The sequence below is a fragment of the Pseudorasbora parva genome, chromosome 18 (assembly GCF_024679245.1).
Source record: "Pseudorasbora parva isolate DD20220531a chromosome 18, ASM2467924v1, whole genome shotgun sequence".
Classification (NCBI taxonomy): Eukaryota; Metazoa; Chordata; class Actinopteri; order Cypriniformes; family Gobionidae; genus Pseudorasbora; species Pseudorasbora parva.
The window spans coordinates 7,995,229-8,280,282 of record NC_090189.1 but is presented as its reverse complement, the minus strand read 5'-3'; the positions used below and the strand labels follow the sequence as shown (position 1 = coordinate 8,280,282).

The 285,054-nt window shown below is 38.0% G+C and overlaps 16 protein-coding genes and 2 long non-coding RNA genes across 20 annotated transcripts in view; 9 read left to right on the top strand and 9 right to left on the bottom strand.

Moving 5' to 3' along the window:
• slc4a4b (solute carrier family 4 member 4b) overlaps positions 1 to 49,179 on the bottom strand; it is a 68,607-nt gene extending 19,428 nt beyond the window's left edge. Inside the window, exons 1-11 of the mRNA XM_067424529.1 lie at positions 48,793 to 49,179; positions 24,808 to 24,878; positions 21,918 to 22,091; positions 15,640 to 15,775; positions 11,297 to 11,457; positions 10,992 to 11,171; positions 8,065 to 8,141; positions 5,111 to 5,268; positions 4,944 to 5,031; positions 4,711 to 4,865; positions 4,498 to 4,614 (exon numbers count right to left, since the gene is read on the bottom strand). Coding sequence (XP_067280630.1) covers positions 4,498 to 4,614; positions 4,711 to 4,865; positions 4,944 to 5,031; positions 5,111 to 5,268; positions 8,065 to 8,141; positions 10,992 to 11,171; positions 11,297 to 11,457; positions 15,640 to 15,775; positions 21,918 to 22,091; positions 24,808 to 24,878; positions 48,793 to 48,809 — 1,334 coding nt within the window. The 5' untranslated portion in view covers positions 48,810 to 49,179. The remainder of the gene's footprint in view (positions 1 to 4,497; positions 4,615 to 4,710; positions 4,866 to 4,943; positions 5,032 to 5,110; positions 5,269 to 8,064; positions 8,142 to 10,991; positions 11,172 to 11,296; positions 11,458 to 15,639; positions 15,776 to 21,917; positions 22,092 to 24,807; positions 24,879 to 48,792) is intronic.
• LOC137047009 (uncharacterized) lies at positions 27,236 to 34,157 on the top strand. The gene is made up of 2 exons (XM_067424540.1): positions 27,236 to 27,501; positions 27,833 to 34,157. Exon 2 carries the CDS (start codon positions 28,074 to 28,076, stop codon positions 34,155 to 34,157), a length of 6,084 nt encoding a protein of 2,027 aa, XP_067280641.1. The 5' UTR covers positions 27,236 to 27,501; positions 27,833 to 28,073.
• LOC137046582 (uncharacterized) lies at positions 34,173 to 34,909 on the top strand. The gene is made up of 2 exons (XR_010899009.1): positions 34,173 to 34,525; positions 34,857 to 34,909. It is a non-coding gene; the product is annotated as an uncharacterized lncRNA (long non-coding RNA).
• Positions 49,180 to 50,288: 1,109 nt separating the features above from the next.
• dck (deoxycytidine kinase) lies at positions 50,289 to 57,942 on the bottom strand. The gene is made up of 7 exons (XM_067423368.1): positions 57,519 to 57,942; positions 56,903 to 57,018; positions 53,033 to 53,226; positions 52,699 to 52,846; positions 52,486 to 52,601; positions 51,316 to 51,415; positions 50,289 to 50,905 (listed from the first exon to the last, which is right to left on the bottom strand). The coding sequence occupies exons 1-7, from the start codon at positions 57,607 to 57,609 to the stop codon at positions 50,879 to 50,881; spliced, it is 792 nt and encodes a 263-aa protein (XP_067279469.1). The 5' UTR covers positions 57,610 to 57,942; the 3' UTR covers positions 50,289 to 50,878.
• Positions 57,943 to 58,165: 223 nt separating this feature from the next.
• On the bottom strand, positions 58,166 to 64,944 carry mob1bb (MOB kinase activator 1Bb). Its single transcript, XM_067423803.1, has 6 exons — positions 64,785 to 64,944; positions 63,484 to 63,650; positions 61,689 to 61,782; positions 61,484 to 61,617; positions 61,190 to 61,353; positions 58,166 to 59,568 (listed from the first exon to the last, which is right to left on the bottom strand). The coding sequence occupies exons 1-6, from the start codon at positions 64,796 to 64,798 to the stop codon at positions 59,491 to 59,493; spliced, it is 651 nt and encodes a 216-aa protein (XP_067279904.1). The 5' UTR covers positions 64,799 to 64,944; the 3' UTR covers positions 58,166 to 59,490.
• Positions 64,945 to 68,447: 3,503 nt separating this feature from the next.
• Positions 68,448 to 75,378, top strand: cacfd1 (calcium channel flower domain containing 1). Its single transcript, XM_067423528.1, has 5 exons — positions 68,448 to 69,097; positions 71,411 to 71,483; positions 71,562 to 71,687; positions 73,100 to 73,207; positions 74,805 to 75,378. The coding sequence occupies exons 1-5, from the start codon at positions 68,989 to 68,991 to the stop codon at positions 74,893 to 74,895; spliced, it is 507 nt and encodes a 168-aa protein (XP_067279629.1). The 5' UTR covers positions 68,448 to 68,988; the 3' UTR covers positions 74,896 to 75,378.
• Positions 75,379 to 80,055: 4,677 nt separating this feature from the next.
• rexo4 (REX4 homolog, 3'-5' exonuclease) lies at positions 80,056 to 87,410 on the bottom strand. The gene is made up of 8 exons (XM_067423999.1): positions 86,869 to 87,410; positions 86,436 to 86,740; positions 84,340 to 84,492; positions 84,065 to 84,258; positions 81,743 to 81,831; positions 81,481 to 81,555; positions 81,195 to 81,269; positions 80,056 to 80,495 (listed from the first exon to the last, which is right to left on the bottom strand). The coding sequence occupies exons 1-8, from the start codon at positions 87,085 to 87,087 to the stop codon at positions 80,358 to 80,360; spliced, it is 1,248 nt and encodes a 415-aa protein (XP_067280100.1). The 5' UTR covers positions 87,088 to 87,410; the 3' UTR covers positions 80,056 to 80,357.
• A 2,309-nt stretch (positions 87,411 to 89,719) lies between these two features.
• Positions 89,720 to 114,631, bottom strand: prodha (proline dehydrogenase (oxidase) 1a). Its single transcript, XM_067422810.1, has 14 exons — positions 114,214 to 114,631; positions 113,171 to 113,379; positions 109,578 to 109,612; positions 107,185 to 107,334; positions 105,289 to 105,353; positions 105,095 to 105,211; positions 104,298 to 104,377; positions 104,057 to 104,138; positions 103,880 to 103,972; positions 100,607 to 100,753; positions 99,900 to 100,075; positions 98,061 to 98,159; positions 97,886 to 97,974; positions 89,720 to 92,415 (listed from the first exon to the last, which is right to left on the bottom strand). The coding sequence occupies exons 1-14, from the start codon at positions 114,538 to 114,540 to the stop codon at positions 92,225 to 92,227; spliced, it is 1,860 nt and encodes a 619-aa protein (XP_067278911.1). The 5' UTR covers positions 114,541 to 114,631; the 3' UTR covers positions 89,720 to 92,224.
• A 3,740-nt stretch (positions 114,632 to 118,371) lies between these two features.
• uqcr10 (ubiquinol-cytochrome c reductase, complex III subunit X) lies at positions 118,372 to 119,187 on the bottom strand. The gene is made up of 2 exons (XM_067423426.1): positions 119,008 to 119,187; positions 118,372 to 118,676 (listed from the first exon to the last, which is right to left on the bottom strand). Exons 1-2 carry the CDS (start codon positions 119,146 to 119,148, stop codon positions 118,629 to 118,631), a joined length of 189 nt encoding a protein of 62 aa, XP_067279527.1. The 5' UTR covers positions 119,149 to 119,187; the 3' UTR covers positions 118,372 to 118,628.
• A 296-nt stretch (positions 119,188 to 119,483) lies between these two features.
• rpl35 (ribosomal protein L35) lies at positions 119,484 to 123,127 on the top strand. Its single transcript, XM_067424102.1, has 4 exons — positions 119,484 to 119,618; positions 120,189 to 120,325; positions 121,205 to 121,286; positions 122,926 to 123,127. The coding sequence occupies exons 1-4, from the start codon at positions 119,616 to 119,618 to the stop codon at positions 123,073 to 123,075; spliced, it is 372 nt and encodes a 123-aa protein (XP_067280203.1). The 5' UTR covers positions 119,484 to 119,615; the 3' UTR covers positions 123,076 to 123,127.
• A 1,297-nt stretch (positions 123,128 to 124,424) lies between these two features.
• On the bottom strand, positions 124,425 to 130,572 carry wdr38 (WD repeat domain 38). The gene is made up of 9 exons (XM_067423840.1): positions 130,407 to 130,572; positions 130,192 to 130,312; positions 128,480 to 128,596; positions 128,146 to 128,243; positions 126,961 to 127,041; positions 126,752 to 126,874; positions 125,433 to 125,585; positions 125,028 to 125,075; positions 124,425 to 124,942 (listed from the first exon to the last, which is right to left on the bottom strand). Exons 1-9 carry the CDS (start codon positions 130,473 to 130,475, stop codon positions 124,736 to 124,738), a joined length of 1,017 nt encoding a protein of 338 aa, XP_067279941.1. The 5' UTR covers positions 130,476 to 130,572; the 3' UTR covers positions 124,425 to 124,735.
• Positions 130,573 to 135,855: 5,283 nt separating this feature from the next.
• Positions 135,856 to 140,177, top strand: LOC137045902 (proteinase-activated receptor 3). Its single transcript, XM_067422863.1, has 2 exons — positions 135,856 to 136,028; positions 138,121 to 140,177. The coding sequence occupies exons 1-2, from the start codon at positions 135,965 to 135,967 to the stop codon at positions 139,182 to 139,184; spliced, it is 1,128 nt and encodes a 375-aa protein (XP_067278964.1). The 5' UTR covers positions 135,856 to 135,964; the 3' UTR covers positions 139,185 to 140,177.
• A 4,503-nt stretch (positions 140,178 to 144,680) lies between these two features.
• On the top strand, positions 144,681 to 168,041 carry taf1c (TATA-box binding protein associated factor, RNA polymerase I subunit C). Its single transcript, XM_067422854.1, has 16 exons — positions 144,681 to 145,138; positions 147,634 to 147,748; positions 148,221 to 148,273; positions 148,392 to 148,487; positions 148,607 to 148,662; positions 150,570 to 150,817; positions 151,115 to 151,243; positions 152,103 to 152,220; positions 153,109 to 153,180; positions 154,291 to 154,426; positions 158,162 to 158,284; positions 160,148 to 160,325; positions 160,906 to 161,043; positions 161,659 to 162,692; positions 163,596 to 163,941; positions 167,561 to 168,041. The coding sequence occupies exons 1-15, from the start codon at positions 145,010 to 145,012 to the stop codon at positions 163,908 to 163,910; spliced, it is 2,940 nt and encodes a 979-aa protein (XP_067278955.1). The 5' UTR covers positions 144,681 to 145,009; the 3' UTR covers positions 163,911 to 163,941; positions 167,561 to 168,041.
• ccng2 (cyclin G2) lies at positions 164,743 to 170,760 on the bottom strand. Its single transcript, XM_067422855.1, has 8 exons — positions 170,606 to 170,760; positions 169,653 to 169,794; positions 169,041 to 169,178; positions 168,690 to 168,940; positions 168,328 to 168,406; positions 168,142 to 168,240; positions 167,574 to 167,776; positions 164,743 to 165,739 (listed from the first exon to the last, which is right to left on the bottom strand). Exons 2-8 carry the CDS (start codon positions 169,755 to 169,757, stop codon positions 165,622 to 165,624), a joined length of 993 nt encoding a protein of 330 aa, XP_067278956.1. The 5' UTR covers positions 169,758 to 169,794; positions 170,606 to 170,760; the 3' UTR covers positions 164,743 to 165,621.
• Positions 170,761 to 172,146: 1,386 nt separating this feature from the next.
• Positions 172,147 to 184,463, top strand: ccni (cyclin I). Its single transcript, XM_067422833.1, has 7 exons — positions 172,147 to 172,383; positions 174,533 to 174,689; positions 175,185 to 175,319; positions 177,038 to 177,112; positions 177,669 to 177,809; positions 178,021 to 178,254; positions 183,133 to 184,463. The coding sequence occupies exons 2-7, from the start codon at positions 174,576 to 174,578 to the stop codon at positions 183,517 to 183,519; spliced, it is 1,086 nt and encodes a 361-aa protein (XP_067278934.1). The 5' UTR covers positions 172,147 to 172,383; positions 174,533 to 174,575; the 3' UTR covers positions 183,520 to 184,463.
• A 1,011-nt stretch (positions 184,464 to 185,474) lies between these two features.
• LOC137046714 (ankyrin repeat domain-containing protein SOWAHB-like) lies at positions 185,475 to 187,888 on the top strand. The gene has a single exon (XM_067424068.1). The coding sequence runs from the start codon at positions 185,618 to 185,620 to the stop codon at positions 187,781 to 187,783; it is 2,166 nt and encodes a 721-aa protein (XP_067280169.1). The 5' UTR covers positions 185,475 to 185,617; the 3' UTR covers positions 187,784 to 187,888.
• Positions 187,889 to 191,123: 3,235 nt separating this feature from the next.
• LOC137047163 (uncharacterized) lies at positions 191,124 to 209,189 on the top strand. Its single transcript, XR_010899159.1, has 4 exons — positions 191,124 to 191,261; positions 197,695 to 197,768; positions 205,961 to 206,078; positions 209,057 to 209,189. It is a non-coding gene; the product is annotated as an uncharacterized lncRNA (long non-coding RNA).
• Positions 197,941 to 274,617, bottom strand: shroom3 (shroom family member 3). Of its 3 annotated transcripts, XM_067424755.1 has the most exons (11): positions 273,845 to 274,617; positions 258,535 to 258,689; positions 228,778 to 228,876; positions 218,878 to 219,012; positions 212,764 to 215,770; positions 211,604 to 211,665; positions 210,407 to 211,132; positions 209,064 to 209,423; positions 205,942 to 206,044; positions 205,343 to 205,615; positions 197,941 to 199,449 (listed from the first exon to the last, which is right to left on the bottom strand). In XM_067424755.1, exons 1-11 carry the CDS (start codon positions 273,989 to 273,991, stop codon positions 199,114 to 199,116), a joined length of 5,403 nt encoding a protein of 1,800 aa, XP_067280856.1. In that variant the 5' UTR covers positions 273,992 to 274,617; the 3' UTR covers positions 197,941 to 199,113. The 3 variants fall into 3 exon arrangements, with proteins under 3 accessions (XP_067280856.1, XP_067280857.1, XP_067280858.1); XM_067424757.1 differs by lacking the exons at positions 258,535 to 258,689; positions 273,845 to 274,617 and adding an exon at positions 238,381 to 238,555 and having other exon boundaries at positions 197,942 to 199,449; XM_067424756.1 differs by lacking the exons at positions 228,778 to 228,876; positions 258,535 to 258,689; positions 273,845 to 274,617 and adding an exon at positions 223,504 to 223,697.
• Between the last annotated feature and the right edge of the window lie 10,437 nt (positions 274,618 to 285,054).

Sequence of the window (285,054 nt, the reverse complement as noted above, 5' to 3'; positions counted from 1 at the left end):
TAAACAAATAAACTGTTGTTGTTGTTGTTATAATTATTTTATAATTATGTTTTATTGTATCATTAATGCAATATATTGTATTAATTTATTAATAAGAATAAGAATAGTAATATATTTAAATAGTAAATAATAATAATATAATGTATTAGTTTATTATTATAAGCAAATAAATAATACATAGTTATTAACAATAAATAAATTATGATTATTGATGTTATAATTATTATAGAATTATTTTTATTTTATTATTAATGCAATTAATTATTAAACACTGTTTTCTTCTTCTTCTTCTTTCTTCTTCTTCTTCTTCCTCTTCTTCTTCTTCTTCTTCTTCTTCCTCTTCTTCTTCTTCTTTTTCTTCTTCTTCTTCTTCTTCTTCTTCTTCTTCTTCCTCTTCTCTTCTTCTTCTTCTTCTTCTTCTTCTTCTTCTTCTCTTCTTCTTCTTCTTCCTCTTCTTCTTCTTCTTCTTCTTCTTCCTCTTCTTCTTCTTCTTCTTCTTCTTCTTCCTCTTCTTCTTCTTCTTCTTCTTCTTCTTCTTCTTCTTCTTCTTCCTCTTCTTCTTCTTCTTCTTCTTCTTCTTCTTCTTCTTCTTCCTCTTCTTCTTCTTCTTCTTCTTCCTCTTCTTCTTCTTCTTCTTCTTCTTCTTCTTCTTCTTCTTCTTCTTCTTCTTCTTCTTCTTATGTTGTTTTGTAAATGCAGTCTAACTGATAATGAAGTGGATTACCACACATCACATTTTTCCTAACAAATCTCGTAAAGCAACCGTGTTTTAGTGTGTACTTGTGTATGCATGCTTAAGTATGTAGGTGCGTGTGTGTGTGTGTGTGTGCCACCCACTTGCTGAAGTTAAAGAGCAGCCGCTCAAAGACGAGCACGGGCCGGTGCTGCTCAGGATGGTCAGCGGTTGACCGGCAAACAGACAGAACACGGCACCAGCTAACGCCGTCCCCACAAAGCTCTCCAACACGCCCTGCGCAAAACCACAAACACACACATATCAAGCGGAAAATTGAAAGCAAAGACTAAAAAAACTAAAACAGGAACTCTTATCAGATTTGGGATGTCAGCTGTTTCTTGACAGGCCCATTTTTGCCTGACTGTCAAATCTGAAAACGCTTAATCAGACAAACACCTGTTCCAACACAACCGGCTGGGGTTTTCTCAGGAAGAGTCACACTACTGCACGCCGTGTTTACGCCAACACGCCTCGAAATATTCAACTGAAGAGCATAGTAAGAAAACCAACTGAAAGGTTTACGGATATTTCCTTCAAGCCTAAAATAATTAAATGCTATGCATATTTAAAAAACAAACAGGCAAAACACCTGTTAAAAACTATACATATATTTCCTTCCTATTAAAGTATTTTGGGCCCTATTTTACAGACTTTTCTTTTACAGAGTTTATATGCATTATTTTTGATTCCCTGATGAGGAGAGATTCCTAATGATTGTCACCTGCTGGACGACAAAACAGACCTTAAAGAATCCCATAGACTTAAGGCTGCAACATACTCCGCAAGAACAGAGAAAAAAGTTCTCGCTCCCCGGGCTGCCAGAACAAAATTACCTCATTTATTTTCGCAGCCCTGTTTGGGAGTTCTCTCAGCTCGTTCTCGACACATCGCCTGAGCACAACTTTCTTCTTGCAGATGTCCGAGAACTATCGTCTGATTGGTCATACATTTAATGTGGCCGTAGTTAATGCGGAGACACGCAGATGATCGGCACCTGCTTTTCTCGTGACGTATGGAATGTACTGGCCAGAACAAACTTTGTTCTTGTTCTTGCCACCTCGAGAAAACGAACACATTTCTTTGTTCTTGCAGAGTTTGTTCCGAGCTTTACACTGAAACTCTTGATAAAGTCTTGACAGCTCAGTTTTGCTGAGTTATCACAGCATATTTAAACTCTTCTGCATTCAGATTTGTCCATTTCTGTCACATAAGAAAAAAAAATCTTGCAAATCTTTTTGAATCATACGTATGAAATAAAAAGGTAAAATTATGACCTCAATCAAAAATGTAAGAAAAGTAAAAAAAATAAAAAATTAAAAAGTCAAATTATGACATACTAAGTCATAATTCTGAGTTTAAAAAGTTTTTATTTTTGATCTCTTGACTTTTTAACTAATAATTTGTGGCTCATAATTATAAAATAAATTAAAATTAAAAATTAAAACAGTAAAAATTGTAGTGGCTCAAAATTTTGACTTTTATCTCATAATTATAACTTAATATGTCCATTTCAAAATGTATCTCACAAATATGATTTAGTATGTCAATTCCGACAAGTCATATTAGGACTTTTTGATTTAGTGGGCTCATAATTTTGACTTTTCATCTCATAATTATAACTTAACATGTCAATTTCAAAATGTCTCTCATAAATATGACTTAGTATGTCAATTTTGACATGTCATAGGACTTTTTAAATCATAATTTTTACATTTTAAGTCATGAATTTGATTTTCGACTGTCGAAGTCAATTTCAACTTTTCATCTCCTAATTGACTTAGTATGTCATAAATTTGAATTTTTATAATAATTTATCTCATATTATAACTTAGCATGTCATAATTAATTTCATACTGTCATAATTATGATTTCCCAGTGAATTGTGTCTGAGTGTATTTCTAACAAGCATGTTTGCATATTTAGCTCCAAACACAAGTCATCGGTTTATAAACACGTGAGAGAAAAAATCTTGTGTGCAGTTCAGTAACCTGCAATCTGCACCTAAGCTATTATTTGACGTATCTGAAGCAGGCTTTATAGGTAAGGGCAGAGGTCACGAAAAGGATTCCCTTAGAGGGATTTTTTTAGAAGTGAATTTGTGTGGATTTTCTGTGCGTGTATGTGTGTGTGTGTGTGTGTGTGTGTGTGTGTGTGTGTGTGTGTGTGCGCGCTTGTGTGTAATCTGAGGATATTTATAGCTGATCCTCCTTAGCCTGTGCCATATAAATGCACTGCTAAATATATGTCCAAACTTTGCAGTCACTGCACATGTCTGAAGTACCACGCACTATCCTGTGACTATTTATATAAACAGTTGTTCGAAGAAAATCACTGTTCCTCTCTCTCGCTCAGTATAGCGCGGATCAAATCACAACATGCAACATGTACATCTGTTTCCAAACACCCAATCTAGGAAACACATAACATATATTTGACGTGACATGTTTAATAATCAAACAGCTATCTGTGGCCTTTAAATCCCTGGAGCTGTGAACACAATGTCAGCCAACTTTTATTTCCAGGAGCTGAATAAACCCACAACAGCCGAACACGACTGAAAGTACAACACACAAACTCACAGCGGTAAAGACTCGAACAGTCTAACCTGCATGTTCTCCGTGGCGTCTCCCAGCAGGCCTCCGAAGGTGATGGCGTTAGTTACGGTACCCAGGTAAATAAACATGATGGCAGACAGAGACTGAATGTGGACAGCGTCGTAAAAATCGCTGGCAAAAAACGGGAGTTTCCTCTTGATGTCCAGAATGAGACCACCGCAAAACCTGTGAGGGATAGAGATTGTGTTTTTTTTAAGGACATTTTTTTCCCACAGGCAATCTTAAAAATATGCTGACATTGAAGGGATCTGCTTTTTATTCATATTACAAAAATATTATATGATTTTAATATTGCATGCACCATCAAAAGTAATACAGCGTTTCTAACATATTTTTTCAATTAATTTCTCCCAATGGGATTTCAAAAATGTCTTTATTATAACTGTTATACCATTATTTGCAGCTGTACCATACAAATAAATAGTTAAAAAATCATATGTTGTGATTCCTGGATTTTTTTTTTGAACAGCCTGCTATTACTTGCAATATATTACTTGCAATATATATAATATATATATATATATATATATATATATATATATATATATATATATATATATATATATATATATATATATATATATATATATATACAGTGAGGAAAATAAGTATTTGAACACCCTGCTATTTTGCAAGTAATAGCAGGGTGTTCAAACATATATATATATACACACACAAGTCCACTGATAATCTCCCTCGATCTGGGACTATATATATATGGTAAATTATAATAATAAATATTTTGAAAGTAAAGAGAGCTCTTTTAGTGCATTAGACTTGTTTTGACTCTCTGATTGGTGTAATTTTCTGTGCAGCATCATGGGAAATGTAGTTTTTCACCAGGAATTCCACTGTTAAACGTGGTTGTTTTAAAACTAATGGGAAATAATGTGGACTGACGGATTCAACAGAAGCAAATACTATCGATTAGATTACATCGGGCTGTCTTTAAAGGTTTACAAGTCCCTTTGGAGAAAATGAATGTGATTAGAAGACTTCTTTCAGAAATATTATAAAACTCCAAACTTGTGAACGGTAGTGTAAATATAATAATTGTGCAATTTTACTGCACGGTTTTAAATAACAAAACTAATATAAACTGCACGGTGCTCATGAACGTGTATTTGTGCCCGTTTATACACTCACTTGCCCGTCATTTTGAGTTCATCACCGACCGCATGGCCACCGCCGCCACCTGGACTCCCATCATGAGGCGTACTGCCATTCATCTGAAAACCTTCCCCTCCGGCAATAATGTTTTTACTAAAAACACACACACAAATACATTTCATTAGTTACTGGCTGTCATATAGTTTATTAAATTGACAATGATACTGTAAGATCAATGGTTGCCGGTACCGTTTATCAGCAGATGGGATGGATTTAGGAGGTTCGATCCTGATGTCAGGATCCCACTCTCCTGGAGGAAGAACAATGACCTCATCTAGGAACTCATCAATCCCTGCCAGCAGGTCGCCACGATCTTTCGCTTTATATGCTATGTCGTGAAACACCTGTAGGACCCGAAATAAACTATGAAAACACTGTTAACATGCAAATAAACACACAAAGAAGAAGACTTTCACACACACCTCATCAGACATGAGCGTGGCGATGGCACGTCCGATCTCACGGTATGAATTGGCCTTTCCTTTGGGCCCAAGCAGAATAAAAAGGAACCTACAAATACAAATAGATATTGTTGTAACTATAGCAACTGATTTATGAATTACATAGCTGGAACTAGTGAGCAGCTTACCGTGTGGGAACAGGAACCTCAGTGAGACCCCCTAACATGACGGATTGCTGAAGACGCACAAATGCCACGAAGGGGGCGTCCAGAAAATCCACCTCCCCGACTAGCACGTTTGACGCCTCCGCATCCCGAGGAACTTTCTTCATGAACTTATTATTCAACTAGAGAGAGAAGCAATGAGAAAAACATATTTTAATTTCACTCTAGGGGCCAGATTTACTAACAGCTTCCGCCAACCAAGCGGCAACCTCCCGCGATCTCTCTTGAAGTCAATATGGAAGTAATGTAAACTGCAGTTCCTCAACTGGCCACTAGGGTCCAGAAGGGAGCAGAATCTCATTTAGCTTTACGGTTCAGAACGACTTATCGAAATCCTATGGGTGACGTCACGGACACGGCGTCCATATTTTTTTTACAGTCTATGGCGCCAACACAAACCCTTTTTGCCGTAAAAATAATTACAGTCAGGATTTACTTAAAGGGTAAGTTCACCCAAAAATGAAAATTATTTCATTAATTACTCACCCTCATGTCGTTGGACATCCGTAACACCTTCGTTCATCTTCGAGACACAAATGAAGATATTTTTGTTGAAAGCTGACGGCTGAGAAAGGCCTCCATTGGCATTCAGTACATTCCCACTGACCCACTCACAAGACCCATAAAGGCACTAAAAATATCGATACAAAGTCCATCTCACTACAGTGGCTGTACAATCATTTTACAATCCGACGAAAATAGTTATTGTGCGCACAAAAATCGAAAAAACAATTTAATCCACCAAATTACTGACGCGAACTCGACGCATGCACGAGAATATGACGCAGATCCGCCGTTCGAATCATAGCGAATACATGACCCGGAAAAGGAGGAGTTCATGTCCGAGACCTACACGGAAGACAATATCTTGCCGGATAAAGTCATTATTTTGATTTGTTTTGCGCACAAAAACTATTCTCGTCGCTTCATAAAATGATTGTACAGCCACTGTAGTGAGATGGACTTTGTAACGATGTTTTTAGTGCCTTTATGGGTCTTGTGAGTGGGTCAGTGGGAATGTACTGAATGCCAATGGAGGCCTTTCCGAAGCCTTTCTCAGCCATCAGCTTTCAACAAAAATATCTTCTTTTGTGTTCCGAAGATGAACGAAGGTCTTACGGATGTCCAACGACATGAGGGTGAGTAATTAATGAAATAATTTTCATTTTTTGGGTGACACAAACATACAGTAAAAAACACCTTTAAGACACACAGTAAAAAAAGTTACGCTGAAAAGGTGTGGACTTATTGAACTTATTGCATATACATTTGTAGGATTTTCCCTTTCAGAGTATTTAAATGAATCACGGAAGGTGATTTACTAAGGTTTGCGCTCGACAGTTTACTGGTATTTGCTCCATTATTTACAGCCCCAAAATAGCATGTCTTAAATCAAAAGATAAGTTTTGGTCGTTGTGGAAATAATTTGCGAGTCGTCAGTAGATCACACACATAACTTTCCACCCCATTGGCGCTTTTATGGGATTATGCTCTCACACTAATTTGCCTTGTTTAAGTAAATCTGCTTTGCAAACTGCTGTGTGTGTTCATGTGTTTTGGAGGAGAAGTCGCTTTGGAGATGCACAAGTTGTCCGACATCTATATCTTTATCCGTAGAACCACCTTCAAATCTAAATTGTTTATTTACCGAAATAAGCGATAAGTCTCTTTATGAGATCATATTTAAGTGGCATATAAAGGTCTAATAAGATTTAAGCCGAGTGGAAAGAAACAAGCTCACAAGTCACAACTATATAAACAAAAGCATCTGTGTCATAAAGCACTTCATTAGCGATATACACTGGGATGACAGACAGTCTGACACAAAAGAGGTCCTGTGTGTGTGTGTGTGTAATGTTTGCGTTCTGACTGATTTTAATCTGAGGTTATCAGTATAATTACTGCAGTAGCGGGAATAACACACAACAGAGCTCTGTGCATTTGACAAGGCATTCCTGCTAATCCACAAATATTGACGCAACTGACGACAGCTGCCATGTTTTGTCCTTGTGTGAAAGACCACTGAGTTTCATTGTGCGCTACTTCGTTTGAAGAAAGAGTTTCTTTTGTCCTGTTGCACTCATTCCTGTCCTAGAGATGTCACGCCCAGGGCTGTAGCCATTTCTAATCCAAACTTCCCACAGGAGAAACAAGTCATTTATCCTGCCTGTAATGAACTCTTAGTGGGAGAATCTCACAAAGCCTTCTAAGAACACACCTGAGTCCTAATTCAATAGAAAATACCACAGCTATTTAAAGAAAATAAACCATTAAGACAATATTTTTTGGTGATGAAAAACATAATTCTCATTATTATAGTTTATTTATATAAAATTTATATTTTAATTTAAAAATATTTTAATTTAAAAAAAGTTTTTATTATATTATATTTAAATAATATTATTATAATATAATTTTATAAAATATATATTATTATATTATTAAATTAAATTAAATTACATTATATAATATTATATATATATATTTACATTTAAATGACACTAATAATAATGGTTAATATTTGAAATATTATGATATTATTATATATTATATAATAAAAAATAAATACCTTATTATATTATTAAACTGCCAGGCATTTATATAAAATGGCTGTATGCATAATACTAATGATACATTTGGACTTATTATCCTTATCCGTGCTTATTTGTCAGGAAAATATTTTCTTTTAAATTATTTTTCTGATGCAAATTATAACTTCTTATGTTGGGGGAAAATGTGACCTGGACATTTTTATGAGCTTCACGTACTTAAACAAAGCATAAATCTCCAACACACAGTCAGACGGTGCACACAATTGTACTATAACACATGTCTTTGGGTAATATTTTCTTGCAGAATCAATCTCTTCTTCTACATGTGAAGAAACTGTTAACACACAGAAACACACTTCACAGTACCTGTTCTTTCTCAGGCTTGTCTGAGAGATCGTTGAGGCTGTTGGAGGTCAGGTTACGGTGGGCTGTGGTTGGACTACCTGCAGAAGTCGTACAAGGTCAAAGGTCAAACACTGAGAAGCTGCTCAAACACTAAAAACACATTGTGGGAAATACAGAAATATTTTTAGAAGCAAAGATGCCCAAGGGTTTCAAATATAGGTTATGATATATATCTACATCTCAATAGATTCCTTAACTAACTTGCTGGACAGGTTATAGAGAACTAAAAACAGGATTCTTAAAGGATTCATTTTAGTCCTTATCTGAAAATGTACAGTGGACTAGACCTTATCTTCAGCAGCAATCTTACAGAGAACCAGACTACAGGACAGAAACAGCAAATCAGGCTACATCTTCAGCTACAGACTTACAGAGAAGTCCCATGCTGTTGCTTCTCTGCATCTGAATTTGCTCTTCAGGGTCAAAGTTGGTAAAGCAAGGCACAGTGTGATCAAGAGGACGCGCTTCACACACACACACAGAAAGAGAGAGAGAGAGAGAAAAGACAGGGGGCATGCATGTCAATCAAGACAAGTGGGAGGGACAAGAGACAGGGAAGAGAGAAAAGAAAGCATTAGAGCAGAGAAATCAACTCAAATTTGGTTCAAAGTGCTGATTCAGAATTGAAATTAAAATGAAAGAAGACAACATTCACGGAAATCAAATCATCACCTTCTCTTTGACTTTTAAAGATAAATGATCACAGTTTAAAAGGAAGACGTCACAAAAGTTAGAGAACACAGAAGTTGTAAGATGTCAATGTAGCGTTTTTCTTGTGGTGAGAGTGGTTCATTTATATGAACAATAGGAAACAACTGATTCCCTGAAATATATTAAATAAAAAGGACTGTGTGAGAAAGCATTCGATTTTCACTCGCCTGACTGTAAACTTGTTTAGTACAACATGTGCAGTACATTAAAAACAGTCATGTAGTTATGCACCGCTACTTTGAACAAACACTGACTTTCTGGAAAGTTACAATATTATGAAAACATGTCATCTATTGTCACACTACTAAAGAATGCAGTAAACACTTCTTAACATTTGGACAACACTACTAGTTCTATAAACATTGAAGTTCACATTAAAAACCTTTCGCTTTCATTCTGAGAAAATGCATTTTAATCGGATGGTGAAAAGTGTCTATGGTGGTGGTGTTTGGGGGGTGAAAAGCAACAGAAACTAACACATCTCGTGTGATCGCTTAGTGTTTCAGCGGCGGAAAGACAGCTTGTAAACAATAGGTCACGTAGCATTTACCCCATTCAGTGTCTACAGCTCTTAGTTCACTAAAGAAATATATATATATATATATATATATATATATATATATATATATATATATATATATATATATATATATATATATATATATATATATATATATACTATATTAGCCTATATATTCAGGAAACGCTGCACCTTGAAAATTTTACCTCTTATTAAGTTATTTGCGGATTTATCTTCTTTATGCGGGTTGTGTATCGCCACGGCTCCTCAGCGCAGAAGTATCTATGGTTTTGAAGTGTGAGTGGTTTGTCTATCAATGCACAAGTAATCAATGATGATTGTCGTTTTGAACTTTTTAGATTACAATCTGCCATCAAATGATAAATGTAATTATTAAAGCTGCTGTAAGAAGAGGCCACAAATGATCCGCCACCTGCAGTATTCACACATGTGATATAGCCTACTAGCCCAGACTCCTTTATGTATACAGATGTGACATAATGACACAAAGCTACCAGTACCACTCAAAACAACTGTACAAATGACTGCGCCCACAGCTAGGTGTTTTCAGCAGGGTACCTGGAGTTTTCAGATTACTTAAAAACGTTTTGGAGGACGCACAACCTAAAGGTACAATATATACATTTTGTCCCTCTAGTACCAACAAAAACATTGTTATTGTTGTACTTCGGCTCTGTGATTGGGCAGTTGACTTTACAATAGATAATGCTGACCATGTTGGTTCTTGTTTTATTACAAGCTCGTGTTCTCTTTTTACCAGCAGTCACTTTTTTTTTTTAAACAGGTTATTCCCTGGAAGTTCAAGATTTAGCTGCTTCATGTCAGCCTTTTTCGCTTGTTCTTAGCTAAAAACACTTAGTTCTTTCAAAAATATATGTGCTCATTAATGTATATTTACTTCTTTCAAGTAATGAAGTATTCTCGTAAGTTTATAATACGCCATTAAAAATACATACGGGTGAGAGGTTCGAATGCTGGTCGCCATGTTGCCCCTGCATCTTGAAAGTACAGTAGCCAAAGAGGGACATACCCGTAAATTCAAGCTTCATCTTTCGCGTTTTGCCGGATTGCCGTGTTAATCTTGGACTAAATCGGCCACCGTAGGAGTTCAAACGAAATCGGAATTGAGAGGAACAGAAACTATTATTCCCTGGATGGTCATATACCTTTACACCGCTAGATGAGGGAAAATATCACACAGTGTAGCTTTAAGCCAGTCACTCCCAAAACAAAGAGAAACATGATTAAATTAGTACTAAAGTATTAACATTTTTCTTTTATTTAGAGAAAGACACTATCAGGATCTACAGCTCAGTTTCAGCAGCAAATTTCAGAAACCAAAACATGTTTTTTAAAAACGTTTCTAGTTTTGAGGTTTGCTGGGAGGGTTTGAGGTTTGAAAATTAAAAAACCAACTGCATCTTATCAGCACATTTGATTAGTTGCAATTTTGAAACATCAAAGGATTTTCAGTTTTGCACAGTGCAAATGTGCTTCTATACCGCTATGAATGCAACATTTGTAAAATGAGCGAGGGACGGATGGATGGATTGAGCAGATAGATGCTGAAAGTGAAGGAGAGATGTGGAAACCGATAAGAGTTTAAGCGAGAGGTTTAATGTGGCAGCTGTGTTACCGTTCTCCTGGCTGCTGAACAGACGACTCGCGCTCGACACGCTTTTTCCAATATCTGCCAGCGAACGCAGGTTGGACTTCTTGGTCTGGTGGCGATGTTTCCGTAGCAGAGTGTACATGACCATCTCCTTCAGGTCGGCCTTTAGCTGCCCGCTCTCGATCTGACTGTCAGTGATGATTTCTGAAAGATAGACACAGATTTCATTATGGTTTTACTGATGCTTTGAGGAACCCAAAAACCAAAAGACTAATCTCAAGGTCTTTTTTCAACCATGAACCATTTCATATACTGAAGTGCAGTTTTACCAACGATCTGCTGAAGTGAGTTTGCCTCCATGTCCAGCTTGATGGTTCCTTTCTCGATGCAGTTTTTCAGCTGGAATAGCGAGTGAAGAGACAGAGTGGCCACATGGGGTTTACTCCACCGTTCTCCACCCTTCTCCACCTTCTCTTCAAACTTTATCCATCTGAGAAAAACATAAAATACACACATAAATATTTAGACAACGGCTGAATTAAAATCAGAGCACTGTGACACCATCACAGGTACTTATGAAAATACAACATTTACCACAATAATACCAAGTTTTTTCAGCATGACATTTACCATCATAATACTATTTATTTTTAGTCATGCACCTTAATCATACCATTGTTTTACCATAGTATATGTATATATGCGTGTGTCTGTCTGTGTGTGTGTGTGTGTGTGTGTGTGTGTGTGTGTGTGTATAATAAGAAATGAGCAGCAAATCCAGAATGATTTCTGAAGGATCATGTGACACTGAAGACTGAAGTAATGATGCTGAAAATTCAGTTTTGATCACAGAAACAAATTACATTTTAACATATATTTAGAACAAATAGAAAATTGTAAAAATGATTTCACAAATGTACTGTTTTTACTGTATGTTTGATCAAATTAACGCAGCCTTTGTGAGCAGAAGAGACTTTTTTAATCATTTTGAATGGTCGTGTATATGAATATGGCATATCATGGTTTTACCATCACTGGACCAGAGTACAATCACAGTATCTTTTTATGTTTGCAAGGACTTAGTATTATTATTTATACTTAGTATAGGAACACATAACTTATATTTTTTTTTCATTTAAGCTTATACCATTTGGCAAAACGGAGACAGAAAGCTGTGTAACTTTGCCTTTCTGCGGACTAACTGAAAGCTTTGTGATGTAAAATTAAAATCAAAATGATTCCAAGCTTCCTAAAGCTCTTCTGGCCCTGTTATCAGCTTACCCATGCCTGCTTGAGCGAATATCTGTCTTAGAGAAACGATACCCAACCGCACACAGATATCCTTTAGAGCCCTGTAATCTTGTGCAGAGAGGCTGTTGAGCTGAGTTTAGCCAAGCGTGGGTATGATATCCGAGATAATAGTGATACATACTCACACACACACTGCGGCCTGCTGTTTTGATATGTTACCTGAGACACAGGTAAAGGCAGAGGCCCATGAGAACTCTGTGAACTCTGTCCTGAGTTTGTGCATCCACACACACACACGTGCACACACACACACACACGTGCACACCCATAAAAACAATGGGCTCTTTGTTAGCAAATGGTTTCATTAAAAAAAAGAGCCATGTAGATCTTAACATGTAAATCTGGACCATGCAAATTCAAAGAAAGAAACAGTATATAAGAGTCGTTCCATGAAACAAGCCCCATTTGTGTCCGAAACATTTGATGTCGAGCACTAAACACAAAAATGTTTGCTATTGATTGCTATGTGAGATTAAATGTTATTAAAAATTTATTAAAAACATATTCTATAACAAATTCATGTTATTATTTAATGTTATTCAAGATTATTTCATGTTATATTTGCATTTTAATTTGTTGTCTTTGCATGTCCATATAACCCAAGTAAAATAAATGCTAAAACTTTGCCATGATAAATATGCACTGGTGGTTTTCCATTAATAAATCACATTAATGTAAAATAAATTAAAATAAAAAATTATATATATATATATATGACCTTTCTTAGAGATGGGAGATGAGAGAGGCCTGTCATTTTCATCATAATATATATATATATACACACACACACACACACACACACACACACACACACACACACACACACACACACACACAATTAAATAACATAAAAAGATAATATTTTGTTTTATTCTTTTTATATTATTCTTATATTTTATATAATAAACCCTTTTAGTTATCTAAAAACAATAGTGACATTTCAGTTTAAATGTCAATGAAAAGGAAGTGACATCCTAAAAGTTTCAGAGAAGCAAATTTCAAAAGCTTGTTCTACTGACATTTAAAATCCTTAAGTTATTTTTCATGTTTCATGTTCAAGAATACCACATCAATATCATGTTCTACATGTCATTTTAATAAACACTGTTTTTTTTTTTTAAACTCAAAAATCTCATTTAACTAAAAAATAGTCAGTTATATAGTTTCAGAAATTACTCATTTGCAAGGCCTGCGTGTTTGTTTGTTTGTTTGTTTGATGTGTGTGTGTGTGTGTGTGTGTGTGTGTGTGTGTGTGTGTGTGTGTGTGTGTGTGTGTGTGTGTGTGTGTGTGTGTGTGTGTGTGTGTGCGTGTCTGTCAGTTGATATGTTCGTGGCAGGAAAAGACCAGGAGATCATCTGTCACTAAATGCACACAGGAAGTCAAAACTTCTTGCACCAGATGAAAGCTGCTTTTGTCTTTTTGCTGACGTGTCTTTCCTCGGTTTCTTTGACTCTTGCTGTTGGCCCTGAGATCATTAGTATAACTGAGCCAAAATAGTAAAAATGTTGTCATTATTTACTCACTCTCATGATGTTTATGTGAAGAATAAAACAGTCTGGATTAAATTATGGCAAGTAAATGAGGGCAAGTCGATTTTTGGGTAACACATTTTGTTTGTGTAATTTGCTACTGTTTTCTGCTTAACTCTTATTCCGGCGTCAAAACGCTTATCTAACAGCATTAGACAGGACCACAGAACAGACAGGATTGTGTGAAATACTAAGAACAGTCAAGTGGCACACTAAAATCGTGAGCACTTGGTAAATGACGTGACTGGTGAATACTTTGGCGGAGACAAACCAGAGGTCTCCCCCTTTCGAAAGAGTGTTTCTGACCTACATATCCATCTGAGGACACATCAGCTGAAAACATTAACTGCTGAAGTTAGGATAGCGAAATCAGAGAATGATGCAAAATGGTTCATAAACACAATGGTGGTATTACTGTGGCTCAAACAAGGATAAAGTGTCTGGCAAATGCATCAATGTAAAAATGTAAAAATGTGCAAAATAGCAAATCAAATGCCAGAATACTGTGATTCGTTAGAACATTAAAACTAAACGCCTTAGGAACATAAGATGAATTCGTAATATTACACTAGAAAGCTATTAATATTACTATTCCTGAATACTATTACTATTAGAACTGAGATGAAGGGATAATGGGATAGAAAAATATTGTAAAATATAGCACACTTTTACTATTTCTGTAATATAAAGTTATGGCAAATACAGTAGTATGATAACATGCTAATTTAAATTAAGACAAGCCTTACATCGCAATTTGTATAATATTCGGGCTAACAATATTCAAGATTAGCATTCTTAAATATTAGCATAATTACATTTTGGTGAAAACAGAAAGAGTTGTATGACTAAATGCTATTCTGAAATAAGACAAGTATTGCAAACTGTTCGATATTAGTATTCTTAAATACTAGTTAGGGTGGATAGTGTGTTAATTGAGGTTTGCATGCCGACACAATGTAAAGTATTTGCTCTGGCTCTAGTTTTAAATTATTTTGTTCTGTTTTTATGCCTGTTGACGTTGTACACGCAGAATGTGGCGGTTGGTCGTTGTTGTATTTGTCCCGCCCCTCCTCCACTGTGATTGGGCAGCTGGGTGAAAAGTGACAGTGATGAGCACTGCGTTTTACCAAAGACTATATACAAAGGAAGACGGTGCACTCCGATTACTTAGGAAGTGCAACGCCCAATATGGTGAATAAGCCCCGCCTTCTAAATGAAAGAGCCAATCGTTGATTAGTAAAGTCATCGCATCACTGCAGCTGCTGTTAGAAGCTCCAGTTGCTATAGAAACAAGCGTTTAGGATTGTGCATGCGCATTAGCTGATGTCATGATTCAAGCATTTAGAAACAAAATTTATGAATTTATAAATTCACGGATTGTCAGATTTCATTGATGATTTCAAATATAAATTTAACCGTAAGCTTTTGGAGTTTTGGAGAACTGGATGTTTCCACATTCAAAGAGATGGGAGCTGCACTTGCAATGCCCGAGAGGTGTTTAAAAGATGGCCGCCGAGTAAAACGCATTGTCTTTAAGGGACTTTGAGTGTGTGCTTGAGTGTGCACTCATGGCGTTTTAAAAATGAGGCGATTCCATTGAAACCAATAGGAAAAATACGCCAGCCGCGTGAAAAAATGCTTTGGTGGACACGTGGCCTAACAGGGATAGAAAAACATTCCTCTTCCATAACAGTAGAAGAAGACCGTTTACATTAACTACTACAGCGCCCCTTGTGGCCATACTTAGAATACAACGTGACCAATGAAACGGAGATGCATTTTTGCTCCGACTTTGAGTTTGAAACATTTCCTGGGTGTTTGTACACTTTACCTGGCTGTTTCCTTCCACTCCATCTCTTGTCCGTCGACGGAAAGGAGCTCGTCGAGTTCGGTGAAGAGCTGCGGCGGAGGTGGGCCGCTGTCATCTTCCCCCAAAATAAAGCGAATCCGCTCTGCTGCCGGAGAAACTGGCGAGGAAACAGAATACCAGGTGTGAGAGAGGCCAGCTTACTACATAAACATGCTAGCCAATACAATCAAACTACAGATTCAATAACAGATACAGAAAAGAACACAGCGGGACAATAGTACTGTGTCTGCTTAAGGTGGGACTGTAATAGAAATCACTGGTTGTTTCCTGATTAGGTGTTATATAACAACATCAAGATGAATGAGCGTTCTTGTAAATTTGAGTGCTACACACCCAAAAAGCAGCCAGTACGTGAGACTTTACTTCCTGGAGAAACAGAAATAGATAGTGTTGCGAAAGCAGACTGAGCCAGAATTGACTCCTCTGTGAGATCTCAATCTCAATTTCACAGGGAAGTTGCCTTGAGATGCAAAGAAAAAAACTGACAGAAAAATGCACAAGGAAGACACTGTCAGCATTTCTCATAACCACAATGTTGTATATGTTGTAATGTGAAAGTTTCGCCACACATTTTGTAAATGTGTACACGTTTAAATGACAAAGACTAAATTCTCTGCACAGGCAAGGCCTTTTAATGGCAAAACTAGACAAAACAAATGGGTTCCAAATTTATTTTTGGGATAATGATAAGATCTGTGTCAACGTCTGAGAAATTAGGTCCAAAAATCCAGTGATTTCTGTGATTCTGGCCTGTCCTGCTGGTTCTGAATTGCAACAGGACTGTCTGCATTGGGACATACCAAGCGCATTTGCGTGTGTATAAACGGTCATGCATGAGCCCAGAATCAGATCATCTGCATGCTTCTTTCAATCTAGCCTCGGGTAAAGGTAAAGACGGGAAGGGACAGGATGGTACTTTTCCTTTCAATGAGACAACATGTGGTCTGACAGACAGACAGACAGACTTCAACTCATTCATCATATTCTAAATACTAAATACCGTACATTTTTTTACGTTTAGACATTGACATTACAACATTGTTATTAATACTTTTATTCAGCAAGGATGCATTAAATTGATAAAAAGTGACAGTAAAGACATAATTTTCTGTTTAAAACAAATTTTCCTGAAACTGTAAAAAAACTGTATCACGGTTTTCACAAAAACACGAAGCAGCACAATGTTTTCAACATTGATAATATTTAGAAATGTTTCTTGAGCAGTAAATCAGAATGAAGAATTCAGCGATGATCACAGGAATAAGTGTGTGTGTGTGTGTGTGTGTGTGTGTGTGTGTGTGTGTGTGTGTGTGTGTGTGTGTGTGTGTGTGTGTGTGTGTGTGTGTGTGTGTGTGTGTGTGTGTGTGTGTGTGTGTGTGTGTGTGTGTATTATACATTGTATACATTTGTACATGGATATTGTGTGTGTGCGTGCGTGCGTGCGTGCGTGCGTGTGAGTGTACATACACACAATGTCCAAGTACAACTATATAGAACACACACACACACACACACACACACACACACACACACACACACACACACACACACACACACACACACACACAATGTCCAAGTACAACTATATACATATCAAATCAAGTCATGCATGACTAGTATACCTATTGTTATGAATTTCTGACTGTTTATGTGTTTGTCTTTGTCAAACTCATTTCAAAACGTTTTCTGAAAATTTTAAGAAAGTTCTGAATTCTTCGACTTGACTGTTATGACATCAAATAAAAAGCAATTCAACCTTTCTTAGAATTTATTTTTATCACATATCAACACTGCAGTAGATGGATCTATTTTGGCATCTTTCGAAAAAAACAATTTCAACGAGAAATAAAAAAAAGGTTAACATGTACAATGACTAAAACACTTAAAGATTTCTAGGTCATATATATATAAGCAGCATTATGACATACACTTTATTGCCAAAGGTATTGGGACACTCCTCAAAATCACTGAATCCAGGTGTACCAATTACTTCCATGGCCAAAGGTGTATAAAATCAAGCAATTGGGAACAACAGCAACTCAGCCATGAACTTGTAGGCCACGTAAAATCACAGAGTGGGGTCAGTGCATGCTGAGGTGCACAGTGCCCAGAAGTCACCAATTTTCTGCAGAGTCAATAGCTATAGACCTCCAAACTTCATGTGGCCTTCAGATTAGCTCAAAAATAGTGCTTAGAGAGCTTCATGGATGGGTTTCCATGGCCGAGCAGTTGCATCCAAGCCTTTCATCACCAAGTGCATTGCAAAGTGTCGGATGCAGTGGTGTAAAGAACATCCCCACTGGAATCACGCTTCTCTCTCTGGTAATCTGATGGACGAGTCTGGGTTTGGTGGTTCCCGGGAGAACGGTACTTGCCTGACTGCATTGTGCCATGTGTAAAGTTTTGCATAGGGGGGGTTATGGTGTGGGGATGTTTTTCAGTGGTTGTTCTTGGCCCATTAGTTCCAGTGAAAGGAATTCTTCAGCATACTAAGGCAAAATGTCATGCTTCCAACTTTGTGGAAACAGCTTGGGGATGGCCCCTTCCTGGTGCACAAAGCAAGGTCCATGAAGACATGTACGAGTGATTTTGGTGTGGAGGAACTTGACAGTAACCCAACACCCCTAAACCTTGTGGAAAGCCTTCCTGGAAGAGTTGAAGCTGCTATAGCTGCAAAGGATGGGTCAACTCCATTTTAAACTCTACGGATTAAGACAGGGATGTCATTAAAGTTCATGTGCATGTAAAGGCAGGCGTCCCACAGCGTTTGTTAATACAGTGTATATAGCGACATATTTGCTTATTTGGTGTTATCAGATGTGATACCATTATCCCAAATCATCTGCAATCACTTAATTTGTTATTCTAATACTATAATGTGCAATTAAAACAACTGTTTTAAATTAGAAAAAATGCAAATTGCAACACACTTTATATTTAAACATATTGAAGGACTTTTAGCACTACCTTTACTAAACTAATCTAAGCTAAACTAGCCAAAGCTGGAGGATTGTTTTCCTCCCTCTGTGGCCTGAAACAGCCCCTCCGGAGTAAATAAGGTCATGGTGTACGAAACAGAGAAGGGACGGACATCCCTTCGGCCCATGCCTGGCTCCATGCCTCCTAACCTGGGCTAAAAGTTAACACCTCTTACCACAAGGGGCTAAAACTATCCATTATACACTAGCAAATACTCAACACTGAATCTAGCGGCATTGTTGAAATCAGCTGACCACTAATGCTAAATCCAGCCACAAATCCAGGCCATGAGAATTGTACAAACTATTTATGTAAGAAATGTGTTTGTTAGTTTAACTCAGTGACTTACTGTAAGTAATGACTGTGTGAAATGTGTGATTTCTGTGATCTCACACAATCTGCAGTCGAAGGAGCAATGGAGAGGTAGAGCGAGTTCACAGAGGATAAGTGCAGATAAAGGTGACTATGCACTTGTTTAGCTTGATGCTTTGCCTTTTCAGCCATGTCACTGATTAGGAGAGATTAGCACACACAAAGACCTTTAACTGAGGCTGTAAGGACTGCTTTATCTCCTTCTCTCCCTCCATTGCTCTCTGCTCGATCATATTTATTTCATTCACTCCCTGATTCTCAAGAACATCAAGGATTGCTCAGTGATAATCTGATAAAATAGGTTTTCATTAAATCATTATAAGCCTCAAACCAAACCAGCCAGCTATGTGGTGAATCATAATACTAGAAACTTCGATTTGAAGCAAAACTTTTTTTTGTGGAAAATCAGACACAAATACAATCCCATGAATATAAAAGAACTACAATCTCATGAAGCAGTGCGAATAGCATAATCAAATTAAAAACAATGGAGAAATGTAAAACTACTCAATATAATACAAATATTTAAGTATTTTGAAAGCGTAGAGCAATCGACTCGATTACGCCACACACAGTGCTTCATGGGAGTGGGCAGAGCTGATGAGATCTTTTAGCAAGTTTTACTTTGTTTTCTGATTGGTAGACTTTCTGTACAGCATCATGGGTAATGTTAGCCTGACAAGCCAGACCTACATCAAGATGTTTGGTCTGGAAACTCACCATTGACAGCTCAATCCGAGGGGCGGGATAAACGGTTGTCTTTCAAACTCCCCCTGCACGCGATAGGATAGCGCTGCAACCAACCAGAGCAACGAAGGTGAAACAGAGCTTGTTGAAAAATTAAACATTCTCCGTATTCGATCGGAAAAACTCAGAACACATCGTCCCTTTTTAAGAATTCGAAAGACCGCCGTTCGCCAGTTTCTGTGTTTACTAGAAGCACGCGAACGCATCTCTGCCGTCGTCATTATGGCCCCGCCCACCAACTCTATACAGGATGTGATTGGCCCAGCAAGAGTTAAGGGATTACAGCTCAGAAGGGTATTGGGAGTTGCAAGACGACACGCACGGCAGATTAGATTTGCTGCCGCTAGGGTGCGTCTAGATTTCTAGGCTAGGGTAATGTAGTTTTTCACAATGAATTCCACCATCAAACACGATATAAAAAAAGAAATAATCAGGGTTGACGGCTTTGCAAATACTATTGATTAGCAAACTTATGGCTCACAGTTATCGTTAAAAAATAATTTCCCTATGGAGTAAATAAAGGGAGTTTTTATATAATCCTCATTATTCCCCTTGATTATTCTCATTAGATTCTCTTTTTTACTGATACTGATTGACAGATACATTTTTTTATAATTCAGCAAATACTGCAAGTACTCACAGTATTCTGCCAATGATATATAAATACTTGATAATATAAATTATTAATAAGTTTATTTATATATATGCACATATAATTACTACAAATCTTTATTTATTAATTACTAATTACTGGAGGGAAATATGTTTAGTTACCATGAATATAATGTTTCTATGTTTTGAAAATAGGCTTCTTTTTCTTTACAATTTTGTAAAATGTTGTAGTGAAATATGAGCCAGACATGTTGTTGACAGATCTTGTGAGCAGCTCAGGCAGGACAGAAGAATGTTTCTGTTGTGGGACGATGAAGGTGAGCTCCGGCAGAGCAGAGGGGAAGATCATCAGTAATAAATGACTTCACTTCGGGTCAGCTCCTCACAAAAAGCTATTAGAAGACTTGGAATCGCAGACTACTTTTATGGTACTTTTTTTAGATTACGATTGCACCATCAACTTAGATTTCATTGTAGTTGTTTAGACATTTCTGCCTGACATCCACTGGAGAAACTGGAGAAAATAAAATCCAGTAAAAGAAAAATACATCCTACAAATTAAATACATACACCAAAGTCCCTTTAAGACGGCCATCTTTGAAACACCTCTCGGGCAGCTTTTTCAGTCATGCAAGTGCAGCTCCATTCTCTTTGAATGGGGAAACATCAAATTCTCCAAAACCTCTGATTAAATTTCATATTTGACCAATAAAATCAGACAAAGGTCTCATGTATTTTGTTTCTAAATGCTCAAATAATGACAAAAACTGACTGGCTGTGTCCAAAATCGGATACTCTCTTGAGTAGATACTTATTTGAATATGTAATTAGTTCACAACTGTTAAAAAAGTATGTTCTAAATAGTATGAATGAAATCTGGACGTACTACATTAGCCATGTTGTCATTATCATGTGTGCTACCAGCATCAGTCGTGTCGCTTCACTGCCATTCATGAATCCTCTCCTATGGCCTCATGGGATAGTAATGTGTCCATCATTTGTATGCACATATCAGGATCTCGTGAAGTATTAGGTCATCTAGGTACTTTCTGCCTACTCTGTGAATTTGGACACTATTATTTTTCACCTACTATATAGTTAAGAAGAATGCGATCAGATGCAGAATCAGATGCTGTTACTGTTTCTAATGTGACCAAAGGCAGCTGCAGTGACGCAATGACTTTACCAATTGCCGATTGGCACTTTTATTTAGAATAACACAATTATTATCGCCATATTGCGAGTTGCACTTTCTCCCATTTTTCATAAAGTATTGGCTTTCAAATACTATTTACATTTACATTTATGCATTTGGCACACGCTTTTATCCAAAGCGACTTACATTGTATTCAAGGTATACATTTTACTTTTTTTTTTTTGTCAAGTCTTGCTTTCCCTGGGAATCGAACCCATGACCTTGGCGTTGCTAGCGCCAAGCTCTACTCATTGAGCTACAGGAAAGACCATTTTGATTACATCAGGTACGCAGGGATACAGGATATCCTTCATTTGAGGGCCGTGTCACTTACTGAGTGGTTTGAGGATGCTGGAGGAGGGATCATCCGCGTTCTCTGTGTCCGATTTATCGCTCACGTTTTCCGTCACACGTTCCCTCTTCTCTTTGTGATTGGATCGTCGTCTGTGTCGCCGGCGCCGACGGTAACTCTTAGGCACGTGAACGCCAATGTAGACTGTGTGATGACCTACACACAGACACAACGCATGGTAAGATTACAGGTTGACAAACAAACACACACACTTACCAACACAGATACATACATATCAGAGTGACCTAAAAAGCCTAAAAATAGATGCACAGATAACCGGATTTAAAAAGAATGACATCATTGCTTTAGTAAATACAGTGGTTTTCTGTGTTTACGTATGTGTTGCTTTCAATGATTTACTGTCAATGTATAATCCATTTGATGACTTTTATCAGTGACTTTGGGAGAAACATCGATTTCAACAGTGACGGCAGCAAAAAAAAGCTACTTTATAAGACATTCATTTTCAACGAGAGTTCATTTCTGATGCTCAATACAAACAATAACTGTGTATACAAACAATGTGATGTTATCATTGTTATCATTAACTAAAACCATTAGAAATCATTTTCATTCATTTAAATAAAGCTGAAATAAAATATTATATTAAATAAATATTAAATGTAAAACTTTAACTTAAAAAACTTTGCCTTGGAAACTAACTGAAATAAATAAGTTGAAGTATTAAAATGATTAAAATAAAAATAAAACTGGAATAAAAATAACTTAAAGATAATTACTATAAATAATATTTATATAATATTGTAAATAAATTATTATTAATATGACAAACTATTGTAAAAATATTAAAAACTAATAAAATCACAAAAGCACATTACAAAATAACTCAAATTTTAAATAAAAAAATAAAGAGCTAAATCAAAATATTAATAAATACTGTAAAAGTATATAAATATTCCTAAAACAACACTGATGCGAAGATGAACTTTCTAAAGAGTGAAGCAGGAAAAATGTCTTGACTGTCCGAGTTAAATTTTTACATTTCTTTCCTTAGGAAGAACATACCCTGATGAATCATTCACAATGAGACCAGGAACATGTGCAACAAGGTGTGTTGGCATGCATTTGTGTTTTCTTTTCTCTGAAGGAAAAACTGGCCCGTGTCTCATACTTGTTAGATTATAGATAAATGCCAACAACTTCCTGTACAGCTGATCAGGCAGGAAATGGCAAACCATCTCCAGGAAGTCGATGTAAATACAGAAAGCACGCATGCTTAGTTGAACACACACTCGCAGAACAATAAAAGGACTAATAGCTCATCATCCATCAATCATGCTTCAGTCATCCTTCACTCCATTCATTTCAGGTTTGACTTTAAATAAATACGTCGACCAGCCGTTATCTGATCATCTGACCATCATGTGAAAGTCCAAAGTTCAGGGACAACAAGCGAAAGAAACATATATAGAAAGAGCATGAGTGTGTGAAATGCTCTTGTTTGCAAATGTGTGTTTGATCTGGCTTTGATGTGGAGATATTTTTAGATGTCTAAACCTGTAAGACTTTATAAATTCTACAGCTGAGAGGGGAATTTACTCCCAGTCAACTGTGCCAAGGCAATTATTTGTAAGCTGCAAACATCACAAAAACCTTATTCTATGATGAGCTACATTTGCAAGGAAAGAGACGTGACAATAATTTATTTAACCTCTTATAAATCATACTAAGTGATGTTTTTTTTGAGAAAGTAAAAATGCAGAATGTTTCCTGTGATGGGTAGGTTTAGGGGCCGGGGCAGTGTAAGGGGTTAGCAAATACGGTTTGCACGGTTTAAAATCCATTACGCCTATGGAAAGTCCCCACAATTCACCAAAACACGACGTGAGTGTGCGTGTGTGTGTGTGTGTGTGTGTGTGTGTGATGGGTAGGTTTAGGGGCCGGGGCAGTAAAGGGGGATAGAAAATAAGGTTTGCACGGTTTAAAATCCATTACGCCTATGGAGAGTCCCCACAATTCACCAAAACACAACGTGAGTGCGTGTGTGTGTATCTCTGTGTGTGTGTGTGTGTGTGTGTGTGTGTGTGTGTGTGTATGGATTAAGATAGTAAAAATCTTCACGTGTAGAGCTTTGGTTTGTTACATCTGCAGCACTCATAATCCTCTCCTGCCCTTAAACACAAATTACTACCAATGCAAAAAAAAAAAGGAAAAAAAGAAGAAGAACTGATCCTCGACAGAGAGTGAGTGAAAGTGAGTGTGAAACTCAATCCAAAGTAACTAAGAGTCTTAGGGATCTGCAGTCGTCACTGAGACACAGAAGATCGTATATCCCACAATATATTTAAGTGCATGTGTGTGTGTGTGTGTGTGTGTGTGTGTGTGTGTGTGTGTGTGTGTGTGTGTGTGTGTGTGTGTGTGTGTGTGTGTGTGTGTGTGTGTATGTGTGTGTGTGTGTGGTGTATGTGTGTGTGTGTGTGTGTGTGTGTGTGTGTGTGTGTGTGTGTGTGTGTGTGTGTGTGTGCCCTTGTTTATATTACATTGTGGGGACAATGAGATTGAAAACCTGAGATTTCCTACATTGTGGGAACCAGCCAGCAGTGTCCACACTTCAAAATGCTTATAAATCATACAGGATGAGTTTTTTTTTGAGATAGTAAAAATGCAGAATGTTTCCTGTGATGGGTAGGTTTAAGGGCAGTGTGTGTGTGTGTGTGTGTGTGTGATGGGTAGTTTTAGGGGCAGGGGCAGTGTAAGGGGATAGAAAATACAGTTTGTACGGTATAAAAACCATTATGTCTATGGAGAGTCCACACAAATATAGTGAACCAGACGTGTGTGTGTGTGTGTGTGTGTGTGTGTGTGTGTGTGTGTGTGTGTGTGTGTGTGTGTGTGTGTGCATGATTCGTACCCTCGACCTCCTCGTCACACACGTTTTTGATGTAAGACGCCCCTCTGTCCACTATGGCTTCATCCTCCATTCTGAAAAAGAAAAAACATAGAGAAAGGGAAAGTCAAATACAATGAAACTATAACCCAGACTGTCAAGAAAGAGTAAACATGTTTAATCTCGCCTTGCACACACATGTTTCTCAGAACTTTCTTCTGAAGGAGATCACACACTTAAGTTTAACCTTTCCCTTTTACTTTTACTTGTTTATCAGGCGTGTAAACCTGAACCAGGTTTTGATTCAAGTCATCACACGTCTTTCAGTGAGGACTGGATGACTTGGGGGTGTACTCTTTTGTCTTGAAACAATGAGAAACCACAAAGAACTCAAAATAACTTAGCAACCACATAGTAACGCCCTGGCAACCGCTCATAATATCTTTGTATTCTGCTGGAAAAATTTGTGATCAGAGCAGAGTAGACCAATCACGACAGACTGAGGCATCTGACCAATCAGAGCAGAGTAGACCAATCACAACAGACTGAGGCATCTGACCAATCAGAGCAGAGTAGACCAATCACAACAGACTGAGGCATCTGACCAATCAGAGGCTCCCGGACAGGAGGGGTTTAGAGAGACCAAATACTTTATCGAGCCATTTCATATGATGAGAAAATTAAATGTTTTTCTTACATTGAATGCGTGTAAGCCAATTGCAGGAGACCACCCAAACAAAATGAAGAACCTTTATAATAGCACAAGGGGGCACTTAAAAAAGAAGAAGAAGAAGAAGAAATAACTCTAAACATTGGAATGGTATGGGCTGGACAAGATATTTAATTCACAAAACAACTCGTGAGAACAACGGCTTTACATTATTACACATTCTCCCTTCCTATTCTATTATTTCAGTTTCTCTCCAACACGTTTATCCATGCAGTCAGTGATGTTAGATTCACAGCTGGTCTCAGTCTCAGTGCGTAAATATCTCGTCATCTCTTACAATCTGTTATACAATAATTTCATTGAAACATTATCCATCCTCGCGTACAGAGAAGTGAAGATTTCACATTATAGATGTCATTTCTCCCGGCCGTCACTCTTTAGAATGAGGAGAAGGCCAGGTGGTCGTGTAACCTGGTTAGATGAGTTATGTTATCTTGTGATTAATATACGTTAAACATGAGCCAAATGTACTGTAATCTCTCTGTCTGAAGCCGGACTGCCACATGGACATAAACTGATGGATCAGCATCTGACAATCGGCTTTCTGGCAGCGCATCAACTCTCTGCATTTCAAACTAAAGAAAGTTTATTCATCCCTAGTGGAACAAAAGCGGGAAACAGAACTGGAGATGTATTTAACAGATGTTCATCAAGCGGTGCGAATCTCACGAAACCAGTCAAAAAACATTCCTGGTCATATTTCACCCCAAAAGTAAAAGAGACAGTTAAGATATTATATATAAAAGTTAAAATATCTTGATGCATTATGATAATGTGAAATTTGTGGGTAAAAAACAAACAAACTTAATTTATTATGTATATAATTTATTTTATGTTGATAGTTTTAATAATACTGATTGTATTGTTTTATGCTAATACATTTTTTAAATTGGTAATTTATGCATACAATATTGTAATTTTTACGTAAGGTAAAAATCTACTGCCTAAGAATCACATTCAGAATAAAAAAAATAATAATTTAATTTTATATATATATATATATATATATATATATATATATATATATATATATATATATATATATATATATATATATATATATATAACACTAATATTTCAATTATTTATGTTTATATATATATAAACATAAATAAATATATAAATAAATAAACATAAATAAATATTTGAAATATTAGTGTTTTATATATATATATAAAAAACACTAATATTTCAATTATTTATTTATGTATTTTTTATTCCGAATGTGATTCTTATTGGCAGTACATTTTTACCTTACGTAAAAATTACAATATTGTACATCACACTGCCTCTGCCAGATTGCCTTCTTCCCAAAATGTATCCTGGTGCCATGCGTTCCCCAGGTAAGCGACGCACACACACCAGCCATCCACATTATGTAAAGATAACGTGATTCAACAGAACAGGCCTCTTTCCTCCATTGCTCCGTTGTGCAGTTCTGATGCTCACATGCTTCGCTCTTCCGGTGGTGGTCAGGGGTCAGCATGGGCACCCTGACTGGTCTGCGGCGTTGCAGCCCTATACGCAACAAACTGCGATGCACTGTGTATTCTGACACCTTTCTATCAGAACCAGCATTAACTTGAGCAATTTGAGCTACAGTAGCTCGTCAGTTTGATCGCACTACACGTGCATCAATGAGCCTTGGCCACCCATGACCCTGTCACGGTTCACGACTGTTCCTTCCTTGGAGCACTTTTGATAGATACTGTTGTGTCAAGTCATGATTACAAGCTATACTGAGCAGTTAAGCCTAAATTCATTCAGGGCACTCAAAGCACTCCCAAACTGCAGGGGGCAACCATGCAACCGGAGCTGTTGGAACCAACTTACAGGAAGTGCTCTGGGGGACCATATTAACTGTGCACCCACAAGGAGAGCATGTGCATGGCATTGAGATGCTTGGTAAAAGCTTGCTTGGTTCTCTTACTCATTCCTAAAAGGAGATACTAATGACCACAGCTCCTGATCATCCGAAGACGCAACTGGTAGGACAGAATAGGATGGAATGTGTTGAAATCTGTTAAATTCATGCTTTTATATTACGTTTGTTTGGTTGTAAAATACAATTTAAGTTAAATAGTGAATACTTAATGTGAACATAGTACTTGAAGGTTTAAACATGTGCATTGTTGAATTTAGATAAGTTAATCATGGTATTGATTGTTAACTAGTAAGAAATCCCAGGTTAATCTAAATGACTAAATGATTGTTTGGTTTGGTTTGTGGATTCAGTAACATTTATTTGTACTTATTTTGAGAAAGTGAAATTGAGATTTATTTGTAACTAATTCATGGTTTTGTCTGTGTATTTTAAAGGTTATCAACCTATTCTGTTCCATCCTTATGAGAATAAAAAATCATAAAGTGAACAGTTTTGAGTTGTCCTTTGCGTTCATCAAGGAAAAAGCAGTTTTCAAGTTTCTGCAGAGCTGTGGTCAGCCATAAAAAGCACACACAACTTGACAGTTGATAACCAGCGTGGCAGTGAGAACAAGGATCAAAGGCCTGAAGTCAAGCTGTCGACGCAAGGGAAGAATTAACTGTAAAACTCTTCACCATGGCAAAGGAAACTCTTGGGAAAACAGTCAAGCAACTGAAGCAAGAGCGGACCGTAGCTAAATCTCCTTTCACCAAGCAAGCAAACTACCTGAGCAAAGCTGCAGCAGAAATGATTAAGCATGAACTACAAGAGGAGTTCAGCAAGCTCAGTTCCCTGGCGAGGAATGTCAGCGATGCAAATGAGGACTACGCGGCTGGCCTACTGGCTGAAGCAGGAACTAAGGAAGAGGAAAAGGTCAAGCTTGACAAGCACCAGCAGGCTGATCTTGAAAGCATGATTGAAGAGTGCAACATGAAACTAGAGGACATCCGTGAGGCAGTCCGATTCAACCTCTGGTCAAGATATGGTAAAGAGGAGGTAGACTTTGCAACTCAAGAAGCGGAGAAAGCCTGTGACAGAGCCACAGAAATCCCCATCACTGCTATCAGCAGAGACGGCTATGAATTACAGCTGGAAAGAGCAAGGAAGCTAATCCATGATGCAAGTGAAAGCCTGAAAGACTGGGAAAAATGGATCCCACATGGTGAGACTGCAGACTTGAAAAGCAGAGTAAAAGATCTGAAAATATTCGGCAGCAACCTCGAGGCCAGAAGAGCAGAATTCCTCACCGCACAGAAAATTGCAGAAGAGGAAAGAAGACAGACAGAGCCTCAACCGACAGCAGTTCCACAACCAGTGGTGAGAATAAAGCCAACCAGTCTACCTAAATTCACTGGGTTTAGGAGGAATTTCCACAGATGGAGGAAAGACTGGGAGAGTCTGCAAAAGCAGGGAGAGCCGACTGGTTCAGTGGAAGTGAAGAAGTTTCAACTCCTTGACAGTGTGGACGAGAGAATATGTAGAGACCTGCGCCTGTCAACATACAACAGTGCTGAAGACATGTTTAGAGTACTCCAAAACAGGTATGGAAACAAACCAACAATTGCCTTGGAGATAATTGACGACCTGGAGAGGATCCCTCCTTTGAAGTCATACCAACCAAGGAAGGTAATTGACCTAATTCAAGCAGTGGAAAAGGCCCTGAATGACCTCACAGAGCTTGAAAGCATTGGAGCCATAAGGAATCCCCTTGTCATCAGATCCATAGAGAGTAAGCTGCCAGATAACATGAAGAGGGACTGGGTGACTTTCATGGTCAATCCAAGAAATGGAGTTACACCTGACAATCACTTCGACAGCCTTTTACATTTTTTAAAGACACAAGAGGACATTCTAGAGAGACTAGACCAGTTGGGTGTAAGTGAAAAACCTGAAAAGAAAGCTACGTACCCGGGGAAGCGGTATGCCTTCACAAGGTCCACAAGAAAGGGAGGATGCGTTGTGTGTGGAGATGAAAAGCACCGTGATAAGATCTTCTTTTGTAAGCAGTTCAAAGAGCTAAAGCCTGGTGAGAAGCTGAATGCTGTCGAAAGGCTGGGAGCATGCAGAAGATGCCTCAGATGTCATGGAGAGGATGATGAATGTACGGACACTTACCTGTGCAGAAACAGAGACTGCAGGCGAGGAAGCTCCTCGGATCACCATTTCTTTCTCTGCCTTAACGGAGGGGTCAAGGGGAAGGAACACATGAAAGTGGAAAAACCCAGCACCAGAAGGCAAACATTCACAGAGGAGCAAGAGAAATTAATATGTGATCTTACCCCAGACATGGCAGAAAAATTCAGAAAAGCTTTCACCAACATGGCTGCAAAATCACACTCCACTGGAAGAAGCCTTCCTGGAGTGATGGACTCAAGCACATGTGAATTACCAGTTATTCTTATGCTTCTCGAAGTAACCACCAACGCAGGGCAGAAAATTGGAACTCTCATTGACTTAGCTTCAGACACCAACTACATCACTCACATAGCTGCCAGGAGACTGAAGCTTCGAAGTGAAAAGATCACGCTCGTCGTCCATGGAGTTGGAGGCATGGCCATGAAGGTAAAGACCAAAAGATACTTACTCAAGGTAAGAGTCAAGACACCTAGAGGCACGGAGAGAGCTCATGAAATGATCTGTTATGGGTTGGATGAAATTGCAAAAGTTCACAGAGTAATCAATGCACAACAACTCAAGAAGTTTTTCCCTGATACCAACCTGGAAGATCTTCACAGACCAGAACATGTTGAGCTTCTCATAAGCCACCGTGAAGGAAGACTTGCTCCACAGAGAGTAAAGGTAGTAGGAGATCTTGTCCTGTGGGAAAGCCCTTTAGGAAAGATCGTTGGTGGAGCACATCCAGACCTCTGTGAAGTAGTGGGCATGGCCCTGCACAATTCTGAAACTCATTTTGCACGATCAATGAGAATCACAGCAGTGAAGTATCAAGAAATTGCTGAGATGCAAGAATCGAGAGCTGAAACCAGAACCACTGTTATGGGCAGAGAGTTCTTGGACTGGTGGAAGTGGGACAGCATTGGTGCAGCCTGCGAACCCATGTGTGGAGGATGTCGTTGTGGTAACTGTCAACCAGGAGGCAAAGACATGACTCTTAGTGAAGAAAGAGAGCTTGAGATAATCAGGCAAGGCCTCAGGTATGTGGAGTCAGATGAGCATAGTCAGGAGCCTCACTGGGACACAAAATACCCTTGGATTGAAGATCCAAGTTCCCTGCCCAACAACAGAAGCGCAGTGGAAGCCACGTTTCTGAGGACGGAAAAACAGCTCAAAAGAGAACCAGGTTGGCGTGCAGCATACACAACTCAAGTCCATGAGATGGTGGAAAGGAAGGCAGCAAAGAAACTCACTAGAAAGAACATTACTGACTGGAAAGGTCCAGTATGGTACATCAGTCACTTGATAGCACCAAACCCACACTCTGTAACAACACCTGTTCGACTGGTATGGAACAGCAGCCAGAGGTTTAGAGGAATCAGCATGAATGACCTTCTCCTGAAAGGACCTGATGTACTTAATCCCATTCGAGCAGTACTGCTAAGGTTCAGGAGAGGAATCCATGCTGCTATCGGCGACATCAAAAAGATGTATAATTCAGTGTGGCTTGAAGACCTGGAGATGCACCTCCATAGATTTCTCTGGAGAGACAGTGAAGATGGAGAAATTGAGGAATATGCCATCACCAGGGTCAATATTGGCGATCGACCAGCAGGGTGCATCGCACAACTAGCCATGAGAGAGACAGCGAAGTTGCCCATGTTCACTCATCTGAAAGAGGAACAGAGAGTCCTTGAAGAGGATTCCTATGTAGACGACATCCTTACATCCTACAATGACCTGGAAAAACTCGACGGGACAACCAAAAAAGAAGAAGAAATTCTGAAGGCAGGTGGATTCCTCCTCAAGCCGTGGGTCCGATCAGGCCAAAGTGGGAGGCAAACATCTGCATCAGAACATCCAGATGAAATCTTCATCCTCCCCAATCAACTAAGAGAAGGAGACAACAGAGCGCTTGGAGTTGGGTACTTGGTCGAAGCAGACAAACTGTACCTCATGACCTCAATAAACTTCTCAAAGAGAAAAAAGAAGATGAGGATCAGTCAAAATCTCGTTGGACAGGAAGGGAGAAGTAAAACTCCAAATCCACTGACTAGAAGACAACTGCTCAGCCAAGTAGCAAGTTTGTATGACCCAATAGGCCTTGCAACACCTGCCAAACAGAAAGGAGCCATTTTAGTCAGAAAAGCATTTCAAGAAACTGGAGGCAAAACTCTAACAAGAGACACGTGGGACACGCCTCTGTCTGAGAAACTTAGAGAAGAAGCCATCCACCTGTTTGAGGAATACACACGCCTCAACCAAATTACCTTCCATAGAAGCCTTACACCAGTCAAAAGGATTGGAGAACCCTGGGGAATAACATTCTCAGATGGGAGTGACCAGAGTTATGGAGCTGTGGCATACTTCAGATGGGAGACAGAGCAAGGCATCCTAGTCCGACTTGTTGAGTCCAAAGCCAAGCTTACACCACTTGACCAAAAGGGAGAACCAGTGAAGGCTGAGCTCTGTGGTGGTGTGTTCGCTGCAAGACTCAGGAAATACATTGAAAAGCACAGTCGGATGCAAGTAGAACGTTGGCTCCATCTGCTAGATAGTCAAACTGTGCTGGGTGCAATCCAAAGAGACAGTTATGGGTACCAGACCTTTTTTGCAAACAGAGTGGGAGAGATCCAGAAGTCCACATCAGTTGAGGACTGGAGATGGATTCCAGGTGAGCAAAACATTGCTGACCTCACAACAAGAGGAGCAACCCCAGAGGACCTCAAAGAGAACTCTGTGTGGCAAAATGGCCCAGAGTTTTTGAAACGACCTGTAGAGGATTGGCCGACAAAGTCAGCCAAAGAGGTCGCTGCAGATGCAAGAGAAGGTATAAACAAGCTCCAAAGAAAATGTTTTACAGCAGCACTGACCCGAGCACAGGTGGGGAAAAAGCCCCAACATGCTCCACATAGCACTACAATACCAAAATCTCCAACCTCTGACCAAAATAAAGACCTGCAAAGCAGCCCTAGCGGAAGCGGGCCCCAAATCCAAGTCCGGAGACTACCTTCTGGTTCTTCAGTGGGGAAGATCCTTAATATCAGTAAATTCAGCAGTTTAACCAAATTGATAAGAGTCACTGCCTGGGTGTGGAGAGCTGCCACAAAGTGGAAAGGAATGCTGGCCAAGACCACCACCACGAGCAAGCCGAAGAAGATTTCTTCAGCTCTTGAGATCAAGTCCAGAGTAAAGGAAGCTACACTTACCATCATAGAGTGTGAAGATGCACTCAGGGATCTCTTCCTTGCGGCTCAAAAGGAGGTAACCTTGCCAGACACCACACTCAGCAGGCTCGCTGTAGTCAAGGAGGAAAACACTGGACTTTTGCTTTGTGGAGGAAGATTCCAAATCTTTAATGAAGAAAAAACTGCAGTACCAATCTTGCCCTGCACATCATGGGTATCTACTCTTCTAGCTCAAGAAGCCCACAGGGCAAACCATGAAGATATCGCAGGCACACTACTCCGGATGAGAAGGAAAGCATGGGTGTTAAGAGGCCGGAAACTAGCTCAGAAGATTGTTGATAATTGTGTGACATGCAGGAAACTTAAGGCCCGAAGATGCCAACAGATCATGAGTGACCTTCCATCGGAGAGAATAACACCAGCCAATCCATTTGAGTACACAACAGTGGACTTATTTGGACCTTATGAAGTGAAGGATGAGGTGAGGAAAAAAGTGAAACTCAAGGTGTGGGGAATTGTCTTTTGCTGCATGGTGTCAAGAGCTATGCACACAGACCTTGTCAGTGACCAGTCAGCTGAAGGCTTCCTGTTAGCCTACCAAAGATTTACAGCACTGAGAGGGCATCCGAGGAAATTGTGGTCGGATCCTGGAAAAAACTTTGTTGGAGCCAGACCTGCCCTTGAAGAGCTCTACATGTTTCTGGACCGACTGGAGAAATCAAAGCTTGAAAACGAAGTTTCCAAACATGGCACAGAATGGAGCTGGAAGATTCATCCAGCAGACTCGCCTCACAGAAACGGAGCTGCTGAAGCTGCTGTCCGGACTGTGAAGAGGGCTTTACAAAATCTGGGAGGTAATGGAGTCTTCACATGGGGGGAATTTCAAACGTTCCTTTTTATGGCTTCCAACCTCGCCAATGAACGGCCTATTGATGCGAGGACTCAGAGCAGGGAGGACTGTGTAGAATACATAAGCCCAAATTCACTTCTTCTCGGTAGAACTGGACCCAGAGGAGATCCAGGAACCTTTGACTTTGAAGGCTACTCTTACAAGAGATTAAGAACCATCCAAACAGAAGTTGACAGGTTCTGGAGAAAATGGAGTCAGTTAGCCGGACCAAACCTGTTTGTCCGGACTAAGTGGCACACAGCTCACAGGAATGTGGCAATTGGAGATGTTGTCTGGATGGCTGACCAGAACGCCTTGAGAGGTCAGTTCAGGCTTGCCAGAGTCATTGACGTTAACACTGACAATAAAGGAATTGTTAGGGATGTACATCTCCGATCCTTCCCCAGCTACTCAGTCCCAACTGTGAAGCCCACTAAAAAGGTGAAAGAACATTCAATCAAGATACCTGCAACAGTTCTTCACAGGGATGTCAGACGGATAGTTGTCTTGCTTCCAGTAGAAGAGTAGCAACGTGATCAAATAGAGAGTAACTAAATTGAACATCACAGTACTGTGTGACCTCCTTGGGTTGAAGAACCAGGAGGTCAAGTGGGAGGTGTTGTGTCAAGTCATGATTACAAGCTATACTGAGCAGTTAAGCCTAAATTCATTCAGGGCACTCAAAGCACTCCCAAACTGCAGGGGGCAACCATGCAACCGGAGCTGTTGGAACCAACTTACAGGAAGTGCTCTGGGGGACCATATTAACTGTGCACCCACAAGGAGAGCATGTGCATGGCATTGAGATGCTTGGTAAAAGCTTGCTTGGTTCTCTTACTCATTCCTAAAAGGAGATACTAATGACCACAGCTCCTGATCATCCGAAGACGCAACTGGTAGGACAGAATAGGATGGAATGTGTTGAAATCTGTTAAATTCATGCTTTTATATTACGTTTGTTTGGTTGTAAAATACAATTTAAGTTAAATAGTGAATACTTAATGTGAACATAGTACTTGAAGGTTTAAACATGTGCATTGTTGAATTTAGATAAGTTAATCATGGTATTGATTGTTAACTAGTAAGAAATCCCAGGTTAATCTAAATGACTAAATGATTGTTTGGTTTGGTTTGTGGATTCAGTAACATTTATTTGTACTTATTTTGAGAAAGTGAAATTGAGATTTATTTGTAACTAATTCATGGTTTTGTCTGTGTATTTTAAAGGTTATCAACCTATTCTGTTCCATCCTTATGAGAATAAAAAATCATAAAGTGAACAGTTTTGAGTTGTCCTTTGCGTTCATCAAGGAAAAAGCAGTTTTCAAGTTTCTGCAGAGCTGTGGTCAGCCATAAAAAGCACACACAACTTGACAGATACTGACCACTGCAGACCGGGAACACCCCACAAGAGCTGCAGTTTTGGAGAGGCTCTGACCTAGACATCACAATTTGGCCCTTTCAAACTCGCTCAAAACCTTACATATGGCCATTTTTCCTGCTTCTAACAAATCAACTTTGAGGGCAAAATGTTCACTTGCTGCCTAATATATCCCCCCCACTAACAGGTGCCGTGATGAAGAAACAAAAATATGTTACCTGTGTAGAGACTGGTCTAATGTGTGTATGTATGTGCACACACTCATCAAACTGAAGGATTTGTTTATTGCAGTTTATGATATGGAAAATCATGAGACCCAGGCAGAGGAATGAAGCTAAAGTAAATACAAGCAATGAAGGTGTGTGACTGACTGACGCACGAGCTCCCAGCAGCCCTCGCAGCATGTGTACCTATTCAGAAGAGGGAGAACTGACACAACCATAAACCACTGAGAAAATAAAGACAGGAACGATGCTGCCATTTACACTGATAGTGATGGGGAACATTATCGCACACTATTAATTTCACACGTGATCTCAGAAGCTGTCCTGGTTTCACAGGCGCGATTAATCAAACATGCAACAAGGTGCTGTCCTGACAGCTGTGGAGTCTCAGACGCTTCCTGGGGTCAAAGGTCATGTTAAATCTGACTCCTGAGGAGGGGAAGTGGTTTATTAGGTGCCAGAGACAGTCATTGAACATAGTCCTTGCGTTGTGACATGTCCATGAAGTAGTAAATTTAGATACTACACTAAATACACATCAAGAAGTACAGTTTGTAGCAAACTCACATAGCCACACAAGCAAAGTAAGAGTGAAAAAACTAAAGAATAGCAACATCATTGTGTAAGTGGGATTTCAACAGAGCTTTTAATAAGACCTTCTGATCTTTAAAGCCTTCTCATATGCTCTAATTCCTCAAACCTAACTACTTCTGTGGGAACGGCAATTTGTTTCAGTTTAATCCGGTTTAAACTACTTGTTTTTGTTGTTCAGAATTAACTTTATGATCCAAACAAGTCACTTCAAAAGTAACAGGATCGTTTGTCAGATATGCAGCTACACATTAGTCCAGCATTTATATTTAGCTTTTAGCATTTAGCATTAGCATGATACAAGATCATGACCCAGTGAAAAATATATCCAATAGAGAAATCTCACTGAGGTAAACAATATGAGTCATTTAAATGATTCAGTTGATGTGCTTCGCATATTAGGCAGATTCTTTCAACTCAATTAAAAGCTCACAGGATGGGAAGATTATTCAGATTTTAAGTTGTTTATTTGTACAGTATATATATTAAAACATTTGAGGTGAGTACAATCAGTTTTTAAGAATACTTTAAGCTAGCAGGACACATTAAATTGATCAAAAGTAAAAAGTGAAGACATTTCTAATGTTTATTTATTTAAAAAAAAATTATATTTGAACTTTCTGTTCATCAAAGAATCGTGATGAAAAATGTATCACAGTTCACACAAACATATTAAGCAATACAACTGAAGACTGAAGTAATGATGCTGAAAATTCAGCTTTGATCACAGGAATAAACTACATTTTAAAATATATTACAATAGCAAGCAGTTATTTTAAATCGAAACACTATTTCACAATATTTCTGATTTTACTGTATTTTTGATCAAATAAATGTATATATATATATATATATATATATATATATATATATATATATATATATATATATATATATATATATATATATATATATATATACACACATATATTTATTTATTTAATGATTCAATAATACATGATTTATATATATATATATATATATATATATATATATATATATATATATATATAAATTAAAAATATGTATAAATAAATCTAAAAACATAAATATTTTTTTTTAATATACAATAATTCAAAATTGTTATATATAGTTAATATAGTTAATATATATAGTTATATATATATAAACCTTAAAGGGATCCAAGCTTTATAATGGCAGTGAATGGCAGCCAAAAAACTGCATCCATCCATTATAAAAGCACAAGGCTCCGGGGGGTTAAGACCTTCTGAAGCAAATCAATGTTTTGTTTTTAAAGAAAAATATCCATATTTTATACATTATAAAGTAAAATAGCTTTCGGCAGACCACCTTCTGTATTCAATTTATGAAGAGTGTAGCGCCTTTTGCAGTTCAAAATGCTTACGTGGTCCGCAAGATGCTAAATATTTAATTTTATAACATGATAAATATGGATTTTTTAATTTATTTTTTTTACACAAACGCTTCACTTCAAACAATTCAAATTTTGGGCTGCCCTTATTAAGCTTGGATTAGCCAGGATATTTTTTAAATATAATTCCAATTTGTATTTGTCTGAAAGAAAAATGTCATATACACCTAGGACGGCTTGAGGGAAATCATGCAAATCATGGGGACATTTTTATTTTTGGAACTAAGCCTTTAAACTTTACTTTCTTTAAAATATCTGATTTGGGGTTTCACTGAAGAAAAAAATCAGACAGGTCTGACATTAGTGGATGTAAATGACAGAATTTTCATTTTGGGTCAATAGTCCCTTTAAGGTAGGGTGAACCGAAACTGGGAGCTTTGTTCCGCGTCTTTCAAGGCGTAAGTGGTGTCCCGCATTTCAATTAGTTTTGTTTCCCTGAAATTACCACAATAAGAAATGTAATACTAAAAACGCAATTGCTGTTTAAAAATCCATTTGCGCAGCAGTCGTGTTCTAGCTAGAGCGAGAAAATGTAAAAAACCAAACACACTGAATAAAAAATGCAGGTCTTCAAATTGAAAATTTTCTAGTGATCTCATCAAAAATGTTCAGTTGGCCAAATTGAATTTCTATGAATTCATGCAATTTAAATCACAGAAATTAAAATTGGCCAAATTAATTTTTTAGATGTGATCAGTCACTAGAAAATTTTCAATTGGAGACCTGAATTAAAACAAAAAAAAGTGCAACACATTCGTAGAGAGGGACTTTTTTCTGCTGATGATGACTGGACTGAGCAAAGGAATCAATGTGGACCTCATCAAGAGTTGGTAAATACAGCTACACCAGTCTAGACAGATACTGGATAAAAACATCCTGCTCAAAACTGCCAGATCCAACAAAAAAGTTGCATTTAAAGGTTGCATAGTCTAATAAAGGGAAACATACTAGTCACTGCATAAGGACATTTAGTTTAGTATAAAATATGATTTTTACCTTCAAGCCTGTTATTCACTTCAATAGGTCCTGTAAAGTAAATTACATTTTAACACTAAAACCTGCACAAATTGAGCGCCAGTCACAATTAACAAAGCATTGGGGATTTAAAACGTTATTATCCGTTAAGGTGCAAATGAAACATGAGCTCATACGGTTGAGGAATAATCCCGTGTCATTCCCAGCAGCTATTGATTGGCCATATAAGTTCTTGGCAGTTAGTTTAGCTTAGCTTAGCCAGTGTGTTAAGCTAGAATTTAGCGCAGCGTCTGTTTGAGGCATTTGGAGTAGCAGATGGTGTGACAGTCAGGCTGAATGGTGTAGATTTCTTTAAATCCAGAGCAGCTAGAGCCAGTTAATCATTCCGACTGACTGGACTAACAGTGGAGCAGCAACAGAGAAGATCATAAAAGATGTCTTAGTGGCCAGACATGATCTATACAATCAATAATATCATCCTAAATTAATCAGACAAGAGCAGGCTGATGTTTCTTGAGCAGCAAATCCTCATATCAGAATGACTTCTGAAGGATCGTGTGACACTGAAGACTGGAGTAAAGGGAATAAGGAAACAGGAATAAATTACTGTACATTTATATAGTTATTTTAACACTGAAAAAAGTCTTCTTACTTAGTAATTTTGTCTTGTTTCTAGTCTAAATATCTACAATGTCTTAAATCAAGATGCTTTTACTAGATAAGTAAAATGACATTAGATATGTTTTTTTCTTTTCTTGAAAATAAAATCACAATTAATTGAGCTTTTCCTTAAAACAAGCACAATGATCTGCCAATGGTGAGAAAATTTTCTTCTCAAACAAGCCAAAAAGGCTTGTTTCTGATCGAAATCTTGTTTCTGTCCCAAAAAGAAATACGATTTTTTGTCTCTATTTATTATATATTAATATAGATAATATATTTGATCTTTTCCTTATCTAGTAAATACATCTTGATTTAAACATTTTTTAGATATTTGGATATTTGCCTTTTCCATGAAAGGGTGAACATGGTCTGCAACAATGCTTAGGTAGGTGGTGTGTGTCAAAGTAACATCCACATGGATGGCAGGACCCAAGGTGTCCCAGCAGAACATTGCTCAAAGAATCACACTGCCTCCGCCGGATTGCCTTCTTCCCATAGTGCATCCTGGTGCCATGTGTTCCCCAGGTTAGTGACACACACACACCCGGGCATCCAAGTGATGAAAAAGAAAACCAGGCCACCTTCTTCCACTGCTCCGTGGTCTAGTTCTGATGCTCACATGCCCACTGTTGGCGCTTCCGGCGGTGGACAGGGGTCAGCATGGGCACCCTGACTGGTCTGCGGCTATGCAGCCCCATATGCAACAAACAGCAATGCACTGTGTATTCTGACACCTTTCTATCAGAACCAGCATTAACTTGAGCAATTTGAGCTACAGTAGACCACATGGGCCAGCCTTCGCTCCCCACGTACATCAATGAGCCATGACCCTGTCGCCGGTTCACAACTGTTCCTTCCTTGGAGCACTTCTCCACAACTACTGACCACTGCAGACCGGGAACACCCCACAAGAGCGATGGGAGAAACTAATGGAAAAACTAATGTCGCTGCAAACGTGGATGTTGCACTTGTAAAGAGTTACCAGAAAAACAAACTGTGGTCACTTTACATATCCATCAAGTGACCTCTTCCTGTCTAAATGGACAGTTTTCAGGCAAAACCTTGATGTGACTAGATAACTAACACTAACCCCATAAACCAGCCTGGACTTACATATCAATTCATGCTGGTCTAAGTCAGTGTTTTTGACATTACAGGACGTCTATGAGTTTAACTGCAGCAACTGAAATCAGGAGAAACTTTGCTGAGCTTCACTGACAAACACACTTCCCTAAAAAAAGGAGTTTGATCCCTCATACAATGAAATGCACATTGAACACCCATACAAGAGATCAGGGTGTGTTGAGAGTCTGTGTCTGTCCTCTCATATCATTTATTCTGTCATCTACACCTATTTTCCTCATTCCATGTGTAATCTCTCTTCCTGCCAGTCCTATACAGACATTCTTTCCTTTTTGTACAAGGCTTCCTTTGTTGTATAACTTTTTCTTCTGTCTTTACCTATAGTATTTTCTTTGTCTTCATAGTATTTTTTTCTCTCTTTTTCTTTTCCTCTTTTTAGTCTACATCTCCTGCACACTGACAGACGGGATCAAGATGCAACGATTACTAGGAATTAAACCCCTTGCTTTCACAGAGTACAACACAACACAATATAGTCCAATCATAAACAAATGGTTATAATTTAAAAAAATAAATAAAATAAAATAAAGGTTGCCGAATTATACAAATGAACAGTGCTCTATAGTAAGAAACAATAAAAGCTCTCTATCCATGTCCAGGCTTTACAACATGAAGATCCTGCAGGAAGTCCATATACTGATACTTAATTTTAAAAATAAACACATGTTTATTTCCTTTTAGAAATATTTTGTATCATTTAAAAAACATTGCTATATGTTTTAGGTACATATAAAAACATATTCAATTAAATTAATGTAATATATTTCAGTTTGATAATGGTTTTTAATGAATATTTTGAACTAAATTTCACCATTTAACTATTTTTATTTTTGAAAGTCCTGCCCATGCTTTGTGTGTGTGTGTGTGTGTGTGTGTGTGTGTTCACATAGCAGGTGTCAAAACCTTTACCAAGTTTTAAGGTTCAAGTAAAAAAAAAAAAAATATTAGTCAAAAATGACTAAAGAGCTTTTATAAATAACGTATTAATTATGCATGCATTGTAAGGTATCATTAATAATTGGAAACCTGATGTATTAAGATCCGGGGGGGGGGGGGGGGGTAAATTTAAAGATAAAGGTAAAATGTACATCATTTGTCTTCCAGGAAACATGCAAGTATCTTCTTTTGCTTATGAAGGGGAGTACTAAATAATAACTTAAAAAAATTTGGACATCTTCACCCTGTTAAAAAGTTTTCACCCCTCGGCACTTACTGTATTGTGTTTACTTCTGGAGCTTGTTTCTACCTTTTTTAATAGTTGTGTCTGAGTCCCTCAGTGTAAACAGATGGATATTAAAATCATACAGTCACTGCTAGAAAGGGTTAAAAAATGCAAAAGATGCTGGAAAACTGAAGAATTTGCAGGACCTGGAGGATTTTTGGGGAAAACATTGGGCAGTTTAACAGCTCAGGACAAACAAGGGACTCATGGAATTATCAAGGGAATGACACACAGTATTAAAGGTGCTGGACGTAAGAATAACAGCTAGTGGTTGAAAGTGGTACTGCAGTCCAAATTCTAAATATTGTTTGCCCCGCCCCTTCTACTCAGAATCTACGATCACGCGGGTTGCCAGTTTAAGGACAGGGAACAGGAACGACCGCAATTGACAATGGAAGGTGATGAGACTAGTTGAGGAGAAGGTGAGGAGATTAGTTGATTTAGCTGCGTTTGAACGCGCTTCCATTCATGGAGATTTTTAGATGGATGCCGAGGCTTTTTAGTTAGGTAGAATCTGTGATCTTTGACCCAGTGTGTTTGACGGCTTCCATGGCAGCTTATTGATGTTTTCTGCCAAGCGACAACCTGTGGTGTCGAAATCCTACAACTACTGGCAACGTGCATCATCACACAGACCCCAACAAAAACAGACATTCCGACACAGAACACACATTTCAAAGTAAAATATGTGAAGCATGTTTCCTAAATATCTGCAAAAATGTGATGGTATAGTACAGTATAAAACTTACATACAGCACCTTTAAGGATGAAGAGTATGTAAACTTTTTAACGGGTTCATTTTTTATAAATTCAGCGATTTGTTTTGTCTTGTGGAGTATAACATCTTTTATGTAAAATATCTTATTTAGGACAGTACTAAATAAAAATAACTCAATTTGTATGATCCATCTTATCGTGTTAAAATTATTTACATTTTCACGGATTCTGCAAAGATTTTTTTCTTGCAACTGTACGTAGAAAAACTAGCCTGACGAGCCAGACCCACATCAAGATGTTTGGTCTGGAAACTCACCATTGACAGCTCAATCCGAGGGGCGGGATAAACGGTTGTCTTTCAAACTCCCTCTGCACGCGATAGGATAGCGCTACACCAACCAGAGCAACGAAGGTGAAACAGAGCTTGTTGATAGATTAAACATTCGCCGTATCCGGTCGGCAAAACTCCGAACACATCTTCCCTTTTTAAGAATGACTTCAGTCCCGTTCTTTGTTCTTTTCTCAGAGAAAAGCTTAACTCCAAGTCTTCCAGAGTCGCGGTCAAAGCTGATTCGAAAGACCGCCGTTCGCCAGTTTCTGTGTTTACTAGAAGCACGCAAGCGCAACTCAGCCATCATTATGTTAAGCCCCACCCACAACTCTATACACAATGTGATTGGCCTGACCAAAGTTAGGTTTTTATTGCTCAAAACTGTATTGAGAGTTGCTAGACGACACTCACGGCAGACTAGATTTGCTGCCGCTAGGGTGAGTCTAGATTTCCAGGCTATAGAAAAAAAGAAATGTCTTTAAAATATAAAGTAAAACTAAATTGTAATCCTAAATGTGGCTAAAATGTATGGCTGAAAGAAATAATCGCCTAGAATTTGGTTGGTTCTACATGTAAAACTCCAATAAACAGAAGTAAATCTCTTTCTGTCACACAATACAGTGGCATGATGGCAAAATTAATTTAGAAACTGGGTCAACTCTTGTTAAGCATAATTAAATAATGTATGATAACATTAAATGATTATACAGTGAGGATTATCCAGATTATACATTATCCATTAAGCATAGGTTTATAAGGGGTCATAAAAGAGTGACAATCCCTGATCTAACAGATAAGTGAAACAATAAAACGCTTTTACAATACTTTGGTCATCTTACACAGAAATTGTGGAAAAAGCCAGGAATTTCACACAATTCAGAACTTGTCACTTAGACAGTCAGTGAATATTTGTGAGACAAGCCAAAACGCAGTGACAACAGCAGCCAAACGAGTCAGTGAAATGAACTTCTAAATGTCTAAACACATGTCTGGAGGTGACAGCTGGACGACAACAAGCTCCATAACTGTATGACAAGTTTAACTGGCAAAGGCAAGAAACACAGGAAACTAATGCACGACATCAAGCTGAGACAATCAGGAGTTCTTAAGGTTATATATATATTATTAAATATATTATATATTTTTCTTTTCTTTTTATATATATATTATTAAATATATTATATATTTTTCTTTTTAATATATATTATTAAATATATTATATATTTTTCATTTTTTTAAATATATATTATTAAATATATTATATATTTTTCTTTTTTAATATATATTATTAAATATATTATATGTGTTTCTTTTTTAATATATATTATTAAATATATTATATATTTTTCTTTTTTTTATATATATTATTAAATATATTATATATGTTTCTTTTTAATATATATTATTAAATATATTATATATTTTTCTTTTTTAATATATATTATTAAATATATTATATGTTTATTTTTTAATATATATTTTTACATAGGTCCATAGGTCCCCCATATATATATATATATATATATATATAGAATGGTATGTTTTTTTTTTTTTTAAATGTCCCTGCCTAGAAGGTCTGGTAATATCAAGGTCATCCGATTCAAAAACAAAGATGTTACAATATGAAACGTTTTCCTTTGTAATAATATACTCAATATACTCAAGTGAATCAGGCAATAAGTTCAGGATAAGCTCAGTTTTAAGAAAGTAAAGTGTTCATTTAGCATTCACGTTGATGGAGGAACTGTTCTCAGCGTCTGCCTCCAGAACCTCAAGTACTCATATGAGATCAGTGCTGAGCTCCTGATACATAAATCCTTCAATTTCAGAACACGTGGCGGGCGTATCGCTATAGAAAGCCAGCAGACTCAGGGCCACGTCTGTCCGTCATTCACAGGCGAGAGATGACCTCACTCTCAAGGAGAAAAAAAGAGATATAAGAAGTGAAGGCGAGCATATCGCCACAACGGGCATTCCATTGTGACTTTGCATTTTTCACTTATAAAAGAAACTAAGAAAGTTCCTCTCTCGACACCTGCACAGGTGAGACAGCAGCAGGAAGATGGTGTCGGTGCTTTCAGACAGTCAATGGATGGGAAAGAGCAGTCACATAGCTCAACAGGTGACAACTATAGCACTTATGTAATGCTATCGTATGCACAGACAGATAAGCCTGCACAGGTTCAGGTTAGGATTCAGGAAAAATCTAATTTTTCCTATGAAATCCCTGCTAGCTTAATTCAGGTGTGGTGAGATCACTTGACCACTTTAGATTCTGAAATACCGATACAAACTTGCACTAATTTTAAGTAGCCTAAAATTGTGTCATCAAGGATTTTTTGCGGTGTAGTTATCGTTCAGGGGACCTTTAAAGAGGCCGACTTAAAGCTACACCATGTAACTTTTCCGTCCGCTAGAGGGCGCCTATTATAAAACAAAGATGTAGTTTGATGATGCCACGTTTGAGCTCAGAATCTTGGGACAATTTTCCCCTCACAGCCGGTGGGAAAGTATCAGGATAAGACTCATATTCATCGATGCGATTATTAACGTTACTGTAGTAGCAGAGCAGGACCGCGTGTTGAGGAGCTGAGCAAGGCCACTAGAGCGACTGTTACACAAAAACACGAGCAGGGGGCATTTTATTATGAAGGGACAGTCGCCGGCGCTATTTCCCGCTTTTCCGGTCATGAGTATGAGGTAACATAGCTATGTTTATCATATTAGATACATTTAAATGTGTTTAAAATGATGTTATGACCTTACTCTGTGCGTTTCGCTCGGCGGCTGCTGTGACACTTAATCACACTGCTAAAAGTAAAGCGTTTCTGCAGAATAAAAAAATAAGGGTAATGCAGATATGACGCAACTGACAGGCGACTGCCTCAGACGTTCCGGTTCCTTGGTTAAAATAGCAATTTTCAAATAGTTGAAAACATTTGGTATATTGTAAGAACTCAACTGAAGAAAATATATAAAACCTAGTGGCCTAGTGGTTTTTGGATATTTTACTGCAAACATTCGACATAGTGCTCCTTTAAAGCAGCGTGACTTGGCAGTAACATTAGAAGGAACAGGATGAACTACATCAATTATTAGAGGGAGTGAGACAGAGCGAGAGAGGAGAGATTAAAGGGTTAGTTCATCCAAAAATATAAATTATGATTTACTCACCCTCAAGCCATCCTAGGTGTATATGACTGTCTTCTTTTAGAGAAACACAGTTATGTTAAAATACATCTCCATCATATAAGTCAAGCGAAGCCATGTGTTTTTATATAAATATACATTTTTATAACTTTTTTTTTTATCACTGGTTTCCATTAACGGCCATACGCAATTCCCGGTGGAAGAGTGACCTCTGACCTGATGCATGACGTACTGATGGACGCTGAGGCGCAGAGGATAGAGCAACACTAAACACCATTCACAAGTCTTTAAAGGATCTTTAAAGAGAAATGTGGGAGGAGCTTGAGTTTGTTTCCCAGCACTGGGAAAGTGCACTTCGTTTGAACTGCTTGAGGCGTCTACTCTCACCTAAGCTTACGCTACTCCTACACATCATTACATCTCACATCATGCGTCAGGTCAGAGCAGAGGTCAGTCTTCTGCCAAAACTAGACTCTCTTATGAACGCGCGTACGGCCATTACCGGAAGCCAGTGATTACAGTTTATAAAGTGGATAATTATGGATATTTTTCTTACGAAAACACATGGCTTCGCTTCAGAAGGCCTTTAATAACCCCCTGGAGCTGTATGGATCACTTTTATGATGGATGGATGTGCTTTTTTGGGTTAAAAAAATCAAAGGTATCATTCATTCCCATTATAAAGCTAGGATATAAAAAAAAATTATTTAAAAAAACTGATATCTGAAGTCAACTGAAACTTAAACTGAAGTCATATACACCTAGGATGTCTTGAGGTTGAGTAAATAATGGGATAATTTTCATTTTTGGGTGAACTATCCCTTAAAGTGTATGTGTGAATTACTTGCGTCTGTGCGTCTCTCAAAGGTGTTTGGCAATGTCGTCTCTACTAATAGTGAAACCGTAAGTTTAACTGCTTCAAGAACAGCGCCGTTATTACCTGGCTAGTGAGAAATGTCATGTAGCTTTTAAGTTGCTAAACTATTTTACTGATAAAATCATCAGAGCAGTCACTGACAACACGTTTGTGTTTGAGTGTGTCCGTACTCTGTGTGTGTGTGTGTGTGTGTGTGTGTGTGTGTTTGTGTGTGTGTGTGAGAGAGAGAGAGCTGGAAAAAGAGATATGCTTTCCGTACATAACAAAACGTAATTTTGTGGCAAAAACATAAATAATTTGTCATTTTCATCCTATTGTTTACTTTATTTATTTGCTTGGTCGGTTGTTGTGCGATTTGGTTCTTTTGCTGTTATCGGCTGTAAAGACCTTTGAAATAACTGAAATCATTTGGCGAAGTGATATGGAACTGTAACGCGGTCAAGACCTGCCTGGAACTACTTTAGTCGTGCGTTTCCCTGGAAATAATTGCACACCTTAGAACACTCGTCAACCAATCAGATTCAACCATTTAACAGCCCTATATGGTAAGCCTTATGTAGCCCCGCCCCTTTTCAGCGCCACACTCGTGTTCTGTCTTCTGGTTGTATTTCCACAGCATAAAAGTAAGATCTTATGAATGAACTGTTTGTTTTAAAATCTTCTGTCTACTGATATTTGTTATGACATCCGCTTCAAACATTGAAATGCTCATAACTTTTTTTTACTATTAGAAATATACAGAGCTTCCGCAAACGGATTCAAAGTACCATGTTATTACAATTTTTGTGAGTATGACACCATGATTATACTGCATTGAAACACCACACTATATGAATATGGTATTCAAGCAGTTCCACAGAATAGAATAACAATGCTCTTTGTAAGTGTTAATATCCCAGCGGTCAGTAAGTTAGTGCTTATTAAAATTATTAAAATAATGTCTTTAGTACTGCATAAGAAACCAGACACCACATGATCTATCCACTCACATTTGAAGAGCCCTACTGGTCAAAAAAAGTGATCCCTGCAGGCAGCTGGCTCTTCTATTATGACAGCACAAGAACTAAAAAGAGATCGAATCCCCTGTTTGCAGCTTGCATTATATCTAGCCACCAGATTCTGGAAGGCTAAGCGACGCACACATTGCTCCTGGACACTAAGGACCTAATTGGTCTTGACAGGAGCTTCTTGGAAAAAGATTACTCTGACCGCTCAAGCCGCGGCTTCAGGGAACCTGTAAAGAGGGCGACTTAAAGCAGCGCGACTTGGCAGTTAGAATGAACAGGATGAACTACATCATACATCATGCGTTGCCGGTGGAACCCCCTGGTAATGACCTCTGGAAACCCCATGGGATATTTCATTCAGTTAAAACATGAAGGTTCCTCATTGGTTCTTGGGCTCTGCAAAGTTAAACACTCTTAAAAGTAGAGGTTCTTCAATGACATCTGTGGCTACATGAACAACATTTAACATCCATGGAATCTTTCAATCACACAACCAGTTCTTTAGATGATTAAAAAGTTCTTCACATCATGAAACAAAATGTTCTTTTAAGAAATGTTCCCTATGGCGTTGCTGGATGTGAAAACACCCTTTTCAAATCTTTATACACAAGACTTGATTCTTCAGATGGCCAAAAAGGTTTTGATGTTTAATTAGGTTCTTGTTCTTAATCAAAAACCATTTTGGCCATCTAGGTTTCTTGGAGGGTCACCATTTGTTCTTCAGATCAGCATATTGATTTCAGGGCTATAATTTACAAATACATAGCTGCTTTTATAAAAAGGGGGAGAGAAAAAAGCTATTGCGGAACCTAAAAAGTTTCTCTGATGGAATTAAACACTTTCAGTTGTTGTTGGTCGAGAACAGTTTCTGAAACACCGGTTCACTGAAGGTTTCTAAAGAACTGAAGGATAAAAAGTTCTCCGTAGAGCCTCACAAGATTCTCTTACGCCCCTAAAAATAAATGATTCCGTAATGGAATTTTCACACATGCCATGAAGGAACCTTTTGGAGAACAAATCTCAAAAGAACAGTTTTTTTCTTAAAGTGAAGAACATTCTTAAGGGCTTTTATGGTGGGAAAAAGCTATTTCGATTTTTAGAATGTTCTACTGATGTTAAATTTTCTTCTTGGAACCACTGAGGCCAATTTAACAACAACAACAAAAAAGTTATTTTGTGGTTCTTGTTAGAACCTATTAAAGTGAATGATGCTGTTTGAACATTTGGGATGTTCACGAGCTGTCAAACATGCAAATGCAGTTTACTGTCTTAAATAGATAATAACCTCTGTCCCTGAAATTTGAATCCCTAACCGCAGACTCTGAGCAGATCTGTTGCTCTGTCCTGAAGGATACTGTTACACCTTTACTTTTTGGTGAAGAAGCAGGACAGATCCAGGGTGGGAGGGCTGTTTCACTCGACCCACTCATCGAAACAGAACTGCTCTCGAATGAACTCTATAAGATTACATGCAAATAAAAGCACTCACTTGTTTTTGTCGCTCATGTTGCCTGTGACACGAGGGTCCTCTTCTGCCAGAGACCCTCTTTCTTTCCCCTTACGCTGAGTTAAAGCGCGTCCGGGCTTCAGAAACTTTCAAAATAGGCGCAAGTGCGAATTCGCCCCAAGTTCAGCGTGTCTGGATGCGTAAAAGCAGGAACACATTCAGAGACTCACTTCTGTTTATCGGGAGCCAGAGCTATTTCACTGCTGCTTATACTAACTATAATGCATTCAGCCACCCCAGCAGTCATAACGCAACAGGCTCACGAACTCTCTCTGTCTTGTCGGAAAACATTCCACGCTGCGCGTAAACCTGCCCGCGTCGCGTTGCGCTTTGCAGCGCTCGTCTCGAGTCTTGTTCCATATTTAAAGATCTCGCCCTCCTCCAGAGTGACGCAGCAGTGGGAGGATGAGACACGAGAGGTCACGCATGTGAGAGTGAATACCTGCATCCTATCAGAAACACTGAACACACAAGTGGACAGTCCATCTAAATTCATCTGAAAAACACTGGGCTTTAGAGTCACGAAACATTGGTTTTGTTTTTATCTTATATGCTGTGTAACATGACTTTAGCAACTTGGTACTATTTCAAATAATGCACATTATAAAATAGTTCAAACTATTACTAGATCTTGAATGTTGGACATATTCAGTTAATCAATACTCAGTAATACGACTTAGGTATGCTAATTAATCAACCCACATTATTGTAATATTTGATTATCATCATATGATAACCATACATTAGATACACCATCTCCAAGGATGGCTTGGGGTATATACTCTAGTCTAGACACACCATGTATGCATATATATATATATATATATATATATATATATATATATATATATATATATATATATATATATATATATATATATATATTATATATAAACGACTTTTCTTTGAATTAACACATTTGCATAACCATGATGTCCCTTTTAAATGTAAATGTTATACCTGAACACTTGCAGACGTGTGCAAATATTTGGTATTGTAGCCTTATTCAACATTTAGTAGAATGTTCTAAAACATCTAGAGAAAACACTAGGAATGTCATCCAGTTCAGTTTCATATATTTCACGATTACGTTCTTGGTAAGAAAAAGCTGTTTTGTACTTAAAAATCCTGAGAAATGTTTGTCAAAATTCGAGGAATTGGTTCCTTTTACTGTCCCTAAAGGACTGTAGAACTACGCCACCAACTGGGCGTTGAGGAATATTACCACACACACACACCTGTGTACATCACAGTAACCCTCATTATTTACTCCCCATCATGCAGGTCCAGCATACGGGCTTGAAATGACAGGACAATGAAAGTAAATGATGATTCATTTCATTTTTGGGTAAACTATTCCTTTAAAGAGAAAAAAAAAATGCTTTAAGGGAGAATGGCTAAATATATATATACACACACTGCCAATGAAATGTTTGGGGTCAGTAAGTAAAAGTTTAAAGAAATACAATAAAACAAAACATACATTTATTCAGCGAGGATGCATTAAAATGACAAAGTGGATTATTATTTTTTTTTAAATAAATGCAGTTTTTCTATTCATCAAAAGAGCATGGAAAATGTATCCGTTTCCACAAAAATATTAAGCAACACAACTGTTTTCAACATTGATAATAATGAGAAATGTTTCTTGAGCGGTAAATCAGCATATTTGAATGATCTCTGAAGGATCATGTGACACTGAAGACTGGAGTAATGAAGCTGAAAATTCAGCTTTGATCACAGGAATAAATTACATTTTAAAATATATCCACATAGAAAACTGTTTTTTGAAATTCTAATATTTCACAATCTTACCGTTTTACTGTATTTTATAATTAAATAAATGCAGCCTTGAGCAAAAGAGCATCTTTAAAAATAAAAGTAAAAGAAATAAAAGTGATCATTAAAAAATATTATTTAATTCATAAGGAAAGAAGTCAAAACAAAGTTATATAAAAACATTGATAAGTGCTAAATTGACACTATGGTTCCACAAAATGTTTCAAAATGTAAAAAAAGTAGACAATGTTAAATTATTCTGTCCATCAAGCATCATTTCTCATCATAATCACAGGGTGCTCAGAAATTCTTTTACCTGGGAAGACAAAAAATACGAATCAACTTTTAAACAGAAAATGTCCTCATTTTTCACCTTAATGCATTTCTTATCATTGCCTATGTGATGCATGCAAGCATAGAAAGTGTGTGTGTGTGTGGGGGGGGGGGGGGGGGTGCAAAGTTTGTGCCTAGAGTACATACAGTACACAATATATAACGACCCCTTTATAGCACTCTCATTATAAGGTGCATCATAACTTTATCTCTACCACATTTGAAAAACATCACATGTGTACTCAACACATTCTCTGGGTGATATGCTAAAAACATTCTAAAAACATTCACTTAGAAATGAATCTGACATGTAAAAATATGTATTCATAGAGAAACGCATTGCTGCTTCTATGATAACAGACTTCAGTCAGTGTGTATGTGTGTGTGTTGTACCTTCTCAATCATATCAGCACACTTGACCTTGTTGTCTTTAAAATCATCATCGACATCCAGGGTAAGAACCGGCACTTCATTCAGATACTCAAACTCCATGCTGCACACATACACACAATGGGGGCACATATATATATGTAAATAAAATGTAATGTAAAATGTAAATAAATGTATGCATTTCTTATCATCTTGCTACATTTTACATACATGAAATATATAAATAATACATTAAATAAAAAATAAAACACACACACTACCAGTCAAAAGTTTGGGATAATTAAAACGATTTTTAATGTTATTGAAAGAAGTCTCTTCTGCTCACCACGGCTACTAGCCTGACGAGCCAGACCCACATCAAGATGTTTGGTCTGGAAACTCACCATTGACAGCTCAATCCGAGGGGCGGGATAAACGGTTGTCTTTCAAACTCCCTCTGCACGCGATAGGATAGCGCTACAACCAACCAGAGCAACAAAGGTGAAGCAGAGCTCACTGACTGATTAAACATTCGCCGTATCCGGTCGGCTAAACTCCGAACACATCTTCCCTTTTTAAGAATGACTTCAGTGCCGCTCTTTGTTCTTTTCTCAGAGAAAAGCTAAACTCCAAGTCTTCCAGAGTCGCGGTCAAAGCTGATTCGAAAGACCGCCGCCGTTCGCCAGTTTTTGTGTTTACTAGAAGCACGCAAACGCAACTCGGCCGTCGTCATTATGGCCCCGCCCGCTGACTCTATACATGATGTGATTGGGCCGTCCAGATTTTGAGGAACACAGCTCAGAATGGTATTGAGAGTTCCTAGACGACTCTTGCGGGGAAATTAAATTTGCTGCCGCTAGGGTGCGTCTAGATTTCTAGGCTACACAGCTACAGTTATTTGATCAAAACTACAGTAATATTAGGAAATATTTTATTACAATTAAAATAACTATTTTCTATTTTAATATATTTTAGAATGTAATTTATTCCTGTGTTCAAATCTGAATTTTCCAGTCTTCAGTGCCACATGATCCTTCATAAATCATTTTAAACAATAATGTTTCATGATAATACAGTATGTAGCCTTGGTGAGCTGAAGAGTTTCAATAACAAAAAAAATTATTCAAAAATTTTGACGGGCGGTGTGTGTGTGTGTGTGTAACGGCTTGTGTTTGCAGGGTCTGTGTCTGATACCTCATAGTCCTGTGCTGTAACCAGCACTCATGTTTATAGTGCAGTTTCTCCAGATATTCCAGTGGAATTCCCTGTTCCTCATCTCTTCCTCTCAAATGCAATCGCTCAAAACACCTCTGAAACACAAAACCGCATTATTTTGTCTTTTCACAGTAAAGCAGAATCACTTTACACACTTCCATCACCCCATCTGGGTGTGCACTGCAGCCATACCTCTGGTTTTGCCCGTAGGTAAATGATGCCGTCCAGCTCGATGTGCTTTCCAAACTGCTGGTGCAGCCAGCTGTGCCAGTCCTCATAGATCGCCCACTCGGTTTCATTCATACACTCACTCTCATAGAGGTTAGAAGCAAAGATGTACCTGTCAATCATTTTAGTGATTAAAACAAAAAGCCGATTAGTTGATACTTGTATTTATTTGACTGTGACATAATAATGGTTGCATAACAATCACAGACCCCGCTTCAATGAAAGCAGGAGATGCATGTGTCTCGTTTGACCCACGGATGTTAATGCCAGGTGTAAGCGGCCTAACTCTGCCATTTACCTGTCGCTGTACACCGATCGCTCGAAGAACTGCACAGGATTCTCCGCCTCTCGAAGTTTCCCATTGGTGGATTTGATCTGCGAGCGGATGCGGCTCATGCAGGCGTAGCTCTGGAAGGTGTACGCCCAGCGCTCGGGCTTCTCGTACATCATCTGCAGAACGTTTCCCCCACTCTTCTGAGATGTCGTCAATTTCTGAAACAAACCCGTACCAGCATATCGGTAAGGCTGTGCGATTAATCTAAAATTGATTTTGGCTGCTAACAATTATAAAAACAAGATAAATTAACGTGAAAAGATTTTTGTGCCGCTGCCACATTCAGTCCAGCGCACTTTCCTCCCCAGCGGGGCGCTTCCGTTCCTCCCTAAAAGCCCAAACTTGACATTCAAATAAGCGTGTTGTAAAATGCAGTGTACTTTTGTAAAACTGAAAGATGTACTTGATGTTAAAGGGTTCGTTCACCCAAAAATGAAAATTCTGTCATTAATTACTTACCCGAAGTCCCGAATGTCATTTGACACCCGTAAGACCTCCGTTCATCTTCAGAACACAAATGAAGATATTTTTGTTGAAATCCGATGGCTCAGTAAGGCCTTCATTGACACCAATGTCATTTCCTCTCTCAAGAACCATAAAGGCACTAAAGACGTTGAGTGTCGAACTGCTGAAATCACAAGATATTGGCGATCCGAATCATGAATCGATACACTGATTCATAATAGTTCGACACTTTGTTTTGAAATCGGCCCATCACTATAAGTTGTTATTTTGTTGTTATTTTGCACACAAAAACTATTCTCGTGGCTTCATAAAATGATTGTAGAGCCGCTGTAGTGAGATGGGCTTTGCACCGACGACTTTAGTGCCTTTATGGGTCTTGAGAGAGGAAATGACATTGGTGTCAATGAAGGCCTTTCTGAGCCATCGGATTTCAACAAAAATATCTTCATTTGTGTTCTGAAGATGAACGGAGGTCTTACAGGTGTCGAACGACATGAGGGTAAGTAATTGACAGATTTTTCCTTTTTGGGTGAACTAACCGTTTAAACAGGGTTATTTAAAGTGTATTAAGCCACGAAAGAGATGTTTGTGACTGTTCCCAAGGCGGCCTCCTGTGCACACGCTCTGAGACGGGGCGGAATGCATGCACATAAGCAAAGTATATTGCTGGCATCAGATACGCGCCTACGCGGTTAAATAATCATGATTATGATTTTTTTTTGTGTGCCATAATTGAGCAGCCCTAATATCACAGTGCGCATTTGTTATGAATTTAATACTTGTGCACTAAATTATGAGAAAGCATAAGGATTTGAGCGAGTTTGACAAGGGCTAAATTGTGGCGGCTAGACAACTGGGTCAGAGAATCTCCAAAACTGCAGCTCTTGTGGGGTGTTCCCGGTCTGCAGTGGTCAATATCTAATAAAAGTGCTCCAAGGAAGGAACAGTGGTGAACCGGCGACCAAGGCTCACTGATGCACGTGTTCTGGTTAAACAGATGAGCTACTGTAGCTCAAATTGCTCAAGTTAATGCTGGTTCTGATAGAAAGGTGTCAGAATACACTGTGCATCACAGTGTGTTGCGTATGGGGCTGCATAGCCCCAGACCAGTCAGAGTGGCCATGCTGACCCCTGTCCACTGCCGAAAACAGCTACAGTGGGCACGTGAGCATCACAACTAGACCACGAAGCAATGGAAGGTGACCTAGGGTCTAGTGGAGTCCATGCCTTGACGGGTCAGGGCTGTTTTGGCAGCAAAAGGGGGACCAACACAATATTAGGAAGGTGGTCAAAATGTTACGCCTGATTGTGTAATCTTTATATTTTGTTTTTAACATTGCATATTAATGCTAAAGACACTGGAATTTTGTAGACACACAACCCAAGGATATATTTTCTGTTTGATTCTTCTTCAAAGTAGCCACCTTATGCTTTGATGACAGCGTTGCAGACTCTTGGCATTCTCTCTCAGTCAGTCTCGTGAGGTCGTCAACCTGGGATGGTGTTCCAACAATCTTGAAGGATTTCCCAGAGGGGATGAGTACTTTTTGGCTGCTTTTCCTTTACTCTCCAGTCCAATTAATCCCAAACTCAATTGGATTTAGATCAGTTTTTATTAGAAACTAATTTTTATAGTCTAGCATTTGACCATTATGTGAGTTGCTTTTTATGGTCTTACTGTCGTTAATTGTTTATTTCACTGGTATTTTTTATTTTATGTGTTTACAGCACTTTGGTAAACACTTGCTTTTTTCATAAAAAGTGCTTTATAAATGCTTTGACATTCGTGGAGGCAAGGTCATCTGACGCAGCACTCCATCACTCTCCTTTGACAAATAGCTCTTACGTAACCTAGAGGTGTGTATGGGGTCACTGTCCGGTAGGAAAACAAATGATGGCCCCACTGAATTGCAAACCAGCTGGGATGGCATGCCGCTGCAAAATGCCGTGGTGGCCATGTTGGTTAACTGTGGCCTCAATTTTGACTATGTAACCAATGGTGTAACCAGCAAAGCACCATCACACCTCATCCTCCATTCCTCACGGTAGGAACCACACATTCAGGAATCATCCTTGAATATGTGAAATATGTCTGCCACTTGAACTCCAAGAAGCATTTATGTGAGCTGTAATCTGAGGAGCTGTAAATCAGCAGTTTTTGAGGCTGGTAATTATCCTCTGCGGCAGAGGTAGCTCTTGGTTGTTCTATCCTTGGACGGTCGTCATAAGAGCCGTTTTTCATCATAGCGTTTGATGGTTTGGTGACTGCACTTGGGGATACATTCACAGTTCCTTAGGTTTTTCCTCTTTTTCCGGTAGACTACCTCATGAATCTGATGGGAGAATGCCACAAGTGTGCCAAGCTGTCAAAGCTAAATGTAGAGACAATCTTAAATTTAAAACATTCTGGGACGTTTAACACTTTTTTGTTTACTGCATAATTCCATATGTGTTTTTTTATAGTTTAGATATCTTCAGTATAATGTACAATGTTGAAACAACAAAAATAAAGAAAACCGGAGCTGTGTCTAAACTTTAGCATGTACACGCATACATATGTACCATGCAGGAGTTCAATTTTATTGAAAACTCTTATCGTGAACACACATAATGGATATAATCCAAAACACATATCAGAACATGATTTTCTTTTTACACTAAATATACATGTTCTGGGATATAATATAGGATTAATATATATTTTTGAGTTATCTTTTACAGTGTGAATCTGTCAAAGAAAATAGTGGACAGTGGAATTCAAATGCCATTTAAGTCCACTGAGAGTCATAGAAACAGCCATTAATATAAAGACCAGCCTCTTGACGCATTTGAGAGAGAGAGAGAGAGAGAGAGAGAGAGAGAGAGAGAGAGAGAGAGAGAGAGAGAGAGAGAGAGAGAGAGAGAGAGAGAGAGAGGTCTGAAAACACGAATTCCAATTAAGGTGTAATGGACTTAACACTATATTTATCAGTAGTAAGTGTGTGAAGAAGGCAGCTCTGTTCTGGTCGAGTGCTCAGCTGTTGAGGACTTAAGCATCTGCCAGTGCCGTTCCCATCTGGATTACATGACTATTTGAAATACTTGACAGTGCATGACCACACAAAATATTTGGACACTTAAAAGACACAATTTATGCCTGACCGTCATTGCAGCAGATAACCACTCTTAGCGAAATGTTTTAGCAATACATGTGTTTGTGCTCTTTCTTCAAAATGCCTTGTTCAGACATTCTGTTATCTAATGTCAATACATTAATACACATTTTCAGGGTGAGTTAATTGTCTAAATGGCTTTTTCTGGCAATTACTTCTAAATGGAAATGTATGTCATATATGTACACACTATTCATTTTCTGTTTTTTTACTGTACCTCATGCTCGTTGTTATGAGTTTGAACATTGCACCACCTAGCGATGGGTTCTGGTACTACCTCCCATTCTCTATCATGCTCCTCCAGCAGGCGGACAAAAGTGGATTTACCCGCCGCTAGAACAGGACAATAACAGATACAAATCATATTTAAAGAATATGACTGCAACAAAAGACAGCAAAGTCATATACCACAGTCAAACAACCACTCAGAAACCACACTTTTCGGCGGAAATTAGATATTTAACGAATAATTCACTTAACTTCCGTTACAGAATTATTAGATTTTAAAAGCAAACGTACATTTAAAAAATATATATTTTTAAGAGAGACAAAGTCGAAAAACAAGTATACTAGAAAAAAAATCATTCATTTGTAATAAGTGTTGTTCGCCAACGTAATTGTCTTTTCAAAAAGTATATATATTTTGTGTGGGTTTTTTTCTCCCATAAATTAAAATACGTATTAATAAAGCACAACCTATGGACGCTCATATAAACCTTATAAAACTGGATTTGTGGCATTCAATAACGTTAGTTATTACGTGTCCAGTCCAGTAAGTTAATGCTTACAGAAGGCTAGTTACTTGAATAAAGTACAATGAATTAATGACTTACCAATGTTGCCTTCGATTGAGATGCGTTTCAATCTTTTCTCCAGACTGTCATTCAGAGGACTGGGACAGGCTCTTTTGGCTGTTGAAGACATTTTATATTTATCTAGTAAAGTGCAATAACACTAGATACGGTTACAGTCAGTAAGTAAGTAACTAACCCGGAAAACAGGCGGGACATTAAATTCTGGCGCTTAAACGGCAGTTACCTCCCACCGGAAACAGCTGCTTTCAAACCCCATGTGCATTTCAAACATAACAAAACTTTTTTTTTTTTAAACGACAATTATTAAAAATACCTATTTTTCATCTGAGAACGAATGGCAATATAAAAAAATAATACTAACTGAACAACATGTTGATTGTTGTTTCATGTTCATACATTTATAACTATGATTTATACACTTTAAAAATATATATACCGGAAACAGCAGCTTTCAAACATCATAAGTTTTACAAACCTAACAAAACTTCATATTATTTTTAATGACAATTATTTTAAAATTAAAAATATCCATTTACCACCTGAGAACAATAACTAAAAATAATAGTAGTTTCTAAAAACAATACTACCTGAAAAAATTTTTTTCGTTTCCTGTATGTATACATTTTAATTTAACACATCAACATAAAATACATCAATACAACATGTTAAGAGAAGGGTTTTATTTGCTCTAGTATGTACAGCAATAATATCACAACATCAGTTAGTGATATTGTTTTATTAATATCAACTACAACCATATCAGGAAATCCACTGCAAATATTTACATATATAATCTACCCTAATTATTTTACATTTCAGGGGAAAATATATTCTCATTTCAGTGACAAAAATCTCTCTATAAATACTTCAAATATGTCTAATATTAATCAGCAGCTGGCACTGTTACACTATACGGCATTAGAATTAAAATGATTACATTCGTGAAACAATATGAATGCTTCAACTTCAAGATGTCCAAAGGAACAAAGTGTTCAAACACAACTATAAAAGTGGTAGTAGAAGAACAGAGATGGGGGGAAAATGGTTAAAATGGAGGTAGAGAAGAAAATTCCACAGTCATTCACTTCATTTCTCAATATCAAACCCTAACAACTCGTACGACCAAACTAAATTCATCAACGCACTGAACGTTTCCGAACTGTATGTACAAGTATATTTCAAATGGGTGTCATGCAACCAAAAAAAAGCATCAGTTTGGCAAACAAGTCGTACGAATTCAAAACATAACCTGCAATAGTTGTGACTTGTGCAAAACAAATGTCTTATCAGACACCCCGAGCCGTTATCATACAGGTCTGGTTTCTCTGACGCACAGCATAAGATACAAATAAGGGCGAGGAGCGTCCCATCAGTTGTCTGGGTCCGACAAAGCAGCACTTCCAGCTTGCACAATTCATATTTCGGAATTTAAAACATAGCTAAAATAAACCTTCATAGTGACTTAAGTCCACAGATCAGAAAGAGATCATGAACAAACAAGCTCCATAAAACTCTGATATAAACAATTTTGCCCAATAATATTAATAAGGACAAATAAGATCATTATTGCATAGGAAAATAGCCATTTAACTCGATCGTTTTGCTGTCAGCATTACCGCATTGAACATTCACACTAGCCAAAGCGAGCAAATCACCCATTCACTGCTTTATCATGGCACAGGCACCATGCTAACACATTGCAGTCTGTACTAAATTCATTTCTCATGGGTTAAAATCCCTCCTGTTCAGTGACCTAGCTAAACAATGTAAATGGCTAATATTATGAAACTAAAAATCATATATAGCCACTTCATCCAGGCATGTTGTCATCAAATGCCAAACATGGTTTGATCCATTTAGATATTAGCATTGTGCTGATCCTGTAATTTCACTACGCTTGGCCTAGCAGTGCTGTGGGGTTAGATCATCTGTAAAAAGCAAAAGATAGAAGGGAGAGTCAGAAGAGAGAGCAGGATCATTTGATCTCAGTTTATCTGTCTTTTGTTGTGAGTTTCTCAATGAGCTCTTGAAGAGGCGCCAGCTCCTTGCGGTCGATCAGGTTAAACTCCTGGAAACAGACAAAATAAGCACCATTTATTTTACATCCAGGAACATCATACCTACACTAAAGGTCAGAAGTTTTGGGTCTGTAAGATTTTAAGATTTTGAAGGAGGTATTTTCAGCTCACCAAGCCTGCATTTATTTGATCAAAAATACAGTAAATACAGTCATATTGTTAAATATCACTACAATTTAAATTAACTGTTTTCTGTGTGAATATTTTGTCAAACGTAATTTATTCCGGTGATCAAAGCTGAATTTCAGCATCATTAAAAATATATGTATTTGGAGATTTATACATCATCTGAAAGCTGAATAAATAAGCTTTCCATTGATGTATGGTTGGTTGGATAGGACGATATTTAGTCGAGATATAACTATTTGGAAATCTGAAGGTGCAAAAAAATGTAAATATTGAGAAAATAGCCTTTAAAGTTGTCCAAATTAAGTCCTTAGGAATGCATTCAACTAATAATAATAATATTTTGATATATTTACGGTAGGAAACTTGCTAAATATCTTCATGGAACAATGATTTTTGGCATTAAATAAAAATCAATAATTTTTGACAGATACATTGCATTGTTGGCGATTGCCACAAATATACCCGTGCGACTTATGACTGGTTGTGTCGTCCAGGGTCACAAATGCGAACCCAAAAAATGACATCATGCCATATAAATTTAACAAAGACTAAATCTGAATGACTCTCACTATAGTTAGATAAGCAATGTAACAGATAAAACATACCAATTTCTGACCATCATCATCATCATCATCATAAAAAAAAAGTATGAGCTGTATTTAGAGGTGCTTCGTGTTCAAAGCTGTTGTAAAACAGAACATATTCACAGAGGTGCCGCTGCAATACGTTTTCAAATTATATGGCAAGTTGCTTAAAGTGTACAAATCCCACAATTAGACTACGACTGGCAGTGAAATGGTTACTTTAGATTTTTAAATCATATCTTTTGCAGTTACTTCCATATAATAAATGGAGTGTATATTTACACTAAGTGCAAATAGCCTGTCTTACACTAACTCCGCCCACTGACAGCTGGTTGGGCCAGACAAAATGATGGAAGACGCTGGATTTTCTACAGCATCTATAGTGTAGGGGTAAGCATGTGACAGGAAGTCCACGCAAATCGACCCGAGTTCGAATCTACCTTTTGCCAGACTCACTCTTCTCCCTATTCCCATCACATATCAGATTGGAAAGGCATTAGTTTTCAATAAAAATTGTGAAATTATTCAAAAACTTGGTCTAATGTGTGTTTAATAAAGTGAGCAATTTTTTTTTATCATAGGGTTTCGGGTAGGTGTAGGGAGGGCTTTATTGTCACAACATGTATAATCCATTTAATAAATATAATGAATACATTTAATATAATAATTAAATTTAGTTATTATTGCACACACCATTTAATGTACAACAAAACTGAGGTGCAAATATTATCTGCCACTATTTATAAGTATAGCATCTAACTACTATTTACACTTATTTTTTTTAAAAGAATAAAGCATCCATAATAAAATCTGTAAGTAACTTTAGCCCGCGATTTTGACTCTGAACAGCCTCTTTCATAATTTTAGGATGTTCATAAGTATAAAGCAGTGACAGCACCTGTACAAAGAAGATGAAGTGTTTGAAAGACGTGTTGAGGTGAGCTTCCTCCTGTAGCTGCATGACCGCGTCAAAGTGTTGATGATATATATGGGCATAAACTCTGAACAAACGCTTCAGAATAGTCTTGGCCACAGACATGAAGTTCTTAGGGAAGGGAACACCTGGATATGGAAACAGTTCACATTAACGCATTTTGTGCAATTTGTTAAAACACATAAATACCAACACGTGTTTAAATACACAGAATTTCCCCATATTCATATGGCTAAGAGCAGCAGTGTGAATGGGTACCTATTTTAGAAGGGAACAGGGTCTCGTCATCCAGCTGGTCTTGAACCCACGTCATCAGATAGTCGATGTATTTGGGAGCAGAGCACTTAATAGGCTTCTTTATGTTGGTCCCGTCGGCCCAATGATACTCGTATCTAAAGGAAAAGAGATGAGTGAAGCAGAGACGGACAGACCCAGTCATTCCTCACTGTCCAAACACACTCACTTTGGTCCAGCAGACATGACCGGACAGCTGTCCTCCGAGCAGAAATCTGTGATGGTGCCGTACAGCATGTTAATCTGGTTAAAGAAATCCACCGCTGCAGAAACAACCAAACAAAAAAGCTTTTTTGCATAACTGATCTATAACGCATAATTAGAAGTTCCAGTTTGTTTTCCGATCAGAAAGATGTACATTTACAATACATTTCAAATAAAAAAAGAGGAGTAGCCTTTGAGTTTATTGCCACATCCACATATTTTATAAAGCAAAATGTTATACATAAAATCTTTAAATGCAATTTTGAATGAAAGTGAAGGTTTCTCTTTATCTTACAAAGTAAGTCCTTAAAAGTTTGTCCTGATAATAATCTTTGTCTCACAACATTAACAACTGAGCAGACCAAAAGTGTGTTTAATTAAAATATGTTTAATTGACAAGTTGTGCTACAATATTGGGATTTTGGTGCTTCTGAACCCTTCAATAAATGCCCATTGGTTTATATAGCGTGGCCTACATGACACCCTGTATGCACTTTATACATCTAAAAAAGTAGGAAACATCACATTATGAGTTATTTATTGCTCAAATAAACAAGTTATGCTGCCTTCATGTGTCATCGGAAATCTCCTTCTTCCCATTTCTGAAGTTATGATTATGAGCTTGTCACATTCAGCTGCTTTGTTGTCTGAAAGAACAGGTGGCCGGTTGCATAAACCGCTAAGACTAGTCTTACAAGTTAGTCATGCATTTTTTTTCTTTAAGACTCTTCATTTCTTTTTATAGTCAGCTACATAAAACATAGATTAATAAACTTTATAACACCAAGAGGATATTTAGCATCCCATTTATTGAAAAACATTCGCCATGTCATCGTCATGCTACCAGCTTGCTGACGATACTGGAATTTCAATCAAATTCAGGCAATTTTCACTGTGCATAAAACATACAATACGCTTCAAATTATTATTCAAGTATAAAAAATATGCACTACTTTAACAACAAGGCATGGCGATGTAGCTTTTGTAGAAAAAACTAAAAGAATACCAGTCACAGCAGCAATCGTCCTCCCTCCACCATATTTAAGGCTTGCCATTTACAGATACATACACACACACACACACACACACACACATATATATATATATCATGTGAGTGCATGTGTGTGATTATTTTATATATATATATACACACACTTTAAAAAATTGTTTTACTTATATAATAGCTATTGGTTGAGCCGTTGTTTAAACATACACCAGTATTACTGTGCCACTACGTATGTGTGCCGTGTGAATACTATATAAATGTAGTAGGTTGCTTAACAGCTGTAAAAAGCCTGAAATCAGAGTTATAAATTATCTGACGTGGTAGAAACTTTGTATTTATCATACATTGGTATCAGAACAGACAAACTAAATACATTATGAATGTCGTATTCAGTTTGAAACTCAACTTTTCACAGTAATCATTACACTGATCATACTCATTTTTATCAACAGCAGCATTTCCAACAGTAGTCTGAGATTGGGGGCTCGTACTGTATGTGTGTGCATGTTGGGGGAGGTGTGTTAGTAATCCTGCACAGCGTCTATGTAATGTACACAGCGTCTCTCGGGACTGACTGGGCATTCAAAGACAGGATGGGTCAGGCCTGGTGTCATCAATAGGTCAAGGGTCAAAGTTTTAAAGAAGGACATGAGAAAAGCAAACGAACACATCTGCAGTAACAAAACCTGCGATCTACAGAACGAGTGTGTATGAGGGCATGATGAATAAATATGCCGTCACTCTCGTTTCTTACTGTTGACAGCCACCCATTCGTTCAGATCTTCTCCGTCAGGAAGCATGACGGCCATACGCAGGTTCCCACTGCCCAGCGTGGCTTCAGCGTGTTTGAGCAGCTCATACTGATGAGAACCTTCCGGGATATTCTTCTTCGGCTTAAACGTCTTAGACGAACGATTCCCGCTGGAGGAGATGGAACAAAACAGGCAATTAATGAATGTTGAAATGGGCTGTACAAAATACTGCATACTCAGGATGGTAGAAACATATATACGTCTGTGTGTGTGTGTGTCATATTACGTTTTTACATATTTCTCATCTTTACATGCAGTTCATCCGGTTCCAATCAGAGGAATATAAAAGCATTTTTATCAGTCAAATCTAAAAACAACACAATGGCAGTGACATCGCATGTCTGTGTTTGTTCTTAACTTCTCCTAGATCACATGCTTCCGGTGAACCATCACAAGAGCTTCAGACAACATTTCCAAATGAAATCATTGTGTTTTGAGGAAGCTGGTTTTATTATGAACGACTTGTCTAATGCCTTTATAGACAACCTCATGAGTTAATTTTAATTTAAGATGCATCGTAATAATAAACAAGATCCTGCCAGGATTTCTGATTACAGATTCAGATTGAGATCCTCACTCTCTTACTAAAGATGTAAAATTGTTCTTTTAGTTACAGAGAAAGCAAACACACCCTCGTCCCTCCCAAAATGATGTGAGTTTGTTTAATGGAATAGCATTTCTGGTGAATAGACACACATTACTTCTTGTTTAGACTCTTAAAGAGATTCATATGACAGTTGCAAAATCATGCACTGCCTGATAACAATTAAAACTGCATTGCATTCCAGGCTACTTTATCAAAAGCTCTGCTTCTCAGCATAAAACATATTTTCCAGGGGATGCCTTCCCAACTTTTAATGTATCGCAGGCTCTGGACACAATGCAACTCTCTGACCTCTGAAACAAAGTGACAAGACACACAGCGTGCTTTTTGAACAGCACAGTGTGAAACAAACATGCATTACATAAGATCTGCCCCCCTTCCAGCCCAGCACATTAGAGGCAAGAAACCGGTGCGAAATGTGCCAGAACTGGGTTAATCTCGATGCCGAGGCATTCGCGTGAAAAAACAATACGTTTTAGCGCAACTGTCAGGATGAAATACTGACACGTTTAACGATGTGCACGCGCAGAACAAGTCAGTTCGGTCCAGAAACTCAAAAAGCTCTTTAGCAAGACTAGCTAAAGGAGTGAACCGGTTTTAATCTATATATAATCAGCTCAATCATAGAGTCAAACTCACAATAAGAAGCTCATCTTCTGCTGTTCGCCCGGTTCAGAGCTCTGCTGCTGGTTCTGGATCTTGTAGCGCAGAGACACCTGGCAACAAACTTGCCACAGCCGCTGTGGAGTCTCTCGTCTGATTTCTAGATCTATAAGTCACGCAACGTTGAGTATAAACAGGGTGGATGACGACAAATCTTTTGAAGATCTGTGTTAACGCCAGACTACAACATATCGCGATGGTTCATATCGCTGACGTCAGCCTTTTTCAGATTGTGATTTACAGTTTTTCTCAGTCGCTTTGGTACGTTTCTCAGATCAGAATTGAAATTCTCAAAACTACCTGTTCACTTCTCACATCATTGTGTCACTTGTGCACAACAAAAAAGCAGTTTCTCATTTCTTTGAACAAGTTGCAAATGCTTCGGTACATCCATGCAAATGATTATGTCCAATTCTCTGTTGTTTCCTACATTATCAGGTGCTTATGTCATGTTGATCTAAATGTATTATTGGGTCTCTGTTGAATAGTCTCACCCCCCACAACATTTAGGCACAAGCTCATAGCATAAGTCTTTACATGCAAAATGTTATCAAGTTATCATAATATGTCAAGCATATTTCTATACTTCCTATATTTCCAATAGACTTTTTTCTAAATCTGTCCTGAATTGGTAAATTGCTCCCAGGTGAATCTTGACTTTCTCTAACGAAGGGGCTTCCCATGAAACATCAACGAGCAGGTATATATATATATATATATATATATATATATATATATATATATATATATATATATATATATATATATATATATATATATATATATATATATATATATATATATATATATATATATATATATATATATATTTCTACAGCGCATGTACAGTTTTTCCTATGTTCATATTTCTTTAGGTTTTGTGTGTGTGTGTGTGTGTGTGTGTGTGTGTGCGTGCGTGCGTGCGTGCATGCGTGCAAGAGTGTAAATTTTAATATTTTCCTTTCTCTTGCAATTACACTCACACATACACTAAAATGTAACTTACAATTGACAATAATTGTCATCAAAACTTTAGCCGCAGTTTCCATCAGAACATCCTCCAGAGTAAACTGTTATATTGACAACATGACTAAACAATCTGACTGTCTTATCCGTACACAATGACTTGTCATTCTGATGGCACTGACATGTCCATTGACACAGATATTTACTTTTGAGAGATGAACTAAGGATTTTGAGTAAGAGAGTATTTGAGTTTTTCCTGTGTTTTTAAGGCATGAAAAAATAACTTTTTTAACACATTCTACAGAGAGTTTCACATGTCCAGTGGAGTGGACAGTATGTGTTTATGTTTTTAATTGAAGAAAGTCTTATGGTCTTACTGTATTATAAGTCTTATGAGTATTAAACATAACTCAGTAGCACAGTAATACTGTGTAATTAACAAACCAATGAATAAAATCATGTGAAAACAACAAAAAAAAAATATTCATTTATTGCAAACGCTATTGAGTGTGTGCCCATTCGACCAGCAGACAGAGAAGAACTTCACATTTTCATGTTCAAGTGCTTATGTTTATGTTGTTTTAGTTCAGTTTATCATTATCATTTATCAAATAAACTGCTTCGCCTTCAGTGGACTTAAATGCGACAGAAAGCTAAACCTTAAAAGGCCCACTGTGCCAAAGCTAAACCTCAAGTGCCTTGAAACGAACAGCATTATTTTATGTGTTGACATAATTTGCACTGAAACAGAAAGATAGGGTGGGACATATCGGACAGCTCCACCCCTTTTTTTAAATAGCCAATAGTGTTTTAATTATTTTACAGTTCGACCAGAGCTTGGGAAAGCCACATGGTGCATCCCGATTTGCATATACTATCTGTCCTAAATAGTATTTGAAAATAGAATTAGTATACGTCCCAAATAATATGTTGAAATGAGTATTCCAAAGATAGGATGGTCTACTATTTCCAGTCAGCATCCAATATCCATATTGCCCACAACCCATTGCGCATTGGACGAGAATTAAATTATTTTCTGAGTTATCTCTTACGGTATACCATGGCCCAGGCCCGCCTCTGCTCCACTCCCCTATAGGCCTGCCAGCCACGGCTCTACGGTCCAGGTACACCATGCCATGATCCAGTTCCAGTTGGCCCTCCATCCATCCCCCTTGACTGCCTCCGCTCCTCCACCCTCCTGGACTTTGTGTTTTTGTTTTGGGGTCGGGTTTTCAATTACGGTGTTAGAAGCTGCACATGGTATCTGTCATGTGTGTTTGGTTTTGGTTCATGTCTTGTATTATGAAGTTTTCCTATTATGTCACATGCTTCCCTTGACTGTGTCATGTTCTGATTAGTTGTTTTCTTCATGTGTTTCTCTGATCTGTTTTGTCATTACGTTTCCTCATGTTCTACTGACGTCCTCATGTTTCATTGTTCTTTTGTCTAGATTTGTTTTGTGTAACTCCTGTTTGGTGACTTTGTCAAGTCTGTTGGTCATAGTCAAGTTCAAGTCTAGTTCTCACACTCATATTTAGGTTTATTGTTGTTTAACATTTATCATTAATCAAATAAACTGCACATGGGTTCAGACTCATTGCCTTTAGTGAAATTAAATGTTACGGCTGTAAATGATAAATAACAAATGCTTACTGCAGGTCTCCTCTTTATAACACCATTTTGTTTATAATGTTAATTTTTTTAGTCACATCACCATATGCTTACCTCATTTTCGGTACACTTGGTCAAACCTACATTTTTAAATGACTAGTAAGATTTTCATGACATGTGACAAGTTTTGAAAGTTATGGCTATTTTTAAAGTTTTTTTTTTTTGTTTCAATCACTGTAGCACCACCATTAAGCTGATTTGGGGGAGGCTTTCTGAAATTGTAAGGCCAGTTGTTCAAAAAGTTTAATCTGGATCAGAATAAACTGGATTTGAAAAGCCCGTGTTTTGATATCCAGGATCAGGTAATTCATTTTTACTGTTGTGCCAGTTTTTCAAAGCAAAATAGGACTGTATCACCGTGACCCAGATACAAACTTTTTCAGATTACCAAATCTGGATTACTAGTGATTTGCGGAGCCCCCAAAGGGACATGGTGATGGAAAAAATATGAGATTTTTATTTTATTTTTTACTTTACTTTACTGTAGGCTACCAAGAGGATTAATAATGGAGGCTGTAGGCTTCTAATTTATTCCTTTAACAGTTAAACTAATCAAAAACTAAATAAACGTGTGAGTAGGCCTAAATAAGGCTAGGCTACATGATAGATAGGCCACAAATGTATTTTTGAGAGGTTTTAAAGTTTCAAGTTAGATGTCTGTTCCTTCTGCTGAGATCAGGATCCAGATTTTTTTGGGATCAAATGTATCCCAATCTAAAAAATAAAAAAAATTAACACCACAAACTGATGATTTGATCCAGATCAAAACCAAGATTGAATTTTGTGATCTAATTCTAATCTGATTTCATGAATAACTAATACAAATTCTAACAAAAACAACAGGGTTTAAGTCTAATATTATTATTAGACTGAACACTGTATTAAATTCGTGAATGGAAAACAATTACACATAATTAGACTACTTCACACTAGTTGTTCATTAACCAGCGTCCTGACTGCGCAAATGCTGTTGCGGTTGATGCCCCTGAAGCGCCATATCATGTTCAGTGACGCATTTTTGGCTCCCCCCACAATGCAACGCAGACAAGGGAACCTCCAAGACAAGATGACCCAAAGCTCTACTAAATAAAACTGACATTAAACCGATAATTATTTCATTCAGAGGACACCGATTCAGCGACGCTTTTAAAAACTCGAGATATTTTAAGTAGACGGAAGTCGATAGCGATCCTGAGAGGTTTGGATTAACGTTATATTTTGATGTGTTGGTCCCTTCAGCCTTTATAACACCAGTGAGAACCGCGGCGTCAGACAAATAATAACGCCGCATCAGCGTCACTTCAGCTCTACTTTTATCCAGGACAACTTTAAAACCAAAACTTTTCAGTGATATTCTTGGCTGCCGATTGTTTGGTAACTTTATTACGCAATTTGTTTATTTGGCTGACATTATAGTCAGCTATACTTTCCAGCCATTCTCTTCACCGGGGAAAAAGCGACACCCTCAGGCCGCCGGTGGTACTGCAGGTACCGGTGAGTTGTAAGTGAGACACTGGGAGTCTGAATTATTTAAGGGTGGAAAATGAGCTCAGAGGAGGCGGCAGTTCCAACTAAAACTGGCACAGATGACGATGGCATGTCCTGGTGGTACCGCTGGCTCTGCAAACTGGCTGGTGTCCTGGGTGGCATATGTGAGTATCACAAGTGGCTGTTTAATGCAGAATAACTGTATCACCCTCGAGTCTTTCTGAACACACTGGCTCCTCCTGGTAGACTTTGGATGCGTCTCAATCAGACTTATGTCCTGACCAGTGCCCTGACTACTGAACCAGGGAGCTGACTGAGACGCACCCTTTGTGATGGTATTTGAAACTTTTTTTTAACAAAGATACCGTCCTACACCCTACACAATCACGTCCTGTGCTGGACTTCTTGTGGTTTCACATCATTGATATATCAAAATAAAATAGTGTCCAATCGATTAATCATGATGAATAGGTGTGTGTGTGTGTGTGTGTGTGTGTGTGTGTGTGTGTGTGTGTGTGTGTGTATGTGTGTGTGTGTGTTCGGGAGTAACGATACCGTCATGTCACGATTCGATACATATCGTGAAACTGTCCTCAAGATACAATATTATTGTGATACTACAAGATGGTAAAAGGTAAACAGAAATGTACTGTTGATTAAAATGCTAAATGTGGTATTACATTTGGGTGGAAATGCACAGGGCAATGGTGACACCAGAATAATAATATTCATGATTCTGAAGCTAAAAATAACGACAAATATTTTAGGAGAATATGCTTGCACTGACTAGATATTTTTTAAATAACGCAGGCCACTTTTACTGCCAACAAAAGACATTTGATATTATCAGGAGCCACAAATATTACCCCTAAACATATAGTAGTTTAATGTAGTACTGACACTAAAACTTTTTCTCACACTGTAATACATTTTTATTTTGGTTGAACTATCCATGATACATATTGTTGCATTTTTGTATTGCGATATATTGTGACAAAATATATTGTTGCACCCCTATATATATATATATATATATATATATATATATATATATATTAAACAGTTAAACCTACATTTATTCAGACATGTCAGATAACTCTGATAGAAAGGAATGTAATTGATTACAATCAACCCATCAGCTGTTAAACTTAACTACACAATTGGATAATGCCAATTTAGGTCAACCAATGACCAAGCAATGCTTCATTTTGTTCAGTCTGTGGTGTAAAAGTTCACATTAGCAATCAAAGAAAAAAACACTTCAGCAAAACATGCTCATTTCAAAGTTCCTGAATTATTTTCATCCCAAATTTGTATCAATCCTGTCATGGAAAATCATCACCTACAAATAAGTACCGTAGTTATTGTGCCATATTCTTTGAAATACCTTGGCAGTATGCCAATATGGCAGTCCTTCAGTGTTAAATATCACAGTGTGTTGGAAATGAGACATTAAAGTGATTTAAACATTTAAGCACTTTTAATGTTTTATTGTGATAGATAAGCTGTGGTGTTTTGTACAAGGTCTTTTTGTCAACACTGTCATGGTAACACAGGTGTCATAGCAACTGTGACTTTCTTTTCTCTTGCTCTTTTCTTTCTCATCCTTTTGTTCTGTCAAGGTTTGGTTAGGGATCGCTGTGTTATGACCCAATAGCCTATCTCCGTGTGGTTTAGGGGATTTCAGGCTGTGTGTGTGTGTGTATAATCCTAGTAATTCCTATGTTATTAGGACAAAACTGACATTTTTTGAATGAGGAAAAGCGCTTCTAAATCATACAGAATATTTTAAAAATGCTGAGTTTTCTGTGAGGGTTGTGTTCAGGATAAAATGTACAGTGTTCAGTATAAAAATGATTATGTCTATACCTCAAAAAATGGAAACCCAACGTGTGTGTGTGTGTGCGTGATCAGTCGGCATCAATAGTTCTGTTTTTCTCTACATATGCTGAGACACAGATGACAGAAACAGCTGTTCATCAAAGCCAACAAAAGCTTATTTGATCGAGGAAAGCAGCTGCTCGTCTTTCCTTCCTCTGCCTTTCTGAACGTTCTGTCACTGAACAAACCATGACAGGTTCCTGAAGCAGCCGTTAAACAAATGTGCATGTTCATTATCTACCTACAACAACCACTTTATTATATTTTTTATTTTCCATGTATTATGTTTATGTTTTTAAGCTAATATTTCAAACATTTTACAACACATTTGCATCATAGTTTACTGATAATAGTTAATTGTCACATGACATGCAGGTGACAAAGCGTTTTATTTAGTTTTTATTTTTAAATTATATATTTACATTTTCTATGATTTAATTCATTATCAGCATGGGGAAACCCTGGGCTATTACTTAACCTCATATTGACACATTAGTGAATATCACCAAAGTTATTGATGTCACCAATAATATGAATTTTGATTTATTGTTTACATTAAAAGTACCCAAAATGTCTTTTTCTCTTTTGTTTTCTAGCGTGTGCAACAATGGGCGTTTGGAATTGTGTGACTGTGAATCCGTTAAACATCGTGGCTGGAGTTTGGATGGTGTAAGAACTGGTCCCGCTGTTCATTAAGCCATGTAGAGCAGCCAATCAGAAGATGAAATGCCTCTTTTTTCCCTTCAGGTTGACAGCGTGCGTGTTGTTCCTGTGTGAGGTGCCGTTCTGTTGTCAGTTCGTTGAGTTTGCGAATGTAATTGCGAAGCGTGCCGACCGCCTGAAGCCCTGGCAGAAAGGCCTGTTTTACTGCGGGTGAGTGCGGCTCCACACCTTTTAACTTCATTGGCCAGTAAATGTTACTGTGGGACTAATAAATATTTACTACGAGACAAGTGGACTTCCTCCAGGGGGCATTTGACAGCTCTGAAATCTAAGGAGATATTTTACAACTGTCTAAATCAGTTCATTGAAAGGATTGGTTTGTCGTATGCAAATGTCAAAGCAGCCCAGTGATGTGTGTAAAATGATCAAATAAATTAATGATTAGTCAGATGAACAGCTTTTTTTAAATCTATGTTAATGTTCATTTCTGCTACATTAGAAGTTGCATAAAGTAATGTTAGTTAATGTATTATGAACAAACATGAATTTAATATGAACTGTAGTGTACACTACCAAGTTTGGGATTGGTAGAGTTTTTTTTAATGTTTTTAAAAGAAGACTCGTGCTCACCAAGCCTGCATTTATTTGATCAAAACAGTAAAATAAATTGTGGAAAATTATTAGAATTTTAAAGAACGTTTTCTATTGTAATATATTTTAAAATGTAATTTATTCCTGTGATCAAAGCTGAATTTTCACCATCATAACTCCAGCCTTCAGAGTCACATGATCCTTCAGAAATCATTCTGATATGATGATCTGCTGCTCAAGAAACATTTCTGATTATTACCAATGATGAAAAAAATATTTTGTGTATACCGTGATGATTTTCAGGATTCTTTGATGAATAGAAAGTTAAAAAGAGCATTTATTTGATATCAAAATCTTGTGTAAAATTATAAATGTCTTAAATGTAAATTTTGATCAATTTAATGCAAAAAATTTTTTTTTACTAACTAGTGTTGTCAAAAGTACCGACCGCGATACCAAATCGGTACTGAAATGTTAAAAATGCGACGCTTCGAGCGCTGTTGAGCTGTAATCGTAAACACCTCTGAGTGGCCATTGTGCTCACGCGCTCATCGGATGTGCCTGTGATTGGCTACAATGATCAACGCACAGCAGCGGTTTGAAACAACACGGAAGTGTTTGAAAAGTGTTTTGAATGCAGGAGCAGGAGCGTTTGAAAGCACAAGCAGGTGTCGACCAGCGGACCGGTAGGCTGATAGACACCTACATTCAAACGCTCTGTGTGTATCTGTGCAAGCGCTCCGTGAAAAGCGTCATTGATGTATTTTTACAACATGTTTGTGAAGCGCTAATCAAAGTAGCCAATCATAGCCCTATTTGATAAGCGCGTGAGCACAACAGCCAGTCAGAGGTGTTTACGATTCCGCTCAACAGCGCTCAAAGCGTCATATTTTTAACATTTCAGTACCGATTTGGTATCGCGATTGGTACTTTTGACAACACTAGTACTAACCCCAAACTTTTAAACGGTATTGTATTTATAATTGTTGTTTAATGGTCAGAATTAACGCTGTTATCACGTTCTCCCTCAGGATGGCGCTGTTTCCCATCTTTATGAGGCCTACCATCACAACTCTGTTCGGTAATGCCATCGCTTTTGCTACCGGCGTGCTCTACGGACTCGCATCCCTTGGAAAGAAGTGAGTGCATTTGTGCATTTGCAAGCAAAACATTTTTTTTTTCTCCACTAAGGGCCTGTTCACACCTGGTATTAAAGGGATAGTTCACCCAAAAATGAAAAATACCCCACGATTTACTGCCCCCTCAAAAGTCATCCTAGGTGTATATGACATTCTTCTTTCAGACGAATACAGTCGGAGTTATATAAAGAAATGTCCTGGCTAATCCAAGCTTTATAATGGCATTGAATGGCAGCCCAAAATGTTAACCCCCCAAAAAAGTGCGTCCATTTATTATAAAAGGGCTCAGGAGGGTTAATAAAGGCCTTCTGAAGCGAATCAATGTGTTTGTTTTTGAAAATATCCATATTAAACACGTTATAAAGTAAAATATCTAGCTTTCAGCGGCTCGCCTTCGGTATTCAACTTATGAAGAAAGTGTAACTCCTCTCGCAGTTCAAATCGCTTGCGCTACGTCTGACACCAGTTACACTTTCTTCATAAGTTGAATACGGAAGGTGATCTGCCGGAAGCTAGATATTTTACTGTATAATGTGTTAAATATGGATATTTTTCTTACAAAACCCCATCGATTCGCTTCAAAAGGTCTTTATTAAACCCCCTGAGCCGTGTGTACTTTTATAATGGATGGATGCAATTTTGGACGGCCATTCACTCCCATTATAAAGCTTGGATTAGCCAGGACATTTTTTTTATATAACTCAGATCATGTTCGTCTGAAAGAAGAATGTCATATACACCGAGGATGTAGGGTGAGTAAATCATGGGGTAATTTTCACTTTTGGGTGAACTATCTCTTTAAAGGGATACTTCCCCGCTTTTTCATATTAAACTGTTATTCCCCGAACTAAAACGAGTTGATACATACCTCTCTCATCTGAGTAAAGGCACTTAATCTCTATGACGCACTGTGACGATCTGATAGCATTTAGCTTAGCCCACTAAGCCCAGTTCATTCACTATGGTACCAAACAGAGATCAAGTTAGAAGCGACCAAACACCTCCACGTTTTCCCTATTTAAATACAGTTACACAAACAGTTAAACGGTCAAGTATGGTGGTGACATAAAATAAAACGTGGTGCTTTTCTAAGCAGATTAAAAAGGAGAACTATAATGTATGGCGGAATACTTCGACTCGGCGCAGTAAAGACTTCCGGCTGAAACATCCTCCCTCTCATCTCCCATATTGACAGAAATGAGAGAGATGTGAGGGAAGATGTTTCAGCCGGGAGTTTTTACTAAAAACATACAAAGAGCAGCAGCTTTCATTTCTGCTCTTACAGCCGCAACACCAGCCAAACGCTGTGAGTGTGTGTTAGAAATCAGGGATGGTGACAGAACATCATGCTTGGTATGTTTTCATCTTCAAACCAAACTCGGGTCTCCAGCCAACAAAGTTTAAATCCCGTCTGGCTAGAGCGCTTCCCATAATGTTTGCTCATTAGGTCAGTAGATGGAGAGCAGGCGTCTTTTGCGGCTGTTCAAACACACTCAACAACATGTAAACAGGCCCCGAGTCATTTTTCATAATACATTTTGCATTCATTACCTTTATTGAAGTAATGATTAAAGATTGCACGCTTTCTCTTTTTCAGAGGCGACGCAGTGAGCTACGCTCGGTTGCAGCATCAAAAACAGGGCGACGAAGAGAAACTGGCAGGAACGACAGATGGTTCTGTGCCGTGAATCTCTCTCTTCACCTCCTTCACCACCTCATTGCCTCCTTTCCCTCTCGTTTTTCCTTAAAGGGATAGTTTACCCAAATATGAAAATTCTGGCATCATTTGCCTAACCTTAGTTTGAGTTTCTTTCTTCTGTTGAACACAATATATTTTGAAGAATATGGGTAACCAAACAGTTGACGGTAGCCATTGACTTCCAAAATTACTGTGAAAGTCAACGGCTACAGTCTGGTTACCAACATTCATCAAAATATAAACTGAAGAATGAAAATCTTACAGGTTTGGAACAAATGAAGGGTGGGCTAAGGATGACAGAATTGTCATTTTTGGGTGAACTATCTCTTTAACGTAAGATGCATTACCTGACTGAGGTGTTTCACGGTTTGTCGGGATTTATTTAAGCTAACCTTTGACGAGTCAGTCAGTGGAAATCAGTTCTCTGGTTTGTTTTCGAAGGATTTATTTAATAAAATGGGTTTTAAGTGAATCGTTTCATTTGCACACAAATTAAATGCATTTAATTTATTTTTATCTGACTTTCTAAAAAACCGACATACTTTCATTTACATTTTATTTTCCAAACTCAGTGCAAATGAATGCATTAACTTCAGCTCTCGTATCAAACCACCTCAACACCAGCGGAATTGGAATCAGGGAATTGGAACTTTGGCCATTGGGAATCCCCCCCCCCCCCCACCCACCCAGAATTCTTTGTTCCGTAGGTGATAAAAAGGACAGATAAGGGCCGGTTCACACAGAATGCATTTTTAGATTCCACCGTTCTACTTTTCCATTGTTTTTTTTTACGTAAACGTGTGCTAGACGGATGTGTTGCACTCGCTTTTGCAGCGTCACGCAAAAAGCGTGTGTTCTGTGTGAATGGCCCCTAATCCTTTAAAGGTGCAGTGTGTAAATTTTAGCGGCATCTAGAGGTGAGGTTGTGAATTGCAACTGTGAAGCTACGGTGGCCGACAAAAGACAAATATTTGGTGGCAGAGAGTAGCTAGCGCTCTGTAGAGAAGATTGTCCATTTAGGGCTACTGTAGAAATGTGGCGCCGCAAAATGATGACTTCACTATATAGGGGACCCGCGGTGTATGGAGGTAGAAATGGCTAATAAAAACATAATGGTTCATTATGTAAGAGGTTTATACACTGAAAACATAGTTATGTATACTATATTGAATTTCTGTCAATAGATCCTCATAAATATTACACACCGCACCTTTAAAAGAGCAAAATAACTTGTATTTTATTGTGTACGCATGATAAAAATGTGTTTTAGGTGTGTTTAAGGCCACTGCAGGGATAAAAACTAGCGTTTTTGTGTGCCTCTGCTAACTGGCCTTTACCCAGAATCCTTTGCTGCAGCATGTTTGGTGTTCTTAAAAAATGGTGGAATGTAATTTTGCTACACGCGCTGCTCTAAAATCTTGCTGTCACTGTCTTTATATCATATTCGGTGAATGAGTGTCTCGTATGCGCTTTTCCAGTGGTTTCTGGTCGTCTCCTTTAAAAGCTTTTGAGTGCAGTTCTGAATGATGCAATGTTTTTTAAGTCGTAACTTTCCTCTAAAGCCATCTGTCTGTTGCTGCACTGAAGAAGGGCTTCTCTTCCAGATTACGGAACGATTTAGTTTGTTGGTGCTGTGATGTCGTGTTGTTTGCTTGTTTCTGCATCTATCTGAGCCAGTCTTAACACTGACCGCTGGTATGAAAGCCAAAGTTACAAAAGAACAAGTACAATGTAGAGGTCACAGGTCACTATGTCCTGTACTTACCTTAGTGTTCACGCTGTTGCTTAAGGTTTCCACCAGGAAATAAAATTTAAAAAAAGATAATTGGGGAAATACTGCATGGAGAAATGCAGGTCTTTTGTCTTAAAAAGGGTTAATTTTACGAAATCTGTCAAGCACATATCAGGAATGTCCCTCACAAATCTTTGTTTTCAGCATTTTATTTTCATGGCAGTTAAAGGTACACGATGTAACTTGTGGCCCTCTATCGATAAAATAACAACTTCATGCATTTTGGGGAAGAACATTTGTTTGGTTGTGCTTTGGCTCTGCGTGACTGCGCATATGAATATTACCCTTCATAATAGATAATGCTTAACAATGATCTCTGATAGAGAGCTACATATGGCAATTTATCAATAAAACGTCTTACCTGTTGAGTAATAAAAACACCGTCTCCGAAAAGCCAAGGCAATGTTGATTCTTGTATTATTACGAGTACAGTCGTAATAATGCGCATATGCGTCAAAATGGCATTTTCTCTATTTACAAATATATTACGAGACACACACAGACAAGTGACGGATGTACACAATTGCGAATATAAACATTTATAATAAGCTTACCATAGTGAATCAGTGACAAAAACAAGTTTTGAAAGAAGGATCGATTGATCAATGATAAAAAGTTACAATGTATACCTTTAAAGGTGCACTATGTAGTATTTTTGCAGTAAAATATCCAAAAACCACTAGGCCAGTGTTATATATTTTGTTCAGTTGAGTACTTACAATATCCCGAATGTTTCCAACGATTTGTAAATTGTGAGACAATTGCTATTTTAACCAATTAACCGGGACGTGTCAGCATTGTGTTTGAGGAAGTTGTGTCATAACGTCATAACATCATTTTAAACGCACTTAAATGTATCTAATATGATAAACAGAGCTGCTTTACCATATACTCATGACCGGATAAGCGGAAATAGTGTGCGCGTCCGGCGAATGTGTCCCGTCATAATAAAAGTCCCAGTGTTTGCGAGGCGGGTATTTGTGTAACAATCGCTCCAGCGGCTGTGCTCAGCTCCACAACACTCGGTCCTGCTCTGCTTTACACTACAGTAACGTTAATAACCGCGTGTATGAACGTGATTTCAGTCCTATTTTCCACCGGCTGTGAGGTGAAGACCACATGTCCCAAGATACTGCGCTCAAACTTGGCATCATCAAACTACGCATTTGTTTTGAATAGGCGCCCTCTAGTGGACGGAAAGTTGCATAGTGCACCTTTAATCACATTTGTTTATTTAGAATACATTTATATAATTTAGAATTCATTAAGAACAACAGGAATTATAAATACATTTTAAAGTTGCACTTTTTTTTCTTCTGGTGAAATGTGACTCGAGCTTGTTAGTGAGATTCACCCGTATAATTGGTGACATGCTTCCTTGAAATGCTTTCACTAGACGTTTGACAAATTTTCAAGTTTTAAAAAGACAAAATGATTTTTAATAACACTGCAGACTTGTAAAATATTTTAATCTTCACCAGCACACAAACCAGCTCCAATCTTACGTCTAGATGGATACGTGCACTCAAGTTGTGTCAGAAAAATCGTATTTATGAGTCGGACAAATGTACGCCACCACAAAGTGTAAAGGCGATTGGAAAACTCTGGGTTTTCTGAGCCCAGAGTTTAGAAGTTTAGGGTTTATCAGTGAGGAACATGGCAGGATACCCCAATACTTAACGTTTTATGTACGAACTTCCTAGAAGGACTACTCTTGAACGCACATTATTTATCACTAACTTTGGTGTCCAACCCCTCTAATAGCCTTATTCCATCTGTAGAGGAGTTTATGTCTCTATGATATTGAAATCAGTTTCCTGAAGATGGAAGTCTAGTCTTGTAGTAATCACAATATCCCTAACTAAACACTTCTGTATGACCTGACAAACACAACACTAGTGACTGAAAGAAGGGAAGAGATTTTGAAATACCAAATTTGTTCCACGTGACCTAAACTTGAATTTGTTAATAGTTGTTTAGTGGTGATCTTGTCCCTATGTGTATTTGTGTTGGATCAGTGATATGTAACTGATTGACTTTTACAATGATGTGTACAAAAGGTCTGAGATTTAACAGACTTTGTTTTTCTCTGTTTTTCCTCATGAGCTCAATAAAATCTTTGACCTCCTCGCTTGCTGCTTGCTTCTATGTAGAAGTGTCTGACCCACTCGATCTAAAGTATGATTTAACCATTACAATTTACACTGGGGGGTGAACAAAACTGAAAGAGTTATCTTTTGCTGAACAAGACTGCATTTATTTGATTATAAATGTTTAGTTGTTTTACAGTTATGCTGATTAAAATTCAGTGTTGGGGTTACACATTACAAGTAACAGTTTTAAGTAATCGGATTACTTATTTTCAAATAAGGAGTACAGTAAAGCATTACTTTTAAATTTACAACAAAATATCTGCTTTTCATTTTTTAAAATAATTTTCAAAAGTAATGCAAGTAATTTTTTTCCATATATTGACTAACAGCTCTCATATCAATGCTGAGACAAAGGCGTTGAACATGATGGTTATGGATGTTCTAGACTGATTGTGAGCATGCATTTGCTCATTTCACTCGCACAAAAACAGATACAAATGTTGAAATCAAAATATTATGCAAACCTGCAATTAATGTTAACACAAATTAACTTTATGTATTTCATCTCACTTAATTAACCAATGACATTTGATGATCCAAATTATCCACACCTTTTTTTAGCATTTCATTCTTTTAAGTATTCTTCTTCAATCCAGAATGCCAGCACAGCTGAAAGGTTTGAGCGGCGCTCTTCTCTATACTGTACACGCGTGAAATTGGCTTATTCGTTTCACTTTTGGTGTGAAAGGGCCTTTACATTTGTCAAATATAGAACTTTTTTGTTATTCAAAAACAAAGCAAGCACAGCCCAGGTGTAAAACTAACGCAAATAGTTAGAAGTGACCCAAAATTGTAATGCATTACTTTTAAAAGTAACTTTCCCCAATTATGGTAACACATTTGTGGAAACCATGATACGTAAACATTAAGAAACAAAATTGATAAGAATGATTATTAATAACAGCACCAATAATAGAGCAGCAAATCATATGATTTCTGAAGGATCATGTGACACTGAAGACTGGAGTAATGATGCTCACAATTCAGCTTTGAATCACAGAAATATTCAAATAGAAACCAGTTCTTTTATATTGTAATATTTCTAAAGTTTTCCTGTATTTTTAATCTTGTTCCAATACATCAAAAACTTAATTATTCCAAACTTTTAACTCCAAGTATAACTATACATTGAAAGAATATTATACCATCAGAAAGTTGAATGTCATTATAATAGGTATATAATTCAATAATGTTTTTAAATACATCAACACATCCAGTAGCGGTCTTTAATAAAGAGTTTTTTATACAGGATGGAAAACTAAATGACATGGTATAAAAAGGGCTTGACAGTAGTCACACTTATAACCTGATAATCTGAACAGTTTGACTGTCTCATTCCTCAAAGAAGTTCAGACTTGAAATCAAGAGACAGTTCATTAAATATTGAATTATTTTATAACGGAAGAGATTGTATTACTCCAGAACAATGTAACTAAAGCAGTTCCCTGCAGTTTCAGTCTGCGGTGCTTTGCGACGACTGAAGAGTTTTTATTGGCGGATCCGAGTTCATTTACTCAGGTTTTTAGGAGCTTTGGGTTTTCGTGGACACTTCTGATAATGACCCGCCCGCATGGATTTAAGCTCCGCCTCCCACTGCTTCTTCACCATAGTGTACAACCTCATGGTGGCCTGAGCGTCCTGAACCTGTGACACACAACAGAGTTCAGCAGACAGGACACACACAGCAGGGTTCAAAAACACACTCCAGCTGTACCTTAAGACTAGAAAACACTAGGTAATTATTATAAGGGTTTTTTCAACCAATGGGAAGTTAACTTGACATTAACTGATGAAAAATTTGAGGTTAGTAAGATTTTTCCTTTCTAGAAATAAATGTTTATTCAGCATGAATGTATTAAATTGATCAAAAGTGACAGTAAAGACATTTATAATGTTATATAAAGAACATATAATAATGTTCTTCTGTTGACTGTTCTGTCAAAGGAGCATGAAAGAAATGTCTCACTGTTTCCACAAAAATATTCTTCTATCACAGATAATGAGGAATGTTTCTGAGATGATTAGATTGATTTCTGAAGGATCATGTGACACTGAAGACCGGAGTAATGATGCTGAAAATTCAGCTTTGATCACAGAAATACATTACATTTTGACATACATTCAATTATTTTAAATTATTACCGTATACTGTATTTTTGATCATATAAAGGTGAGCAGAAGAGACTTCTTTGAAAAACAAAAACCTTACTGACCCCAAACTTGTAAACGATAGTGCTTGTGATGGCCTAAATTGACTTTAATCCCCTAACTTGCATTATATGTGAAAAGGTCAAGTCATATAATTTGTAATAATGGGAGTGAGTGTTTTCTTTGGAGACTTACGGATGAGTGTTCGCCCTGCTGGACTTGAACATTGAGAATCTCTTTACATAAAACCCGTAATGCAGGACGTGCAGACTGAGGGAGAGGACAAGAGGGGGGACATTCAAAATGAGCAACTTTAAGTCACTAATTGCACTTAACATAGCATGTGTATATATATATATATATATATATATATATATATATATATATATATATATATATATATATATATATATATATATATATATATATATATATATATATATATATATATATAAAATATTCATTTATTTAATATTCATACCTTTACTCTCTCCCTAAATGGTTTGTATTTCTGTGTGTCTCTGATCATTTTCTTGGGATGACCCAGCAACAAAATCTATAAACAAGACAAAAGGTGTTTCAAATAAATCTCACATTAATTAAAGGAGTAGCAGTTTATGCAGTTTTAAACCAATATGCTGTTATATAGCTGATGGATTTGTTTTATGGTGCTTGTAAGGGCTTGTCAAAGCATGAGGATTGATACGAGCATAACATCAGCCTTTCTGTTGCGCGTCCTGTACCTTTAAGTCATTGTGAATGGCGTGCCCCACTAAAATTCTTCCTTGCAGAATCTGAGCCACTTCCTCCTGGACTGTCTTGATGTCCTCACCTGTCAAATCACATTAAGAACCATCAAAACAAGAAATAATCTCAAACATATCAAAACCTAATTTTGTGGATCAAAGGATTTCAGTCCATCACAAAATGCATAATTGTTTTAAAGAAAAGTTGGCACATTCCAATTCATATTCATTCATAAAACTTCTTAAATAAAGACTAGCAGATTTATCATAATTTTAATATTAAACACAGAATTCAGAAGTCAGCTGGTGACCTGCCTAATTTTACGAGCTTCTAGTTCACGATACTTTCAGAATTTTTAGATGTACACTCAGAATTCAGAGGAAAAACTTTGAATTATGATTAATACAGTAAAGCCCTATTCGGACGGGATTAGATTAACATGGGGACATGGGGGTAAAGTCATTTTACCTCAGGACGTCTGTAATATTAATGGCTAATTCGCACGGGATAAGACATCTCAGTAAAACTAGCAGAAGTGAGAGGAGTAACTCGCTTTACGCACCTCCTTGACGTCATGTGCGTATGACGTTACCGTTATAACGTGAGCAAACACAACCTGAGCTTTCCTAGAGCCAAAATGTGTTGTGCCTCTAATAAGTGCTTTTGATCTTCTTTTTGCTTTAAATGACATGCGGAAAATACCGGACATTTTCCACAGATTTGTCCCACCACCTACAACGCAACCGAATGCTAAGCGCCTCCAAGTTCGCAAAATGCGCTTTTTTTAACTTTTAAACAGGAAATGACAGAATTTTACCATACATTTTTAATGCAGGTCTATTCAAACGGGATTAGTATTACCCGAAGTCATTTTTCCAGACCTTTTTACAGAAGGTAAAAGTCTCGGTAATCTTTACTGACATTGTCCGTAATGATTACCGAGATGGCACATTCGGACAGGACTAAAATCACCGAGAACCTCTGGTAATAATTACTTTACCCCCACGTCCCCATCTTAAACTAATCCAGTCCGAATAGGGCTTAAGAATTATGTGATTTAAACTTGCAATTAGAATATAATAGTGAAATTTACCCACAATTCTTATATACAAATTCAGAATTGGAAGAAATACCACCAGAACTTGCATACATAGACTTGCAATTCTAAGAAAATTCGGAATTGAGAGACGTTGACTTAGACGTTCACACTTGTCATGTTTGGTTCGATTAAAACGAACCCTGGTGCGATTGATCGTTTAGTGCGGTTCATTTGAACATATCTGAACGCTGCCATCCGAACCCTGATGCGCACCAAACAAGCGGACCGAGACCACTAAAAAGACGGGTCTCGGTCCGCTTCCAAACGAACTCTGGTGCGGTTCGATTGATATATGAACGCAACACGGACCAAAGACATGTAAACGATTTAAAAACCGGACGTAATGTCACAAGATGCGATGCAGTCAGCTGATTTGATGACGCGGAAAGATCGGTGTATCCAAAATAAATAATGTACGTTAGAGGGCAAACGTGGAGCAACGAGGAAGTGCCTCATCAATATTTGGTCAGACGAGCATGTTTCGAAAATGCTAGAAAAAAAACGCACAAAAAGCATCTGGTTCTTCTCATCAAAGGACCTGCAGTGTTGCCCATTATTGGCAGGGACAGACGACAGAACGGCCGTCCTTTTTGCATAAGAGACACCTGTCTCTTTTCTGCACAACGGAGGAAATCCTGCTGCTGTTTTGAATGTTTTGAACATTTTATGAGCTCTTCATGAGTTCTCAGCAGGTAAAAATAATGCCATATGTACACGCATAAAATGATGGCGTGTAATCCAGCACACAGCATTGTTTTTAATGTTCGGTAAGCATGCGCCTACGTCATATAAGCCGACCAATCAGGTTGTGACCGTCTCCCTATGCCTTTGGTTCGGCAACTTTAGGTTCGCTGTTAAAAATGCCAGTGTGAACGCTAAGCGGACCAGGACTGTATGTTTTGTTTTTGTTTTGTGGTCCGGACCAAACTACAAGTGTGAACGCACCCTTAAAATCTTGAGATATATTCTCAAAATTATGAGAAACAGTCAGAATTGCATTATAAACTCACAATTCTGAGAAAAAAAGATACAATTGTGAGATTAATGCTAAATTGCGGTATATAAATTGTGATGCAGTCAGAACTGTTTTAACTCTAACTAGAAAAATGTCTAAATTGCCAGAATTCAATTCTCAAATCTATTAACCCATTCTTATGACAGCTATTTAAATGCAATAGAGAAAATGCATGCAGTTATTTCTATTAGAAGGGGTCCTGACCTTTTTCGATGTCCGCCGGTCTGATCCCGCTAACGGCCGTCCGGTAGTCCGTAACCTTTTCCGTTGGTTTGACGTATTTATCGTAGATGCATTTCCCAAAGTGGTTGACGATGGAGACTCGTGCCAGAATGCTGTCCTCCCCGTCACATCCGACCCCCACCATCTCACAGTCCATAGCCACGGCACGGGTCAATCTGAAGTCACAAGAACAGAGATTAGGTGACATCACTTCCTGCCACCAAAAACTACGCATACAGATGCAGGCGTTCGCTCACCCCTCGAACGCATGCTCTTTCACGAGCGCTTTCTCCGTCACTTTTGCATTGAACTTCAGGATTCCGCTCCGCTTTCGTGCGACGTCTGCGGCCTCGGCCCCCAAGGCGGACTCGATGTCATCGGGGTCCACGTCATCAAACCAGATATCAGGCCTAAGAGCACAGTCATATGAAGCAGCATTAACCCCTTTTTCAGCATAAACATGAAAAGGCTGTGAACTTAAATGGCTATAATTCATGAATGCTTTGGAACACTTAAAGGGTTAGTTCACCCAAAAATGAAGTTTATGTCATTATGACTCCCCCTAATGTCGTTCCTCACCTGTAAGACCTCCGTTCATCTTTAGAACACAGTTTAAGATATTTTATATTTAGTCCGAGAGCGTATCTAAGTGTATGCACACTATACTGTCCATGTCCAGAAAGGGAATAAAAACACCATCACAGTAGTCCATATGAGACATCAGTTAGTTCATTAGAATCTCTTAAAGCATCGAAAATACATTTTGGTCCAAAAATAACAAAAACTACGACTTTATTCAGCATTGTCTTCTCTTCTGGGTTTGTTTTTAATCCTCAAATAAAGATTCAAACGGTTGTGAATCAGCGTATTGATTCATGATTCGGATTGCCAATGTCTCGTGTTTTCAGCAGTTTGACACACGATCCGAATTATGAATCAATTTATTCCCTTTCTGGACATGGACAGTATAGTGTGCATACACTTGCATACGGTCTCAGGCTAAATATAAAATATCTTAAAGTGTGTTCTAAAGATGAACGGAGGTCTTACGGGTGTGGAACGACATTAGGGTGAGCCATTAATATCAATTTAATTTTTGGGTGAACAAACCCTTTAAAGAGTTCCCCATGAATTATGCGGATTCACTGAGATCGCCCTGGAGTGGCAAACCATTGAACTAGTCTATGGGTTTTATCCGACCTCTGATCAGTTTTGTACATTTTAATTCGACATTAGTATAGTTAAAAAGAGTTATAGTAGTTTAGTCTCTTATTGGCCCGTTTAGCTGAGCAATCCATGGAACCAAAAATCCTGAAAATTTACACATATTATACAGACACTTGATATTTAATCTTATTAGATGATTAGTTATTGTATTTGGTAGATTTTATTCTCAATAAAACATTTGCAATGGGTTTGTAAAATGTGTTTTTGTTGTGTTGCAAATACACTGTTCTGACCAGCAGGCGTCACCAGCGTGTGGCGTTTCAAATACTTGAATCGTTTTGCAAAGCAATTGGTTCAATTAATTTGTTTCTCCCACCACTATCAAAAACTCCCATTAGAAAGCTTGGAAGGACCAGGACATTTTTTATATATATTATATATATAATAAGTGTTGTGTTCACCTAAAAGAAGAATGTCATATACACCTGGGATGGCTTGAGGGTGAGTAAATCATGGGACAATTTTAATGTTGGGGTACTCTAACCTTTTAAAGTTGGTCTCTTTTTAAAGAAAACATTTTGAAAGCATAGAAATTTAAGTTTACAGCAAATGGACTGCACTAAACATCTATTTTATACAAAATATATTTTTTACACAACAATTTGGACTCCAAAATTAAAATCAAAGCTACATGTTAATATCCCAAAAACTGAGTTTCCAATAGGATTTTCTTTAGGTGCTATCCCAAAAAGTCACATTCTGCTTTTTAATGTGTTTTCCTGTGACAAATGAATACATTTCTGTCAATATAATACTTCTATCACAAAACCAATATAAGGAACTGAGTCCCAGACCCAAATGATTTAATAAAAGAAAGAAAAAAAGGGGAAAAAAAAACGTTCAAAGTTTGAGTGTTGAAAAAAATGTATGGCTGACATTATTTATTTTTCAGCATGTGTACTTACCTAAGAAAGTACTGGTTAATATAAGGTAACTACATGGGTTAAGGTTAGGTTTAGTAGCTAGTTTTTACTCAGTTATTGTAATTACTATAATAAGTACATAGTATGTACATGAGGAACAGGACTCTGATATAAAGCGCTACCAATATATGATAAAAATGAAAAAAGGAAATATAATAAAGTGAGACAAGTGTCCCGCTATTATTTTTAAAATGCACACGTACTCTGCGGGTTTCTGCTCCACCTCCTCGACTTTCTTCTTTTTGCTCATTGGTTTCTCTTTTTCATCCTCTCTTTTCCTCTTCTCTGCTTTGAATTGCTTGTGTCCAGCAGGGTCTTTTCCATTCTTTTGGTCTCCATCTTTGTCTGCTCTCTCAGAAGCCGGTTTGACAGTCTGTGTGGGTTTTTTGAAGAGTTTATCCGGTTTGCGAGATACATCTTTAGACTTCTGAAGCTGCTTTCCTTTACCGTTTGCATCTTTCATCGGTTTTGTGCCTTCCTCCTTCTTTTCAGGATTTGCAGCGAGAGTCTACACACATACACACACACAAGTGGGGGAAAAAAAGCTGACATACGATGCATTTCTCATTGAGAATTGCTTGCGCATATTCTACAGGAATTCAATGTAATTTTACCATGGTAAAAAAATCCTCTTACCTGCAGTAATTTCTTCCAGTTGCAGGAATACTCCTGAACTTCTGTGGGAGGCATGATGAGTGGCATCACAGTTTTTGGTTTTGTTTTGTTCTTCTTTACAGTTTGTTTCGTGTGGTAGAAGAACTTTTTCTTGTCAGGTTTCTTTTTCTTCTTAGTATGCTCTGATTGACCATTAGTCTGAACACTTTCAGCATGTTTATTCTGCTTAACTTTAGACATCTTTAGGTTTGATCTATGTAGTCCGAGTAGTAAACCACTAAGGTGTTGTTCAGCTTTTCTGTTATGATTACATTGAGCTCGAAATTACTGGCATTCATTAATTTCACCAGCTGTTTACATGTTATTTCGTAGCATTCTAGCTTTAACGCAGACCTACGACATGCATAGTAAAAATAGCAAATATTTTAAATGTATCAGTTTTCGGAAATATATTACCTTAAAAACGTTGAATGCAAATTTAACTGCAAGAACTATCTAAAACTATACCATGAGACAACCATGCTGATGGAACTTTCTGTCCCGTGTGCTACAGCAACATTCAGTCCGTGCAGAAACTTAACGCGGATAAACGTTCCGTCCCCGATATACATACGTCTTAAATGTAAACGTTCAATATGTTTTCAAGCTTTGAAATTAAAACGTAATTTTGATGTGTGTGTGAAGAAATAAGCTGTCCAGAACCGTTTGAAAAGAAAAGTCTTATTAAAAGACTGTGGTTGGGCAGAATTTATATTATAAACATAATTTATTCAATTTTATTTATTGTAATAAATACAATATTTGTATTATTATTATTATTATTATTATTATTATTATTATTATTATTATTATTAATTCATTTCTTAGGAAATACAAATATACAGGCCTACATAACCACCATAAACACAACCGGTCAAAAGTTTGGGAACAGTAAGGTTTTTATTTATTTTATTTTTTATGTTTTTGAAAGTCTCTTAATCTCACCAAGGTTGCATTTATTTGATTAAAATACAGTAAAAAAATTAAATTATATATATATATATATATACATACACACACACACACACACACACAGCCATTCAAAGGTTTGGTGTAAGATTTCAACGAAAAAGTCATCGATCCCGAATCTTGACGAACTGAATACACTCAAAGTATTGGGCAACTATAGTATGTAAACACATCACACCATAAAATAAACGGACATTTAACATTTAAACTAACTTGTTAGAATAATAAACTCTCCATAAGACCTAGTTATTTGTCATGCACAAAAAAATGTTTTGTGATGTGTTTACATAGCCTACTATTTCTGGTTTGTTCTGAACAAGTTTGAGTATGCAAAAAGGATCTTCAGAATGGAAGAGGCTGAGAAAACCAAAAACAAAGTGGGATGCTTGAGGCGTTTATGTTTGAATATATTCATTTACACACTGATCAGGCGTACCATTATGTTCCTAAAATTGTGTTGGTCCCTCTTTTGCTGCCAAAACAGCCCTGAGCTGTCTAAGCATTGGCTCCACTAGGCCGTTAAAGGTGTTCTGTGGTATCTGACACCAATTAAGTTAACAGTAGATCCTTAAAGTCCCACAGATGCTTGATTGGATTGAAATTTGGGAAATTTAGAGGCCAAGTCTACACCTCAAACTTGTTGTGTTTCTCAAACCATTTCTGAAACAGCTTTGCTTTGTGGTATGGGCACATTATCCTGATGAAAGAGGCCACAGCCACCAGTGAATACCGTTTCCATTGCTCCATGGTCCATTTCTTCTGGCGGTGTCAGGGGTCAGAATTGACACCCTGACTGGTCTCCGGCTATGCAGCCCCATATGCAACAAACTGCGATGCGCTGTGTATTCTGACACCTTTCTATCAGAATCATCAACTTTGAGGGCAAAATGTTCACTTTTCTGCCTAATATACCCCACCTACTAATGGTGCCGTGGTGAAGAGATAATCAATGTTATTCACTTCACCTGTCATGTTATGCCTTATCGGTGAAAGTCTCATGCTCTTTATGAAAATGTTTTAGATGACATAATACAACTACAAACTACAACCACAAAATATTACCTGTGGAGAGACTGGTCTAATGTGTGTATGTATGTGCACACACTCAACAAACTGAAGGATTTCTTTATTGCAGTTTATGATATGGAAAATCATGAGACCCAGGCAGAGGAATGTGATGAAGCTTCAGTAAATACAAGCAAGTATTTGACTTGAAGGTGTGTGACTGACTGACACACAAGCTCCCAGCAGCCCTCGTAGCATGTGTACCTATTCAGAAGAGGGACAACTGACACAACCATAAACCACTGAGAAAATAAAGACAGGAACGATGCTGGCATTTACACTGATAGTGAGGGGGAACATTATCTCACACTAATAATTTCACATGTGATCTCAGATGTTCATTGCTCTTCTTGAGTAATTTGAGCTACAGTAGATTGTCTGTTACGGGCCAGCCTTCGCTCCCCACGTGCATCAATGAGCCTTGGCCGCCCATGACCTTGTCGTTGGTTCACCACTGTTCCTTCTTTGGAGCACTTTTGATAGATACTGACCACTGCAGACCGGGAACACCCCACAAGAGCTGCAGTTTTGGAGATGCTCTGACCCAGTTGTCTAGCCATCACAATTTGGCCCTTGTCAAACTCGCTCAAATCCTTACACTTGGCCATTTTTCCTGCTTCTAGCACATCAACTTTGAGGACAAAATGTTCACTTGCTGCCTAATATATCCCCCCCACTAAAAGTTGCTGTGATAAAGAAATAGTGTTATACACTTCACTGTGTCTGATCAGTGTGTATGTATGTGTATATAATTATATATATCATAACGTGACTATACATCAAAAAAATAAACTTAATGAATAGTTCAACATTTGTAATAAAATTTAATTTTATGTAAGACATGTTCATATACAGCAATCTATATTCATCATCAGTTAAAACAGTGCAAAAGTGTCTAAAATCACCCTGGCTAGAGAACTATGCACTGTCGCTATATTATATAAATGAATTTAATTATTTACATAATAACAGAGCAGTAAATATTTCACACAACTGAAAGATTCACATGCACACTTCATCCAAACTCATTTCAATTCAAACCCAAACTTACATTGAACCAGTTCTTAAAATGAACAAAAACAAGCCACATAAAAACTAAACAAATTTATATCACAATCATATGATAAACAGAATATCCAGTGCTCACATGCATTTAACCGGCCTGGTAATAGACATTTAATCTAAAACAGTCCATGTGCGTCAAATAGTCAACAGGTCTTTGTTTTCCACTTGGAAACTTTAAGTATAGTGTACTACATACTGCACACTCTTACATATTTGATATTATATTATATATGTGTATGTGTGTGTGTGTGTGTGTGTGTATATCTCTGAAATAGAGATGCGATTAAAAATGGCAGATGATTTTGGTTCATTTGTCACACTAGCAATGTATCTGATACAGTATCTGAGCATAGTGCAAGGGTACGTTTACATGAATATGATTTTTTTTTTATTGTGCGTTTTTAAAAGTTTAGCTTGGTTACCCAATCTAGTTTCTTAGCCTGATCTGTCGGCGATTTGATTTCGCCTGGCAACTCAGTCTAGAAACCTGTACATTCATTTCTACTGCTTCTGTTACACTTTTGTGGGAACCAATCACAGACTGGCTTATCCTCCCGGCGCACTATTGGCGTTTCCCGTTGATCACGCCTCTTGTGGTCTGATTGGTTGAAGGACTATCCAATTGCATACAGAGTCATTTGAATAATGCTCGTTGATCACGCCTATTGTGCAGTAGAAAATACAAAGCAGACTCTCCAGGTGTAAAGGCAGTGGAATGATTAAGAGCTGATTTAAAGACAAAACGCACCCTATTTACAGTCTTCGGGCACATCCCAAACTTTCTCCATATCTGACATGACTTAAGGCTACAACATACTCCGCAAGAACAGAGAAATAAAGTTCTCGCTCCCAGTGCTGCACCGTCTGAGCAGAACTTTTTTTTCTTGCGGGTGTCTGAAAACTATTGTGTGATTGGTCAGAAATTTAAAGTGGGCGTGGTTAATGCGGTGAAATGGAGTTGTCCGGCACCTGAAGAATGAATGCCCTGGCCAGACCGAACTTTGTTCTTGTTTTTGCCAGCTGGTGAAAACGAACATTTCTTTGCTCTTGCAGAGTATGTCCCATGCTTTAAACTACCTGCTCTGTTCCTGCAACTTAACATGTCTTATCTTCATAACAACCAGTATCCTATTATTTTTCACTGAACTTTAATAAAATAAAATATTTTAAATGTTTTCTTTTCATCAGATAATGGGTTTAGAGGAATACAATACAATAAATAATAAAATATATGTAAACAAATATATTATTATTGCATTGTAGCTTTTCACTGGCTAATGGGTAATGAGGAATAAAATTAAAAAATGTTATATTTAGGCCCCGTCCACATGGAGACGCGTTTAGCTGTATCTGTTAAAATTTTGTATCGTATCTGCGTTTTGTCAAGACGGATCCAGCATTTTAGGAGCCTGAAACCAGTATTTTTTTTTAAACCGGGTCACAATGTGGGGATTGTGATTTGCATTATTGCAAGGGTAGGTTTAGGGTTGGGGTGGGGGTAGGCGTTAATAAAACATGATCTGATAAGTAGCAAATTTATTTTATTGTGAGATTTTGTCTAATTTCGAACCGTTGCTGTACCCCTTCTAGCCACAACTCTTCTCCATTTTTAGTGCATTTCTGTGGCAGAATTACAGCGCCACACACTGGTCTGGCATGTATACTACATCACTGAGTCGGTTTTAGTGGTTTCAAATTTACGCAGATATTTCTTGAGACGAGGGAAAAATGATCAGATAGGGAAAGCTCTGACTTCGTGTGGACGTGGCCGTAGCCAGATAATGGGCTTTATGGGATAAATAAAAATAAATTAAATAATAAATACATTTAAATGTTTGCTTTTCATCAGATAAAGATTTATGTAAAATATATATATTTTTAATGAAATGCTTCTTTAATTATTTATCATAATACATTTTTTTGCTTTTCATCAGATGGGTATGTAGAATAAAAGACATTTAAATAATATATTTTAAATGTTTGCTTTTCCTCAGATTAATTCCTGTCTGATATTATTCCCTTTGAATGTTCATGTAATCACAGAAGTGCATTGCAAATGCAATTTCATGTTGTCTTTAACTCTAGTTCACTTTACAGCCACTGGTGTACACAAACCGAGTGCATGTATTAATGTCCATTTTGTGAGGAGACTCCCACACTCACATGGTTGTGCTCTCAGCTGGGGGGAGGAAAGTGGTCCATATTTTAAATACAGTCGATGTTTAGTTGTGTGAGTGTTTTAGTACACAGGTCTGTAGAGCAGTTGTCCATTGAAGAGTCTGCGCTGGATCTCTTTCCACAGCAGGCTGCGCTCCCTCTGCGAACCCTTCATGAAGCCACGGTTCTCCTGTGCTCGGCGTGACAGGTACGGGATGACCTCGTTCACGGGGCCGTACGGAACATACTTGTAAACCGGGAATCCTGCCTGACCTGCTCACAAAAACACACACCAATAAACTTCATCAGCCCATTTCATTCTATTTATCAGCATCAATATTAAAGGGGACCTATCATGCTTTTTGGTAAACATTTCTACCTTTCTTTTGTGTGTAATGTTTCTGTTTGAGAATGAAAACTTATGTTTTCTTCCAGGAATGAGCATGTCACAATATTCTTCACTAAAATAATTTCCACCCATGGCATTAGCAAAATAAAGGGGCGGGCCTAGTTGAGTTAGTAGTATGTTGAAACCACAGACTTAAAAAAATATGGACGTAGTGTCCATGATGTTACCTGTTGGTTTCTCAAGAGCATTTTTGAAGCCTAAAGTCAGCCGTTGACATCTTAGCACCGCATCACTCCCAAATAACAGAAAATGGCCAAAGAGGCGGGACATGGGTGGAGCTGAGGTGCCTGGTAGCTTAAACCACACACATCTAGCTTGACCACAGTGGCATTCCACCAAAATCATCTGGCCATTCTCTTAATTATGCAAAACTTTAAGGCTTAATATAATTTAAACGGATGAGTTATAGAAACGTTCACCCCCTCACAATTAGCTGTGTGGTAAGGTGCGGGACATTTCCCAAAGACACTCAAAGTGAATGACCAATCACAACTCACTGATCCAGCAGCTGACCAATCAGAGCACATTGCACGTTACTGACAGACTGCAAAGTGAGGTGCTGCAACAGTGTAAAACCGGGGTCGCCAACTGGCGGACTCCGGTCTGGATCCGGACCGCGAGATGCATCCATCCGGAGCGCGAAGCCTTTTGACGTAATGAAATATCTAAATGCCAAATGCGATTTAAAAAAAAAAAAAAAAATAAAATAAATAAATAAATAAATAATCACATTTATATCAGGCAGCTCAGTAGAACCGTTTTTTTTCCTATGTTGCCACGGTTGCGTTGACAGTTAAAGGGGTCGCACACCAGACGCGAAGCTCAGCTCCACGCGAGTCTCACACCGGACGCACACATTATACGCGCAAGCTCAGTTTTGAATCGACTTCTGACAGAAGAACTGCACGATGGGTGTATCTTGTAGCACAGGGTGAAATAAGTATGTATGTACATGGACGATTTGAGGGAAATATAATATCAATTTAATAAATCGTGCAGCTTGGGGCGTGTCCGTTTTTATTTGGGCTCCCATGTTAACGAGTGAGTTTGCACACCGTTCCGTCTTTAAGTTCAACTCAGCTCAGCCTTTTGAAATGTTATTTGAGGTTATTTAAGTTTTTCTGGATTTAAAGGAACAGTTGAAATAGAGATAAAATGTTTCTTGCACTTTTTTTCATTTTTCCAACACTGGTGGCACTTTATTTTTACCTGTTTGTGTTTCTGGATAATATTGCTAATGATTTTTTACCAGTGCAATTTGAAGCACAGAGAGAGCATTGCTTAAAGGGGGGGTGAAACACTCAGTTTCAGTCAGTGTCATGTCAATCTTGAGTACCTATAGAGTAGCATTGCATCCTGCATATCTCCGAAAAGTCTTTATTTTTTAAATAATTATATAAGAAAGATGCGCTGTTCCGAGTCTTTCCGAAAAAAGCCGAGCGGGTGAGGGCGTATCGTGTGAGCGGAGCTAAATAATGACGTGTGCGCGCCGCTGCTATTGTGTTGAGTCGAGTGCGTCGTAAAGCTGTCATCCCTAACAGCGGGAAAAACTTTATTCAAAATAAAAATATGGCTTTTAATCAGATACAGCCATACATCTATGATCCGGAATCAGACCCAGAGGCTGCAGTTGAACAGGAGCAGCAGCAAAAACGACTAGAGCAGGACGTCTCTATGTGGTACAAGTTATACACTAACTATATAATATGCTTAGCGGTAGGGCTGCAACGATTCATCGAGTAACTCGAGTTAATCGAATCAAAAAAATCCTCGAGGCAAAATCATCTGCCTCGATGCTTCGCTTAGTCCATTTAACTACACACACATATTGCAGAAAGACATTTTTTGTGTAAGGACTCGGAGTATGAGCGGATTGCGGTTATATCCGCGGTTCAGGTGCGCAAACATCCCAAACATTGCAGGTGGATGAGAGAAATCGTTAATATGTTGATTTTAATAAAGACGCAGAACTCTCATATCACGCTAAAACGCAATGAATGCGTGTCGTTCTTTAACTTTCGTTTTCAGCTCATGTCGAGATCAAAGACCGCAATTTGGAGAGAGAGAGAGAGTGGCCGGGCATCAGCACTGGTAATATCATTTAATATCGCTGTTTTTAAATGAAGAAAACTGTGTGTTGAGCTTCAGGATCCGACGCTGAACATTTAAGTTTCATTTGCGGCAGTTCACGCGTCAGCTGAGGAGATACGAGCAACTCCAAACACATGAACGCGATGGAGTTTGCAGCTTTGCACATGGATCACCGTCATTGTGATGTGTGTGAAATCTTTAATGAGACTTTATATATCCTACTTGATAATATCTTCGAAAAAATGCACCATTATGTTCTCAATACTAGGCGCAACATCAGAACAAACTGTAACGCGCGTGTGTGTGTGTGTGTGTGATGAGCAGCGCTCGTGCTTTCAGAGCTCAGAGCTGCGTGCTTTCATTGATTTGTGTAATTTAAATATCACACTTTAATCATATTTATAGCTACTAACTTAAAACAAGCTGTGTAAACATATCTCGCGTTTGATCACGTTCTAGCGGTTATTCCTCTGTGTGATGTATAGGTTGTCGACCCTGGTTTATGTAAATAAGTGTTTTTGTTTTGTTTAGCAACCTTCTTCAGTGTAGCTAATATGTGACGATAGCATCGCGCTTAACACGGAGGATTTGAAGTTGTGACGATCGGGTGAGGGTGGATGGTTTGCTTCTAACAGCTGATTCGGTGACGGTAGAGCTGATCCGCACATCTCTTCTTCCAAGTTAACCTGTCCAATATGTTGCTCCAGTAAAGGAGTAAATAAGACAGTAAATGCTTATGTCATGCCTGAGCTGAAGCTGAAACATGAAAGTTAAGTTGCACAACATAAATACAATGTTTAGTTATTTATATTATTTATAGAATATTTATAGGCCTAGAATATTAGAATATTTATATTATATAGAATTTATAGAATATTTATATTATTTATATTGGCATTATTGTTATTTATATTACTACTATTTAGATTTATTGGTTGTAGGTTTAGTTTTAGATTGAACCATGTTTACCTTTTTAAAGTAATTTGAAATAGATTTGTATTTAATATAATATGGCAATTGTATGCATTAAAATTGTTTAGTTTCACAGTTATTAATGCATGCAATTTCAGCAATAAAACTAAATTTTTCTAAAAAGAAAACAAATTAGATGTTAATTTTAAGATACCCGTCTTATTGTCTCTTATTGCTCTTTAATAAAGAAAAAGTAATTATTACCCGATTAATCGATTAATCGATCGATTAAGTGGTAGATTAATCGATTACAAAAAGAATCGATAGCTGCAGCCCTACTTAGCGGCTTGTGTTATTTACATTTATATCTTCGTATTTTTGTCTTTGAAGGTGTACATGTGAGAAGTGCAGTTGTGCACGTGTGTGTGTGTGTGTTTACGCGTGGTTTGTGTAGACAATTGTAACAGTAAGCGGACTGGTTTTGCGCGGCAAAAGTTAGTGTTTACATAGAAAGACACGGAATAGTAGCGCATTTGAATGAAGAAGCGCGCTTATTTAGTTCAACATATTTCCCCCCTCTTTGTGTATTGTTGTTTGGAGTGCTTTTACAATACACAAACATAAATTTACACGTATAGTGGCCAGCTAAACAAATGTACACGCACTACACATCGCATGCTCCATTGATCAATTAACTATACGTGATCATGTTTGGGCTACTTGATGAGCATAGGAAAAAACACAGACATTTGAAGCAGTCTCACTCACCGCCCGCGGTTCTAACGTTGGGACCTTTATCGTTGGGACTGCTCCATTATTCAGCATTAGGCGATCGGAAAATCCGGCGTCAAGCTGGGCCTTGTTTATGAAACAGTCGGCACCGAAATGCAGCGAACAGATATAAACATTCGCGCAACTCAGTTGCTGATCCGGAAAAGCAAATTCCATCCACTGTTGCCTTACCGGGGGTTTTTTGGGGAATCTGTGCAGGACTGTCTTGGTCTGGCAACCAAAAACGCACTTTTTGATGTCATTGTTAATTGTGCACATCACCTGTGCAGCGCAGCCTACGAGCCAGCGCTTTGATGGGCGTAGCCTGTTGCTTTCGCTCTCTCCCTCGCTCTCTCTCACGCGCTTCCGGTAGAATTGTCCGTAAGGCCCATACAAGGAAATTCCGCCCCCATTAACGTCAAAGGGGACGCATGATCGCAAAAAACTTGCCGAAACTTATGACTAACCGGAAGTAGTATTTTTGACAAAGAAATACTCCCATCAAACGTCCACCTTAACTTTTGAAACTTTGTCTATGTTTAGTATGGGATTCCATGTCTTTAACAGTGTAAAAAGATCAGTATGCATGAAACAGCATTTCACCCCCCCTTTAAGATAGCCTACATTTAGTTAGGTAGAGACTATGTGTGAATGAACATACAATTGTTATGAGATTTCTGTTTTGTTTTTGAACCAGGAGGGTTTGTGTTCATTGATTGTTACTGTTTATCTCAGTTCAGCAGAAAAAGCACTTTAGTTGCCAGTAATGTTGAAATTAATGTATTTTCAGTGCAGATTTAGTGATAAAGGCATTTTTTCATTAATCAATTTTTTTGTCAGACATGGCTGCTGGTTGAATTAGATATTTTGTACCAACGCAACTTAAACAGAACAACCTCAAAATGAGACACATTTAGTAAAGGATTACCTATTGCTTTAACATTATGAAAAGACATTTTTATCTATGAGAACATATATTTTGTTCAATAAAATGTTTTTAGGTATATAATTGTCCGGACCTCGGCCAGTGAGGAAGGTTTATTTACTGGACCCCAAGCAATTTTAGTTGAAGACCCCTGGTGTAAAATATGTGAAAAATAATGTTTAAAACATTTAAGCATGAAAACCTTTTGCTGTAGACCTCAAAAAGACTTTGTAAAAGGGCATAATATGTCCTCTTTAAAGGGGTGCTATAATGCCCCTTTTGTCTCTGATGTCCCCAGAGTGTGTGTGAAGTTTTAGCTCAGAATACCCAAAGGCTCCCAAATGTGCTTTAATACAACAACTCTTCTTCTCAACATGGCCTCATCCCCTTTCTTGTGTGTTCCCAGGGGCGGGGTTTATGTACATTTTAGGGTTAGTGATGTAACCAACCCGTGAAGAAGCTTGTTGTAGTCCTTAAAAAATATCTCCTTTTGCTTTGAACTTTGAGTGTCATAACCTTGAAGATATTGTTTATGCTCAAAAAACATTACCCACTAACTAAAGGTTAAAAAGTGAACTCCTTTAACATTAGATTTCAACATCTGTTCCTTCCCACACATCTCTTTTTCCACTCACCCAACGGGAAGCTGATCTGGTCGCACATTCCCAGCAGCTGTCCAAAGTAAACCTTGTTCTCAGTGGGAGAGAGACTCATCTCGTTCATTCTGCACAGAAACACACACGCTCATCATTAGCCATTTCGGTTTGTGCTGAATGTAATTTTTGCATCTCTTCTTGGGTCCAGACTCACTTCTCCAGGGTGAATTTGACCGTATCCTCATTGTGAGACGCCACCATGACGTTGGCCATCCTGTTGAGATTAATCTCCTCCAGAATGAACTCCAGACACCTTGCAGACACAGATAATGGTTAATAAAAGCTTCTAGGACTCATTCGATGACAGTGACAGAAGAACAGAAGAAATTAATCCTCAACTATTTTCTTGTTTGTAGCAACAAGTCAAAACAAGTCATTCCTCTCACAATGTGCGCACAAATGTTTACAGTGTTATGACACACAATAGCATCGTGACATTGATGGACAAAACAAGCTCAGCTCAGGTAAGCAGGTGTGCTCGGTGTCGAATAAAGTATTCCTTTGAAACGAGATGGCGAAACTAAATAAAATGATACATTGTGTTATCAAAATGTGTGGAACGATCAATGATGATATAATTCATGGTGCAAAATGCCAACGTACTGGCCTCATTTTCAGATCACAGTGCCACATATGCCGATTTGTATAAAATAAAGTCAATAAATAAATCATATAAACAATTTATTATTAAATGTTTGCTTGGGTTATGTGGAATAAAATGTAAAAAAAAATACACACAAATTTTTGCTTTTTTTAAATTAAAATGTGGTTATGTGGAATAAAAAAAATATTAAATATTAAAAAAATATATTAATTGTTCAAATTTAATTTTGTTTATTTAATTTTGTATTTTAAAAGTTAATATTTTAAAAGCTAATATTTTAAATTTGTTTTACTCAAGATGATGGGTTATGTAGAATAAAATTAAATGTATATTTAAACGATTAATATATTTTTTAATATTTATTTTATTCCACAGAACACTAACTTAAGAAAAACAAATATTTTAATTGTTTAAATATGTATTTTTTTTTCTTCCACATAAACCATTATCCAATGAAAATATTCAAAAATCTTACTTTTTTAAATGTATATTTGCTTTTCATCAGATAATGGTTATGTGGAAGAAAAAAAAAACATTTAAACAATTAAAATATTTGTTTTTCTTAAGGTAGTGTTCTGTGGAATAAAATAAATATTAAAAAATATATTAATCGTTTAAATATACATTTTATTTTATTCTACATAACCCATCATCTTGAGTAAAACAAATTTAAAATATTAACTTTTTTTAAATATGCATTTGCTTTTTATCAGATAAGGGGTTATGTGGAATGAAATAAAATATATATTTAAACAATTCATTTATTTTATATTTTTGCTTCTAAACTTGTGAATGTGGGTTATTTGAAATATAAAAAATAATAATGAAATATTCAAAAATATATGAATTGTTCAAATATACACTGATTTTGTTTATTTTCTTGGATATAACCCATTATCCAATGAATAGCTAATTTAAAATATAGTTTTTTTTAAATGTATATTTGCTTTTTATCACGTTATGTGGAATAAAATAATTTAAAATAATACAATTATATATACACACATATACATTATATATATATATATATATATATATATATATATATATATATATATATATATATATATATATATATATATAATGTATATGTGTGTATATATACGTGTGTATATATATACATAATAAAGGTAGTAGTGACATCATTAAATTTGAAATAGATGCACATTTCTTTTACAGTGTTTATCAGTATTTCATTACTGAACATGGTTTATTATATTCCTGTGCTATGTTGGTCACAAGCTCAATATGGGCAATACATGTTAACAACAAAAATCCACAGCAATCAAAGTCAGAAAACACTGACCATTTTATGATGGGTGCAATAAAAATTGCCATGTTAGATCTGCTTTTCCATTTAGAAAATGCTTTTTAACTTTTAACACATACTTATGGTACATCCTGTTGGTGGCCTCATAGTCAGGGTTGATGGGGTCTTCGTAGCCAATCTCTGCCGCCCGAGATCTCTCCTGATACATGTACGCTCCTCTGACCAGCTTGGCGCCGAAGTACCAGCCCTCCCGACGCGACAGCTCCACATCCACGGACACATTATCATACGCTTCCTTATCATAAGCACAGGTGTTTCGTTTATTGACTTTGTCATGGGATTTAATCACACACAGGCAGAATTATTGCAATAAAACCACTAGAAAGTTGTACGCGAGGTCTTCTGACAGCCATTTACCACTATAATACTATATCATGCTGACTCATTCAGTGACTGTGTGAGACGTAAAAAAAAAAAAATTCAATATAAAGTAACAAAATCCTAAACTGACAGTTCCTATTTATAATAAATATTGTGTATATGAACCCCACAATAAGTTGTTACGCATTTGTATTTTAATTTCTTTCTGAATGTAATAAAATGCTTCTCTATGTTTTCTTCTCAGCAACACAATTTTCGCTGGTGCGACTTAAACTCAATACTTTCTGGATAATACTGTAATCCTTTAATCATCCACATTATGCCATGATAAATGAGTGTGGGTGTGGACAAAGATTGGCGGCCAGTTGAGGGTGTGTGTGTGTGTGTGTGTGTGTGTGTGTGTGTTTGGCTTTTTCTGGAATGTGCGTGTGTTTGAGCGACTCACTTTAAGGTAGCACTGGTAGGTGTTGAAGATGTTGGGTTTTTCTCTGTTGAAGATCCTTTGCATCTCCAGGGTCAGTCTGCTGATGGCCGGCTGGAAATATGTCTGTTCTGCGTCCACCATCAGCCTCACGCCGCTCTCCACAGCGTGCTGGAACGAACAAACACACACACACACACACACACACACACACACACAGTTATAAAATGCCTTTCAGCTGTAGCAGTGCACTTCAGTAAACGCAGTTACATAACCGTCCAGCCTGCAGGAGACGCTTATTTCACGGTCAACAACAGACTATTAAGACTGGGAACAAATTCCCCCCTTTCTTAGACTGAAAGCAGCTGAATAAGCCAGCAAGATAATAACCTAACTGCTTAAGTCAGAAAGAAAAACAAACCAACACGATAAAATGCACACAAGAACAAATATGATATTATAAAGTAAATGCTGTATGGTATAAAACAGTAACTGCGTAACTTAGTAACTTAATTTATTTTTAATTATTAGATTGTTAACAACAACAACAACAACACACATACATATATATACACACACACACATACATAATATATATATATATTATACACACACACTGACTATCTCTTCATCACGGCAACTGTTAGTGGGTGGGATATATAAGGCAGCAAGTGAACATTTTGTCCTCAAAGTTGTTGTTAGAAGCAGGAAAAATAGGAAGTTTGACAAAATTGTGATGGCTAGACAACTGGGTCAGAGCATCTCCAAAACTGCAGCTCTTGTGGGGTGTTCCCGATCTGCAGTGGTCATTATCTATCAAAAGTGCTCCAAGGAAGGAACAGTTCTGAACCGTGACAGGGTCATGGGCGGCCAAGGCTCATTGATGCACGTGTAGTGCGATCAAACTGACGAGCTACTGTAGCTCAAATTGCTCAAGAAGTTAATGCTGGTTCTGATAGAAATGTGTCAGAATACACAGCGCATCGCAGTTTGTTGCGTATGGGGCTGCATAGCCGCAGACCAGTTAGGGTGCCCATGCTGACCCCTGTCCACCGCCGAAAGCACCAACAGTGGGCATGTGAGCATCAGAACTGGACTATGGATCAATGGAAGAATGTGGATGGCCGGTGCACGTTTTGCTTACTTGGGGAACACATGGCACCAGGATGCACTATGAGAAGAAGGCAATCCGGCTGAGGCAGTGTGACGCTTTGGGGAATGTTCTGCTGGGGAACCTTGGGTCCTGCCATACATGTGGATGTTACTTTGACACGTACCACCTACCTAAGCATTGTTGCAGACCATGTACACCCCTTCATAGAAACCATATTCCCTGGCGTCTTTGGCCTTTTTCAGCAGGATAAAGCACCAGGAATGTTTTGAGGAGCACAACATGAGTTTGAGGTGTTGACTTAGCCTCCGAATTCCCCAGATCTCAATCCAATCGAGCATCTGTGGGATGTGCTGAACAAACAAGTCCAGTCCATGGAGGTCCCACCTCGCATCTTACAGGACTTAAAGGATCTGCTGCAAACATCTTGGTGCCAGATTCCACAGCACACCTTCAGGAGTCTAGTGGAGTCTTCCATGCCTCGATGGGTCAGGGCAACACAATATAAGACAGAAGTTGGTGACAATGTTATGAATGATCGGTGACACGCATACATACATATACCCACACATATATGATGTAATGACATTTTGGACATCGTTCAAATGTGGTCTATTCAATGGACTGTTTCAGTTTTAAGAATTCACAAGCTGAAATGCCGTAGATAAATGACTTCAGCATTTGCGAAGATAACGCTTTCATTTAGACCTTGAAAATGTACAAATCTCTTATCTAACAACCACAGAGTCTGCCCTTATAGATTAAGACCGGAACATGTTTGGTTTATTCTAACTCTTGTAACACTTCCCTCTATAAAGCTGTTTTGTGTTCTTATCTCACAGAAGAGTCTTGTGACATTGAGGAATGTTAAGAATCTTTAGAACATTGTTTAAGTGTTAAGAACAGACATTGCTAAAACCTCCTAAGCAATAAGAAATTAAAGTAAGTCGATGGGAAGGTTTTTGTCGGTTTTATCATCCCCCTGACTACATTCTTGTGTCATTAAACATGTACGGTCAAAGTTAAAGGGTTAGTTCACCCAAAAATGAAATGAATGACTCACCCTAATGTCGTTCGTCACCCGTAAGACCTTTGTTCATCTTCAGAACACAGTTTAAGATATTTTATATTTAGTCTGAGAGCGTATCTAAGTGTATGCACACTATACTGTCCATGTCCAGAAAGGGAATAAAACATCATCAAAGTAGTCCATATGTGACATCAGTTAGTTCATTAAAATCTCTTGAAGCATCGAAAATACATTTTGGTCCAAAAAAAAACAAAAAAACTATGACTTTATTCACCATTGTCTTCTCTTCTGTGTTTGCTCTTCAATCCTCAAATAAAGATTCAAACGGTCATGAATCAGCGTTCATGTTGTTCAATTGATTCATGATTCGAATATCCAATATCACGTGATTTCAGCAGTTTGACAAGTGATCCGAATCATGAATCAATACGCTGATTCATAACCGTTTGAATCTTTATTTGAGGTTTGAAAACAAACGCGGAAGAGAAGACAACGCTGAATAAAGTCGTAGTTTTTGTTATTTTTGGACCGAAATGTATTTTCGATGCTTCAAGAGATTCTGATTAACTAACTGGTGTCAAATATGGACTACTTTGATGATGCTTTTATTCCCTTTCTGGACATGGACAGTATAGTGTGCATACACTTAGATACGCTGTCGGACTAAATATAAAATATCTTAAACTGTGTTCTGAAGATGAACGGAGGTCTTACGGGTGACGAACGACATTAGGGTGGGTCATTAATGATATAAATTATCATTTTATATCATTATATCATTAAATTATATCATTTTTGGGTGAACTAACCCTTTAATAAATAAGGTCAACCGAGTGCTACTTTTCCATCAGAACCATTTCTACCAAGAGCTATCAATCAGTTTTCCTTGGTCAAGAACAGATGTGCAAACACAAACGAGAGGGAAAATTAGATGCTTTTACGTCAGAGTAAGAAAAGTGTTTAAGTGTTTAGTTAATGGCTGATCAGGGTCAAGTCACTCTGAGAGAGTAATGTCAAACATCAAATGCACACGGACACATGGAGTGTAAAAATCAACCGCTACCGCCTGATTTCGGTCGTAACATTTATGTAAACTTCAGATGTGCCCAATCACCATTTAACTGTCCAAGAAATCCAAGGACATTGGTGACAATACCTTGGCAAGGACGTCCATTCTCTGCAGCATCCTCTTCATCTGTCTCTCCTCTTCATCAGTGAATTTGCTCAACAGAGGCTCCAGGTGACCACTCTTTGGAAACACACAGAGCTCATATGAGCGAAGTAGCGTTTGTGAGCATTAGACACATTTTTAGTGCGCGTCTGTGTGTGTTACCTCCATGTTGGGCACCACAAGCAGGTTGGAGATTTTGGTTCTGTCGTTGATGAGACTGTTCCAGTCCAACAGATCAATGGTCCTACAAAAACAACAGAGAAACATGGCGTCAGAAACACACACGCGCACACAGAGACACGCACACACAGTCAGCTGAAGTGTGAAAAGAAGAGAAGTAATAGGCAAGTAATGTACTTTAGGGGCTGGGAAATCAGTTGAAGTGACAGTTGAGGAAGTTTACCCTGATGATCCCAGTTTCTCTCCTGTAAACCAGTTCTCAACGTCTGATTTAGCACCCACACCTAGCTTGATCAAACTGTCCTGCGGGTAAAAAAAAGAAATAAAAAAGACTAAAATAAACAATACACATGCAATATAGCTTCTGCTCACCGAGAATATACAATAAAAAGATTGTGAAATATTATTACAATTTAAAATAACCTAATATTCCTGTAATCATTAGACCAGTCTTTAGTGTCACATGATCCATCAGAAATCTTTAATATGCTGATATGCTTATTATTTTATCGTTTTATGATCAATGTTGGACAACTGTCATGCTGCACATATGTTTTTGTGGATTATATAAAATGATATATAATTTTTTATAAATTATATACATTTATTATATAAATTGAACACCCTAAAGAAACAGCAAACACTTTATTTAGTATATTAAATTATACTTTTTAAAATAAATACATGAATAATTGTACACATTAGTTATAATGAATCGTTAAGAATTTTAAATACAACTTTAAAAACTTTAAAAAATCAAAACAGACCCCAATAATTTCCTAAATAAAATGTCCCTGGTTGTTTTTCTAAAATACAATTTCAAATTTCTAATTAACATATTTCCAGCTGAATAATATTATAATGTCATATTACAAATGATAAATGCATTGCAATGTCGTCTTTAAATCTGTGAAAGACCAACATTTTATTGACCAGATTAAATTAGTTTAAGTAACATCCCCAAACCGGGTTAATCTTGTACTTTTCATATGAATTATGAACTGAGAGCAAAACACAAACCTGCAGTTGTTCAAGCTCTAGCTTCTGCTCGAGTATGGCCATGCCGTCTTTCCCCTGATGTGCGGCCAGCAGGTTGAAGAAGCGCCTCCACTTCACCAGCACCTCAGAGAACTGCAGCTTTAACACAAAACCAATCGAGATGAGTGCTGCGCTTATCTGAAAGAAATTTGCCTGAGAGCGAAAAAGAGAATTACCAGGAACTGCGGCCGGCCCAGCGCGGTCATCTTAATGGCTGAGAAGCCATCGACAGAGCTTCCGGCTAAAACACACACACATCAACACAAACACGTCAAAGAAACTCCAAAAGTACTGAACATAGCCTGATATTAAAACGCCCCTATTATGCTATTTGTTACATTTTGTTTTGGATGCTCCTACAATAGGTTTACACTTTAATCATTTTCTCATAATATACATCGCATCACCTCTTTTCTCACAGCGTCTGAAACGGTTTGATAAAGGATTCAGTCACTCTAAACCCCTCCTTCCTGAGAGCCTACTCTGCTCTGATTGGTCAGATGGTCCAGTTGTGATTGGTCTACCACTTACAGTAAATGTAAGAAAGGAAACGGCCATTGCCATATCTGAATTTCAGCTCCAGAGGCTCTCTCAGCACATATATACACAGTGATATGAACAGTAACAATGGCGTCGGGTGTTGTCACGATACCAAAATTATGACTTCGATACGATATCAGACTAAAATATCGATATATCGATACTAAATCGATACCACAGTAAAATAAATAAATACATAAATAAATAAGATAAGATGCTTAATATGACAACAGAACTTGTTATTATTCATTGTTATTTTTTTACTAAAAATTCATGTGGCCAGCATGTTCCTTAGGGTTGGGCATCGTTTTGATTTGAACAATTATTGATCAATTGATCAATTACTATTAAAATTATCTCAATGTATTTTTTACAATGGGGTAATTGTGTTGCAATAGCTTACACACACAAGAAAGCTTGATTTCTAATGGTAAATTGAATTTAAAAAGACGAGTAAACAGTAATAAAATAAGAAGAAATAAACAGATTACAAACAATAGCACAAATAAATGCAATAGAATAGAAGATACAAATTAAATAGACTGCTTTATTTTTTCAGGTAACTCTAACATTCAGATAAGAAACTGAATTAAAAAATGCATAGTAATTACATTTAAAACAACATTGGATAATGTTCTTTGTAAAAAATTCAATAGCGTACAGATGAAACTATTAAAGTTACACAAGTTGATCAGTCAAGAGCAGTTGATCGTTTGTGTTTTTGTAGTTTGAATAGCAAATGACTGCGGTCCCTTTAAGACTTAACAGACGCGTGGATCCTAAACACTGTTCCTGTTACTCGTTCTTCCTGAACTGTTTGCGACTGTGTTTACGTTAATACTCTTCCAGATGTGCACTGATAATTCTTTGAGTGTATTTGACCAATAATAAGCTGGAAAAGGAAGCAAATGTTTGCACTTGTATCATGTCAGAGGCGGCTTTATTACGGTAGGCTATGTGTGTGTGCGCTTCAGATGTGGAGCACGAAATCTGCGGGGATTAGTAGAATTAATTTATGTGCAATCCCGCGCGAAATTCAGACCGATCACACACTAACACTAACACACTGTCATGAGGAAAAAGTCCAGCAGAACGCGCGTTCGTTCGCCGTGCTCAGAGGTTAACTGGGCTGAGTGAGAATATGCCGGTGTGTGTGTCAACCATAGACCGTGTCAACTCGCTGACGGTCAGAGAGGAGAGCGCAGCTGATATCGATACTGTAAAAACTGAGAATCGTATCGTTTTAGATATTCCATTATCGATATATATCGAAATATCGATATTTTTGACAACACTAGGTTTTACCATTTCAATTTGAGCCAGTCTTCATAATTTTTCAAAGTGTATTTGCCCCGGCACCAAAACACAGCATCTTTTCAACATGTCGACAGCACAAACCTAACTCAGCTATAACTACAGTGTTTGAGGGTCAAAGTATTTGTGAGGGTCACATTCAGCTAAACTACACACTACGTGAAAGGTAATATCTGAATAAAGCAAAATTTAAGACGACAAAGTAATATTTCTCTCACCGGAAGCTTTAATGCAGTTGATGAATGTCTCCATGTGATGGTCACACTTGGCTTCATCTGCGTAGAAATACGTGCGAGCGCTGATCACTCCTCCGCGCCGATCTCCAAACTGTCGATGAGCTTTGTACTTTTTCTCACGATGATCCATACCTGAATATGGATTTTAACAATCAATACATTTTTGAGATACTGATTTGGAAACATCCCTCTGCTCTAACACCATAAACTTTGCCTTAGTGTCACATTATGCTGCAGAAAGCTGTCGGAAAATCATTATGATACTAAAATAAATACAATTAAAATAAAATAAATCACAGAATGCACACATCAAAATAGATTGCCTCAATATGCATATCTGCCTGAAATAGGTTGAAATTGATTGCCTTTTGCAATCAATTTTATTTCTATAAGTGATGCATTTTTGTGCATAACACCTTGTTTTGTCAGTTTTGATTTCATGTTCACTTCATTAGAAATGTCATGCCCATTCTGAATAAAAAAAATGGTTATCATTAACGCTGAACAGCTTTATGCAGCATGATGGCTGTGGCCAAAACCTTGCACAGCATAACATTTTCTAATACCTTATAGAGGAAAGGTTTTCGTCCGAGACACAGAATACCCCACAAACATAAAAAACATGAGCTTGCAAAGATAATTTCAGCCCCTTCACCAGGAGAGCCCACGGTTAAACCAGCTTTAACCAGTCTGAGCGACTGAAACAGCTAGACTGCATAACACGCATACAGCAGTCTATTTCAGCATCGGTGACTGAGTCAACACGCATGATCCCTAAGGCGAAGCGTTGCCTGTCACATAACAAACTTAAAAACCCCAGCCCGATGAAACCCAACAAACCGCCGACACCCTTCCAGCATCAACAAAGAATAAAATATAAAGCACTGTACACTCATGGTCCTGAGGCACGCATGCACTGGGGTCCACTGAAAACACAACAAAACAATTGTTTACTAAATGCTTTCTAAAAATAAAACAAACTAATAAACTAAAAATAATTAAATACATTTTCAAACAAATAAATAAATCAAACAAAACAAAAAAATAAAGTATAAAAACAACGCTAGTGCAACACTAGATGAAAACAAGACAAACAAACAAAACTAAATAAAACAGAACATAAAGTAAAATAAAACAGCACAACACAAAAATAAAAATAAAAAAATAAACAGAGACAAAAAAGACAAAGTAATATAAAAATAGCAGCACAACAAAATAAAAAACAACAGCAAGACAAAATAAAACAAGACAAAGTAACATAAATAAAAACAAGACTAAATAAAACAAGTTAAAATAAAACTAAAGCAAAATAAAAAAAAATAAAAACAAAAAAGTTAAATTAAAATAATATATAATCCTAGTCATTCAAGTTATTTAGTAACACTGTACTAGGGCTGCACGATATTTTAAAAAAAACGAACACTGTTTGAAATGTTTTATTTTACTGCGATATATGTTGCAATTTCACCAGATGACTTGAATATCTCTATTTAGAAAGAATTAATCATTCAAGAATTACGGGGTGATTTTGTAGGGGACTGAATCTGCATAGAAAATAATAAACAAATTACAAGCACAAATAAATATAATAGAACAATGATAGAAATAAAATAAACAGTGCTTTCTGTTTTTCAAGTCTTACAGTATGTAGGTACAAAATTGAATAAATCAAATGTAAAATAACACTGCATAATCTTCACTGTATGAATTAAATTTAATTCATGTTTAAAGCTACAAAAGCCTTCTTTCTTTGTATTTTGTTGTTTGATTAACATTAATGACACCGACCGCAGCAGGAATATTAGGCTACTGTCACTTTAAGACTGTTTTTGAACTAACTGACTTAAGCCATAAGTGGCTGTTTATGAGGATGCTCTCTGAGACGGACACATTTATGCAAAATGATGTCAAAATGCCCGTTTAAGCACAAATAGATGCGGAAGAGAAATGAATACATTGTTTGCTGTGCATAGAAAACGAGAGCACAAGTTCAGAATTGAGTTTGCGTCATCTATCTAAAATCATTTGAAAGTTTAAATTCACAGAACCTAAAACGCGTGCAAATGCTAAACTTTCACTCTATAATGGTTAAACTATGCAATTAATCCAAGAATCACATCCGTTTCGAACTGTGGGTCCTGCACCGTACGGATCAACTACAATCCGTATACTTGACATCACACATCCTGGATAGCGGATACACACGATAGCGATGCTAAAATGATATATATGGTGCAGCCCTGCTGTGTACCGTACTGAACCGACTCATTGGATTCATAATGATAGGATATGCAAGGTGTATTTAACACAGCAATAAAACTATGTTCAAATTTAGTTTGAATAATTTTGATGTAGTGACCATTTATTGTACTTACCATGACTTTCTTTCTCAGCCTCAGAAACACAGGAACTGAAAAACAAGGAAAAAGCACATGTTTAAGTGCAAACTTGTGTTTTATTAACACTAGTTGAGGTTTCTGCAAACAGGTCACCTTTAAACTAGGACATTTTTACACTTGAACTCTGGTACGCTCTATTAGAAGAGGTGATACATTCATATGGGACCATTAAGTGATGCAACACACCGAACACTCTGGCCGGGACACAAACACCTGATTCACAAACGCTGGCCCACTTCAGATTTCAGTCACATGCGTCATTCACTTTGCAACACAAGTCTCAGTCAACAGACAGCCTCAGTTCAATCAATAAAGAATCCATTTAGAAACTCTGAGCAAGGTGAAAATTCTTATTTGAGAATTTTAAAACAACAAATTAGGTCTCTGAGGCAAATTTAAATGATCCAACGCAAATTGGCAGTATGCAAATAACTGAAACTGGGAAGTCTAGTGTGAAAGCTCAGAGGTGAAGCATTTGAGAAGTATGACAGATATTCGACCTGACCTTCTGTTCAAACAAGACAAATGGCTGCAGCACGTGCTCTGATAGATTCGACTGAGTAAACGCAAAGACCACAGTATCAATTCTTTTAACTCTGCAGCTGCTTGCAGAAAAATGGAGATGGTGTATTTTTAATATACTGACGAAAGTGTTTAGCGGGTGCAACCAAAAATTTGAAATGTTGCCTTGGCAAATAAAAACCAAAACTGAAATTAAAACACACACACACACACACACACACAAAAGTTTTTTATCTGAGATTTAAAATGTTTTTAGAAGTCTCTAATGATCACCAAGGCTGGATTTGTTTTATTAAAAATACACAAAAAATGTAACATGAAAAGTATGAGCATGAACAGCACTCAATACTTAGTTGGGTCTCCTTTTGCCTGAATTACTGCAGCAGTGCAGCGTGACATGGAGTCGATCAGTCTGTGGCACTGCTCAGGTGTTATGAGAGCCCAGGTTGCTCTGATAGTGGCCTTCAGCTCTTCTGCATTGTTGGGTCTGGCATATCGCATCTTTCTCTTCACAATACCCCATAGATTTTCTATGGGGTTAAGGTCAGGCGAGTTTGTTGGCCAATTAAAAACAGGGATACCATGGTTCTTAAACATGGTACTGTTTGCTATGGCACTGTGTGCAGGTGCCAAGTCCTGTGGGAAAATGGAATCTGAATCTCCATAAAGTTGGTCATCAGCAGGAAGCATGAATTGCTCTAAAACGTCCTGCTATACAGCTATGTTGACCTTGGACCTCAGAAAACACAGTGACCCAACACCAGCACCCTAAACCATCACTGACTGTGGAAACTTCACACTGGACCTCAAGCAACGTGGATTGTGTGCCTCTCCTCTCTTCCTCCAGACTCTGGAACCAAATGTACTTTCATCAGAGAACATAACTTTGGACCCCTCAGCAGTCCTTTTTGTCTTTAGCCCAGGCAAGACGCTTCTGACGCTGTCTGTTGTTCAAGAGTGGCTTGACACAAGGAATGCGACAGCTGAGACCCATGTCTTACATACGTTTGTGTGTAGTGGTTCTTGAAGCACTGACTACAGCTGCAGTTCACTCTTTGTGAATCTGCCGCACATTTTTGAATGGGTTTTGTTTCACAATCGTCTCCAGGGTGCGGTTATCCCTGTTGCTTGTACACCTTTTCTACCACATCCTTCCCTTCCCTTCGATTCTCTATTAATGCGCTTATTCTGTGAACAGCTAGCCTCTTTTGTGTCTAGCCCTCCTTGTGCAAGGTGTCAACAGTCATCTTTTGGACAACTGCCATATCAGAAGTCTTCCTCATGATTGTGTAGCCGACAGATCTGGACAGAGAGACCATGTATGCCTTTGCAGGTTTTTTTGAGTTAATTAGCCGATTAGATTGTGGCACCAGATGTCTTCAATATTTAACCTTTTCACAATATTCTAATTTTCTGAGATACTCAATTTGGGATTTTAGTAGTCAGTTATAATCATCAAATTAAAAGAAATAAACATTTGAAATATATCAGTCTGAGTGTAATGAATGAATATAAGATACAAGTTTCACCTTTTGAATAGAATTAGAGAAATACATTAACTTTTTGATGATATTCTAATTATATGACCAGCACCTGTATTATAATGTTACTATCTTAATGTTAATATCAGTTGAGTAAGCATTTTTTTCAGGATTCTCTGATGAATATTAAGTTATAAAGAAGAGCATTCATTTAAAATAGAATCTTTTGTAACAATATAAATGTCTTTACTGTCACTTTAGATTAATTTAATACATATATATATCAAATAAAAATCACATGATTGTCATCACAACAGGTCATATGATTTAAGGAACCATTCATGTCTGAATAACAATACAGGATACACCTCTGACCTCAAGCAAGAGTAATGTGGTAGTGATGCATGGTTTACAACAGATGAAAATTATACCCTAAAGCAATTGACTTTTACTGCACCGAAGCTGATTGTGTGTTGTAACTGCTTTTATTGGAGTAGTTTTGTCTTGTCTGTTTAGGAAATCACTAGCTGTAAAATGTCTAGTTCTTAGAATCCCAATATTTTTCATATTACAGAGAATTAGTGATAACCGCACTTTTGAATATGTTATTATTATAATACAGGATGTAATTCCATTTAATGCGTCACGATTCTTCCGGTCAATGCTATTCACGTCAACCTAAAAATCAGTTTTAAAACACCTCAGCTTCATGTTCTGCTGATTTCTGAAAGGGTTTTTTTTCCTTTTGTGTTCTTCGGGCTAGGTCTCGTCTTACCAAAACATCTTACATAACATTTTCATTGTGTGTGTGTGTGTGTGTGTGTGTGTGTGTGTGTGTGTGTGTGTGTGGTGACTCAACAAACTGGCTTTTTCCTCCGAACAAAATGAAAGCACATTCCCATGGGAGAGGGATGAAACAAATTCCACTTTTGTGTTCCTATAAACTTGTGAAACCCAACACTTAACCCATTCTAAAATAAATATATTAAACTAGCAGCTCAAAATATAGTTCCAAATAAAGCATTACCCTTTTAAAGAGGGATTTTTATAGTATACTATTTGTGCCACACCTTCAAATGTTAAATGCTCGTGACTGAGTTACTCAACACACTGGCCTGGGTTCCCTCGCTCAACCTCACGTGACTGAATTCTGCAAGAGGAGCAGGAGAACAAACACCTCCCTTTTAGAGCCAATCAGGCGGTGGGCCTTGGCCGAAACTGACCAATGGGGAAGAGGGTAATAAGAGACTGTTTCCACTAGTGCAGCCAAAAGGGTGACATTGTTTCATTGGCACTGATGATTCAAATGCCTGACCCATCTGTAGAGGATTATTCAATTTAGGTTACTCAAAAACATAATATGTATACTATAACCTCAGTCAAACTCAGCTTTTAGAAGACTGTTGATATAGTTTTGGGGCCAGAAAAGACTTGCTGTTGACAGTTTTAATGGTTTTGGATGCCAGATAAAATGTATATCTTTGACAGGATTCCAGGTTTAATATTTCTGATGTGGAGACTCGAGCCGATCTAACAGTGGGATAGAGGGAAGGAAAACAAACTCACTCCATCTCCTTCTTCTCAGCCTCTTCCTGAGTCAGGTCCTCCTCCACGCTGTAGTCCAGAACCGAGCCCACGCCAAACGCCTGGTTCTTCTCAATCAGAGGTTTGATGGAGCTCTGGTCCTCACCCGCAACAAACTGACCGTAGAAGGTCATTTTCATCAGTTTCTCAAAGAGACGCTGGCCAAACACCTTTTTACTGAGGTCCATCAGCTGCGGACGGAAAAAAGTGAGGAATATGATAAACAATGCTAGAGACAAGTTGCTTACATCATTTCCAAAATAAATAAAATGGAAAAAATACAAAAATTTATATTTACATATCATTGTGACCCTGGACCACAAAACCAGTCATAAATCACACGGGAATATTTGTGGCAATAGCCAACAATACATTGTATGGGTCAAATTTATCAATTTTTCTTTCATGCCAAAAATCATTAAGATATTAAGTAAAGATCATGTTCAATGAAGATATTTTGTAAAATTTTCCACCGTAAATGTATTTTGAAAAGTATTGTTATTAGTAATATGGATTGCTAAGGATTTCATTTGGACAACTTTAAAGGCTATTTTATTTTACAGATTTTGTTTAATATAAAGTGCATTATAAATAAAATTTATTATTATTATTATTAGTAGTAGTAGTATTTAGATTTTTTGCACCCTCAGATTAGAGATTTTTATAAATATATTCCTATTGCACCAATCCATACACCAATGAAAATCTTATTTATTTAGCTTTCAGATTACATATAAATGTCAATTTAAGAAAAAAAAAATTATATATATATATATATATATATATATATATATATATATATATATATATATATATATATATATATAAACACTAAAAAAACAACATCTCAGAAATTAATAAATAAAAATGATTAATAAAAAACAATTTATTTCATGTGTGCATTCAAATAATATGCTTCACAGAGGAATATATATATATATATATATATATATATATATATATATATGTGTGTATGTAACTTCCTTGCAACTAAAAGTTTTTCAAACATGAAAAGTAACACTCGCCTCTTTATTTTTGTCAACCAGGAAGTCAAAGGTGCAGAGTTTGAACACCAGCAGACTTCTGAGCAGCTCCAGTGTGTCTTTGCTCTTGTAGGCTTCTTGTGTGTTGTCGAAATCGACGGAGATCTTCCGGCTGTCCGTGTGCGCCTTCCCGCTGATGAGATCCACATCGCAGGGCTTCTCCACGATCGTGCAGCTCGGGTCCAGCGGCGTGTCCTCCGTCTTCAGCTCTTTGTGCTGCGTGGATGCGGCTGTGGAGCGAAGCCGCGAGCCAAACAACTGACCCGGCTTTACTCTGACCAGAGCGGGGATAACTTTAGAGCAAGACATGTCTGATGAACGGAGATGTGATAAAGGGAATTTGCAGTGGCTCTCGTAGCGATGGAGGCTTCTAGATGAATGATGGAAATACCCCGGACGGGAGGGTCATATTAAAGCGCGCTCTGAAAGTATGCAAAGTGCTTTGAGCGCTCTAAGTGGTGATTGGCTCATGGTCTGTGACGCGGCGGGCTGGCTCGCTGCGTCATTGGATTACTAAAGTTACTGTGACTCGTACAACTTGTACTAATAAAATAAAACACGTGCAACGTAATATAAAATAATGCGTAGATACTGGATAAATTACAAAATAAATTTGATGAATGAACTGTCTAATTAAAAATATATTTTGGTCAAATATGTGGACTATATAGAATAATACAATTATTAGACTGAAATAATTGTAAAATTACCTGGACAATATTATTGGCACCAGGGTTTTTATCTAATTATTTAGCTATCTAGTTATTAACTAAAACAATTAAAAATATTTCCTTCACTAAAATAAAACAAAATATGGTTTTATAGAGAATATAGATTCACACAATTTAATTCATAGCAAAATTCCATTGAATTGAATTCAATAATATGTATTTTAATTGAACAAATGATTAAGGATTATCGAATTAAATACATAAGGATTATTTAATTCAATTTGATGGGATTTTACTATGAATCAAAATGTGTAAATCTATATTTTCTATAAATCCAAGTTTTATTTAATTTTTATTATTGCGAAAATGTATTAAGTGTTTAGTAGAAGTTGTATTAAGTACAAGTCATAAGTAACTTTAGTAATCAATGATGCAGTGAGCCACAGACCACGAGCCAATCACCACTCAGAGCGCTCAAAGTACTTTGCATATTTTCAGAGCGCGATTTTTACATTTTATATATTATATATATTTTACTATATTTATATTTTATATTTATATATATTTTTACATTTTATTTATATTTTCCTATTAATTAAATTACCTAAACCTAAAAAAGTGTGAATGAAAATGAAAATAAACAAAAATGACAAATTTGCCTTTGCAAATAACTAAAAGTTGGAGCGACTAAAATGACTAACTGGAAATAAATAAAAAATAAAACTGAAATAAAAAATAAATAAAAAGTAATAATTAATTTTAAATTATTAAAATGGCTAAATGACATAAAAAGACAAAAAAAACTAAAATATTTAAATATAAAAATAAAATATAATTCAAAATATAAATAAAAATAGAGCTATTACTAATAATAGATTTTTTGTTTTCCATTCTTTGAAAAAAAAAATTATTCAGGCCCTTCATAGATATGATACATTTAAATCATGTTCACTTTACTTAAACATATCTAATTTTTACACAACTTAATTGAATTGTGTTCAATCAGCGTAATATATAGTTTACTTAATTAATTTGTGTTAAAACTACATGAAATACATGAACGGGGCAGTGGATCTGTAGTTCCCAGCATGCTTTGCAAGGGACTGCATTAGGAGAGTACATTTTGGGATTACAGTGTTATGTTATGGGGTTTTTTTCCAGTAAATGTTATGTATTTGAGTTGGACTAACTACATTGCATTGTCCAAAATTGAGTTCGATTCATTGCATGAATACGTTTTTTATGAGTTTGGGCTAAACATATTTATTGGATGGAAAACCATCCCTCAATTAAATTGAGTGTGTCCAATGAGTTATTTGTATGTGTATCTTCCTTTAGTGATCAATGTCATTTCCACATCTCTTTACTGCTGGTCATTTCGTCTATTCTTGCTGATTTCTGGTCTCTCATTGGTATGATCCAGAGTTTTGTTCTGCGGATTTCCTCACAGAGAAACATGTTTATAGTTTGAGCTTTGAAGTGTTGAATATCTGAACTCCTATAATCAATATCATGTTACACAGCCGATGACTCAAACGCTTTCTTAATGACTCCATGGATTGATTATTGTGTTTGTCAGAAATCATGACCACCAACTTCAAAACAGAAACCTTTGACTTTCCCGATGTATTCTTATTTTCTGGGCATGCGTTGAAACCTTTTTACATTTATTTATATCCAAGAAGTTGTTGTTCAAAGACAGTTCATGTGTTATCTTACTATGGATTGACTCAACATTTGTGTATTTGCCTAATGAGCCTTGAAACAATAGGACTATCGATACAAACCCTCTCCTGATCTCAACGAATGACATGGGCGTTGGTTCATATTGTCTGACCAGTGTGTGACCCAACAGCAGTGAATGTGGTTTAACGTGTCTATGGACTGAAAAGAAGCTCAGTACTGTTTACTTATCCAGTCATACTTAAAGATATGAGATCATAACTCACTTCGAGGTTACTGATGAGCTTTCTAACTGCACAGAAGCAGTGTTCAACCAGCAAAGTATTCTCATTGATGCCATAAGGAGAATAAAAGTGCTCTGGTGACACCAAGTGGTCAGTCTTAAATCTTAAATCAGGCTGTACTCTTTGAAGTCGCCTCCACAACCATGGGATGGTTCACATTTTCATTCTTTGATGGAATTTATAGTCTGATCTGATGAAGCAAATAAACTACATACACATGTAGAAGTATGTACGTTTACATTACGCCGTTGTCATGTAAATGAAAATTGATGAAAAAGTATTACTTCAGAAAAATAGATGTAAAAATGGACACATTTCAAGGTAGGAAGGCATCCAGGCACGTCCAAATCTAATGTTAGCTTCAGTCCCTGTCTCCTGAGGTACCTTCTTCATCTAATTTATTTTTTAAAGGCAGCATAGATATATCCTTCATGCCTTTGATATCCCACAATCCTGTGCGTTCCCTTCTGTGACAGTTGAGCTAGAAAAAAAAACTTATATACAGTACTAGCATAGCATACAGATAAGCTATCAACCTGCTTTTTATAAACACATTTGCACTTACCCTCCATACACCGATCAGGCATTACATTATGACCAATGACAGGTGAAGTGAATAACGCTGATTATCTCGTCATCACGGTACCTGTTCGTAGGTGGGATATATTAGGCAGCAAGTGAACATTTTGTCCTTTAAGTTGATGTGTTAGCAGGAAAAATGGGCAAGTGTAAGGATTTGAGCAAGTTTGACAAGGGCCAAAATGTGATGGCTAGACAACTGGGTCAGAGCATCTTCAAAACTGCAGCTCTTGTGGGCTGTTCCCGGTCTGCAGTGGTCAGTATCTATCAAAAGTGCTCCAAGGAAGGAACAGTGGTGAACTGGTGACAGGGTCATGACTCAATGGCCAAGGCTCATTGATGCACGTGTGGTCCGATCAAACAGACGAGCTACTGTAGCTCAAATAGCTCAAGAAGTTAATGCTGGTTTATGGTTCTGATAGAAAGGTGTCAGAATACACAGTGCATTGCAGCCACAGACCAGGCAGAGTGCCCATGCTGACCCCGTCCACCGCCAAAAGTGGGCACAATATTAGGAATCACGCTATGCCTGACCAGTGTATATTCTGTCATCTCTAATGTGCTAAAATGTCAAAATAATTAAGTTTTAAATAAGACAAATGAATGATGTTCAATTATTAGATATGCCATTAATATAATTTAGTTAATCAAGTGCAAAAAATTACATTGGTTTTATGCACTAATGTGTTTTCATACATACTATATAGTAAGCTATGGATAGTTTAAATTAATATAATCCATATATACTTAGGATTGTCATTAACTGTCAGTTTGGGGAGACTCAATTTCAACAGAGGACCTGATTTGTCATGACATCGACGGTGAATTAGTCTTCTGGGTTCGGATGTCATGCCTGCACCACTCTATTAACAAGCTCCTGAAATCTTGGACTGTATACAAAAGAACCACCAGATTTTAAATGATTCTCGGTCATTGAGTTTATTCATACAGAATTAAGTTAGCAACACATTTACAAATTATGAAGAATCACAATAATCACACAATAGGTGGTCACGTGACATGTTAACAGGGTTCAGTAATAAGTCTCGGTCTATGTCCCCAGGGAAAATCTGGCTGGAAGATGAACACGGTGTCTGAAGACTGCAAAAGCCGGTGGACCATCCAACAGAGTCACATCGGGAAATGGGATGAGGGCAGAATGAAGGCACCACTAGATGCATTATTCTTCCTTCTCTTCATAATTGTGTTTAATGTGTTTCCAGAGTTTCTACACAAAACCACACACAAAATTAGATCACACAGGGTGAGCAGAACACATCACAAATACATAAGAATTGTTATATTTAATACTCAGATAATCGTACTAACACTCCAGATGTAGCTGTTGTATAATGCCTTTAAATTGTTTATTATTAGATTTGATTAAAATTCTTTTTTATAAATTACATTGTTATAAAACTGATGTTTTAAGGCTTACGTTAAGTCTTATATTTCTATCAAACACTGAATATAGTTGTAGTTAGCCAGCAGGCTAACCAAGGTCAGTCTGCCGGTGGGTCATGAAGATATCAACTAAATTGAATGGAAAAATAACTTACCCCCCGATTTATGTTTTCAAATATCGCATCTCCAGCCTGATCAAACACCCTCTCGAAGACAACAGCTCCCACCATGATGGTTATGGCGAAAGTTGACGTTCTTCTGAAGAGCAGATTGTAGACACTTCTAACGAGCGCCATGATCGTCAATGGAGTCTTCCGGAAGAAAGGGCGGGGCGATGAGCTGTCTATCAAATGCGTCGACCAATGAGTATAAAGCATTGATTATACATTTTAAGAGTATATGTATTTGTTTATTTTTATTTATTTATTTATTTATTCTTTATTTATTTTTCATTTATTTATTTTACTTTAACAAAGACATATTTGAACAGAAAAAGATATTTCTGAGATATACATCTAACATACCGAATGTTTTGTTACATAAATAAACATTTTCGAAGTATTTACTTATTAATTTACTATTTACTTCTACATGTGAGAGTAATAACGTCGTAATTTATTCGATTAAGGTCATTAAACACCCCCTTTAAGAGGGGAATGGAAGATTCCAGCGCCCCTCGCAGTCGTTTAGTTCATTCCGTAACCCGGTAGACTTTCCCACGTGACCGCTGTAACTTCCTTTCTTGTGGCAGCCATCGAGAAAAATGGTGAGGATTTTCCTGAAACCGAGCAATCTAAACCAATCTTGTCGTTTATACAAGTTAAACGGCTCTAGGATCACGTTTTAAATACACATTAAGATGTACGCTATAGTTTGAGCACAGTATTTGAGACGATGATTGTGAAATAAAGTGGATATTGAGTGATGAAACTAGACATTGGTTTGCGTTGAGTCCAGCAGTGGATTGTGCGTGTAGCCTGTTAGCATGGCGTACGAAATGAACTGCTTTAAACGATAAACAAAGGTACAAAAACTCGTATTTTGGAAGTCCTTTTTAATCACTTCGGATTTCAGCATTCAACGGCCATCGGACACAATGTCGGATTGTTGTAACCGGTTTGTATAGACGACAGTGTGAACTGACATGTGTTTCTAAAGCATCAACATCAGAAGCCTAGGCAATTCCTTTGGAAGAAATCCCAACTTTAATAACTGCGTTGAATGCGTTTTGATGTGTAGCTTGACACTCCATTATATGGTCCGTAATGATCTATAACATGGGTTAATGCATATTTTGGTTTGAAGTGATTCTAATGACGATAATTGTTTTTTTTAGGCAAAGATCAAGGCCAGAGACCTTCGCGGAAAGAAAAAGGAGGAGCTGCTGAAACAGCTGGATGATCTGAAGGTGGAACTTTCCCAGCTCCGCGTTGCCAAGGTTACCGGTGGAGCTGCATCCAAACTCTCCAAGATGTGAGTCGGTGATGGGAGTCAGTTGTGTGGGGCTGTTCGCCAAAGATCACCATTAGTGGATGCATGCTTTTGGCCTGAATGTGCTGTATAGGAGGAACAATTGTTTTGGGGCCCCTCCTGTGGCCCCTCAGTGCCAGCTTTAGTGTAATGGGAATGTGACCACATTTTGGTGTGTTCTGACATAAGCTCTAAAAGAACATTCAAGGTTTATGCTATGCCAATATAAATACACATGCGCTGCCCGGCCTTAAGTGCCCATATGGATTTAAATGAGAAATGATTGGCTCTCTATTGCAGTGATTATGTTTCTATTATGTTTGGCAACGGCTCTACTACCCCTTATTGCTCTCGACCAAAAATTGATGCACCGCTTGATGGTAATATCAATTTTTGGTCCAGATCATGCATTGACAATGCAAGAGTCCAGCTCTGAAAAGTCTCCTCTAGTACATCCCAAAGACTTTCAATGAATTTAAGGTCTGGACTCAGTAGTGCCAATTCATGTGAAAATAATTCTTCATGCTCCCAACCATTTTCAGTTGTAGCGGATGAGTCTTGACACTGTCATCCTGAAATATGGATATTAATGTGTCTTCCTATGAGATTGTTTCAGAGGGGGAAAAGCTACACACTCCATCAGTTAGCTTTAAAAGAACTGTTGTTGAACACGTGTTTAAAAGATCACTGCCATAATGATCCAATCATAGTCTTAAGCCTATTTAAATTCAAACATCTTTATTTTATTGGCCCGGCAGTGTTGTGCATTTGCACATACGCTCTGATACAGTTTGAGTCTTTTGTATTGAATTTAAATCCTTTAACTTATTTGAATGCTTTGAAAATGTAAAGCGCAATTTTAATATTTATCTCCTCTTTCAGCCGCGTTGTCCGCAAGTCCATCGCTAGAGTCCTCACAGTTATCAACCAGACACAGAAGGAGAATTTGAGGAAGTTTTACAAGGTCAGTTTAATGCAACAAACACATTTATGCACACTTGAAGATAATTCTTTACTAATGAAACTGCCATGAACTTCTTTTTAGAGTCAAGTTCAGGGGTGTCCAGACTCTGTCCTGCAGAGTTTTGCTCCAGCTTGCCTCAGCACTCTTGCTTAGTTTCTAGTATGTCTAGTAAGACCTTGATTTGCTGGTTCAGGTGTGTTTAATTGGGTTGGAGCTGAATTCTGCAGGACAGTGGCCCTCCAGTAGCACGATTGGACAGCCCCGAAAATTTGGTTAGACCGCAGGTTTAAAAATCTGGCCGCCAACATTAAGTCCTAACAAGTGTGAAGCTGTAATGGTCCATTAGTGTCATGTTACAATCATTGTTCAGATTACATTTGTTATTGTTGGATGCGCACATCCATTTAGACTCCGGCAAGAACTCACACCCAGCACTCCTCCTGCACATGTGGAGATAGTGTGAATACTCTCTTGCTAAAGAAATATGACTGTTCACAGCAGAGTCTTTATAAGATGCTCATCTGCTGTGAGTAGCCGACATGCTGTCATCTAACTGACATCAGGTGTAGGCCAATTCTGAAAGGAAAGGAGATTTAATGGAGAACGGTTAATGTCTTTCAAATGGGCGTTACAGGATTGGTTCATCTGTAAATGAAAATTGTCATTACGCATCCTCATGTCGTTCCAAACCTGTAAGACCGTTCGTCTTCAGAACACAAACAAAGGTTTTTTTTTTTCTTTACTTTTGTGGATGAGATCCGAGAGCTTTCTGAACCACACATGGTCATCAACACAGTGACCACTTTCCAAAACGAGAGACTATTCAACAATCTCTCGTCTGTCAGTCTCCTACGCTGTTGACATGGTAATCTCAGTGCAGCGCTTCTGAGTTTTACGGCAGAACTGCGGCTCCCCATTGGCCAGCTCCTGTGTCTTTGCATGCGTTGTTGTGCTTATGTGAACCGCATCAGCCAATGGTAAGCCAGTGTCACACAATTGCAGTTAAACCAATTTAGTCACATGGACCAATTAAACAATGTTTTTACTACGTTTCTGGGCTTTGAAAGTGAGAATGTTGCTGCCTGTGGGTTTAGGGAGCTCTCGGGTTTCATAAAATATCTTAATTCGTGTTCTGAAGAGGAAGGTCTTATGGGTTTGGAACAACATGAGGGTGAGGAATTAATGACAATTTTCATTTTTGGTTGAACTAACCCTTTAATATTATAATTTAGTGGTTGTGATCATTATTTAACAGCAACTGTACTTTGTCTGTACTAGTCTTTTAGGGGCTGTTTACATGACCGCAGTTTAACATCTAAAAACAGAACTCCTTTTTAGCCATTCATTTACACGACAACAGTGTTTTAAAGGCTAAACGGGTTTCAAAATGCAATTTTGAGAACGAGACTGTTATTGTCCCCATGTGAATTTGTGAAAACCGTCAAGCGCATATAATGCTTGTTCATTCTATAGGTGTATAGGTTTCTTTACAAAATGACATTGCCTGGCATGAATACAGCGTTTTATCCATGAACTGGGATTTAGTCACTTCTGTGCAAAACACTTCAAAAAGGGGAAAACTAGTGTTGTGTGTGTTTGTGTGTGTGTATTCTAACATCCTGGATCGTTTCACTTTTAGGGTAAGAAGTACAAGCCTTTGGACCTGAGGCCCAAGAAGACCCGCGCCATCCGTCGTCAGCTGACAAAACACGAGGAGAACCTGATGACCAAGAAGATGCAGAGGAAGTCCCGCGTCTACTCCATTCGCAAATTCGCCATCAAGGCTTAAGTGGCTGTACTATTGTTTTTCAGAGAAAATAAACACCCCACCCTGGATTTAAGATCCTTCTGAGTCTGTGTCTCTCTGCAGCAGTCATAGGGATTCTTGAGCAATATGAAGTGGTGATGGCATATGGTACCAGTCTCATCTAGACCTGTGGTTTCCAACGGGTCAGGTCTGAGTGGACACTGAGGCTGTAATCATAGAAACAGTTCTAGATGGGGTTTTATGTGCAAGACTTGGTCTGCCTCATGAAAATGTGTTGCGCTGATTCAGGTTATGCCATTAGATGTGTCACTATTAAATATCTGTAGCTTGTTAACTTGTAAGTCTTATAAGGTAATAAGTCACTATTAGCCTTGACTATGCTTGTGGCTGTGTTGCTGTATAGCACCATCACTAAATAAAGGAAACTAAATTGTGAGCAGGCAATGTTAGTTACCAATTTGCCAAAAAAATTGTTGGCTGGGAAGGATTTGCATGCAGGTATTCTGTTCATTAAAGCGATCTGGGTTGTGACCTCGTGATCAGGGGGAAATGTGGGTCTCGTCATGGCTAAAGCAGTTGAGAACTGCTGAACTAGATGAGGAATATTTTGGTTTCATGTTATGGCACGTGCATATGTTTTGTTTGACAATCATAGTGTCACACTTAAGCTATATCTTTGTTTCAGCTATATAAAACATTACATTTATTTAAAAATGTAGGGAAAATGTAAGTCTTTAAAAAAAAGCTATACCTAATTTTGGACTAACTTATTTTGGTTAAAGGGTTTGTCTCGGTAAAAGATTCTGCAGCACACGTGAAGATTTAAACGGATGGTTGACCTAAACGTCATTTACTTGCCCTCAGGTTGTTTTCAAACCTGTGTGAGTTTCTTCTGTTGAACACTTATTTTAAATTTAAACTTGTACAGGTTTGGAACAACTTGAGGGTTGAGTACATGAGAATTTTCAATTTTGGGTGATCCATCACTTTAAATTATTAAATTGAGTAAGATAAAACATTTGTTGCTAATCTTGCCTTCAAATTCTCAAAAGTAGTTTTTACTTTGAAAATCATAATTACGATGCATGTTTAAGTGGATTTGATTGCAGAAAGAACTGGGCTTGTAATATGCTTTAGTTTATTGTGACAAAACAAGATGAATCGGGTCTCATCTCATTTTTTATTTATTTATACAAATCTTAAGATTTTAAAGGATTTCACATTGTTTCTTTTTAATACAATTTTTAAAAGAAATTTCCTTAGAATAAAAAAAATGTGTAAAAGTATAATAGCATAGTCTAATATTTTAAATGTATTTAATTTTAGAAACCTTTCCTTATGTCACTATTTTTTTACACAGGTCGCTCTATATGAAATATATAATGCCTTTTATATTTTAGGAATGGCATGCATGGTCAAGCATCACTTAAAGTGTACAAAACACAAGCCTACGTTATGCTACTTGATGGTGCCAACTGTTATTAGATACTTATAATGTATTATCAGTCATAACACTTTGGTTTGTAGAACAAATAGTTTAACCGTTTAATGCGCTATTCTTCTAGTTATTTACCCATAGCAACAAATGAATTGAAAATCTCACTCACTCACAGCAAATAGCTTATTTTTGCATTGAAAAATAAGTTGCCGCTAATAAACCGGAAGCCTCGCATGCTCAAGTTTACAAATGGCCACACATGCTCTTGTGTAAAAATGTGGAATAGCCGTCATCTTTATTGTCCTGTTCTCTGTTTGAACTCCTCCATCCCGCACTCCTCTCCTCTGTGCTGTTTTCTTCAAGCTCTTCAACATCCAGCTGTTCAGAGCCGCTGATGAGAAGCTCCCCGCCGGGACTGAACACACAGCCAAAGGCTGAGTCCTTATGACCCTGAAACACACACGTAGGCCTACATTATGAGTCTGTGTGATGTTGTAAAGCTGAACATGACAGCCGGTCAAAGGTTCTCAATCACCTGCAGTCTCTTCAGACATGCTCCGGTGGTCGTATCCCAAATCCTCACCTGATGAAGAGCACATCAAAATCAAGCTTCGCAGCACATACTGTTTGTGTGTGTCTGTCTGTGTGCTTGTTTTGTGAAATATCAGGTCACAAATGTGTATAATGATGACATATGACATCCTGAGGGTGAAATATGAGAACTTTACCCATGTCCCCACTTTCCAAAATGCTTATAAATGATACAGGATGAGTTTTTTTGAGAAAGTAAAAATGCAGAATGTTTCCTGTGATGGGTAGGTTTAGGGCCGGTGCATTGTATGGGATAGAAAATACAGTTTGTACAGTATAAAAACCATTACGCTTATGGAATGTCCCCACATTTCACAAAAACAAACCTGTGTGTATGTGTTTGTTTTACCATGTCGCCTTCAGCGGCGGACGCTAACACCCGTCCGTCTCTGGAGAAGGCCAGACTCTTGACCCACACACGCTCACAACCTCCCAACACAAACAGACACGCGTGGCCCATCGGCAACCATACACGCACCGTGCCGTCCCATGAGCCTGAGGCCTAGAACACACACATATACAAGAAACAAATAAATCATGCATTTAATGTAACACACAAATATTATTTCAAGTAAATGCGGTTCTTTTAAACTTTCTATTGATCAAAGACTCCTGAAGAAAAATGGTTTCCAATAAATCATGAAGCAGCACAATTTTTTTCAACACTGATAATAAGAATTTGTTGAGCAGCAGATCTTCATATTATGATTTCTAAAGGTTTATATGACACTGAAGACTGGAGTAATGATGCTGAAGTTACAGCTTTGATTGAGAGATTATGATGTGATGACGTCCTGTGTGTGTGTGTGTGATTCTTTAGTTCTACGCACATCACCCGTTTAAAAGGTTCGTTCACCCAAAAATATAAATTATGTCATTAATGACTAATCCCAATGTCGTTCCTCACCCGTAAGACCTCCGTTCATCTTCAGAACACAGTTTAAGATATTTTATATTTAGTCCGACAGCGTATCTAAGTGTATGCACACTATACTGTCCATGTCCAGATAGGGAATAAAAACATTGTGTTTGTTTTTAATCCTCAAACAAAGATGAATCTTTGAATCTTTGTTTGAGGATTGAATACAAGCACGGAAGAGAAGACAATGCTGAATTTAGTCGTATTTTTTGTTATTTTTGGACCAAAATGTATTTTCGATGCTTCAAGAGATTCTGATGAACTAACTGATGTCACATATGGACTACTGTGATGATGTTTTATTCCCTTTCTGGACATGGACAGTATAGTGTGCATACACTTAGATACGCTGTTGGACTAAATATAAAATATCTTAAACTGTGTTCTGAAGATGAACGGAGGTCTTACGGGTGAGGAACGACATTAGAGTGAGTCATTAATGACATTAATTTCATTTTTGGGTGAACTAACCTTTTAAGGCTGAACCACTGGAGTCACATGGACTATTTCAACTATGTCTTTATACCTTTCTGGGCCTTGAAAGTTGCAATGATGTTGCTTTCTATGGACAGATTAGAGACCTCTCAGATTCTTCATTTGTGTTCCTAAGATGAACGAAGGTCTAATGGAGTTGGAACAACGAGAGGGTTCTTTTGGGTGTAAAAACGAATTATTCATTATAAATAAACTATCCTCAATTGAATACCAAAGCTCACTCTCAACAACAAATCCGCTTTTTGTGAGCTCACCAGGATCCCAGTAACAGAGAAACAGAGACAGGCCACATTTCCCAGATGCCCCTGTAATGCCACAACCTGCTTTCCATCATGAGGTTTCCACACTCTCACGGACCGATCCCAGGAGCCCGTGGCCTGCGGTGAAGCGAAAGAAAGAAGAGGTGACGCGACTCATGCCGAACGGCTCAAAACAAACGCCACAGCGAGGATGAGATTCATACCACACACTGCGAGTCTGCTGAGAAGGCGCTGCTCTGGACAGCTGCAGTGTGACCCCGCAGCTCCTCGACCATCTCACCACACTGAAACACCACAGCTAAACATCACAGCTCTAAAAAACACCTGTTACTACACGAACACGGGCCAAGAGCTCTGCCCTTTACCCGAAAGTATTACGATTCATTGAAATGCTCATCCCACACACCATTTTTATGTTATAAAGATAATAAAAGTAAGGGATTTTCAAAAGTAAGAATGTTTTTTTTAGAGCTGTCAAAAATGATATATTAAAAACATTTTAGACATATTTAATACATATTTTATTTTTAGTCAGAAATCATGAGATTAATCATTTATTTTATTCTATTCTAAAATATTTAATTTTAATAATAAATAATTTTTTTAAAAGTTGTATAGCCTACATTGTAATATATTTTATAATATAAATAATATGAATTATATAAATATTAGAGGATTATTATCCTTTTAAATGAGTTTTAGCTTTAAAACAATTAGGCCTACAAGATGAAATCTATAAAAAAAAATATTAAAATATAATATAATAGACAGAATAATATTAACATAAAAAAACATTATATAATAGAAAAATTATAACATAATATAAATATAATATATTAACTTACAAAAATAAAAAATATAACAAAGTATACATAATAATATGACAAAGTATAAATATGGTAATATAAACATAAAGTATAATGTTATTAACAAAAAAATTGAAAATAATACATAATAGGCATAAAGTGTATTATATAATATTAACATAAACAACATATAATAGACAAAGTATAATATTATATAAAAATAAAATAGGCTACATTATAAATATAATTTTAATTAAAATATAAAGGCCAACGTATAATATCACACACTTAATATTTTTCTCACATTACATAAACTGCTCTTTATACATAAAAATATATAATTTGTGCCTTTATATTTTTGGAAGGGCTGGCACAGTCAAGTACCACTCAAAAGGAGAAGTCTCTAGAAGTGTGATTTTAAAAAGGGAAGTGTTTGTTTTATTTCGTTAAATATATTTTCTCAGATATTTCTGTATGTAAAAGGAAGTGTTAAATTTAGTCATGCAGAGTTGTAAAGAGAAGTTGAAGTGTTAGTTTTAGTTGCAGAGTTGTAAATAGAAGTTGAAGTGTTAATGATCTAACCGGAACTCTCCAGAGCAGCGCCCTGTTGTCCCATCCGCCCGACAGCAGCCACTGCCCGTCCGGACTGAAGCTCACCGTCTCCACACTCCGCCTGTGTGCTGAGGTTCAGGAACATCAACTCTAGTAGGCTACATTTGGGCTCAAAATACGGTTAACAGGCTACATTCTTGTAAGGGTGATTATAAAGCAAACAAAGGGTGATAACGATAATGAGGCCTATGCTGCTGCTGAAGCTATGAATTAGTTTAGTTAGTTTGCTTTTAACAAGCGGTCGTTATGAGCGTAAACCATAGACTGTAGAAAAAGAAAAAGAAAAAAAGGCGTAAACACACACCTGAGAGTATGTGTGTGCATTTCGTGCTCGAGCTGCACCAGATTCTGACGGTACAGTCGTGGGACGCGCTCGCGAACAGCTGCCCATCCGGGGAGAAAACACACGATTTCACTGGACCTGCGTGTTTATTTCAAAACAAATCAAAAAAATAAATAAACTAAGAACATTTTTTGACATGTTATATTTGCCTATACGTTAAAAATACTTCTGTCATCATAACCACACTGCACCACTGACTGGATATCCTGCACTTTTATTTTATAAATATTCACAGAGTTTTGTACATGTTCATTATTGCATTGATTATTATGTTTCTTCTAACACTAATTGATGGGGTGTGCGTAGCCAGGCTAGCTTTAATTGCTTAAACAAGACACGTATAGGCCTTATTCCAGGATGATAATGTCAGATTTGTCAAATGTTGAATTTGATTGATTTTATACTTTTATTCACTTACAAACATTGATCAGCGAACATAAACAGCTCAACCAAACATGATGGACATCCAAGAATGAACCTCATTGGTTCTTGAGGAAGCTCAAACGTGATGTGTAAAACAAGAATGAACCTCATTTGTTCTTGAGGAAGCTCAACCGTGATGTGTAAAGCGAGAATGAACCTCATTAGTTCTTGAGGAAGCTCAAATGTGACGTGTAACATGAGAATGAACCTCATTGGTTCTTGAGGAAGCTCAAATGTGACGTGTAACATGAGAATGAACCTCATTGGTTCTTGAGGAAGCTCAAATGTGACGTGTAACATGAGAATGAACCTCATTGGTTCTTGAGGAAGTTCAATCACGAGAATGAACCTCATTGGTTCTTGAGGAAGCTCAAATGTGATGTGTAACATGAGAAAGAACATCATTGGTTCTTGAGGAAGCTCAAATGTGATGTGTAACATGAGAATGAACCTCATTGGTTCTTGAGGAAGTTCAAACACAAGAATGAACCTCATTGGTTCTTGAGGAAGCTCAAATGTGATGTGTAACATGAGAATGAACCTAATTGGTTCTTGAGGAAGCCCAAATGTGATGTGTAACATGAGAATGAACCTCATTGGTTCTTGAGGAAGCCCAAATGTGATGTGTAACATGAGAATGAACCTCATTGGTTCTTGAGGAAGCTCAAATGTGATGTGTAACATGAGAATGAACCTCATTGGTTCTTGAGGAAGTTCAAACACGAGAATGAACCTCATTGGTTCTTGAGGAAGCTCAAATGTGATGTGTAACATGAGAAAGAACATCATTGGTTCTTGAGGAAGCTCAAATGTGACGTGTAACATGAGAATGAACCTCATTGGTTCTTGAGGAAGTTCAAACACGAGAATGAACCTCATTGGTTCTTGCATGCCAAGCAAACATGATTGAGCTTCCGTTTACCACAACTGATGTGTGAGTTGATGAATGTTTAGGTGAATAAAAAAAAATATTCTGTTCATCATAAAGCAATTGAGTCTCTGCAGAAAATTGGGTCTAAACCGTTGAATTCACATGGGTTAGTTTTATGATCTCTTTATGAACTTTTTGAAGCGTCAAAGAGTCAGTTGCGTAGCTGTCAACGGAGGGACAGGAAACTCTCAGATATCATTAAAAAGATCTTAATTTGTGTTTCAGAGATGATTGAAAGTCTTAGAGGTTTGGAACATTATGAGGATGAGTAATTAATGACAGAATTATCATTTTTGGGTGAACTATTACTTTAATGTACCTGAGTGTCCGCTGACTGTGGCCAGGTGTTTTGTGCTGGTGGCGTCCCACAGGTACAGTCTGCCATCGTCACAGCACGTAAGCAGAATCTGACAGTCAGGTGAGAACGCGCAGCAGTTCACCTAAAACACAGATCAGAGCAACGCTATTCAAACAGGCTTTCTCTGGCTCTCTATGCATTTTATAAGTAATCAAGTAAAAACAAAGCTTACCAACCTCTCCTTTGTGTCTGGAAAAATATCTAATGTTGGACACGATGAAGTCCTCCGAAGGATGACGCCACATGTCTCTTTATTCATGAGAAAGTAACAGAAATGTAATAATTAATCAAACATGGCCAATGAATCATGCACCTTAGCTGCAGTGTGTGTTTTGCGGCTCAGTTTTGTTTGGGTTTTGGCTGTTTCCAGAGTTACGGTCTCTTGAGTGTCTGAGGGCTGTGCCTGCTTGCACTTTATTAGAATTTTCTCCTGGTTTAGACAGTCATTAACTCTGAAAACACATTACCAAGCTCAGTCTGAGTGTTCACCTGCCAGTAGCACTTTCAAGCAATGAAAGTGACATAAAACTTGCTTGTGCCGTGCGTTTACAAAATGCTATCAAAATGATTATATAAGCTCATGATGTTTCTTTTGTGACATAAAGTCCGAATTGTGAGAAAATAAATAGAATTGCAGGATATAAAGTCGCAATTGCGAGTTATAAAATCAGAATTATCTTTCAATAACTTTTTTTTATTTTGTATTCAGTGGTGGAAACAGGCGTCCATATGTTATAGGTTCAGTTTGTTAAAGGGATACTTCACTGCCTTTTCATATTAAACTGTTATTCCCTTAACTTAAACGAGTTGATACATACCTCTCTCGTCTCAGTGCGTGCACTTAATCTCTCTGACGTGCGGTGACGATCTGATAGCATTTAGCTTAGCCCACTAAGCCCAGTTCATTCACTATGGAACCAAACAGAGATCAAGTTAGAAGAGACCAAACACCTCCACGTTTCCCCTATTTAAATACAGTTACACGAACAGTTGAATGATCAAGTATGGTGACAAAATAAAACGTGGCGCGTTTCTAATCAGATTAAAAAGGAGAACTATAATGTATGGCGGAATAGCACTTCTGAGAGTACTTCGGCTCGCCGCAGTAAAAAGTCCCGGCCGAAACATCCCTACTTGTTTGCGGTGGTGATGGACAGGCTGACAGATGAGGTCAGACAGGAATATCCATGGACTATGATGTTTGCAGATGACATTGTGATCTGTAGTAAGAGCAGGTGGAGGAAAGTCTAGAGAGGTGGAGGTTTGCTCTGGAGAGGAGAGGAAAGAAGGTTAGTCGCAGCAAGACAGAATGCATGTGTGTGAATGAGAGGGAACCAAGTGGAACAACAGTGAGGTTACAGGGAGAAGAGGTAAAGAAGGTGCAGGATTTTAAGTACTTTTAGGGTCAACAGTCCAGAGGAATGGGGAGTGTGGAAAAGAGGTGAAGAAGCGTGTGGAGGCAGGTTGGAATGGGTGGAGAAAAGTGTCAGGTCTGTTGTGTGATAAGAGTACCAGCAAGAATGAAGGTGTACAGGACAGTAGTGAGACCAGCGATGGTGTATGGTTTGGAGACCGTTGCACTGAGGAAAAGACAGGAGGAAGAGCTAGAGGTAGCAGAGCTGAAGATGTTGAGGTTCTCTTTGGGAGTGACGAGGATGGATAGGATCAGGAATGAGGACATCAGAGGGACAGCACATGTGAGATGTTTTGGAGACAAAGTTAGAGAGGCCAGGCTGAGATGGTTTGGACTGGTTCAGAGGAGGGAGAGTGAATATATCGGTAAAAGGATGCTGAGGTTAGAGCTGCCAGGCAGGAGGTCAAGAGGAAGACCAAAGAGGAGGTTTATGGATGTAGTGAAGGAGGACATGAAGGTAGTCGGTCTGAGAGAAGAGGATACAGAGGATAGGACCAGATGGAGGCAGATGATTCGCTGTGGCGACCCCTGAAGGGAACAGCCGAAAGAAGAAGATGTTATAGGTTCAGTTTTGGTTTCACTTTTCATTTTTTAAAGAACCATCATCATTTCATCCATTTGTATATTTAAACAACCCCAAAACATATAAATAAATTATATTTCTTGAAAAATAATACTACATTTCATTACAAATATTTATTATTTATAATATTTCATAATCATATGAAATATTATTAAGGAATCACATTAGCAGTAAGTTGTCACGCAGGTGTCACTCAGTTGATTCTACACTGTAAAAAATGCTGGGTTAAAAACAACTCAAGTTGGGTTAAAAATTGACAAACCCAGAAATTGGGTTGTTTAAATGGGTCCATTTACTGGGTTCAAACAACCCATTTTCTGGGTCTGTCCATTTTCAACCCAGCTTGAGTTAATTTAACCCAACATTTTTTAGAGTGTAGGCTGAAGGAGAGAAAAACTTCCTGTGGAAATTTCCACTTTCTGCCGGAGAGGAATTTTGGCATTGCCCTGTTAAATGTGTCACCTCTGTGCATGTGTGTTCATGCTGTGTGTGCAATAATATGTGTATGATACCAGGTTATCGGGCCGTGACCCTTCAGAAGTCCTAACATGTTAGTGTCACTAAACTCAATTTCCTTTTTCCATATTTTTGAGAACTGATCCCCCCGGGCATTAATATTCCATGTTTCTTATTTACTGAAGACATCTGTGTTCCAGTCTCACAGTCAGAGCGAGTAACTGACGCAAGCGATCCGTAGGCTTTCTATCTGAATGTTTACTCTTAACAGCAGGATGTTTAGTAGGCTGTTTGCATGAGTTTCACGTCGCTCGCTCGCAGCAGCAGATGTGTGTTACTCATTCTGCATGTCCTCGACCCTACAATGACACCTTTCACCTTCAGCAACCGCACAGCAGTTAAAAAAACAAAATGTCAAGTTGATGCACATGTTTTTTTAGAAGCAAATAAATACAAATCATTAGGACAGCTAAATATAGCATCAACTTTTAAAAGAGAGTAAATGCATAAAATCAAGCTCTTTTTGTTGCAATATTATATTTATGTTTTTGATTTGGTATTGTGTTCTGGGTCTTAAAACCAAAGTTGAGAGCGGTTTTAGAGGAAGTTGAGCTCTCTGACCTGCACGATAAGGATTAGGGCTATAATTAAATCGTGTGTGTGTGTCTGTGTGTGTGTGTGTGTGTGTGTGTGTGTGTATGGGGGGGGGGGGGGGGTTCTGGTAAGCCTTACGTTACAAAGATGAATGCGTTATCTGAAATCATTGTCCTAGCACGGAAATATTTTTGGTCCCCGTGAGGACAACATCTTATAAATCATACTGTGATGTTTTTTGAAAATGTAAAAATGCAGGAAGTTTTCTGTGATGGGTAGGTTTAAGGTTATGGGACAAAATAAAAATCAGTAGTGTGTGTATGTGTGTCTGGCCAGTCCTTACTTTCTGAGACCCCTTTAAATGCCTATTAGAGGGTCTCGACTTTGTTTTAGGGACAAGGTTATAGTTAAGTTGAAGGGTTACTTCAGCGATTTAGCATATGGCTTTGTATCGGTAACCCCGGTAGTATATTCGAATTATTGTACTTTCCCCCCTCATATCCCCCTGAGACGAGAGAATTATGCATTTTATTGTCCTTCTGCGTCATATGAGGATTTTTTGGCCAGAGGTTAAAGACTACAGCCAGATGTTCAAATGAATTCCTACACTGTAAAAAATGTAGAAAAAAAGTTACATGGTTGCCGTAAAATGTTGAGTTCTTTGAAATTAAAAATCTTGAGTTAATACAATGAACATTTTTTGAGATTCGACAACCTTTATTAAAATATTATTAAAGGATTTTGTAAGCATATTGGGTAATTGTGTGTGTTTTATTTCTGATGTTGCAGTGAAACATGCCAAATAGTGCTATTTTCATGATTTATCAAATGTTTTATGTGGTTCAGATACAATAACATTTTGAGTTTCTATTTATTAAACAAATTTCCTTCATTGTATCAACTCAAAGTTTTAATTTCAATAAACTCAAAATTTTAAGGGAACCAGGTTACTTACTTTTTTAAGTTTAACCAACAAAAAACAAAAAATATGTTTTACAGTGTATTAAAGTTAAGCTTCTAGAGGAATGTTCTGAAAATGTGTCAGACTGAACACACGCTGTGAATGCATGCCGCGGCCGCGATTACTCCTGCTGCGTTTGTGCCGTGAATATTGTTCGGCTCACTCACACTTTATTAAACAGACACGTTCAGTTTTTAATTGTAGTGTCTGTTCTCTAACTGAACGATGGTGGTGTTGGTGGTGCCGCGGTGGGCAAGTGATAACCAGTATCCGTGTCTTTGGGAGTGGCCTCGTAGGGCAGCGAAGCAAGTGCATTCTGCATGATTTTTCTTTCATCCACAAAATACATTTCTGTCTTTTCTCAGTCTAGAAGCCACCAAATTCTAAAATAATTTCACATTTCTACATTAATGAGTCAGTTTAAATACATATTCATCTTTCCAGTGCTGACGTACTCCTGTAAGGGTAGGTTTAGAGTAAGGGTTCGGGTTAGCCACTTAGTTGTGATGGGTGGGGGGGTCCCATTGTGTGTGTGTGTGTGTGTGTGTGTGTGTGTGTGTGTGTGTGTGTGTGTGTGTGTGTGTGTGTGTGTGTGTGTGTGTGTGCGGATATATGTAGGTGTGCAATAATGCATATTTTGCTGGATTAGCTACTGAAGCCACATCTACGTGCAAAGTTGTTCCATTGAAGGAAACAGGAAAGCATCACTCTCGTGTTTTATCTGCTTCATACAGCGTCACTCACTGCGCTACAGTGGACTGCAAAACAACAGCACGTAAACCACAAGAAGACAGTGCATTGATGGGAAGTGAAAATAGATGTTCAAACTTTTGAGTCGTCTTCTGGATCTCTTCATCTGTAAGAGACCGATTATAACTGTATTCACTATTCTTGTGTTATCTCTCACTGACAGGCCTTTCCTTCACCACATCATCTTTCATGCATGCTGTTAAAAATCTGATAGAATCCATTACATTAAAATTGTTCTGCTAGTCCAACAGGTCTTTTAACTTTGAGAAAAATACAATTCAGACCTTGCTACCAAATAAGCAAAAATGAATCTAATTTTAACATTTATTAAAGGCACTGTGTAAGATTTTTGGTTATATAAAAAAAGTTACGCTAACCGTTTCTGTGCGTCACCTGTCAAAACATCCTGCTTGCGTTATCCTCAATTGTCAGTTTTATTTTTTTAGAAACAATGGAAACACCAACGACGCTTTACAATATTACATGTTATATTAGACAAGATAACAAATGTTTTGAGACAGAAAACGAATCATTGTTATATAGCTCTTATTGTTTGAATCTTGGGTTTAATGATTTTTTAATTTAAGTAAGTAAATAAATAACTAGCCTATGAACTATACCTTTAAGACTTGTTGGAAGTAAAAAAGAGTGTCAGACATGTAAGTGCCTCAAGAGCACGAAATGTTAATAAGTAATTGTTATGATGTCAAAGGAAGAGTTCAACTAGACTAATGGGGAAGACGATGATGTCATCTGTATGGAACGACACCGCTATTCTGATGAGAGAGAGAGAGAGAGAGAGAGAGAGAGAGAGAGAGAGAGAGAGAGAGAGAGAGAGAGAGAGAGAGAGACAGACTGACTCGCGGTCAGAGTTCTCTTGAGCCGTGACTCGTGTCGAGCTTCATTTGCTTTCGTCTCAGTCAACCCGCGTTGAGACTTCGTTTTTAATTGACCGAATTTGAAGTTTTTCTCGGTCATGGGGAAAGTTTTTCTTTTCGTTTTGATCACATTTATTCTTCTGAACGCGATCCAGGCTAAAGGTAGGAAAATCGATTGGTTAGAAACCGTTTAGTTTTGATTCACTTCAAAGATCCGACAATCCTTTATAGCCAGAGAATTTCCTGCTATACTTTAGTGTGAAGAATGAGAAACGATTCGTTGTGTTTTTGTCTTTGTTTTTCTTGAATACTATCCCTCACTGAAATAATCTAAACCAAACTGATTTCACTACAGCACAACATGCGAGAAGTTTTGTGAGTTTATGAATATTATACTGTTATATTAATATTTTAGACCGATTTAAAATAGCATAAGACAAGAGTCAGGTGGTCTTAAAATCTTTCACTATAAACAACCGTATCTCGTTTAAATAATCTATAATCAGATCTAATCAACAATACGGTAAAACATGTCTTAGTGTGTTATTTTATAGACTAATTTTAATTATAAAATTATACATTTTATTATTATTAAATAGCACTTTTAAAACTACTTAGAAAAAAGTGCTTTACAAAGGGTAAAAAGACACAGAACATTATAAAACATCAAGAATAGCTTTACAAAATAAAACAGAATGCGCAAACACACAAAAATACTAAACAAACCAAAAGCCTAAGATTTTAAATGAGACTTTTGCAGATCCAGATCCATTGGCAGGCTACTCCATAACATTAGAGCCACTGCAAAAGAATCTGTCACTTTTTGTTTTATATCTGGATCCGACAAGACAGAAAGATCTGAGACATCTAAGTGTTTAATGAGGTCTTAAAAGGTCTGCTATACTTATGCTCCAGTCCAAACCATAGTGATTATGTCAATAATAATATCTTAAATACAATCCTAAAATGAATTGGTAGCCGATATAATTTAGTTGATTAAAACTAGAATATGAATGAAAAATCTGGTTTGTGTCAATAATCTATATAGCAGCAGCATTTTGTACTAGCAAGCCGGGCTAAAATGTTTTGATTTAAAGTAGAAAACAGGGCAATAATCAAGATGAGATTAAATAAAAGCATAAATACACTTCACTGTGTCTTTTAAACTTAACATCTGCCTCACATTAGAAATATGTTTTAACTGATGAAAACACGACTGAGCCAACTACTTTGGTGTCAGAACCTGCCAAATATTGGGGAACACATTATTAGGAGCTGACTCAGTCTGACTTTTATTACAGCCCTGACTGATTATGACTACTTCAGTTTTACCAGTATTGAATTGCTTAAAACTCCTTTAAAAACGCCATCCAGCTGTTTATATCTGCTAAGCATGCTTGGAGGACATCTAAACTTCCCAGATAATTTGATCTCAGTGATACAAATAACCAGTGCTGGGGAAAGTTACTTTTAAAAGTAATGCATCACAATATTGGACTACTCCCTAAAAAAGGAACTAATTGTGTTACATTACTTTTGCGTTAATTTTTTTCACCTGGGCTGTGATTGCTTGGCTTTTAATAACAACAAAAAAGTTCTAATTTTGGCAAATGTAAAAACCCTTTCACACCAAAAGTCAAATGAGTAAGACTTAGGCTGAGGGAAATGCAAATTTAACGCGTGTACAGTAGAGAGCGCCGCTCAAACAAACCTTTCAGCTGTGCTGCCATTCTTGAAGAAGAATGGGATGCAGGAGAAGGAAGTTCCTCTCAACATGTAGACAGGGGTGCTGTCAGTCAATAACTTGCGTTACTTATTTGAAAAAATACGATATTGTGTTGTCATTTTTTTTTAAAAAAAGCATTACTTTGCTAGTTGCTTCAAAAAAAGTAATCTGATTAAGTAATCTCAAGTTATTTGTAATGTGTTACCCTAACACTGAATATAACAGTAAATGATCTGCATAGCACTTAAGATTTATATGACGTTTCCAAGATAGCCTAACATATAAATTGAAAACAAAATTGGTCCCAGCAGAGAACCCTGTGGAACACCACAGTTGATTGTAGAAGGGAGGATAAATCATCTCCAAATGACACTATAAATGTTCCATCCATCCATCCATCCATCCATCCATCCATCCATCCATCCATCCATCCATCCATCCATCCATCCATCCATCCATCCATCCATCCATCTGCATAAAAAACGAGGAACTGTACTGTTCCTAACTCTTCTCTATGTCCAATTGCAGGAAAGAGGTCCAGGAAGAACAAACGAAACATTACTGACTTCGCCAACCCGAGGACTTTTAAAGGACATGCGATCCCAGTTAACCTCCCTTCTCCTCATAATGAAACAACAGATCCACAAAAATGTATCGTCCCCGTGAAAGTGGAGTTAAGCAGCAACAACACGGCAAAGTACCTCCAAGGTCCTCTGAGCAAGTTCTTCATCCCAGCGGTCTACATCATAGCCATCATTGTCGGCATTCCCACCAATATCGCCATTTTGGTAGTTGTTGGAACCAAAGTGAGGATCATTTCATCTGCGATTTTGTACTGTAGCTTAGCGTTGTCCGACCTGCTGCTGCTGTTCAGCCTGTTGCTGAAGGCACACTATCATCTCAGTGGGAACAATTGGATTTTCGGTGAAACCGCCTGCCGTATCACAACCGCCTGTTTTTACGGCAACCTCTACTGCTCAGCTTTCACACTAGCGTGCATTAGTATCAAGCGCTACATTGCTGTGGTTCATCCTTTTCTCTATAAGAGTTTGCCAAAGCGCATGTTCACCACCTGGGGTTGCTTAACTGTTTGGATTGTATTTATTATCGCCCTTCTCCCGGAATTCCTAGTGCAACAAAGCTACCGCATCTCAGATCTCGGAATAATCACATGCCACGACGTTCTTCCTGACAACATATATTACTACCAGTGGCTTGTCTATTACAACCTTGGCCTCACCTGTTTAGGTTTTCTCCTGCCCCTAGTGGTGACAGTAGCATGTTACACTTCCATCGTCTGGCACCTGAACCGCTCGCACCGAGACTGGGCTCTTTACATCAGAGCTAGCACGTTTAACTTTGTTATCTTCGTCCTGTGCTTTGGCCCAAGCAGCTGTTTTCATTTTCTGCATTACGTCCTGCTGTCTTCTAGCACTACAGAGAGTTTCTACATCTACTTCAGTGTGGCCGCGTGTCTGTGTTGCCTGCATAGCGCTCTGGATCCGTTTCTGTTCAGGCTCATGTCCAGGACCGTCGGAAACAAACGCTACTTTCTTGCACGCAAAGGACGCGCGCTCAGCATCTCTACGTAATGTCGACATGAAATGCATGCTGCGCAACCCATTTAGCTTCTGTAATCCTGTGTATTTCCAAAGCCCCTTTCACACTGCACATCGGACCCGCAATATTCCCGGAACATTGCCGGGTCGCCTTCTGTGTGAAAGCAACCACGTCCCGGGATTGATTACCGAATTCGACCCGGGTCGGGGACCTAGTAATATTGCGGTATTCGACCCGGGACGAGCGCTGTGTGAACAAAAGCCGAAACTAATGCCGCAACGTGTACCTAGTTATCGTGCGACTCCTAGAGCTTGTTTTTTCAATAATACAACCCTGCAGTGCCAGAAGAGCTCGTCGGTGTTTTAAACGCAGAGAGTGTTCGTATACAAAAGAAACTAAAATTAAACAAGCAGAAATGTGCGCAAACTGGACACAAGTCAAGACCACGGAGCTCCTTACTATCCGCGCTGAAGCTGAGATCGCTCGCCATTACACGTCACATCAGGATGTCACGTGTCAACTCGACCCGGGACCGTTAAGCGTTGTGTGTGAAAGCGCACATATTACGGTATTTCGCTGGCAGTGTGAATGGACCAAATCTAGCGGCCCGGGAACAAATGCCGGGTCGCATTATCCGTGTATTTGCCGGAATCGCAGTGTGAAAGGGGCTCAAGTGAAGCAGGGTGATGTGAACTCGTTGAAACGGGCGAAAGAGAAAGTTGTAGCATTTTGATAAAAGACTAAAAGCACTTACCGTTCAAAAGTTTGCGATTAATTTTTGGAAAGAACGAAATACTTAAATTTAGCAAGGATGCGTTAAATTGATCAAAAGTGGTGACAAAGACAATGTTTAGATATAATCCTAAAAATGTTTTATTATGGTTTCCATTACAGTTTTCAGCATTGATAATAATAAGAAATGTTTCTTGAGCAGTAAATCATTATATTAGAATGATTTCTAAAGGACACTGAAGACTATAGAAACACAATTTTTATTTTTATTTTTAGGGGTACAACAACTTGTAACTGCAGTACCCTTAAAAGGACATATTTGTGCCTTTTTTACCATAAAGAAGGTTCATAGTAGTACCTTAAAGTACATATTTGTACTCTAAGGTACTAATATGCACCTTTTAGGAGTAAAAAAGTGCAAACTTGTCCTTTTAAGGGTACTGCAGTTACAAGTTGTTATGCCCCAAAAGATAAAGCAATTTTCTCTGTGTGAATGATGCTGAAAATGCAGCTTTGCATCAGGAATACATTACATTTTAAAATATATTAAACTATAAAACAGTTATTTTAATTTATAATAATATTATTTTACAATATTTCTGATTTTCCTGGTCAAATAAAGCAGCCTTGATGAGTTTAGAGACCACATGATGCTTTTGAACAGTAGTGCACATTTGGTGAAGATGCACTAAGTATTAAGTAAATAGAGTCAATTTTGATTTCATGTTGACTAAACTGATATAAAAAAGGAGTAATCTAAAATCTGTTAGAATCTTGTTTCTAAAACCTCCTTGATCTAGGTTTAAAGTATTTAATATATGAAGACAAGTGCCATTAGGAGAACTAATAGTTTGTAGTTCCAGCCAATTGGCTCGAATCGCTTGGAAAGGACTGGAGCTGCACCTTTTATACTGAATACAAATGGAGAGACATTTGAATGGACCCGAGAGAAAAGAGTGTAATATACGGCCTGGACTGTGTTCAGTGTGTGTTTTATGAATGTTACATAAAGCCTTGTTGACCAAGGCTAAGTTTGTCTGTTTGTATAGAGAATGTAAATGCTTTATGAGAATGCCTATATTTAAACACATGCAATTTCAACGCAGAGCATTAATATAGTCATTAAAAGAAGTAAAATAAAAGTCCTGGCTGTCTGATATTTATGTTCCATGGATCTCAATCAAATGCCATCTACCTGACTAAGGTAGGTCCAGTGGTGTTCATTTCTTTAAAGGAAAATAATCTCATGATTTATTCACCCTCAAGCCATCCTAGGTGTATATGACATTCTTCTTTCTGATGAACACAGTCAGAGTTATATTAATAAATATCCTGATGCTTCCAAGCTGTATAATGTCAGTGACGAGGTCCATTGAGTTTGAAGCTCAAAAAAAGCACATCCATCCATCATAAACATACTCCATACAGATCCAGGGGGTTAATAAAGGCCTTCTGAAGCAAAGCCATGTGGTTTTGTAAGAAAAATATCCATGTTTAAAATGTTTTAAAGTAAAATGTCTAACTTCCGCCTGACTACCTTCTATATTCAACTTACGAAAAAAGCGTAACTGCCACAGTGTATCACTAGACCATAGCCGAGACCGAGAAGCGTTACAATTTCTTGGTGAATATAGTTGAATACTGAAGGCGGTCTGCCGGAAGCTAGATATTTTACTTTATAATGTTTAAAATACTGATATTTTTCTTTTCCAAATGGATTTATTTACCTCCTGGATCCGTGTGAAGTATGTTTATGACGGATGGATGTGCTTTTTTTTGAGCTTCAAACTCAATGGACCCCTCTCACTGAGATTATAAAGTTTGGAAGCATCAGGATATTTATTAATATAACTCTGACTGTGTTCATCAGAAAGAAGAATGTCATATATACCTAGGATGGCTTGAGGGCCGAGGTGGACAGTAACTAAGTACATTTACTTGAGTACTGTACTTAAGTACACTTTTTGAGTATCTGTACTTTATTGGAGTATCTTTTTTTTTGGAAACTTAGGACTTTTACTTTACTAAATTTGAAAGACAAATATCATACTTTTTACTCCACTACATTTCTATCTAGGTCGAAAGTCGTTTCTGTAGCAGCTCTGAAAGTCCACAGATGATTTTTTCCATCTTTAAAAGGTTTTTTGTTGTTGTTTGTTTCAGACAGTCTGTCAGGAATCACTCTTTTAGGGTCATATACATTTTCCCAACTTTTTTTAAACACTGATCAGTTCATAGCAAAATGGAAGAAGACTGTTCTTAGGCACAAGTGTGCACCCATAGCCATACTTTGAAAGTATGTTTCAGTAAAAAAAAATTAACAAAAGATTAGTTTCGTTGGCATACACTTGGTGCATGTCTTATTAAATATTAAAAATATAAACATCTGGGACAAAGAGAAGAGTAAACAGTTGGAGAATATCAGATGTGTATCAGTGTATTGGATCCGTGCATTCGGCCTTAAAGTGACAGCAGCTTTATAAAAAGCTTTGTAACTTTTATACAAGTATTTAAATAAGTTTAAGTTAGTCGTATGCTAGTATGTCAGATGGAGCATCACTGACTGGCTTAAACCATGATGGCATAATGTGCATTTATACAACAATAATAAAATAATGCATTGGCATAAAAAAGTTAAATTTGCTTTTATACTTAAGTACTTTTGAAAACAAATACTTCTGTACTTTTACTTGAGTAAAAATCTATTTTTACAATTTTCACTTGTAACGGAGTAATATTTGACCAGTAGAACTTTTACTTTTACTCAAGTAATAGAGTTGTGTACTTTGTCCACCTCTGCTTGAGGGTGAGTAAATCATGGGATCATTTTCATTTTAAAGTGAACTAATCCTTTAAATTTGATTCATTCAAAAAACAACATTCAACTTCGAAAAGATTCGACTTTGACTGTAGTTTGGAGATGCCGTCTCTGGCTTGAAGACAACAGTGTCAGTGGGTTGTGACTAACTGTGTAGCAGCAACAGATTCTTTCTCTGTTTCTCATGCAGACATGTTCATACAGTGGCACAGACTGCTTAAAATTGGCATGAAATGGACGTTGCAATAATGTTTTCTTTTCCTATTGCAAGTTGACGTATATCCAAGTGAAGCGACTTCTCGAATGAGGAAAAGAATTGCTAGCGCTTTACTTTAAGCCTTTATGTAAACATAGTAATTAAAAGTAATTGTAATGCATTAATTATGCCTTGTAATGCACCATATATGGTCTCATGAATAACTAACCACAGTTTTATAATACTTATCTAATTATTGAACACAACTTTGGACAGTATAGTGCATTAGTAAACATGACGAACAACCAATTCAGAATCTGTAAATATTATAATGCCTTTTAACCTTGGTTACAATTATATATGAAAAGATACATACATATATATATGACCATATATATATATATATACACACACACACACACACACACACACACACACATATATATGTATATATATATATATATATATATATAAACACAGCGATATTCCATAAAAATAATTATCAGTTTTGATTTCATGGTGACTTTAATGTTAATGTTAGATTTCTAATTGATTTAATCTATTGTTTAATAGAGGCATATGACAACTAATAGCCATAAAGAAATGTTGTGTTGTGTCTGATTAGACTGCTCTCTTTGTATAATCTCTTATCTCACTAAGATCTCTTGTTTGACAAATATTCGTTTCGATGCATGGTTGCCTATTGTATTGTTTCTATGTTTATGACCTGTTTTGTGGTTTTTAGTTGGAATTCTCTTTGGCTTTATCTCAGTGAGCAGTCAGTGCTTAAGGGGAAATGTACATGTATTCATTCACAGGTTTGGCGAACTCATGCATATCACTGTCTTTACGACTTCTATAATTTCATGAGTGTAACCCTCCAGGAATGTGAAGAGATGATGACAGGTGGGTATCTCAGGAAAAAACTAAAGGAAAGTGTTTTTGTGCTTATATTGTCATTGTAAATGTACATTAACATACGTTTTGCATTTTGATTAATTTGTTAAGTCAAATCACCGTTATTTATATAGCACTTTTATACAATAGGCCTAAACAGTCATTATTCAGTGAAAATCGGTTCAGAGTTGATTCATTTAGGTTCAGTAACTGTGTAAAGTATGCTACATCAATTATTAAATTAATTCAGTTCAGCTATAAAGCATAAAAACAGAATTATCAACTGGTGAAAAATGACCCATCAATGTCCAAACGAAAGATGCTTTTGATTATTATTATTATTATTATTATTATTATTATTATTAATTTTATTCATAATAATAATATTTTATTACATTTATTTTCTTTTAATTTCTTTTTATTTACATATCGTACCCAATGACCTAGCATAGCATTCAATGTTTCATTACAACGGGTAAAATATAAATAAAAATAAAAATAAAAGCACGAAAAGCAATACAAACATTACACTGAAAATATGTAAATAATCTGAGAACTAATAAAAAAGAATAAAATCAGGATGTTCAACAACTGGGGACACTGTTTTTATATTTTTCTTAGATATATATTATAGGCCTAACTTACACTTGCACAATCAGTGTTTGCTGAAACCGGAAAAACAAGACACTATTTATCACTTTATGAATTATGAATATATTTCCTTATAATTTATTTTCTTAGGCTACTTACTTGCTAGAACTGAGCTACGAAAGTGGATGACCATTGTACACTGACAAGAGCTTTATTTTGAAATGTTTAAAATGCTTTTATTTTGAAACGTTTAAATGCTCTTATTTTGAAATGTTTTCCGGTGGCGGGCGGATTGAACGTTCTCGCGCGGTCTGGCTTCCCTCAGTGTGAAATCAGCTGAGAGAGACATGTGAGTGACGTGAGCGGCGCGGGCACGTTGTGTTTAGCTCCCACGCGGTCGCTTGCTAGCCACGTTTTTCATAAGCGCGTTCTTCGTCGTACAATATTTCCAACGTTTATCTAAACGGAAATTACTTTTTCCGACATATTACAATCTTAAGACAGCGTTCTAAGTGAAGACAATCGTGGGACCCAACAGAGCGCACGTGGACGCCCGTGCTCACGAGAACATGTCCGGACTTGTCTGATCTTCGCCGGGTAGACGGGACTTCCGTGCGACCATCATGAACAGCGCGTTTCCTAATCAGCTTTTCCCACAGTTGTATCTGGATGGACCACCTGAAACAGAGACGCAGCACAATTATGGAGGCTGGGGCTCATACGAGCGCTTGCTTGCTGTTAGTCCTGGGCTGGTAAGGCGATTCGCATCATAACGAAACTGACAGATCAGCCCTGGTGTAACTTACAGATTACAACGCAAAGGCTCTTAACACATACATGACACACGCGTGCGTTCTTGAATATTTACAATTATACAAATTGCATGTTATATAGAAGTCTGCGATGTTTTTTTACGTTTTACAGAAGCTATTCCTGATGCCTAACGTTAACTATTTCTAGCCCAGAGTCAGGTTTATCATTGCATGTTAACTCTTTCAGTAGTGCGTTTATGATGCATGCACGAGCTAAATGATGATTTGTTTATTGATTACTAAAAATCCCTTGAAGATTCTGTATGCAATTTAAGAAATGAAATATAAATGATTATTAGCTGCTGCTGTCCGTAACTTTTTGTGTGTTCAAGATTTAACAAAGTTATATAACGAGGATGTACAACATTAATCCATTTTCCAAACCGTGTTTTTGTTTTACCCTGAATAATTAGGGTACGCTTATAATAAGTGTTTATATTGGAACTATTTCAGGCCAGACTTGTAGGAACCGCGGCGGAGGAGCACAGTACTCGCCATAGACATAAACAGATAGAAGTAGCTCCGGCTGCAATGTTCTTCCGCAAGACGAATCAAGTTCTGTTTATTAACCACTAGAGTTAATGGACTGAGTCGTGGAGAGTCGTGGACTGCAGCATTAAGTGTGTGTGTGTGTGTGTGTATATATATATATATATATATATATATATATATATATATATATATATATATATATATATATATATATATATTAGGGGTGTGCACGAATATTCGAATAGTCGAATATTCGATCTGTAATTAACATTCGAAAACTAAAAATACTATTCGAATTTTATTTTGTTAATTGGCTGGCAGTAAATGCAGTTGTAGCAGATATCTAGTGGTACCCTCAGGACAGAAGGACAGCCAAACATGGATGAGATGAAGGATGTACATTAATTTACTTTAAAGAAAAACTAGGTTGGAGCAAAATTAGAAAACACACACACACTGGAAGGCCTACTGTTTCACTCCGCACTTCCCCCGCTGCATTCAGTCAGACTGAGCGCGAACGCTTAAAGGGGAAGCAGATAACGCATCCTAAGGTGCGCCACTAATTAAGGCCCTACCTACAACAATTGGTAGGAACTCCCGACTGGAACCATTGAAAATTAAACATAAATAACAATGAAAGGGTAATATTAAGTTGTGATGAAGTTAAAACATTTACAAAAATATTTATTTCAACACAAATAAGTTAAGGTAAAATAAAATAATAAAAGTAGGATGACATAAAATAAAAAGTCACAAGCAACTGGCTACACAGTGCATCCATGAGAAATCCCTCTAAATCTCGCAGTTATATCTCAATCCACTGGGTGGCGTTGTGGAGCAGGTTAATAAGTTAAGTGCATTTGATCACAATGTCGTCGTCTGCCTCGCAATGTTTGGAATTAACGTTACTTCGATGAAAATTGAAAATGCTGTTTGCACTATGATGAAAATGCACAAAATGGAGTTACTTTTGATGAAATCAATTACTGAAACTGAGTTATAATGATATCACCACCACAAACGAGAATCACATGAAATCCAAACACCAGTGGAATGAGCGATCACTGCTCAGGAGTGCAGGTAAGCTCATCTGTAGCTAAGTTACCCCGAGTGCGAGTGAGATAACTTATGATAGCAAAATGATCTCGAGACAAATGCTTCCTTTAAAGTTCTTTGAGGGTTTATGAACAGAAAATACAAAGTTCTTCACTCAGACTTCACTTAACCGATATCTTTGTCTCCGCAACGCCTGTCAGTGGCGCATTTTCTCACCCGAGAATAATATCATAATCCAATAATATTATAGTTTATCCCTACATGAAAATGTGAAACAATACAAAGTAAACACATCAGCCATATCAAACACACACACACACACACAGGTCGGTAGGCTATAGCCTATTGACGTTTGTGTGTGTGTGTTTACGTCACGCTAACTGACGCGCTCTGCGCTCGTGCTCCTTGAGCTTATAATGCTTTTGTTCTTTAGGCATTTTTTTACACACTGTTTAATGTTTTAAAAACCTTAAGATATAACGTAAGCGTGTTGTGTACATTGCCTAATCATAAGCTTGTTCAGAAATGGTGACGACATGTTTAGAGAAAAAAAGAAAGAAACATCTCTTATTTTCTCAAAATACCTAATTTAAATAAACGAATATTCGAATATTCGATTTTTATGAGCCCAAATATTCGAATACAATATTTTGGGAAAATGCCCATCCCTAATATATATATATATATATAGCCCACATAGATGCATACGAGAATAGTAGGGCTGTTGTGTTTTTTTTCTTGCATAACAAGTTTTACTTTTAACAGAAAGAGAAAAAGAAAGAGAATCTATTTTTCCTTCTTTACCAGAATTATGATAATTTTATATTTCACATTCTCCAAAATTGTGAAATTGTATCGTGACTGACCTGTGTATTGTGAATTTACAGTGTGATGGCGAGCAACCGTCGACCCTTCCTAGGTTTGAACCCCAGAACACTGTGAGCGGTGAGGAATGGGTGCCGGTCAAACCAGCCGTTACCCCTTTAATGCCAGCATTTGAAGGTAAAACTTATTATTAATGGTCTGAAGTCTAGTCATTTGATGGTCTTAAATCCCGAATGATAAAACCTCCTTAGATCCCAAAATATAAAAAGCAATTTTCGCATTCATGTAGTGCATCTGCTCTATGTGGTAAATCTCATGAAGAACATGTATAGTAAATTTAAAATAAAACGAAAATATAATAACATCAGGGGAGTTTTACCAATGAAAATGCAGTTATTTTAATATTTATATAATATCTAATATAAGGTTTATCTTTTTTAATGAAAATGAATTCATTACTATTGGTCAACCTTTATGTTTGCATGTTTAAAATATATAATCAGTGAAAAGTATTAAAAACACCTGGGGTCGGGAGGTAATTTTTTTATTTGTAAAATGGTCACACTTAAAATGCTTAGTTTTATTTATGCAAGGTGATATTTGCATAATGAATTTCTGTATATATGTTTTTTTTAATTTTCTTTTCAAGATGGCAAAGTCTCATGTGTTGATCTACCCGATCCAATGGATTTTCCAGAGCATGTAAGTTAGAGCAGCATGGTTCCCAAAGTCTTTGGGTTTGCTCATTTGTTTTGAGGTAACTTTTCATCAAAAATACTGTATTTAGTAATAAAATGCTGTTTTGACACTCTCTCTTCAGATGCAATATTTCTACCAGCATCACTATATGGATGCGTTCTCCACAATGGGACATTTGCTCCGGGATGATCTTACTTTCTCACTTAAAGGTCCAGAGGTGAGGGAGTCCTGATGTTTGTGCTTGTTGTGTTCAGAATGATTGATTTGTTGTTGTTTTGATTTCATGTTTCCTAGTGGTCCTGTAGTAGTTGTCTTCTGTTCTTGTTTTTCAATCAGAATGCCTTGTCAATGCGCTGGTCTAAAGGCTTTGTAGAGAAATTGAATTATAAGAGGTAAGATTATTTTATATGAATCAACTTGTCTGACAATTAGAGGTGTGAACCTACACTCTTCTCACGGTTTGATTACGATTATCATCATGGTGCATTGACGGTTCACTGCATCCTCATGTATACAAGTTTGTCAGTCAGTTATATGAAACTAAACCTTTAATCCAACCTGTTCAAAGAAAACACACTTCTTGAATGTATCAAACAAAACTCAAGTCTGGGCACAGAAGACAACAGGAGCATTTAGAACAAATACACAAAATACTAAAAGCCTCTTCAGGAGGTGGTCTAGGTCACATTACAGTCATGCCAAAGTCTAAATACATCAGGTTGTTGAAACCACATATGTAATTTTTTCTCATCCCAACAATGCTAAAAAAATAAACGCGTGAGAGCGTGTTAGGCTGTCATGTTATCATAGGTGCTCAACATACAATCATCGTCATTAAAAGTAACTGAATGATTTTACCTGTGCTTTGGCCACACTCGCTCCTATCGCCGTCTCAGATTGTGAAATCAGCTGTTGATCAATAAAATGAATTTCTCAATTCGCTGTTTTGACATGAATTGAGCTCCATTAAATCTGCATATAGTGCGGGAATTGAAGATCGGATTTATGTCCGTTTTCCAGAGGCACATTTACGTGCCCAAGTATAAATAAAATCGTTTTGATAAATCAGATAGCTTTGGTTTACACACAGTGCACTCCAGGTCATGCTTACCGGGTTGTTCATAAAAGCCGAAAGGTGCCCAGATGTCGACTTTTAAAGTAGTTTGTGCAGTATTAACTACCTGCACTTGCGTCTCGCCTCACTCTGCCATTGTGTGCTACTGCGACAATACACGTGCGTGACAAATAACATTATACGTGACGTCCGTAACATTATAACCGGTTATGGTCTATTACTGAACTGAGACCGAATCGTCCTCGTCTGCATCGAAGAAACGAGTAGTTTCGACAGCCCTACTGACATTTGCCAATTTGATAATCACATTAAAGTGCCTGATCTGACCAATCAGAGCAGAGTAGACCAATCACAACAGACTGGGCCATCTGATCAATCAACGCAGTGTAGACCAAGCCCAACCAAGTCTGTAGCACTTCTCTCAGAAACTGAAGCCTCTGCACCTCAATCGCCCCCCAGGTGTCCAGTCCCAATATAGGCCTTAACCCCCGCCCCTCAGTGTTTCCTCACAGCAAACTAAACAAGCAAATTACATTTCAAATAATTTGTTCCCAAAGTTAGTTTCTGTCATTGTAGACAGTTTTTATCAGGATGATTTCATTTTTAAGTGTTCATTTTTTAGTCTCGTTTTAGTTAGTTATTTGATGCTGTAAAAACGGGGTGTGTGATGATTGACAGCTGAGATTGATGGCTTCTCTGAGTGGAGTTTTTAGGAGGAGATTGTAGCTTTAGCTTTAATTTATACATTTCCATAGCTGTTTATATCACACCAACATATTTTGGGCTGGATTTTGATATTGCGGCCTTTACTTCCTGCTCTCTACTGCCTCCAGTGACTCCAGTCCCAAATCTGCGCAAGATGTCAGCGCCATATTTGGACCTCCAGAGGCTTAAATTACTTCAGTGGAAGAGAATGAAGCTGGGTCAATGTTTTTTTACGGTCTATGATCACAGCAGACTGGGCCATCTGACCAATCAGAGCAGAGTAGACCATGAGCAATGTATATTAAGAGACAATTGAAGTGTTTTTGACCCAGTTTGATGCATGTAAAGCTATTCTGGAGACTGTATATACAAAATGAGAAACCTTTAAAATAGCGTATAAAGCATTTAAAAACAAAAAGAGCGTCCAGTTTATTTTTTATATCGGTGAAGCGAGAGGGGAAATAAATATAAGGTGAAAGTTATTAAAAATAATGCTCAGATGTAGTTTCCTTCTTTTAGGTGCGAGTCTGCACATATGTCGAGGAAGATCCGCCATTTGCACCATCTTCTTAAAGATATTGTGACCGACGTTCCTCCATCTCTCCTTTCCTCGCTCCTCTATGAAGAGCTGACGTCTCAGAGGGAACAGCTGCAGTTCAGTCCAGATACCACAGGGGGCGCTTTAGGATACGTGCCCTTATATGAGGGCCGTGGCGGCAGTGAGGGCTGTTTTATCTATCCCAGTGGAGAAGGGATGGACAAACTCTGTATCCTCTTACAAAGTTGCCATAGTTTGTTTGATGTCATGGTCATGAAATGTATTAAGGTGTCAGCGATCTGAGGGCTGATCTCAATTTAACTCTATATATTTTATTTTATCCCATCCCTTTTAAACCAATTACTTTACCAACCACCCAGAACACCATGGCAAGCACATAGCAACCCACTCTAAACCACCCAAAATACTGTACCACTGGGGTGTCCAATCCTGCCCCTGCAGATCCCAGCTCAGTAAATCATTTGTCTTTGCTGCTTGTAATATTTCCTTCACTGCCGTTCCTCAGATTTCCACAGGGTGGTGCAGCAGTATAATGATGACAAGCCTCCTAGTTTTGTCATGGAACCCAAACCTATTGTCTTTTATTTGAACGGAACTATCAGACAGCTCAGTTTGGACAATATGGAGGATGTAGGTGAGATGTGAGAAATTGATTGGCTGCTGAGAGAGCAAACCTTACGTTTGGGAAGAGTCAATGGTTGTGTTTACATGCACACCAGTAAGCTGATAACTCCAAAAAATCAGCTTATTGAAATAACCAGTTTTCCCCGTTTACATGCAAACAAGTAAACGGACAACGCAAGTAAACCGCGTTTACATGACTATTTATAAACCGGGTTATTTCCTTGTAGTGCCGTCAAAAATAATAATGTGCGTATATCTTGACTAAGTTTTTAAAATGTTACGTCAGTTGTGATTTTAAATAAAGCGTGCACCGTGTCAGCGTGAGATTTACGGCTCATATTATCCCTTATGCAGTTATGCAGCGTTTTGACTGAACCTATTTTAGGCTACTTATGCTGCATGAGAAAAGAGAACACCTCTTTACAATTTTCTGGGTCTTAAACGAGCCTGCTTTTGTGATATATGTCCTTATTTCATGCAAAACGCTAGCTCGCTTTGTCTGGATGCGGTTTGTGTCACCTATCACACATGCGCACTTCAATAATCCGACAGAAAGCAGGTTAATGCGTTTACTTGCAGCGCGAAAAATCGAGGTAAGAGGCAAAAAACGACCTTTTCCGACTGGTTTATTCTTACGCCGTTTATGACATTACTCCGATAAAAGAAAACGGGTTACCGTGTTTACATGGCCATGTTCATTGTCGGCTTATTGGGCATAATCGGCTTAAGAACATGCATGTAAACACACCCAATGATTAGACTAATCAAACTAAAGTGATCAGCAAAATTCATGCAATGTTCATGTAAGAGTGAAAAATCAAATGCATTTCATATTGTCAAATAATCTCATGCCAAACATCTGTGTGCAGGTAATGTGGCTGTGCGGTCAGATTATTGCTGTGGCGTGTGGCTGATAGGAGACAAAACAAAGCCACGGTTATTGGACGTCATCCAGACAAAAGATCGCTTCTCCTGCGTCACCGTCAGGTGTGTCTGAAAGCTCTTGCTGCCTCACACGTCTGCTGTGGCTCCTGATGGACCCTGATTATCCAGGGCTTCCTAAAGACTGATGTTGAAAGAGTCCCTAGCGGTTATTCAAATGATAATTAATTCTGAACTGATAATCAAATGACTTTATTTGACTATTGTGGTGGATGAGTGTATTCGTGTTTGAGTGCAGATAAGTTGTGCAAAAAAAAAAGAAAAGTTTAAATCACCTTTTTTTCTTGTCACTGCTCATTCATGAATAGTGTTGTGTTGATTAGTTATATCTACCGGACACCATAGACAAAAAAAGCATTTTTTTAAGCCATAATGTGCAAGAGGCTATGCTATATTAGGAATAGTTACATATGGAAAATATGCTCTATAAAATATGTTTTTTTTTTAAGGATGTCTCTTAAAAAAGAGGCTGCATGTATTTAATAAAAATAATGTAAAAACAGTAATATTGAGAAATATCGTGATCAAAGCTGATTTTTCAGCATCATTACTCCAGTCTTCAGTGTCACATGATCCTTCAGAAATCAATCTAATATGATGATTTGATGTTCAAGAAACATTTCTGTTTATCAATGTTCAAAACATTTGTGCTGCTTATGTTTTTGAATGAATTTATTTATTTTACCCAGGATGCTTTGATTTGTTGATGCATTTATTTGAACATTATGAATGTCCTTACTGTCACCTTTGGTCCATTTTATGCATTCTGATTACAAGTATAATTGAACTTTTTCCCCATTTTGAAATGTGGTGCATATATTTCCTAAAAGTATTTGTGTCTTTCTAGATTTCTTAAGAACGCTGGGAACATAGCGTAGGATGTTTTCCTGGATTTGTATTTGTCTTATGTTTATTTTCTTTTGTCTTTCACAGTCCACATCTCCCAAATGAGGTTTTGGTGGTCAATGAGCAGGGAGCAGCATATCTTTGGACTGTGCAAAAAGGGTATGTGTGTGTTTAAGAACAATGTGTGTGTCTAAGAACAATGTGTGCTTCACAGGGCTGTGCTATCTTGTGCTTAGAGCTCAGTGTACGTGACTCCAACATCATATCAGCTTCTGCTACAAATTGTTCTTTAGCTGAGTTTGAGCAGCACCCAAGCGTTAACCTAAAAATCTGAAGGCTGTCCATTTCGACAGATTACACTGTGATCTATTGTAACTTTTATCTAATTCCCACCCATGTCCAATTGATAGTGCGTTCACTGAAGTATTGCAGCAGGTACATAACGATGTACTAAAAACAGACAACAATGTTATTAAAATTATTCCCGTTCACATGGACATGCAAAAATGGTTAAACGGGCTGTATTATGCATGCCAGGCCAGTAGCTGGAGATCAAAAATCACTTTGTCAAGAAACAGCCTGCAAACATGTAATATCCATGTGCATGACGTCACCGTTTTCACAAATTCATGTTGTTTGTCACTTTCAAAACCTTGCACTTTGAAACCTGGTTTCAAAAGTTTGCGTTTTCAAGCCCCCAAAAAGCCGTTTGAACAGCCAAAACGCTTCTCTAGAGTTTTCTAACTGAATTATGAGTTTTTGGACATTGAATGAACCTCATTGGTTCTTGAGGAAGCTCAAACGTGATGCGTAACATGAGAATGAACCTCATTAGTAGTTGCGTAGCTGTCAATGGAGGGAGAGAAAGCTCTCAGATTTCATTTAAATATTGCATCTGTGACCCAGTCCATGTATAAGAAGCAGTAAAAATGGAATCTTGTATTTTTGTGTGAAACATAGAAAGTCGTATGGGTTTGGCGGTGCAGAATATATGTAATGCATAAAAGCTAATTTCCGGATTGCATTGACATCAACCACAAATCATTCATGAAAGCGTCAGCATTTCATGCTTGCTGAACATCCACAAACAAATTCAGAGAACTGTTGACCCGACATTTATGATCAATCAAACCGCGATCTGCAGCAAAGCCTCTAGTTTGTGAGTTAATGAGCCTTTGTGCACTGAGCTGATGCAACCCCGTACCACATGATGCGCTGTGTAGATGATGTAACCCGTCCAGAGTTTTGAGACATTCTGTTCTCTTTCAGATTGCAGAAGTTCCGTCAGGAGAGTTCCAACCTGTATTTCAATGCCAAGTCGCCATGGCGATGGTGTGAGTTCTCCTGTCATCCGAGAGTGATGGTCTATGCTGACAGAACGGGGGTGGAGCTTACAGACATGCGGGTATATCTTTGGTGTATTATTATTATTTTTATTGGCCAAAATTAAGTCCGCCATAAATATTTAGTTCCTTGTCAGGGGGCGTATTACAGAAAGATCTTAACTTTAGAATCCTATCTTATCTGTTTGGTAACCATGGCAATTTCAGTTAGGACCGACTCTAGGAGGACAAAGGCTATTACAGAATGACATTTCTTAAATGCATAATCCTATCCTTACTATGGATAGGAAACGGGTATTACAGAAGCATCCTAACTCGGAAAAAAAAAATCCTAAAAGCTGTCTTAACTTTAGTCTTAACATTTAATATGAAGAGCAGCGACGTTTTGATGGTGGAGATACTTTTGGAAGATCCAGATAGCTGTGCTTTGATGATAAAATGCTTGTAGATATTATACAGACTTCCACGACACATGATTTTGCTGTTAGTTGACAAATTACGACCAACATTACCGAGCCCAACGAGCCGTCGCGGAGCATTAGCCTACCAGTCCACTGTGGCATAAAGTCGCTGGACGTTGGCATTTTTTACAAATTTAAGGACCGTCTCTAAAGTTACATGCGACATTGGTATACTACACATTTCTTACTTTAATAGCGTTTGAACGGATTATGTAAAAGGTGTGCATCATAGCTCACACCTAGATGAACACTCGACTAACGGCGCATTCACACGGGGCGTAGGCGTTAACGCTTGACGGAGGGCGTGGCTGAAGCTGGGTGCTGACGCGATCGTCATAGTGACAACAGCCAATCACATTAACTTGCCGCTTGGACCAAAACACAACACAAAAAAGCGCCTTTTTATGACAGCTAGTCTGTAAGACGAAATGGATGCCGATTTGGTTGTATGTGTGAGTGCGATTGCCCGTGTAGTTGTTGTCAGCGCACTGCACAGGTGCACGAAGCTGTTAAGTACATTAAATCCTGAAAAAGCGCTGACAGCGGGAAGAATATCACGTAGTGGTCCGGGAGCTGCGTCTGGATTTTTAACGGTCTATGGTCTGGATGGTTCACGGAGCTGTAATGAACGCAATTGGCTAGCGTCTGCTGTAGGATATTTGCATACGGCGATCTGATTGGATGACGCCTGCGCTGGCGCTTGAAAAGTTGAGAATTCTTCAACTTCTGCCGCTTGCAACGCGAGTGAAGCGCCGCGACGGAACCCACAATTCAGTTCGGCAACGGATGATGTCACCCATTCAAAGTAAATGGGAAGCGTTAACGCCTACGCCCCGTGTGAATGCGGCGTAAGGATTTAGACAATCGAATCAGAATTGTCGAATCTCTCTATGGTCGACTGATAGTCGAATCATCTGTGTGTGTGAATGGGTTGGGAGGGGCACGACACTGTCAGCAGAAGGGTAACTATTTTTATTTTCCTTTACACACTGCACACAGCAACAACTTTTAATAAAGCTGACAGACGAACTGACAATGGCTTTCTTATTTAGGTTTAAATAGCCTAAAAGGTAATGTGGTGGATAAACATTAATAAACCGTTTTCTCTTAACATGTTAAAGCCGCGATCGAAATACAGAACATCACACAAATATATAAAAGAACATTTTGATAAATAAACCTAAAAAAATACCTGCCTAGAGAGGAAAAGAACACTTTGAGTGCGTTTACATGCACGTTCTGAAGCCGATTGTGCCTAAAGCGGGTGAAGACGTACGCGAAGCTCAGCCCCGCGCCTCAGGATCTCACACCGCCACCTGACGCGCACATTATATACACGCAAGCTCAATTTTGAATTGACTGACAGATGAGCTGCGCGAAAGTGCTCTGTGGTGCGGCAGGATTTTAAACAACTTCCCGAGTGGCCGCGGACAGGCGCTGAATGCTGCCGCCGGTGTGTGTACACTCATTGAACGTGTTCGCGCCCTTAAAGGGGTCGCACACCGATGCTCAGCGCCGCGACACGTCTTTAAAATATTGAGCACCCCCATATTGCCAATGTCATATGCAACTTGGAGACAAGCGAGCCCCTACATTTGCGAATATCGAACGTTTTCTTGTCTTTTTTTCTTTCTTTTTTTTAAAGGCGATTTATAAAACAGGCTTTAACTTTTCAACGGAGCTTATCAAAATATAAATTTCTTCCACACTGGAATTAAAAGCACGCTGTTCTTTCTCCTTTTTGATTTTAGGTTTACCTCAGAAGCAGTTTGCCAGTTGTTGGTTGCTTGATAACAGACCTGAGAGTTGATTACCTACCTCGACTGAGCCGTTTAAGATTTCCTAACTACAGATAAGATGAGATTTTGTAAGATAGGATAAGAATCCTAAATCAAGTTAGGATTTGCTTCTGTAATACGAAATTGTGAAAAATCCTAAATTAACTTATCATATCTTAAGATAAGACATAAGATAGAACATTTCTGTAATACGCCCTCAGAGTGCTTTGTGTTGAAGTTTTAATAGCCAAACCACCAACAGAGCAGCAGTAGCAGCAACACCCTACCAGAGTAGAAGCAGCATCGTGCTAATACTTCATTATATTACACATTGTACCGTGTGTATTCCTCTGTGATGACTGATTAATTCCATGACCAAAGGGGAGGACGTTACAGAGATGAAAAGTATCATACAGCTGAAGACACACCTCTTCCATGAACACTTAACAAATACACAACCATAAACGGGCACTTGTGGAACTAGTTTTTAAAATAAATTATCATCTTTGCATGCTAATCTTGCTTACACTTTAAACTTGGCATTGTGTTTTATAAATTGTATAATGCATTTTTTTCGAAGGCTCTTCATTTTTAAGTAGCTTTAAATAAAAACATCTAATATTTTTGTAATTTATTATATAATTTGTTATTGTTTATTTCAGTAAAGTTTCATCTATTACACTAACTAAAACACATGTGACGCTCAGTGTTTTCTGCATCTGCGCCTCAATATATGAAGGCATGAATGCTGAGTCAATTCACAAGCTCTTTTCTGTTCCATTTGAAGAAAAACTGCCATCAAACACTGAAACTGAATGACACACCCTCCAAAATAAGTCAGATTTAACTTTTATAAGGTAAATATGTTTTCTTTTGACGGTTTGTCATTCAGTTTCAGTGTGTGCGTTATATATAGCTAGATTTTTTTTCTTTCAATGTTGTGTGGTCTCTTTCCAGAGCTGTAAAAAAATATTTTTTTATATCATACAACCAAGATATTTTTAATTAATACAAATCTGTTGTGCAGCATCTTATTTGATAAATTAATAATTTGTTTTATTTTTAATTAATTGTTATATTTTCATTTGATTACATTTTAAGAGATTGGTTTATATTGTTAGTTTTATTAATTCATTTTTGCACCATTTTGTTTATAATGTGTTAGTATTTAATTATAAAACTTTATGGAATCTAGAAAAATATATTAGAAAATACAGAATTTAGGGGAAAATTTAATGGATTTCATGGGGCTGTAAATTAAAAGGTAGTTTTCTCAGAGGAGATTAATTATGAACAAACATGTTTTACATTAGTTCTCAAGGTCTAACAAATATGTGGAAAACACATCCGTCCGTGTCAATGGTAAATGAATATTTTGATGTCAAACACTGATACTGACTGATATGGAAAATAAATATTGTGATGCTGTTTTTCACTGTGACTCAGCCCTATTATGATTGCTCTTTTGTTTCACTCTTTTGTCAGTCTTCTCTTTATTCCTCTGTGTTTTTAGGTGGCTCTCGATTTATTATTAATCTTTGTCACTTCCTCTATGCAGAGTGATGATTCTCACACATTGTTCCGGATTGGAAAGACACCAGCTTGTGTGTCGGGAGAGCGAGTGATACTAGCCAAGTACCTGGGTAAAAGCCACGCCAATCACCACCTTATTAACACCCAGGTAAACACTGTCACGTATCGTGATTCAAGATGAGTGTGTGTGTCAGATATTAGTGCAGAGTGGTGTGTTCCACCCTTGTTTTTTTCAATGAGATCCACCAGAACTTCCTGGAATGATGATCTGTATTAAATGTCTTGGGAATGCCATTGATTGTACACACACATTTGAACATTTTTTTTAAAATCTTTACAGTAACTAATGATCATTAATGCTGTGGAAGGTTTCCGAATGGGTTTAAAGGGATACTTCACCACTTTTTCATATTAAACTGTTATTCCTTTAACTAAAACCAGTTGATATAAACCTCTCTCGTCTGAGTGTGTGCACTTAATCTTTTTGACGTGCAGTGACGATCTGATATCATTTAGCTTAGCCCACTAAGCCCAGTTCATTCACTATGGTACCAAACAGAAATCAAGTTAGACGCAACCAAACACCTCCACGGTTTCCCCTATTTAAATACATTTACACGAATAGTTGAACGATCAAGTATGGTGACAAAATAAAACGTAGCACTTAAAGCGGATTAAAAAGGAGAACTATAATGTATGGCGGAACACTTCTGAGAGTACTTCGACTCGGGGCAGTAAAAAGTCCCGCCTGAAATATCTTCCTTCCCATGGGGAAATGTGATGGAGGATTTTTCAGCCGGGACCACAATCCCGTGGTTTATAACCACAATCTTGACATTACTAAAAGTAACTAGGCACTAACATTATAGTAATTTAGTATTCTTTGAACTACCTCAGTGTACACAAATACAAAGGTATATAAATTTGTGAGCCGTGCTGGCAAAAGGAGTCGGAATGTGCACGGGATAATTTCATGCTACAGGCAAAACGTGAAAAATGGCGATTTTGAGGTTTTCACAAAAATGTATTTATTAAGCTTACATCTACTGATCCCAATGCTCCAAATAGCAATTAAACATCTGGGAGGAGTACCTTTCCTTTGTCCATGAAAATGATCATACGCTGACTGACCGATTCGAAGCGTGCGCACAATGAATCCTTGGACAGCGCGTGATCCCGATATAGACAGAATTACAGTACTTCAAAATATCTGTCTTGGTATTTACACAAAAATTATCTATTGTCTTAAGTTTGGTTAACTGTTGTGGAAATGTTACATTATATTAGATCTGTGTGGGACAGTAGGTCTTCTACATTCACGTTAATCAAACAATTGTAGTATCATGGGGGAACACATTTAAATATATTTTCCTATAGATATGTGGTTTTGACTTGGTGTGTCAAATTTGGTGTTATTACCAGATATTTTAAGGTCTAGCTTGTTAATAAACAACATAAAAATAACTTGGTCATTGCGACTCATTTTGCCTGCATGGGTCACATAGTAATAATGGCATATTGTGGAATATTATTTATATACTACTGTTAGAACGTTTGCTGTCTGTATGATTATTATTATTTATTTTTTTACACGTCTCTTAATGCTCACCAAGGCTGCATTTATTTAATAAAAAAACATAAAAATTAAAAGAAATTGTATTACTATTTAAATGAACTGTTTTCTATTTAAATATATTGTAAAATGTAATTTATTCCTGTGATAATTTGTTCTATGATGATCTGCTTAATAATAATTTCTTATAATAATGTTTAAAACAGTTGTGCTTATTAATATTTATAATGATAATAAATGTCTTTACTATCATTTAAAAAAATCTATTTGTGTCATCGCTAAATAAAAGTCAATTTCTTAAAAAAAAACAAAAAAAATCTGGCTGACCTGAACTTGAGTGGTAATGTATAGTTAAAGACCCATAGTATTACCTGTTATCTGATGCCCTCACTGTGCAGTGTAAGGGAAATAAAGCATTTCCTGTTTCCTCACCTGCAGTTTTCCTCATACATCATGGATGAGCGTGTTCCCAGTGTTCCCATGCTGAAATGGAACCATATGATGGAGTCTCCGCCAATATTTGCCTGCGGTCTGCCAGCACAGACCCCAAGCCAAACTAGCAAATTGCTGCTTGGTACTCAGAGGTCACAGGAAGTCATGCTACTGCAGTATACAGGTGAGGGGTTTGTGTATCAGTAACAGGTTCTGTTTGGTTACTCATCATAATTTGTATATGTTTATAATTGTAATGCATTTGGCTGATGCTTTATCCACAGCAAATTCCTGTGCATTTTTTTAAGTTATGCATTTTATTAGTTTATTTTATCTGGTAATGTGCCACCAGTTATGGTATAGGAAGACAGTTAGGAAAATGGAAAGCATGTATCATGCGGGTAGTTGAATGGTAGCAGAAGGGATTTATTCAGTAAGTGTGTTTTGATTGTAGTTTATCGGCATGTCTTTTCATCGGATAAAAAAATTCAGCTTAAATTTAGCTCATTTAAACTATTAGAATTTATGCATATCTTGACTTTTCCGTCACGTGTTTAAGCGATTTCCCAAAATGTGCATAAAAATAGAAACACATCTAGTGTGTCCAGTGTGAGCTGCCAAAAAGTAGATCTGCATGCACCCAAAAAGGTTTTTGAGCTTCTCCTGGAGCATTTTCCTTTAATAAGTGTACTGTAAGATAATTTCAAAGAAAGCACTTTACTAAACAGCTGAATAAATGACTGCATCTTTATCTTGTGACTCAGGTGGGAAGGAACATGCCTGTCAGGCTCAGGGACCCATTCAGAGGCTTTTTAGTCCCAAAGAGAGTCTGAGCCACCTAGATCTTCAGCTACCCCACAAGAAGCACCTCGCTCAGGAGAGACTGAATGTACCCATTACAGGTCAGGACACTTTCACAACCATTTAAACAATTAAAACCAGCTGGATTGTATTTTTTTGACTAGCATGAAGTATGTAGCGGTTGACTCTCTGAACGGCAATTCCACTGAATCGTTCTTTAGACCGTTGACTGAACAAGCCCATTATAGAAGTTCCTCGCTATAGAAAAGCACCTCTTCCGCCGACTGAATCACAAGTTGATATTGTGAAGGCACCACTCCACTGCCATGTTCCAGCAAGAAGACTTATAAGAAGCTGAGGGTGAGGTGCTTGAGGATCACTGGGGTAATCATTGGTGCACCAAATTGGACATTGGGTTAAGTGGGATAGCTAAGCTTTCTTGCTCCATCTCAAGCAAATCTGTGATGTTACATAATTCTATTTTTTTTGGTCATATGACGAAGTTGTAAGGTGATAATCACAGTCAAAAGTGGAAGAGAAGAAGGATTTAAGGCATTCCGAGCGGCTTTGAGACACTCAAGTCATTGAATCATGAGATTCTCACATTTGTAAATGAACAGTGTTGTGCATATATTTAAATAAAAGCTTTAAGATTTGAATATCTCACTGTAATTTCAGCCCTGATACTCATGTGGTGCTTTCACTTTATTCCTCAGGTTTTTCTGTTGTACGGAATAAGGACTATGTGTCCGTTTTCCAGCTCTCAGATGCTGGAGACATCTTTTTCCAAACGATAAAACTGACCGCAGGTCAGACCACGACCAACGAGGATGTCCCAGAACAAGCTGTCGTTGGGGAACATACTGTAGAAAGTGCACACTTGGAAGTAGTCAACAATGTTGATGATTGCTTAAATGCTTCGGATACCAGTATATCAGATATCAGCAAAGACCCTTTAAGCTGTTCTATTGGGAATAACACAACTTGCTCTACCAGACCACCCAACCCAACCCAGGATCCTGATCTCCAGGTTGCCTGGAACAAATGGTTCAAGCCTATTTTTAAAAAGGCTTCAGGAAAAAAACGGCACTCTTATTTTCGGCGGATAAGAACCAATGATTTAAAGGGCTTAAAAGGCAAAAAGAAGTATAAACTCGTGGAAGATTGCATGACCAGATTGAGGAGAGACCTTCAAGACGTCATGAGGAAGAAAGAGTCGCTCTCTCATGGGGTCACATACCTGCCTCATCTGGAAGTGACGCCAGTTCCCAATCCTGTAGATCCCGATGATTGGGACGATGATGTGAGCCAGCGTTTGGCTGCGTCATGGGAGGGCAATTGGAAGAATTGGTGGGAGGAGAAGCTGGGCTTGAACCGTGCCGAGAAAATTGCTGCTCTCCGTAGAAAGCGGCAGAGAGCGAAGCAGGCCAGAGCTCGGCATCGCACATCGCTTGCTGGAAGCTTTACCTCGTCTGTAAGTTACCAAGAAAGTGTCTTGTGTTTGCCATCGGTGGGGAGCCAGGTTCTGGATTCTAATGATGAGACTTCGGAAAAATCTCAAGCCACGGACGTAGCGGATTGGAGGTCCAGATCTGAGATGCGCAAAAAGAGCCGCATCATACTGAGACGGTTTTTAAATGATCAATCGACTGTGGAAGAACCCAGATCTCCCGAAAGATCTCCTCTACAATCTCCTCAGAGAAGGCGGGACCTTCTGACATCTCCGTCAAAATCTCAGTCTTCTCTTCAGGTAAGGATTCACTGATATCGAATTTCATTGTGACGTCATTGTGGCTGACACCGATAATTGTATTACTTTTAACCCTGTGCAACAGAACCGCTGTCTAATACATTTCGCTTTTTAGCTGAAAAATCTGTTCTGCCATTTTAATGAATAAGTGAAAACGAGACATAATACAAAGATGTTCACTAATCACATAACTTTTGTGAACGTGAATTAAAGGGATAGTTAACACAACTATGGAAATTATCATCATTTACTCGAACACAAAAAACGTTCTTTTTAATTGACTTTGAGAGATGCTTTATATGATGATCTTTTGTTCACATATAAACATTGATCAGCAAACAGAAGCTCAACAGAACCTACTTGATGCGCAAGAACAAACCTTACTGGTTCTTGCGGAAGCTCAAACGTGCTGCATAACACAGGATTGAACCTCATTGGTTCTCGCGCGTCAAGAAAACATGCTTTTGCTTCCGTTTATCGCAACTGATGCGTGAGTTAATGAATGTTTATATGCAACTAAAAGGCTAAATTCAGTCTGTTCATCATATAAAGAAGTCGTGCCTCTTCAGAAAATGTTGATTAAACTGCTCAATTCATATGGATTAGTTTCGCAATCTCTTTATGAACTTGAAGCGTCAAAGTGGTAATCGCGTGTCAATGGAGGGATTAAAAAGAGTAATTTGTGTTTCAAAGATGAATAAAAGTTTGGAATGACATGAGGAATGACCGTTCATTTTTGTGTGAACTAACCAAATTAACAAGGTGCAATGATAATTTATCCTGACTAGTGATGACAAATTGGCTAAAATTATCAGTGAAAGTTTTAGCAGAAGTTCCATTACGACACTCAATCATAACCAATAATATATCGGCCACCAATATATCATGCAACTCTACTTTCAGGTTGAACAACCAACCTCTAGCACCCCAAATGTTGCAGAACGGATGGATTCGGGACCTCATCAAGGATCATCCACCTCGACATTGATGCCAACTAGCCAATCGAAACGGCGCAAGGAGTTTTACCTCGATTCTGTTCCCACTTCTCAGACATGTACTCAGAACTCTGCAAGGGATGATGGATTTTCATTGTCTCAAATTCGACTTTCTTCGCCAACTCAGTCGTCCAAGCTCTCCTTGTCTTCCCAGAGAGTTTCACAACTCAGAAGCTCCTCACAGGCCTCCCAGACAAAAAAGAAATCTCGGATGGGCTTCTAAATATCTGGCTCCAAACAAGGAATGCTGCAAGGCAAGTGACCTACTTTTTATGCGGTGTCAAATGTTTGGGTACTGTATGCAGGCGGGATGTGTTTTAACAAGGAACTTGAGCCAATGTTTCTATAGTGAGTGTGTATGTGTGCACTTTGCAGGAATTGTGCGAATGTTTATGTGTGTTTGTAATGAATAGCAAATGCTTACTGTTTGAACCAATTAGAGCGTACTAGTGGTCTATAGATTAGTTGCTTGTCCGCTTGGTTTTGTGTGGCACTTGAGTTGATAACTTGTATAATGTCTTTAGAGGAAAACCAAGTTTATTACTTGACTTTGCAACCATATTCAAAAACATCTTCAAATGCTTGCTATGTGGTATTCTCTAGTGTAACTAGAAACATTTCATCACAGTATGTAGTGCTTTGTGTTTTGAAATGGATCCCATGGAATTTGTATGGCATGTTGCCCACTTGCTCCTCTTAGGGAACCGAAAGATCATTTCCAGCCGATGAAAATGGTTTCCTTCTAGTGTGCTGTTTGTTGTTTCTCATAAGAACGAGTTCCTCTTTTTTGATAATAAGAATCGCATCATGCACTTGTTGTTTGTAGGAGTTTAAATCAGCTGATGATATCATGACGTTGTGGTTGATGAAGGCATGGTGAAGCCACTGGATTGTGTTGTTGTGTAAAATTCAGCAGTTTAGCAATTTACAGCATCTGCTGGCTGGTTGCCATTTTCTGCGTGTGTGGAATAGTTGAGGGTCTTGGGAACAAAGAACCAATTGAGGTTGAGCTGATATTCATGATAACCCAACGAAGCAAAACAGGAGACATTGAGTGAATTTCAAAATAGCTTTTTTTTATTGTGAATGTTTTTTATATATATATATATATTACCATGACAAAAATAACAATAAGTTAATATCTACAAGAAGCTATACAGAACGTATATGCACTTTTTTTTTTTTACATTATACAAATTTACATTTTTAGGCTTTTTTTTGTTGCACTTTTTCAACATACAGTATTTGTCTTCATACATCAGGCTAAAGTGAAACTTGTACTAAATTGGCAAGTAGGTTAACGACATCACACTCAAACATACACACAAAAAATAAACAATCTGCTTTTTTTCCTCCCTGTGAACTCAATGCACACCATGTAAGTCTCTGGTTCTGACTTCAGAGAGGCGGCTGTTCTGCAGGCACGCAGCTTTACCGCTGGCACACGCTAACAATCATATTACAAAACTGCAAAGCACCAAAGTACAAGTCCTAAGTTGTTCTATAACAGTCTAGTGTACCTTGGATATGTCATATTGAGCAACCTGGAATGTTGACAAATCCTAACATGCACCAACTACTATAAACGCTATGGCTACATAATTTTTTTTTTTTTTTGAACTTTTTAGCTGCCAGTGTTGTGCAGTGCAGAATTAACACAAGTAATCAAGAAAGATGTTTACAGTATGTGGACTGGCGTTTTGTAAAGCCAAAAACCAAGAGTTTTAAAGTACAATTCTGATATTTTGGACTCGTTGGTTTCATTGAACCCAGGCACAATGGCACCTCGCTGTACAGCATTAGGTTTACAGCCAGGAGAGGTCTGTGACATCATCGTGAAAGATGACAAGGAAGCCATTGAGATCATTATTTGGCGGTGTGGCGGACACATCTCCGTTGGTGATTGTGCTCCTTGGCAAGTGGTTTAGAGCGTACTATTCTCTGCAGGCACGGGACCGGAAGTTGGAGGGGAAGTATGGTCCTTCAGCGTCACTGCCCAGAGAACTGCTCAGACTCTCTTCCCCAGAGCTCAGGTCTTCGCTTGAATCCTCACTGTTGTAAGAGGAACAAACACAATGTTTTTACAGATGCACCTGAAACCATTAGTCATTTGTTTAGGGAATGTCCTAAAGTGCTATTTTTTTTGGATAACTTTTTTTTTCTTTCCAAAAGGAAGCCATGTTGTTCATTTTGTAATCGTGAGGTTATTTTTAATTGTTATATTTGGTCATTGTTATATTCATAAATACCTATACTTGAACAATTAAAACATCAAGACAATAAAATGTGTTTGGAAACTGTACCTAAAGGCAAAATCTTGAAAGCTTTACAAATAATGCAGTTGTTTCTGAGATACTAGTTTATTTTTAGTAATGTTATGTGCTTTTGTCAATTTAAAAAAAAAAATCTATTAGCTTTAGTTTCTTTTTAAATATTTCTATTTTTCTAGTAATTTTAGTACTTCATTTAATTGCAAAGGCCAAATTTCTAATTCAACATTTCTAGTTCATTTAAGTTTTTTGGTGACACTTTAGAATAATGGTAATTTGTGTCAACTACATTTGTTTACATGAACTGCACTTATAAAGCATTTATTTATCTTTGTTAACGTTCATTTCAACATTTACTAATACAAAATTTTGTTAACATTAGTTAATGCACAGTGAACTAACATGAACAGCTGGATTTGTATTAACTAACGTTAGCAAAGATTAACAAATACAGTAACACATGTACTGCTTATGGTTAGTTCATGTTAGTTAATAAATTAACTAATGACCATTATTCTGAAGTGTTACCAGTTTTTTATCTAATATTATGCAAATGGAAAGCTTAACCCTGGAATATTCCTTTCTCCTAATCCATCCTATTGATGCTTTTTCTATATACCCATGGCATGTTTGATTATGTACTCTTGAGTGTACAATATGCTTGAATTTTTTCATACTGGCCACTCCTCGCACGCCCATCTCTTACTCACAGGTGATGCTTCACAACCTGTTTCCTGTTTGTAAACAGACATTATTCTCTACCCACATTCCATCGCTGCGCCTACCTTGACGTGTATACATATCTAACCCATTAGCAGTGCGTCCTGTCTGGATTTTCAGCCTGTAATCAGCTGTGTCGCTGAGCCTTGGGAATGACTTATTGCTCCTGGCGAATAAACATGCTTGGGTTGGTTGCTGGGACGTGATTAACCATTCGTAGTTATCAAGTATCATGATTAGGACACCTGATAGTAAGACATTGGGTGGGGCGTACAGAAAGAACTTCAGCTTGTGCTGACGGGGTTGTGACGTAAGTGGTGTGTGTAAAAGAGTAACACACCGAGGTTAAGTGGTGTCGTGATGGGGAAATACTGTAATAGAACAGAAACCAGAAGTTGTGATGGAAAATTGCACACATAGTGACAGGCGTACTCTACGTAAATTATTCCCAAGTTTGTTTGGATGCTGCTATTTCCTGATGTTTTAGACTTGAGTTTTAATCTGTAGAATATGAAAATGATTACTGTATTGTGGGATATAATGTGACTGATTGATTTGAATACTCCAGGTCCAATGTTTTAGTGCTATTTATATTCTTTCATGCTATTTATTAATATCATAGATAATATTTATTAATATATTACCGAAAACTGTTTTGGCTTCAGTTAACAATAACAAAACTGTCAGGTTCTGCTGTCACAGAAGATCAGTTTGACTTGTAAATTTGCCCCATAGACAGTCATTGCAAACATAACTGTCTGTTTTTTGTTTGTTTTGCAAATTGAAGGATGTCTAAATAAATTCCATTTGTGTGTGGTTAAACATACAACAAGCTTAATGACTGATTATGATGAGTGACACTAATGCTTGTGTTTTTCCGCAGGTGAGCCGTTTACCTCTCGCTCTCGTCCCACGCGCCCTCTGGAATTGTGGGTAGCTCGGGGATGCTGCGGTAGCTGCTGTGCAAGTTCTGCGCTGTCCTCCGCGAGACGATCCACACCAGTTTCTTGTGGTCCGGTTTGGCACATTCTGGAGAGGAGTACTCCCTCATACACTGGTCTACGAGGCCACGCCAGTGTGCCAGGTCAGCCTTCGAGATCTGAGTAGGGCAACAGACATTGCTACATTGGACACCAGCTCTTGCATAAGGACAGGGCACAGAGCCAGTGAAATTTCAGATGGGACTGACAAGTGAAAACCAATAGTCTGCTAGCGACAGGACACTTCTTCAAGTGCTTTGAATTTTTCCTATGGATGTTTGAGTGCTATTGCAGCTAAAGGGATATTTTTGATCAATCAATTGTAAAGGATTCTTGTGTTGACAGTTTTGGTTCAAAATTGTCTGATTAAACTAGTTCACTTGACCAGCCTGTGATTTATTAAAGTTTTTTTTTCTCCCTTTTTGAAAGGTTTTATTGTCATGCCCAGGGCATTTAAAAGTCTGCCCTACTTCTGAGTATTTACCTTCAAGTGTGTTTGTATGCGGTGGGCGATCTCAAACAGATCCGCAGACTGTAAGGCCTCGATCTCAAGCATCAAGAGCGACAAGGCGAGCACCGAAGGCTAAAAAAAGAGAACATTTATCAGAAATCATACTTGCAAATAATTCACTTCTAGTATCTGTATATTTGTTTTTGAAGTATTTCTTACTTTTGCTTTGGAGAAAGCAATTCTGCATAGGCAGGCTTTCAGCTGGGCTTCCAGTTTGTCAAGATTCAGGACATCTTTTCTGAAAGAGAGAAAAAGAGTTAGTCAAAGTGCATTAAATTTGACTAGCTGAGCTGTTTGTCATTTAAGAAGCTGTTCTTGTGTGGTCTAGTCAGAAGATTATCCTCGTTTCTGATGGCTGACCGCATTCACTGACCCATATACAGCAACATGCTCCTATAGTGCACTTGCCAACTCCGTTTATCAACCTTCACGACTTCAAGTTTCCTTTGTCAATCCTGCACATCTAAAAAGTTTATCTGGCTTTGCGTTTGAAGTTTGATAATGCCACCACCTGTTCTTACCTGTTGGATGTGTGCGAAAGTGCAATGGCGTGGTACAAATGCAGAAAGGTTAAGGCTGTGACGGCTTTTAACTGGAAGTTGAGTTTCTCTGAAATGATCTTCTCCATTCGGCTGAGGTCCGAGACGGTAAACTTGCACTGGCTGATGCGAATTAGATCGTGGCCGGACGAAACATTGCATTCCTCTTCGGTTGCTCGGGCGGCAATGTGGAGGCATCCGATGCTGATGCAGGCCAAATACTTGGACTGAACCTTTATGCAAAAAAACAACAACACACCATTGATCAGTTATTCCAGCGAAAGATGTCATGTGATGCATGTTAATTGGAATTGGTTATAATTAACTAATTACCTTCATCATAGCTAGAAACCTGTCCAGCAGGTTAACGGCTAGTACAAAGGTCTGAGTACTGTATCCAAAGAAACTGGTCAAACTCCAGAGATCTTCCACTCGAGCATCTCGACATTTGGCTGAAACTCCAATACCGTTCTGTGGATGAGGAGAAATGAGAACATTCTCAAGTTAACTGTGATTGTTCTATTACATATTGTTAGTTGGACCTAACAGGGATAATTCACCCAAACATGAAAATCTATATATTTATAAAACCTGTAATTTATTTCCTTAAACTAAACAGTTGATGCCCCACATTGACTTGCATTGTATGGAGGAAAAATACATTTGAAGTCAGTGGGACCTAGCAACTGTGTGGTTACCGATATTCTTCAAAATATCTTCCTTTTTATCCAGCAGAAGAAAAATGGATATAGCTTTAGAACAACTGTAGGGTGAGTACATGACAGGAGTTTCATTATTGGGTGAACTATCCCTTTAAGAGCTGAGATTGTTGAGTTAATTTGATAAAAAGTCAAATTAATATACAGAACTATTTTAAATGTCAATAACTTTCGGTTGTTTTTTCAAATAAAGGAGTTTACAAAGGAGTTAGTAAAACTAGTTTACCTCTTGGGTGGATTCGATCAAACTGATACCCGTCTCCTTGGGCAGATACTGAACCTCCAGCTCCAGATTGCTCTTCAGCTCCTTCATCAGTTTGAAGGCTTCCATATTTTATCTCTAACTGGGTTACAAGTCTCCAAAGCACCTTAAAAAAAGGGCATAATAAAGTGAGTACGTTAAGTTAAATCGAGTTCACCCAGGGCGGTGGGTCAAGGTTTTAGCCCAGCCCCCCTCCGCTCAGCTGAGCCTCGGTGTCGGGTTTCACTGGTTAACGCCTTCTTACAGGAGATCCAAACAAATAATTCGGATGTATTCCGTCTTAGATGTGCAAATAAATGTGGAAACGATATTTTTAAAACGCCGTAACTTGTATATTAATGTTAGAACAGCATCGAAAGTGAATGTCAACCAGCGGAGCTCAGTTGATCCTTCAGCTGGAAAATACCTCGACCAGAGGGGGAGGGGTTAAATCTTTACACTGCTGTTGTACAGTATATGTTTTTAACCTCAGATACATCGGATTATGTACGGTTTATTTGAGTATTACAACATAACATCGGTTCCTGTAACATTTTACGGATCAATCTATTCGACTCAGAAGAATCATACAGGAAATTGATTTCAAATGATACATGTAACGTTACTGGCTTAGAAAGTAAACATCAAAGACGACCAAAAAACAAGAGATTCGGTCATTCCAATATAATAAACCTATCATTTACATTAATGACACACACAAATGGTCAATACAATGCCATTCAACTCTATAAGAAATGTACAAATGACTCCTAGTCGAAATCTAGTCCATTAACACCAGCAAACCAAAGATCAAGCCTATTTTCAGAATAATAAAAAAACAACTTGAACATTTAAACAGTGACAGTCCAAGACGGACATTTAAAAAATAAAACAAACATGTTAACGTCAATTCTTAAAGATAAATAAAGGTGAATTACCAGAGATGTTAAAAGGACATTGTGTTTGTGTATCCGAGTCTTTCGTCTGTTTTCTCCTCTTCTCTTTCCTTTTGTTGATGTTGAATGTAGCTCCGCCCCCTGGGCCTGGCACGTACAAAGCGTAGCTCTCTCCGTTTAGATGCATTTTATGCAGTTTATAATGGGTACTTTTGCCATTCCTTTGCTTGATTGAGTGTATGTTATGTTATTTTATCTTTATGACACGTCTGTTTTAAATAGTTCATGCTGTGAAACATACTAGCGTAGTTTTAAAGCGCTGTGTGTTTTAAGATACTGACAGTCTAACCGACCAATAGAATCGCTCGAAGATGTAGCGTTCAAATAGTCCGCTCAAAATTCTCGGCGCTTATTGGCTGTTCGGTTCCATGTAGACACCGACCATTGGTTAGACTGGATAGCTTTTCCTGCACTGTGAATGGTTGTTGCTGGGTTTGTTTTGACAGGATTGCCAAGGGGAAGGAAATGTAGTACAAATGCATTCCTCTCTCATATGAACATTTTTGTGATGAGTTTCTATTTTATAGTTAAAGAATGTTCATTTTCTCTTCAACATTCATCAAACGAGTTTCATTTTAGTTGAATGTTATACAAGATGCTATATAGTGAATTCTGAATCATTTTTTACAATAAATTGATCCGTGAAAAGGGAAAAAGATTTAGTCCATTTAGGTCCGAGATATGATTTATACACACACACACACACACACACACACACACACACACACACACATACACACATACATGTGTGTGTATGCAATTAGAATGTAAATGTTATTTTATATATATATATATATATATATATATATATATATATATATATATATATATGTGTGTGTGTGTGTGTGTGTGTGTGTATATATATAATAAAATATATATATATGTGTGTGTATATATATATATATATATATATATGTATACATAATATATGAGCAATGCAATTAAAATGTAAATTTTATCTTTAACATTCATTAAAATAAAATTGAGTTAAGTTTTACTGAATGTTAGCAGAGGCTATGAAGTGACTTCTTAATCAGTTACAACAAATTGACGGGTCGCGTGAAAGGTAAAAATATTGAGTCAAAAAATATTGATATGACTTTATCAGGCACATCGAATTTTATCATACATATACATACTGATACATACACACACATGCCATACAAACAAATCCGTTATGGAAAATGATCTAGATGTTAAAATATTTGAATTTATTAATTTACATTTTATCCCCTTAATATTTCGTTTACGAAGTTCTTTGCATTTCTGTGTCATCTTGATGAACTGTATATGAATTTAGTCCCTACAGTACGATCTACATTCAAATCCATTCGCCAGAGAAAGTAGTCCTTTCATGACACACTTTCCGAATTCAAAACAATTTACTTTCATCTGACTACAACTTGCTGCACTTTTTTAGTATTTCTAACAGTTTGGAATTTTGCGTAATTTGTATTTATTTATAAGAAAATGTTTTAGGTCGCGGTTCCTGTGTACGGTGAGGAGGCAGGCGGAAGGTTCTCCTTCCCTTCTCAGTCTCCTCCTCGGAAGTAGACGTCCGTGTCTATATTCCGTTCATTTTATTTTTAATATCAGTTCGGAAGTATCTCTTTTAGATTTTTAAAACCCACACCAAATTTAACCTCAAACATGGAGGCGAAGCTGAAAGCTTAAAAAATGGCTGATTCCGATTTGCGCCTTTATTTTACCTCAGTTTAATGGACCGGATGATCTGCGTTTCCCACAACCTTGCAGGGGAGGTAAAAAATCTTAACCATTTCTAAGGGCATTTATAGACAGATTTGTGCCGTTTCGCTTGATTAAACCAGCCTAAATGGATATAACGATACATATAAAATACTAAATTTGTATTTTTGGAGTAGCTATGTGTGTGGGATTGCTTGTTTACTGATCTATTACTGTGTAGCTAGTCAGCTAACACGTCCTAATGCAAACTGCGTCAACACTATTAACATTTCATACCGAGCTGTGTTAAGGGTTTTGCCGTGTTTAAAGGCAGTGTTTACACTAACGTTACGCTGTAGTGGTGTGCACCAGTATTGCTTCTGTATAACAAGAATAGGATACTGAATTAATTCTCATATGTCCTCAGTTCAAATGGCAAGTGATCCCACCATCCAGGGCCGGCTCTAGCTCTTTGGTTGCCCTAGGCGAGATGGAGTTTTGCGCCCCCCACCCCTCCACCCCACTCACTTTTATCGTCTCTATTCTAATTCAGCACGTCTGTTTTCCTAGGCCTACCGCTAACTGAGAAGCACTTATTATTAAACACGTTCAACGCTTTATTTCCACTTTTCAAACATTTTCTCACTTTTTATTGAAAATAAATGCCTTTCCGATCGGATATGTGATGGGAAAAGGGAATAGAGCGAGTGTGGTAAAAGGCAGGATCGAACCTCTGATCGATCTGCATCAAATCTTTATGCCATGCGTCTTACCACTACACTACAGCCACTGTAAAGAATTTAGTGAACACAGCATATTTGTGTTTAATGTAAAAAATATGGTATCTATCGTTAGGCTGCTCCAGTAGCAGAGAGGCAGTAAGTATTTCCTTCCGACGCCCACGTAGAGAGCGTTTGTACTTTTTATAACTAACGTGCATACGTTATCCATATTCATAACGAACTGGACTTTTGATATTTAAATGACATCCATGCAGGTTATTGTAGATTATTGTCAGTGAAGTTATGTTTGCAATACGTATAGTAATTATGTAGAAAACTAGCAATTGATAGCTTGGTGACAATATTAATAATATTTATAAAATAAATATTAGTTGATAAGATTGATACTAAGTCATTTTATTTTGTTTGACATCTTATTGGCTGAGATAAGAAGACTAACCTCTAAACTGGGCTTTCTTTCGATTTTCTTCCTTTCTCTTTTTCTTTTTTTCCGTCCCTGTGCACCCGCGGGTTTAGGCGCCTCATTTTTGATGAACGCGCAAGATGAGCACTTGCCTGACCTAACGCCTGAACTAATAATCAATAATCACCATCAATTCAATCCAATAATCAGGTTGATAAGTAATTAAACGTGCGGCTGAGGGGGCGCCCTATGATGATCATGTTTCATGAACATTATGTTGTATTTCGCTTGTTCCGATTCTATGCTTAATGGGAAGTAATGGGCGGCACTAGAGCGCGCTCGCGCCCCTAACACAATTGTCGCCCTAGGCAACCGCCTAGCTCGCCTATAGCAAACGCCGGCCCTGCCACCATCAGTCCAGAGCTGATTTATCATAAATGTGTTTTTTAACGTAAATTGTTTTTGATTTAGTGTTCATTGTACAATAATGAATAATAGATGGCATATTATGTAGTATATATATTTATATATATATATATATATATATATATATATATATATATATATATATATATATATATATATATATATATATATATAAATTAGTACTGTCAAATCGATTAATCGCATTCAAAATTGTACATATGTGTGCTGTGTATAGTTATGTAAATAACGTTACACACATTTATGTGTATATTAAGGAAATCTTTCTTTCTTTCTATATATATATATATATATATATATATATATATATATATATATATATATATATATATATATATATACATACACACTATTTATAAATATATTATATATATATATATATATATATATATATATATATATATATATATATATATATTTTTTTTTTTTTTTTTTTTTTTTCTGTTATTAGAATATAATTATAAGCAGGTTGGATAAAATACTAATAGTAAACATGTATTTATCATAAATTGTGTTTTTAAATGTGATGAAAAATAGGTTTGATAATTAAACAATTCCCAAGACAGCCCGGACATCCCTTGTAATTTATGACGGATTATATTTGATATTGTATAATGTGTTCTGCGCTCTCAGGTAGCTGTATCCAGTGGGGAGGTAGGCTTTTCCAGGGTGCGTGATGAAGTTCACCCAGCCCTTGGAAAGCCGGAAGCTGTCGTCTCTATTAGAGAAGGCAGTTTCTAGGGAAGCCAATCTATGGAAGGTTTACGTGCCAAAGAAACCTACCACCCAGGTGAGTCTGTCAGCTGATATCTCTGGTTTGTTAGGTATGACAGCACAGTGTTTACATAATGGGAGGCAGATAGTTATGCAGAAAATTTAATTTAGTTTCTGTGTAGGTACAATTTTAATAGTAATGTTGCAATCTACCATCATCGTTATTATGTACTGTAATTTGAAGGCCTGAATTTCAGAAGATGCAGTTATTTGACTTACCAGAATTTTGTAGACCCTAGGAAGCAGTTTTATAAAGCTGTTAATTGCCAGATGTGACTATATATGGTGTGTTTGTGTCTGTTACACTCATATATGTGACACTGTTAGAGGTCTGCCACACAAACCTATCCTGATGGGACCTGTGACATTTTATTGTGCTTACATTTGGGTTTGCATTCAGTTCGAGGGAGAAAAAATGCATTACTATTGTAAATAAATATCTGTGCATCTGTACTCAGATCGACAATACAATCAGGTTCGATTTGTATTTGACAGTATGGGTTGTGTTTAGGATACAGATATTTCCCCTGAAAAGCGTGATGAGGCCGTCCGGTGGTTGAGGGATGTGCATTCCCAGCTGAAGCTCTATCCAGAGACCCTCTGCCTGGCCATCGGCATCCTGGACCGCTTCCTCTCTGCCATTAAGGTAATGTTTAAAAACGTTTGACCGGTCAAGGTCTCCTGTCCCAGTCAATGATTGTGGTTTTATGGCATTTTCAATTATACAGCGGCCCATAACAGGCTTTAGCTGTGTTAGCTGTTCTAGTTGCAGCCCATGATAGGTACTTTACGTAATAACACCTATTTTTAAAAACAATTATAATAATGTTCTTGATTCTGTGTTTCACCTGTTAAAGCTTGTCTATTAATTTATCTTATTCTTAGGAGTGTGTGCGGCAGAGATTGTGGCTCTTGTGATATCTTATGATATTCCACTTTAATTTGTTAAGTGCGTAGGTTAAAAGCACCTGCTAAATGTAGAAATTTGTCTGGTGTATTTAAATTTATGCATGTATGCATTTTGTGGATTGTAATTTATGCATTAATACATTCATGCATGTATGAATTGTATGCAGTGTAATTTATGCATTTAAATTAATGCATTATAACTTACATGTATGCATGTCATGGATTATAATGTATGCATTTAAATGTGCATGTTATGCATTATATTGTATGCATTTAATAGAATGATTAGCATAATTGCATTTATGATCATCTTGTGTGCAGTGAACATTATTTTATTCTATTATAGAACTTTTGCTGTTATGTTATAGTAAACTTTACAGATAAAAGTTAGGTTATATTTAGCTTAGTGGTTTTATTATACAACACTGAATATTTTTTGCTCTCTTTTCTTTGTGCCATTTTCCTTTAGAACATCAGAAAACGTTCCTGAACATTCAAGGGCTGCAGAGGCAATTCTAGAATTCATTTTTATTTTGTATAGAAAGTGAAACTGCCCGCAATGTATTTTTAGATGCAGCTACATGCTACAGTCACTGCATATCTGATTGGTTCTTGTGCTTTGGCATTTGAGTGAGCAGGAAATAAGCACAAGAATTTCATATGTGTGTGAGAAACATTTGCCCTTACCTGTTGTGACAAATCATTATATACTAAACAGGTGGCTAGAAGAATGGGATATTTATGCAAACTACAGATTACATGAAATCGGCCCTGAAATCCCCAACAGACTTTTAATCTCCTTTAAAACAAAATTTAAACAAGTCTTCACTAGATGTGGCATAGGTCACACAAGGTTGATTTGTGCATTTTTGCTTAAAGGTGAAGAACCATCCCTATGTATGTTTTGCTAGACCTTTTCCATTAAACATATTTTATTGGACCGTCCTGCTTTTAATGCAATTAGACAACATTGGGCTCTATCTGGGCACAATGCGACGGCAGGCGTGACACAAGTGTTGCTAGTTTTGGCCTGACGCAGTTATCATTTTCACGCCCAGCACCACGTTTAAAAAGCAAATGCCCTGTTCTGTTCGCCCATGGGTGTGCTGGTCTGAAAACGAGGTGTGTTCAGGCGCATTGTTGGCACGTTGCTGTTTTGAGGCAACTGAAACCGACTCTATGTGGTATTTTTGTGTTATTTAAAGAGGGAATTAATAATATGTGCCTATAGGCGGGTCCACAACACGTGTATACTATGCTTATTACACTCACTCAGGGACGTGTAGCAGCACACAATTTTTTAAAAATATTAATAATAAAAAGGATTGCTCTCTGAAAAAAACAAACAAATTCCTACTACTACCTGTTGTAAAAAGCTGCATAAACAAAAAGCAGTGCATGAGATGCATTATTGCAGTACCATCACTGATCAATCTCTCTCTCTCTCTTTTTCAGGCCCGCCCTAAGTACCTGCGCTGCATCGCCATCTCTTGTTTCTTCCTGGCTGTTAAGACCAATGAGGAAGATGAGGTGAATATTAATATGCCAATCTATGATCATACGCATGGTCAACTTTGGTCATCATGGCTCTCTATGGCTTTATCTATTTGTAGTTAAATTCTGCTGTGGGAAACTATGACCCTGGATAGAACATCTCTGATGTCACGAGGCAGATAAATTCCTTTCAAGTCTAAAATCAGCCCCAGTTTTGATGGCCTTTTAGTGAAACTGTCCTTTCACGAGACTGAAGGATGACAAAACATTCCCGACAGTGAAACTTTATCTGAAGGAATATAATAACTGAGATTTCCCTACTTGTTTCTTCTTAAAACACAGAAGATGGACTAATATTTAATCTGATTATGTTCTGGCAGCCCTTTAAAGTCATTTCTGGCTAGAAAATACCATGTGATATGGCTTAAACTTAGTGAAGCAATCAACACAATTAGTTCAAAGTTATGCCATTATTGTACTATTTATTTTACAAGCATTTTTTTCAGCCAGTATTGAGTTTGTGTTTTAATAATTCAGTGTGTTTCTGTGGACGTCTCTGCGTGCGCAACTGTTTAATGTGTGTTTTTTGCAGCGGATCCCGTCTCTGAGAGAGCTGGCATCCAGCAGCAAGTGTGGCTGTTCTCCGTCGGAGATCTTGCGGATGGAGAGGATTGTTCTGGATAAGCTGAACTGGGACCTGCACTCTGCCACCGCACTGGACTTCCTTTACATCGTGAGTGCACTTCCTCTCTCATACACACACACACACACACACACACATGCAAGATGCCATCAAACTTTGCAGCTTTACGTACAGATGCCAAACTTGTTGGCTTGAGGTTGCTGTTAATATCCAGCTCTCCATGTGGGTGCTGAAGGACTGCCAATTCACCCAATCAAGATCCAAAAATCTAGATTTTTATCTACCCTTTCTCTCTTTGTAGTTCCATGCGATGGTTCTGAGCTGTAAGTCCGGGCGGCTGAACGTGGCGTTGTCGGGTCTGAACCCGTCACAGCACGTGGCTCTGCTCACCCAACAGCTCTTCCACTGTCTGACCCATAATGCACTGCTGCAGGTGCGTGGCTCATTGCTGTCCCTCGGCCTCATTACGCTGGAACTGGAGAAACTCTGTCCTGATTGGCTCGCTCTCACTGTCGACCTGCTACACAAGTTACAGGTAAGAACTGAAGAAGTTCAGTGGCTCCAAATTGTGTTTGAATACATTATTTTTGATCCATTTTTATCAAATCCCTTCCTGTGATGTCAAACATTAGTGAACGTTGTCTATCGGGACCACCCATTCCAGAGATGATTTCCATGTGCTTTCATGAGAGTGCTTTTTTAACCCTGTATTGCCTGACATATGACATAAAAGTCAGAAAAATCTAATGTTTTGAAATGGAACAGTTTATTTGATCCTTTAGACAAAATCTAAAAAACAAATGTGTATATATATCCCGATCAGGCATAACATATCTCCAGCTTCCTAATATTTTGTTCGTCCCGCTTTTGCTGTCAAAACAGCCTTGTACCATCGAGGCATGGACTCCACTAGACCCTTGAAGGTGTGCTGTGGTATCTGGCACCAAGATGTTAGCAGCAGATCTTTTAAGTCCTGTAATTGCAAGGTGGGGCCTCCATGGATCGGACTCGTCCCACAGATGCTCGATTGGATTGAGATTAGAGATGCACCGATTGCAATTTTCTTGGCCGATTCAGATTTCCGATTTTTTTGTTAGTGAGATCGGCCGATACCATACCTGTCAAGTATCCCGTTTTGTCCGGGAAAGTCCCGTATTTTACCCTTCTTTCCCGCTGTCCTCCCGTATTCGTGTTTTCCCGTAAATCTCCCGTATTTTAACTTGCGTTATTAAAAAATAATAATACCGGAGTAAAAAAACAAAAAAACATTTCCAATCTGAGCGCTGTAAATAATCTCGCGATAACTGCCATCTGCAGTAGCCTACAGGTGGCCGTTGTCGCGAGGTTAGTGTGTGAGGTCAGATGACGACGAGTGACATCGCGGGGGGAAACAAAACAGAGACGGATGATGGACCTAACGATAGAGACGGAAGGCACTCCTGCCAATAAACCCAAACCCTCGTGTAAATACCGTGATCAATGGGACAGCCAATGTAATTTTTTGAAGAGGAGCAGGTGAGGGACAGTCACGCGTTTTGTAAGTTTTGTAACTGCCACTTCATCATGTGCGACAGCGGAAGATCTTTTAAAGTGACAGTATTCACTTATAATGCAATGTAAAGAACAAAAGTAATTGCTCACTAAATATGCTCTGCTCTTGAGTAAATAACTTCAGTACCTTTAATAATGATTAATCTATATATAATTCATAACTTATGCAGTGCAAACTGATAACAATTTATGTATATTTCCCACTTGATAAGTTGTTATACAGATAGGAAGAGCACAGGTACAAATAAAATGTATTATTATTATTATTATGGGTTTATGTGAGGATTTAACACACCCCCCCCCCCCCCCCCCCCCCCCATATCCCGGATTTTGATACCCAAAAGTTGACAGGTATGCGATACTGGTTTTTACCGATTCCGATTTTCTTTCGAACTATAATTGAGAGCATATACAAACAAAAATCCACTTTTTCTTCAAAGCTAAATTTTATTTTTATTATAAAATAAAATTAGTAAAAATTACAGTAGGATCTTCTCTCACTTAAACAACTCTAAAGAAAAAAAAAAAGTTCTGTGCCAGGAAAGAATAATTAAAAATCAGTTGCTTTATGAAACAATGCATTATAAATGGACCTTTTTCTCTTTTTTTACTTGTTTTACAAAAGTCAAAAGATCCTATGAATGAATAAACCTGAAGTGTACAATACTCCTCCAAATAATACTTCAGTAATTGGGTAATAAATGTTTCCAGCTAGGGATGTCACGGCACCAATACCACAAGCTAAATGTTTTTAATATATTTTTTATTTAACCATGTAAAAAAAATATATATATTATTTATGATGATAATCATTATAAGTAAATAATACATAAACATTTAAAGGCTGTATGCTGTTTAAAAGTAAACATTGTTTATAAAAAAAAGAAAAGAAAAATAATCAACCATCTAGGCATAATTATTATTAATAGTGACATATTATTATTACATAGAGATGTAGCTAAGGTAATCTATCCTAATACATTCTGTCAATTTAAAACATTTTAAAGCGAACTTTTATTTTGACGGGTTACCGTGAAGACCTTGGAGCGCCTGTGTTCATATGACAAGTTTTCTCCGATGAAATGGCAAATTCTCATGAAGTGACGGTTTATGCGTTCGGCTGGTCATCCAGCGCCATGAATTCCATAATTATCTTCGTAAATGCTTTGGTCTTTTCGCTGCTTATACAAAGGAAAAATAGGAGAGGCTGCTGACCTGTGGCTGGCTCTGGGCTGGCTAGCTTTAGCCTTTAACCTTTACTAGCTTCTTTAAACTAGGCATGTTCCACGTGGTGATGGAGTTAAGTGTCTAATAATGTTTGTCAAGTTTCACAAATGGCATAACTAGTGTCTTCTTCGCTCGCAGTAAAAAAAAAAAAGCACGTCCCGAGTGTGGCTGTGACGTCAACATCGTGGCCGAGCTCGCGCTCACAGCAGCATGTAGACGCCGGATCGGCTCAAATTCAGAGATACGTGAGACTGATTGGCCGATCATGCAGAAAATCGGCCGATTCCGATCCCTGGCCGATCAATCGGTGCATCTCTAATTGAGATCTGGGGAATTTGAAGGCCAAGTCAACACCTCAAATTCGTTGTGCTCCTCAAACTATTCCTGTACTATTTTTGCTTTGTGGCAAAAGCATCACACTTCCTCTGCCAACTTGCCTTCTTCCCATAGTGCATCCTGGTGCCATTGTGTTCCCTAGGTAATGTTCACCCGGCCATCCACGTGAGGTAAAAGAAAACGTGATTCATCAGACCAGTCAACGTTCTTCCATTGCTCTGTGGTCTAGTTCTAATGCTCACATGCCCACTGTTGGCGCTTTCGGCGGGGTCAGGGGTCAGCATGGGCACCCTGACTGGTCTGCGGCTATGCCGCCCCATATGCAACAAACTGCGATGCGCTGTGTATTCTGACACCTTTCTATCAGAACCAGCATTAACTTCTTGAGTAATTTGAGCTACATTAGCTCGTCAGTTTGATCGGACCACACGTGCATCAATGAGCCTTGGCCGCCCATGACCCTGTCGCCGGTTCTCCACTGTTCCTTCCTTGGAGCACTTTTGATAGATACTGACCACTGCAGACCGGAAACACCCCACAAGTTGTCTAACCATCACAATTTAGCCCTACAAGTGTTATTCACATTATGTTATACCTGCTAGGTGTGTGTGTGTGTTTTTTGTTGTCATATTTGATACTTCACGCTTTTATGGCTCATATAGTATGATATAGGAGAATATGGAGCTCATAATTGAGGATGAAAAAACACCAGAGGCCCAAAATGAGACATATGCAATTTGTTTATTTATATGGCCAAAACAGAAGATAAAGATTTATGTTACAAGCTAATATAAGTTTGAGATTTTTGCAATAGTTTAACAGACTATTTACATAAAATGCATATAAATATCAGCTGTCACTCTACCAATAATTTGTCTTAAACTTAGTAAGATGATATTTATGCTTAATGTTATGATGAAAGCTCTGTAGTTTTTTATTGTGAGGATCAACACATAACGCAAAATGCAATGGTGATTGAAAATGTCTCTCAAAAATCTGATGGACCATATTGAATACATTTTAACATGATTTTTCTAAAAAATAAATAAATAAATGCATTAAAGATTTCACTGCAAAAAGATGCTGGCTTTAAGCTGGACGTAATACTAAGTCTTTAACTTGCAAAAAAAAGTATAAACTATAAATCAGACGACAGAAGACGCAGCAGATTTGATCATGTTAATCCTTTAGAGACCTTGCAAATTTGACACAGTAGTATTTATAGAGTTAAAGAGTACATGGGTTTTGAACATTGTTTGTGAAATGCAATTGATTTTAGAGGGAAATATCCGGTGACCAGATCCAAACTGTTCCATTCAGAAAATACGTAAAGTGGTCAGAAAGATCAAATTGATCTGTGGTCACATTGAAGTGGAGACTAAATCAAGTTTAACGTCAGTCACGTTTTGCGACGATCCAGTTATCTCATTATTCCTCAGTTCCTCGTGCCACAGGGGCTCTTTTCATCCTTGATGTTCAGATGAACTCATCTGGACCGGCTATACATTAGAGCCGCACCAGCGTACATAATCTGTCTCACATGCTGGGGTTTCTGTAGGCTCTCTAACCCTTATCATAACTCAAAAGAGGCCCGGTCATTCACTTCTCCAAACAAACTCTGTTATCTGTGCCAGCAGCGAGCTCAAAGCGAAAGAAAAAATAAAGACCTTTAAAAGTCCCTTGCATGATTACTGTAATGACTGTCATACATTTACAAAAAATCCCAAACTTCATGTTTATGGTTTCATGTAGCTTTAAAGATACAGGTTGTGAAGCAGTTTTCAAATATTAATGACTGTGTATTGAACATTGACGTCTTTGTATTTGATATACACCATCATTAAAAAGCTTTGGGTTGGTAAGATTTAAAAAGAAAGTCTCTTCTGCTCGCCAATTTATTTGACCAAAATGACAGTAAAAACTGAAATATTGTGAAAAATTATTCGAATTTCGAAAGAACTGTTTTCTATTTGAATACATAGTAAACATTTATTTTATTTCTGTGATCAAAGCTGAATTTTCAGCATCATTATTCTAGTCTTCAGTGTCACATGATCCTTCAGAAATCATTCTGATATGAGGATTTGCTGCACAAGAAACTTTTCTGATTATCAGTGTTTATTGTTTTGATGAGTAGAATAAATGTAATATGAAATATGATCAAATAGAAAACATATTTATAACATTAGAAAAAGATAAAAGATTTCTGTCACTTTTGATCAAGTTCATTTGTCCTGTGCAGCCACACTTGTTGTAGAACTAATACTGTAAATGTATTTTTCCGCTTCCTCTTTTTCAGATCGACAGTTCTCAGCTGATTGGCTGTCGAGAGCTGGTTGCACGTTGCCTGTCCACACATATGGCTTCCCTGCCTCCTAACACTGTGTACATCTGCCATCCCCTACAGAAAGCCCTGGGGCCTCGGGACAGGGGAGTCCTGCCCACCTGGCAAGTCTCCTCTGCTCCGACAGCACCCTCTGACCCCAACCGCACAAGCAAGTCCTCAGCCAAGCGGAAGGTGGAGCACATGGAGGTGGACGAGTATTTCGATGGGATCAAGCGCCTGTACAACGAGGAGAGTCCCCAGGAGGGGGCGCTCGTGTGCACGGGTGAAACAGTGGGAGGAGGGCAGCAGAATGCTGGCTCCTCCCCCTGCCCGCCTCTCCAACCGGTCAGAGAAACCTAGAGGAAGAAAACGCCTAAACAATCACACAACCACAGCAACCGTGCTCATCAGTTCACCTCAGAGCAAGAGAGAGGCCAAAAATACTAACAAAAAAATGTCTGTGCATGATGCCATTTCATAACCTTTCACTGAGCGTAAACATAAAAGGCTTTGAAAAAAGCAGAAAAAAATCTATATATAAAGGAAAAATGTTTGCAAAAAAAGTAGGAATATTTTACCCTCCATCTGTGGAAAATGGCACTGTTCCATTGTTCCTGTTCGTTTCTTTTTATATGTATTTCCTGTCATTTATTTCATCTAAAACTTTCTCTTTATTTGTCAAACACAGCCCTCAATAATTCTGAGTGCTCTTACATTATTTATATATATATATATATATATATATATATATATATATATATATATATATATATATATATATATATATATATATAAATAATGATGTATGTGTGTATATGCATGCATGCATTTGAAGGCTGTGGTAAAAGAGTGGCATTTCTGAAGATGTATATTAGTTTTGTACAAATGTACACTCATTCACAGCTGGGTCTAATTGCTTGTTGTGATGTGTGTGTGTGTGTGTGTGTGTGTGTGTGTGTGTGTGTATGTGTGATCATCGATTGTGTGTGTGAGCATTTGAAGGGTGATGTCCCTATCACTTCCTTAAACTGAGCATTAAAGATGAACTGGTGTAATCCGTGGCATTAGATCACACATGGCGTGACTTAGTAGTTAGTAATGTAACTGTTATATTGAGTAGATCAAAATGCTTAAGATTCTGAACTAACAATAAACTTTCGACCTTCGCCATTCCTTTGCTGATCATCATAACCTTCATGCGCTGTTCCTGCCGAAAGCTTTCTCTCCTGCTCTGAGGTGCTGAGGACAGTCCGGGCCGCTGCTGAGAAACCTCCCAACGCTCAAATAAAAGAAAACGTACTGAACTGCTGATGTCTCTGGTGTGTTTTTTTTTCTGAGTTTGTGTGTGGAGAAATACCGTTACAGTGTTCTCCCCAATGGAATCTGATATTTATACTGTAACTCATTGCACACTAACGTGAGGGAGAGGTCATGATTGTGAAACAGGTCAGGCTTTTACGTCATCAGTTCTGTGTGTGATTTATTTGCTACAGTTGGATGGATGACTTGCTGAAGAAAATGTGTATTCGGCATTAAAGCCTATGATGCCAATAAGGTGGAATTGCAAATTAGCTATTTATTCAAATATGAATGTATTAAATTACTAGAGCTTAAATGTTTTATATGACAAGCTCAAGCAGAGGTAAAAGATAGTTTGCCAGATGTAGTGGCATGTTCCTGCTTATTGTACACAAAACATGTTGCAGGATATTTCTCCATCATTAATTTAATTTGTCTTGATTTTTAGGGCATGAATGTTTTAGTGGATGGAGTTAGTTCTCAAGTTCACACAGGTGTCCTAGAAGAGGAACCACAGGTTCATCACATTAACTATGAACATGTTTAACCGCAAGTTTCAGAACCTTTTGCCTTCATTTAATATTTTATCACTGAATACAACCATTTTACAACAATACAGCCAAATACACCTGTCTTTATTTAAATAAATGCTACTTGTTTTTATTTTATTTTTTGCCTGAAGTAATTTAATATATGTTCACTACTCACGTGTCCGAATAATTTCAGGCACCACTGTAATAAATAAATGGAACAATAAATACACAAATATACTTGCTCAGCCATTCGACGTATTTTAACACAACATTTAAGTTCTCCTAATATTTCACAATATATAGGCTACAGTAGATATTTTAGCAATTTTAATAGTATAAATATTTTAATAATGTAAGCAGGTTGTTAGCCTACTACTATTAGTATTGTTGTATTATTCATACTTCAAACCAAGGTTTTTCTATAGGCTGCATAAATGCTCATAGATGGATGGATAGATAGATAGATAGATGTGTGGGGTGCGCAGGCATCTCAGCACGCAGGTATGCAGGTGGAACTGAGAGCGAAACGTGGGCGGAGTTACAATCTCAACAGCCGAAACCGCCTGTCAGGTCCTTAGCTTCAGTTTGATTCTGCGATAACACGAGAGGATTCACACGGCGCGAGCATGGCCACCGATTTTACACAAGAGTCCGTGCTGCGCTTTGTCATCAACAATGGCGGGAAGGTGCGAAACGCGGATTTATTAAACCACTACAAGCGGTTTTTGAGGGAGGACGAGAACAGAGCGCAAAACCGGGAGTTATTTAAGAGGTATGTGAACTCCGTGGCGACTGTGCGGCAGGAGGAGGGGGTGTCTCAAGTTGTGCTGAGGAAAAAATACCGTGCGCATCTCGGAGACATCGCAAAGACCCAGGAGCCCGAGCGACAGAGAGAACGAGACTTTAAACCAGCGGCGAGCGGCAAACCACAAGCTAATTTGACCGTCCCAACTCGTGTTGAAATCTTGCCAGCTGCTGGTATTATCACCAACACCACCACGACCAACAATAATAACAACAACGATTCTACTCCCACTTTTGAGAAAGCTGTCTCAACTTCAACACCACATGGGAGGGAACAACCTGCAGTTTACACTTCCCCTGCAGAACAGGTTAACAACACCTGCCATTTAAAACCAACCCCATCTGACACCGACAGTCGCTCGAGTGGGAGCGGCAAGAGCTTTGAACAGCCATGGGAGTCAAAAGCAACCAGGGAGGCAACAGAGCTGAAACACAACAGTGTTTACCCTGCCAAACAGAGACAATTAAGGGAAGCAGATGGTTGCGAGCAGTCCTTCATCGCCCCTGCTTATTATGAGGTTAGATTGTCGCCTCCAGTTGAAAGGAAAAGTTTGGAAACAAACACTTTCAACGTTCACTCCAGACACTCAGGTGAGCCTGTCGCCAAAGCGTGGCCTTTACACCCAACTCTCGGACAGTCTCATGTATACAACTCTTCTCCTTGTCTACTGGACCGCCCCGTTTCTCCACACATACACTCCCAGGCGTACACTCATGCAGGCCTGAGCCGAAGCAATGATAGTCTACTACGACCGAATGGAAGGGTTAATGGGTTTCCGATCCAAGAGCAGGACGAGTATGAGTCTCATATGCTGGTCTTGTCTGAAGATGGCCTTCCTGTCCATGAAAGTGCAACGTATCTGCAGCTCCATCATCCTTCGAGTCTATCCTCTAGTCGTGATAGCATCTCAATCCCCTCTCCTTCGTGTACTCCACCCGATACCGGCTGGCCTCAAGATTTTGGGCGCGAGGAGCAGTCCAGCGATCAGGGATTTGGAGGGCAAGACGCGAATGATGTACGCACTTTCCTGCGTCGCACACAGGAGGCGAGGTTGTTGTCGCAACTCCACCAACCAAGTCGCAACATCACGTCCTTGCACCACTCGACGGGTCACCTCGATGACGAGGGCTCAAGGGCATCTACACGAAGCAATTCCCCGGAGACCCATTACAGACCCATCGCCCGGCGGTTGACGTCCCGCCTGCGGAGCCGCTTGTGTCGGAGTCTTGGAGAAGACCTGGATCATTCGTTCCCAGAGGACAACATCTCGGCACGGCACAACCGTCTCCAGCTACTGTCGTCAACTCTAAGCATGGGCAATTTAGTCACTGCATCCTCTAGCCGAGGACAGAGTTCCGTCTCATCTCCCGCAGGATCCACACAAAGTTTGGGGAACTCCGTGCATGATGGTTCGTTCACCAGCAAACATTCGTCCGTCCCTCTTGACTCAAGAGAACACAACTGGTTTGTCAAAGCAGCATCAGGCTTGTGGACCGACATCTACGCTCTCTTCCGAGAGGACACGAACCTCCTGAGGAAACGAGACTTTATATCTGGCTTCACTGTTGTCCACTGGATTGCAAAGCATGGCGACCATCGCGTCCTGAACACGCTGTGGTACGGAGTCGACAAAGCCGGGATGACTCTAGATGTCAATGCGAAAACTTTGTGCGGCTACACGCCGCTACACCTGGCGGCCATTCACAGCCACAAGAAACTCATTCGGCTCCTGGTGCAAAAGTTCAAAGCTGATGTGCGGCTACGGGACAGCAGTGGGAAGAGAGCATGGCAATACTTGGGCAAAGATGAACACCGGGACATCTTAGAACTTCTGGGTGCCCCACAGAAACGCATTAGTGGTTGTCCAGTAAACCTGCCCGAAAGATCTGCCACCACAAAGGTGAACGTCAAAAGACATACGTCCATTGCCGCACTGTTCAAACACAAGTCTCACTTGATGGTCCATTCTAGTCCAGAAGCTTTTTAGAGGCGAGATTGTTGTAAGGACTTAAACCTCATAATGGTGGCACTTTTTTGCTGGTGTAAAAGCATTTTCACTTCATTTTTATGATTAAAAACATGGCAATGTGCATTGAGCGGCGCAATGTTTTTCTGTTGTGTTCTTGGTTTGTAAAATGGTTTTGAGGGTTTTCAATGAACTTCATATATATTGTGAGGGAAATGGTTAGTTCACTTAAAAAAACCTTTCATTATTTAATCACAATCATGTCTTTTCCAAACCTGTTTGACTTTATGTAGAGCTCCAAAAAAATTGTCAGTGGGATCCCATGTTGTTTTGGACCCCACAGTTTTAGAAAATACATTTGTTTCACAGAGATAGAAAGCCGTAACAGGTTTGGAAAAACATGAATGTGAATACATGATGACAGTATGATCATTTTTGAGTGGACTATCCCTGTTTTGCTTCATACTAAACTAGGGAGCTCGTGTTGTTTCAGACCGAGGATCATGTTTTCTGCTCATAAGTTCTTCATTTCCTCTGCAGGGACAAATTAGTTTCAGTGCCCTGTAATAGTTGTTACCCTTAATCTCTGCAGGTCTTTTGTTCCCCTCTGTGCTAAATCTAGGAAACTATGCAGTTCAGATATGTCCATGTTCTTTGAATGTGATGAGAGCATTTCGTTCTCTTTTGCAGTTTATTTTCATGTTGGGATATTGCAGTTGGTGTTTTTCTTCCCATGATCTCACACAGCACTGCGTGCGTCTATGGTGAAAACCACAGATAAGCTCAGCTGGTTTAGTCCAGCTAATATTTAACTCACTTTTCTTCCTTATCTTAAAACGTTGGATGAGAGATAAAGAAAAAAGCCTCCAAATTCCAGCTCATTTGGAAGAACATTCCAGTCATAACTCACAGACCTCCTTGAGTGTTTTTCTCTCTGCCTTTTCTCTCTTTTTCATTTTTCTCAGTCATTTGATGTGGAAATGAATGTTCCCTGTGTTCATGTTTGAATTCTTGATGATTTGCATGCTGAGCTTAACCTGTTTTTTGTGTGATCTGAGCGAGTTTGGGAGGAGAGTTTAGCCTGGCCTCACTGGTGGAGTTGGATTTTTTTTCTTTATCTTCCTATCACTTTTTTTTTTCTTCCATGGAAACATCACAATGCCATCTGTGTATGAAGTGCTGTGTTGGCCGACATGTTTCGACTCGTCACGGGGCTTGTTGTCTGTGAGTCTTGCATAATATTTACACTTTATGAAGCTGCTTTATGTTCCAGCTTTATTATTTTGAATAAAACACAAAGACTTTGACCACTGTAAAAGCGTTTTGATCTTTGATTCAATTGCATGTGTTAATCTGCATTAATATACAGACCAATCATATAGTTTGACCTTGAAATCAAGCAAATCTTTCCCAGAATTTTCATTTCAAGTGCAAACAAATCCTCTGTGGTGCATGCAACGTACTCAGACCTCTTCGATTTTTACATTTTAATCGGCATGCCAAACTACTTTGAGGCACTCAGTAGTGGCCAAAGGTGATGCTCGGAGGGGATTTTTTTTTTAATGGCCCTATAAGTTTGACGAAACTATCAAAATATGAGGAAAATATTTCTTTTTTCCCCCTTTTTTTAATATGAGGAAGAAAAAAATACACTCGGTTGATGGATTTATCTGACAAAATGGTTTGGCAAAAAAAGGCAAACTACAGCTAGGTTTAATTTTACTATTCAAAAATGAAACAAAAAACATAACCAGTTATTAATATTTAATTGGTTTTTGCATGTGTTCATTCCAATTTTTTTATGTTTCTTGCATTATTACATGTAAAACAATTGTCTCCAAGCACAACTATGCAATATGCTTACAAAAGCTTTAACACATTTTTAATAATATTTGAATAAAAGGCGAAGATGTCAATTTTCCGAGGTGGGATATCACTTTTGGCAAATAACCTCCTGCTGCGGTTTAAATGATTCAGATTGCTTGCACAGCCCTGATAAAGTAGCACACATCATTATGGTTTAGCCGTAACACTGACCTGTGATCTGGTTACCATCACATTGTTTGTTTGGCAGTTTCTTTTCACTCACTAGTTTCCTGTTGCAGAACTGACCATATTATGGCCAGTGTCAAGTGACCTGATTCTCTTTAAAGGGATTTCAAGAATAAAGGTGAATATAACAGAACTCCCACACCTCATTACCATTTAAACAATTTCATGACTTTCCCAGGCATTTGTGATGAACTTATTCCCCACCACTGACAGAAATGTATGGCTTCCTGTGTGTATAAGGCAGGGGGCTCTATTCACATCTTCTAAAAGAGTCCTACTTCTGTTCAAAACACAGATGAAGAAGAAGCAGAAACGACACCATTATGTAAGCATATGCACATTTAAAATAACGCAATTAGCTTAAAAATCAAAATGTTAATGAATGAAATGTTGACCTAGGGCTGTGTAGCTTTGGAGGCGTTGATGGACTTGATCTATTCCATCTGTGTTTTGATCATCTTTTTTTGAATCTGATCCAGATGTAATCCTTAAAAAAAAAAATGTTTTCTATATTACATGTTCATATGTTCAAAATATCACCAATTTTGTGCTGATTATAAAAATGCTGGCGGTGAAAAAATTATATTTTTTGTGCTTATAGTTGCAAAAAGCTATTTCTAATTGCTAAAATATTTTTAAGTACACCTAGAAACAGTTTCTGTCACTGCCCTTGGCTGAACAACTGGAATGTAAAACATTCAGAACATCATAAGAGCTTCATTTATGCGGCATACTTTTTGGTTTACACATCGGAGGGGAATATTTTCAATAGTATATTCAAGTGAAATCTGAATTTGAAATATGGCATATGATAACAAGTACACCATTCAGCAGAGATAGGCAGCAGTGAAGTTTTACTCTGCTTTTTCAAGTGTCTACACTTTTTTTTTTTTTTTTTTTAACAATCTCTAGTTTTTTTTCCTTTGGAAATTTGTTCACAAAATACTTAACATTCTGCACAGTATTGTGTACTTTTCACCACGTTTCATATTTAATAACATTTAATACTTAATTACATACAAAAATTAGTACTTTTAATGTAAGTATTGAAGGTAAAAAAAAAGTTGTCCCTCCGCCACTCAGGGGTCCTACTATGCCCTTTTACAAAGTCTTGATTTTGTTTTTGGGATTTACTTATGTTTTCATGCTTGATTAAAAAAATAAAACATAATTTTTTCATATTTTATATTATGTCAGCACCTCAAATTCTTGCTAGGTGCGGTTTATTTCCTGTTTCGATTAAGTCCCTCCTTCCGAAATAGGAAGTGAGTTTTGATTGGCACCGTTTAATTAGCACGTGTTCGGAAATGTAACCGCGGTCTCTTCTGCAGTGTAAATATTAATGATGGCGTCGATTTCAAATCATTTCGAGCTCGAGTCAGACCCTGACATGTAAACGAAGACGAGGATCGTCCAGAACGGATTTCATGCACAGACTTTCAGAGGGGTATGTTTTTGTAATTTCCTCATACATTATAGATACGCTATCCACCATTTAATCGTGATTTTTGTCGGAAAACTAGGAAATACAAACAGTAATCAATCACAAAGCCATGGCTTACCGTCTTACAAAAGCGAGAGTTTACAACAGCTACAGGAAACAGCTTTTATCCATAAAGGCAGCGGCTAGAAACGTTTGTAATGTTCAGGCACAGTGTTGAACGGGTTTCTCTAATGCTGCTCAAACAGGCATTGTCATCTATTTTTATAACTTTTTCTTAGTGCATATTCCCAGGGCGTAACATTATGACTTCTAAGATCCGCGCTGAGTCGGTCGTTGTAGGCCAGCTCTTGAAAAGTGAATTCTGTTAAAGAAATCTCCCTCTGGAGTGACTTTGAGCTTTGTAACCTTGTATATCTTTTATTTAAACTTTTTTTTATGTTCAAACAGCAACATTACATACCAAGTTGAAAAAGCCCCCCTTTAAATATAGGAAGTAATTTTGTTTACATGAGATGATATAGGTGCACATACAAATGTGAAAACCTGTTAGCTAAAGCTAACCTGTTAAAGCTGTTAAGCGATTTCTGAGACCCACTGTTAAAAGTTTAAATCAACAACTAAACAAACAATTTTCTGAATATTTGAATATCTTCTGAATGTCTCGTCTGTGTGTGGTGTGCTGAAAAAACAAATTGTGTTAGTAGATATTCCAGGGATAAGTCCAGCATCATGCCAAATCGTCAACAATTAAATCCAGCTAACTGAGTTAGAGATGTACGAAGAACAGACCCCCAATAGAAAAACAAAAGGTGTCGGATGGATCCAAAGAACACCAAAACACTCTCGCAGTCAAAATTTGAAAACCAAAGAAGTGCATCCATCCAGTATAATAGTAAACATATTTCAAACTTCGTTTTACCCCTAAGCAAAGAACAAAAAAATAATTTAGCCGTGAGTATATCAGGGCCTTTAGAGAGCAGGAAGGTTGAGGTTGTTTTTTTCTTTTCTTTGCTTGATCTGTAAGTAACTGGTTTTTGCTCTTTCACGGAACCAAGATATCGTTGAATCACAGCCAGTTCATTCATACTTGCACCAGCGGTTAGGGGTCGCCTGCCTGTGCTGCATTTCGTGCTCGTTTTTTTAGGGGCGGAGAAATGAAGGAGGGATGTGTTAACTTTTTTTTTGGGGGTGTTGATTTCAAACACCAAGAGTGGCCCTGTCCCAATTGGCGCACTTCATGTGCACTTTCGGTCTTGTGGATTTACAATGGCTGCTTCGTGCGTGTGTCCGTTAAAGGTGCCCTAGAATGAAAAATTGAATTAACCTTGCCATTGTGAAATAATAAGAGTTCAAGTACATGGACATCACATACTGTGAGTCTCAAACACCATTGCCTCCTACTTATGTAAATCTCATGAATCCAAAACACCAGGGAAAAAAAGTGCTTTTCAACGTAAATCCAAACGTGACGCAAGCGTACAGGATCATTTATATGAACGCCCCCAACATTTGCATCTGTCCAAACATGTTCATTGTCAGGCGGAACTGACGGAGCCGAATCATCAGTTAACAAGCTGCTCGCATGGACACACTTCATGTTCCAGGCTGTTCAGGAGACTTTTCTACCCTTCCCACAGATAAAAATTTCAACAGTCATGGTTGATGTTTATAATCAGATACCACAACAATTTAATTCAAGATCGTTCGTTTGTTCGGCCCATTTCAAGCAAGCTTCGCTCAGCGTCTTAAACTGAAGAAAGTGGCAATTACAACTGTATTCCTGCAAGCAGTAAGTAGTGATTTATCCACTTATTGACTGTTTAAAGGACAACTCCGGTGAGAAATGAACCTAGGTGTAATCAACAGATGGTTACCGAGTAGATCGTTCTCTGGGATGCGTTTTCATGAAAATCGAATGTAAAGAGTTTTATCTTTAAAAACAGATTAGCTTATAACACTAGTCTGTGGGGCACAGGGTAGTGAAATTAAATCGCTAGTTAATACGACTAACAAGGCTCAAAATAGCCTCACACTAACACGGCAGCATAATGAGGGTCCCTACATGCAAACCGAAGCATTGAGAACTTTGTAAGAGTACAAACAGTTTAATAAGAAGACACTTAATTAAACATAGTACATTACGCGTTCACGGACAGGCGCCATCTTGGAAAACAGTCTCGACTCATCGAGCCCGAGCGCTCTGCTAAGTGATGAACTGTGACTTGGAATCTCATATGGTCCGTTGTTTCCGGAAGATAGCACTGAACACAACAGAGAAAATAAATAAATAAAACTAAAAATGTCCATGTTATTACATTTCACAAACTTAATTCCTATCGACCAGCTCACTAAGAACAGCGCTCGTGGATTGATTTGTTGAGACTGTTTTCCTGTCCACCAAGCAGATAGAGCAACCATTACCATAGTATTTTACCCCTTACTATGGTAGTGAATGGTTGCTCCATCTGCTTGGTTACAAACATTCTTACAAATATCTGATTTTGTGCTCAGCAGAACAAAGAAACTCATACAGGTTTGGAACAACATGAGGGTAAATGACAGACTTTTCATTTTTGGGTTAACTATCCCTTTAAGAAGAACTGACTGGCTTGATGAGAAACTTTGCAACGAGTCAGCATCAATGGATATCTTCACACCCTGTTGGAGAAAGAAAGAGAAAAATGAATTAAAAAAAAAATTAAATTCTTTATACATTTTATCAATATTAAGAATTTACTTGCATATGTGACTAAACTAACGTTGCAAACAATTTTTTTTTTACTCTATATTGCAACGTAGGCCTAAATGGCTAGCTTTCTTTCTCTTACGCTGTTTAAAATTCGTCCCACTTGTGAGGACGATGAAATGATCACCATTTTATCATAGTATTCGTGGTTATCTCGTTCTCTTAACTTTACGGGACAATTTCACAAGTTGGAACACGAAAAATCACGTTCAACACAACCACGTAACCCTAAATAGCGTACATTATTTGGCCTACATTAAGTTACACGTTTGACATGTTTCAGTAAAAATGTTTCATGATTTATATGCTCGTATAGAAATCACCACAGCACCTTGGCCTATAGTTAATGAGAGAAAGTTTGTCTGACACAATAGCACACAACACGCTGAGATTAAATCAAAAACACATTATATAGTATTATAGTTTAAAACAAAATGATGTATTATTACTTAAACATGGTTAAAGACCACATTAACGTAACGTAAATCATTTATTCGATGACGAGTGAACTTGACGTAGACATCACTTAGGCCTAAATAATCCCTATTTCCCTTGGATATATTTACTTCTACTTCTAACATTAAATATCCACACAAGCCTAATATGTTCGACATATTGTCTGCAGTTTAATCATTAACACTTACCTGACGCGTGAACTGCACCCTCTAAATAGCTGCTGCTGCCTCTCGGTGAACCTCGCGAAGTCCTTTGATCTGTATTCTTCCACGGATTGAAATCAAACAAGTACTCCAGAGATCCTTCCGCGTAGTCAAACAAGCTCTTGTACATATTCATTAAAATTAGGCAGATTAAATGCCACAATTAACTACACATGTTCATGAATTATATATGTATATTAAATATGTAAGTGTTGTAGGATCCATCTTCTCATCATAATGCAGATAGGCCTACTATCATAAACAAAACATCGAAAATACATCTAATATCACAAATATTGTTCTGATATAGGCTATTATCAAATGTTTCTAACAGCCCATTTCAACAGCACAAACAAAAATCTATTTAGCATAGTAAAATATTGTGTTGTCCCTAGCCCACTTTTATAAAATGTTGACTGGATTTGCGTTTTTTAGTCCAGTCGACATTTGCAATTCTAAATGTTAACTGGATTTGAAAATATCAATTAATTTAATGTTTTTCAAATATATTTCTGCAGACTTAATATAATTAGTCTTCTTAACTAAGCACAAGCAAGAAAATTAGTTCAACATATATTTTTTTGCTCTTCCAACATTTTTATTAATTGGAGTTTTTAGAGTGTAGGGACAATTTCTATGGTTGTAAATGGACAATTTTTACCTTAAATAAGCCACATACCCTCTATATAGATATCAGAGAACAATTTAACATATTGTTTCAACTCATTCTAGGGCACCTTTAAGTCCACGATGGTGGACCAAATGGTGTCCCATTTGTCATTTTAGGTCTCAGAAGGGTGCTCGCGAGGTCGATATTTGCCCTCGATGCACACTTCTGCCGATTCCGCACTGGTGCGAGTTACGCAGCGGACTTCTTCCCAGAAGTTAAAGCGACATTGTCGTGAAAGTGCGGATTCAGAGGAAGACCGTGAGGGTTTAGGGTGCCGTTTGGGACAGGGCCAGTGTTTCTTAGAAATCGCTTACTGCATCTTTAATGCAGTTTTATTTTAACAGGTGGAATATATTAGCCTGGATGCCAGTCGAATTTAGCCCCGCCCACATCATTTGAGGTCGGGCAGTTTGGTCTGGACTCGATCCGTTGTGAAGCATCTATGCTCGAACCCGGGGCCTCATTTATAAAATGTTGCGTAGAGCAAACAGTTTCTAAGATAATTTCTCAAATGTGTGATTCCGAAAAACCGCACCTCTCTTTCACAATAAAAAAAATTGTAATTGTAATTACAAATTGTAAAATCTATCAATCACAAATGATCTTGAAATTGTGCGCAGCTGAATGGTTTCAGAGCTGTGCTTTGTAAACGCCCCTTCATTAATATCATTAGCATATGAAAGAGCACATTCAATGTCCACATTTTTACTTTTTAATTTTAATACTTTTAGCACGGCTGAAATCGGGGTCATGCTACATAATTTAACTTTTAATGCCGTGTAATTATGCTAACAGGGTTTTGAAAAAACAGGCAGGCTATATGTTTTATTTTGAACGGGTAGCCTAGGGTATTCTTTTAATTGATTTACTTGTACAGTTGGTTTTTTTCCAGGCTATTTTTTAAATGTTTGCTGCATGGTTAAGATACGCTAAAACTGTGTTAAGAAAAATAAACTGCTGGTTTAGTTTTATTTGAATACACTCTCAATAAAAATGTAAAATATTTAGCTTAAATGAGTAGAAAGTTCAAAAGAACAGTTTATCTGAAATAGAAACCTTTTGTAACATACCGTTCAAAAGTTTTGGGTCGGTAAGATTTTTTTCTTTTTTTTTTTTTGGGAAAGAAGTTTAAAGAATTAAACATATATATATATGATTAATTCTTTAAAGTTCTTTCCCAAAAAAAAAAAATATATATATATATATTCCGCAACAGTTAAGTGGCAGTAAAGACATTTATAATGTAAGATAAAAGTTCAAATAAATGCTGTTCTTTTAAACTTTATAATCATTAAATAATTTAGAAGAATGTTTCTTGAGCATCAAATCCTCATATTAGAATGATTTCTGAAGGATCATGTGACACTGAAGACTGGAGTAATGATGATAAAATCAGCTTTGATCACAGGAATAATTATTTAACTGTATATTCAAATAGAAAAGTTATTTTATATGGTCAAACTATTTCACAATATAACTGTTTTTGATCAAATAAATGCAGCCTTGGTGAGCAGAAGAGACTTTAAAAACATTTAAAAAATCTTGCCGTCCAAAACCTTTTCACTGTTAGTGTGTGTATTTATATATATATATATATATATATATATATATATATATATATATATATATATATATATATATATATATATAATATATAAACAGAATTTTATATATATATTTCTCCTTTCACAGAAGCGCTGCAGGTGCGTTATGTAAAAACATGTCCATGCTGATATTTGTACATGTACAAATTTTATTGACAATTGAATTATGATCATTTAATTAGAGTAGATCTATCTGTCAGGATAAATAACTATTATTAGGCACAATACTTATCCGAATTATAATATTTCTTTTTATTATACTATAATTATAATTGCTGTTGCTAAAACCTGCAGTACTCCGACGCTGCCACAAGGAAAAGTGCGTATGTCTGCTCAGACCTTGACGTGGCTGAGAGCATTTGTATAAATATGAACTTTGCGTACGCACATTCTAAGATCAAATCTCCTTTTATGAATGAGGCCCCAGAGCTGACTGGACCAATCAAATTGTCAGGGCTGGGACAGAAGATCCACAGTAACGTAATCGTCCACGTCAACAAAGAGCGCTCGGGTTGAATTTGGTCTAATCCTAAACACAGAACTTATTCGTATATGCATTCACCTTCACTATTTCTCTCAAAAATGATGTTTGTGTTGGTAAGTACTCCACGTATCCTTACATTCTTTTCACAACACCGGCAAAGATCGTTTGCACTCGTCATCTTTTTCTTCCTCCAGCGTGGTGCAGTTGAGTTCTGTTGACAACAATGCGTCGCTCATCATACATCACTTACTCCGTTACTCTGATTGGTTGTAGGTCTATCCAATTGAGTGCAGAGGCATTTTCTTTCCTGGTTCGGTTGAAAGTGAATGCATTCAGCCCAATGGTATGTGAGTATGATGACGTCAGGCTACGAGATATATAGCAGAAAAATAACTACTCATGGGAGGTGAGTTTCAATGTCAGGACTTGATCAATCATAAACCATCATAATTTTATTATTATTAAAATTAAATGACATAAGAAAATGGCAAATAATGCAACACCAAGGCAATGAGGTTGTATTTAAAAAATAGATTTATTTTGCTTTCCAATTGTGCTTTTTTTTTGCTTTTAAACAGTGTAAAGCATGGCTGAACCTTCTCCTCAGATTAGGCCCATCAAAAAAGCAAAAACAAAAATGGCATGTGTATCAGATCACAACAGCTCTCATACAAGAACAGTCCAATACAAACGCATGCATTATGAGCATCTACAGTTCGCTGCTACTGCGCTCTAAGTGTTTAGATACAGCTGTATGGGGTATGATACTGTGAATAAAGATGTTCTCCAAATAAAAAAACAGCCACAAATTCAAATAAAATATATTATTGACAAAACCAGTTGGGCGTGTGCATTGCGATCAAACCAGGAAATATAAATCCCTGAATGCAGCCGAGTTGTGAATAATATTTATTCAATATCAGTTTTAACGGACTTTTCGCTTCCTAATCTCTATTGAAAGCAAGTACTGATATTGTGTTCAAGTGCCAGTGAACCGTCTTTATTGTTTCTACTAATAATTGTCATGGTTTAGATATAATAGCACCTCTTAAAGCTGACCATAAACGCCCAAAAGCCACACAAACACCCTCACTAGTAATTTGCTTACAAAAATACTTGATCTATTGTTTTTAAACCATCTACACTTTAAAATCACGAGGGGATTGCTCGAGAGTATGTACAGCAACGTACAGATTACAAAATTGTTCCTAAACGTAAAATCATAAATATTTCGCTGTCGCATTTGACAACAGGAATTTCAAAGAATAGACTGTGTGTGCTCAACTGTTTCTTCTCTGTGACATCATAGTGGTTCATCTGTTCCAAAGTGCTCAGAAGTTACAGGGCTGGCAATGATTAGTGTTTCCGCCAATCACAACGATGCGTTTTGTGCCATTGAAATAGCATTGTGTTGTGCCTTGTGCTTCAGTGTTGTGCTATATGCTGTGTATGTAGTGTAAATGCATCTTGCATTTATTCAGTGGTGCAGTGTAGATGATGTCTCATGGGTAAAAACCGCAGTTATGGTCTTCCACACTCTGCGCTCAATTGTGCACATTTGAAAAAAAAAGTCGTCCTGTGCATCTCATTTCCTTCGTTTAAGGCACTCGTTTGTGTGCACTGCTTGTCGTCAGTGTCAAATATTCATATTCCTCCTCAGCTGCGAGTGGCATCTTTCAATGGTGGGCGGAGTCAGAGTGAGGTCACGGTGGTGGGACGTTGCAGGTGGGTGGAGTTAAAACAAGGGGCGGAGTCAATGTTCTTTGGGTGGTACTCAGGGGGGAGGGTCTCCTCCAGCCGCCTCACTTGCTCCTCCCCCTGGCGTATGAGCTCGTCCAGGTGGCGCTGTCGTATCAGCAGCGCGGGTTTGATGCGGATGTAGCGCTGGTAGTCGCGCAGCTGCGGGCGGCTCAGGTAACCAGCCAGAATATCCTGAACCACTCGCTCGCGCCGGTCCAGGTTTTCCTTCAGCTCACGAGCGTCTTCCTGTTGACTGCACAGCTGCTTCCGCTTCAGCTGCAGAGATTCCTACAGGGACACATCAACACAAACATTCAAAGTTTTGGCGTTAGTAAGATTTTAGAAGTAGAATGATTTCTGAAGGATCATGTCACACTGAAGACTGGAGTAATGATGCTGAAAATTCAGCTTTGATCATAGGAATAAATTACATTATAACATGCATTACAATAGAAAACTGTAGATTTTACATTGTAATATTTCACAATATACTGTATTTTTGATAAAATAATTGCAGCCTTGGTGAGCACTGCAGAAGACATTTTTAAATAATTATCTTTTAAATCCTTACAGACTCCAAATGTTTGAATGGTATAAGTATTTACAAATGTATGTGATGCTAGATAAAACATAATAATAGTAATAATTAATAATAAATGTTTCTATTTTAAAGGGTTAGTTCACCTTAAAATGAAAATGTGATGTTTATCTGCTGACCCCCAGGGTATCCAACATGTATGTGTGTTTGTTTCTTCAGTAGAACACAAATGAAGATTTTTAACTCCAACCGTTGCAGTCTGCCAGTCATAATGAATGTGAATGGGTAACAACTCTGAGAGTAAAAAAAAAACATGCTTAGACAACATGCACAAAATCCCTGCTGCTCATGACGACACATTGATGTCTTAAGACACGAACTGATCGGTTTCTGTGAGAAACTGAACAGCATTTATATTTTTACCTCATATCCAGACGAATCTCATCTAGTGTTTCCATCCGTGATTACTTCCGTCTGGTAAAGTCAAACTGGCGCTATCATGGATATATATTATGCAGATGCCTCACTTGGCCAATTTGCACAGGCGCTAATGAGGTATCTGTATATATCTATGATCACGCTGGTTTTGACCTTACCAGACGGAAGTAATCGCGGATGGGAACACTAGATGAGATTCGTCTGGATATAAGGGTTAAAAAAACAACATAAATACTGTTCAGTTTCTCACAGAAACCGATCGGTTCGTGTCTTAAGACATCAATGTGTCGTCACGAGCAGCAGGGTTTTTGTGCATGTTGTCTAAGCATGTTATTTTTTTTACTCTCATAGAGTTTTTACCCGTTCACATGCATTATGACCAGACTGCAGACTGCAACGGTTGGAGTTAAAAATCTTCATTTGTGTTCTACTGAAGAAACAAACACACTATCCCTCTAAAGTCTCCAAATCTGAGGTGGTCTTTATGTAGCTTTAAGGAATGACTAGTTACAGTCACTCTAGCAAACTTGGCAAAGCAGGATGTTTTAATGCTGGGTCGACTCTAATGTTTGTAGAAGCATGATATCGCAAACACTAGTGATGCCAAACACCTTTTTTCTGGAAACGCCTCCTAATAGAAACTAATATAACTGTTGTTTGTACAGTTACTGATGCTTGTCCAACAGGATCAACTGTATAATACAATAAATTAAACAAAAGCACAATCGAATGACTGTGAATTGAAGCGAAACTGTTCTGAAGACGTGGGAATTGCTCTGATATTAGTATGGAAGGTTTCTGAAATGCTAATGCATGTGCAATATCTAAAATATTACTGTCTGTATATTGAAACTACATTTAAAGCAGCATTCGTGTCATTCCAGTGGGTCATTCCTCAATAACAACTGCTAAAACGGGCTCATTCAAGGTGAAGCTAGTGCTCTCCGCTTGCTAGAAATGTGGAAATCTTTTGGTGAGCTAATAAAATATTAAAAGTCAAATCAATATTTTGCATGGTTATTTAATTATGCCATCCCGTATCGCGGATTTGTGCTCTCTCGTTTCATACAAACGCAGCTGTGGATATTTAGCTGATATTTTTTTTGTACTCTGTAATGGATTAGAAGATAAAGAGGTAAGATGATCTCAGATCAATCTCTTATTCCTATAATCATTTATATGCCATGCAATAAGTATTATGACTGTACCATATTCTGTCAACATTTACTCACCCTCATGTTGTTCCAAACCAGTATGAATTTCTTTCTTCTGCTGAACACAAAAGATATTTGGAAGAACGTTTGTAACCAAGCAGATCTCTGCAGCCATTGACTACCATAGTATTTTTCCCACTATTGCTGAGATCTGCTTGGTTACAAACATTCTTCTTTTATCTTTTACAAATATCTTCTTTTTTGTTCAGCAGATCAAAGAAATTCATACAGGTTTGGAACAACATGGGGGTGAGTAAATGACAATTAGCATTTTTGGGTGAACCATCCTTTTAAATTTATGTCTGGTAACTGGTATGTCATGGAAGCTTAAAATATTTTGACTCGGATATTTCATGTCTAATTATTTACTCATGTGGAAAGTATCCGTATAATAAGCAGGATAATGTCCATCGAGCCGGCTGTTACTGCAGAATAAACCCCTTGGGGCTGATCCAAGACCCTTCCTGATCAGCCTGTCTGGGTTTATATAATATATATATAGGCTAGCCGATAAAAACCGTCTGGATGTACATTATCCCTTATTTATGTCATGAGATATCAAACACAGTGTTATTATCATGAACCTTACCCTCGATAAACGATGATGTTAAGTTTCTGTGTAATTCACAGATAAGACTTTATCTCTGTCCTGAATCACTATCTTATGTAATGTCATGTTTTTTAATTAGCATTTTCCCTTCTCAATATGAAAAATTCGGGCGAGCAGTTATTTGGAAGAGCACTTTATTCAGAAAAAAATCAATGTTAAAGAAGTGTCTGGTTGGGAATTCAGGGTTTCCATGACAACGATGTACTAAACATTGGTAAATAAGACAAACAATACGTGTTTGTGTGTCATGTGACTGTGTCACTGTCACTGTGCGGACGTGAGTTTTTGTTGTAGATGTCTGTCTTTTTAAAAAAAAAAAAAAAAAAAAAAAAAAAAAAAAAATTGTGTATTGTGCTAATTAATTGAGATTTCTTACAGCTCTTACAGGTTTTTGGCCTTGTCTGTTCCGTTGCTTCTATTACTCTCCCCTTTTTTGTAAGTCGCTTTGGATAAAAGCGTCTGCTAAATGATTAAATGTAAATGTAAATGTAAATGTGATTGGCCCCCAGACTGTTATTTGTTTTGGTCAGTGGGAAGAAAATTAATCTGAATGAATTAATCTTAATAATCATACAGCCTTAATTATTTGAAATATTTGTACTTAAACTACTGTTCAAAAGTTTGGGTCAGTAAGAATGTTACAACTTACAGACTGGAGATAGAAAAGATGCAATAATTTGTTCAAAAGTGAGAGTAAAGACATTTATAATGAACTTTCCATTAAACAAAGTAGCATGAAACAAATGTATAATGATTTACACAAAAATATGAAGCAAAACTTCAACATAATCAGAAATATTTCTTGTGCAGCAAATCATCATATTAGAAGGATTTCTGAAGGATCATGTGAAAATTCAGCTTTGACCACACAAATTAATTACATTTTAACATTCCCATAGAAAACTTCTTTTAAACTGTAATAATATTTCACAGCATTACTGTTTTTGTTCAAATAGATGCTGTCATGGTGAGCAGAAGAGACAAAAACAAGAAATCATCTTACTGACCCAAACGTCAGTAAATATAACTATAAATCGTCACATGATTGTTTAAAATAAAGTAGTGTTAGTGATCAGAGAAAGCTTAAGTTTTTTTTTTGTTTTTTTAAATATATACTTTCGAAATGTACACTTTTATTTACACATTCATAAACAAACACATTAAAGGCGGGCGTACATGGTGCGATTTTTGCTGTCGTACGAACTCGCAGACGTTTTTTTTTCTCGGTAGATATCACGTGGACATCGTGGATGCTCGTATGGTCGCGGCTAGCAGCGTGAGAGGAAATTCAAGACGAGCCGAGCATGTTAAGAGCACCTTACGATCATTTTTAAACATGTTTAAAAAGTTTGGGGAGTCGGCCCGATTTTTACCAGCATATGACTGTCCCCTATCGACAAATCATGCACAAGCACATCACATAGGCTCAATCTATGAGTATTATTAGCTCAGTGGCTGCAAACATACAGCACACACACACACACACACACACACACACACACACACACACACACACACACACACACACACACTCTTTCTCTCCCTCTGGTGGTTTTGGTTGAAAGAAATGGCTACTGTTCTCTGCTTTTCAACAAATCATTTGCACACATTTTTTATTTATTTTTTGTATCTGAAGCTGTAGCAGCAACATTGAAAGCTCCGGTGTCTGTGTTTAACACGAAAACTCGGGTGATCGCGGTGCAAACAGACGTGCTGTGTACCAGCTGATTTGATGCGATAATCAAATTAAATGACTCGTAGCATCTGCAATATCTCACGATCTCCCGAGTGTCCGGATTCGCAGTGTACGCCCGCCTTAACACACCTTTTGATTAAAAATAGTGTTCCTAACAATCTCCGTACAAACACAGTTTATGTCAGTGATGCATTTGTCTCCCACAAGCATAGTATTTATGATGTTGTAATTTCCTTCAATGACCACTTTTTGTTGTTTTATACTTGTTTATGTAAAGCAGGAGAGGTAAAAGTAGATGTGTCAGACCGATTAGTGAAAAACCAGATCCTTGTTTGTTCTTTTTGAAATATTTGATGATTTTCACATCAGTCTGATCATTTAAGCACCACACATCAAACCCGTACTGCACATCGTTGCTACTGTACCTTTAAGACTTCTATGTGAACACTAGGGATGCAACAATACTGTTAGTCCACGGTTCAATACACACCTCGGTTTTTAACCACGGTTTTTCGGTTCGTTTTTTTGCTATTCTATTCTTAGGTGACAGGAACAGAAAAAGGTTATGGGGAAAATGTTTTTATTGCAATACTCGTTCTTTATTTTACTTAAAAGACTTGAAAGCCCTTACTTAAACATAACTTTACTTTAAAAAACCCTTGTACACATTCCCAGTGTATTGTATAATATAAAATATAAAGATTTACAGTGGCAGCTCTGAGATGTACAGTAGCATTTAAGTATGAAATTGAATGAATGAATGTAGGCTGTTTTTTTTATTAACATCATTTTAGAGGTGACCTGTTCCTTTAAGGACGGCGTGTTCACTAGGCTGCTGCTGTCAATTGAAGACCTGCTCACATCTCATATACAGACGCACGCGCTTTACCTCACTTTAGATGTCACTTTAGACAACTAGCTGTGTTCATACATGTGAACCTTGTGTGTATTTGACAGTATTAACGCAGTAAGACTGTCCAGTAATTACGTGTGTTTGAGAGACGTTTAGTGCGCGCGCTCAAAACAAAATACAAGCATAAGCACGCAAATGAAATGTTCAACCGGCAAGGCTTTAAAACGCGGGTAAACGTCCCCTTAACCTTAGTGCATATGATTGGATATTTGCTCATATCAGCGCGTAGACTCACAGGCACACTCAAACATAGCTGAAATAAACAGAGAGAAATGGAAATAATTAATTAAATGCAAAACCGGAAAAAACGCAATTCACCAGCGCGTATTGAACCGTGAGTGCCGTACCGAACGGTTCAATATTATATTGAGTATTGTGGCATCCCTAGTGAACACCATCTTTGCATATGAAATTAGCAATAATGAATAAGCATTATTGCTCATTTATTATGCAAACATAGCATTTACATAGAAGTCTTAAAGGTACAGTAGAAAAAATCCGAACATTTTAAAAAGATGGATGAAAATAATGAAATTGGTATTATACACTATTTTAAGGTGACAGTTACTTTCTCAAAGAAGTACTGAGTAATATTAATAAACTACATTTACTTGATACAATGGTTAGGGTTTTGTTTAGGGTTAGTTACTTGTAATTATGAATAATTTACTGTTATTACTATAGAAAGTTAATGTCTAACTGTCATCTTGAAACAAAGTGTTACCTAATATTATAGACAAAAACCCCCCTGATTTTCTGAAACACTCCTCACCCTCTCTTCTACACTCTCGTCGTCGTCGTCCAGCGCGCCGAGTGTGTTTTCCACGCGGGCGAGTCGAGCGCTCAGCGACAGCAGCAGGTTTACGATCTTCTCCAGGTCTCCGACGAACATGCGGTACTTCTCCCTCTCGTTGGGTTTGCAGCACTCCACTAAAGCTTCCATGCTGATGCCGAGAGCGCCGAATCGCTTCTGCTGCTCCATCAGCCCCTCTCTCTCCTCCTGCAGCGATCGGATGCTCACGTGCAGCGCCTGCAACAGCTCCACCTGCAGGATGGCAGATCATATTGCACCGTGAACAAACAGACGCTCTCAGATCACAGTTCTGGACCTCAGCCATTCAGCAAACGTCATCGGTTCAGGGAAATGAGGCTTGGCTTTGTGCAGTCACATTGTGCCCATTCTTGAGCCACTGCTCTCAATGAATACAATATAACTCCAGTATGAGAGTTTGAACTCAAGTGAGAGGCAATTTTTATCCGCTATATATTTTTTTGGTGTGTATATAAAATATACAATTTAATATGTATATTTAAAAAAACATTATACTTCAAAAACTATTTATGTTTTTAATTTATGAATGTGTATCTGACCTTCTTTTGATTCAAATAGGCTTCTTCGTCATCCAGATTGGTTTCCATTTTCCTTGGAACAGCCTGAGAGGGAGTATCTGGAGCACACGGATCATCTTGAGCCCTAATGGAGATCAAAGACACCAACAAAGACAAATGTTTGTCTTGCTCACACACAAACACACACATTAGTTTTACTCCCTGAATGTCCTATTTTTCAGATCCAGGGACAGAATGGCTAAAATCCACATTCCCCGTGTCAAACAGAGCACACGTAATTACACGTTTAGTTCAGTGGCACAACAGAGCAATCACACACACACACACACACACACACACACACACACACACACACACACACACACACCAATGGAGCAAATATATCACAGTCTGCACGTTTTATGAAGGTAAATTTAAGACCAATTATAGAAAATGTCAGGAGTAAATAGAAGGAAACTGCTTAAAAGTTTGAGATAAATCTTGTGAAAGTGATTTTATGATTAAAACAAGAACAAATGTGTTCATAAAAATCAACTTAATTAAAATGCAAGTAAAACTTTTTTTTTTTTTTTACACCCAAATGACAGATATTAGTTCTTGTTTACCACTTAATTTTGTTCAATTTCTCAGAAAACAAGACTTAATTTCTTCATACATTCAATTAAATGTATCTTGATTTAAGGACGTTGAGAATTTGCACCGGAAAACCTCTTTTTGCAATTAAATTTAAGGCCTTATGAAATCAGTTTTTCTGGACTCTGCTTTAATGGTTAAATTAAATTTAACTGACTTTCGTTCATTTTCAGAACACATATGAAGAGATTTTTAATGAAATTGGAAGATTTTATAGCAACTTCCACTTCTATAAGATCATAAAGAGAGCCTAAAATGAATCAAATTCAAGCAATTTATTCCACATTTGCTGGAGAGACTCGACTGCTTTATATGATGAGCAAAAGTCTTACGGGTTTGGAACAACACAAAGGGGGAGCAAATGATGACTGTTCATTTTTGGGTGAACTGTCCCTTTAAGTGTTCAGACCTACTTTTGATTTATTCATCCAAAATTTGACACATTCTGTGACATTCTGCATTATACACTACAATCAATTTTTATTTATATATTCTGCAATCCAGTCCATGCTGTCTGCATTGCAGAAATTATAGAGCTCTTATTTAATGCCATATTAAACTTAAGTCATTTTAAGGCCTTAAATTGTGGAAGGTCAAATTAAGATTTAAGACCTGCGGAAACCCTGAATCAGAAGGAAAACTTTTGTGTTTATAAGTGATAAATAAGGTTTTTAAGAACAGTTTACTCGGGTATTAACATGGTAGATATACACCCACAAAACATAATAGTACCACAATGTTGATGCTTGTTAATCAGATGCGTTTCCTAAAATGCAAGATTTTTTTGTTGTTGTTCTGAAAACATTATATTTAATGAGCCTGTCTGCAAAATTATGCAGTATTTCAAGGTAACACAAGTTTCTACATTTACCAGTGAGAAGTGGATGAGAAATGTGTGTTTCAGGATCAGCCACTAGATGTCAGTGTAATTCTGCACTGGTTAGCAGATCATCAAACACGCAGAGAGAGAGAGAGAGAGAGAGAGAGAGAGAGAGAGAGAGAGAGAGAGAGAGAGAGAGAGACTGACTGACTGACGGAGACAAATCTGACAAAATTCATCGTTTGTCTGGATATATGAGATAAGAGAGAATTTTTCAGTTTTATCTAGGAGTTACCATGTGTTTCAAATCATTACAAAAATACGATACCTTACAGATCAGTGTATTTATATTTAATTTGAGCACATGGAGTGCACATGATTACATTGAACATGTTTTTGTAGTGCCATTTGGCATTATGTTGGAGTACTCTGGAGCAATGATAGAACAATATGTATAGATAAACATCAGCCAGGCCTTTAGCTGTTTTTATTAATCTCCTTTTTCTTTCTATATTAAAATAATATTAAGCACATACATCAGACAGCCCAGCAGTATTTATTTAGATTTATTTACAATTGTAGTATGTATTAATATCTTGAACTAGCTTTCATTTTTCATTTTAGTTTAAGTGCATTTTTAAATCTTTTTCATTTGAAATATATTTTTTAAATTTCCATTTAGTACCTCAAATTTTCGTTACAATTACTGAAAACGAATTGTAATAGTTTTAATTTGTTAAAACGACCCTAGTAAATGTACCCTATGTTTTCATCTGATGTCATCTCTCTACTATAATAACGCTGCAGTCATTTTTTTGTAAGGCCGGGGACACACTGCAAGCGTGCCGTGAGCGTCTCTGCTGCGTCCGTTTTTATTTCAGCTCCCATGTTAACCGGTTAGAGCTTGCATACTGCCTGCGTCAGCCGCCCGGCTCATGCGCGGTCCGAGCCGCGCGGAAAACGCGTGCATGCTTCAAATAGAAGAGACACCTATTTTTCACGCGACACGCAAGCGTGTTGAAAGCGTTTCTAGGCAAAATAGCATAGGAAAAGATGGTTATATGCCATTTTGACACGAATACATATTAATACATGACATTTTCATGTTTGAAAGTCTGTAGGTTAACATAAATGCAGATATAGGCCTACTTGTAATAATAAAAAACAACATAATTATCGATTTTGAAATATTAAACCTGTCAATACAGAACGAAATATTCTGTAGCCTATTTTGCCATCAATACCATATATGTATGGTCAATAGGCTACTACCGACGTTGTCTTTGCTGTATCAATAGGCAATCTATTTATATTAAACATGAAGTATAGGGCTTCCCAGCAGCAGGAGCGCCGCGTCAGACACGCTTCTGGTGTGCAAAGACAGAGAAAACGCCAGGCAGCCGCCCCGCGGCTGACACGCGGCAGAAACGCCACGCTTGCAGTGTGTCTCCGGCCTAAGGAACGTGAGTGAATTATGCACTACATTCATGTAAATCATACAGAAGTGTTTCATTATCTTTAAAGCTCTATTGCATGATCTATTGTTGAGTTATCACAATAAAATGAGGTCGAGCGCTAATATAATGTGCTTTAAACAAAGAGCTCTAGTGTTTATCGGTCCTGTGAGCATGAAATCCACCTGATTATTGGGTAACGCAGGCTTTACCTCCACCATCTGTTCAGATCTCACCTGTGTCCCGAACGGCTGCTGCTCGTCCTGTGTGGAGACGGGAAGATGTCCTCCATCAGGTCCAGGGTGGTTTTGCCTGCCCAGGTGTCCAGGAGTGAGGTGAAGGATTTGTCGTGGCTCACCAGCTCTCGGGCTAAAGTCTCCACAAGCAGCTCGGCGTGTGTCCGCTCTCTTCGGGACAGCAGATGGTAGTCGGGTCCCAGGATCTCAGAGAAGTCCTCCTCTAGAGGAAGGCCGCTTGGGGACTGGGGTTGAGATGAAGCGCTGGGGTTCGAGGTGGACTGTGGGTCAGGGGTCACTGATAGAGCCGTGTGGTCATTTAATGATCGGTCAGGCAGCGGATGGACTGATGTATCAGCACTACGTCAGATGAGAGAAAATCACGTCACGTTAATGAGACTGATGGAATATTTGGGGTTCATTAAAAGTTAAGCTCAGTCGACAGCATCTGTGACAAATTAAATTTCAATTTTCTTTACAAAAAAGCAAACATTTGTTAGTGATACACTTAAATGGGACATATAATCACTATTTCAAGAGTATAGCCCCCAGACATGTTTTTTTATAAAAAATAAAATAAAATTAAAAGTGTGAGATTTTTACTTTAATCAATTTTATATATAAAAAAAAAACCGCTTTGTTTGCCTTTATTTAAAAGAACACTCCACCTTTTTTTTTTTTTCCCCCACAGGGTTTATTCAACTTCTTTCCTACATTTAGATGATATGTGTGCAAATGCATTTTTGTCTCAGTGCATCCATTAATTTAGTTTGGCAGGGTCGACACTAGCTTAGCTTAGCATAATGAATGGAATCCTATTTTGCCAGCTAGCATGTCCCGAGGAAAAGTGATCCAAAAGAAAAAAAAACCCACCTAATTAATTCTTGTCGCCTCTGTCTTCACAACAAGTACAAATATTGATTCAGATTAAGACTAGGCAATTTCCTCTGCAGAACTAAAAAAAATGCATGCACTGAGACAAATGCATTTGCCTACATATCTAAATGTAGGAAAGTTGAATAAGCCCTATTGTTAAAAATGTATTGTTCCTTTAAGAAAACAATGGATGTTGTAATTAATTTTGAGGTAATTATCATTATACTACAAATGCTGATTTAACCCAGATTATTCCTTTAAATGTGACTAGCATAATGTCTAAATTGGATGGAGACATTTGATGTTTTTGTAACAACATTCCTACCAAACTTTAACCTACATTGAAAAATCATGAAGGATATGATGCTTATAAAAACAATCGTGTTCAACCACGAGCTTTTCACCTAACAATATCTGACCGGTCTACATAAATGTGGTACCAAGACCGACAAGGAGTGCGTCTTTACCTGATGAGCTGTAATGGTCCTGGGTGCTGGAAAGCTTCCCTCAGACCCACATCCTCCTGGATTTGGGTTGTGAGAGGTGGAGGAGGTGGGAAGTCCTCTGTAATCTCAGTCTCTCTGATGGGCAGGGGTGGTGGTGGAGGAGAAGGTGGTGGTGGAGCTAAAAACACTTCATCATCATCTTGCGACACAGCTATACTCTGAACCACCTGAAGATTAGACTCTGAGATTCGAAGAGACAGGAGAGGCCTTGTTGGGGAGTCGGGGCTCTTGGGAAGGGTGGGTGGCTTTGAATCGGATGACCGTGTGAGTTGTGACCCCATGACCTCTGGGTGTGGAGGTGACGGAGTGGCCACCGGACACGGGAAGTCCTTCAGGGTGTCTTCAGAAGTGCTGGTGTCGCTGGAGTTTTGCCGCACCATTCCCAGTTCTCCGGACGGACTCTGCGGGCCAGTTTCGGGGAAAGCAATAGAATCCAGGTTGGGTTGACACAGACTGTCTGCGTTATGCCAGTCCAGGCTGTTGGAAGTGCCTGGCGAGGTGAAAGGGCAAGGAAGTCCCACAGACGCAGCTAGACTAGAAGCGCTTTGCGCTCTAGGCCGGTCTGAATGTCTCTGACGCTCTCGCCGCAACACAGGTGCGTTTTGCTGGACAGGTCCCTGGTTTAGCTGGTAACTCCTCTCCATACGTGCTGAACATGACTGTTTATGTCCCGTGCTCGCTAACACCCTATTAAAACAAATACATATGAAATAAAACATCTTGTTGCATCAAATTGTGCTTGTCAGATTAACAATACCAGTCATTTTTAAGTAAATGAAATGCAAATAATTTGTCCTTAAATGCCTGGTGGGAATTCCTGCATGGCTCAAAACAAACTCTAAAATAGCCGCAGTGGGCTCCTGTCACTGGCACTGACCAATTACGGGTGGGCCCTTAATTTAAGACCTTTTAAGGTTAAATATTTCCATAAAACTTTCAGTTTTGAACTTGGTAAGAAATTCTTGCTCTTTAAAGGACCGATCTACATAATACTTCTACACAGAAAAAAAAAAAAACATTATTCTTATCCAGTTTGGATAAGTTCAACAATTTATTTTATATGCATATATGGGACTCAAGGAATACAAAACTCAAGAGGCTCTATTTGTAGAGCAAAGGAAGTAAATGGTTTTTATGTATATATTTATACACACAAACCTGTTTTCAGAGGATTCCTTGGAGGAAACTCTAAACAACTGAACGTCTCTGGCTAAGAAGTCCTGGACAAAAAGAGAACAAAAGAACAAATAATGTTTTATTTGAGCAGGTGATGTACTGTAGCCCTTTCTGGTGGAGGTGACAACACAAAAATTTGTAAAATGTCATATACAAGGAACAGGAAGTTAATCATTATTTTATGGTGACCACAAGTTTAGAGAACGTTGGGACTTTCATGTTAATTTTAAACTCAAGCGCATGGCATGACTACTGATAAACTAAAATCCACTAATAAGAAGGCGACGGCATGACAGCATCCTCATAGCTGAACTGTCGTATTCAATTACTGCGAACAGATGCAGAGACTGTGACCTGAATGGTGTGCTTGGTTCTGATGATTTATTCGTGGCCAGAATGTTTAAGTTTATGTAAAACCACAAAATTAGTAAGTAGCAAAGTCATCATGCTGGTATTTTATCTACTGGCTTGAAACCACTTCCAATTTTGGAATATGTGAATAGTCTGGGATTTCACAGGATAGTTGTGCGTCTACTGTACACGGCCATCATCATACCAGAACCATTATAGTTTACATAAAGGATAATTATTCCCTCAGATAAATGGCCTTCTTAACCATTCCAAATATTTTAAACCCAAAACCATGACGAGTTGTCCATTATCTCCAACTCCTCCCCTCCTGGCACAGAAGGAGTGCAGTTATCTGTTGCACATCTGTCAGATCTCTGACTCTAGCCTAGGCTCTGTGGCACCAAACAGGAAGTGAGGAGCACTGGCCTCATCCTGTGGAGCACCAGGAGAGGGTACAAAATGTATTATCTGCCCATCTCTTGGAAAGGAACTGCTCCTTTGCCCTACAACAGACCACCAAGGACCATAATTGGTTGAAAACTGATCATCACTGAACACCACATTGACTTTTAGTTTTTTTCTCCAAACATTTTTTACCTAAGCAAAAAGCTAGCTGGGCGAACCCTGAGTGACTAATTGTTTTTAACTATTTAATAGGAGAGTTAAAATAAGCAAATCTGCTCTGCCATGAACACTGTTACTGTTTAACTTTGTGTGATATGAAGTCATGTCACTTCAATGATCTAACCAGTCAAGCTCGCCTGGCTTGTTTGCCACCAAATAAATGTTACCTGACTGAAGTTCTCCACTGGAGAGGACTTGGAGCGGGAGTGCTGAGGAACAGGACGTTCTTCACTACGGTCCAGCAAATCCTCAGCTGATGCGGACCTCCCTGAGTTTTTAGCTGATGTGGCTCTCTCAAAAATGGCCTCCAGGTGCTGCGGAAGTGTATTTCTGGTCAGGGTTGGGCCTGGTTTATGAGATTCAGAATTTGTGCTTTGTGACTGATGGGCAAAAAACTCATGCCGTGTGTGGTTTTGGGTGCCCCTGAGAGGGTAAAAGGAGCTTTGCAATCCTGCTGGAAGGGTGGAGGCTCTTTGTATACCACCAGAGAGGCCATCATGTCCCGGCTCTTGCAAAGAGCACACACTTGCGGTAGAGTTGAGGCTCCGCAAGTCAGCAGAAGAGGAAGCAGACTGTAGATAAGCACTATGTGGGCGGTTTGGACGTCCGTCTACTCTTCTACCTGTTTTGCGCTCCATGTACTCAACTAAGGCATCTTGCTGCATTTGCTTCAAATCAGGCCTGGAGGAGAAAAATCTGGGATCAGTGTTGCGATTTGCCACCTGCTCAAACATCCTGCGTCGGTCTGCCACACTCGTCTCGCTTGCCAGAAGCTGTTGAACATTCCTCTCAGCCTGACTGATTTCCTGAGTCATCACTCCAACTTCATGCATGTTTTCAGGCTCGGAAAATGATCGCTTCTTCTGCTCCATCGTAAACCGCTTGCGTCCACAGATCCGCATAACTGGGGGTCCAACAGCCGGAACACTAGGGAGTTCAGGAAGAGTGGTTCTGTTTGGTGCTTCAACAGGAACAACATGTCGTTCCTTTGGAGTGTGTGGGGACGTTGTAGGTGTTTTAGGACTTGTACTTGGACCTTTTCGTTCTAGGGATGCATGTTTGGCTGGCACTGGTGGAGGGATAACACCAAGGTCCCGTCTTCTGAAGGAAGTTGACCTGAGAACCTTAGACTGGGCATCTTTAAGGCTGTCTCTATATGCTCTGTTAAAAGATGTGTCTTGGATGGTGCCTAACATGTCATGAATGTCACCTTTCCCATGGATATCTTTATCATTCCCTTCACCAAGCTGAAAGGTGCTCTTACTCCTTTGAAGACAGGTCTTCTGGGTGACAACAGGTTCTTTTTGCTGGCGATGTTGGACATGATCACTACTCCCACGTCTCATTCGGAAATCCTGTTGCACTTCCATGTGTCCATCATAGCTTGACATGGTAGAAGTACTCTGAGTTCTCCCATGAGGGATTGTGCTGTTGCTTCTCTCCAACATGTTGTGCACGTCCTCCACACCAGAGAAGGAGCTCTTGGCACTGGAAGGTCTTGATGTTTGGCTCAGACGAGCCAGAGAACCATGGTGGGAGAGGCTGCTATGACTGCGAGGTTTGACTTGCTGTTTCTCAAAATGACTTACTTTCTCCAGCACAGACATGCTACGCTCGCTCTGGAAACTGCTTTGGCTAGCAGTACTCTCTGGACTGGTGCATCGTTGAACCTCAGCAAGTGCATTTTCCAGTCTGGTCAGGGGGTGATCAAAGTCTTGACCTCTCTGCTGGAGAGCATTAGAGTCACTGTTGTGCCTTAAAGGTTTGACTAGCTGGTCACTTCCTTGAGTTTGGATGACATTTCCTCTGTATGTTTGAGGAACTTGTCCCTGTGCAACTTTCCCAAAGTAAAATGTGTCTGGATGGATGTTTTGCTCATTGCATTTATTTTGTTCTTCATCTCGAGGTGGCCTGTAGTTGTCGTATACTTCCATATTAAGCGAAAACCTTGGCCTCTCTCTTGGTTGCACAGGAGTGTAAGGGTCCCTCCTCTCCTGGGGTACATATGGTGTTTGTGACTTCTGCACTTGTGCCTGCAAATGAGGCCGATAAAAAACAGGTTTAACTTGTGTGTCATCTTGCACTTTATCGGAGAGCTTAGGCTGTGCAGAAACATAGGTTTGGACAGGGTTTGGGTTGGGAACATTGCTTTGGTATCCGTTTTCAAGGGTGACCCTGTCCTCTTTCACTGGTCCACCTAAGTGGTCACAGTGATGGTTTTGCTTGCTCTCCTTGGCCAATGCTGGGTAGACACTGACAGAGTTAGGGTTGCTGGTTGGGATTTGTGCAAAATGTGGCTCTGGTGGTGGAACAGGGTAGATGCTGGTGGGTAACATGAGGCGGCCGGGTTGTGCGGCTTGAGGACAACCCTGTTTGGGTTTGGTGGTAGGGCTACTTTCAGGGCTTTTTTCAATCACTGTGTGCAACTGACCTTCAGCTCCAAACGATGACTTTCCAATTGCCACAGAACCACTTGAGTGATGCCAAGAACCCTTGTTAAGTGCCCGCTGTGACCGAGCATGCTCAAGACTCGACCAAGAGTTGGGACGCTCGTGATTACGAAATGCTGCATAGCTGTCGCTGCGTAATGGAGGAGCTGGTGCTGATTTTAGGTTCTCATAGGAGTGCCGGTTGTGAGCTGGATCCCAGACTGTCCCAACACTGTGACGTTGTGAGCTGGTGGTGCTTCCACTACTCCCACTGCTTCCACTACTACTGCTGCCACGATGACAGATCATGCCTGGGGCATTCCCACTTCTAGACTGTGCTCTGCTGTCACTGGTTCTCATTAATGCTGAAGAGGTAATCTCATGCTCTTCAGACATACCCTGTTGGGGGTCGTACACAGTGCGTACGTAGCGTATATCGGCCTGCTGCATCCCTTCTCTCTGTGGAACGTTCTCCATGGAATATGACCTCTCCTTGTTAAACGATGGTGCCGCTGCAAGGTACTCTGGGATACTAGAGCTGGTGGAGAAAGAACTGTATGCAGAATCCCGCTTGCTGTGCAGGTGATCGATGCTGCTGGTGGATTTGGATGATGATAGTTGATAGCTGGAGCTGTAGGCTGGGTGCCCGTGGTCTAGGCTCTCCATGCTTCCCCGGGAACTGTACTGATCCGGGCTCTTCCGAAGAAATCCTGTCTCAAATCCTGATAGGTCTGTGGTCGAAGCACTGCAAGACAAAAATGAGAAACATGAGTAATATACTATGAACTATGATATATATTCTAATTCTGATCATTTTACTAGGGTGGGGGGAAAGAGATAAGAATATGCATAAGAGCAATAATAAGGTTTTACTGAGGTAATATATCAGATTGAGATACTATTGTGGTTGTCGGTCTGCGTTAAATTAGTAGCCGTTACATACTCGGACAGACATCAAAGACATTTGTGTTTGCTTTGCCTGTGACTCAATTTTTCAACAAAGTATAAAGACGGTCTCTGATAAGAATAAATGTCACAATGCATTTGATGTTATTGATGTCTGGACTTTTTAACAACATATCTGGTGTTGATTAAACCGTGAAGCTTATCAAGTCATGAATTTGCATTGAGATTTACTCATAATTCCTGTTCTCTCATCCCTGATCATGTGAGGATAATGTGACAAATATACACCATTAGAACTGTCACCAAACTTATTGACTGTGGGAATCTGATACATAAAGGTTGAAATCATGGTGGTGTGTTGTGTGTGTGTGTGTGTGTGTGTGTGAGACAGTGATGCCCTGGGTATGTGCCCTTTTATGGGTATGTGATTGCCGGACTCTGAAAGCTGGCATTTCTGCTGGCATAATTAACATGATGTCACTGACCCATTGTCAACCGCTCTGCAGTCACCCCTCTAAGAACTAGATCAACCAATCACAGGTCAGTCCATCAAACAAAGACCACCAGGTCTCAGAATGTGGAACGCTATTGGTGTAGCCCACGGTGACCATCGCCATGGGAACCTTTGGAGGGTTGTCGAGGGAGTGTCATCCCAAAGAATGTTTTTTCTTTTTTTTCTTTACAACGTGCGTCAATGCTTTGCTTTCTGGTCCTCTTCAAACACTCTAATTGTTTTTCTTTCAGTGTCATCACTGATGGCCCTTGAACGTTCTGGTCTAAATACAGTGATAATGACCCAGATAACAAGCACACAAGGTTTTGGAATGTTTGGGCAACTACATAAAATATGCCCTCTGCTTATGCTATGACCGTACACAACCAGAAACCAAGAGCTGTGTCTGACCAAAATAATCAACATTTATATCTACTAACGGTCATGTTTATGGACCTTTTAAGCCACTGATATGTGCATATGCATCCACATGCCACTTAGATAACACCCTCAAGAGCTAATCATTTTCATGTATCAAGAGGTTGCAACTTTTTAGGAAATACCTCAATCAGGTGTTGCAACCCAAACAAAGAACACATATTATTCTCTCTCTCTGAATAAACGACTTCATTGTTGTCAGTGGATTATTGCTAATCTGTGTGGGCCGAACCTTCAGTTGCATAGCTGGGAACAGTTCAAAATGTAATCTTCACTATTGTATCTGACAATCATCATCATCCTTGTGAAACAGAAACAAATGATGAAGAAAAACAATTAAGGTATGAACGTATGATTCTCTGCTGTTGTTTTATTTGCTTTAAAAAGGTTAGAAGAAGAACTTAGGGGTGGGCGATGTGACGATTTTATATGGTGATCGATCTTGAAGATGTGCACAATCTACTTTTCAAGCAAACTGTAGAGATCAAGATTTTTGATTTCCTCATAATAATGCCGTTCCTTTCCTTTAAAGCGGTGTGTTTTGCCCGTCCTTAAAAGCCTAAACCTAACATCCAAATCAGTCAAATCCTGTAACATGACATGTCATAAAATACGGTCTACTGCAGGATATGCATTATTTTATAAAGACTCATTAAAACCTCATTAAACTGCGAAAGAGTCAGAGCCCCACTCATTTTCTGTGTGTGAGCTGCGAGATGAAGCACGCCTAAATGGTCAAATATATACAAAACTATCAAAATGTCCATCTTGGCGAGCATATACATAAATCCAGTCAGTAATGTCCTAAAGGGTTAGTTCACCCAAAAATGACAATTCTGTCATTAATGAATTGTCTAATGGAATTTCATGCCCACTGACTTATTACACATTACACTATTTACACTGTTAAAGAGTAACTAAACAAGGCAAAACAAAAAAAAATATTTGGACGAATGAAGGAGTATTTCTTTTCCAAATACGCTCCTTCAGAATTCGAACAAGTTTTGGAAAGTGTTTTTTCCGAGTATGATGTCATGAAGGGCGGAATTCCTTGTATGGGCACATCAAGCAGAGCGAGAGCAAGTGCGCGCCCATCATTGAGCTTCTGTTGGGTTACGGGAGTCGTCGGCAGTGCTGTTATTTTGTTTTTAGACCACAAAATCAACAATGTAACTAAAAGAAGTGTTTCTGGTGGTGAGGGAAAGATAACCTTGTTCAGCTTCCCAAAAAACCCAGAGTTAAGGAAACAGTGGATGCAGTTTGTTTTTTCCGGAGCAGCAACGGAGTTCTGCAAGTGTGTTTGTTTGTTACCGGTCACGAGTTGAAACCGCAGGCGGCGGTGAGTGAAACTGAATCAAATGTCTGTTTTGTTGGCAATCGGCACGTAAGTAGATATAATGAACAACAACATAAATGCATAGTGAATCAAAAGTTATCCAGGGATAATGCCATTGTGTGTGTCTTGATTCTTTAGCCACACCCACTGCATGCCACGTGAGTTCTGTACAGCGTATCTGTCTTTTATAAATATGATAAACTAAAGACTCTTCGGAGATATGAGGAATGCAATACTACTCTATTGGTACTCAAGATTGACATGATATTGCCAGAAACGGTGTGTTATGAACCCTTTAAACAAAAGACAAATACAAAATCACTCACTGCACTTAACTGAATAATTTTTAGATGTTATGATAATAATGATACATCTTTATTATTTCAAACAGTGAAGACTATGTAGTGTTTTGATGTTTAACTCAGGGTTTAATGACTTTTTTTGACAACTGTTTTTTTTTAATGCAACACTGTTTTAAATTGTGCAAATAGATAAGTCTATAGGCTTGTTCTAGTCTGGATAATCTCAATGGTACATCTCAAAATTACAAAGACTGCGATTCAGATCATGGATTGTTATTGCTTGTTGATAAGATCGTAATATGAAATTTTGGGAAGATTGCCCAGCCCTAAAGGCACTAGACTGCAGGTGTTTGTGTGTGTGTGTGAGTTGCAATGACCTGGAGTGGTAGCTCTGGTGCCAGGGGGCTCCCACACCACCCTGGGTGACTTGCATCATGCTTTCTGAGTCCTGAGGGCCCTCGCCCAGTTTAGTAGAATGCCAGGAATGAGGTCGAGATCCGGGCTCACTCCGTCTGGGGAAAAAAGAAATAGATTCAAAGAAATGTAAAAGGCCATGCCTTTGCAGAATGCACCTCAAATACATGAAGTAAACACAACAGTAGAATGAAAAATAAATCATTAAAACACAAAAGTCGGAAATAGTTTAGTGAGAAGTCAAAGTGGTTTAATGTAAGCATAAAGCTCGCATTGTCTGGTGTAGTCAAGGCCACTGAGGATAAAGGATCAAAACATCCCTGAAGAATGTGCCACTGCATTACAAGTAGAATCTCACTGTGTAAACATCAGTAAATAGATACTTCCTAATCTAGCCACTGGAAAATTGAAGGCAACCAATATTTGGACTGAGGATTTCAATTCATATTTTATGTTACAAATATTTATGTATTATAAACATCCATTCCTAAGAACCAGGTATAAAATTCTGGGAAGTTGGAAGTAGATTTCTATTTCTAGTTTTGGCACAGGGTGCTGAAGTATGTTTTCGAAACATGGCAAGAATGCCGGCATTGTTTGAAACAAAAACATTTTTGGTTTCAAACGGCGTGGAACATAATGAATGTTTTTCATATAACGATCAGCAGACTGTCTGTGCCTACTGCTGCTCCAGACATTTGAACACACACACACACACACACACACACACACACACACACACACACACGCACGCATACACGCGCACAATGCCAGTTTGTGCCCAACCAGTCTGCTGACTGAAGTGACCTACTAAGGTCTTTAATGATGGTGTGAGATCAGTAGCCAGAAAGACAAAGCCAGTAAGAGACTAAAGATCATGTTCAGTCAGCTGACTGGGCAAATGTAGCACATACCTCCTTTAGTGATCTTCTAGAATTGAAGAACTTGGAACATTAAAGTTCCAGGACTTCAGCGTTGTACAAGATTGTAGTGCAATTAATCAATATGACTATGATAAACAGAGTGTGTGTGTGTGCCCTTGTTTATAAAACATTGTGGAGACCAAATGTCCCCATAAGGATAGTAAAACCGGAGATTACCTACATTGTGGGAACCAGCCAGCGGTCCCCACTTTTCAAAAGGCCTATAAATCATACAGGATGAGTTTTTTTGAGAAAGTAAAAATGCAGAATGTTTCCTGTGATGGGTAGGTTTAGGGGCCGGGGCAGTGTAAGGGGATAGAAAATACGGTTTGTAGAGAATAAAAACCATTACATCTATGGAGAGTCCCCACAAAGATAGTGAACCAGACACGTGTGTGTGTGTGTGTGTGTCCGTGTGTGTGTATGTATTATTAACAGCAGTATTTTATTATTCAAATATTAAACAGAATGAGAAACATTGCTATTGTAATATACCACTGTATTAAATACAATTATTAAACTAAATAACAAATATTACAATTATAATACACCACTGTAAAATGAAAAGATAGTAGGTCATTGTTTGAGGAGCTGCAAATTCCTCCACAAAGCTGCACCTAGATGATCACATTTCTCAGGACAATGAAGTGTCTTAGCCTCCACATAGACGTGTTTCCTTAACAACCCCACTCCCTTGAACTTTGACCCTGCTCTATGGAGACCGATCAGACATTGCATCTGCAAAACATCTGGCTTTTATGATATGTTGCTATGGAGGCTTAACTTTCTTGCTGCTTTAACACACCCTCTTCCAAAGGGCCATTCCTTCTGACCAGTCCAGATTTGAATAAGATCAGTCATAAGGACTTCCACAAGTAAAATCAATGAAATCAATGTTTAGCAAAGTACAGCAGAGCGGACAACAGAGAACCCTTCTGACCACCGTATGATTGTTCGAACCCACTGCGGCTGAATCGGAGGGTAAACAGGAAACGCTGATCAGGAATTACTTATCTAGATTCACAGGAACGCAGTCGTTTCATCTAGGGAGGATAATTATGTTGCATTTTTAAAATAGTTTCTGTAATGAGTAATTATATACAGATTGTGGATTGCTGCCATGCATTACCTGCTCGACAGGAGCTTATTCATATTTATACTGCGGGGCTGTTGAATGCTCCAATCTGATTGGTTGACGAGTGTTCTAAGGTGTGCAATTATTTCCAGGGAAACACACGGATAAAGTAGTTCCAGGCAGGTCTTGACCGCGTTACAGTTCCATATCACTTCGCCAAATGATTTATTTCAAATTTTCAAATTCTTTACAGCCGATAACAGCAAAAGAACCAAATCGCACAACAACCGACCAAGCAAATAAACAAAGTAAACAATAGGATAAAAATGACAAATTATTTCCATGTTTTTGCCATAAAATGACATTTTAATATGTGCGGAAGCACACACTCTCCCGCTATCTCTCTCTCTCACACTTAAACACACACACATACAGTACGGACACACACTCGCACACCAACATGTTGTCAGTGACTGCTCTGATGATTTTATCAGTAAAATATTTTAACAACTTAAAAGCTACGTGACATTTCTCACTAGCCAGTTAATAACGGCGCTGTTCTTGAAGCACATAAACTGCCGAACACTGTTGAGAGATGCACAGACTCATAGTAATTCATATATGCTAAGGCCCAATCCCATTTCTACCCCTTCCAGAGAACGTGCAAGATGTAAATGGGGTGTCTCGATTCTGTTTTACTTGGAGGGAAAAGACCAGATAGCCCTTCAAACGAAGATTTTTCGGGACCACACTTGAGTGATATGAACTTAATAATACAGTTAAAAGAAATATCTGGTCATCCTTCATAGCGCAGTCGCTATGTACATCTCGTATCGTCTTTAAACTCGTGTTACTAAAGCAACAATGGAATCGTTTGTATAATATTGCAAAGAGCTCCGTTATCGCAGCACAACATTAGAAAACTAAACCATATGCGTACCGGCACAGAATGGAACAGTTAATAAACTAAGAGAACAGTTTGGCCCGATAGAAAAGCAGCGCCACCAGTCTTGTATGTTCACGCCTGATTTCTGTTAGATACGTGCATTTCATTGCTGTTCATACTGGTTAAATGTTACAGGAGACTAATAAAAGAAACAAATATTCACTATTAACTAGTAACTAGATGATTCACTTATCATCTAGTAAGATAGTTTTCTAGCATTTAAGTTTAGGTATTAAGTAGGATTAAGGGATGCAGAATAAGGCATTAATAAGGCATTAACCAACACCTCCAGCCTGGTCAAGAAGGCTCACCAGCGCCTCTTCTTCCTGAGGACACTGAGGAAGAACCAACTCTCCTCGACTATCCTGGTGAACTTCTATCGCTGCGCAATAGAAAGCATCCTGACCAACTGTGTTACAGTATGGTATGGGAGCTGCTCTATTGCAGAGCGCAAGGCACTGCAACGGGTGGTGAAAACTGCCCAGCGCATCACAGGGACTCCACTACCTGCCATCGAGCACATCCAGAGGAAACGCTGTCTGCATCGAGCTCGCAGCATCCTTAAAGACTCCTCTCACCCAGCCTACAGACTGTTTACTCTCCTGCCCTCCGGCAGACGTTTCAGGTCCCTCCGGACCAGGACCAGCAGACTAAAGAACAGTTTTTTTCCAAAAGCTGTCTCTTTGCTGAACTCTAACCCTCGCTGACCCAACTCCCCTCATACATGGCTAACTCTCCTCTCCCCCCTCACATCTGCCTTTACTTCGTTTGCACTACTGGAATGTTCATTTGCACTACAGACTGTTTAATACAGCGACAGCTGTTTACTTAAGCATCTTGCACTACTCCACCTTAACTTGAATATGCTCATTTGCACTATATCATACATTGCTACACTGCTCATCTTATTTCTAACTTATTGTACACATTGATTCTATGATCATATTCATAGTACATATTCACCTGTATAGTCTGTTTATAGTAATAGTTATCTGTATATTATATTTATATAGCACATATTAACCTGTATATTCTGTTTATAGCAATAATCATCTCTATTTATATCAGTACATAACCATGTCCTGCACTTATTCAACCACTGTAAATACTGCACTTTCTACTATTGCACTTCTGGTTAGACCCAAACTGCATTTCGTTGCCTTGTACCTGTACTTGTGTAATGACAATAAAGTTGAATCTAATCTAATCTAATCTAATATGTGCTTTAATTACTAATAAGCAGACAATATCCTTGTAATATGGATGCTAATAAGCAAGTAGTTAATAGTGAGAACTGGACCTTAAGCTAAAGTTTTACCTTAAAACCTAAATAATAATCAAATGATAATAACAATCCTATAATAAAAAGAAGAATTCCTATTCAGGGCCATTCCATTTTTGTCCATATAATAAAAGTCAAAAAAAGTCATACAGGTCCATGGTTAATAAACCAAGGCAGGATTTACAATTTTGCCAGAACTAACCCTTTATTCCAGCAGGTTTATAAAGCAAGTAGCTCATTTAAAGCATGTCAAAGGCCTTCCTCAAACTCGTTACCATCCCATCTCCTTAAAGCAGTACTGACCTACAAACTGCAACCTGTTATTCCCTGGCTATCCTCCCTTACTGAACACTCAGCAATTACCTTGCAGTAAGTCTCAGCACTTTTGAGATGAGTCCAGTGGCCAGACCGTTGACGCTGGTCTCCGACGGTGTCTTACACAGTGCCCCCTCTGAACGTCCAAGATTCGATTTTTGCTTCCTCCGCAGCTTTTTGCGGTAAAAGGCCCCGAGCAGCTCCATGTCGTCCTTCGCAGTCTCCCGATAAACTGAGAGTAAAACGAGTGGCGGTTGGAAGGGTTGGCGGGACGCAAAGGTCGTTAAAACACGCAATTAAGAGTCATTAAAACGGCTCGATAAGAGCTAGAATAAACATCCTGCCCTCCGCAGCAACGGGCGCTCGGGACAAACATATTTCAAAAACGAAGATAGAAGGAGGACAAAAGGGGAGGGAAAAAAAGCTTCCTTCGTGAGACTGGATATTAGAAAATGTTGGAGTTGGATATAAGAAAGTGGGTAAAGAGAAATATAACGCAACCCGCTGAAAAGCTGGGAGCAAATGTGAACACATGATAGCATGCGTTCACAACATCAAACAAAGACTGTTCTTTGTGCGCATCTTCCTCTCTTCCTTTCTTTTTCTCCCTCTTCGTCATCGTGATCATCCACGTGATCCCAGAAAAGTCAACAAGCCCATCCGTGCCCAGAGGGCATTAATAAAACGGGAAGGCCATAGTTAGGGTGTGTCGCAGGGTTGCTTTCATGTGCTGGTGACAGCCGTCTCCGGGCCTGGAGGGAATGTGTGCAGGTGTAATAGCACAGGTGTCTTCACCTGTCCACAAAATAAGGCCACTGGATGTGAGCAGCGTGTTGACATATTGCTCAGTTTACCCTTACGTGCACATCAGAAGGACCTGAGGTTTCTTAGACAAATACATCACAGAGTGATGACACCCGAGTACAATAACTGCGGATTTCCGTGGCATCCCATCGTTCCCAGGAGAGTCCCTTCTCGCCACACTCTCACAGTAACCTGACTCTCAGGGAGTCCAAAGGGTCTGACCCACAACCCCCCCAAAACCATCTCTCTCGAGCCTTCTCGTCGCCTGCCCGGCTGGGCCAGACTGCAAAGGGTGTGTCCCTCTGCAGAAACCTTATCTGATCCCTGGGAACACGGCTCTTAAACTACACTAATCTGTTTGATCTGAGAGGAAAATGAAACTGGAGAATGGGATCAGACTGGGATGGGGTGTTTGTACGGTGAGGTTTGAGAGGAGAACGGAGATGGACGCTAAATACTGTCTGTCTGGTGTGGCTCTGATTGTTGCAATCACAGAGTTGTGTGTGTGTGTGTGTGGGATGGAAATGGATATATTTAGTGATGGAGCAGGTCACATGCTGGATCCCAAATTGTTTTCTATTGTATTATATTGTAAAATTAAATTTATTCATGTGATCAAAGCTGAATTTTCAGCATCATTACTCCAGTCACATGATCCTTCAGAAATCATTCTGATATGAGGATATGCTGCTCATGAAACCTTTCTGATTATTATAAATGTTGAAAACCGTTGTGCTGCTTAATATTTTGTGAAAACTTTGAATTTTTTTTAGGAATCTTTAATGAATAGAAAGTTTATTTTTTTGAAAGATTACTTTTGATCAATTTAATGCCTTCCATAGATGTAATGGTTTTTATACCGTACAAATCCCCTTACACTGCCCCTGCCCCTAAACCTACCCATCACAGGAAACATTCTGCATTTTACTTTCTCAAAAAATCTAATCCTTTATGATTTATAAGCATTTTGAAAAGGCGCACACACACACACACACACACACACACACACACACACACACACACACACACACACTTATTTAATAAAAATACATTTTTCATGGAAAACATAAAAATGCTAGCCTAGAAATCTAGAAGCACCCTAGCGTCAGCAAATCTAATCGGCCGCGAGTGTCGTCTAGCAACTCTCAATACCCTTCTGAGCTGTAATCGCCTAACTCTTGCCGGGCCAATCACATCGTGTATAGAGTCGGTGGGCGGGGCCATAATGACGACGGCCGAGTTGCGCTTGCGTGCTTCTAGTAAACACAGAAACTGGCGAACGGCGGCGGTCTTTCGAATCAGCTTTGACCGCGACTCTGGAAGACTATTGGAGTTGAGCTTTCCTCTGAGAAAAGAACAAAGAACGGCACTGAAGTCATTCTTAAAAAGGGAAGATGTGTTCAGAGTTTTGCTGACCGGATACGGCGAATGTTTAATCTATCAACAAGCTCTGCTTCACCTTCGTTGCTCTGGTTGGTTGTAGCGCTATCCTATCGCGTGCAGAGGGAGTTTGAAAGACAACCGTTTATCCCGCCCCTCGGATTGAGCTGTCAATGGTGAGTTTCCAGACCAAACATCTTGATGTGGGTCTGGCTTGTCAGGCTATAAAAATGCTGATTAAGTAATGGATTTCTGCAGTGTATAAAATCTGGGCACCCATGTAATTTTTTTCCAATGCATTATAATTCAGGCAAAATTGGAATGCAGCCATAAAAGATTAGTTCACCCAAAAATGAAAATGATGTCAATAATTACTTACCCCTTTATGTCATTCCAATATATTCCATAAGACCTTTGCTCATCTTCAGAACACAAATTTATATATTTTTTTAAATAAAATCCGAGACTCCAGTGGTTCAACCTTAATTGTATGAAGCGACGAGAATACTTTTTGTGCAAAAAAAAAAAAAAAAAAAAAACTTTATTCAAGAATCTCTTCTCATTAACGTTATTCTCCACACAGTGACACAGTGCAGCGCTTCCAGGTTCTACGTCAGAACGCTGGCACATTATTGGCCGGCTCCTGCATCAGCAACAAAGCGCTGCACATTTCATCAAAAATATATCAATTTGGGTTGTGAAGATGAACGAAGGTCATATGGGTTTGGAACGACAGGAGGGTGAGAAATTAATGACAGAAATGTCATTTTTGGGTGAACTATTTCTTTAAGGCCCCAATATACTCACAGTTCTTTTTCAATCTTCACTTAGGGGGTAAAAAGATTTTCGAAATACATGACCAGTTGGCCTATATGGTTAGAGAACATACATACACCGTCCACACGTTTAGATGAATATGTAAATATGTGCTGCGTGCTTTCCTCTCAATAACAAAATAAACAAAAATGACAGCGGTGAGAAAACAGAAAGCATCTGTTCATAGCGATGTGGATGTTTGCACCAGCTCTGCAATTCAACTCTAGAGTCAAGTCACGTTTATTAATACAGTACTTTATACAATAATTTACAGTTTAATAAAACTATAACATGTTCTACTATAAAGCTATCCGAGTGTGTTCATATTTTTACTCATGGACGTCTGACTTTGAAGTCTGAACACAAGAAATGAACCAGAAAATATTTACATGTAAAAGAAGGTGGAGCCACAGAGCCACACCTACCTATTACATAATCTTCACAGACCAATGGTGGCATGAGCATTTACCACCCAGAGCAAACTTTTCAAACTCATGAAACGAACTCCAAACAAACTTTGTTTTGGCCTGATTTTGTTTAAATTACATCATACCAGTTCATCAATTTCGCTTGAAGTATATTGAGGCCTTTACATCTGGATGCCATCTCAAGACATAAGTGAAGTAACTTCTATCTTCCATCCAGCTTTGCTTAAATCAGAAGATGGAGAGAATACGGAGAAGATCACCTTATACTGACCCCACAGACTATCCATTACTATCATGAACCCTCAAACCGAGTGTATTAGAGTTCTTTAAACGAACACGGTTCATCGGAATGAAGACATCCAGGGGGAGACGGGTTATGTTATTAATGCATGTCACTGTGGGATTATGGGAAATCCTACCTCTGAGTGTGCGAATAACATTGGAATGTTCACAATCCAGGAACATGGATGAAAAACACACATGACAGATGAACTGCAAGTGAACTAGACATTATTAACGTCCTAAAAGAAGATTCTTCTTCTAAGAACCAATTACAACATTATGGAGAGTTGAGAGAGAGAATTTAAGATGGAGTTATAAATCGTTGTCCCAAGATACTTTAGACTCACTTCCTGTAAACATTCCATGAATATCACAATGCATGTGTAAGATAACACACGATTACACGCATGTAAATAACTGCTCTAAACTGCATGGTCTTGGATTAATCTTTGTACATCTATAGTGTTTTACACAACAAATTACTCAAATCCATCAAATCACCAATGAAAACTTTAATAACTGCAAGAAAGGACCATCTAAACATGTTTTTTTTTCCTTTTCATCAGCATTACAAAGGTGAGTGGACCCTATTAGGAATACTCTAAAAGCTTCTCCGGGAACATGGCAACAGAACGTGGACAAAATTAAAACAGATTCAGTACGTGTTTACATGAGAGGGATGGGAAATATTGTGCACGCTATCTGTCTTTGTGTCTCTGGAGTGATTAGCGCGCCATCTGTCGGACCAATAAAATCTACTGGATGAAGACTGAATGAACTTTTTAATGTATTTATGCATTTGAAATTACTGTACATTATATATTTGAACTGTATAACTAAAATGCTTTACATAAACGGTTCAAAAGTTTGGAGCCAGAAAGATTTTTATCTTATCAACATGTCCCCTATCTCATAATATGTGTGTATATATATATATATATATATACACACAAAACCTTTCCATTACAGCCTTATTCTGATGAAAGTGAGATTTTGGGTTGTCTCTCTATTTATAGCATCTGTGCACAGTACTCCAGTTTTATTTACAGAGAGAAACTAGTAAAAAAAAGATTCCTTTTGACATGTGAGACAACAACACAATGTTGCCCTTCTCCGAAAATCCCCTTTAAACCCCGTAAACAGCTCAGTATTAGTGAATTTAGAGTAAAAGGAGACGGGATGCAATGACAGTCACCCCTAACATGACCGTTGGGGAAAACATAATTCCAAATCCACAAATCCAGCACTTCCTTTTCCTGCAAGAGACATGTTCGTTTCCCGTTTCCCGCAGATAAAAAATAGAAGTGAGGTTCTGTTTCCTGAGAATTTCTTCTGATGAATGACCTCATGTGAGCAGATCAGGCTTTTTATAGTTAACTAAAACCATTAAAAAACATCTTTGTTACTTGAAATAAAATGAGTGTTAACAAAAACGCTCTTTTTTTTGTGTTTATTTCTCCTAATTTTATTGGTGACTTACTACTTGTGTTTTTTTTTTAATGAAAATAAAAAGAAGAGTAGATTTTTTTTGTAATCTTCATGGTAACTCAAGAGCAGATGCAAGCAGGCATGACCAAACACACCGACGAACAGCGAGTTAATCTCTTCACACCTGTTTTTGATGCGTAGTTTCACTCCTCCGCTGCATCTGCCGTCTCTGGAAGGACTGAGAGGTCGTGGGTCAGAACAGCAAGGGCCTGGACAACACTCTCTGCAAACACAGACAGAAGTTTAGGTTAGAAACTCACTCTTTATAAATCACATACAGTTAAAGTGCTCGTTTTGTGGAAAACAGAACAGCTTTTTCCAAAATAAAACAAAACATGATCAAACGTCTAGCTAATCGAAACCTGCTCTTGTTTAAAGATTGTCACGATTATGAAATCACAACCATGAGCTCATCAAGTTAAAAACAGGTCAATGAGTGTCGCGACGCCTGCATTGTATATGAAAGCTCTCTAAGAAATGCATACGATGGACATGACTAAACAAGGCTTGACTAGTTGATTGTGAAAATGTGTCATTTTGCACATCCCTAGTCTAGACAGTATAAGCTCATTGGTTACTTTGTAGATGATGCGTGTCTGTTTGTCTTTAGGTGATGTATTTTTGGAATTTGGAGAATCAATGTTGGACAGTGAGTGAGAAGACAATCTCTCTTGCTCCTTCACGTGAGTGTATTGTGCTCTTTTGGGATTGACTCAGTTCAAAAGCGGTGTTGTAGTGGCCGTATTTGATAAAGGAGGCACTGGCCGGTCCATTCACCACATGCTCACATGGATGTCATACACAGACAGTTTCTATTAACCTGAAGGACAGGATATGGTAAAGCCAAGCCTAGGCAGCACTCCAGTTTTTGGCTACGCATTGCTCTTAAGTAAAAATGCATAGTATACTGTATATTTGTTTTATTTTATATACAAGTACACACATTTATACTTATGATAGATAGACATCATCTCCTTTCTTATTATCACCACTAGTTATGTTTCCATCCTATTTTTATGTGTGTTTTGGGATATTGCATTAAAAAAAATTGGAATGGATGGATCCGCATAAATTAAAAAAATGCACATAAAAAAATATATGAGCTTAATTGAGGCATATACCTTTTTATACGATAAGATGACATGCACATAACATTTTATCAAATAAATCCCTCGATGCACAACAAAAAAAACTTGTGACTTTGCCTTAAGAGGATGTGATTGGATGACTGGACTAACCAGTGGACCAATCGCATTGCGACGCATCTCAAATGTTGGTTTGGTCATTTTTGAAATGGCTGAGCCGAAGTCTGTCATCAGAAGGATTTGGTTAAATTCCCTACTAAAAGCCCTCTCAACCACCGGGCATCGGCCTCCAAATGCAAGAAAAAATAACACGACAGCGTTTCTTGTGTTTCATGTGCGTGCTCTGAGAAGTCATTTATAATGATACAGGAAAAAAACAGATAATTTCTCCCAGTAGCAGCAACTTCCATTTTTATTATAGATATTTTGCAGCAGTTTTCCAGGAAGTGACTATTTTTGCTTTCTTGAACACGAGACGGAAATGTTCCGCAAATGTTTTAGGCCATACTTCCAATTTTGCACACAAGTTAAATTTGCAACTTTTAATGGAAACGGCTACTGATGAACAGTTGTGCTAGCCTAGAAATCTAGACGCACCCTAGCGGCAGCAAATCTAATCTGCCGCGAGTGTCGTCTAGCAACTCTCAATACACTTCTGAGCTGTAAACATCAAACTCTGTGTATAGAGTCGGTGGGCGGGGTTTATCATAATGACGGCCGAGTTGCGCTTGCGTGCTTCTAGTAAACACAGAAACTGCCGAACGACGGTCTTTCGAATCAGCTTTGACCGCGACTCTAGAAGACTTGGAGTTTAGCTTTTCTCTGAGAAAAGAACAAAGAACGGCACTGAAGTCATTCTTAAGAAGGGAAGATGCGAAAGTTTAATCTTCACATGTTTACTAGCTTCAACTATCTCCGCTTCACGTTGCTCTGGTTGGTGTAGCGCTATCCTATCGCGTGCAGAGGGAGTTTGAAAGACAACCGTTTATCCCGCCCCTCGGATTGAGCTGACAATGGTGAGTTTCCAGACCAAACATCTTGATGTGGGTCTGGCTTGTCAGGCTACAATTGTGCTGCTTATGTTCGTGGAAAATCATATATTTTTTCAGGATTCTTTGATGAATGCAAAATTCAAAAGAACAGCGTTTATTTGAAATAGAAATCTTTTGTAACGTTATGATTTTACTGTCAATTTTGATCAATTTAATGCATTCTTGCTGAAGAAAAACATGATTCTCTCAAAACAAAACTGAACCCTTATTTTTTGTAAACTAAAGGCTTCTTTGCTAAAGACAAAGCATTTCGTGTGACAAGTGCTTTGAGGCTATTTCATAAACTGCAAGAGCTTCGACAGCAAAACAGCAGCGCTCCCATCTCACCGAGGAATGGTGCGAGACAGAAACACGTGTCATGTTGACACAGCACTTCTATAGTTAGGGCATGTGTCATCGCTCTCTTTTTAAAGGCTTTCTGAAAGCTTTAACACACTAATAAAAGACAACACAAAGACGTTCCAAAAAACCCCACATAAACATTCACTTAAAGAGACAGTCTGTAAAAAAAAATAAAACCATAAATTCTCTCATCACCCTCACGTCATTCCAAAACCAGTATGACTTTCTTTCTAGCATGAGATATAAAAAAGATGTATAATATGATTCATTGTGTGAAAAGGAGAGCGTCGACCTTCTGCTAGATGACGTTTGGTTCAACACAAGCGTGAGAAAATGCTTTCCCTTTAAAAGTGAACAGCATGTCACATACCTCCATTTCAAATGTTCTTTCTTTTTTAAAGCCTGATTTATCACCGTCTCTTCAAACGGGTGTGATCAGCCCGGCTGCTGTAAATATGCATTGGCTCTGAGCCGTTTCAGAAAAGACATTCTTCTAATTATATCGCAATTAATCTCTTCAAAAGGCCTATGAAATCTACGAACATTTATTGGAGCGGAGAGTCTCGATACACCATCTCCGATCAACACGTTAACAATCCATGATTTAGATCCCAGCGTCTGCATCTCTAAACTCTTCAGCTCATATGCCCCAGCATTCCTTGCATACCTGCCCCCTGGAGGACCTTGGTGGTCACCATAGAGACGTGACCACCATGCAACTTCCTGTAAACCCGCAATGTTGCTCAGAGATACACCGGCGTTCGAAAGTGCATTAAAGTTCTTTTGAACTTTCACTTCATCAAAGAAATATGTAGGGACCATAAATAATCATATTTTGTGTGTGCATATGTGTGTGCATGTGTGCGCGTGTGTAAATATTCCACGCCACCCACACGCATGACCCTTTCCTCACAGATCTGACCTCTTCTCTTGTTTATATGTGTCTCGAGTGAAATGCACCCAACCACAACATCAATCAGCCGCTCAATAATAAACGCTGAGTACAGCCGAACTCTCCGCAGAGCGCGGGATGAACAAACGTGCTACTGAACAGAGACAGTCGCTTAGAGGGGGTCGAGGAAGACCACCAGCGCTCGTCACACCCAGATCTATCGTAAGACAGGAAGATCAGAGGTACTTAAAGTTCCCAAACACGGTTTTAGAGGTTTGTTAAACATCCATCCGCCTAGTGTTGTTCAGATGAAACTTAGAAACCGGTGACGAATTTCCACATATTTATCCACTGATTTTAGTGGAAATACATGGAACTCTGCAGAATAGATACACATTTTTTTTTTTTAAACCTGAGCATTTTAGTAATTCAAATGTTTAAATTGTATTTAAAATACTGCAATGGGCCAGATATTCTGCACATCAGCAGGTGCATGTCTCTCACACACAAAAAAAAATTTGTTTCCATAGGCGTAATGGTTTGTATACGGTATATTTTATCCCCCTTACACTGCCCCTGCCCCTAAACCTACCCATCCCAGGAAACATTCTGCATTTTTACATTTTCTTAAAAAACAAAACAATTTAGTATGTTTATGAATCCATTTACATTGTGGGGACCGCTGGCTGGTTTATCACAGGTTTATATGTCTCCACAAAGTAATATAAACAAGTACACACACACAAAACTTTTTTAACCTTAAAGTCAACTCAACTCAATCCTTGTCTTTAAACAGCCACTGTTATGATTGGCTAACGTCACTGAATAGGAAACAGTATCAACGCCCACTCTCTACAGCACATGAGAAAGTGCTCTGAAAACATTATCCATATAAAACTGTCTTTTACAGACAAAAAGCCTTATGAAATGTTTATGAAATCGCAAATCGCTTCCGACAACAATCTGCAGTCAAATTCTCAGAAGAATAATATAATACTTAGATGCAATCCTTAACGGATGCCATTAAAAATAAATCATACACTTGTTCCTGACACTAGGATCCTTCTGAAATCTCTAGAACTGAGCAAAAGAGACGAGTCAGAACGAACGTTCCTTTACTCTTTTCCATTATAGTGTAGACAGTATCAGCGATTATAATGAGATTTATTTGCTTTTGACGTGACGATTAAATGCCAGTGGGTGGGGCCTATGCTGTAACGGTGTCTTGCTCTGGAGGCGGGTATATGCAAATTAATTTGCTCATGTGACATCACAAATCCCACAATATCCAAAACGAGATGTTTTTAGAGCTTCATTAAATAAATACTATGTTGATAATGTGGAGGCATTTTAAGATATGAAACTTTCAGGATGTTTTAATGGTACAAAGACCTGTCAAAAGATCGGCAAACTTGGTTCCTCATGTCATGACCCCTTAAATGAAAGAATCTTTATATTTTCACAGGGTTTGTGTCCTGAGTTGCACTCTCAGCATACTTCAAATATGGACAACAAGGGGACATTCCCTTTAAAACATGCCATTCTCCTTGAACACACCCTTCACCTGCATTTATAGAAACTGTGAAAGTGTTTAAAGCTAAACCAGCTTGACCCGCTGCAGGAATGCTATTAACAGCAAGAGAACGAATACCTAGAGAAGGAACAAAGAAATAAAAGAATTTGTTTTGACATACATCGCTTCATCACATGAAGAAAGGAAAAAAGATTGAGAGAAAAGTCAAATATGCATTCAAGAAGCCCTTTGTTTATTTTAATAATGATGGTATTTACATGTACAACTCAAAATCTGATATTAATGCCGTTCTTGTTTGAAAAGACATCATCTCTCTCCATAAACAATACAAAGATGAAGAGCTGACGTATCTCTGTATCTGATAAACACAATCAATACAATCTGAATGCTTATGCAAAACAGCGTCTAGCATAATATTTATGGAAGGCATTTTTTTTTTTTTTTTTTTACATGAGACAGCCAACCAGAATAATATAGCAACTGCATGCCATGGTGACAGATACTGACTGGTTTTCGAACCCCCAATACAGTAAAGCTGCACATTTTAGACTGGCCTTTTAATGTGGCCAGCCAAAGGCAAACTTGTGCAATAATCATGCTGTTTAATCAGCATATTGATATGCCACACCTGTGAGGTAGATTAATTATCTTGGCAAAGGAGAAGTGCTCACTAACACAGATTTAGACAGATTTCAGAACAATATAACTGATTCATAAACCCACTGGCAATACGCATAAGCCTTTTGTGTACAAAATTCTTTCAGTTTAGCTCATGAAAAATGGGGGGAAAAAACAAAAAGTGTTTTTGTTCAGTGTATATTAAATTGAATTTGAAATACTTTTGCCGTTCAGAGAAAACTCAATGTGGCCGCGCGATGTCTGAAGTGGCATTCTGTGTGCATGAGTGTCTGTCACACGGACAGGAGATTCACAGACAGCACGCCAATACACATTTAATTTCTTATTTTTGCGTTTTATCCCGCTTGAATGGTTTAATAGCATTAGAATGAATGATAGTGTGATTATATACTATAGCACAGTTGAAAAAAAAAAAAACTGATGCTGGATTAAAAACAAATTGCCTGAAAAATATTAAACTGCTTGTTAGCTCGCTAATTTTGACAGTGCTAATAATTTTTTTAAGCAGATATATAAACCATCTCAGAGTAACTATATTGTCACTTAGCCCACATTCACATGAAACCAGAGCTTTCCCTTTTTAATCTTTTTTCCCCCTCGCCTCAAGAAACATTTTTACGTATACAGCTAAACGCATCTCCGTGTGTATATGGCCTAAGCTATTCCATTTTTAGAAATGTAATTGATTTGAATTAGCTTTAAATTGTGCAAAAGTGCAAATCTATCACGTCACACATGAAAGTGTTCATACAAAGGTTGCTTAACCTTAACCTGGCGAAAGAGACCAATTTTCATAAGAAAATATATCTTGTTTGCATCTTCTGTGCTGCTGGAAGACACCGTTTCAGTTCATCTCCCCAGCATGCCTGCCCTCGGTCACTGAACACAACCCCCAAATGAAAGAAAAAACCAGGAACCTGATATCAGTGGAGAGCAGGAAGAGACAAAATACTCTGGCAGAGGAAGAGAACAAAGGGATACAGATGAAAAATAAGAGATGATAAAAACAACAGCAGCTTTAAATGGAAGATTCACTTTGAGGATTAAGTGCTCTAGCCACACCAGAAGTTCAACAAAGCTTTGCTAATAAATTAAGTGACAACCAAACACGCTGCCCTTTAGTGACTCCCCCTAAAAACAAACACGCCAGCCTGACTTAACTACATTCTGGATGAACACCTCTTCCTTTATCTCTTCTCTTTGGCTCCATCTGCCTCTGCCTCAGCCTCAGCTCTCTCTTGCTCTGTGTTTACAGCCACTTAAAACAACAAATTCATAAAAACAATTCTCCTTTCTTCATGTATCATCGTGTTTTTCAGATTATCGTGCTGTTCACTATCCAGTGTTTTGCGTTCTCTCGTCTATGGACACTAAACCTCATGAATTTTGGATCTAGATACAGGTGCAAAACACACTGTTGTCAGATGAGTCAAACAAACATGCCCAGCAATAATTTACCATACGCTGCTCTAAAAACAGAGTCATGCGTTATTGAATTAGATAAGTTAACTCAATAAATAACAACACTATAACTAGCTTTCCAAGCTACACTTGTAATTTAAAGTAGTTTACAGTAAACAACAATCAAGCGTCCCATTTGAAAACGTAGTTAGCTAAAATTGGCTACTAATAAAAACAAACAACATTGAACCTTCTAAAAGGCACAATATGTAAGATTTTTTTTAGGAGAAAAATATATCCAAAACCACTAGAACAATGGAATACATTTTGTTGACTTGTGTACTTAGATTATCCCAAATGTTTACAACAAAGTGTCACTTTATTGTTTCCATGGTGACGCATCATTGCTTGTCACGTGACGCCTCAGTCACAATAGTGCTGTATGACTGATAATCTTTCATTTAATTTTGAATTGAAAATATTCACAGTCATGAATTCCGGTTGTCCAATATAAACAAGTGGGTGTATTTTGTTGTTTAAACACCTTTTATAAGGATCGCGTTATTAGAGCTATATGCGCGACAGGCACCACTTTTTTTGTTTTTAGTGCTGCAGTTCAGAGAATCGGATCTATTGGAGTAACACTGATATGAATAACACTTGTTGGATTATTATTGCAGATTCCATAGGCATTAACACTAATGTCTATGGAATCTGCAAAAATAATCCAACAAGTTTTATTCATATCAGTGTTAATCCCATAGATCCGATTCTATTATACAAACTCTAAATGCATTGTTTTGCTGGTACTTGTGTATTTAAAACCTAAAATAAACATTATGTGATTTAAAACACTGATTGCTGTATATGACAATTGTTAAGCCCGTCTCTCTCTGGCTCAGGGCCAGCCAAAGGACAAAAGCCCGTTTTAATTTAACAATTGATCAGGTGATGCACTGACCCTTTTAATCACACCGGTGTGATCGCACACTCCAGGAACCATCCAAGACTGATCATGCATGATGTGTAGCCATATGTGTGAAAGGGTTAACCAGTGTAACAGCTCATGTATTTGTTTTGTCTGTCAGCGACGTCATATCCGCGTTACGCTCGATTTCTGGTTTTACTCTGGTATAAACCAAAGATGTTTTAAAGGCCCAATAAAGAGCCTTGAAACGCACAGCATTATTCAATGTGTTGACATAATTTCCACTGAAACAGTAAGACAGGGCGGGGAATATTGCGCAGCTCCTCCCCCTTTTTAAATAGCCAATAGCCTTTTGTTTATACAACAGCTCGAACAGAGCCGTTGAGCTTGGTAGAGCCGCAGTTTCCTCCTAATCTCTAACGGTTTCTCATCATAATCTCCTCCATATCGCTTAGAAATACAGAATTCGGTAAGGCTAACATTCACACTAAAAGCCAAAAACAAAACAAAAAAACAAAACAAAAAAAAAACTTACATTTTGAGTTCATGGGGACTTTAATATGTTTAATTATTTATTATGTTAATAATATTATGTTTTATTAGGCAGATGAGCAACTGTTTGGATAAGTTTATTGTTTTATGTCATTTTTCATTGAAAATATTCACATATTTGCATGAAATATCTGATATTTCGATGGTCAAATATGGACAAGGATGCATTTTATTGTTTAAACACCTTTTATAACGATCCCGTTAGTTTGAGCTATATTCACGATGGCCGCTGCCATTCTCTTAACTGTGCTGCAGTTCAGAGAATCAGATTTATTGGATTTAAACCAATATGAATACAAGTTGTTTTATTATTACTGCAGTTTCCAGACATTAGTGTGTATTTTACAAATGCTAAATTTATTTTAGCAGTATTTATCGAACACGAAAGCAAGGTGTGTTTTTGAAAGAATACCCAGTGATGATATTATTGATCTGAACTGAAACATTGAACTGAATAATGACAATTCTCTACAAATTCACTTTTTAATTAGTTTCATAACTGATTCATTTTACAACAACACTTTTAACACTCCTGCTTATTAATGTGGATGTGCTTTTAAAACAATATATATTGTATACAGTGCTGTATAAATAAAAATAAATCAATGCATTTTACACCAAATACAACCAATCCTAGAAACTGCACCAAAAACACAGCGACGAGCAGTATTTCATATTTATAGCAATTATTAATTTTTCACAGTCTATTGAACACAAACTCTACACAGACAAGCCTTTCATTTGCATATGGAAACAAGCAGGTCATATGCAACTCTATGCAAAACGAAATGACAATCTCACAGTAACCAAACTCAGAGCCATCCACACTATGATCTCATTCATATATGCAATTTTAGTGTTAAATATTCAGCCAGACGCACCTGGAAGCTGCACTCCAGTCTAACGAATTGTCGGCTAGTTGATATATAACAAGCAGATGAACTTTTGTTTTGCAAGATCAAGGTTACATTTATAAGGAAAACTGCATATTTTTGATCACCTTTTACGGCTCGCTTAATAGTCATTCAGTGTGACTAATGAAATGTTACAAATATTCCATGAAATCTCAGAATTAATAAGGTCATAAATATGGCATGCGTAGTAATTATAAAAGAATAAGAAAAATGTGGTTTAAACGGGTTTCGATTGAGTCACTGCTGTTTATCTAATGATATATAACTGTAGTACGCTTTATTCCGAACAAAGACGCATTGTTAGACACAGCAATGAGATTTTATAAACACAGAAAGGAAACAACTTCTACCTGTTTTATATGTACGTATGTGACTGGGATTACTGTACCTGTCACGCTGATGGAGTGTCAGTGTGGCTGTTTCCCCGAGAACGGACCTAAACAAACCTGCAGTCAAACATCCAAAGCAACAGGAAATAAATCCCAACTTCACTCATTTGGTTTTAAAAGAGCCAGACTCCACATACTGCACACGGACTCCAGACTGGCAGGGGAAGAACAACATCTCTCTGTTGCTCGCTCTAAAACACGGGTGACACACATCAGAGGATAATGACTGCCGTCCTCTTAGCCAATCAGAGGAGCCACAGGGCTGACTGAAAGCCACAGCGGTGATGTCACATAGCAGGTTCTTCTTGTCCTGCCTTCAAGCTATCTCTCTGTTTTTCTCTCCTCTTGTTCAGCCGCGTTCTTGTCCCTCACTTTTCCTCATTCAAGCTTATGCTAATGGGGATTTAAATATTTGTACCTATGGTGACTCAACCAGTTTCACAGCTGAGTTCATGTCCTCATTTTTATTCCCTCCATCACAGTTTTAGGGGCCATTTACAGGACCCCCTTTTTTAACTAAAAACTTTTTATGCGCTTTGGCTGTACATTTACATTTTGTTGTTGTATCACATTACAAGTAATCTACTTTTGAAGTAACTAGTAAAGTAATGCATTACTTTTAAATTTACATTTACTTTGTCTTCCCATTTGTTTACTGACACCTCTTTGCAGTGTGTGTGTTCATAGCTTGCCGCTTCTAGTGTGTGCACTAACTTAACAGTATGGCTTTCAGGTCACGTCCCTCTCCTGTCCCCCATGTCGAGAGAAACCGCGAGGTGTCGTGTGCGCCGTGTAAACGTGATGCTTATTGAAGTTCTAATCTACATGTCAGAAATGCATTCACTCATGTTACTGGCACAAAAAACAGACTCAGTATTCTTCAAAATGAATAAAAACAGTGCAATTCAAACTCAGAATATTACACAAAACTAAAGTTAACGGAGAGCCTATCTGCATCTCCTGCGCTGCATAAAGCCACTCCAATAACATCCGTCATCACTCAAATTAATGCACGGCTTAGATTAACTATACCTCCAATAAAATTATAAAGTAATTATTCCATCACAAATAAATATCTCCATCTCAAAAACTGACTGTGCATATAGTATAATAGTATTTTCAAATAGTTTTTATATTATTATTTTAAATTATTATTGCCTCTGGTTCAGTAATAAACTCTTGTAATAAAGTAGCAGTGGCTGGGACATATTTTGAGTATCAACGGAGCTTAAAAAGATGCAATCTAATCCTGTTTACATGAAATAAGCCTGATCCCGAGCAGCTTTGGGCTTACGGACCTGTTGCTATCACAGCAAGTCCAGGATGAGCGTTGAAGAACCAAACAATTCGAGATCATGCCAAATCATTAGCAATCGAATCCAGCTAACGGAGTTAGAGACGTACGAAGAACGGACTCCTGGTGAGAAAATGTAAAGCAAATGTAACGTAATAATAATTTCCATAAAAAGTAACTAAGTAATGCAATATTGTGATGCATTACTTTTAAAAGTAACTTTTTTAACACTGTTAATACGTGTCAAGTCCAGCCCAGTCATGCAAGATAATTTGACAACCAAAACAACAATGGCGGACTGCCGGACTTTGTTTGTGCTGTTTGAGTTTGCAGAGAAAGACTTTCTCCATCTAAGTGTAGATTTCTGAGATTTTGTGGTCGTAGTAGTGGTGCGGTAAATCTACAGCACCACTACTATAACCAGCGAAAAAGTATTATTTACTTATGCCAAATTGTAACATTGCCAACTAACTACTGGCCTGGCATGCATAATACATAGCTTTTTAGTTGTTTTCCTTGTAATACTTCACAATATTACAATTCGTCCAGTATTTTTGATCAAATAAACACAGCCATGATGAGCATAAGAGATTTACTTTCCAAAAGAATAGTGTCACCCACCTGTCCTTTCATATATAAAAGGGCAGGTGTGTGGCAATATCAGGAAAGGCTCTTCGGTTGCTCTAACAGGTGGGAATAAGGAAAACCCGTCCTATTCCACACCTGTTTTGAATCCTGAGCCCTGCATCTGTGTGAGAGCTGACTGTCGCCATAGAAACATGCTAACCTTGACCACCACAACGCATTCAGTCCAAACAAGGGGGGGTGGGACTGGCTAGAAATGTGTTTGTACGGGGGTGGAGGAGGGTGTTCACGGGAGTAAAGCGCAATAAACAGCATCTGGGCCTGTTAGCTAGAAAAGCTCAAAGACTGAGCGCTTTGCATCAGACGCCGCAGTAATGTGACTCTGTCCTAACTAGACACTTTCCAGCATCATGCATTCGTTTTCCCTCGCTGAAAGCAAAATACTGTGTAAAGCAACATAATTACAGCTAATAAAAACATATTTAATGCTCATATACAACTAGACTGCAAAAAAAATAAAAATTAGGTTTATTTTTTTGTTTTCCAGCAAACATCTCTATCTAAACATCCTTGCTGAATTTACTGAAGAAACGATTGTTTTTAGTGTGTATCTTTAATATTCAGATTTTTAATAAAGATTTTGAGCAGTGTAGTTATGTGCTACAAAATTAATGAACAGACAGACAGACAGATAGATAGATAGGAGACAGACAGACCGATAGATAGGAGACAGACAGACAGACAGACAGACAGGAGACAGTCAGACAGACAGGAGATAGACAGACAGACAGATAGGAGACAGTCAGACAGACAGATAGGAGACAGACAGATAGACAGACAGATAGGAGACAGACAGACAGACAGACAGACAGGAGACAGACAGACAGACAGACAGACAGACAGACCGATAGATAGGAGACAGACAGACAGACAGACAGATAGGAGACAGTCAGACAGACAGGAGACAGTCAGACAGACAGTCAGACAGACAGACAGACAGATAGACAGACAGATAGGAGACAGACAGACAGACAGACAGACAGATAGGAGACAGACAGACAGATAGATAGGAGACAGTCAGACAGACAGGAGATAGACAGACAGACAGACAGATAGGAGACAGTCAGACAGACAGGAGATAGACAGACAGATAGGAGACAGACAGATAGGAGACAGACAGACAGTCAGACAGACAGGAGATAGACAGACAGACAGATAGGAGACAGTCAGACAGACAGATAGGAGACAGACAGATAGACAGACAGATAGGAGACACACAGACAGACAGACAGGAGACAGACAGACAGACAGACAGACAGACAGACAGACAGACCGATAGATAGGAGACAGACAGACAGACAGGAGACAGTCAGACAGACAGTCAGACAGACAGACAGACAGATAGGAGACAGACAGACAGATAGATAGGAGACAGTCAGACAGACAGGAGATCGACAGACAGACAGATAGGAGACAGTCAGACAGACAGGAGATAGACAGACAGATAGGAGACAGACAGACAGACAAACAGGAGACAGACAGACAGACTGATTGGAGACAGTCAGACAGACAGATAGGAGACAGACAGACAGACAGACAGACAGACAGGAGACAGACAGACAGACAGACAGATAAGAGACAGACAGACAGACAGATAGGAGACAGTCAGACAGACAGATAGGAGACAGTCAGACATACAGATAGGAGACAGAAAGACAGACAGATAGGAGACAGTCAGACAGACAGGAGACGGACAGACAGATAGGAGACAGTCAGACAGACAGGAGATAGACAGACAGACAGATAGGAGACAGTCAGGAGACAGACAGACAGAGATAGGAGACAGTCAGGAGACAGACAGACAGACAGACAGATAGGAGACAGTAGACAGACAGACAGACAGGAGACGGACAGACAGATAGGAGACAGTCAGACAGACAGGAGATAGACAGACAGACAGATAGGAGACAGTCAGGAGACAGACAGACAGAGATAGGAGACAGTCAGGAGACAGACAGACAGACAGACAGATAGGAGACAGTCAGACAGACAGGAGATAGACAGACAGACAGGAGACAGACAGACAGACAGACAGATATATAGGATACAGACAGACAGATGGATAGATAGATAGGATACAGACAGACAGATAGATAGATAGATAGATAGGATACAGACAGACAGATGGATAGACAGATAGATATGTGCAAACCCACAAACATTGGGCTCAATTAGAGTTTTTACTCCATTTCTCTTTCTATTTCTCTCTCAGTTTCTGACAGCCTCAACAGGACAAATAAAAGTCATGCAGCAAACACTGTTTGTTCAACATACAAGCCAATATCTCCCTCCCTCCCTATCTCGCTGTCATTTGTATAGTGGTCTGGCAGAGTGCACCGAAACGCATTATGCAACATTATACGCTGTATAACTGCCATAATAACACTGATCCATTTCCCTGTGTTGATATAAACAAACCAAAGGTGTCTGCTAGTATCTCATGCCGCGACCAGCCTATAATAAAACAGGTCCAGGTCCACATAAGCATGTGATCAGTTTCAGGTGTGTGCTAAGGTTCAGATGTCCTGCTGTGCAGTCGGATACACGTGTGTGTGGTCAGGTAACCTCACCTACTGCATCATGTCTTATTGAACCATCACCCGCCCTGATTAAACACTGAGTGGACAATTACATCCTACTTTACTGCGGGCTCATGATCAATATCATACAGGCCAGGTCACGCACACACACACACCTGAAGGCCTTGGTTGTGTTTCACAGAACATGCAAGTCAGCAGCACATCTCAGGACCTTATTTTGCAGAATATGTTTACAATAGCCAACCAACAATGATTTTCAATTAGTGAGGTTAAGTAGTGAGTTCATTCATTTTAGGCCTGGAGCTTAAAAGGGAATCAATTTAGAGATGCAACATCTTTGAGCGGACAGTGTGCAAAGATATTAAAGGGATAGTTCATTAATTACGCACCCTCATGTCGTTCCAAACCTCTAAGACTTTCGTTTAGCTTTGAAACAAAAATGAAGATCTTTTTGATGAAACCAGAGAGCTTTCGGTCCCTCCATAGACAGCTACGCAACTACTTTTGACACTTGAAAAGTTCATAAAGAGATCGTTAAACTAACCCATTTGAATGGAGCGGTTTAGTCCAAATTTTTTGAAGAGACTCGATCGCTTTATATAGGCGTCTGTATTAGTCTTTTATACGCATTTAAACATTCATCAGCTCGCACATCAGCTGTGATAAACAGAAGCTCAAGGATGTTCACTTGACCACTTCAACAAGAACCAATGAGGGTCAGTCTCATGTTATCTTCAACATACTTTTTTTAAATGCTTTACGCAGAATATACTGTGCACTATGCAGTAAACTAAGATGGTAGTCCATTCAGGACATATCTTGTGTTTCTTATGCCTGTAATTAGTCTTCCAATGAGGTGAGAGAGGAGAAAGCAGAGACTGAGAAGCAGGCAGGTGTTAGGTGAGGCTCTTGGCACATAAGCATCATTTAACAAGACATTGTTAAATATTTACAGTGTTCCTGAGTGTCACGTTGAGACTGATTATATGTTTTAGAGGTAAGAAAGGTTTATGTCTCTCTCTCACCATAATCAAAACAGGTTATGAATGAGAAAAAAAAACCCAGTGAGAGGTCTGGAAGAAACCGTGAACCTAACAAAAAAAGGCTTGTGCATTTCTAAACAATAGCTAAAATGTTCACAAGCCAACAACAAACCTCCTTAACCAAGATGCTTGGCATAATTCTCTTTTTCTGTGGTTTTGTGTGCGCTCAGTGCTGTTTACGTCGTGTCAGAACAACATTTACTTCACCTAAGGAATTTTAGGAGAATCATCTGTTACGAAGATAATACAAGGTTGAAGAGTGTAATTTAAATAATGGCACAAACGTCAGTAAATTGACTAGCGCAAACCTTAGTAAATCACCTTGAGTGAGTCATTTAGAAACTCTCTTCCCACTAATTTTGCATCTGAAAGGGAAACTCCTACAAATGCATATCCAATCAAGGTTAGCCACAAAAATAACCCTGTCCACATCTTTTCAGCGCTGATTTTTCACTGGGTGTCTAAATGGAACTACAGAAATTGTAGGGTACAGTTATCATGCTAAACAGGAAACCTCATCTCTGCTTTTATAGCCTCAATGTGTTTATACTCACACTCTGGCAATCTATTCTTACCCACACTTTCCCATTCGCAGATATTTAAAGTAAATTATGCATTTTTTTGCGCAGAACACAACCATACCACCAATCCAAACTATATGCTAATAGTAAATCCATCATCTTTGACAATAAGGGTCCTTACAGAAATCAAAATGAACAAAAGTAAGTCAAATGCATCATCAACCCGTACCCTGATTAATTGGTAAGCTGATTATATTTTGTCATGAAGGGTCTTTTGGGCAATTGCGTACATGGATCACTTTGCCCGTGTATCTCATCATATCCGTAAATAGAGAAAAGTTGCTCCAGCTACTTTAATGAACCATATTAATATGCACGGTCATGCAGAATAAAAGCTCAACCAAAACAATGTTCTTCTGCAAAATGCATGCAATTTTGTTTTTTAACTGCAAATATTGACATACACTGTAAAACTTAACTGTAAATGAACAGGTAATTTCTAACAGCACTATACTTTTTATAAAACAGTAACATGCTTGCTGTATCTTTTACACAATGTCTGTAAAGTTACAGCAGTTTTCTGTTTTCAGCGAGTACAGTATCATACTGTATAAAAGGTTAGGTATAGATTTAGTTTCTAGGTCAAGTAAATACATTTGAACTTCTCTCCCAATGCGTTTGGTGTTTTCTGTCTACCATTTAGGGTTTAATGAGATCTTTAAACGGCCGTTTGAGTGAATCTGTGTGTACTTGGAGCTTTTGTGAGCGTCGGTACGCTTTCAGGCCTCAGTTTGCATGTGACGCAGACGGAGAAGAGTTATTTTCTGTCGGGTTTAAAACCTTTGTGACTGTGATGAGGATAAATGGAAATTGGAGTGTGAGAAGATGGATATTTCCATTTTCTTTGTCATAACATAACAACAAAAGTATGATATTTTTAATTATTTAATGACAAATTTAATTCAATTACAGTTTTAAAAGCAGATATGAGTGTATTCCCCTGTATAAATGCTAATTATTGTTGTAGACAAAACAGTGTAATACTGTAAAACATAATATTACAGCAGGATACTGTTTTTGGTAATAACAGTATACTGTAAATGTTATTTACAGTAGTGGTACTGTAAAAATACAGTAAGTTGCTTGCAAACTCTGCTAAATTTACAACGAAAAGTTACGTTTAGGTTTTATTTTCTGGAAATTGTACTTGGGCTAGAAAATGTATTAAAGTTGTGTTAATTTGTGAAGATTATCATGATGATGGAAAAAAGTAAGAGTGATTCACAGAGCTTATTTTCTGCAATAATCCAAAAACCATTGGGAAAATCCTTTAAACTTTTTGTTGAGGGAACCAGGAAAACTAAATAGGAACAGGTTGGCCTACAAAAAAAAGCATTTAGCTCAACAAGTAGTGCGAGTTTGGGGTGAAATGACCAATTTTCCTACAAATGAAAGCCTAGGGGTGTGTTTTTGGAAACCATTATTTTAGCCATTCTGATAGGTGACAATCATTTTGCAGAAATTTAATACCTCATCTTAAAGAAAGAACCATCCGTGCAATAACAATTTTTCCGGAACAAGGTTACTCCACCTTTATGAAAAAATTCCACTTCCAAATTTGCATAAAAATCCCAAGCACATTAACCAAATGGATATTTCTGCCACTGTGAATCATTCATGTGTTTTACATACCTGGCTGATTCAGCAAACGCCTCTGAATCCTTCATCTAATCTGGACTGAGACCTGATCTCTCCAAGCATTCACATGAGCTTTAACGAACGCTCTTAAAAGTTGTTAATCAGCTGTAAGAGGCTTTAGGCTTGCTTCCGCTGGACATAACTAAAGATCTCCGCGTTTATTTGGACCCAGTAGAATCTGGTCTATTCATAAAATGACTAATATTTTAATCCTTGGTAAAACGAAGAAGTTGCACATCACTTCACCATCAGCGAGAGCTGACGTTCTCAGACACCTTCCCCCTTTGACACACAGTCTCAAGTCCTTTTTTCTTGTATAACTCTTCCTGAATGGCGAGGCAATGATGTCATAGGCCACACGGCGACTGTTGCCAGGCCCGTTGGGGCTGTTGCTGAGGCTAAGACAGGCTTGTTGGATCTGTCTTTGAGTCTTGACTCTGACAGGCAAGAGAGATCACACAAGGCTTAGAGTCAACACAGAAAACCACCACGAGAAATGAAACTTAAAGAAACCTGGAGGACCAAAGAGAGCATGCATGCGTGTGTGTGTGTGTGTGTGTGTGTGTGTGTGTGTGCGCGCATTGTTGAGCTTTTTTCCTTTGTGTTTTCTTTCCCTCCTTCCACCGATGTTTGACCTCTGGACTCATATGTAAATCAACATCCTCCTTTAGCAGACTGTTCCACCGCTGAGCTGTTCTGACAACACTCTGTGTATTCTGAGTCTGTATACCCTATTGTTCAAATGTTTAGGGTCAGAGAGATGTTTTTTTGGAAAATAAGTTAATACTTTCTTCAGCAAGGATGCATTCATTTGATCAAAAGTGACAATAAAGGCATTTGTACTACCAAAGGTTTCTTTTTCAAATAAATGCTGTTCTTTTTAACTTTCCATTCATCAAAGACTTCTGGAAAAAAAAATAATAATAATAATAATACACAGTTTCTACAAAAATATTAAGCAGTTAACCCCTTAACTGTCACCCCTTTTAAGAATAGACATGAAAATGCACTATCCAAACTTAAATGGCTGTAATTCAAGAATGCAAATATAAACCTACGTTTTGTCGTTTTAAAGAAAACACTCAGCAGATTATTGCTTAAGTGAAAGCAATTCAAAATATTAAAGTATGAAAAAGTTATGGAAGTTTCAATTAAAGGGTAACTAAACCCTAGAACAACTTTTTTTAGTTAATGATCTGCAAGAATGGAGCTTCATTATTATTGTTCATTGAGTCCAGTAAATGTTTTGACAGTTGGGTTTAAAGTGTTTAAATTCTATAATATATAGTGTAAAAACGTCTTAGTGCTGCCCTCTTAAGGTTGAACGGTGGCTACTGCAGTTGAATTTTCCTATTGGACGTTATGGTACTTCGTTACGTAGGTTTGTACTTCCAACGGCTCACTACCACGCCCCTGGCGGGAACTCACCACGCCCCTGGCGCGAGCTCACCACACCCCTGGTATAAAAGCATCCTGTTTCAGTTCAAAACCTCTGTAGCGAGTCAGGAGTTGTAATTGCGAGTATAGAAAATTATCAGGATAGCATATATTATCATCTAGTTAGCACAGCCATATAGTTATTTAGATTAATTTGTGTAGCCTAGTTAGTTAATTAGCATAGTTGTTAGTGTAGCATTGTAAGAAGTTCTCTTCACTTGCTTTCAACATCCTAATTAAGAAAATACAGATATATAATGCAGTTGTAAGTACATGTATAGCTTTTCTTCTGATATTTTTGCCGCCCGTCATGTCTACAGATAATTTTCATACCTCAGACGCTTTCAGACAAACCCTGACACGCAAATGGTTGCCGTGGTAACAAACAACAAATCCGTAACGTGCTAGACTGCTGGCGTATGTAGTCTAACTTTTATTTAATGCATGAGGAATATTTAATATGAGGAAATCTGTTGTAATAGGCTATTAGGTTTGAACTTATTGGTCCTGCGCTTTTTGTGGCATTCAGTATAAGTATATGGCTGTTCAGTGTTCATAGATTAGTTAGTGATCTCATTCTCTCTTGCGCTGCTGCTTCGCTAGCATGAATGAATGAATGAATGAAAGCATTGTCGCATCGGGAGTTAAAGCAGTTTGAGCCTACAAACTCTGTGTCTACAGACATTTCACCCTCCTCCAGTCCACTTCAGGTGAAGGTGGTGGAGAAAAGTCCTCTAGTTTAGATGACTGCTCTGTTGCAAAACTACTGTCCTCACTCCAGTCACTATCCATCTTTGCGAGTCTGACAACTGTCAAACAAGTTGTCACTACGGGTCTGAGGTGCACGCCCCTCATCCCCGCCCTCGTCTCGTCCCCTCTGTCTCCGCTGGGCTCTGCCCACTTTTGCAGCATTTTTCAAATATTGCCAGAGGGCGGAGTTAGGCTGTGAACAGGGGTTTAGTTACCCTTTAATGAAAAATTATGGACCAAATATTTTTTATTTTATTTAAAATATATATTTTACAAAAAATGTTTTACTCTAAAATTACTATAGAATCATATGTCTAACCAAGTTGTGTTCCAAATTTAAAGTTGATATCACAAAAATGGAAGTTCCCATGAGATTTTGTTTAGGCGCTGTACCACAAATAGCCACCAGGTGTCATCCACATTCCATTGATTGTTTTTTTAATGCATTTTCCAGTAAATTTCTTTCCAAATATCACTTCCATCACAAAACTGTCATTAAATATGAAACCTTGAGTTTCTGACCTTTCCGACGATATGAATTTGGTCAAGAATAGTTCAAATAATTTTTGTAATGTGAAACATGACACCGCCTACTAGGGGCGGAGCCTGCTAGAAGAAATTCGAGTACCGTTTCCATTGTAATGCAACGTCCGATTTCAAAGTGGTTTTCACAGGATGAATTTTGAGTTTGTACGCTTTCGAATGATACCTAATTTATGATGATTACTAAAGCACTGGATATGAAAAAAAGGCCATCAAAATAAAGAGTACCAAGCGTCCCACCTGTGGGACGGTGACAGTTAAGGATTAGTTCACTTTAAAATGAAAATGCTCCCATGATTTACTCACCCTAGATGGATGTATATGACTTCTTTCTAATGAACACATTTTGAGTTATATCAATAATTCCAAGCTTTATAAATGTCAGTGATGATGGGGTCCATTGAGTTTGAAGCTCAAAAAAAGTCTATCATCCATCCATCCATCATAAACGTACTCCACACGGCTCCAGGGGGTCAATAAAGGCCTTCTGAAGTGAAGCAATGCACTTCTGTAAGAAAAATATCCATACCTAAAACTTTGTAAAGCAAAACATCTAACCCCCCATAGCCGTGTGGAGATTTATGATGGATGGATGTGCTTTTTTGAGCTTCAAACTCAGTGGACCCCGTCACTGACATTATAAAGCTGGGAAGCGTCAGGATATGTACTAATATAACTCTGGTTGTGTTCATCATCAAGAAGAAAGTCATATACACCTAGGATGGCTTGAGTGTAAGTAAATCATGGGATCATTTTCATTTTAAAGTGAACTAATCCTTTAAATGGTCACACTACACGATTTTAGGCCTGAAGCAGACAGGTTTTGCGAAATCGCTGACAAATGCACGAGAAAGGCAAATCTGTGTTTGTTCACACAAGTGATCAAAAGACGTGACCTGAGAGAATCAATGACTCGTCGCTGATGAATGAATGAATGAGGCATTTATATAGCGCTTTCATATGTACTACTGTACACCCAAAGCGCATTACACTCATGACAGGGGTCTCTCCTCAACCACCAGTGTGCAGCATCCAAATATCTCATGGATGCTCATGAAATATTTGGCATGCTAAATATCTGGACCTGTCAGTGATTCAAAATCCTGCTGTGTGAAATGTGTTCTGACTGAAAATTACATCGGCGATGACCGAGAGCCAGTAAGAGAGCAAAAAACAGGGCAGCGGGAATTTCAGGGGTTGGAGTTATAGACCAGAATATGAGTATTTTAATATATGTATTTACAATTATATCAAACAGAAACAAAGCCCAAACATTTGCTCGACCAGCCACACATTGCAAAACTATTTACCTCCAACTCTCTTTGCAAAACACAATCTTTGCTCTCCGTGTCTCCTCAACCATTTCCTCCATAATCTTTTTTCTCTTTTTCACTGCAATTCTGCACACAGACAATTTGGATCGCAAGCTGGTATCATTTTTAATGACAATTCCGGTCTCACGCACACGTGATCTTGCGTTATTTCCTTATCACTTCTCGTGTGTTTAGTTGTGAAACGTACTTTGCCGATGGGATAGAGATGTCACAGAGTAAAGTCATGCAATGTAAAACCCCCCGTCACGATCCATCGTGCAGTGTGAAAAGAACTGACTACTGACTGTGACTGTGATCTGACTACTTTGAAAATCGCACTGATAATAAATGTTCAAATCATCATATCAGAATGATCTCTGAAGGGTCATGTGACACTGAAGACTGGAGTAATATATGCTGAAAATTCAGCTTTGATCACAGGAATACTTTACATTTTAAAATATATTACAATAGAAAATACTTAATTGCAATATTTTTAAATAAATAAATGAAGCCTTGGTGAGCATGAGACTTCTTTCATAAATATTAAAAAAATCTCACAGACCTTTGAATGGTAGTGTGTTACGTGATGTTTGAGGGTGGGTAATTCAGACTAAATTCTTGTTACTAGTGTTTCAAGCACACTTGAAAGTCTTTCGAAACTTCAACAACACATCTCAAAGACTTTGGCAAAACTAGCTCTTCCTTGGAATCAATCACTGTAGCAGCTTTGCAAGTTATAAACAAGATCCTATTTCCTAAAGAATCGATATATAGAGAGATATATCATCCCAAGAGCCAATCAAAACACAGATGTGCTCAAAAATACCTAATTTACTTGCCAGTTTTTAAAACAAAAGTCCTTTCTCAAAGATTGATGCAACAAACCTGCTCAAATTCAGCAACTGTTATTCCTCAAAAGCACTTAAAGAAGCAGCTATTAATTTTTTGTTTGTTCCAAGCCTGTATGACTTTCCTCCTCCTGCAGAACACACATAAACGTGTTTTTGCCACACTGAAAAACACCTGTGCCTCTTGGCTACAGAAATTGCATAAAGGCAGCCAATCAGATTGTAGCTTCGTGATTTGAGATTGCCCTCAATATCCCCCAAACATCTTGTTTCCTCTCTGTACCTGAGAATTACAATCCCGCTCTTTTTGCATTTCCCCGTGTTCTTTCACCTCTGATCTGGAGTCAGTCTGGGTGAACGTGACACCAACACCGTCCTCACAAAACCAGGTGTGACACAATGCCTCCCATTATAAGAGCATTATCCAGGCTGAGAGGGGCCTTGTGTGTGTGTTTGTGTGTGTGTGTGTGTGTGCACATCACTGTGTAAATTGCAGTGTCTGATGTCATTGTCACCACATGCCAAAGGCTCACACTCACTCTTGAAATAGAGAAATTACTTTCAACAACACAGCCTATTTATATGTATTATTTTGTTAATTCTAAAAAATTAAAATAAAAAACAAATCAGCATAATTTATAGCATTGATTATGTTGCCATATACACATACATAGTGCTGTCAAAATTATTTTGATAATCGATTAGTTGGTCAGTTATTTTTTCGATGAAATGATTAGAAAAAAATATTGCCCAATGCTGTCCTTCAAACATGAATATATCTACCATTACAGCCATAGAACCATGGTTTTGCTACAGATAAAACAAACAAAAATGAATAAATGAATAAATAAATATAAATAAATAACAAGGTTATTATTATTCCTTGGTAACCACATAATAATAAATACGTTTTCCTTCAAATCCATAGCTAAACTATATGGTATTTGTGTGGTTCTACAAATGGTTATCTATTTTATCGACTAGTTGTTGCAGCCCATGTCAAAATTAACACGTTAACACATTATTCATTTTTTTATTTTAACATGTTACAAATATTTAACGCAATTAAAGCAGCATCAGTTTTTTCCTGTCATCCTTTAGCTGCGTTCATTCATTGAATTAAACAATTCAAGCGCAATAAGACGCAAAAAAGAACTCAAATCTTTACCGCCGCGCTGTCTATGAACAAACGAGTGCACAGAAAGCAGCTGAAGACAGCACAACAGTGCCACATTGAGTTCTTTTTCGTGCTTGAACAGACAAAAAAACACAAAAATCTCTTTGTAAGCACAGTCTTAAATTAGTTAAAAAGTGCTAAATGAAAGCAAAGAGAGAAAATAGGATGTGTGTCAGATCCGGGTCATGTGCATCAGGTCTTAAAGTAACAGCAGCCTAATAAACCTGCTGCTTTCTGTCATTAATGTTAATCAAAGAACAAAAGACAGACAATATAATGTATATTTAAATTTTTTTAAATAAAGTATAATATATTAATAAATTAATAATTGATAAATTATTAATATTATATATATATATATATATATATATATATATATATATATATATATATATATATATATATAAAATCAATTTGTATCCGTGCTGTTAATTCTTAAAATAAAATAATTTCAGATGTACATAATTTTTTTTCTAATTAATTTATGTCATTGCAATTAATCAAACAGTGAATGATAATTAATCAAAAATGTTAAAACCAAAAAATTAACAGAATTTGTTTGTAACACTACTAGTGATGCATGTCTTTGCCAATACCAATATGTCATTTAAAATTTTTATTTTTTCTAGATTTTTGCACTACAAAGCGGTCTTTAGAAACCAGACACAACCGAATGCAAACATTTTTAACCTCAAATTAGGTATATGCATTAAACTAATTTAAAGGGACAGCTAACCCAAATACCTAACTTCCGTCATCTTTTAGTCACCCCGTGATATTTTAAAATTGTTTAGTTTATACAAAAAATTAAAAGTGTTCCAATGTTGTTTTTTTGCACCCTATTAACGTTCATCATATAGAGAATATAATTAATAAAGTTTTCCTCAAAATATCATCTTTTCCAAACATTCAGTGAATATTGTAACTTTGGCAGGCTTTATATACTTTTTAAAACATGAACGATCAGTGAATCACATTTAGTCCTGGAAGCAGCACAGGCTTTCACAATCATGTGTGAATCATCCTATATCATAACTGAACACTTCTTCAGAACTGCTTCTCTTAACAAATACATATTATTGGGTACCGGCCCTGAAACCGCAACACATGCAATGCTGTAAACCACCCGGCATTTCTCACTCCTGTGAGAACACAGCCGTCTTTGTGTCGTCGGTGATGCCGGTACTCTGTAACCTATATCTGAGTGTGCGTGTGTGAACTCTCTCAGGAGACAAACTCTGCTCAGTCCCGCCCCCTAGAGGCCTCACCATACACATCCACCTGTCACCATGGTAACACCACACACCTGCCAGTTTCACCTGTACCCGTATCATGTGTCAAGCATCGTTCACGTGCTTTTTGTTGGGTTAAAGGGAAAGTTCACCGAAAATAAAAAATGAGCCCATGATTTACACACCCTCAAGGTGTATATGATCGCTTCAGAAGGCCTTTATTAACCCCCTAGGGCCATGTGGAGCAGTTATATGATGGATAGATGCACTTTTATGAACTTCAAAAATGAACCATCAAGTCAATGTCATTATAATGCTTGGATTACCCAGGACAATCCCAACTGGGATTGTATTTATCTGAAAGAAGAATGTCATATACACCTAGGATGAATTGAGTGCGAGTAAATCATGGTCTAGTTTTCATTTTTGGGTGAACTAACCCTTTAACAGGGCAGGAATCCAATGGCAACAAATTATAAGACCTGTACGTGTGCCTTTATCAGAAGGAAAGTGTTTTCTATTTTTAGTGGTGTTAAACACGTCCACCCTGCAGCAGTAATGTTGATAAGGGCAGTGCCAGACTAGTTCGTGCAAGACCGTAGAACCAGCACGCTAAAGCATGACCGCATACAAACTAAGCTAAACTAACTAAAATATATTATATATATTTTATCTTATTATTTTATATTCAGAAAGGATGCTTAAAATTGATGAGAAGCACAGAAGTATTACAAAAGTTCTCTGTTCAGAAACAGAAAAACAAGTTCTGTTTTAAAACATTTTCCCTAAAAGTCTGAGTTACACCAAACCTGCCAACTCACAAGAGGGGGTCATTGTCCCCCCTGGAGAAAATGACAGTGGTTTTTAACATATAAATCAATCCAGGTGCACTGTGTCAATAAAATAAAGGGAAAAGACATTTGCTTCAAGCAAAAAAAGATGATTGACATGATGATTGATAAATTTCACAATTAAATATCGAAAACTGTAGCTTTAATAAGGGTTGATCTTTGTTACCTTTGTTCATTGATTAACATTAATGACAGAAAAAGTTATTAGGCTGCTAACTCCAAGTTCATTTAAGCTGTTATTTAACTAATTTAATTTGTTCAAGCGCGAAAGAGGACTCGAAAAGTAGCCTGTTTATGTTTTTTATGAGGTTTATTGTGCTTGCAACCCCCCCCCCCCCCCCCCATAAATAAATAAACTACAGATCTACATGACTCATATAAATGACCTACTTTGATTAAAATTGGCAAATTTTGCCAAAAAACAACTTGTTTGCAGTTCTGATAAACACAAATAGGCTGTGAAAGCGGTCTAGTGAGTATACGAGTTTTCCTTCTCGGCTGTAGAATCATACATGAAAATGTCTTGAGCTTGTGTTCACCACACACCTTATTTCAAACATTTAACCAAAACCCATTAAAAAAAAGTGACGAAGGAACCGGAAGTGTTAAAATGCAAACTAGTTTCTGGGTTTTGGCCAACAAAAATATCCTGGATTACTCAATTTCAACAGGAATATGATAAAAGTTCTAAGTAACCTATTATCTACCTTAGCAACACACTAACCGCCTTATACACCCTAGAAACCACACAGAAATGTGCTGCGGCACGTCATTCTAGCATTGTGGTAATGAGATTTGCATGGCCAAGCGCCATACATTTGTTTTTTAAAAAAAAATCTACTTAGATTTATGTAAAATATATAGCAACTTGGTATAAATCCAACTAATGTTCTTACATATTTCATAACAGCTTCAAAGGTCATTCAGTCCGATTTTAGCATAGAAAATATTTGATTTATAAACCACTGGTCACAAAGTTGGAGCAAAGCTCATGACAAGAGAGAATGGGGAAAGTCTAGCACTAACAAAGACTGCTGGCAAATGATCAATCTAATAAGCCATTTCAGGATCTGTCCTGTCAATAAACTGTTTTAAACAGACCTTCCGATAGACAACCATTCAAAAGTTTTGGGGGAGTAAAAAATGTGTACTGTTATTCAGCAATGATGCATTAAATGAATCAAAATTCAAAATCTATTCATCCCAAAACTGTTTTTAACATTGATAATAGGGCTGTGCGATATTGAAGAAAAATCAGATATGCAATACTCGATATGCGATACGATATTGATATTAGTGTGTAAAATCTATTTTGAATTATATTTTTTAAAAATATTATACAATGATACCATTTATGTTTCACATTCCCTCTGGGAAAAGAAAGCATCGCTACAACTTCTGAAAGTCACCAGCAGTGTTTTAGCAAAAATGTGTCACAAATCTGATTATATAATTTTAACATAAATGTTTCAATGTGTGCGTGTCAGAGAGCGCAAGATTGTAAGGAGTTGTTTTTCTGAAGTTATTGAGTTTAATAACTCTTTTTAACATCAAGCAAGTCACATAAGTACCAGTCGTGTGCCCAGTCTATTCTCTGCTATATGTGTCGACCTAAAATGTACACTTTTCAAAGAGTTGAAGTAGCCTATTAAATCAGCACTAGGTAACTTTTCAACCTTCATAATATATTTTCAAGACTCTTGTGATGATACATCGACTTACAATAGGTTGAATGACACGTCTGCCATAGCCTGATGGGGTCTGTATCGTTTTTAATCGTACTTTTAAACTTCGGGTTTCGGGTAGTAACCCGAGAACAAAAAGAACTACAAAATTCGACTGCTTTACGGCATATACGTCACTTCCACCAACACCCACACTTCCTTACATTCGGACGTGCGAGCCCAACTTTGTTCGTCGGATAATATAGTCATGTCCGAAGCAGCAGAGACAAATAAGAAAGAAAAGGTTTTGTTGGAGGAAAGCAATAAGAGGAAACAAGAAAGTGATGGGATTAAAGGCAGGACGAGGATCAACATTGGACCAGCGTTTGCTCGTCGGCGTGAGCTGAAGGAGGCGTGCCCGACCGGTGCTGTCCTGTAGACATGTGCCGATTTTCGATAATGCGATTTATCACGATAATGAATATGCACGATATTGTTATCGTGGGCACTTTAAAATATCGTAAATAATAATTTATTAACAATTTATAATTTTTTTATAATGCATTCAAGAATACTTTGCCCATCAACCGTATGAATGCTCAGCACCGCTGTATTCTGCGTCAAAGGGACACGCGCTCAGATATAAACAAGCCCAACGTGCGTTTGCACATGACTGAACGGGTGAAGGAGACGCGCTGCTGAAGTGCCGCTCAATGACAGCAGAGGGCGCTGATGAACTGCAGAATGAAGCCGGTTACCCCGGAAACCAGCAAACAAACAAAAAAACGCGTGTAGTTTTTAAAACAGCCATTCGTTTTTGTAATCTCAATGTTGTTCATCACAGCACCAAATACTTAATACTTAAAGACTTAATAGGCTATTTATTTTCAAATTTAAACATTTTTATGTTTTAATCTGGACTACAACCCTAATAATTAGAACTGTTCTAATTATTTGTTATTCAGTATAACTTTGAGATACGACTTCATTAGTTAACATGTTAATTCATTATTACCAAACTGACAATGAAAAATACTTATAAAGAATTAATCATTCTATGTTAATTTCTTAGTTACTTTTTAATAACATTAAAATCAAAATCAAAATAACTTTTAATGGACCTAAGATAAAACTAACAATGATCAGTATTTCTTAACTAACATTAACAAAAACATTATACTTTCTGTACCAAATGTAGCTATTGCTCAATCTTAGGTAATGCATTAACTAATGAGCCCTTATTGTAATTTGTAAGCCTACCTGTTGTTCTTTATAGCCTAATTCTTTTGCACTTTAATCTGTTTGAAAATTGTACTTTTACAGCTCTGAAAAAAAAATAAAGAGACCACATAACATTGATTTCTCAGTGAGGGGTCTCTTCATTTTTTTTCCAGAGCTGTATATATTTTTGGTGCATTATTGTATTTAAACATTCAGTTATTTTTGTTCTTACAAAAATAGTTCTTAAAGCTGTTATGTTATGGCAACACTTTTTTTTTTTTGCAACTTATTTAAATATCGTGATAATATCGTATATCGTGATAAAACGTCATCAATTAATCGCAGCATGAAAAATTTATATCGGCACATGCCTACTGTCCTGCTTGTTGTGGTGATTACCTACCACTCAAACATTGAATTAAAGTATCATATATATTCTGTAAAACGGTAACCAATAGACTACTATAATGACGCTGGCTTGTAAACGTGAGCATCGCGATTATTTGGCATTTGAAAAAAATAAAACCCATGAAATTATATTCATATAACATGCTGAAACATATGCCACTGACTGTACCTGGGATGAAGACATTTCACACGCGACGCCAGAAATACACCTGCATGTGAACTCCTTCTGCAGTGTTCAGGGGAACTGTTAGTGCTGCACCAACCTGCGGGCCGCTTTTATGAAGTTATTTGGCCCGCCCCGCACCACTGTATATATTTTTACAACCCGCCGCGCACCCGCGACCATTAAATAGACATACGGGGTCCGCGGGTTATGAGACGACCCGCGCATTACTAGTTCAGGGCTATCAGGGCTGTCATGTCAACAAATGCAAGCGCGATGGCATCCCCTGTTGTAGGATGACAGAGCTTACGACAGTAGTTGAGGACATTATTTCTTCCCAACTGTAGGGGGACCCCGAGAGCAAAAGTTACCAAGTGCTGCTTTAAAATCATTCCGATATTGCGTGCCATTGCGATATGCGTATTGTGATATGTACATTTGCGTTATTTCGATAATTTCGATATATTGCACAGCCCTAATTGATAATGAAATCAGAAACGTTTCTTGAGCATGATGTCTGAAGGATTGTGTGACGCTGAAGACTGGAGTAATTCTGAAAATTCAGTGTTGAATCACAGGTAAAAGTTACATTTTAACATGCATTTGGATAATAAACAGTCATTTTAAATTCTAATAATATTGCACATCATTCCTGTTTTTACTGCATTTTTTATCAAATAAATACAGCCTTGATGAGCATGAGAAACTTAACATAAAAAAATCTCCCCAAACCTTTAAACACTAGTGTGCATAAATCAAATAAGAGCCCCAGAGCATTATGGGACTGAAGCTGAAGTCTTACCTTCGTACTGTGAGCTGCAGTGTTTTGTAAGATCCTTTAACGAGTGATATGGCCTCCTGCCTCCATCCACTCAACTCCACCTCATTAATTATGACCACCTCATCTCCCGCCTGCAGAGGGTGCTGCAACAGATACGCCTTCCCGCCCTCCTCTACCTGTGGGATGTAAAGAAAACACACACAAACAGACCGTGAGCTCCAACTGATACAGGCGGTGAGGGCTCTATGAACAAAATTAAAAACACATGCATGCTCACGGACGCGCAGAGCCCCCAGTAAAACCCGCTCAGAATTCAAAGAATGTTTTCTTTGGACCTTTAAGCCTACACATTCGCAGAGTCTCTAGACGCTAATATTTTGGTCACACAATCTCCCGTCCTGGTCGGATGGAGTCCCACCTTACAAAAAGTTCAGCAACATCCAGACAACATAATGTCATTGTGCACCTGAGAGGACTCCATTCATTCGGTTACTGCCCCCAAACAATACAAAGAGCACAAGGCATTATTCATGCGCAGGAAATGTAATGTTTAGATATGTCAGCCACAAAGAAACCTCTGTAAATCTCACTCTGGACAAAGAAAGACAGAATTGGTTAGATAAGATCGGTTGATGCACTCTTTTCTTAAAAGCAGGGACTGAGTGTCTCACGCTAAATTATTCTGACAAACAGATTTCCAATACTCCAAAGAAAAGGCCTGTGGTGTGACAGTGAAATATCCCCCTCGGAAACCGTTGTATTTATGTATATGTGAGAATAGCAATTCAGAGGAATGGTCTGCACTTCAATTACCTAGAAGTGACTTGCGTCAAATAAGTTTAAATGGAGTTTCTAGGACTAGCCCTCTTTAGACTTTCTTGGTAAAGATACCGTATTGTTCCAAATATGGTGTTTTTTTCTTGGAAGTAAGGGGAAAAAAGGGGTTTGTCTTACATTCAGGATCTTTCACATGTCAATAACACACACAAACAATGGGCAGCACCAAATGCATGTAAAACGAGTGTGCCCCCCAGGACTGAGGCGAGCCACAGTCTACAGTGACATGATGGTGAGTGACCGTCCAGAACAGAGCGGTTCAAAATTTGGGCAAGTGAACCAACAACTGGTTCAAGACATGATTATTACCATGTAAACCTGGGGGTGGGGGGTAATATTAGAGAAAGCAACCAATAATCTGGTAATATTTATGACAACCGTTCTGTTGAGGTTTTCTTGTGGTTAATTAAAAGAGATTGCAAAGCGTTGTACATTAGCAAATTTACATTAAAAAAAGCATTCTTTTCAAGACGCATTCATTGTACAGCTCATAGACCCTAAAAAAATATGGACGACTCGACATCATCCGTTTCTGCTTGGCAGATTTGAAGCTTTCAGGCAGCCTTGCACGGCGCGGACATCTTGGGACCGAGTCTGCGCAGTAGCGATTTCGGGACCGGAGTTGCACAGTAGAGCGCAGGAAGTAGAGCAGGAAGTACAGTCGCGATATCAAAAGCCCGCCCACACTCTCGCAGATGCAGAACAATTAATTATGTTGGTGTGAAATAAACAGTTATGGAAATGTAGAAATTGAAGCTAAAGCTCTAATCTGCTCCCAAAAATTTCAAAAAAAGTCCGTTAGTGCCTCAGTGTCAACTTCACTCAGAGAAGCCGTCAGTCTCAGCTGTCAATCATGACGTCACACCCCCCGTTTTTAAAGCATCAAATAACTAACTCAAACTAAACTTATTTTTAAAACGAACACCTGAAATGAAATCATCGTGATGAAAACTGCCTTCAGTGATATAAACTAACTTTGGGGAAAATTTTTTGAAGTGTAATTTTATTATTTAGTTTGCCTCGCGTCCATTAGAAAACACAGAGGGCGGCTATACTGGGACCGGTCACCGGGGGGCGATCGAGGCGCGAAAGCTTCAGTAAATGAGAGGGAGACTGCAGGCTTGGTACAGTTAGTTTCTGTCATTGAAGGCAGTTACCATCACGATTTCATTTCAAGTGTTCGTTTTTAAAATAAGTTTAGTTTTAGTTAGTTATTTGATGCTATAAAAACGGGGGGTGTGCCGTCATGATTGACAGCTGAGACTGACGGCTTCTCTGAGTGAAGTTGTCACTGAGGCGCTAACGGACTTTTTTCGGAATTTTTGGGAGCAGATTGGAGCTTTAGCTTTAATTTCTACATTTCCATAACTGTTTATTTCACACCAACATAATTAATTATTCTGCATCTGCGAGAGTGTGGGCGGGCTTTTGATATCGCAGCTGTCCTTCCTGCTCTACTTCCTGCGCTCTACTGCGCAACTCCGGTCCCGAAATCGCTACTGCGCAGACTCTGTCCCAAGATGTCAGCGCCGTGCACCCCCGCCTGAAAGCTTCAAATATGGCAAGCGGAAACGGATGATGTCGAGTCGTCCATATTTTTTTACGGTCTATGGTTGGAATTCACGGTCATTTTCAGTGAACATTAAGCCCCACCTTCTTTGATCCTATTGGCCATCATTTTGACATTGATGAGCACTGTTAGACCACATGGCAGACCGGCTTAATGTCAATTTTTAAACTGTCTGCTATCCTAACAATAAGAAGAGCTGTGCATAATGGAGAGCAGCATTAAGAAATATCCAATATTGGGGGGGGGGGGGGGGGGGGGGGGGCTTGTCCTATGGTGGTTACAGCCCTTTGGTTCCTTCATAACCAGATCTGTCATGCAGCACTACTCTAGTACATAAAATATATTAATATTACATGCAAACTTTGTGTCAGCAGCCTAGATGCATGACCTGTTGGATATCGTCACATTATAATTCGGCTTCGATTGTAAATTGCTTTGGGAGTGAAAAAAAAGTGCCTGTTCAATGATTAACTGCTGTACAGGTGGGTAGCCAAGCAAATTCAAAAACAGAATAAGATTCAACCTCTGGTTTATTGTTAGCAGACAGATCAGTGCCAAAGAAAAGAAGTCCTTTAGGAAGCCCTTTCAAGATAACACGCAGTACAGACTCGGATTTCATTCCCCTTCTAAAGACGCGCATTGGGAAGTGTCCCCAATTGTCTGTCGTTTCCTGTTAAAACCTGTCTTTCGTTTGGCTCTTTCCTGACAACGCTCGCTCTCATAAGCCCGCCCTGAGCCACTTCCTTGTGGCATTCAAATCAGGACATATTCGGAATAATCGTACGAGCAAGCATGTCTTCCCTTTCACCGGTTATTGAGCGTAAAGCCGGGCGACTCAAAGAAAAGAAGGCTAGCAGAGATTTACTTAACACTCGGCCTTGGGGCCGTGAATAAGAGTGTTTAATTGTGCATGTGCTGCCAAGCCAGTGACAATGAATCCATTAATATGTAACTGAACAAAGCGTCTAATTCTCTTAACCTTATTTTAACCCCGCGACATCCTGGGGTTTGGGTCGCTCTTAGCTCGTCTTCTATTGCCGCCACACTGTAAACAACGCGCCACATTCTGAGATGGACGAATAAAAGAGCAGCTCCACAGAAGAGGCTGAATCAGTATTCAAGACTACATAAAGTACGGTTGGAATTGCAATGTAGGTTTTTTTTTGATCATCTCTCCTTTTGTTGTTTTCCAGGCTCGTGTGAATTCCGTAGCTGACATTCCGCTCTCTCTGTGTTGGGTCTTTGCCAGAGGCCTGGGCTTTATCCTGCCCTGTATTTGCCTGCTCTCAAGGAGAAGATGAAGGGGTAAGAACAATGTGGGGGGTAAGAGAGAGAAGAGAAATGTTTGGAATAAGATACAAGCCTTGCATAATGTATATTATTCAGAATGGCATGCTACTCTCATACTATTTTTACAGTATGCACAGTATGTAGCAGGGGTTAGGAAGCTTCTTTGACGTCTATCTAAAGTGAGTTTTCAACACTATTAATAAATGTTTCTTGAGCAGCAATTCATCATATCAGAATGATTTCTGAAGGTGACTGAAGACTGGAGTAATGATGCTGAAAATTCAGCTTTGATCACAGGAATATTTGTATGGCTATTTTAATTCAAATAAATGTAGCCTATATTACAATTGCTACAATTTTGATATCACTTGTACTGTTTGCATATACAAACAGAATTAATATAGCTCAATTAATTAGCTTAAAATGCATAATTTACTCTTTCGCCATCAGCATTTTTAACAAACAAACAAAAGGAAATCCTGTACACTATCAATACTTGCAAAAAAATCTAAAACTTTTTATTAGCAACGTTTCAGTCTTATGACCTTCATCAGGCATATATATATATAATACTCAAAGTCCATGACATTTAAAAAGTTAACATGACCAATCATTGCAGAGAACCATAGTAAATCACACTCAATGACTGAATATTTTGACAAAAGTTGCCAGCCACCATCAGCAATTTTGATAATTTTCACAAAAATGTTATGGCCTCCAGATTATTTTGTTGTATGAATATCTGAACATGCAATATATTAAAAGGACAAACACATCCTATGCTTTAAAACAACAAAATCATATTTTTTCTTCATTTTATTTTAGCTCTTCGTGTATTCTTTTTTATCAACACTTGAAAGTCGGTGTTTCATAAAAAAAGCAACATTTTAAGTAAAACTATCGAAACGATGATCAAACACAAGTGGGTGCGGAGTCCATCAACACCCCTAATACTTGCAGTCCTATAGCGTGCCCTGGGTCGACATTTCATTCAGTAACATAAGGCAGCTTTGATTTTTATGCTGTTTAATGTTGATCACGTTATTTTACATATGCATACGATTACAAATAGACTATAAAAAATATGGACGTGGTGTCCGTGACGTCACCCATAGGATGCCGATAAGCCGTTCTGAAGCTTAAAGTAGAGGCGAGCTGGCCGTTGCCATCTTGCCACTCCTGGATTACAGAAAACCGGCAAACAGGCGGGATGGGGGCGGAGCTTAGACTAAAGCAATGACTATAGACGACGGATAAATGGCTATCCACCTTTCACTCAAAGTAACCACGCCTTTAATTATAAAGAAATTTAAGGCTTTATATAATGTAAACGAATGAGTTATATAAAAAAGTTCACCTCTTACAGTTGTCATGAAGGGCAAAATTAGCCGTATAGAACAAAACCAAAATTGTACCAGGCTGTAAACATGTTTTTTTCTGCTGTAAAGTTGGCAATTTCAATGAGATTCTGCTCCCTGTTGGAGCCTGTCCCTAGTGGCCAGTTGATGAATTGCAGTTTAAGTTACTTCTTTATTGGCTTCAAGAGAGACCATGGGAGGTTGCCGCTTGTTACATATGCTATTGCTCATTTCTTCTTCGCATGTTTTTTGATCAGGAGATTCTGTACATTTCTAGAAGATGCGTAATAGTGCCCCCTACCTTATAACAGTGAAAACACAAAAAGCCAAATTCTGTCAATGGTAGTGAAAGAGTTAGCATTTAACTTTATACATTTAAAAAAGAAAATGAAAACGCCACAAATGTCCGCCACAAGCAGTACTGCAGTATTTTTCTAAAAAAAAAAAGAAAAGAAAAAATTCAGTGCACTGAGATTTTTAATCTTGCATACTATCTATGACGGATAGCATGCAAATTAGGATACAGCCAGGCAGTTTCATCAACCCACAGTTACTGGTGTTGACACTGCCACACACACAAGAGAAGATCTGAGTGTGAGGCGCTGAAAGAAGCCCATCGGTGACATTTACACCACCCATAATCCCTGAGACTTCACTCTGTCTCTCCCTCTCACCCTTTCTTCCACCACTGTCCCTCTGTATACTCTTCTGTCTCTATTTTCAGATAAGAGCAGCTCTCAAGGCCTATAGCTGCTCTTCATCCATACTCCTTATCTCCTGTTTCGCCCCGGCGTCTTAACCGCGCTCCGGGGCCGTATTGTTGCCGTGGTAATGGTGACAAGCTCTTAAATGGGGACTGAAGGGCCGCGGCTGTTGTTTGCGTCCTGCTCACTATTCAGCACAACACACTTCACAGCTCACTATGACACACAACACACTACTCACCATTGAAAACAAGACACCGCTCTACAGCGGGCAACAGAAAGCGCGCTATTCAGCGCAACACACATTACTGCACAAAAGAGCCACATCAGACAACATGGACCAAACCGCAGCAATATGTCAGCTCTCGCTCTCGGGACTGACAAACTCAACTGGCTCCTGTTGAGACAAGTCCAGATTTCTTCAGTCTAGCTTTCTTTGACAACAGTAAGTTATAAGTTTGCATCCCAAAGCACATTCTCTTATTGTAAGTATGTACTTTGCTGGTGTTTAACACAGCCATTCAAAAATTTAGTTAGTAAGATTTAAAAAAAAAGAAGAAGAATGCTTTTTGTTTATGTAATACTACTACTATTTAATATTAAATGTTACTATTTTAAATAAATGTTGTTCTTGAACTTTCTATTCATCAAAGAATCCTGAAATTGATTATTGTAACATGGTTTCCACACCATTTTATAGAATATTCATTTTTCCAAATATTAAGCAGCACTTCTGTTTAGGTATGGCTCGATACCACAATTTTGGCTTCGGTACGATACCCCAAACTAATACCGAAGTACCGATATTAAATCGATACCACACGGTCTGATATTAGCGCGGGTATATTGAGTACAATTATGCAAGTTTTGAGTTTATAAAGTGGGAAATTACCACAAATGCTTATTAGTTAATTATTTAGCAAACCTTATCACATCAAATCAGTCATTTGAAAACTTTCTTGTGAGAAATAATTGCAGCAAAAATCTCTCAAAATTAGCAAATTGCTTCTCGTTTCAAAAGACATCGCACCTACACTAAAGCAATCTGCATAATCTGATTCAACATTTCACGCTCGTCTCGGGATGGAGAACGGAAATCATTTGAACACGCAAGCGATTTTATAGCATTTCGTAATAAGGTGATATGAGCTCATAACGACACACACACACACACACGCCTGTAACTTAGAGCTCGCACATTACAAATTAAGTTTCCCTAAACAGTCAAATACACAGAATTATGTACAAATGTCCGTCTTTGGTGAGTATTCACATAAACACAGTCGGTTGTGTCTAACGCGAATGTAAATAGTGCAATAGTACGCGTGCAAATATAATGAGATCTAAATGTCATTGGTTGAAACGAACGCTGGAGATTTTGTGATATTCGATCTTATGTTAGGCTATGTATGTGCGTTGATCAGTGTAAAAAGAAAATAAATGTCTAAATGAGATGGTTTGAATGATTCACTGACCTGTCGATCTCTTAAGAAGTCTTAAAGTCGGTTTGATGGTTCTTCATCAGTTTTATAAGCAAAGTAATTACAAATTTTACTTCTACTCCTCTCTTTATTAATTCGTTTTGGGCATCTTGAGTGAGATTCAACTGCTTTATCCATTTTGTTCGTCTATGTTGTTGTCACATTTGCCGGTTGTTTCGGGTCAGTTTGGGTAGCGCGCTGCCATCTAGTGGTGAACTTCGGAAAAGCAGCATATACCGAAATGTGCCAAGTAAGTGATCAGGACCCCGACGCGAAGCGGAGGGGTGTTGCATCACTCTGAAGGGGTTTATTCTGCTATAACAACCGGCTGGGTGTACATTATCCCGCTTATTATATCCCGGGGGCGGCAGTGGCTCATGTAGATTGTCTACAAACCGAAAGGTTGGTGGTTCGATCCCCGGTTCCACCTGACCAAGTGTCGAAGTGTCCATGAGCAAGACACCTAACCCCAGCTGCTCCCGACGAGCTGATGGCGCCTTACATGACTGACATCGCCGTCGGTGTATGAATGGGTGAATGTGAGGCAAAAATGTAAAGCGCTTTGGATAAAGGCGCTATATAAATGCAGTCCATTTACCATTTACCAGTCCATTTATTACACGGCTATTAGTCTCAAAAAAATAATTATTAGACAAAATATTGTCTTGAGATTAATTATTTTATTAGCGCTTACGCAAAGCTTCCGCGAAGAAAAACAGTTCCAACCTGCTTTAAGCCTTTATCTACTGCTCAAGATTTGCCATATGTATGCCCTTGCTAAATGTTGAAAATGAATGCTGAAAGGGTTAGTTCACCCAAAAATGAAACCAATTGATTTACTCAGCCTCAAGTTACCATGTGTATATGACACTCTTCTTTCAGACAAATACAATCGGAGTTATATTTAAAAAGTCCAGGCTAACCTTAATCCAAGCAGTAGTTGTAGTTGTTTGAAGTCCATAAAAAATGCAGCTGTCTGTCAAATAACGTGCTCCACACGACTCCGATGGGTTAATAGAGCCTTCTGAGTCGAATCGATGCGTTTGTGTAAGAAAAATATCTATATTAAAAACGTTATAAAGGAAACCTGCCTTGAAGTCTTCCATTGTAACCCACGGCTGTTTAAGCCACAAGATGGCGCCAGCGTTAAGCACAGAAGTAGCACCGGTCAAGATAACTCGCAGTACCCGTATGAGCGGGTGTTATCTGGAAATATCATACCGCTGGAATGCGCGATTGACCAATCAGAATCAAGTATTTCACAGCGCTGTGTAATAAATTGTAATAATGTTTTACTGCATTTTTTATCAAATACATGCTTTGGTTAGCATAATTTTTTTTTTTTTAAATCTTGCAGACCAAAAAACATTTGAATGGCAGAGTACTGTACATTATGTATTACGTAATAAGTATACCAATATTGGGATAGCCTACCATGGAATAATATTGTGTATTTACACCATAGATTGTACTTTTTGTATTTGCATCTAGACAAAATGAATTAATACGTAACTTTTAATTCAACTTTAACAAACATTTTGATCATCTCAAAATGGACAATTCTCAGCCACTGTTTCGATCCATAAACCCTATACACAGATGCAGTCCACAGAAACATTACATAGGCACCTTTGACACTTTGATTTAGGATGCATTTACCCTAATCTTGCATGCTATTTAGGAGGAACAGAATGCAAATTGGGATGCAGCCAAATAGATTTATTCAATCTGAATGCAAATTATGTGATCTGTACGGACTTGATTTCAGGAGAGACTGAATTTGCTTTTGCTATATGCAATTCTAAAATTACACTTGGGTCGGATTGGGTGTGCAGATCCTTATGCTTTGGAAACATCTGTTTCCAAGCAGAAAACATTATTGTAATCAATTCCTGTTTATGCAGTTGAACATAACAGGTACTGTATACACAAACGCAGGAGTGCAGGGGATCTGGGATCCTATTGTCATGGCAGCAGCAAATCCACAAACTATCTAGATACTTTGTTGTTTTTCTGAGAGGCTAGAGAGAGAGATTGGAGTCGGGCAACAGAGGACATTACTCAAGACCCAAAATCCAGAGCACCAAATAAGGCAGGACGAGGATCTCCTCTGTTTTCGCCTGTTTCCATCCAAGAATTACTCCCTGTTTAAGAAAAACACCTCCAAACACATACAGCCATGCATTTTAATCAAATGAAACTTTTATATCAAGTTGTAAATCAAAAATTTTAATGTTCACGAGCAATAAAATGCAGGGGTGCAGTTATAAAGTGTTTTTTAGTAGAACTCCACAAATAACTTTTATTATCTAATTCTCGTTTCATCTATGTACTGACGCTTCAATGAAGCTAGAAACTAAAACACTGATCTGAAAATCCCCCCCCCTCACACAAACACACATACACACACACACACACACACACACACACAATCTCAAGAAGCCAATAAGTTTTAAATATGGGTTTTGCTGAATAATAAAAAATAAAAATACATTATTGGTTTAACCTAAATTTTAAGAAGTAACATGCTTTTTTGCGCAAAATAATTTAAATCTACAAAATATTACTGCATTTTCCAACATGTGTTATCAAAGGACCACGACAATGTTGTGTTGACACGTGAGCAAACGTTGTTTTGTAAATGCATGTTGGTGATTAATATATTCTACATTTTATGTTTTTAAATGTTTTTGCACTCGCATTGCTTCATAAAATGCGGTTAAACCAGCGGAGTCACATGGATTTCTTTTATAATAGCTTCACTACCTTTCTGGGGATGAAAGTGGTAATTGCGTATAGCTGTCAATTGAGGGACAGAAAGCTCTCAGATATCATCAAAAATATCTTAATTTATGTTTTGCAGATGAATGAAAGTCTTACAGGATTGGAACTACACGAGGGTGAGTAAGTGCGTCACGATGCGTTGTGGCCTCAATTTCAATATTACTACACGTCTAAATTTGTGTCAATGAATACAAGTATTCAGATATATATGAACTCCCTTTTTATTTGATCTTCTCCTAGAAAGTACACTCCCTGAATTTAGCAAACATATCAAACAACTAAAGTCCGAATACAGCACATGACAGTACCATTTAGAGATAAACACTAGTAAATAATAAAGGCGTATGTTAAAGCTCACACACTCGCACACAGCCTTGTGGACACACTCACACGGTTTAAATGTTAAAATAATAGCTGTATTTTTTTATTACTCGCTTTTGTGTTTCACCTCCCTCCTCCATTTTACACTAGTGCAAGAAGCGCATATGTGACGAATGATGTCAGAGAAATGTCAGTTGGTTATCAACGATTATGGTTTCTTGCTGCATCAATGCAGAATCTTCCACATTGCGATGCACAAATTTTAAAAGTAATTAATGACAGAATTTAAATTTTTGGGTGAACTAACCCTTTAAAGCTACACTGTGTGACTTTTTTTTTGTTTATTCTTAGCTAAAAACACTTATTCTTTCAAAAATATATGTCATTAATGTATATTTACTTCTTTCAAGTAATAAAGTATTCTCGTAAGTTAATAATATGCCATTGAAAATACATACGGGTGAGGGGTTCGAATGCCGGTCGCCATGTTGGCCCTCCATCTTGAAAGTACATTAGCCAAAGAGGGACATACCCGTAAATTCAAGCTTCACCTTTCGCGTTTTAACCTCGATGGCACCGTGTCGAATGAGAAGAGGGGGATTGCCATATTAATCTTGGACTAAATCGGCCACGGTAGGGGTTAAAACGAAATCAGAATTGAGAGGAACAGAAACTATTATTCACTGAATGGTCATATACCTTTACACCGCTAGATGGGGGAAAATATCACACAGTGTAGCTTTAAGCTCCACAAATAACCATTATTCTTTAATTTTCCAGTTTCATATGTACACAAAAAAAAACCTAGAAACCAAAACATTTCTCTGAAGAACCAATAATGACAATCTTAAAGGACTATGGGAACTCAACACTATAGAGCCAAAATGTTTTAAAAGTGTTTTTGCTGAAAACAAACATCACTGAGCTAATGACTTGTCTGACTATCATGGAGTCTGCTCTGTATTTTCTACTGCACAAGAGGCGTGATCGACGAGCATAATTTAAAAATGACTTTACGCAATTGGATATTCTTCAACCAATCAGACAACAAAAGACGTGATCAACAAGCAACGACCCATCGCTTCTCTATCCGTCATCGTGTTAAACCCGCCAATAGCTTGCCAACTGGATAAGCCAGTCTGTGATTGGTTCCCACAAAAGTGTAACAGAAGCAGTAAAAATAAATGTACAGGTTTCCAGACTGAGTTGTAGAAAGAAATCAAATCGATGGCAGATCAGGCTGGGTTTACCCAGTCTAAGTCATGACTGGACGAAAAGGATAAATTACATGATTAATACTCCAGGAAAGTTGAGTCCGGGAAATTAATATTCCTACATGAGATCTTCCAGTATTAGTCACAAAACCAGCTCAGGGACTGTTGCTCAATTTCATGATTGTAAGCACCTGCTGAAGTTCATGTTGAGTCTAATAATATTCTATTTGTTACTTCCCAGAAAACAAGTGTAGTTCCCCCCATTGATCATTTGCTGTCTACCACACACATCCTGTTGCATGCTGACTTTGGACTGATTTAAGTGAGATCCAAGGGTTCATAATCTCTTGCACGGCTAAACTTACAGATACACACTCACAAACACATGTGCTGCAGAGGAGAGATAAAACTCTTATCCACTTCGAGGGAAACGCCAATGATGCCAACAATTAGTCTCCATTATTCTCCAAAAATAAAGCCGGTGGGTCAAGTGAGACAGAATATCTTCACATTTATATCATATATGAAGAAAGAAAGAATAAAACAGGAATTCTCCTGTGAGGCATGTTACAGGCATTCCACTCTCTGGCCTGGGCTGGCCATGAGCCTCCCTGACTGTAGTGCTGATTAGCCGACATGACTGATGAGTACTGATCCAGTACAGTGCGAAAGAGCTCATTCTGATCACAAGATCAGAGATTAACCACCAGTTTGCAGCCAGGAATCACACTGTGCAGACCTGAATAGATGAATTTGTTCTGATCAATACGACAGAAGTGTCGTCGGACAAAAATGTACTAATTAGAGCCCTTCCTTTCGTTACAAAACTGCTAACTTTGGAAACTTGAGTTGCTTATTTGTAATAAGTTAAACTAATGTGACCAGATAAGTCTACAGCTTCTGTTGGTTTACTTTCTAACTGAGAAGGAAATGAGTTATGTTTCCTGTTTCGAAGAAAATAAATACATGGGTCAGGAATCTCCCATTAATTCCATTACCATCCCCATAAAGATGATCTATTGATTTATTTAGATAAAACTGTTATAGAAAGAAAGTAGACAGTATATGAAAAAGTATTAGCGTTTGGTGTGTGGTTGATGTCCAATGTCGCTAGCTGAGCAGAAATACATAATCATGTTTTCCTTGGTCACCTTAAAGTCCCGTTGGATTTTCTCCTTGGCATAAAGGTTGAGAGGTCTATCTATCACTGTTTTCTCATGTTTGTGGAGTTCGATTCTGGAGTAAATATACAGGCAATAATCTGTGTGTTTCCACAGCTTTTTAAAAATGGAGGGTACTGGCGTTTCAACGTGCGTTCGGCCAATAAGCGCTCACTTAAGTCACTGGTAGTTCCTATTGTGCTGGGTTGGACTCTACTCTGAAGCAGGGGCTAATTAAGATGCCTAAATTAGTTCCCCAAAAAGAAGTTCCTAGAACTAAAACGTACCTAGTTCCTGCGGTGCGAACACACCAACATCACGGGACTTCCGCTAATAGTTCTGAACTACGAAAAGGTGCGAAAGCCCCGTGATGCTGATTTCTACCCTTTTGCCAAATAGGTAAGAAAATGTCAACATCCATAATGCATTGGGCATAATGCCGTCCACGGCCACACACAGTCTGCAATAGATGCACTTGACCAGAGTGCTTAACAAAGTCAAATACTGCCTTGCTTTAGTGGCAAATACTTCTTAGCAAAATTTGTGTCATAATGGTGTTGACTTGTTATTGTTTCTGGGTGCAATAGTAAGAGTAAACTTGTAGCGGGAGTGAATTGCTTCTGGTGTCCAGTGAAGGATCCAGCACATTGTAAGTAGTTGACCCATCGTCCCTAGATCTAGGGATGAGAATATCATAAAGACTTACCTAGCAACCACATAGCAGCATTTGAACACTAAATGTCATCCTATCATAAATATAAAAACATAGCTCTTTAAACTAAAGGGATAGTTCACCAACATTTTTAAATTTGATGTTAATCTCCTTACCCCCAGGGCATCTAAGATATAGGTGACTGTTTCTTCACAAATGAAGATTTTTTAACTCTAACCGTCACAGGCTGTCAGTCGTATAATGTATGTCAATGGTAGCAAAATCTAGGAGAGTGAAAAAAAACACGCACAGACAAATCCATATTAAACCCTGTGGCTTGTGACGACACACTGATGTCTTTAAGACACAAAACGATTGGTTTGTTCGATCACTTCCAGTGAGTGAGGTCAATGTACACAACATGGAGATACGCGCGAGAGATCACTTCCGGCGTTTGCGTAAACTATGCCATATTGTGTACATTGACCAACACTTACCGGAAGTGATCGCGCTGTAGGCTGTTGGACATAGAGGGGTATAAGAGGTAAAAAAAAAACAAATCTTGCACAAACTTAACTCTTTGTGTCTTAAGACATCAACTTATCATCACGAGCTGCAGGGTTTAAAGGTACACTATGTAGTATTTTTGCAGTAAAATATCCACTAGGCCAGTGTCATATATTTTGTTCAGGCTACATTAAACTTAGACATTCTAATATTGATATTGAAAAAAGCATAAAGAGGATTTAAAAAATAAATAAATCTGTACCAAGAGAGAATATGTTCCCCTCCAAGACTGCTAAAATCAATCCAGTTGAACTAAATCGTACCCAGGTGGCCACCTAAGGATCTTGAGCTTTGCAGAACTACAATGGATTCTAGAATTCCACTTTCTAATTTTTTTTCATGCTCAAGCTCCAGCGGTGTGGGAGAATTCAACAGGAGCATGTGAAAAACATTTATGAATGTAGCAGGTCAAAATCTGTTACTCACGCTGGTCTGGGTGTCACACCAAGAATCTGACCCTGTACTCAGCAATTACGATCTAGATGCCTGAAGGACGCTCCCTCTCATTAAGAAGTGTGTGTGACATACAGACCCTATGGTCTGCTGCGTTATACCTCATGTGACCTTATGTGAAATAAAACCCATAACATGATATACATTTCAACAAATGCCTTATTTGAATATATAATAAGAACTTTACAGATGTAATATGACGAGCCCTGAATGACCAAAAAAACACAAAGTGGCTCCAAAAAGTATTTAGACATCTGAATATCTGTTTCATTTCAAACAAGAGACATTTGAAAACGTGATATTTTTTTCAGAACTAACTAATGTCCCTTTTCAGAAATATTTTTACAAAATTATTTTTAGTGGATACACGAAGTTCAGTGACTCTGTTTTTGTCAGTTAAAAAAAGTCAGAATCAGAATGATTGGGAATTGGTAATCTATTGTTAATATCAACCCATTTCTCTCTAGTGGTAAGTAATTGGTTTGGGGTTTGTGATTATTTTATAAAATTGTTGCTGATGTTGATCCAGCAACATCGTAGTGACCAAGACCATCACACAGGTGTCCAAGGAGCCAACATAACCATAACCACATGTAGTCAACACACAAACCACATCTATAGACATGCCCCACTAAAATTTGACTATCAAAATGTAACAAAATACGTTTTGACTGTTTGATAAAAAAATGTTTTAATGTGAAATGCTGTGCTTGTGATGTTGACACATGCAGTGACATTAAAACATTTTAAGTGTACTTTCATAATTTCCATTTCACTTCCAGCTACAAATCATGAAACCCTCATTATGTTTCCCTCTGGCGTCTAGAATAACACACTGACTGACAAATCCTGACCCTTTGAGTGCTGTAACTGTTATATTCAGGTGACAGACACACATTCATCATCATGTGAAGGACAGGTGAGTAAGATGATACTTTACCTTCGATATGATTAACGGCTCGTCGTGCTCAAGCCCACCTTTGAGCGTGAAACCCCAGGGCGCTCCACCCTGCAACTGAGCCTCGACGAACACAAACTTTCCCTTTTGGATCACGGCACTGCTGCTGCCTGGAAAACTATTATCCATCGCTGGAATGTTGGGGAAAAGAATGGACGAGGACGTCACTTAGTTACTCAGTCAACCAATAAACTCCGCTAGGAACACGGCCAAGGATGTCCTGGATGTTTCTTCTTCTCAGTCAAAACTTCAACGTTGTGATGGTTCATTTCTTCGAATTACTTAATTTGGGATTGCAGCGGAACATAGCAAGCCTATTTCTAGCACCTACCTTACATCCCTACCTGCTAGACAGATGAAGGAACGACTCTAAAACTTTTCCAGCCTTTCAAAAATTTACATTTGCAAATAAGCAGGCAAATGTGATTTTGTGTACCACTTTTCCAGGCAGTGGTCTCACTTTTAAACCCCGTTTGTCAGCCCTCGCTCGCTTCCGACTTCATTTTTACATCACAATAGAATTTGATTCATTTCACTGCGTCCGCAGAAAGACCGAGCGCTCGCGCCCGCCGCGAGTCCTGTCAGAGAGAAAAAGCTCTTCCTCGAGTTTCCAAAATCATCGATTCAGTGCGAAGCCGCGTTTCTGCGTTTAAAATACATAGTCTTTAAGTTTTATTTTCTTGTTGATGCGCTGAAACTCTTCGCAGCCATGGATGAGGGAGTCTGTGGTCGACCCCCCCACCCTCCTAACTCCACAGTTCATCGGAATGGTAACGCGCATGCGCGAGCCGTGCAAACCGCTCTACCACAGTGAAATACAACAGCCCTCGAAATCACATACTACTACCAGTGCCTCTGACCGAAACTGGCTGACATAATGCAGTCAAATCACCACCTTGTCCTCCCACATCATGCATGGCAAACCATACAAACACATATTTTTAACAGGTTTGGTCAAGTCATTCAATTAATTTCGGTATAATTTGCACGCATTCTACTTTCTGTTATGTCATGTGTATCAAAATACAGTACAAACTGAACACTTAAAAAGCTGGAAACATTTGACTTGAAGTCCTTACCAGCAGTTCAGTTGCTCGAGGGTGTGGATATCGAGTTTTCTTGCCTCAAATAATCTGGTTATTTAGGTTAAACATTTCTACCAGTGGCCTTAAAATGCCTGTAGGCGCTTTGTATTGAACACCATTCATTAATTGATCATATTACCTGACAGAGATGTCATTGTAATAAGTGTCTCTTCAGATATCACCTGTTTCTGTGACAGTTACTTTGTAAACAGCAAACTACTCACACTCAGAACAGCAGGCCGCCCTTTTTTACCCAATCACAAACGCCCTCTGCCTGTCAATCACTGACATGAGGTTTGCTCAAGTTTTTTCTGGGCGGGGTTTTGAAGAACGAGTGTGTGGTTGGTCAATTGTGCCGTCATTTTGTAGGCCTAGGCTTGGGAATTTTCTAAATGTTTAGAAAAATGCAAGACTTTTTTTTTATCACTAGCAGTTTTGCTTTTATTCTTATAAAGGCTTGTGCTTATAATCAAAAAGACTTTCACGTTTTGTTCTAGGCTACCTAAACTACACACACACACACAGTTATATTCTCAAATGTGAACATGGCCTTTAAAAAAAAAAACATTTGAGGTATGGGTGTAATCAATGTAGATTTTTCTTTTCTTTTTTTGTTAATCATAAATTAAACTGCTATTCTAAAAACTCATTGGATATTCCTGAGGGAACTGTGTGGTGACAAATCAGGTCCTCCTTCGAAATTGGGGCTGTGTCCAAAACCTGGAAAATGCTGCTTTTAGAGGGCACATTCCAAGGTTGGAAGGCATTAAGGCATGTCCTAATCTAATGTTAGCTTTTAGCTGTCTCCTGAGATACCAATCCTGTGCGTTCCATTCTTTGACAGATGAGCTAGAAAAAAGATGTAAATCGTTGGTTGTAAATGTTTGTTTTTGACTGACATTTTCCACTTCTGATGTAATTTCTAGGAAGAAATTACTAATGTAGTACTAAAATATTTGTTTAGTTCTCACCAAAGCTCTCTCTATTTAGCTGTAGATCATTAAACTGTTACACTGCCTTAGAAGTCTGTCTGAAATCAGTTTTGTGAGGTGCCTTCATGCACAAATAGTGCCTAGTCATTGTCTGATAAGGCAGCGAGGCAACAAGCAGCTGCCTAGGATTTCAGACGCAGCCCGGGTCTCTGTTAGTTATCCCATTGGTTCAAATTACTTTTAACAGGTACTCTCTTTAGCACCTGAGTGAAATTACTAAAAAAAAATCATGTTATGATAAATGATGTTTGACCTGTGCATAATGACCATTAATGACTGTATTAGTTAGCTTAGCTGTATTAGCATACAGATATGATGATAGCTTTTAGTTTACAGGCATTTGCAATTACCCTATCTATCATAATCATGTTTAATGTAATAACACTCTGAAAAATAAAGGTTCTTTGATGGGGCGTATTGTTCCATGAAGAACTATATCCAAAGAACCTTTCCATTGCACAAAAGCTTTTTCACTGTAACAGGAAAGAGGCGATGGGGGCATCGGCTCGGTAATGCGGAAGGCTTCCATCTCCTCCTCTGTGGCTTCACAGACTTCCTTTAAGCTGTTGTACGGCCTTGTCAATCAGCATAATTTCAGCCACCTGCTTTAGGCTTTAATCTTTAGACTATAAAATGTTTTTAAAAAAAAACTAAACAAAACGGTATAAAGAACCTTCAGTTCTGCATTGCTGTGAAATCTGTTTTGGTTCTTCCTGGCACCTTTATTTTTAAGGGTGTATGTTTTAAATTAGTGTTAAATATCCAAATATTTCAGTCATAAAAAGAATGTAATGATTTTCAATTATTCACTTAATAGGTTATTATTATTAATTAACAGTTTATCATTATGAAAAAAAATATGTTCAATTTGATATATTATGCACTATATAATAAATAGTATATAGTATAGCTCTTTGGGTGTACAGTAGTACATATTAAAGCGCTATATAAATGCCTTATTCATTCATTCATTCATTCATAGTAAGCACATTTTAAATTGATATTGTATTTAATAAAATCATTAACCGATAGTTGATAGAGACCCAATTTCGAGGGAGGACCCGATTTGACTCGGCTCAGAAATGTTACATTTCTTCTAGGTTTAGGAAACAGCTCTATTTATTGCTAACTCTGTATATCTAATAATAATAATAATAATAATAATAATAATAATAATAATAATAATAATAATTTGTCCTATCAGTTAAATAGCTTATAAACAGATGTCTAATTTGCGGTTTAAAGGTTGAAGATGCTTTATTTACTTTATCTTTATTAAAACTGATTCAGATTTTCAAACTGACACTGACAGTTTTATTCAAATGAATGTTGACCTTATGAAGTCGAAACAGCTGGAGAACTGTTTAAAAGTTAAGTATGTCGTTTATATACTTCTGGCCAAACCTGATCTGTTAATCATCACCTTAACCTTTTTTACTTGTCTCTACCAGCATCTGTAAGACCTGATCCCTGTTGTAAATAAAATAATGCTTCCACGGGGCAAGTTTTACCCATACTAAATTTTGGCCTTCTTAGAGTTGAATGAAATCTGATTATTGGTAGAGAAGCATGACGTTTTGTTTTTGGGGTGCTGCAGGGTCCGACTCTCTTCATTGGCAGCATGCTCCTCAAGAAAAATATCGATTTTCTTTAAATGCAAGACTTTAAGAACAAACCGACCTGTGCTGGTCCACGTAAATTAAGAAACTATTAAACATGATCATCCCTTCATCCTTCTAGCAAATGTACACACTATAAAAGTTGCACCGTTGCACAGAACAGTGTGTCAGAAGTTCTAGTAATTGCAAGTGATTTTTACCTTCCTAAAACAGTGGAAAAGAATAGGATCTCTGAGTTGGTTTCCAAGTAAAACATTTTCCTGTGCCTCTTTGATGATCACTGAAAGCTCCAAAGGTGCCTTTCATCATTACAATAGCACACCTGCGGCATAGTATAACAGGTGTGGTCACTGTGCTCGGCCCTTAAAACACATCTGAACATGTTTACCAATGACATCATACCTATTAGCTCATTTCCTGATATCTAATGGTGGGAGGGGGTGTCAACAAACAAACAAACAAGACTACTTTGTACATGAAGTTCTTCAGAGCAAGCACTTAAACTACACAGAGGAAATGCTCATAATATACTTTTTGCAGTATCACAATTTTTTTGTGTCCTACTCCTAAGTTCAACAACTCAACAAGTTCATAAAGAGATCATAAAAGGTAATCCATATTTCCATATTAATTGAACGGTTTAGTCCACATTTTCTGAAGAGAGTCATTTATGATGAACAGATTGAATTCAGTCTTTTACTCACATATTAACATTGATCATCGAACACAAACAGAAGCTCAACCCAAACATGCTTGATGCACGAGAACAAGCCTTTATTTGTGTTTGCGGAAGTTCAAATGTGCTGCGTAACAAAATTGTAAAAACGTTGGTCAATAAAGTACATTTACACACAAACTGTCCACCTACTGCAACTTTCAGACGCCTCCTTTTGTTTTTTAGTTCAACTGTCACAAAATGGAGCGCACAGGATTATGGGATATCAAGGGCAGGCAAAGATACATTTATGCTGCCTTCAAAAATCGATCAGATGAAGGTCTTTCAGGAGAAGAAGTGAAGCTAACTTTGGATTCAGACGTGCCTTAATGCTTTCCTACTTTGGAATGTGTCCTTCGAAAGCAGCATTTAGCATTTCAGAAGCAGTCCAAAAGTCTGAATTTAATCTGTTCATCATATAAAAAGATCATGTCTCTTCAGAAATTTGGAGTAAACTGCTCAATTCATATGGATTAGTTTTACAATCTCTTTATCAAGTTTTTGAAGCATTACCACTGTAAAAAAATATTTAGAAAAAAAGTTACCTGGTTGCCTCAAAATTTTGAGTTCATTAAAATTAAAATATTGAGTTAATACAATGAACATTTTTTTGAGATTCGACAACCTTTATTAAGATATTATTAAAAGATTTTGTAAGCATATTGGGCAATTGTGTGTGTTTTATTTGACACAGTGAAACATGCCAAATAGTGCTATTTTCATGATTTATCAAAATTTTGATGTGGTTCAGATACGATAATATTTTGATTTTCTATTTATTAAACAAATTTCCTTCATTGTATAAACTCAAAGTTTAAATTTCAATAAACTCACAATTTTAAGGCAACCAGGTTACTTACTTTTTTAAGTTAAACCAACAAAAACCAACCAAATATTTTTTACAGTGTGGTTGCGTAGCTGTCAGTGAAGGGACAGAAAGCTCTCATATTTCCTCATTTGTGTTCCTGAGTATGTTTTATAGTCTTAGGGGTTTAAAACAAAATGAAGGCGAGCACTTAATGGCAGAATTGTCGTTGAACTGTCCCTTTAATATAGATGCCATTCTGGATGGTGGTCTCTTTAAGGTTTATCATTAGACAGTATTTCAAGAGTAGTGAGAGTGTTTTGGAAACAGCCTAAAGGCATGTTATTATTTTCCCATTATTGCGAAAATGCAAAATGCTAGATTAAACTAACCCTCCCCGTATATCTAACTTGTTTATTTGGGATTCTTATAAACAGGCCTACATTATACAAGATCAACTCTTCATCCAAAAAACAAAGACACTATTAGCCTATTGCACTGATTAAAAATAAGTTTCATAAACAATAGCCCCAAAAGCTCCATGGTTAGTATTGAACTAATAAATAAAATAACATTTTATCTAAAGTTTAAATCATTCTAAGACCCTTGATCTCATTTGGAGGACGAGGAGGTTTGAGTTGGATTATGAGTGTTAGCACATACTGAGACCTTAAGAGGGCGCTAAACACACATGAACACTAATTCATTCCAGTTTTGAGCTCTTAGAAGATTTAATAATTGCAGATTAGAGCATCCTACGTCAGCCAGCATGCCATAGTTTCAGATGTCTAATCAAAAACGTGTTGACTGAAAAACGTGACCACGCACACAGGCTTTAATTTTCAAAATCTGGACTGAGCTATAAACGTCTGGGTGGTCTCTTTACACTGTCTAATTTGAATAGAAACATGTTTTCTAAATGTTTAAAGTACGTAATTAAATTTGGTTGTGATGTTTAATTTAATTAAGATGTTTATGAGTGTGAATAATAAACAGTGGCGCTACAGCAGACAGCTTGTTTTTCCTGTATTAATGTAATGCACACAACATTTGCATGCTGAGAAGTGCTGAGAGTTTGCCAGTATAGCATCAGTGTTCAAAAATAAAAGCCGTTTCGTAGACACAGTATCGTCTTTCAGTGACACAATAAACAGTATAACAAACAAATACACAAACTTATTCATATTATTCATGAATATCTCATGAGTCATACACCGATCAGGCATAACATTATGACAGATGAAGTGAATAACACTGATTATCTCTTCATCACGGCACCTGTTAGGTGAGATATATTAGGCAGCAAGTGAACATTTTGTCCTCAAAGTTGATGTGTTAGAAGCAGGAAAAATGGCCAAGTGTAAGGTTTTGAGTGAGTTTGACAAGGGCCAAATTGGGATGTCTAGATCAGAGCATCTCCAAAACTGCAGCTCTTGTAGGGTGTTCCCGGTCTGCAGTGGTCAGTATCTATCAAAAGTGCTCCAAGGAAGGAGCAGTGGAGAACCGGCGAGAGGGACGGCCAAGGCTCATTGATGCACGTTGGGGAGCGAAGGCTGGCCCGTGTGGTCCGAGCAAACAGACAAGCTAGTTCAAATTGCACAAAGTTAATGCTGGTTCTGATAGAAAGGTGTCAGAATACACACCACATCGCAGTTTGTTGCATATGGGGCTGCATAGCCGGAGACCAGTCAGAGTGTCCATGCTGACCCCTGACCACCGCCGGAAGAAATGGACCACAGAGCAATGGAAGAAGGTGGCCTGGTCTGATCAATCACATTTTGTTTTAAATCATGTGGATGGCCGGTTGCGTGTGTGTCACTTACCTGGGGAACACATGGCACCAGGATATACTGTGGGAAGAAGGAAAGCCAGCAGAGGCAGTGTGATGATTTGGGCAATGTTCTGATTGGAAAGCTTGGGTCCTGCCATCATCTGGATGTTACTTTGACACATGCTACCTGGCTAAGCATTGTTGCAGACCATGTTCACCCTTTCATTGAAACGGTATTCGCTGGTGGCTGTGGCCTCTTTCAGCAGAATAATGTGCCCATACCACAAAGCAAAAATGTTTCAGGAATGATTTGAGGAGCACAACAACGAGTTTGAGGTGTTGACTTGGCCTCCAAATTCCCCAGATCTCAATCCAATCGAGCATCTGTGGGATGTGCTGAGCAAACAACTGCAATCCATAGAGGCTCCCCCTTGCATCTTATAGGACTTAAAGGATCTGCTGCAAACATGTTGGTATCAAATACCACAGCACACCTTTAGGAGTCTAGTGGAGTCCATGCCTCGACGGGTCAGGGCTGTTTTGGCAGCAAAAGGTGGACCAACACAATATTAGGATTGCCTGATTGACATGGCATACAGTTAAGAGTTAATTAAGATTTTTTTGATGTTTTTGAAAGAAGTCTCTTAAGATAAAGGCTGCATTTATTTGATCAGAAATACGGTAAAACCGGATTATTGTGACATATTAATTCACTTTAAATTAACTTTTTTTGATGTGGATATATTTTAAAATGTATTTTATTCCTGTGATGCAAAGCTGAATTTTCAGCATCATTTCTCCAGTCTTCAATGTCACATGATCCTTCAGAAATAATTCTAATATGATTTACTGCTCAAGAAACATTTCTGATTTATTGCAACATAATTTATTGCATTCATATTTTGCGGAAACGGTAATACACTACAATTAAAAGGTTTTCAAGAAAATGAATACTTGCTTTGTATTATTGTATTATTATTGTTCAATAATCTAGCAAAAAGCATGACGTGACACGAAAGACTGGAGCAAAGATACTGAACATTCAGCTTTGCCATCAAAAGAACAAAATACATTTTAAAATATAGGCTATTGTAATAAAAAAAACTCTAAATTGTAGCCCAATAAAAAAATATCACAGTATTACTATTTTTACTGTATTTTTTTATCAAATAAAATATGCCTTAGAGAGATTTCTTTAATAATAATAATAATAAAAAAATGTAATAATTGCAAACTTTTAAACAGTAGTGTTTAATCTAGGGGTAAAACAATCAGCACGTGTGACTTTGTGGCCTTTAACCTGATTTCGCTCTGCATGTAAACAATGTGACTGGTTTATTCAGTTTGAGAAAGAAACAAGATCCTTTCAAAGCGAATGCTTTTCGTGTGTTGTCAGGTTTATTGAAGGAGCTGATTGCTTTATAGTTATCAGCACATTGTTGCAAGCACACTCAGAGATAAACCCAATGGCGAGCACTTGGTTAAGAGCTAGTTTCAGCGTTCACGTGATCAAAGTGTGTTCAGAGTCCTTACTTACTCTCCAATCCGTCTGAAACGCATCAAGTCAATGAACTTGCTCGCAGCGAAATGATGAAATAGCTGCACATCCTTTTACTTGGAAATAGCTTCAACATACCAGCTTCTAGCGCATCAATAATTAAATAAGGTATCAAAACTTAATTAGACTAAATTTTGCATGAAAGTTTGGCATTGTAAAGTGGTGACGGTAGTGAAAACGTGCTGGAATAACAGAATTAAAGATAGATTGTGCAGTGTAATCTTCTAAGTGAATAAATGGAGCAGGCATGACATGACATATAGCTCACTAACGGCCGTCAGCGCCGTGGGTTTGCTATGTTGTCCAGGGAGGCTATTTCTGTGGTCTGGCCTTTTATACACACACTATCCTTTTATAGCGTGGTCTGTTGAAGGGCAACAGCAGTCATGGGGCTATAGCAGTATGAGAGAGAGATAGATATGTTTTATTAATAGTCTGAAGTGCAGCGAATTTCCATTAAAGCCAGTAATGCTTGAGTGTGTGAGTGAATACACATCAGTTTTAGTGTGTGTGTTTGTAATTGGGGATGAGGATAACGATGATTATGGATGTCTTGAAGTGGCATATCTGAATGTATTTAACGCAATAGTGAGGTTTGAGAGCTACAATGGAGTGCAAGTGTTTTAGTGAAATTTAAAAAGAAATGACCCTTGTGAAAAAGAAGTGCACGTCATTGTATTGAATGTATGTGCAATTGTAGTTTAATTTTTTTTTAAATAAACATTATATACCTTAAATATTTTCTTTTTTAAAACTGTCCTCAATAAACTTAAGTACACTTTCAAAAAGTGCACTTTGTAAAAAATGACTAACAAAATAGCAAAAAAGAACATCGCTGTGAGTATATTGGGGCATTGAATCATGTTAAGTCTCTTACGTTACATGTGCACATTTCTGGACATGAGCAATAAGTTGGTGGCTGCAGTTAACATAACGGTGTCGTAACATTTTTTTTAAATTCTACATACAGCCCATATCATTAAAGGGTTACTTCAGCGATTAGCATATGGCTTTGTATCAGTAGAAACCCTGGAGTATATTCAAATGATTGTGCTTCCCCCCTAATATCCCCCTGAGACAAGAGATTTATGCATTTTATATCTGGAAAAATTACTCCGGTGACTCGTCGACTCATCGGTAAAATGTTTGGCCAGACGCTAAAGACTACAGCCAGCAGAGCGAGCATGTTTTCAACTTGCACATGGGGGATGGGGTCTCACTCACAGCTCAGCTCTGCTCAGGCATTCATGGAAACGGTGCGGCCGGCGGAGCAAAGTGAGTATTTTATCTCCTCAAGTTAATTTTCCAAAGGCATGAACTGAAAACGTGCCAGACTAAACACGCGCTGAGAACTACTGCCGCGAGCGTGGACGCGTTTACCTCAGCTCTCATCACGAGAGCTCATCAGCTCATTACGATGCGTGTAATCTGACTCCTGCTGCGTTTGTGACACTTCCTCAGCGGCTAAATCACAATACATTAAACAGACACTTTCAGTTTTTAATTGTAGAGTCTGTTCTCTAACTGAACTGATTTTATGAAGATGAACGCGGTGGTGGGAAAGTAAAAGTGATTCAGAAGCGGTGGCTTTGGGAATGGCCTCACAGGGCAGCGAAGCATTCTGGGAATTGTAGTCTTTTATCCCCATGAAACAAAAATACATTTTCTGTCTTTTCTCAGTCTAGAAAGCACCAAATTCCAAAATAATTTCACATTTCTACTACATTAATGACCCAGTTTAAATACAGATTCATCTTCCCGGTGTTGAAGACCCCTTTAAGCAGTATCTATAATATTTCCTTAATTATACTCTTTTTAAAGGTATGCTTAGATGTATGTCTTTTTCACAATGGAACGGGCAAAAAATGACAGAAGTTTTGGAGTGAACTGTTCCTTTCAACAATTTTAGTGTTGTGTTAACACCCAGTGAACTTACTCCAGGGACAGTTTCCTGGAGCCCAAGGACACAGTGGTGATTAGGTAACCGAGCAACACTTCAGTTCATGAATCATCCTTTAGCAGGGTTAGAACTGAGGACCTTTGGGATACAAGGCAGGATTGTTATCCCCTAATTTATCACCAGGCCTGTATGATATGATAAACCTATCTGTCACTAACATTCAAACATTTGGTGTCAGTACCAACCCATGTTTTGCTCAAATATGGTCAAACCCAACCTTTGGTTTAAATTTTTGGGGTTTGGGTTTGTCCAAATTTGACCCAAACACGGGTTGTAACAATTTATTCAGAAAGCCCATAAATCATCTCTGGCTCAAGGTGAAGATCTAACCCTATACCACTCAGATGTATACAGAGGTCAGAGGTCAAACCCTGCAACACAATCGCACCTTTACATTTGAACAGATCGAAAATGTCATAACTTGTCATATGATACATCAACTCCCCTTTGGCTGTAGCATATTTGAGTAAGTCCGTCTCTCTGGTGTCAATTGGCTGTAAATCTGCTTGTCATAGAAACTCACAGGAGAATATAGTGAAGCCTGATGGGTGTAAATGAGATTTCTATTTACAGCAATAGCAACCCTAATTAACGTTTAACACCTTTAAAATAAACACACAGAGTATCTGAACTGACTGCAGATCAACAGAATATTGCAAACTAATTCAAACTTCTCCAATACAAGTG

Excerpts from the sequence above, each read along its gene's own strand:
- LOC137047009 (XM_067424540.1), top strand. The coding sequence starts at position 28,074 with ATGGCAAAGGAAACTCTTGGGAAAACAGTCAAGCAACTGAAGCAAGAG.
- dck (XM_067423368.1), bottom strand. The coding sequence starts at position 57,609 with ATGTCTTCAACAGCCAAAAGAGCCTGTCCCAGTCCTCTGAATGACAGT. Across the intron at positions 52,602-52,698 it reads ACCTACGGGCAAAACCAGAG|AGGTGTTTTGAGCGATTGCA; the intron begins GTATGGCTGCAG and ends TTTGTGTTTCAG. Across the intron at positions 51,416-52,485 it reads TTACAGCACAGGACTATGAG|CATGGAGTTTGAGTATCTGA; the intron begins GTATCAGACACA and ends GTATGTGTGCAG.
- mob1bb (XM_067423803.1), bottom strand. Across the intron at positions 61,618-61,688 it reads GTCATGTCTGCTGGACCAAA|ATACGAGTATCATTGGGCCG; the intron begins GTGAGTGTGTTT and ends CTTTTCCTTTAG. Across the intron at positions 59,569-61,189 it reads ACTTCATCTTCTTTGTACAG|GAGTTTAACCTGATCGACCG; the intron begins GTGCTGTCACTG and ends GTCTGTTTCCAG.
- cacfd1 (XM_067423528.1), top strand. The coding sequence starts at position 68,989 with ATGAGCTCAGAGGAGGCGGCAGTTCCAACTAAAACTGGCACAGATGAC. Across the intron at positions 69,098-71,410 it reads TGGTGTCCTGGGTGGCATAT|CGTGTGCAACAATGGGCGTT; the intron begins GTGAGTATCACA and ends TTTGTTTTCTAG. Across the intron at positions 71,688-73,099 it reads AAAGGCCTGTTTTACTGCGG|GATGGCGCTGTTTCCCATCT; the intron begins GTGAGTGCGGCT and ends GTTCTCCCTCAG.
- rexo4 (XM_067423999.1), bottom strand. The coding sequence starts at position 87,087 with ATGTCTAAAGTTAAGCAGAATAAACATGCTGAAAGTGTTCAGACTAAT. Across the intron at positions 86,741-86,868 it reads ACTGGAAGAAATTACTGCAG|ACTCTCGCTGCAAATCCTGA; the intron begins GTAAGAGGATTT and ends GTATGTGTGTAG. Across the intron at positions 84,493-86,435 it reads GTGGAGCAGAAACCCGCAGA|GCCTGATATCTGGTTTGATG; the intron begins GTACGTGTGCAT and ends CTGTGCTCTTAG.
- prodha (XM_067422810.1), bottom strand. The coding sequence starts at position 114,540 with ATGTCTTGCTCTAAAGTTATCCCCGCTCTGGTCAGAGTAAAGCCGGGT. Across the intron at positions 107,335-109,577 it reads GGCTGAGAAAGAAAGTCATG|GTATGGATCATCGTGAGAAA; the intron begins GTAAGTACAATA and ends ATCCATATTCAG. Across the intron at positions 97,975-98,060 it reads GTCAAATTCACCCTGGAGAA|AATGAACGAGATGAGTCTCT; the intron begins GTGAGTCTGGAC and ends GTTTCTGTGCAG.
- uqcr10 (XM_067423426.1), bottom strand. The coding sequence starts at position 119,148 with ATGGCGCTCGTTAGAAGTGTCTACAATCTGCTCTTCAGAAGAACGTCA. Across the intron at positions 118,677-119,007 it reads TTGAAAACATAAATCGGGGG|AAACTCTGGAAACACATTAA; the intron begins GTAAGTTATTTT and ends GGTTTTGTGTAG.
- rpl35 (XM_067424102.1), top strand. Across the intron at positions 120,326-121,204 it reads GCATCCAAACTCTCCAAGAT|CCGCGTTGTCCGCAAGTCCA; the intron begins GTGAGTCGGTGA and ends CTCCTCTTTCAG. Across the intron at positions 121,287-122,925 it reads ATTTGAGGAAGTTTTACAAG|GGTAAGAAGTACAAGCCTTT; the intron begins GTCAGTTTAATG and ends TTTCACTTTTAG.
- wdr38 (XM_067423840.1), bottom strand. The coding sequence starts at position 130,475 with ATGTGGCGTCATCCTTCGGAGGACTTCATCGTGTCCAACATTAGATAT. Across the intron at positions 128,244-128,479 it reads ATGCACACACATACTCTCAG|CACACAGGCGGAGTGTGGAG; the intron begins GTGTGTGTTTAC and ends CCTGAACCTCAG. Across the intron at positions 125,586-126,751 it reads TCTCTGTTACTGGGATCCTG|GCCTCAGGCTCATGGGACGG; the intron begins GTGAGCTCACAA and ends TGTGTGTTCTAG.
- LOC137045902 (XM_067422863.1), top strand. The coding sequence starts at position 135,965 with ATGGGGAAAGTTTTTCTTTTCGTTTTGATCACATTTATTCTTCTGAAC. Across the intron at positions 136,029-138,120 it reads GAACGCGATCCAGGCTAAAG|GAAAGAGGTCCAGGAAGAAC; the intron begins GTAGGAAAATCG and ends GTCCAATTGCAG.
- taf1c (XM_067422854.1), top strand. The coding sequence starts at position 145,010 with ATGAACAGCGCGTTTCCTAATCAGCTTTTCCCACAGTTGTATCTGGAT. Across the intron at positions 147,749-148,220 it reads TTTAATGCCAGCATTTGAAG|ATGGCAAAGTCTCATGTGTT; the intron begins GTAAAACTTATT and ends TTTCTTTTCAAG. Across the intron at positions 158,285-160,147 it reads ACCACCTTATTAACACCCAG|TTTTCCTCATACATCATGGA; the intron begins GTAAACACTGTC and ends CCTCACCTGCAG.
- ccng2 (XM_067422855.1), bottom strand. The coding sequence starts at position 169,757 with ATGGAAGCCTTCAAACTGATGAAGGAGCTGAAGAGCAATCTGGAGCTG. Across the intron at positions 169,179-169,652 it reads TGATCGAATCCACCCAAGAG|AACGGTATTGGAGTTTCAGC; the intron begins GTAAACTAGTTT and ends CCTCATCCACAG. Across the intron at positions 167,777-168,141 it reads GCATACAAACACACTTGAAG|ATCTCGAAGGCTGACCTGGC; the intron begins GTAAATACTCAG and ends TGCCCTACTCAG.
- ccni (XM_067422833.1), top strand. The coding sequence starts at position 174,576 with ATGAAGTTCACCCAGCCCTTGGAAAGCCGGAAGCTGTCGTCTCTATTA. Across the intron at positions 174,690-175,184 it reads CAAAGAAACCTACCACCCAG|GATACAGATATTTCCCCTGA; the intron begins GTGAGTCTGTCA and ends GGTTGTGTTTAG. Across the intron at positions 175,320-177,037 it reads GCTTCCTCTCTGCCATTAAG|GCCCGCCCTAAGTACCTGCG; the intron begins GTAATGTTTAAA and ends TCTCTTTTTCAG.
- LOC137046714 (XM_067424068.1), top strand. The coding sequence starts at position 185,618 with ATGGCCACCGATTTTACACAAGAGTCCGTGCTGCGCTTTGTCATCAAC.
- shroom3 (XM_067424755.1), bottom strand. The coding sequence starts at position 273,991 with ATGGATAATAGTTTTCCAGGCAGCAGCAGTGCCGTGATCCAAAAGGGA. Across the intron at positions 219,013-228,777 it reads AAACTACGCATCAAAAACAG|ACGGAGTGAGCCCGGATCTC; the intron begins GTGTGAAGAGAT and ends TTTTTTCCCCAG. Across the intron at positions 215,771-218,877 it reads CACCAGAGCTACCACTCCAG|TGCTTCGACCACAGACCTAT; the intron begins GTCATTGCAACT and ends TTTGTCTTGCAG.